Genomic DNA, 205,577 nt, shown 5'->3' on the forward strand with positions numbered 1-205,577 from the left:
ATTAAATAAGGAACAGCATACAAATGTGATACTATTCATAGAATCATACCATCCTAGAGTTGAAAGAGACCCCAAGAGCCATCCAGTCCAACCCCCTGTCACGCAGGAATATACAATCAATGCATCCCCAAAAGACAGCCATCCATCCTCTGTTTACAAACCTCCAAAGAAGGAGACTCCACCACACTCTGAGGGAGTGTGTTCCACTGTCAAACAGCTCTGACCATCAAGAAGTTCCTCCTAAGATTTCCCTGTAGTTTGAATCCATTGTTCCTTGTCCTAGAACTTTATCGCACTCATTTTTCGGAGCGTTAAGGGCACTGGAAGAGGACGTTCATGTGCAAGCGTGACAGGCCAGAAGCGGATTTTACCGCATGCCAAAGTGTCCCCCAAAAGGCCCTGTTCTGTTCCGTTGCACCTAGCCGTCTTCCTTCAGTGCTGAGACGTGTGAAGCATCCTCTTCCAGTGCCCTTAACGCTCCGAAAAATGAGTGCGATAAAGTTAATCTCTGGAGCTGTAGAAAACAAGCCTCTTTCCTCTTTGATACAACATCCCTTTCAATATTTAAATATGACTATCATGTCCCCTCTTAACCTTCTTTTCATGGGCTAAACATTCCCAGCTCCATAAGGCACTCCTCATAGGGCATGGCTTTCAGACCTTTCACCATTTTGGTCGCCCTCCTGTAGACATGCTCCATCTTGTCCACATCCTTTTTAAATTGAGGTGCCCAGAACTGGACACAGTATTCCAGGCGAGGCCTGACCAAAGCAGAATACAGTGATACTATTATTTCCCTTGAACTAGACACTATGGGCCTGTTACAAACGGGCAGGAAAGTACGCGCAGAGCGCGTACTAGGGTTAGAAAGGAGTGGTGCTTCCGCACCCACCTAACCCTAGTGCGCGCTCTGCGCACACAAAATGGCAGCGGCCGTTCCACACGGCCACCGCCATGAGGACATCATGACTGCGCCGCCTCTATATGGGGCGGCGCGGACGTGACGTCGTTGCTCCACGCCAGGGCGCTTAGTGCGCCCTTAGCGCAGAGCAGGAAGGAGCTCCGTTTCGGAGCTCCTTCCTGGTTTGGTCTGCTGGGCACAGCCTTCACACAGCTGCGCCCAGTGGACCAAAGGAGAAAGGGGCCAAGTGGCCCCTTTCTCCTCCTCCTCCCCGCCGCCGCAGGGTGTCCTTGGGGCTTGAAGCCCCAGGGACACCCCTTTTCAGGCTGTGGGGAAGCAGCCTTTTGCCGCTTCCCCACAGCCTGGAAAGCGGCGGATCGGGGCCTCAGCGGCTGCCGGTCTAGCTGCTGAAGCCCCGATACAAGAGGGAAAGGGGCGGGTGCAGCCAGCCCCAAACAGGCGGTCTGTAACCCGCCTATATGTCTGTTGATGCAACCAAGAATTGCATTGGCTTTCTTGGCTGCTGCATCACACTGCTGATTCATGTTCAGGTTGGGGTCTACTAAAACTCCTAGATGACTTTCACATGAACTGTTGTCTAGCCAGATGTCTCCCATCCTATATCTGTGCATTTCATTTTTTTCTGCCTGGATGTAGGACCTTACATTTCTCCCTCTTCAAATTCATCTTGTTAGTTTTAGCCCAGGCCTCTAATCTGTCAAAGTCATTTTGAATTTTAATCCTGTTCTCTGGGGAATTAGCAACCCCTCCTAGTTTGATATTATCTGCAAATTTAATCAGCATGCTCTCTATTCCTTCATGCAAGTAATTGATAAAGATGTTGAATAGCACAGGGCCCAGTGCCTGAGGCACTCCAGTAATCACCTCTCTCCAGGATGAAGAGAAGCCCTTTGGGTTTGGTCAGTCGGCCAATTACAAATTCATTGTCTAGGCCACATTTTACAAGAATATCATGGGGAACCTTGTCAAAAACCTTACTGAAATCAAAATATGCTACATCCACAGCATTCCCTTCATCTATCAAGTCTGTGACTCTATCAAAAAAAGATCAGATTATTCAAGCATCATTTGTTTTTGAGAAATCCGTGTTGACTCTTAGTGACGAGACCATTGTTTTTGGAGTAATTACAAACTGTCCATTTAATGTTCTGCTCTAGACTCTTTCTGTGTATTGATGTCAGACTGACTGGGCATTATTTGGGTCCTCTTTTTACCCCTTGTTAAAGATGGGGACACTATTTGCTCTTCTCCAAACTGTGGGGATTTCTCCTGTTCTCCAAGAATTCTCAAAGAGTACAGTGCGCCCGCATTATATGTGGGTGCATTTTATATGGTTTCCAGCATACTATGGAAGCCGCACCAGAAGGAAGGGAGGCGCATGCCGGAAGAAAACAATGGCGCATGTTCCATGGCATGCACCATGCGCTGCCCCCACACCGCCGCAGGCACGAGCCCCATTCATTTCAATGGGGCTTGAGCATCTGTGTTTTTTCCCTAACGTGGGGGGTCCGGAACAGATCCACCGTGTTTTTTCCCTTACGTGGGGGGGTCCGGAACAGATCCCCCACATAAGGGAAGGGAGTACTATATTGTCAGTGGTTCCTGTACTACTTCTTTACCTATTCTGTGCTTCATTTCCTCCACTATGCCACCTGATCCTTGCTCCTCAAGTTGTGCACTATTTACTTTTTAGAGAAAACAGAAGCAAAGAAGGTGTTGATTAGATCTGCCTTTTCACTGTCTCAGTTAGTACTTGGCCATCTTCTCCATGCAGTGACCCTTTTGCTGCAGACATACTGTAACTTTAAAATAATTTTTTATTGTTTTTAATCTGTTTGGCAAGCTCAAGTTCATTAGGTGCTTTAGCTTTTCTTACCTTCCACCTCATTTTTCTCAATGTGCTTTCCTCATTTTTCCTTTCTTGTGCATGTTTTTTTTTTAAATGCTTAGCTTAGTTGAAAGTTTTAGGTCCAAAACACACAGCAAAAATAATCCAGTCTGAGACCTCTTTAACTGCCCTGGCTCAATACTAGTAAATTCTGATGTGTCGTTTTTCTGAGATATTTAGCCTTCTCTATCAGAGTCGTCTGGTGTCACAATAAACTATAGTTCCCAGGATACCCTAGCACTGACCCAGGGCAGTTAAAGTGGTCTCAAACTGGATTATTTCTGCAGTGTATTTTGGGCCTAAATTAACCATTCTGGTTTCTTTAGATACTTCCCATTTTTCCTTCTAATTGGAAAAGATTTAGTTTGTGCCTTTAGTATCTCACTTTTAAGAAACTCCCATCCATCCTGAACTCTCCTCTCTTTTAATATCCTTGTCCATGGAATTACAGTCAGTAACTCCCTAGGTTTACACAAATCGGGGTTTTTAAAGTCTAGAATGCATGTCTGGCTATACTTGGCTTCCCCTTTTCATTGTATAACAGATTCAAGAAAGTATGATTACTCCCACCTAAGAATCCCACCACTTATTAACAAGATCATCCCTGCTGGTTAGGATCCGATCTAAAACAGCTAATACCGTTGTTGCCTGCAAGACATTGTCTGCATGACAGATAAGAAATTTGTTGGACCTGATGTTCCTGGCAGAAGTTGACTGCCAACATATACGTATCAGGATAGTTGAAATCTCCCATTACCTCTAACTCTCTCCTTTTTTAATGTAATCTCCTCCAGGAAGGCATCATCCATACTTTCAGTCTGGCTTGGGAGTCTAGTATACACCCACAATAACATCCCTTTTGTTTCTTTCCCCCTTAATTCTTACCTAGCCTCCTGGATTTAAGTCATAGATTGTGCTGTGTTTATGGATTTTATTGTCTGTATGTACAGCGCTGTGTAAATCTACAGACTATATAAATAAAGTATTTATATTAATACTTTTTATTATATTTTATTATATTTTATAATACTTATTATAATAATAATAATCTCTTCACAAGTATAAACATCCTTAACATATAAAACTACTCCCTCTCCTTGCTTGCTAGGTGTATTTCTCTGAAATAGTTTATACCCACCCCCCAGTTAATACATTCCAGTAATGAGAGTCATCCCACCAGGTTTCAGTGATATCTACTATATCATATTTATTATGCTGTATTAAGAGTTCCAGTTCATCTTGTTTATTTCCTATTCTCTGTGCATTAGTGTAGAAACATTTAAGCCCATGGGTGTGTTTTCCCCACACTACTTGCCCTACTCCTTCTCTAGCACTTGGTCTTTTCTCCCCAGCAATTGCTGAATTTTTGCCCTCCAAAATACTGCCTCCCTCCCCACCAGAACTCAGTTTAACGCTCTCCTGATCAGACTTGTGAGGCTCTTAGCAAAAACCTTCTTGCTAACAGCTGTGAGGTGCACCCCTAGCCAAAAGACCATCTTTGTGAAAAAGCAGACCGTGATCCAATAATCCAAACTGTTCTCAGCAGCCCCATTTGCAGAACCAGTTGTTCATCACTGCTACTTTTCTCTCCCTTCTTGGTCCACGTCCTTCAACAGGGAGGAGAGACAAAATTACAACTTGTGCATCAAGGTTCGTCAGCTTCCTACCCATATCCTCATAACCCACAGTTCTGAAAGTTGTGCCTCACAGAGTCATTGGTTCCCACATGAACCAAAAAGAAGGGGTACCAGTCAGTGGGCTTGACTATTCTTGTCAACCTCTCTGTTACATCACAAATTATGGCTCCAGGGAGACAGCACACCTCACAATTCATCTTGTCAGGCTTGCAGATTGTTGCTTCAGTTCCTCTGAGCAAGGAGTCCCCAACCACCACAATACGTCTCCTCTTAAGACAGAGGATACTCAATGTGCAGATTCCTCCTAGGTCATCTGGATATGTTCCACAGGCTGACACTGTAGCTCTTGCAGCTGTTCTGTTTCTTCATTAATAAAGGAGAGAGCTTGAAATCGATTCTGTAGCTCCAAACTCTCTGTTATGTTCTTGGGCCTTCTACTTCTGTGTGTAACATTCCTCCAAGCATCTGTTTGGGAATTGACTTCCTCCTCAGTGACATTTTCCATGTGTTCAGTGCTCAGGATAGTCCCAACAGCCCCATCCAAGAAAAACTCATAGTCCCTAATGATCCGAAAATTAGAAATACGGGCCTCCAGTTGTCAGACCTTGCCTTACAACAGGGTCACCAACTTGCACTTGCTACCAAACATGACACAGCTGTTGGAGGTGACTGCAAAAATTCCATCAATATCCATCCTGAACAATTTGACAATCAGTTAAAAAGCAGAAAGGAAAAGAACTCTGTTCTTCACCCTCAAACTTCTCTGCTAAACAATCACGTAACTCCCCTGTTTACGTTGCCAAGCTCCAATTGTCTTTCTCGACTATTAGTGAAACTTTGTGTACCTCAGTCACTCAGAGAAGCCCCACCCCCTCAGACCATGTGAGTACATGGTTAGAAACAAACCTATTCACCCAAGCTTGAAATCACACCTAGTCAAGGATGTTCTCTGAGACACAGCTCTCTTTCTGATCCCTGTTCAGGGACTGAGCTTGAAAGCCTCTGACAGCAGTTATATAGAGCTAGGCCGCTTGCTCTTGCGGTCTCTTCCAACTCTTCTATGATTCCACACTCAGTGTCTCACAGAAGCCCCACTCCCTCACACCATGTGCTTAGGGAGGGCACACAGTCAGAAACAAACACACTCGCCCAAATCTGAAAACACACCCAGTCAAGGATGTCCTCCCAGACACAACTCTCCTTCTGCTCCCTGTGCAAGGACTGAGAAACACTTCTATCCATGCTGTGGCCACATCCCCACTATGATCTAAAGTGAATTGCTGATCGGGTTATATGACCGTCATTCCCATCTCAAACTGGTTCTGATCCTGATCAGTTTCAATTGTGATGAAGGGAGGCAAACCAAAAAAACCCTGCTCTTTTCTGACACTAGTTTTTTTTGTGGTTCTTTTGGGGGGAGGGAATGGATTCCGAAGCATGTTCAACAAATGGGAACAATGGAACTGAATCGCATCATTCTGGAGGGGAGGGACTGATGGCAGAGAGGTGTTTACCATCCCTCCTCAGTTTTTGGTAGATCCACCATTCCCCCCTCCCAGCGCTGCCTTTGTGCTTGTGGTCTGACCTATGGACGCATGGGGTTTTTTTTAAAAAAAATGATTGAAGATTCGATTCACTGATTTTGCAACTACTTTCAATCAGTGAGGCAAGTAGTTGCAAAACCAATGAATCAAATGTTCTGTTAAATTTTTTTCAAAAAATTGATAGAAGATTTGATTGATTGGTTTTACAACTACTTGTAATTACCTGGGAGATCCGATGGCAGCTCATAGTGAGGCAAATAGTTGCAAAACCAATTAATCGAATCTTCTATCAGTATATATATAGATATATAGTTCCCAAGCCAGGCTACCTGGACTGTCACTTATGTCACTGATGATGCACAGATGATTGACATGCATTTTGAAGCAGCACAAGCTAGTGGGGATGACAATCGTGCCAAAAAAGAAGTGATTACAAGGGGTTAATGAAAAAAATCTGCTTTCATAGTGGGAACGATGGACCTTTTGGAATCCATTTACCAACCTGGAGCAAAGACAAATTGCAAACTGGTTTAAATGTACGTGGGAATGAGCCCTGTGTCGGGGACAGACAGTGCTCTGGGAAATGACGGCATGCTGGAGCTTGAGACAAAGAGTAATGGACTGTTTCCTTTAATCCTGCAGCCTTTGGAAGCTCCCCATTGGAGACAGGGTTCAACCCCATGTCATCAAGTCATATTGGCTATTTTGTCATCTGATAATTACAGTGGTACCCCGGGATACGAAAGCACCGCCTTACGAAATTCCCGGGTTACGAAAAAAAATAATTTAAAAAAACTGTTCCGCATTACGAAAGTTTTTTCGGGTTACGAAAAAACTTTTGGTGCTTTTCGGCGCGATTTCACACCAAATCGCGGCTTTTCCCCATTAGCGCCTATGGCAATTCGGCTTGCGAAAGTCTTCCGGGTTACGAAAAGGGCAGCGGAACGAATTAATTTCATAACCCGGGGGACCACTGTATAATACCTTGAAGTAACTACAGTAAGAATGTGCTGCCCCCTGGGGGGTTGTGGCTGGTGGCTCCTGTATCAGTAGGGTGGTAAATCTATTCTGCCTGCCCCCCCCCCCCAGCCGAAATTTAATAGAGCTGTCCAAAGGGATAGAGTTTGATGCCTGGGGCAGTCCAGATCAGGGACCAAAGCAGCAGGAGAATTTGAAGTCTTAGCTAAACTGGACATCTTCACCACCCAGCTCTCTGACCTCAGATATATGTACACACATATGTGCTCAGCCCCAGTTTTCAGCACTATTTCAGAATCTCTTTAAAAAATAGGACAAAGTTCCCTCTATGAATAGTGAAGTCTGTTTTGGGTTTAGCAACACACACATTTATCTTGTTGATCTATCAAGTGATTAAAGGCTTTTTGGTTGATTAATTACCTACCTTTTAACTAAGTGGTGTTTTTGTAAATATAAGTATTGCCAAAATCTTAATGTCCTTTTGAGATACTGAAGAAGGGTAACATGACTGCAATTTAATTAGCAAAGCTATCATTCACTTTAGAAAGAAAGCCATTGTTACCACTGGCATCTTCATTCCACATTACTGCAGAGCCAAATAGCCATAAATAAATAAGTTAACTTAAAAACAAACAAAAAGGAACACTTTCAATCAACATGAATTAAGGGGGTGGGTTTGTTGACTGCAATTGAAATTGTTCATCTTTCCCCCATTGATATCTTCTAATATGCAGGGCAGCTGGAGCTAGAAGCAAAATCTAATCTATCAGGTTTCACTCCTCTTTCATTCAGAATTTCACTTTCTTTTTGCAACTAAAATTCCTCCTACCAGCCATATGCTTCACGAGAAATTGTAATTTTCACTGTGTTAGATTGTATGTAGGACAAACCATGTTTAAACCTATGTTTGCATCTGCACTTCAGAAATAATGCAGTGTGACACTGCTTTAACTGCCATGACTCAATGCTGTGGAATTCTGGGATATGTAGTTTTGTGAGAAATTTAGCCTTCTCTGTCAGAGAGCTATGATGCCACAACAAACTACAAATCCCATTGCATTATTTCTGCAGTGCATATGCAGCTTAAGAAATAATGCTGTGGCTGTAATCTTGCCAAATAAGAATCACTTTCTTCCTGCAAGGTTTTTTTTTAAGTGGGTTTTCTGCATCCTGCCAGTGACATATGGCAACCTCATAAGTGGCAGCAGAGGAGAGATCTGCAAACTTTAGTTTACATGTCAGTAAAACCACAAGTGAAAGTGACTCCCTGCTCAGCTTTCTCTATTTTATTGTAATGTTTGGAACTGTTCTGTCACTCAGTCATCCATCATCACAAGACTGAGCTATCACAGCACACTGCTTCATCGCAACACGCCTCATCCAGCAGATGGGGCCAAATTTAGAGGTATTTGTATGCTGATGCTTGGGTCCACTCTTCAGCCAGATGACATGTTTTGGCTGACTGCATATGAATGAAAAGCAACTACGCATGATGTGGTATGTGGCACACTCCAAAAAAGAAAATTTTACTATTTTTAAAATTAGTATTACTGCCTGTTATCTTTATTGAGGAGAAAACACCCTCCAACATAAATACTAGGTCTGTGCAACCAATTCAGCTGGATCCTGAATACTGAAGCAAATCAGTTTACTCTAGGCTGTTCCCAGAGTATTCTGGCTTTGGAGCTGCCCTGAATCTCTCCCCCATTACTTCCACATTCTGGAGTGACACCAGGAGGCTGTCTACACACATATCCCACTGTGTTGCCTGGCGCCAGCACCACTGGCATGAGTTACTCCCTCTGAGATTGGGAATGAGGCACCCATCTGTATGAACACTTCTCAAAACACAACAGACAATAGATTGAAAACTCTTCCTATTCTATGTCCTACTACCCTTTCTGTGGCTGGGCCTGCTATGACTTGACACAATGACATGGGCCATTGGGAAGTACTGTGTGTGTTTTTGAAGGAAGGTGACTCTGATTAAGTATACAACACAAAATTTCAGTAGTCAGTAGAGTGATAAGAGTGTTCAATGAGCATAGTCTGTACTGTACAATATAAATTGCTGACATAAGAGTATGCTTGAGCCAAAAAGATAAAGAGTAAGCTGTGTAACAGTGTGTATAATGATCCTCAGAAAGGAAACTCAAGATACGAATAAACAAAAGTCAAAACTGGAGTGAAGATTTAGTTCATTAAGTTTCTTTGAGTCCACAAGTTCAAAGAAGCAATGCAAAAAGTCTGGAACAAACCCAACCTTCAGTGTTTGTGCTGTGTCTTTACTTTTATTATTATATTATATTATATTATATTTAAAATAAAAAGATAAATAACATTTTGGCATTCTGCCTATATCACTGCAGCATCTCTTTGTGAATCAGATCTCCCTACTCAACAGTGGCAGCTAAGCAACCAAGAGGAAAATATACACTGAAAAGCATTGAAAAGCAAAGGAGTCAAGGATCTGAAGTTACCCACAATATTAATGACAACCCAGTGGCTACACCTTGGCAACAGAGGGAAGGTACTCAGTATGGAAGGCATGAAAGTTGTTGGGCTTTGAGAGAACACAACAGGGAAATGAATGGAAATAACATGATGTTCTAACTCTTCTCTTCTGGGACAGACTTGTGCTGCTTAATCCCTAGTGGCTGAGGTCCCAGGATTTCCAATAAAAGTCCTGCAGAAATTGGCGGGAAAAGAAAATTGCAATAGCTATTGCAGTCTGAAAGTGGGCAAGCTAGGAAGCAAGGATGGGGGTGGGAAATTCAATTTGCAAGTCACATAATACAAACTTCCTTAATTTTGCATTTTCAAACTAGTACATGAACCAAAATTAAGTTCTGCTTCAATGTTACCCTTTTTTTCTGTAGAGTTCTCCAACCCATAAATGAAGACAAAAAGAAAAAAGGGGAAAAAAGATATATATTAGGGGAACGTCCACCCAAAACACATGGATGAGTAAAAGCAGCATTCAGAATGCATTACATTTAGAATATTGCTTTTCAAAATATGTATATGACACAAAATTGCATGCAAAAAGGCACATACTTTGAGAAATACACACACATACTTCCTTTTGAACTTAAAAAAACCCATAAAGTTTGGGATTAAGTGAATATATAATTTGAAAAATGAGAAACCAGACAGGTGCAAAAGAGCAGCCCGAGTCCGCTCTGGCCAGAAGTGGGTTCAAACCCTGCCGATTTCATGGTTCACTCCAAAAGTGGGCTGGGCTCAGTAGGGCTGACTGGTGCTTCCAGGAGTCAGGTTTTCCCAGCTCCTTTTGCTCCAGTCTTAAAGACCAGAGCATGGCCTGAGCAGAGCTTCCATCCACTTTGGAGGCATGTGTCATTTAAATGTCATGCCTACAAAGCAATTGGAAGCAGCTTCGTTTGGCCCGTCTGTTCTGGGCCCAAGAAAAACAAAAACTGACAGATTTGCTCAACCCTACAATTACCTGATTGTGACCTTTTATTCTCCTATGAGATAGCCTCTGGGATAAAGAATGAGAAGAATAAAGAGAAAGGAGGAGTGGAAGCAGCACACCTGATCTGAGTAGTGTCCAAACAAGAATCTTCACTCCTTTGCTAGAAGTGAGATTCTCTCTAAGCCAAAAAAAATAAAATAAAATAAAATTGTTAGTTCTGATGGGACAAAATAATTAATTTCAGGAACCTTACTACTTTGTCTGCTAACATTCCAGTTATGACTCGTTTTTGCAGAGGGTTAAAAGCATGCATGTTAATACATTTTAAAACTTGGAATTGAAATCTAACCAAAATGTAGCTAAAATACAATACTGAAAGAAAGTTGGTATCTTAAATTACAGTAGAAAATTCAAGGGCAGTATTAGAATACACAGTAGAGGTAGACCTTCCTTCTTTCCCTGGCAGCTGGCAAACCACAGAAGCGGATGCTGCTACTGCTGTTTCTGCTTATTAGTCAGGGGAGGTGGATTCAAACCATGAAATAGTAACTGAGCCCAGTTCTTTGGGTGTGGAGGAACGAGGGTATGCTCATGGATGGAGTGCACCCTCCTTTTCCTCCTCCCTTGAGCCTGAGCAGCTGTGTTTTCATGGTCTGTATTGCCTTCAGCTTCTTCCCCCTCCCCACTGATAAAAAGCTGCTGCAGCAGTCCTTCCTGGGGTTTGACAGCCATCTGGATGGGAGGTTTTGGTATGGAGAACAAGGTCAAGGTAAACCTTCCTGTTGGATGTCCCTTTTTTTTGGATGGACAACAGGAGGCTTACACATGTTCATAGTTTGCTGATCTTCGCAATGGTCAGATCTCTATTTGAAAATGTCTTCTGTTTAATTAAATAGAGGGTGCTTTTTAGTGGAAGACTGACTTCTGTAAAGTAGGACACATGGCCACATTACTGGAAAGTGATGCAGAAGGGCAACTATATTTCTGACACTTTCTAGCTGCCAGGATGCTAATGGAAATTCAGAACAAGCTGCCCTAAGCAGGTGAGATAATAATCTGTCATACACTGAAATCCCCACAGTCCTGGAGCTCTGTTCCTAGGAGTCTGACATGAGCAAGGGACTTTTTAGAACAACTCATCAGAAAAGTAAAATCACAGAACCATGGTTTAATAGAAATAATAGAAATACAGAAGGCAGAAAACCTGGTTTGTTTACAGTGCTGAAGCCCAAAGACAATATACAGATATGATGTATGGATGTAAATATGGACATGGATCCTGTATGGACATGGAGATATGGATCTTGACCACTTGGGTCCAAAACACACAGCAGAAATAATGATACCTTTATTGGGACAACCAGAATACACAATTGCATGTTGCAAGCTTGCAAAGTCACACTGGCTTCTTCATCAGGCAAACAAGAGAAAAAAACAAATGTCACTTGGACACTATCTCCCCCCCCCCCCCCCCCGGTAAGTTACAGTTTATTTATATTTCTGTTATGTGAATTGTATATATGTTTTACACATAAGTTAGGACATTAAATTTTCTGCCAGTCTGTATCCTCTGTGTGTGAGAGGGGTGGGGAGAGATTGAGAGAGGCAGCGTGAAAGAGAGACTGACCTGCAAGCAGAAGCTCCCTATGCAAAATTTGCAGATTTATAGTATTTAAAAATCAAAGGGTATAGGCTTTTCCAGTTCTTACAAGCTAATAATAGTAGTTGCTAGAACTAAATAACATTTGAAAGATGCACTCACAGAGGATCAGCAATATCACATAGGTCAAATTCTGCAAACACTGTCATAAATCCTCTTCGGCTGTTTACACTAAAGTATGCTTTTGGTTCACGGTCAAGAAAATATCACTACATGGAGATAAAGTTTCTTTACCTTTGTGACACATTGCATGCTGAATAAGCAAAACATCTCTACCTAGTGCATTGCTTTTATAGCTCTAGTTATGATTCTTACTATAATTACAGATAGTGCCTGAACCCATGTGGGAGACAAATCAGAGATTATCCATCCCATAGATCAACAAAGCGGAGTAGTGGCAACCAATATGGGAGAACTAGAAATGAAGGAGAGGGGACTTGCCCTAGCAGGCAGTGCCCAAACTGCTTTCCTTTGATGCCTTCTCGCCAAGGCTCTAGCCTCCAGCTTGATAGAGACTCATGTTGCTCAAATTAGAAATGTTTAAGAATTTTGATCTTTGCAGATCTGAATACAAAATAACTTGATTTTGCTTATGTGCTTGCTCTCTCTTGGTCACTCTGACACCCTCCTCCCTTTCCCCCTTTTCCTTCCTTCAACTCTGTTGGTAGACCAGTTCCTAGGATCCTTATCTGTCAAGGTGCCATAGTTCTTTCTCTCCTGGAAGGAAACCATCAGCCCAGAATTTTGCATCAAGCAAAATCTTAGTGATAGTCCATAATTCAGAAGCCTATACCAAAACCAGATGCTTTTAAAAACTAGATCCAAAAGAATTCAGGCACTTGCATTTCACAATGCTTGAGTCCTGTTCCCCATTGCTGGAAATAGTAATTACTACCAATAATTTATACTTGTAATCCCAAGGATGAGGGTGCTCTTTTTCAAATCACCTTGCATTTTAGTCATCGTCTACAATAATTTCCTGCTATGCTTGTCTTAAGCCACATGATTTGTCTAAGTGTATGAAAAGAATGATGAGTCATTAAATGAGTACAACAGAAAATGCCGTCCTGTTTGCCTGCCATATCGTTTCCCAGAGGCAACTGTCCAAAATGCCTGACGCCAAAAATATACCATGGCAAGCGTTATCTGTTTCCATTCATGGAGGGAATAACTGGTTTATGTAACAGGCAGGATTAAACTGTTTCAGAGACTGAGTCTAAACACTGTTGTGTTGCAGAATTCACTGAGTGGCATAGTTTACATTTTTTTAGGTAGATGAAAAGTCAAAGTACATTTGTAGCCATGAGATTTAGTGAGTATTACTTAGAGGCCCTTGAGCAAGGCATGACGTCTTTGCTCTATTTTTACAGGGACCCTTTTAAAGACCTTGGGTTCTTGCAACTTGTTACAAAGTTTTAAAGATGCCAAAATGGGGAATTTTATCAAGACATGCATTTCGTCATTCAGCTGACTTGAGTTTGCCCTCAGACACCCCAGTACTACAGTTAGGCAAAAAGAAGAGCAGCCTTAGGGAAAACATTTTGGATGTCACAAAAAGAAAGAAAATAGTTTTTTTATATAATTAATTAATAATGGACTGCCAGTGACAGATAGAGGTGCTTGTGGGGTTGTCTGTATCATGTTGCCAAAATAATTTAGTCAGGTTTAGGTACTATATGCCTGTTTATCTGGATGGATGGGCCTCAGGCAGCAAAATGTCTTGGGCTGATCCTATCTTGAGCTTCCCGTAACTGGAGAGGAAGGTAGAGATTGGCTATGGCTGCTGCTTTAAAATCTTAGGTTTTTTGAAGAAAAGTAGGATACAATAAAGTATATAAATAAATGTCTAGTTTTTCAAAGCCCAAGCAATCATGAGAAGTATTAATTCAACCTTGAGGGATAAGGTCATTATAAGCTAGTAGAAATGCACAAAGTAGTCACTGTTGGTCTCTCACAATTTGTTGTTTGTTGTTATTTGCCATCAGCTCAGCTTTGATGTGCAAAGGCCCAATGAATGAGTGACCTTCCTGAGCCCTGGACATCAAGAACCCTGCTCAGGATTTGTAAACTTAGGGCTGTGGCTCCCTCGATTGAATTAACCTCTCTGTAGTGCAGCCATCCTCTTTACCTATGGCCATCCATTTTATCAAGTATTATCATCTTTTCCAATGAGTTGTTCATTTTATGATGTGTCCAAACTACAGTCAGCCCTCTCCATCCACAAATTCTGCATCTACCATCCACGGCTTGAAAATACATATTAAAAAATAATCCAAAAAGCAAACCTATTTTATATAAGGGCCACCATTTTACTATGCCATTGTGTTTAATAGGACTTGAGCATTCACAAATATTGCTATCCATGGGGGTCCTGGAACCAACCCCAAGTAGATACCAAGGGCTCAGTGTACAACAGCCTCATTCTACCAGTACCAAGGAGAGAACAGGAAAGGCAATAACTATAAAGACGGGTTCACAATGCACATGCTCAAGGACGATATCTGTTGTTTTTGTTTGTTTTAGTTTTGCTTTGGAAAGGAAGAAGCAAATGCAATCATCATTTAGAATGCTCAGTGCTTATAAGCAGGATTCTTATATTCCATTTACTCAGATCTGAGCATCTAATTAGCATATTATCCAAGTTATTCTAATTGTGCAAATAAGGCACGTTGTTGTTGTTGTTTTCTCTCACCCAGTTTTTCAACTTTCGTACTATTTTTTACATTTACAACTGAACTGAAAGAACCAGCATAGAGTACAGTTTAAAGTATTGGACTTGGAACAGGGAGACCCAAGTTCAAATCTCTTCAGTCATGGAATTAATCATTTGACTATGGGCCACACCTATCTCTCAACAAACTTTACAGGATTGCTTTGTGGATTAAAAGGGAGAGGGAAACCACATAAAGTGGACATCTACATTTTTAGTGCAGTACAAATAAAAGAAAAAATAATAATAACATTAACATTTTGCCATGCAAAACTTGGTCTGATTTCCTTCAGAGATACAGAATAAATATTTTATTACAAATAGAAAACAGTCTAACTGACTTTGGCCTGTTTGACTTTTCATCAGAATGTACAAGCAAAACATCTTATCTATGTTAGGATGTATGTGCTTCCACCCAATTATAGTTTGTTAGTGCCAGCTAAGGGGATGATGAATGTTTGTACTTACTGCATTTTGATTCCCTCTCACCTTACAAATTGAATCCTCCCATCCCCAAAATGCATTTAAATACCTGCCAAGTCAGGCAACATTCCATTCTTCTGATGAAGTGGGGCTTACGCCAAATAAAACTTTCTAAATTTTAATGGTACATAGCATTGGGTAGATAGATAGACACTAAATCCTGTTGTTTTGCTGCAAAAGACCAACACCATCTTTGTTTTTACAACTATTTTAATTGGCATACTCTTAATAGCTTTTGTATCTATTGATCATTTAATTATATTTTAACTTTTGCACGATGTGTACGTTTATCTATATCTAGTTTAACTTTTGTAATCTTCCTTGTGTACCAAGGCTGGGGAAAAGGTGGGAGACGAATAAAATAAAATAAGCATTCCTGTTTCAGACAGTGCCAAACATTTTTGGTTCTGGCATGTGTCCTTTCAAGAAAGGTTGCACCAAGTTATGTCTGTGCTCTCCTGGCACCTAATTTCCTCTGAAAACAACCTGAAATTATCATAGGAATAATGATTTATCATCCTTCTCCCCTCACCCCACCCTGTTGCCCTCCTAGCTTTGTTTATGATCTCAGGCATAATTGACATGCTACCCATCCTGTGCTGAATTCATCCACTGAATGTGCATTCAGATCCCCTCTGCTGTTGCCAAGTACAGCGTGTTCCTTGCGGACTACAGTGGGACCAAACAGTAGCTCTGTTAACTGTTCAGGTCACAGTATAATGATGGGAGAGCTTAGGATCCAGCTGAAAAGCAGCTGCTGCAGGAGCTGAAAAGTGGTTTCATGCTCCAGCTGTGGAGCTGTGCACCCCCATTGGAGGGCAGTGACGTTCATGGTGACCACAGTTATGGGCTCTGAATTCCAGCACTTCCTCCAACCCTTCAGGGCTTTCTGGACACACCAGCTATATTGGCAGAAGCCAGCAGCCCTTCTGCTGCCTTATTTTCAACAGCATTACTTCTTTTAAGTTGACTGCAAAGCTATGGATTATTGTGGAAACTTGGCATTTAAGGCAAAAAGCTGCATTTCTTACTAACCCCTGCACCCACCAGCTTCATTCCTTTCTCATTGTTTTTTTTCCACTGGTGGTGAACAGCTATGGCTAGGGACAGAGCACATGCTTGACATGCAGAATCTCCTCTGTGATACCTCCAGCTGAAAAGATTGAATAATGCAGAGTGCTGCCATTCAAAATAGACTATGCTGAACTGGATGATAAGTAGTATGACCCAAATAAAAGCATGCTTCCTACATTCCTCTTTGCCCTACCCTGAGCACAGCATATAATGATGTAGGATGCATGTTAAAAAGGAAGGAGGGGCCATTCTGGCAATAGCTTCCCCTGAACCCTTATTGCCAGGGTGGGAACTGTATAGCCCTCCAGAGGTTGTTAGACCATAGCTCCTGGCATTCTTCACCATTGGCTATGCTGGCTAGAGCTCATGGGAGGTGAGGTTCACCAACCTCTGGAGGACCACATATGATCAACATTTCACATATGAAAAGTGGGACTTGTGTGGACAAACAACCTGACAGCATGGTCATGATGACAAAAAATCATTAATGAGGATGGACACACAAGCTAGGAATAGTTACAGCAGTTACATTGTCCCATGCCTTCTGGGAAGGGCAAGATTGTGGCCCCACGTCTCCTTCATGTCTACTGAGTTAATTCAGATATGTAATCATGATGTCATGGCTACAATCTATCTCCCTGAAACTCACTTTAAAATCTAGGGAACAGCGACTAGCAATAAGACCCCACAAGGGTCCCTGCTTCTGTTTGTCACAACACAGTTAACTGGTGAGAGGAGGCTGTATGCATCATACTTCAGCACTCTTATCTCCAGCACCACAGAACTCCATCCCTTTGCACAACTATCTGGATTTTAAGGCAGGTTTGGAGGCATTTATGATTATGGCAATGGTGCTATGACCATACACATGAATACCAAACAGTTACAAGTCATAAGCTTAACTTACAACATTATATCTGCCTGATAGGATGGAAGCCACAGTGTTTGCAGTACCAGGAACGGTAAATTGTTATCATATCTGAAAACTGTAATTGTTAACTTACAATGTCTCTGGAAGAGTTTAGGTATAGTATCTGTTTATGCCATTCCCACTTTGTTGATCTACCCAATTTCTACCTATGGAAGCTTATAGGGGCTATGTAGACCAGACCAAAAACAAAAATCATAAGAGTGAGCAAAAAATTATTATAAAAACAAAAGTCTCCTGATTGTGAAAAAAACGTGTAAATTAAATAGTGTGGAAGGATCCCTTGTCCTGTTTTAAAAGGAACTCACTGCTCTGGGAGGCTTTCAAGAGAGAAAATTCACCCTATTTTTGCCAGGAGAAAAGGCAATAAGGAGAGGGGGTCAGGGTCTGAAAAGACCACCTGGGTGTGTCACATACTGCCACTCTTTGTCCACCTCTGTTTTTAAAGAATTCACATTGATAATCTTGAGAAATATTTTCCCCTGTCTCAGAGAGAACAGATGGGCAAGAAATCCTGCTAATGGAAAATCACACCCAGATTTTCCATGCACAGAATCTCAAAAGATTCCTTGCACAATTCTTCTTTCTATATGACAGCCTCCAAAAATTATTTGGGATGATTTTAAAGTCATGATCCTTGCATGTGTATTATTAGTGCACCGATCACAAGATGTAACATGCTACTGCTATTCCAGATGCCTGAGGCTCCAAACAGCTCCAGTGAGCGATGTGCCACAAATATGGAAAGCAGAAGAGCTGCATGCCTATTAAGGTTTGTGTTACTCCCCAATGTGAGCTGCCAGAGTTTCTAGCAGAGAAGTAGCTTCCATTCACAGGCATTTCATTCACTTAGGCTGAATGCGCAGTCCTTCTCTTTGAGCACTACATTATTTTCCCTACTTTGGCGCCTCCATCTCAGATCTATTGATGTCCAAATGTGGAAGCAAGGTTTTTGCTGTCATTTTGAAGGCCCTTGGCTCCCCACAGAAATGTATTCATGGATCTTTGTTTATAAAAAGCTATTTTTGACTGTTCTTTGCAGCTGAAAGATAGCACTACTGAGGAAGCATGCACACAAAATGTAGTATCTTTTGCCTAATGCACCAGATTCCTGGGATGTTTTCTATGGCAGGGATAAAATATGCTTTAAAGCCAATAAAGATATTTTGGGGAAACAGTATGGTTTGTGGTTTATTCCCCTTTTAAAGATGAAAAAACTGAGGACCAAGAATGGAAGCAGCCTCAGTATTCTATTTCAGGGTGTGGGTCTGGACTGAGCAAGGTATGAAGGTCTACTTTTTAGAGTCCAATGTTAAAGAGAGATGTCTCTTTCTTTTTCTGGCTGGCAAAAGCAGGGAAACGAACAGTGTGATGACATCTCAAGATGCATTATTTATTATATATGAGGTGGAGCAGTATGAGACATTCCTATGACTGTTATAGGAATAGATGTAAGTTCTTATTACTTCTTTAGTGACAAAAGTATGCAGAGGTAGTACTACTACTTCCTTTGAGGAGCTGGCACAGAAGGCTTCTCTCCTTTATTTACAGATGCAAGGAGAGCATCAATCCAATGACATACAGTAGCTGGTCAAAATGAGGGCATTGCCACCCCAACAGGAATACTGTCACCCCGTTAAAATTTCCATCAGTGCACAAGTGTTTTCGGTCCCATTCTGAAGGAAAGGTGGCATATAAATGAAATAAATAAACTAAATAAAATGAATGTCTAGTGTTTCAGTAACTTGAAACTTCAGTTGAACATTTAGAAATAGGCATCCAAAGAAAAAGAGCAGGCAAAAATTACCAGGGGAATGTGAACACTGCAGCTCTAAGAGTTCTAGGTGTGAATGATTTTCAGTGGCTCATTCTCTGCAGTGCTAGATATTTTGGGGACTGAGGGAAAATTTAATTGGGGAGGCAGAATTCTTATAAGAGGGGGCAATGCCTCTAGTGTACATTGAGGCAGCAGTATTGCTTACCCCACATCAGATCTCAGAGACAGAAACCTTCAACTACAAGATGCTTTCGGATTCAAAACTTTCATTTTGTTGATTTCTTCAAAGGCACATATAAATAAAATAGAGTTGGAAATTTGTAGCCTTTGCATTTTGATCAAGTTTATTTAGCAAGAATGCTGATGTGGCAGCGGGTGGATTCCAGCCAGAGATGGTAGTCAATCCATTCCAGGCTGTACTGTAGTTTGAATTTTAATGGAGCTATCCAGTGTGCTGAATCTGTGGGAGGATGAAGTTCAACACTTTGGAGATGGCCATAGCTTATGGACTCCTTAGAAGTGGAAGAGGAAAGCCAGAGGCCCCATCTGCAGAAGACTGAGAGGGTGCCCAAGTCCCAACTGCAATGCCCCCTTCTAAGGCCATTAAAGGCAGAGGCAGACGGTTCTATCCCAATCCCTAAAGAGCAGGAAGAGGAACTCAGATGCTAAGCTGCCTCCCCCATGGAAAGGATGGAAGCAGAATAGCATCTGGAAGTGACAGGATTTAAGAAAACCTAACAAGGCAAAAGCTGGCCCAGTGAGAATTAACCTGCACTCCCTCAGATGGCTGGATATAAAACACTCATGTTGGAGATATCATCATGTTGATTTCCATGTCATTCTTTGGACTTTATCACAGCAGGTTGCTAAGATGTATTACTGCAGGGAATGCAAACATGCCAGTTTGGGAACACTAATTTCCCACAGGTCTTCAGAAGAGCCATAATGTGTGATCATAGAATTGTAGAGTTGGAAGAGACCGCAAGGGCCATCCAGTCCAACCCCCTGCCATGCAGGAAATCTCAATCAAAGCATCCCCAACAGATGGCCATCCGGCCCCTGTTTAAAGACCTCCAAGGAAGGATACTCCACTACACTCCGAGGGAGTTTGTTCCACTCTCAAACAGCACTTACTGTCAGGAAGTTCCTCCTAATGCTGAGGTGGAATCTCTTTTTCTGGCTCTGTCTTTACATGCCAGCCTTCATAACCACGCCTACCTTCCATAGGTCAATGCTCTGTTATTCAGGGATTTGTAGTTTTGAAAGATATTTGACCTTCTCTGTCAAAACATTCTAGTGCCATAACAAACTACAAATCCCAGTATTTCATAGCATTGAGCCATGGCTGTTAAAGTAGTGTCAAACTGGATAGTTTGTGCAGCCTCAGTTTGAACAACTTGGTGCCAGGAAGAACTTCTCTCCTATACCAAATAGCAGCTGGAGGGATTTTTCATTAGGTTAATCCTAAATAACACACCCCATAGGCCTGAACACGGTCAGCACTTGTTCCGTGCCCTTCCCTCCAGGACTGCAATTAGTTGTGTAAACAATACAGGCAGCTCCAAAAATAAAAAAGAGCCTTGTGGCACCTTGAGGACTAACAACTTTATTATAACCTCTTGTTTTAAAGAATATAGGCCACTTCATTACCAGCATGTAGTTCTATCCAGAATTTTTTGTATATGCAGATATCAGAACTTTAGGGAGAAGGTGTGGTGCTGGTAGGCAATAGTTTACAGGCCAGTGGCATATTGCATGTACACTCATCTCATGTACATTGACTGTGGATGCAACATTTGTGACAATTACTGGGCTGGCCAGAACATTTTGACCCACTGCATGACTTCCTTTTTATTATTATTATTATTAACCTTTATTTATAAAGCGCTGTAAATTTACACAGCGTTGTACATAAATTTTTTAGTCAGACAGTTCCCTGCCCTCAGGCTTACAATCTAAAAGACACGACACAAAAGAAGGGAGTGGTGGTTGGGAATAGGATCAGGTCCAGCAGATCTTCTCCACCTCCGAGGCCTGGACCAAGGCAGATGGACTGGAGGAAGGGCTTGGCTTCTTGATGGATGGTTAAAAGGAGGCTTCCTGGGTCAGAGAGGGGCTCACCTCTGGGAATGCTTCTCTAAACAATATAGTCTTTAACTTAGTTTTGAAACTGGGTAGAGAAGTGATGAGGTGTGCATGTGGGGGAAGAAGGTTCCAGGAGTAAGGGGCAGCAAGCGAGAAGGGACGAATTCAGGGGGGGGGGGGCAGTGGTTGTCCTACACTGTGACAGGAGACCTTGACTACCAGAGTGGAGGGTGCGAGTAGGAATGTAAGGAGAAAGAAGGTCAGATAAGTAAGGAGGGGCCAATCCATGAAGGGCTTTGAAGGTCAATAACAAAAGCTTGTACCGGATGCGGAAGGGGAAGGGGAGCCAATGAAGGGAGGATAAAAGAGGATAAACATGGTCAAAGCGGCAAGCGGATGTGACAATACGGGCAGCTGAATACTGGACAGAGATTAAAGGATGGAGGTGTGAAAGAGGAAGCCCTATTAGAAGGAGATTACAATAATCTAGTCGCGAAACCACTAGGGCATGGACCAGAGTCTTGGCAGTAGAGATTGAGAGGAATGGATGGATCTTGGCAATGTTGTGGAGAAAGAATCTACAGGCCTTGGCGGTGGCCTGGATCTGGGGAATAAATGACAGAGAAGAGTCAAAAATGAAGCCAAGACTGTGGGCTTGATGAACCGGTTGAATAGAAGTATCGTCGACAGAAACAGAAAAGGAGTAATGAAGGGTGGGTTTAGGTGGAAGGACGAGAAGCTCAGTCTTAGACATTTTTGTGGGCAGATGTATTATAGTGGCGAGCAAATTACATTGCATTCATGTATAGATAGTATACTGAAAGGCAGATTAATTCCTTGATATATCAGTAATTGAGAGAGAGCCTTCATTTATATATCAGCCCACAAACTGAGGTCTTCAGGAGGGGGGTCCTTCTCTGTGTTCCACCAGTGGGAGTAATAGGAAGTGGGAGATCCTTCTTGGTTGTAGTGCTCCAACTATGGATTGTCCTCCCCTTGGAGGTCTGACTGGCACCAACATCGGTTTCTTTTCTTAAAGCCTTCATGGAGTAGTGTAGTGTTTTAAAAACTGCTGTAGCTTTTACAATTGTTTTACAGTTAGTTTTGTTTAATTTGTTTGATCGTGTTTAAATTATTTATGGTTTTAATCTGGAAGTGTTTTTAAATCGTTTAACACTATACAGTTTGACACCACTTTACCTGCCATGGCTCAGTGCTAGGAAATCCTGGGATTTGATGTTTGTTGTAGCACCAGAGCACTCTGACAGAGAAGGCTAAATATCTCTCAAAACTACAAATCCCAGAATATGTGGCTAGAAGCCCAAATATGCAAAAGAACAAATCGTCCCTGTGCATTAAAGGTTTTCAAAGGAGGCTCTTTTCCTACTACACTACACTACATTACTCCATGAAGGCTTTAAGAAAAGAAACCAATGTTGGTGCCAGTCAGACCTCCAAGGGGAGGACAATCCATATACTATGCAGTTAGGAAAGAAGATCTTCTTTGTGGTTGCACAAAGACATCTGAATGCTCACCTGGGGGGCAAAGACATAAAATCTGTTTTTTTTTTCCAGTGGCAAATAAAAAACAATGTCATCATCAAGTCTCTGAAATCACATGCTACTAGCTTTTATCTTTCAGTTAGTCTCAAAGGTGTTATTACAAGATCTCTTTACATACTGATTTTCCAGACTAACATGACTATGTCTTTGAATTCTATCATCATTATCATTATACTCAGTCAATCAATTAACAATTTGTAAGCCGCTCTGATAGCCTTTTGGCTGAAGAGCGGGGTATAAGTAAATTATTGTTATTGTTATTGTTATTGTTATTATGGTCTGTGACTGGCACGATAAAAAGAAAGCACATAGGAAAGCACTTATTTACAAGGTTGTTTAAAAGAAAGAAAGAAAGGGGGGAAAGAACAAAACAGAGAATAAAGAGATTACACTTCCAAACTTGAGCATGTGTAGGACAACAACAAGACACCAGTCATTGCAATACAGGCACATCTTGCATCTTATCAGCAGACAGATTATACCAGAGATTTTCTTTATTGCTCAGATACTGGCTGGCATCCCATTCAGTAGTTATGAAACTTTGAACAAGATTTAGAATCTCATAATTTGAGGGATTCAAATTTCTGGTTGTTAACTATGGAACATGACCCCAAAAACCTACCTTTTGGGGTCATGCAATATCCCAGCTAAAGAATTTCTAAAGCACTGAGAAATACTGCCTGCAGCACTCTCCTAATTGAGGGGCATTCTGAAACAAGCAGTTGTTGCAGGACCCTGAAGGGTCTCTCCAGCGGCCTATTCTCAGTGTATACCACAACCAGAAAAGCACTGCAGACATCATTTACTGGTGTCCTGATCTGCAGTGCCTTGGGAACACTTTGGTTATTAACTCATGGGGTCTTGTTTGGTTGGTTGGGGTGCTGGCTGGCAGAAAAGATAGGTTGAGGGGTGCATCATCTGAGAGCCAGTGTGGTGCAGTGGTTTGAGCAATGGACTACAAATCTGTAGATCAGGGAATGATTCCCCACTCCACCATGGAAACCTATTGAGTTACCTTGAGTAAGTTAAACAAACTCATCCCCAGAAAACCTTGTGATAGGTTTGGCTTAGGTTGCCACAAGTTGGTAATGTCTTGAAGGTGTGCAACAATAATAATCAGACATACCTATGGCGACAGAACTCCAATGTCACAGTTACGTCTGACAATTCAGGATCTTGGCATCTGTTTTCTAATATTGCCCTCCTAGTCTACTCTTTACTCTGATGATATCTGAAAGAAGACAGTCTATGTAGCAATCTACATATCCAAAACTGAAAGTCTGAGAAATGGAAATCCACATTAAAAAAAAAGCTTTGGGGGCCAGGGAGAAACAAGCATGGACTTCAATGGAAGTTTATCGGGTAGCAAACAAACAGAACTGCAAATGAATTAAATGCAATGGGATGTGACAATATGGATCAGCTAAATAGTTGCCTTGGAGTGAAAAGGAGTGAAAGGGAAGGTGATGAGATTATTTTGGAATTCTCACATTTTGTGTCATTAATGAAAACATTTTAATACTATTGTGCCACAGGGAATAAACTGTCGAGATTGGATTCCTGTTAAGTCAGAGCCTTTTAATGTGTCAGGAAGAGTTGGATGCAGTTTTATTTCTGTTATGTAGGAGAAACAGATACATTTGTAAATATATTTAGTGGTGTCCAATTTGCCAAAGGGAAGTAGCAATGAAGTCTGAATAAGTTATCACAGAGGAAATGTGGAGGCAGCTGAAGCATTTTTCTTCTTGCTGTATGTTTGCTCAAAACTGACCTTTTCTCCCACAAATAAGGAAGCAACCAAGGGATCAGTCAATTTTGACCATACCAAGTGAGGAAGCAGAACTTGGACAAACTCTCATTTTTGGACTACAACCCCCCAAATTTTCAAACTCCACCAATGGCCATGCTAGCTGGATATTTCAGAGTTGTCCAAAAACTCACCTCTGACTCTGCTCTTCTTATGCAGGGTCTCAGTGCATAGGCTAGCACCTCTTCAGTGACTCATGAAACTGAATTTCAGCGTTGGTGGAAAAACATATCAAAAATATTTATTTTATTTATTTTTAATTATTTTATTTCCATGCTGCCTTTTTCCCAGAAAAGGACCCAAGGCAGCTCACAAATAATTTTTTTTAAAAATGTGTTACAGTAAAACAATTAAAGCATCACATAAAAACAATATAAAATTACAAACATTAAAACCACAATAAAACCACAATAAAGGTAAAGGTAAAGGCATTCGCTTGACATGAATGTCTAGTCTTAACCAACTGTAGGGGGTGGTGCTCATCTCCATTTCTAAGCTGAAGAGCCAGCGTTGTCCGAAGACTGCTCTGGTGGTCATGTGGCCAGCATGACTGACTGAATGCTGTTACCTTCCCACTGAAGTGGTACCTATTTGTCTACTGGCATGTGCATGTTTTCAAACTGCTAGGATGGCAGAAGCTAAGACTAGTGATGGCAACTCACCCCACCATGCGGCACTCAGGCCTCAAACTGCCAACCTGCTGATCTTGCCAGCAACAGAGTCAGCATCTTAACCACTTGAGCCACTGCATCCCCCAAAAAACACGATACCCACCTCATATAACGAACATCCCATATAAAAAGCCATCCCATGATTATTCATTAAATGCTTGTGTGAATAAAACCATTTTTGCTTGCCGACGGAAGGCAAGGAGGGAGTTGGGTCAGTCTAACCTCCCACAGAAGGGAGTTCCAGAAGGTGAAAGCAGCCACCAAGAAGGGTCTCTCTTTTGTCATCACCAGGCAAGCCTGTGATGGTGGTAGGACCAAGAAAAAGCCTGCTCCTAAAGATCTTAAGGCTCTAGTAGGTTCGTATGGGGTGATACAGTCTGTCAAATAGCCTGGAACTAAGCCATGTATGGCTTTATAGGTCATGACCAACACTTTGGATTGTGCCCGGAAATGAATGGATAGTCAGTGAAATTGTTTCAGCAAGGGAGTTACATGCTCCCTGTAAATGGCCCCGATCAGCATTCTGGCAGCAACAATTTGAACCCACTGAAGTTTCCAGGCAGTTTCCAAAGGCAGCCCCACATGGAGTGCATTACAGTTGTCCAAACAGGATGTAATCAAGGCATTTGTCACTTTAGCCAGATTTGATATCTCAAGGAAACAATTAACTTCCACAACTGCATCCTTTGGAATCTTGGGGTTTGTAGTTTGATGAGCCACTAGAGCTCCCTGGCTGAGAATTATTGCTGCTGAGAATTATCACTGCTCAAATTAAGAGTGGGGGAGCTTACAGGAAAATTGTCCTCCGGCCTCCATTCTACAAAATGTAGATGAAAGAGAGCATTCCCATTCCCAGGCTGAACTGCACAGAAGGGAAAGTTTTGCAAAGGGGACTTTTTGTTGTTGCAAAGTTTTGCAATATAGAAGGATTGTTGAACAGAAGAGAAGCTATAGTGACCACCATGAAAGTTTTTGCAGGCATGAAATCAGGTGCAGTTACTCTAAACTATTGGGGGGGGGGGGGGACCAGTGTTATGAACAATGGATTAGATTGTATTATAATTCTATAATATTCATCTCCTTTCTATGTCAGAGAATTCTAATGGTGTACATTATTATTATTATTATTATTATTATTATTATTATTATTAACATGTATTTATAGAGCACTGTAAAGTTTGCACAGAGCTTTACATAATAAAGATCAAATAAAATAAGGGGGGGGGGGGAGAGAATAAAAACCTGCCAAGTGGTGTACAGTCTAAAACAACAACATTACGTGATTAAAATATCTCTAAAATAATACTAACTAGTGTACAATAAAGACAAAGTAAGCAGCAGATTAACATCATCATGGGATTAGGTTATTTGAAATTACCCTTGTATGAGTAAGTAGTTAAGCCTTCCTATTTGTAACTACTGAGTGAACACACACAATAAAGGTCCTTAGAGAAATTCCTTTAAACAGTGATTACCGTATATACTCATGTTAAAGTTGACCTCATGTATAAGTCGAGGACAGTTTTTGCGGCCAAAATATTGGATTTTTATACGACCCATGGATAAATCAAGGGTCAAACACTGGGGAAACAAAGCACCACTTCCTTCCCTACTTCTCCCTCTTTGGACCTCTCCCAAGGCTCACAGTCTTGGCATGGAAAATGGGGATACAAACCTTGGCACAGAAACTCTCTCTCTCGTTCCCTCTCATTCTCTCTCCTCCTCCTCCCTTTAACACTAGGATTTCCAAGGCTCATGGCTTGCAAAATGAGGTTCAAACCTCTCTCTCTCTCTCTCTTCCCTTCACCCCCAGGATTTCCAAGGCTCGTGGCTTGCAAAACGGTGTACAAACCTCTCTCTCTGTCCCTTGCCTCAGCAGCTGTTTGTTAGCTTTGACTGCGAGCGAAGGATGAAGGATAACAGAGAGCGGGGGGGAGACTCAAACGGGGAGCTGTTTAAAGATCCCTGACTACAGAGGAAGGTGTGCACTTCTTTTAGGAACTTTATAAGCAGTATTAACATATTGTCCCGTATATAAGTCAACCCATGATTTAGGAGTCCATTTTGGGGCATAAATTTCTCAACTTATAGTTGAGTATATATGGTAGATGACCACCTCTCAAGGGTGCTTTACCTGTAGATTCCTGTACTGGGAGGAGATGGGGTTAAATTGTCTCTGGGGTCTCTTCTAACTCTGCAATGCTACATATATCCTTAAGAATACTAGAATGTGCTACCTAGCGTTCTACATAAAATCTTCTACCATTTGTCACTCTGGAGAGAAGGAGTGATAAATAGTATTCTGAGTGGCTTCCTGACAACGGCTTTGGCAAGGAGGTGAGAGCCGCATCCAGTCCACAAGTACTGCTGTTTCAAGACCTGTCAGACCTTTCAAGGCTAACAGGTTCATCTGTTATTGGAACACTGTGGCAACTATTTGAGAACAGAACATTTTCTGAGTACTCCATTTATAGATATTGATACAAGTAAGACTAAAACCACTAATGGACATTTTTGACCAGGGTTAAAACACAGCTACATTCTGCTCAGTGTTAGTATTTATTATGAAATCACATTTGCTGATATTGTTGTTGTGTACCTTCAGGTAATTTCCAATTTATGACGAGCCTAAGATTAACCTATCATAACGTTGTCCTGTCAAGATTTGCTTAGAAGGGGGTTGTCATTGCCTTCTTCTGAGACTGAGAAAGCCCAAAATCACCCAATGGGGTCTCATGGCCAAAGGGGGATTCAAACCCTGGTCTCCAGAATCATAGTCCAATGCTCAGACCAATTCACTAGTCTGCCTCTCATTGAATCAGATAGAGGATGTTATTTAGATGGCTGATTATTATGATTGCCATCTTGTTCATACTTTCCTAGGAGCAAATCTCTCTCTTTTATTGCATCTTCCATAGGATTGCATAGTGTGTTATAATGATCAAAGATATTGATCCAAATCACAGTGCAGAAATAATCCAGTTTGAGAGTGCTTTAACTGCCCTGGTTCAATGCTAGGGAATTCTGGGGACTGTAGTTTTGTGAGACATTTAGCCTTCTCCATCAAAGAGCTCTAGTGACATAATAAACTACAGTTCTCAGGATTCTCTATCACTGAACCAGGGCAGTTAAAGAGGTCTCAAACTGGATTATTTCTGCAATGTATTTTGGACCATTATTATTATGACCAAAGGCAAGGGATAGGTAGTTACATTAAAGGAGTGGTGAAGAAAAAATACATTTCATATCAGAAATCTCAGTAGCATTATGAAAATCATAGACTCAAAATTAGTTGCTTTACAAGTTAAATCTAGCTTTTTAATGTTAGTAGCTTTGTAATGGTCAGATGTGTTAATGATTCTGGACTTCAATTCAACAAACTTTAATATGCTTGTAATTCAAACTCATTATCACAAGTCAGTTTATATTTTCTGTACCTAGACATTCTGCATGACTCCAGACTCTGCCTTTAAAAACACCATTTCCAGTGCATATGTTCATGGAAATGCTCTTGTTCCCAAAGCACATGTTCATGGGTATGATCTTATTTTAATCCTTGAGTTGTTGCTGCTGAAGGAACCACATGACTGTGTGAAAAAATACACACATGAAAAGCGTCAGAGAAGAGTACCTGATAATTTTTAGTGTCATGACACACAGCCCTAAGAAACAATGGCATACTGTGCACACACCATATTCCTCTTTGGTCATGCACATGTGCAAAAATTCAGAGAATGCTTCAACCATTTGGAACAACAGAAGACTTTTATGCAATTATCCAATGTCACACTGAGAACTTGGTGAGGTAATTACAATTTCTGATAAGGTAAATCTGTACACCATTAGTTATGCCTACAGGAGGGGAAAGGAAGCAGTTGATGTTCTATAGGTTTATACTCAAATAGCTAACAAGAAAGAAAGAAAAATCAAACTCTCTGTGCATAAAACAGCCTTCTTTCATATAAAAATAGGCCTCTAAACAAAATGGGTCCTCCATGGGACAAACAAGAGTGGAGCACTGTTACCTTCATTACTTGTCTTTAAATTTGCAAGAAATTATCTATCTGGCATTGGTTAGAAAGAGAAAGCTCAGCCATGCCTTCAGGACTGGACCTTGGGGTACACATCCAGGTCCCCACTCAGTGGGATGAGCAGGAGTGCCCCCAATCAGCTTGTCATATTTATGCCATGTGTAAAATAACATACGTTGCCAAAACAGCCTGGGGCTCAGGGTTGACTCAGCCTTGCATCCTTCCAAGGTCACTAAAATGAGAACCCAGCTTGTTGGAGGCAATTGGCTTACACATTGTAAACTGCTTAGGGAGTGTTTAAGTGCATTGATAAGTGGTATAGAAATGTACTTGCTATTGCTATTTTAGATGGACTAGATCAGGACTGGACAACTTTGGTGGGTCTGAGGGACAGTGTCCCTTCAGACCTGCCAAGGCCACAGCTCCCATATACACACACACACACACACACACACACACACACACACACTGGAAATAACCACAAAATCACTTGCTTTTTTTTTTAATACACTTTTAAAATCTACCTTTCATAAAAGCATGCTTTGCTTTAGAAGTGAATTGTCACTCATCCTGGGGGCTTCCTAGAGTAGCAAATTCCTAGCGTGGCAAATTCTTTTTTGACCAAACTCTTTGATGCTCTCATATTCTTTAAAACATTATCTGGACCTCACTGATAGACGTGTGTGTGTGTGTGTGTGTGTGTGTGTGTGTGTGTGAGAGAGAGAGAGAGAGAGAGAGAGAGAATGTGATGAAGAGTTGGCACCATAAAACGCCAGCTCTCTCTTGAACTGAAAATGTTCTCGTGTTCTTAAGGGCTGTTTCCTGGAAGTTCTTTGCAGATACAAACTGGCACCCTTACATGCATGCATATGCCTCCTTTGGTAAATACGAAGGAGAGCAAAGGGAGAAGCCATCTGAAAACAGGGATCATTGTTATGCATGGAGGGCACCCTGTTCCTTAAGCACTTCATTTCCAAGTAAACAAGCTGGGGAGGTAACTTTGCAAAAGAGGCTGATTCATTAGCAGCAAGGCAAACCAGTGAACTGGAGGCCTGCCCAAGTGCCCCAGAGGGATTCCTGTAGCTGGTTGAGCTGTATGCTTTTCACTACTATAACAGAGGGAGCTGTGTGACAGACACAATCTTGAACTGTACCAGAGAGTCATATGCTTTCTGGGCACATTGCTTATCTTGTGGGTTCTTTTCTGGCCTTTCCTCATCCCCCTCCTGGCTCCCCGCAAGTCCTTCATATTGTTATTATTGGCAGGGCACTTTAGGTGTTTGGCATCCATCCATGTTATATTTCTGATGGTCTTTGTGGTGACAATAAACTGAGAATGTAAATCACTTTGTTTACAAGCACTATTTAAAAATTATTCTGAGAACAATTTAAATCACACATGTACCCATGGCCATATGGAGAAAATAGACCAAGACACATACCACACCACCTCAATGCAATTTTCACTTTATTTTCACACAGTACCATCCATTTGCATGGCAAGCTGTGGGATCAGGTTGGTTTGGGGTTTTCCTGTTTTGTCTCTTTTAACAGTCTGTGAGCTAGAGCACATCAAAAATTAGCATGGAGGACTAATTCTAGAGCTGTCAGGCAGACTGGGATCTCTGAAGATGCCTGCCACAGATGCAGGCGAAACGTCAGCAATAAATTCTTCCAGATCATGGCCACATCGCGCAAAAAAACCCACAAAAGACAACGTTGTGTGTCCCTTATCCAAAATCCAGAAGTGTTTTGGATTTTAGAGTTTTTAGGATTTTGGAATATTTGTGTATACATAATGAGATATCTTAGAGATGCGACCTAAGTCTAAACATGAAACAAAGGTGTCACTACCTCAGCCACTTGTATGGACAATTTTGGAATTATTATTATTAATATTATTATTTGAATATTTCAGATTTCAGAATTCTGAATAAAGGGTGTCTCAACCTGTACTACTATTAGGGGACATACTGAAGAAAAATTGATAGGGCGCATGTAGAAGGACCCATTGACAGGCCCATTGTATACATAATAACCCATTGACATTTATTTGCAAGAGAATCTTACCAAATTCTCTGGAAAGCAGGGGGACAAGAGGGGCATGAGAGTAAGGGAGGAATACCAGAATAGATTTAGTAGGAGGGGGCAGAGATCCAAAAGAGCTGAGAAACATCAAAATAAAAATAAAACAAAACACACAAAGCATACTCCTCCATCATAGGGACATTTCATGAGGATGTAGGAGAGTCTTCTCAATGGTTACTCCCAAGCTCAGAAGCTCCCTCCTATGGCAGTTTTGGTTGCTCTCCCTCTCTTTCTGCTGGCAGTTGAAGGCCTTTTTATTTGGGCAGGCCTTTGCCCCATAGCTCAAGCCTTGGGGAGAAGCAGGTAAGAAATAAAAATTTATATATACACACTGACACACACACACACACACACACATATAGCGTTTTTAATAAGATGTACAGGAATGTTCTCTTTCTGCTACATTTTAAATATGGTTTATGCTGTTATAACTGAACATTTTTAATAGAATTGTTTACTCATTTAAATTTTTTACATTACAAAGATTTTAGCAGTACTTCATTTTAATTTCATGTAAGCCACCTTGGGTCATGTGCTGGGAGAATGATGGGATATTAGATAGATAGATAGATAGAGAGAGAGAGAGAGAGAGAGAGAGATAGACAGACAGACAGACAGACAGACAGACAGACAGACAGACAGGCTTTCTGCTAAATTATGCATAAATGTCTTAAATGTGATTAAAATGTGGTTGTTTGGGTCTCACCCTTTTTACCTTTGTTGTTGATGTATACCTTCAAGTTGTTTCTGACTTATGGCGGCCCAAAGGTGGACATATCATGGAGTTTTCTTGGCAAGATTAGTTCAGAGGTGGTTTGCCATGTCCTTCCCCTGAGGCTGAGACAGTGTGACTTGCCCAAGGTCACATAGGGGCTGTACAGATAGCCCTGAAGGGACGGCCTCCAGCCACCCCTTCTTCAGCCAGATCAAGGTCATGGCCACCTCATGCCATGAGCCCCATCTGGCCTTCTGAGGGCACAAAAAAGAGCCGCAAAAAGCAGCTCCTTTTTGCATCCTCGAAAAGGTGTCATAGAAATGGTAGTGCAGCTATATGGCACTCCTTCCACACTGCATCATCTGCATGCAGCGCCGGAGATGCACCATGATGCCAGCACCATCTGGAGTGCTGTGCAGCATCAGAGTGCCCTTGGGGGGCAGAGTTGGGCATGTATCATCAAGACCAGGGGTAGGCAACTTTTTTGAGCCGGGGGCCGGGTTGGTGTCCCTCAGGCGACTGGGGGGCCGAAGCCGGGGGTGGAGCTTCCACCCTCCAGGGCCCACGCCTCCCCATCTTTGCTGGCCCCTGACGGGGCCCCAGGCCCCGTCAGAGACCGGCAAAAAATCTGGTGGGGGCCACCAGCGCTGGAGGGCCCCCTGGAGGGCCCCAGCGACGGCACCGGGCCTCCCAGAGGCCCCCTGCCGCCGTCGGAGCCCTCCTGGAGGGCCCCAGCGATGGCAAAGGGCCCCCCAGAGGCCCCCTGCCGCCCTCGGAACCCTACTGGAGGGCCCCAGGGATGGCAAAGGGCCCCCCAGAGGCCCCCTGCCGCCCTCGGAACCCTACTGGAGGGCCCCAGGGATGGCAAAGGGCCCCCCAGAGGCCCCCTGCCGCCCTCGGAACCCTCCTGGAGGGCCCCAGGGACGGCAGCAGGCCCCCCAGAGGCCCCCTGCCGCCCTCGGAGCCCTACTGGAGGGCCCCAGGGACGGCAGCAGGCCCCCCAGAGGCCCCCTGCCGCCCTCGGAGCCCTCCTGAAGGGCCCCAGGGATGGCAAAGGGCCCCCCAGAGGCCCCCTGCCATCGTCGGAGCCCTCCTGGAGGGCCCCAGGGACTGCAAAGGGTCCCCCAGAGGCCCCCTGCAGCCCCCGGAGCCCTCCTGGAGGGCCCCAGGGACGGCAGCGGGCCTCCCAGAGGCCCCCTGCCGCCCCCGGAGCCCTGCTGGAGGGCCCCAGAGACCGCAGCGGGCCTCTTAAAGGCCCGCCGCCGCTGCCGCCGCGGCCACCCATCGCGGCTTTTCGCTGCTCTGGGTGCCGCCATTTTGGGCGGCAAAATGGCGGCGAAGTCTCGCGCAACCTCCCCCAAGGTCGCGTGAGATTTCGCCGCCATTTTGGGCGAAAAAATGGCGGCGCCCATAGCCCCAGAGGCCGCTCTGGGCACCGCCATTTTTTCACCCAAAATGGCGGCAAACTCTCGCGCGACCTCCCCCGAGGTCGCGCGAGACTTCGCCGCCATTTTGCCGACCAAAAGGGCGGCGCCCAGAGCGGCGAAAAGCCGCGACGGGCGGCTGCCACGGCTGCGGCAGCGGCAGCAACAGGAGGCAGGGGCCGGCCGCCAGGCCTCCCCAGGCCGCATCCGGCCCACGGGCCGGAGGTTGCCGACCCCTGATCAAGACGCTGCACAACGACTCTGCCCCTAGGCTGGCCTTTCAGGCCGGTCTGGACAGCCCCACAGTGGGATTCATGGCTGATCTGGGGATCAAACCCTGGTCTCCAGAGTTGTAGTCCAATCCTCAAACCATTATGCCATGCTTGCTCCCCCTTTTAACTTTAGCACCCCACAAAGATAAAACCCCTTGAGCAATTCTCTACAATTGAATCCAGCATTTGCACTGAAGAAAGCTCTTGATTCTTGCTCTAAGAGAAGAGCTTGGAGATGAACATGTTGACACTTCACCTCATCTGGGAGAAACAGAACCATGTGGAAAACCCCTTTGCATGACCTTTCTGTAAAGATTCTGAGGAGGGAAAGGGGGAGATTTAGGGAATGGGAAGAGAGAAACATATATGGAGCTGTGAAGTGGGCCAGTTTTAAAAAGGTGGATTGCCGCCTCACTCTTACTCCCTTGTACAACATGCACAAAAGACATCTTGACTTCAATGAGACTTATCTGTGCCTAGATCTTCACAGATCAAGGGGATGATAGTTGTACATATTTAGAAGACACCAGGTTGGGGAAGGCCAGTTTGAGGATAGAACATGGAGAAAGATTTGAAAATAACTACAGATTGAGTCTCCCTTATCCAAAATGCTTGGGACCAGAAGTGTTTTAGATCCTGGAGTTTTTTGCATTTTGGAATATTTGCACATACATAATGAGATATCTTGGAAATGGGACCCGAATCTAAACATGAAAATTATTTATGTTTCATATGCATAACCTGAAGCTGATTTTATACAATATTTTAAATATTTTTGTGCATGAAACAAAGTTTGTGTACACTGTACCATCAGAAAGCAAAGATATCACTATCTTAGTCACCCATGAAAAAAGTTTTGGATTTTGCAGCATTATGGATTTTGGATTTTTAGATAAGGAATACTTTACCTGTACATGCTGGGGTAAAACTATACAGTGTCCTTCTGCAAATATATAATGCTATCACATTAAGTGCTCCTCTGCTGATTCCAGCCCAGTAAACAGTGTATAAAACTACTACAGTTTAAAGTAAATCAATACATACCAAACCTGTCAATATATACTAAACCTATAAACATGAAATATCAGTGTTAGGAATTTGAAGCACAATCCATCAAGGCCTCATGTGGAAGTCCTGTTGAAATCTATGGCAACAAAACAAGGAAAACTTCCCAGGGGAATTTTTAACTTCTTGTGTAGAAGGTAAAGGTGCAGAAAAGACATTACACAAAGGTGCTACACTTGTAGCAGCTTTCAGATCAACTCAAAGACATTTGTAGCATAAGCTATTGGAGATGATCCGCTGCATGAGATGCAAGAGACATTTATATTTCTATTCCTTTAGAGTTGATGAGGAGTATATTTTATATGCTTCTGCTGCCACCTATAGTTCAAGTGCAGGTCTCTGCATCTCTTGAAAAGTTAGTGCTGGATAAAGTCAGAGAAGAAAATAAAAATGCTTACAAACAACAGGAGAGAAAGAAAATCTGGGCCTCGAAGATACATTTGGTGTGCATTGTGACCTTGGAAGAGATATATGTTATTCATTGTTAAGTGTTGTTCATGAAAGTCACTGCTTCTCAAAATATCAAGTGTTGCTCTCTTAGCCTTTCTAAATTATCTTGATGTCATGCAAAAACATTTACCATAAATTATATGTGGGCAACTTGTGGCCCACTATGGGTTCTGGGACTCTGATTACCTCTCATGATGGGCCATGCTAATTAGAGAGAATGGACAATGGTAGTCCAGTATCATCTGAAGGTCCTCAAGTTGTCCACCGCTCATGGGATCAAACAAGAATGAAGGAGACTTCTTTAGGGAGACTACAAGCTTCTTTCACATCCTTCTTACAAACAGGATCTCAAAGATAGTAGCTTTTTGTCTTGCTAATGGAATTTAAAGTTAATTTCCTTGACTGAATCTCCCAGTACCCACATGTCCAGAAGGAGGAAGGGCCCACTTTCATGAATAACCTTCCATACCATTTGAATTGAGGAAAACAATCACAACATCTTGGCCAAATGCAGGACTATGATTAACATGGACAATCTTTCTTTCTTTCTTTCTTTCTTTCTTTCCTTCCTTCCTTCCTTCCTTCCTTCCTTCCTTCTTTCTTTCTTTCTCCTGTATGATTTTTAATACCTTTGCCTGATGAAGAAGCCAGTGGAGCTTCCTAAGCTTGCAACATGTATCATGTGCATTTTGGTTGGCCCTATAAAAGTATCAATTTTTGTGGATTTTGGATGATCCTTCTTCACTGTTCATCTTCACAGAGCCAGAAGAAATTCCGGCAAACTTTCTTCCATCCTGTTGACCTGTTGTTTCCCCTACAGTGTGCAGTGTTGATCTTCTTGCTAAGCAAAGGTGAGCTCTGCCAGGGGACTTTTTGTATGTCAATCCCTACCCCAATACAGACTTCTGTCTTCTTTCCAACTCTAAACTAAACAGTCAGTATTTAAAGCAGGGATAGGCATCTTCCAGGAGACTGAACCCCTGGTTGCATTCCCTCACACACCCCAAAAATTTCACAGAGGAAGGACCAGTCCCATCCTTAGAAGACTCTGAAGGGGGCAACTGGGGCCATCCTCCTCTTCTGCCTGGACCAGGGAATGCTTTTTTGGGGAGGGAAGCTAAAAAAGGTCAGACAGGCTAAAAAAATGGCCCACTACACCACCAGAGGCTTCTGAGGGACCAATTTGAGGGCCAAAGAACTTGGGCCTGGGAGCTAGAGTTCATCATACATCCCTGAGACCACATATAGCCTGCATGCTACAATTGCTCACCCTGATTGTAGGTAACAGAGGTGCACAGCAATTATTCTTTCCCTGTAGGGTGTACCCTAGGTCCAAATAATGCACTATTAACGACTTGTAAGAGAAGTATGGACATTTCTTGTTTAATGCATTTGTAATAAGTTACGGTAATCAGGCAACTTGTTTTCCTAGAGTCCAATACTCAATTCCATATCAAACTCTGTCACATCTGTTATCTGTCCATTAGCATCTTACCAACTCCAAAGTGAGATTGCTTACTCCTTTTCTTACACTGCAGAGGTTGGGAAAGTCACAGTAGAGTGAGACCTTTTGTCCAATTTGCCATAGAAAATGCTGGCCTTTCCTGAGGATGAGCAGAAGCTGATGAACGCTGTAAAAGTACAGTCGGCCCTTCTTATACATGGATTTTTTATACACGGATTTAAGCATACATGGTTCGAAAATGTTCCAAGAAAGAGGATGACTTGTTATCAATAGCTACGCGTAAATAAATTTTTAAAAGAGAACGAAGTAAGAAATAGCTCTGCTTAATGGAAACCTTCTCTGGACATACTCTGTACTATGTTGCTCCTGCTCAGTAATTTTTTTGGCTTCCTTTCTCAAAGCCATGTCAGCAGCTGGATGGCAATTCTGCAGGAATGCAGCGAACCTACAGTATTCATAATGCACACCAGTACATTCCTCCTCTTCCCCCTTTGATAGCACATATACATGCACACTCAAGTCAAACATAGCCCACCAGCTGTATCCACTCTCAGCAAGCAGATTCAAGACAGCTGAAAGACAAACGAAATCGCTGTCCTCTCTGTACTGGGGGGCTTACCCAGAACTATGCTACAGTAGTAGATCACATGTGTGTCCAGAACAGATGAGAAATGTTATGGGGGGGGGGGGGGGGGGCTACAGCCCACAGAATCTCCCAAACCTGAAGGACTTGAGAGATTGTAGTCCAAAAAAGTAATGTTTCTAAGCTCTGGTCTCCAGTGTGGGAAATAATTTAGTCTGAGGACAGAGTGAAGGAATATACCATACCTTTCAACAGCCCAATTTGGCAGGGAGAGTCCTGGTTAAATCTCTGTCCTCTCACTTTTTCAGCTCTTCTAAAATGACCACGTTTCTCTCTCCTCTCCTGCATTCCTAGGCCCCATTCCCACATAAACCAGTGTGTGATCTCAACCAATGGATCAATTCGACAGCGGAGCATGGTCCCAATACATTTGCCCCGGTCACATTTTTTTATTTAAATATAATTGTGTTATAATATCACAGTTTAAATATTAAAACTTATAGCTGTTTTATTTGCATTTAATCAGATTGTGATGGTTAAAAACTCCTTAGCTCCTGGCTGGGAAGAAAGGTGGAAAAAATGCAATGAGTCAATAAATAAAAAGTACTTTGGGTTCAGACCCATGGAAATGCAGTCGGATGGGTTGGTGAATTCCAATTATGTTTGACTTGTTTTATTGTCCTCAGAGAAGGCCAGAGCAAGACTAGTCTCCACTTGACAATTTGTATTTCCACAGCCATGTTGAAGTATTTCAGATGGGAGCTGTGCCACTACTTTTCTCTATCCTCATGTATTTAAGCAGAGGCTGGATGGCTATTTGTCAAGCACACTGCAAATGATTCCTGGACAGACTGCAAACCCTACATTGAAGGGTGTGTGAGAGATTTTGTAACTGATCACCTTATTTCTATTAGGTTTCTTTTTTATAAAAAAAATTACAGAGAAGGGAATTGGGTTGGCCTAGTACTCAAAATATTTGAAGCGAAAGGACTGTGTAATATATCCGTGTGTTTCATATATGACAGAATAATGGGGATGTTATAGTAAACTTGATGCTCTTGAGGTAGTTTTTAATAACTAGCATGGGGATTTTTCTCTTGCCTTGTTTTATAACCATGTTCCATGACCAAACTGCTGAGAACAAAAACCAGCCAGTTTTCAAAATCTACTAGAACCTTAAATCTTACTGCTGTCTGTGTTGGTTAAAGGTCACCTACAGGGATCCAAAGAGAATTGCGAGAACTGTTGCCATGATGAGGAATGTCAAAAGGAATAACATTTTTGCTTCATACCTCCAGGATGTGCTCCATTTCTCAAGCCCATTGTCCAATGTGTTTTCTGTTCCCCTCCAAGAAACGTGCCATACACTCATTGGGGAAGGAGTTGAGGTCTATTCAGCCTGTCGCTGCTGCACAACAAAAAAGCCCTCTAAAACTTTTCCTAGGAGAAGCAGACGTGAGACTTGACTTGAAAGTATCTTGCTAGGACTCGAGACTTGACTTGGGACTTGGGTAGGCTTTCCATATCCCGCCTGGGGGCGGGACTTTCCAGGTTTGGGGCGGGTCCGCACGGTCCCGCCCCGGTTTGGCCCCACCTCCAGGATTATTGCTTGTTTTTATTTAATTTTATTAATTTTTATTATTGCTTGTCTTTATTTTATTTTATTAATTTTTATTATTGCTTGTTTTATTTTATTTCATTAATTTTTATTATTGCTTGTTTTTATTTTATTTTATTAATTTTTATTATTGCTTGTTTTATTTTATTTCATTAATTTTTATTATTGCTTGTTTTTATGTTATTTTATTAATTTTTATTATTGCTTGTTTTATTTTGTTTTATTACTTTTTATTATTGCTTGTTTTTATTTTATTAAATTTTATTATTGCTTGTCTTTATTTTATTTCATTAATTTTTATTATTGCTTGTTTTATTTTATTTCATTAATTTTTATTATTGCTTGTTTTATTTTATTTTATTGATTTTTATTATTGCATATATGCAAGTGCATTTTCTGTGTATTTATGGCGCTTTGAATGCTAACAAGTCTGCCTTTCTTGGACAATTATAGTGATGATGATGATGATGATGATGATGATGATGATGATGATGATGATGATGATATTGATATCAACAAGCCTCTGAGGCACGGCCAATGTAACTTGCTGTGATTTTTACAAACTCATGCACAGTGAAGAAAAACCACAGTCCCTTGCCCAAGTACACACTTCTGAGAAGTACAGCTGAACCCGAGGGCAAGTACATTTCTGCCATCTGTCTAGGAATAATGCCAAAATGTCCTCCATTTTGATCATGCCTAAAAAACATGCATTTATATTAACATTTTTAAAATACCCTCATTTTTTGTGCGTCCTCCATTTTTAAAAAATGTGTCCTACATTTGAAAATGTTGTCCTACATTTGTCCTACATTTGTCCCGGTTTGGAGGTCCTGGCTTATGGCAACCCTAGACTTGGGGTAAAAGATTTGAAAACATCACTAGATCTGGCTGCTATTTATGAATTTCCAGGAGGGGAGCTGTGTTAGTAAAGACAACAAAGAAGCCTGTGAGACCTTAATGACTAACAAGTTTTATTTAGGATAATTTTTGTGGGTTACAGCCTATTTAGATACATCAGTCCACTTAAAGGAATGGCCATGAAAACGTATTTAAAAAAACCCTGGTTAATTATTCATACAATACTAGCTAGGGTCCAGAAAACGTGTGTGCTGTCTCTTTCCCCTTCTTTCTCTGAATTTCTTAAGGTATTTTTTAATGCTCAGCTGAAATGAGCACACAAGGGGATATCAAGGCTAAATATGTCATGGTGAGGCTGCTAATTTTAACACGGACAGCCCCTTCTCTTGCTCCACCCTAGTTATTCCACCTAAGTCTTTATGATAATAACTGGTGTAAGCAAGATGGAAATACATATAACTATTGGGGATCCAGTGATTTTTCTAAAAGGGGCGAGGAGACCTTCTCATGCCACAGGCTGTGCAATGGGAAACATCACTTGTGAAGATACACAATCATGCCGAACAAGCTGAAATTTAAGCCTGGCTGGTTTTAAAATGACACCTGAAATGATGCAAGCTCTGGAACACAGCAGCTGCAGGTTTTAATTACTGTCACTTGCAAGATGTTGCAACTCTTTGGGGGCAGCCTTAATCTTCTGGGACTGAATAAGACAAGTCTAAAGAATCTTTTCGACTAGCAACTCTTTTCCTGAAATGGGCTGCTTTTAGAGCACACAGTTATTCTGGCACCGATCTAGAGGTAACAATTCAAAATCTGAAAATATTTAAAGAACATAAACAGCATGGTTCCAATTCATTGTGCAGATGTTTGGTTAATAGAATGTTGTTTCTTTATAAAGGTTTTGTTGTACTTTGCTAGTTGGGTGTGTATGATTAGCAATAGCAATAATGACAAGGCACATTATACCCATTTTGTAACCGAGGAGACAGAAATGTTTTAGCATCATATTTATTTACAATTTCAGTTTGTCATAGAAAATTCTGTTTCTAAATATAACCTCCATTCACTCAGACTAGTGCGATATATTTTCTTGTGCGTAAATGTTGCAGACTCTAAAATTCTGAGATTTAAAATACTTATCCGTTTTACTCAGACCACCTTCTAGGGCCTAATGTATCAGAATGTTCCATGTAGTATTTAAACATACTTTATGAAATATTATTTTATCATTTAAATATACAATGTGCCCTAGCTAGATTATAGTAACAAAGACCGAAGCTATTAAACACTACACTCACATGAACAGGACTATATATATATATATATATATAGGCAACATGTACTATGCGTACACACATAGTTGAGCAGCACTGCTATTTTGGGAAATATGTCTCACACATCTTGACCCTAGAATCCCCATTTTGTAAAGGAAAAAATTCTTTTGAGTTGCCTAATAAAGAATGGAGTACGTTGCCTGCCTTCTTCCATAGCAATTCATCTTTTAGCAAAGTATCAAATCTCTTCTATCTTTAAATGAGAGGATCCATGTTTTTGTTTTGTTGCCACACCACAATGGATAAGCAATTATTTTGATTCACCCAGGGCAAACAATCTGTAATTTACTAATTTCTAATTTTACTACAAGAGGACCCTCCTACTGGGCAGAGTGCAGAGACAGTATCAAGCAGCAGATTTTGGGTGTCATGAAAGGCTAACAACATTGTTAGCAATTTACTGCTTTAGTACTTGTATTTTTAAAGCCAGGGATGGCGGTGCCTGTGATATTTTCTTCCTCAGGCACAAATAACATGACTAGCTTCAAGTACTATGTGACTGACTTGAGAGTGTGGATGGCACATTTGATGCCCATCTACAGACAGTAAAATAGAATCATTGGCCTGTTACAGACTGCCAAAATAAAGCTGCTTCAGGTCTCTTTGGAGGTATGCTATTTAAATGATGCATGGGTCCTAAGAGTCCGGAGGTCATGCCAAAGCCACACTCCATTCCTAAGCACTGGAATGCAGCTTTGATGCAGCTTCCGGATTCTTAGGATGCATGCATCATTTAAACACATACCTCCAAAGAGACCCGAAGCAGCTTTATTTTGGCAGTCTGTAACAGGCCATAGAATCATAGAATCGTAGAGTTGGAAGAGGCCAGAAGGCCCATCCAGTCCAACCCCCTGCCATGCAGGAACTCTCAATCAAAGCATCCCCGACAGATGGCCATCTAGCCTCTGTTTGAAGACCTCTATGGAAGGAGACTCCACTACACTCCAAAGGAGTTTGTTCCACTGTCGAACAGCCCTTACTGTCAGGAAGTTCCTCCTAATGTTGAGGTGGAATCTCTTTTCCTGTAGTTTGCATCCATTGTTCCGCATTCTAGTCTCTGGAGCAGCAGAAAACAAGCTTGCTCCCTCCTCAATATGACATCCCTTCATATATTTAAACAGGGCTATCATATAATCTCTTAACCTTCTTTTCTCCAGGCTAAACATACCCAGCTCCCTAAGTCGTTCCTCATAGGGCATGGTTTCCAGACTCTTCACCATTTTAGTCGCCCTCCTTTGGACACGCTCCAGTTTCTCAATGTCCTTTTTTAATTGGGGTGCCCAGAAGTGGACACAATATTCTAGGTGGGGCCTGACCAAACAGAATAGAGTGGCACTATTACTTCACTTGATCTAGACACTATACGTCTATTGATGCAGCCTAAAATCCCATTGGCCTTGTTAGCTGCCGCATCACAATAGCTTGGGTCATTGCTGGGATGAACTAATAATGTACATCGCCATACCTTTTTATGAAAACAATAGGGTTTTCATAGATCTAAGGTAACTCATTACCAACATGAATTTATGAACTACAAACCCTGTTGCAAATCCCAGCAGATCTAGCCAACGTAACTAATGCTGAGGAATACGGCAAGCCAATAACCTTTGGAGAGCCACATGATTCCGCATCCTAATATACAACTACAATAAAATTGATATTAAAAATACATTTAATCTAGACAATTAGGAAATCAACATAATAAGCGAGTTCTTGTACCTTGGATCAAACACTTACCAAAAAGATTATAGTCAAGAAATCAGAAGAAAACTAGGTATGGGAAGATCAGTTATGAAAGTCAACTGATCCTAAAAGAGTAAAGATATACAACTGAGCACAGAGGGAAGCAGAAAGAGATGAAGACTGCATAGTAGGTGGTTGGGGTCAATTAAGGAGGTAACAGGTATGAATTTGTAGGAGCTAAGCAGAGCAGTGGAGGATGGGGGTCTTGGAGATGTCTCATCCACAGGGTGGATTCCCCCATGAGTGAGGGTTGATTTGAAGACAGTTAACAACAACAATAAGATGTGTAAAGAATGAAAGCATTTTAAAACTACTATGCAAATACACAGGTATAAATTTCCCCTTGTCACCCACCTCTTGCAGGCCTCCTTTTTAGCTAATAATTCCCCCCTCAAATACCACACTGGCATTGTCAGTGTGGACCCCAAGTCTCCCCCCTCTTCACATTTTTTGGGTAACAGCCCTGATTTAGAGGGTTGGTTTTTAGCCTGCATTTGGTCCTTTTCTTCCTTTTACTGTCTGAGAATGGTCCTCTCGATTTATCTAATTGGATTTGAAGCTAGGTCTACCAATTCTTGTCTATCATCTGATCCACTATTCCTTACTCGCTCTTTATCTGGAAGCTCAATTAACCCTTAATGATATGTCTGTAATCACCTTATGATTATTCAGCGATGAATGAAAAATACTGTTCATGATTTGAGAGCCAGTAGTTCCTTTTTCTTTACTTCACAGAGGCTCCGCGTTTATATGCTACTGTATAGCTGATTGCTTCCTTTCAGAACCAGGTCAAGAAATATTGCTGCTGTTAATGATGCAGACCAGGGGATCCTGGGAGTTATAGTCCAAAAAAGGCAGCAATATTTCAAAGCTTTGCCCATGGTCCAGCGGCCCTCAACATGAGGAGGTTCACAGGGGGTACTTTGCTAAATCATCCATTGGCACAGTTAGCCCTGATTAAATTGCTTGTTTGGCCTACCATGTTTCAAGCAGAGGTGTTTTGTTTTGGGGGGGTTGCGCCAAGAATATGTTAGAAGCAAAATTATTCTGTTCCCCTACTCTAGAAGATCTGCAAACATTTAGAGGAACCACATGAATGAATGAGTTGAACACATACTACTGTAGAAAAGAAATGGCTTATCAGGCATATCCAGCATTTCAAAAGGCTTATTAAATATAAACTGAAGAACAGAAATGATTAATAAAGTGGGAGTTAAGGGTCTGGTCAAGCAGGCTCTTTTAAACAAAATATACATATATGATTTCTGCCTTCCTTCTTGGCACATTAATTTTTTTAAGCTTCTAAACTTTGTGCTAGCTCACATGGAACATGATGTTCGCAATTCAGAAATGATGAAGCTTCACCACATCAGACTTCTCAAATCCATTATTCTTCTGTTTATTAATCCCATAAGGTTCACAGTACTGGGTTTAGTTGAAAATTCCACTCTTTCCCAACCCAAAGCCAAAAACATCAAGAAATAAACATGCAAATATGTTTTTAAAGGAAAAGTTATTATTTTAGAATGCATATATTATTTCAAAAAGATAGATCACAAACTAATGTTGTGGCCAAGATTCTTCCTCTGCCCCCATCAGATGATACATTTATAATTTAAACATTAAGTTCTGCATTTGGCAAATTATTCTTTATTGGCTACCATCCAAAATCCCAAGATATCATTCAATTACAAAAATAGCCCTCAAATGTGCTGCTCAGTTGAGCAAAAATGTGTTTGCCCAGGAGCATCAGTAATACTGTACTTGTTTTTCAATGTGCAGAGGCTGTGGCTTAAAATACCATTTGTGATGTAGTGATTTGATCATTGATTGTAACTCTGGAGAACAGGGTTTGAATCCCCACTCTGTTGTGAAAGCCCACATGGGCAAGTCACACTTGGGTAAAATCTGTGTTATTTTGCATACCTTTGTGAGCCCATCAGCCAAAAGCGACTAGAAGAAGCCCCTAAGCAAGAGATTGTAGGGATGATTAGTCTTAATGAACAAATGCATCCAGTCATTTAAATCACCACAGCATAGATGTGCTGTACCTTATAAGATTAAACTGGTAAGCAGAAATGCTAAAGAAAAGCTGACCAAAAAAAAAAAAGATCCCTGTTCATATGTCATAGTTACAGCTGAATGGGCCTGTAGCAAAGGTAGGAGACGTGCAAAGTAGCAAAATGAGTTGCTTTTATTGATCCTTTATTTTTAATTTGATCCTTTATTTTCCAAGTTCTGATTGAGCAGGTTTACACAGTGGCTGTTTAGGAAATACATGTAACCACATAATATTACTCCTGGAGCTAGTTTCCAGGCCTAGAATTCAATCTTCCTGGTCTGTATGATGTAAAAATAAACACAACACTGCCAATGAAGAGGTGAAATGTAGTTTTCTTTTCATGAATACGAAGCCATAAGCTTTCCACAGTAAGTAAGATAGAGAGTTATTGAGGGTTAGATAGACATTCCTTGTAAGAGCAAGAGATGTACAGAGGTCAGGGCTAGCACAGAGAAAGATTCAGGTTGAAATTCCTACTGGGTGCCTTTGGCTCTTGTGTTTTGCTTACTGACACTGCTGGAGTTAGGGTGCCACTCATTCTCTTTCCATAAGGGAACTAGTTAATCATTACCTGTTGTAGTACTAGCTGTACTCATTCTCAAAGGGCATCAGGTTATCTTCCATTCCACTCTGTTTTCCTCTGGTTCCCACATTAAACAAAACAAAACAAACCACAAATGGCATTTTCAAGCATTCTTTCCATTAACAACAGGCTTCCCTACTTGTCTGACACACCAGCATCTTTATATTTCTAGCTTGTCATTTATTTAGCTTTTTTGAAAATTGACAGCCAGTGTGGTGTAGTGGTTTGAGCGTCAGGCTACGACTCTGGAGATCCGGGTATGATTCCCTGCTTGGCCATGGAAACTCATTGGGTGAGCTTGAGCAAGTCTCACACTCTCAGCCCCAAAAAACTGTTGTCTTAGGGTTGCCATAAGTCAAAAATAACTTGAAGGAGCACAACAACAATAACAACACAATCCCACTGTGCAGTTAAGAGTTTCTCAAAGCATCCAACATTAAGGCAATAGACCAAATATAAATAAATAAGAAAAGAAAAGAAAAAAGAAAAAAGTGACAACTGTTTAAAGCAATGAACTGGAGGAAAAGGGTGCTTCTGGGGGTGTTTAAAACTGTTACTTGATCTTTTTTAAATATAAGTTACAATTGAAAAACAACAACCAAAAAATAAAAAATCCTATCATGTAAAAAGCTAAAACTGAGCAAAGGCTCAGCATTAGAATCGTTTTTTAAGGCAAAGCCAAAAGAGGAGGCAGGAACTAAAAGGTGCCCAAGAGCTCAAACCAAGTCCTGTATCTTTTTTCAGAGGCATCTTTCACACAACATGATGCTACATTACCCAAGTTAACCGATACTCTGACAAAGAAGCTCTTTTTTATAAAGTATTTTTCTGCTCACCTAGTCTGTCCTCTTTTCCTCCTTGTCCTCTGTCTAGCTGGCATTGGGACAATGGTAAGGTCTGGAGGGTGACCCTGGCAAAGGGTCTCTGAGAGACAACAGCAGTGGCACCTTAGCTAACACTTGTTAGTACAGCACAGAGGGAGGCACATTAAATCTCCTTTTGAAGAGCTTTTACCACAAAAACCCGATGATGCGACAATCCAGATGATACAAAAGATAGTCTCAGAAGATGAGACTCCCATGTTGGATGGCACTCAGAGTATTACTGAGATAGAACAGAGGACAGGTATGTGGCTATGATGCAAACAGATGTTCAGCAGTTCATGTTTTCAGAGGCAAAAGGAAAGGCTGAAGCTGCACAACACATATTATAGGAATACAGAATGTGAGAAGCATAATTCAGGGAAAGCTAGACATAGGATGCATCTGCACTGTAGAAATAATGCAGTTTGACACTGCTTTAACTGCCATGACTCAGTGCTATGGAATCCTGGGATATGTTGGTTTTTTTATTGCACCAGAGCTCTCTAGCAGAGATGGCTAAATATTTCACAAAACTACAAATGCCAGAATTCTATAGCATGGAGCCATGGCAGGTAAAGCAATATCAAAATGCATTATTTTTGCAGTGCAGATGCAGCACCAAGAAATGGAATGTATAAACATTGCAAAACTTGGGATGAGTGAGCTAAAGTGGACAGGAATAGGACATGTTTGAGCCAGATAATTTCACAGTGTTTTACTCAGGAAATGAATATCTGAGAAGAAATGAGGTGGCATTAATAATAATGAGAGATGTAGCAAAATCAATCAAAGGATATAATGCAAAGTCTGACTGGATTATCTCAATAAAACCTCTGGGGAAATACATCAATATGCCGTAAATCAACGTTTATGCTTCAACTATAAAGATAGAAGAAGAAGAAATTGAAAGATTCCAAGCTGGAGTCCAGGAAGAAGTTGATCACACACCAAAACAGAAGTTCTTGTTATTAATAAGTAATTGGAATGCAAAAATAAGAAACAAAACAGAAGCAAAGATTGTAGGAAAATTTAGCCTACATTCAAGAAAGAAAGCGAGAGACCAGTTGACTTTATTTTGCAAGGCAAACAGTTTGTTCATCACAAACACATTCTTCAAGCAGCCCAAGAAGCAACTGTATGCAAGGATATCATATTGAAATCAAATATACTACATGCTACATAATTGGAAACAGAAGGTGGAGAAGCTTCATTTTCTCTATGAAAACAAGACCAGGAACAGATTGTGGCACAGACCATGAACTGCTAATGTCAAAAATTAGTGTAGCACTAAAGAACACTAACCCAACCACCATGCTGAACTAAAATCTGAAGAACATCCCCATAGAATGCAAAGATAATATGAAAAATAGATTTTCAGTATCAACCCTAAATGACCAGGAGCCAGAAGAACTCAACTGAAGCCAGGGACATTGAAAGGGAGACATGCAAAAAGACACTATTTGCAGCCAAAAAGAAAGAGAACCCTCAGTGGGTGACAGATGAAACTCTTCAAGAAGTTAAGGACAGAGGAGCAGCAAAAGTAAAAGGTGACTGAAATAGAGCCAGAATCCTGAATGCAACTGTTCAGCAACTTGTGTGCAGGGACAAGGAGAACTACTATAATAAGCAGTGCAGAGAAATATATGGTGACAGAAAAAGGGAAGAACAAGAGACCTCTTTCACAAGATCTGGGATATCAAAGGGAAATTTAAACCAAGAGTAGAGATGCACTGCATCCAGCAGGGGAACACATTACATGATAAAGTAGAAATAAAAAGAAGATGGAAATAATGCACAGAAGAACTAAATAGAAGAGATGAAAGCATGATAGATTTATTCAAGGAAGAATCATATGACGATGAGCCTCCAGTTTTAGAAAGTGAAGCGGAAGGTGCACTCAGAGCACTTGGATGAAATAAATCAAGCTATAGAGACAAAATTTTCTGTAGTTCTAACTAAAATCTGTTAACAAATATGGAAAACAAAACAATGACCCACAGACTGGAAACATTCACTATACATTCCAACCTCCAGAAAAGGAGACACCATAGATTGCAATAACAACAGGATGATTGCATTAATTTCCAGTGCAAGCAAAGTGATGATCAAATTTCTAAAACAAAGACTTTTATCATATATGGAGTGAGAAGTGCCAGGTGTCCAAACTGGGTTTAGAAATGGAGGAGCCGCTAAAGATTATACTGCAAGCACACAAAAAACTATTGGAGAATGGAGCTCACCAAAAATTTCAAAAGAAAATCACCCTGTGCTGGTTATAGCAAAACCTTTGATAGTGAAGATCATAAAAAACTATGGATTGATCTTAAAAGAAAGGGTGTGCCACAGCATTAGATTGTCCTGATATATAACCTGTATTCAGGACAAGAGGCTAATGTTAAGATAGAATATGGAGAAACCAAATGGTTTCTTGTTGGCAGAGGGGGCATGGAGGCTGGATTTTATCACTCTATCTGTTTAACTTTTGTATACTGAACATATGGTACGTAAAGAAGGATCAGACACACAAGAAGGAGGCATGAAAACTGGAAGGAACATCAACAATTTAAGATATTCAGATGTCTAGGAAGAAAGCGCAAAGGCTGTTTACAGCTGGACATTCAGAAAACAAAAACAATCACAGATGATTTGCCTAACTTTAAAGTAGGTGATGTAGACATTCAAATAGTTCAAGACTTTCCATACTTTGGATCAGTCATTAATCAGAATGCAGAAGGCAGTCAAGGTATCAGAAGAATAGGTCTTAGAAGGGCAGCTATGGAGAAACTAGGCAAGATGCTGAAGTGTGAGCATGTATCATTGAATACTAAAGTTAGGATTGTCCATGCCATCATATTCCCTGTATATACTAAAGTTAGGATTGTCCATGCCATCATAGTCCCTGTATCTATGTATAACTGTAAAAACTGGACAGTGAAAAAAACTGATAGGAAGAAAATAATCTCATTTGAAATGTGGTGCTGGAGAAGAATTCCACAGATACTATGGACTGCTAATAAGACAAATAAATGGATTCTAGCGCAAATTTAGCCAGAACTCTTCCTCAAAGTCATGATGACTAAACTGAGACTGTTGTACTTTGGCTACATGATGAGAAGACATGACTCACCAGAAAATATAATAATGCTTGATAAGGCAAAAGGCAACAGGAAAAGAGGAAGACTGCATTCCAGATGAATGGACTCAATCAAGGGCCTCTGTGATGTCCTGCCAGGACTGTTTGAATTTCCCCCTGCATTTTCCTTTGTGTTGGTTCAGGCCATAGATTATTTTAGTGTAGAAAAGTTCTTTGTATTAGTTTATGGGAGGAGCTGTAGGTTTCCCCTGCATCATTTCTAGGTTTGGTTTGCCCTTTCCCAGCAGGCTGTGCTGTAGCTAGAGGTTTTAGTTGGAGCAGTCTTTGCTGTGAGCAAGCAGAGAGCTGTCTTTTGGTGGCAAGCAGGCCCAGACAGCCGGAAAGGGCATTTCTTACACCGCTTAGCCAAATCAGTTACCATTAGCATAGAAAATAGAAGAATTTAGGAGCTGAAAGACCCTGCACCAGCTTCATTGAGTAAGGAGAACAAACTACATCGGACCCAGAGAGATGTCTTCTGGAAGAAAGCTAAACTGTAAAGTATCTTTGGTTTAGAGCTGGGGAGGAGAAGACCTTTTATTTTTGTCTTTTAAATTAAATTTCCCCCCTTTTTTGAACTTTACATCTAGTTTCAGATCTTTTTGGGTATCACGGCTTGTTCTCACCAGGGTACTGGCGTTGCACACCCAAACCTGCCACCACCTTTAGTTGGGTGTGTCTTCATAGCCTCGTTCCCACTACATAATAAACTGGTTTTCAAGATGATCTGAACTGGTTTAACTGGCCCTTGTTCGCACTTGCGCTGAATTTCTGGTGCGGTTTGCTGAGCGGGGGGGCACAGCGCTAAACCCATTTCAACCAGTTCTTCTGGATCTGCAGCATTCCCCACTTCTTTTGAAATGAATCAATTCAGCGCAAGTGTGAACGCACTATTTGATTCAGTTCCTGTGGCGTAGTCACCCGTGAGGCGACTCCATGTTGAATCGATCCATTGCTGAATGTGAATGCGAAGTGGATTAAATTGAAATGGGTAGGTTTGATCAGGGCTCGAACAGTGTGAACATCTATTCGGCGCTAAATTGCTTCATCGATTCGACTCAATAATGGTTTATTTTGTAGTGGGAATGAGGCCAAGGAAGCCGCAGCCTTGAATATGCAAGACCTGAGCAGGACTGTTGATGACAAGGTGACTTGGCAGTCCAGGCATCGGAGGGAGAGAAGAACCACTGGACTTGATCCCGTTCCCATCGCCATTGCCTTCTCCTTTTGTGTCATGTCTTTTTAGATGGTAAGCCTGAGGGCAAGGAACCATCTGAATAACTATCAGTAAGCCGCTCTGAGAGCCTTTAGTGCTGAAGAGCGGGGTCTAAATACCATAAATAAATAAATAAAGTCTTCAAGCACAACTTTGCCAGGCCCTGCAATGGTTACATCTACAGTGTAAAAAGAACCCAGTTTGACAATGCTACTGCCATGGCTCAGTGCTATGGAATTCTGGGATTTGTAGTTTTGTGAACCATTTATGTCAGAGACAGGGTGACCAGAGGTGGTCCTCCTTTTCCAGGACCTGTCCCCCATTTCAACCTTCTGCCCAGGAAGAATTCCAGGATATCCTCCATTTGGAGCATGATGAAGGATGAATTCACATTTCTATGAGTATTTCAGGCTTTTCTTTGGTCATGTCCCCCATTTTTTCTTGAAATGTCCTCCATTTTGCAGTGCCTAGTCATCCACCACAGACTACACATTCCCAGGATTCCATAGTGTGGATCCACAACCATTAAAATGGCGCCAAACTGCATTCATCCTGCCGAGTTACCAGGCCAATAAAAGCCCCATGGAACTGGACTGCGCAGACAACGGAGGAGGGCCTGGCCTAGGGTGACTGGCTAAAGGCTAATAGCCTAGTAGGGAGCAGTGGTCCCAAACTGTGCCCTTTAAGGGATTTTGGACTTCAGCTCCCAGAATTCCAGACTGTTGGCCAATATGGCTTAGGCTTCTGGGAGCTGAAGTCCTAAAACTCTCAAAGAACACAGTTTGGGTATCACTGACCTAGAGGCCTTCGCGTAGCTCCTGCCATTTCCATCCCTAGTCTATTAACCCTTAGTCCAACTGGAATATTGGACTGCAAAAGAGGAGTCCTTGTTGAAATGCAAATGGACTTTAAATTTCCTGGACTTTGAGGATGTATGGCCAGAAGGAGAAGGAGCCTGCCAGCAAACAGATATCCTCCCCATCATACCCTCTACATCTCCATTTGTGTGTTTGTTTTTCTCTCCTGTTTGGTTTGTGACATCTTGCCAGATAAAGAAGAAGCCATGGAGCTTCAAAAGCTTGCAACAAGTGTATTGTGCATTTTGGTTGCCCAATAAAAAGGTATCACTGATGGATTTTTGTTTGGATTTGTTATTTATTTTTAAGGAAAATCAATCAGCAACAATTGACATTTCATCAACTGTACAATTCATACAAACAGACATTTTTAAAAAACAACAACCCAATTGTGTCAATTTTATTCTGTAATTTCTCTTCTCCCTTTTCCCTTCTTTCTTGTGTTTCCAGATTCTGTTGTCCTTTATATGTTACTTCTTCTTCTTCTTGATTCCCGCCATACTTGTTTTCATTTTGTTAAACGAATTTGTTAAATGGCCAGCAACACAGCTACCCCTAAATGTGTTCTGTGCCCTTTAAGAGGCTTTTGGACTTCAGCTCCCAGAAGCCTCGGACATATTGGCCCACAGCCTGGCATTCTGGAAGTTGAAGTCCAAAAAAGCGCAATTTGAGGCTTAGTCAGTCGTCCTAGGCCTCGCTTGGGCCGGGCTCTCCGTTGCCGAGCAACCACACAGGCCCCTCCCTGTCCCGCCTTCAGCGCCGACTTTTCTCCCCCCCCCCTCTGTCGAGGTGGTGCTTCCCTTTCCGCTTAGGTTGGTCGCCTGCCTGGAAGAGGGGGCGGAACCATGTGTGGAGAATGGGGGGGCGAGGGTTAGGAAGGGAATTGAGCGTGCTCCATCTCCCTATTGACAGCGGCCGGTCCCAGGTGTGGGCGAAGCCACGCCCCCTCGTGCTGTTGGGGTCATTTGCATACCGTTGGGCTCATTTGCATGCCCTGCAGAGGTGCGCTATAAGGCAGAGGAGGTGAGTCTCTTTGGCTCAGAGGCAGCCTTGCTCTAGAGCAGGCATCATAAAGGGAGGTGCCTCTCCCTTATTGCACTCCATTTTGGGGCCTCATCAGCATCATAAAGACAGGCTGGGTTTTGGGGTTCCTTTGTTTAGGCAGGCTGTTTGTGGGGCCTTTTTTTTGTGTGTGTGTTTTAAATGCTGTGTAATTTGGGGACATTAATAATAATAATAATAATAATATAACTTATTTATAGGCAGTGTAATGTTGTGTAGTTTTGGGGTTCCTTAAACTGGTTGTGTGGTTGGAAATGCTGTGTGAAGGTTTGTGTGTGTGTATATATATATATATATATATATATTAACACGTTTAACAGTTTAATGCCTAACTGTTTTAACTTTTTTGATTGTGTAATTGTTTTTTTTAAATAATGTTCATACATTGTAAATTTTTTGTACTCTTTTTAAAAAAAATATTGTATTACTATTATTATTATTATTATTATTATTATTTTAAATTGGCTGTTTGCCACCTTGGGATAAAGGCGGAAAGATATAAGGACATTGTTATTATTATTATTATTATTATGTACTTATATCTCTCCTGCCTTTCTAATAGTAATAATATTAATAATAACTAGCATCAGCTACATAATAATAATAAATATTAGTAGTAGTCGTAGTAGTACATAACATTAGCAGAATAATAATAATAATAACAAGCAGAGTCCAGCTACACAACATTAGTATAACAATAATAATAATAATAAGCAGCATCCAGCTACATAATATTAGCAAAATAATAATAATAGTAAGCAATGTCCAGATACATAACATTAGCATCATAATAACAACAAGCAGAGTCCAGCTACGTAACATGAGTATAATAATAATAATAATAATAATAAACATCCATCTACATAACATTAGCATAATAATAATCCTACTACATAACATTAGCATCCATCTACATAATGAATTAGAACAGTGTCAGCAATATAAGGATTGCAAAATGCCCCCTCCCCAAATTATCATTATTATTATTATTATTTGGCGAGGGGGCCTTTTACCATCCCTAAATTGCTGACGTTGTTCAAATTCATTGCAAATGTACGTATCATAAGCTTTTCTCCCCCCCCTTGAATGGTTTGCTAAAAACATGAATGATTTGCTCAGAAAAAGAAGGTATTTTTATAATGAGGGAGGTAAAAATGAAGAAATGGCAAAAGGCATTTGAAAGGTGAGAGAAGTGAACGCATCACCTGCCCAGTCCATGTGGTTCCTTACAGTATATTTCAAAATCCATGTAATATCATTATTAGGCCACCCAAATGTGGGGGGAAAACTGTGCCAGCTTTCAAAATAAGGGCTGCTGCCACACTGCAGAATTAATGTAGTTTCACACCACTTTAACTGTCATGGCTCCATCCTATGGAATCCTTGGATTTGTACTTTGTTGTGTACAGGGATACCTGGTTAATATAAATGAATATAAGTTTCCAGTGCCAGATGAACTACATCCAAGGGTATTAAAAGAACTGGCAAATGTAATATCGGAGCCATTGGCAATAATCTCTGAAAACTCCTGGAGAACAGGAGAAATCCCAGCAGACTGGAGGAGGGCAAACGTTGTCCTCATCTTTAAAAAGGGGAAGAAAGAGGATCCCAACAATTATCGTCCAGTTAGTCTGACATCAATACCAGGAAAGATTCTGGAGTAGATCATTAAACAGAGAGTCTGTGAACATCTAGAAAGCAATGCCATAATCACAAAAAGTCAACATGGGTTTCAGAGAAACAAATCATGCCAGACAAATCTCTTTCTTTGATAAAATTACCAGCTTGGTAGATGAAGGAAATGCTGTGGATATAGTATATCTTGATTTCAGTAACGCCTTTGACAATTCCCCCCATGACATTCTTGCAAACAAGCTAGAAAATGGTGGGTTAGACAATACAACTGTTACATGGATTTGTAATTGGTTGACCAACTGAACCCAAAGGGTGCTCAGGAATGGCTCTCCTTTATCCTGGAGAGAAGTAACCAGTGGGGTCCCACAGGGCTCTGTCCTGGGGCAGTGCTATTCAACATCTTTATAAATGACTTGGATGAAAGAATAGAGGGCACGCTTAACAAATTTGCAGATGACATTTAATTAGGAGGAGTAGGACAGGATCAAAATTCAAAATGACCGGAATAGCTTAGAAAGCTGGGCCATAACTAACAAAATAAATTTCAACACGGTGAGATGTATAAATATACTTGGGCAGAAAAAATGAAATACACAGATATAGGATGGCGGGCACCTGATTTAACAAGACTACATTTGAAAGAGATCTAGGTGTCCTAGTAGACTTCACAGTGTGATGCAGCAGCTAAAAAGGCAAATGTAATTCTAGGCTCCATCGATAGAAGTATAATGTCTAGATTGAGGGAAGTAATAGTGCCACTCTATTCTGCTCTGGTCAGGGCCCACCTGGAATATTGTGTTCAGTTCTGGGCACCACAATTTAAAAAGGATGTTGAAAAACGAGTGTGTCCAAAGGAGGGCAACTAAAATAGTGAAGGGTCTGGAAACCATGTCCTATGAGGAGAGACTTGCTGAGCTGGGGATGTTTAGCCTGGAGAAGAGAAGGTTAAGAGGTGATATGATAGCCCTGTTTAAATACTTGAAGGGATGTCATATTGAGGAGGGAACAAGCTTGTTTTCTGCTGCTCCAGAGACTAGGACCCAGAGCAATGGATGCAAGCTCCAGGAAAAGAGATTCCACCTCAACATCAGGAGGAACTTCCTGACAGTAAGAGCTCCTTTGGAAAGTGGTGGAGTCTCCTTCTTTGGTTTTTATTATCTCAACACATATTATCTACATAACATACCTAATAAGCTCCTTTTATTTTAACTCTAACACAAATTATTACTCATATCACTATATATATATATATACAAGCAAAAAAGACAAACAACCAGACAGACAAAATGACCGCCTATCCTGCAACAATACAAAATATTCTTGCCATATTTCCATTGTATTTTCTTGTCATATTCTTACAGGAATCTCCTTCTTTGGAGGTCTTTAAACAGAGACTAGATGCCCATCTTTTTGGAGTGCTTTGATTATGAGTTCCTGCATGGCAGAATCGCATTGGACTGGATGGCCATTGAGGTCCCTTCCAACTCTGTGATGCTGTCTGGGGGACACCAGAGCTTTCTGATTTGTTGTGTCCCTTCAAGTCGTTTCTGACTTAGGGCAAACCTATCATGGGGTTTTCTTGTTAAGTTTTTTGAGAGGGGGTTTGCCATTGCCTTCCTCTGAGGCTGAGAGAGTGTGACTTGCCCAGAATCACCCAGTAGGTTTACATGGCCAAGCTAGGATTTGAACCCTCATCTCCAGAGTCATAGTCCAGGGGTAGGCAACCCTTTTGAGCCGGGGGCCAGGTTGCTGTCCCTCAGACAACTGGGGGGCCGAAGCCAAAAAACAAATAATTAAATAATTTTTTAAAAATTAAATAAATAAACCGGGACAAATGTAGGACAAAATTTTCAAATGGAGGGCACTTTTTAAATAAAAAATGGAGGACACGCGAAAAAATTTGCTGATTTTTTAAAACATGTTAAGATAAATGCATGTTTCTGAGGCTTCTATAGACAGTTGCCCCACCATGCCACTTGCGTGAGACGCCAAAGGCCCCGGCGGCAATCGGCGGCAGGACCGGGCTGGGGCCGGTCCCAAGGCCTCGCCGGGCCGCAGGTTGCCTACCCCTGGTCATAGTCATTGCTGAAATCACTGCTAAGCCATGCTGGATCTCACTAGAAAAGGCTAAACATCACCCAAAATTACAGATCGCAGAATTCCATATCATTGAGCCATGGCAGTTCAAGCAATGTAAAACTGCATTATTTCTGCAGTGAGGATACAGACCAGATATCTTCACAAAGCAAGGTAACAGGTACTGGAAAAGCGAGCTTCTCACACTACAGTTATAAAATGTGAAGCAAACCTTTGAATCTGGGACAGCCTTGAACCCGTTTAAAAAAAAATCAGTTCTGTCTGCTGGAAGTCTTGTGTAAAATGATGGGATTAAGCATCTCTTGCTCATACCATAGACCACCAATTGTGCTGTGTACTTGTGTGCACACCTATCGCTGGAGATGAAAGAACAGCACTGAAGCTCTTTGGGTTGGTCGTAAAAACATTTTGTTGTTTGTTTGTTTTTTGTTTTTGTTTTGTTTTTTTATTTATATACCACTATTCCAAAGATCATAGCGGTGAACAGCAAGTAAGCTAATTAGCAAGTAAGCTAATTAGCCCCCAACAGTCTGGGTACTCATTTTAGCGACCTCGGAAGGATGCAAGCCTGAGTCTAGCTTGGGCCCTTTTGTTGGTCTTGAACTCGCAACCTTGTGGTTTCGAGTGAATGGCTGCAGTACAGGCATTTAACCACTGCGCCACCAGGGCAGTCAAATATTTGTGGTGCTTGCTGTGTCCGCAACAGACCTGAAGGTGCACACATACACACACACACAGGTGTGTCCAGCAAGTAAAGTAAGCTTTACCAACTCTTCCAGGGCCAGGCATCTTGTCATTTAAGGAACACGGTGTATTTCAAAAGACAAATGTTCCCCAAAATATGACTGATTTCTTCCAACTTCAGATTGCTACAGCTCTGTTTAGATGTGTCCAGATGTGGTTGGATTGCATTTTCCAGCACTGTTAACCCTGGCCTATTTTGGCTGGGGATGATGGGAAGTGTAGTTGAACCACATTTAGCCACAGGAGTCCCTCCCCTGATTTAGATCATCATTCTGGAGCAGAGATGAGCAGCTATGGCAAGTCTAGGGGGTAATTCTTTTGTCCCTAGGACTTCACAGGAACCGCATGGATTCACAAAATTATCTCCTGCCCCAAGAACTGGAATAGGCAGATATCTTTTCTACTTCAGGCCTTTAAAAGTGGTTTGTTTGTTTTTTTACTTGAAGGTCTGTTATTCATTGTGTGTGTGTTGTGTGCCTTCAAGTTCTTTCTGGTGTTTGGCAACCCTATAATGGGGTTTTCTTGACAAGATTTGATCAGAGGAAGTTTGCCATTGCCTTCTCTCAGCCTTAGAGGAGGCAAAGGCAACCCCATGCTGAACAAATCTTGCCAAGAAAACCCCATTATAGGCTGAGACCGCCTCAGTTTAACAGTGACACAGCATCATGAGACTCATCTGACTGGACAGGCTGTTTGTGTGTGTGTGTATTTGATTGTTTATATAATTGTCTCTGGTGAAATGTGTACAAATGGACATCATTCTAGGATAGTCAATTACCACATAGAGCCTAGGTGCATAGCAAGGAACACCAGGATGTTCTCTCTCCCCCACCCCAATGTTTCAAAGGCACCATGGAATACTTTTTCTTATAACCTCTCTTTTTCTCTCTTTCTGATTTGATGCCCATCTCACCTCTGACCAAAGGACTTTTGAACTGGAAGGAGCAAAATGAAAGGTGAAGAAACCCGACAGCGACGGAAGGAAGGCCGGACTAGAAATGGAGAGCGATCAAGGCACAAAGCAAAGAGCAAGAGTAAACATAAAGAGAACAAACTTGGCAGCCATGGGACAGAGGATGGCCCTTTGCTCCGTCCACCAAAGCAGCCTGCTGAAGCAAAAGTGGCAATGGCAAAGCTTCAGGAGGAATCTGCCCTTGCAATTGGCCTACAGGTGCTCCTGCCATACATGCTAGCAGGCATGGGCATGGTCCTTGCAGGGATGGTCTTGGATTATGTTCAGGTAGGAAGAATGGGAAGTTCTTTGTGTTTGCTTCAGTGTGACCTCTTACTAAAGAACAGGATTTATCATGCTTCTTAAGGTATTGTCAGCCTAGGGCAGGCAAGCCACAGAGGCTCATCTTTTTTTGAGTGGATGACTAATTCTCTCCCTGCTGTATTGATTGTAGCACTGTGAAGTCAGCTGACTGTCTGTACCTATATTTCTCTTGAAGTTGCAATCTTGTACTTTTAGATTTGATGAGTTTACTAAGCTTTGCATCTGAGAGCACATGCATAGGGTCAGACTGTAAGACATCAATCCTGTATGTAAAGGTAAAGTAAAGGTAGTCCCTTGACATATGACTAGTCGTAACCGACTGTAGGGAATGGTTCTCATCTCTGTTTCTAGTCCAAAGAGCCAGCATTGTCCGAGGGCTGCTCTGGTGTCATGTGGCCAGCATGACTCCACTGAACACTGTTACCTTCCTACTGAAAAGTGGTACCTATTTATCTACTTGCATTTGCATGCATTCAAACTGCTAGATTGGCAGTTACTGTATGTACTTACTTTAAAATATGGTTTATTGAACTTAGTATGTAGCCATGCAGTTAGGCTGCCCACATATTTTTCTACTGTTTCAAAGCTTCTCAGCAGAGACAACACTCTCTCTAACTAGATGCAATCCTGATGATGGTTCTTTACATACATTTTTTTCTGGGTGACTCTGCCCTTCTCCATGTTAATCTCAACTAGTCTGTGGTGTTTTTTTATTTTATTTATGATTATTTTAATTTGATTTCTGGAATTGCCTTTAATGCAGTAGCTGTAGAAAATGACATGGAATGTGTGGAACAAGTAGATGGTCTTAAAAGTATAAATCTAAAAACAAACAACATAGAGTCTGATGGCCTCTTTAAGATTAATCAGTTAGCATAAACATTTGTGGATGGCAGCAAACTTTATCACAAAAGCTTATGCCAAATAAAATGTTAGTCTTTAAGGCACCACAAGACTCTTTGCTGCAACCGATAAACATGTCTGCCACCACCCCTGCACATTGTAAAAAAGTTTATTTGGATGACTGGCCACCTGAGTTTAATGATAAATACACAAGTAGAATTACAGCCTTACATGAATAAGATCTAGTGTCTTGTGATGAAAAAACAAAGAACTCTAATAGAAAAAAGTTGACTCTTACCCAGCATTTTATTTTGAGAATTAAGATTTTTCTAAAACTAAACAAGAATTGACCAAGTTACTCTTTTCATCACTGCCAGTCCTCCTCCCCCACCAATAAATTTATTTAACTTGTAAAGTAGCAGGTCAGGCTGCCCCTTATCTGTCTGATAGGATGACACTAAGAGCCATGTTGACTGTCCTGACATCTTTCACAGAGATGGAGTTAATATTTCTCCTGGCGCTGTTCTTCAGCATTACAGAAATCAATTAGGTTCCATAAGATTAGAGGTCCCTCGTAGTTCAAAATGATGTTGTATTCCTTAGCTCTAGATAGTGAAGAACACTGTTAATCTTGTTAAGAATTCTCATATTAACTGTTGTGCTGCATTACCCATTAGTAAGCAGGCACCATGTTTTTAATATATGCCCTTTTGAAATGGTTAAAACAGTGTTACTGAACTATACCAGTGGCTGATTTTTTTTAGTCAGATAACTAAAGATAGCCATCCTGGCTATTACAGAAATATCTGGGAACAAGTGTTTTGCTTTGGTGTTATCTCTAATTCAATCCTTGTTAATGTAATCAAGAGTTGACATTCTTCTCTTCATCTTTACCAAGCTTGCTGCTGTTGTTCTCATTCACTTCCTTGTTTGTATGGTGCCTTCTGTGTTGGTGGTCTCTTAGAAAGGGCAGGAGGACAGGTCCTTGTCCCAATGAGTTTACTGTCTAAACCAGAGGTGAGCAGTTGTGGCCCTCCAGAGGTTTCTGGCTTGCAATTCCCATCAGCCACTCCATAGTTGCCCACCTCTGGCCTAAAGTTTGATGTGACAGGAAAGAAAATGATGTCCTGTATAAACAAACAATTAATATACTGTACTTCTGTGATTATTTCATTTTCCCACTCTTAGGCTTAATTTTAGGCTGTGTTGTAGTAGGTGAAAACCTGGAATAGTTCCTCTTTTTTGGACAACAGTTCTCAAATTCCCAAAGCATGTAGTCATGTTGACTGGGGGATTTGGGAAGTTGTAGTCTCCAGAAGTAATTTGTCCAAGCTCTCATGTAGGATGTGGATGATGGGGGATTGCCAAAGTCATCATGGAAAAATCTGGGTATCAAGGAGAAATGTTGGGAGAAAATTAAGAGAGGCAACCTCACACAGATGTTCTGAGACATGGTTCCAAACATATTTCTTTAAAAATTCATGCCACGATAAATTTTGTTAGGACCAGTTCACAGGATGAAATTGCACTTGAGTATTTGTTGGAAGAATCATTTGGTTTTTTCACAGGAAAATCTAGATCGTATGAAAAATGCATGGAGACAACATATCAGAAATTCACATGTGAATTGATTCTGAGGGTGCTTCCCGAAGTTGGCTCCTAGTGCAATCAATCAGTCTAACTTTCCCACTTTAACAGGAAAAAGATGGAAATTGAAGTGCGGAAACATTGAGGATTGCTAATGGAAGACAGTCTCATCTGGGCCCTGCGTCAAATTCAGCAGACAAAGCAGGGCAGTTGCATAATTAGAGACTAGTATGGAAGCACTTAAGATGAAGATGCAATAAAGGTCTCCTGTTATCAAGCTGCTAGGCTGGTAACTAAGAACTGTTATTGGGAACGTATCTTGCCAGTGCTTCAGTAGCCATTCTGGCTTCATTTCCAAGCACAGTTTAAAGCAGTGATAGAGATTTACCAGAAAATTTAAGTGTCCGGGGTGGGGGAGGGGTGATGTAAATTGATGTAGCGTGTTTCTGTAACTTGTGTTTGCTAAACAAAACTAAAAATGCATGTCCTGTTAATTCTGCATACCATATAAATTTCTGAAAGGTTTTTCTAAGAGCCCAAGCTAGTTGCATTGAAATATTCCAAAGGGACAAAATGAAGTGTATTTCTTATTTATTTAATAGTATATTATTTAATATTTAATTATTTAAATAAATACTTAATCTGGTTTATATGTCACATACAGTTGTTTTCAAAACATCTGCTTTTAATTTGTTTGTTATTTTGTTGTTCTCGTTGTGTGAGTAGGATAAGCATTTGAGTCTCAAACACTCTGGGGTTTAATCGGAAGGTCCTTTCAAGTTCAGGCAGAAACTTGGATTCACCACCTCACTGACATGAAATCCAGTACAGGTTGAGTCTCCTTTATTCTGAAATACTCCAAAAACAAAAACCTTTTTCATGGGTGGTTGAGATAATAATGCTTTTGCTTTCTGATTGTTCAGTGTGTACAACCTTTGTTTCATGCACAAAATTATTAAGAATTATTATATAAAATTGTCATCACACTATGTGTGCAAGTTGTATATGAAACATAAATGAAGTTTTTGTTTATATTTGGGTCCCACCTTCAGAATATCAGTTTATGTACTTATATATGAATATGGTATTTCAAAATCCAAAACCTAAAACACTTCTGATCCCAAGCATTTCAGATAAGGGAGACTCAGCTTGTAGCAGCCACTCTGGTTCATGTTTGTTGTATCAACATTTTTTAACTGTCGCAACCCCCACATATACTTAAATAGTTGTCCCTCCACATTTTTGGCTTTGATTTGATTATTTTCAATTTTGATTACTATGTTCTCTCTAGAAATGTCTAGGTGCCCCCCACACATCTCTGCTAGATGTTAACCATAGAGTTGTGTTGGAGAACCTAGAACTTCCTAGAGAAAACACTTCTCTAGACATTTGTAGGTCCTCCAGCATGATTGTATGAACTTTTGGCAGATGTTGGCTATAGAGTTGCACTAGAGGACCTGGGGATTCTAGAGAGATGTTCTTTCAGGAAAAAAGAATAATGTTTTTTTATGTGCAATTTTCCCACTTTCATGGTTGTCTTTCACCCCTAACTCCAGTGAATGTGGAGTGAGCACTGTAATGTGAATGGTTGTTTTTTTTTTTTAAATGAATCAAAGAGCATCAGAGATGAAGCAGGTTCTGTCAGAAAAGACACATGAATGGGATTGCAAACCTCCTTGCACCAACAAGGCTCCTTTGAAAGTTGCATGAGCAACAGCAGAGTAGCTACCCTATTGCTGGGAATAATTTTCTCCTGGCTTTCAGAGCAATTGGAGATTTGGACAAGCCTGGACAGGCTCAGACGAGAGGGTTGACAACGCCAAACAGGTAGATTTATAGGCACTGATGCTAGTCTTTCTACAGGGCTTCCTCGCTTGTGCAGAACACTCTACAGGGCATCATCTGGAGAGTCAGGAAGGGAGCAGAAAGAGTAATGAATAATGGATAATAGCTGCTAAAGTTACTAGGATTAGAGACACAGTAATTATGTGCATGGTGTGTATAGGAGGGTGCGTGAGAGAAAGACCTCCTCCCCTGTTAGTGGAAAGAGTATTACCATTCCCTGAGAGAAACGCACTGGAAGCTTGCCCTTGGTCTTTTTCATATGCTTGGCTGTGATCCTGCAACCCACAAAAAATCGTGAATATTCACCTGCAACAACAATTATTGGCTTCAGGTATCTCATTTTCACTGATAGAGGATTTAATCTTGTTTGAGAGATTTTTGGTTCATTTTTGTGGAAGCACTAGACTCTGTCACAGAATTCTAAATGCCTCTCCCTAAACAAAAAATGTTGGGTGACTTTGGGCAAGTTGTACTCTCAGCCTCAGAGTGAGGCAAAAGGCAACACACACCCACACCCTGCTGAAAAAAATATTAAAAAAACCAAAAGCAACCCCAAACCCCCAAAACATGATAGTTTTGCCTTAGGATCCCCATGAGTCAGAAATGACTTGAAGGTACTCAACAACAAAGGATGCTATAGAGAGACCGGAATGCATATGTGAGCATTCTTATATGTGTTACTTTGTGAATATAGCTGACCTTGATTTTTGTTTCTTATTTTATAGCAATTCTTACTTTTTGTTCTGTCTTTTTTAACCACCTATTCAGTGGTGCAGGATGTTAGGCACTGTATAGGAGTGTTGTGATGAGAAGAAAATCTATTTTTTTCCAAGTGTTAACATATCTAAGTGTTTCTTATTTCTGTGTTGAGAGGTCTGCCTGTTTACTGGAGACACCTTAACTTTGCAATAAAAATAATTAATTGTACACTCAGGTCTTCTGAGTTAACTGCCACTTTCTGACTGTTGATTCGCTCACTGCCTCTTTTTTATGGTCTTTACTTATTGATAGAGGGAGAAAAAGAGCAATAAACTCATTCACCCCAGACTGTTGAACCTTTTTATAAGCCATACTTGCTACTGCATCTTTTCCTGGCACTCAGCTTTAACAAGGTCTTGCCTGTGCCATGAAACCATTGCCGGAGAGGAATAAAAATAGATGTCTCCTCACCTGAGAGCAACTAAAGTCCTCAGGGCTGGCCTACAAAAGCTGCTGCCATACTGAAGCATTAATGCAGTTTGACACCACCTTAACTTGTCATGGCTATATTATCTGAAATTCAGGGATTTGAAGTTTATTGTGGCACCAGAGCTCTCTGACAGAGAAGGCTAAATGTCTCACAAAAATACAAATGCCAGAATTCCATGGCACTGGGTCATGTTAGTTAAAGCAGTGTCTAACTGCATTAATTCTGCAGTGTAGATGAAGCCAAAGGGGCACCATTGTCTCAGTGTGCAGGAAATACTAGATTCATAATGAGAGTTTGTAGTATTTTGTTGTTGTGTGCCTTCAAGTCGTTTCCGACTTATGGTGACCCTAAAGCTAAACTGTCTTGGGGTTTCCTTAGCAAATTTCTTCAGAGGGGGTTTGCCATTGCTATCCTCTATGATTGAGAACATGTCACTTGCCCAAGGTCACACAGTAGGTTCCATGGCTCAGTGGGGATTTGAACTCCAGTCTCCAAGTGTCCTAGTCCATCCCTATGCCATGCTGATGCTCTTAGATTTTTATTATTATTAATGAATGGCAGTAAGATTTGGGAATTGAGGTTATAGCCTTGCATGGAGAGGATTCTGTGATGCGTCTTCCCCTTGATAGATCTTTGTGTGAATAGAATCACAGAGCTAGGAAGACACCACAAGGGCCACACAGTCCAATCCCCCACCATGCAAAAATACACAAATCACCCTCAACAGATGGCCATCCAGCCTCTGTTTAAAAACCTCCAAAGAAGGAGACTCCACAACACACCAAGGCAGCCTATACCACTGTCAAACAGCTCTTACCATCAGGAAGTTCTTCCTTATGTTGAGGTGGAATCTCTTTTCCTGTACCTAGAATCCATTGCTCCAGGTCCTATTCTCTGGAGCAGAAGAAAACAAGCTTGCTCCATCCTCAATATGGCACACCTTCAAATATTTAAACAAGGCTATTATATCACCTCTTAACCTTCTCTTCTCCAGACTAAACATCCCAGCTCCCTAAGTTGCTCTTCATAGGGCATGGTTTCCATAATGAAATGCACAGATACAGGGGACACCTGGCTTGGCACCAGTACATGTGAAAGGGATCTAGGAGTCTTAGTAGACCACAAGTTGGACATGAGTCAACATTGTGATGTAATAGAATCCAGAATTAGTAGAACTAGAAGCACCACTGTGGTCCAATGGGCTTTACAGATGATCAGCAATCAGGATCTAGTCTCTCACTGAAGTCCAGCACTCTAAAACAGGATTGGGCATCTGCAGAGGGGGCAGAGGCCATCTTGTGTTTCAGCATACTGGAAGTGATGTTACATGACTTCTGGATGCTACCTAAAACTTGCTGTAAGTGTGGCAGTTTACCTCCCCTAACCCATCAAAACAAAAAAGAAAAAGGGCAAAAAGAAGCCAAAATAGCATGAATGACCCTTCCGATGTCACCAACCTCCTCACCCTTCATAAAGAATATGCACAGAGGGTTTTGCTCTTAATTTATCAAAGAAATAACAAAATCTCCCAGCCAGAGAACTCCATGATCTAAACTCCCACACAGCTGACAAAGTTTGAGCAAGCTCAGCTAGAACTTTCCATTCTTATTTTGTCAAGGTCTTGGGCCAATAGTATTCCGTTTTGACCATTTTTATGCTTGTGCCCTTGCCCATGGACTGTAGTATCACCATGGATACTGTTGCTTTTCTTTTTCTTTAAAAGCCATGTATTACGACACCTTGCAGACTTGTAGGATGGGAAGTAAAAAAGCTACATAAAAGCCACTGAAAACTTTTCCATTGACTATAGAACTACCTTAAATAGAACTTGTGCAGAGACTCTTATCAGGGCCTTTGCATAGTAGCTGAAAGTTGAAGTGATGACAGCAGATAAGGGGGTTAGCCTTTGAAGCTCATTGGCTTTTACTGAGGTATTTTTTCCCCTTTCTTCTGAAAGTCAGTCATTTAGAGATAGAAACCATATATTCCTGAACTCATACAGCCTTAACAAGGCTGGGGAAATGGAGAGAAGAAAAGGGAGCTGAAAGATAAAGGTGCCCTTCCAGCGAGTACATCTTCCTGGCTTTTCCTGTTGACCTGTTCCATAATATCTGTATTTTCAATAGGATTAAGTTCATGTTCCTGGTGACCTTTCTTCACCTTGAAGAAACAAGAGGGAAAACAAAAGAAAACTGAAAAGATAACCTTCCCTCCCCCTCCTTGCCTTGGGACTGCAAGAAAAGTTCGACGTTACACATGGTGAGCCTGAAGCAGTTGTGGTTGTTTCAACAGTGCAGGCTTACATTTTAAACCACCCTATTTGTAACTTGAGGAGAAAGGACATCAGTGGCTGAAGTATTCCTACACAAACTGTCACTCTTTGCACTGGTACTCCTGAATGCCGTAGGTTAAGCAGGTCTTTCTGGTTTCCAGCCAAGTGGTAATAGTTGAAGAAGTGTTTTTAAATGTATTTATCTACAGTACATACATTTTAACAATCCGATCGTTTCCTCTGGATTCTGTTTCCTCTCTGGAGCTGCCTTGAAGCTTAGCGGAAACTGTGCTCAGTTAAACCAAGCACATTTTGGAAAGCAACACTGTTGCTGTTTGGTGGAAGACGAGAAGGACATCAGACTTAAGACGAATGGTGGCACAATCATAACTGAAAAGTACCTTCAACTCTGGACTGTGCAGCTGAGAGGTGAGAGCACCTCCTTTTCTGGATCTCCTCTTGCTCTCCTGTTTCTTGAGTATGGGTTAATAACATTCAGTCATGGTGGTCACCCAGCTGAAATTGGAGCTGTGCTTCCAGGGAAAGAAACTCAGGGGTTTCACCTGTAAGTTCGTCAGATCAGCCAGTGGATTCCTTCCGGAAACATCCTTCTCCATTGCATCACAGATCTTTGGGCCATTCATCTTGGCAGGGTTAGGCATGGTTGCTGCTGGCTTGTTGATGGATCGTATTCAAGTATGTATGTTTGTTTGTTTTTTCAAGTGGGGTAAATGGCTGGTCTGCCTCAGTGACCTTGAGCATCCATTTTTAATATGACTATTTGATAGCTAAGTGCAATGTAGCGTTCTGTCTGCTCATGGGGGGAAGCATCTTCTGTAAATATGCCCAAGTCTTAAAGGGCCTAATGGGCAGACAGTGAGCTAAAACAATGAGATAAAACAGTGTTAATTCATTTTTCAAGACATATTTCTGTAGTCTTTTCTGGAGTACAGAAAAGAGGGTTTAGTTGATCAGAGAGTCTCTTCAATTAGTTATATAATAATAACAGGTTGAGCAACAGGGAGTGACGTGTGAGGATATAAATTATTGAGAAATGCCACCTACACAAGGTTACTGATCTCTCAAGATCGATGGAGGGTAACCAGGGCCACTTGTACTGCCCAGAACCTAAATGGTTCAGCTGGGGGTTGGGGTGGTATTCTCCCATATGGCATATCAGAGAGTTGGAGGAGGCACACCTTTTCATCCTGCCTTCTAAGATGCTTTTGGGGCCAGTTCTGCCCCTTTTCAATGTACATTAAACTGACCACAGGATTCCATGATAACAACAGGACAGGGTGCTTCCTCTGTCCTCATAGGACCATTTTTGAGAGTAGAGGGATTTTTTTATGTCTATACATTTTCATATGTCCGCATAGATAATCTCCTGAATGAGCAGATGGTCTTACTTTGTCTGTGGTGAGCCCATTTAACTGCTTGGTTGAGTTCAATGGCAATCATTGAGCTGTCCATCCTTGTACTCACAAGCAGAAGAGATTATGCCTTCACAGGACAAACCCATCTAGGAACTACACCCCGTGTGTTTCAGTGAGACTTATTTCATAGCATTGTCCTGCTAATTTTGGAAATACCCTTTCCGGCGTATAAGGCGATGGGGGGTATAAGACAACCCCCCAAGTCGCCCGCCGGCTGGAGGGGGCCTCTCTGGAGGCCTTAGAGAGGATCTGCAGCAGCTGGGCTCTCACCGCCATTTTTCTTCTAAAAGGCGGCGGGGAAGAGGCTCCAGAGCCGGCCGGGCCAAGTAAAAGAGCCGGCCTCTTACTCCTCGGTGCTGCCGCTGCCACCGGGGATCCTCCGATCCTCCAGCGGCTTCAGAAGTCCTCTGCGGAAGCCGCCACCACCCGGGATCCTCCACTCCTCCAGCGGCTTTCGTGGAGGACTTCTGAAGTCGCTAGAGGATCAGAGGATCCCTGGCGGCGGTGGCGGCAGCAAGGAGCAAGGGGCCAGCTCTTTTACTCGGCCTGGCCAGCTCTGGAGCCGCTTCCCCGCCACCTCTTAGAAGAAAAATGGCGGTGAGAGCCCAGCCGCCGCGGATCCTCTCTAAGGCCTCCAGAGAGGCCCCCTCCAGCCAGCGTGAGTGCCGACTGGCTGGGGGAGGACTCAGGAAGGTGGCTATGCCATTTGCCTGTCTCTGGGGTAAAAATCCGGCCCATAAGGCAGACTGAAAGAGTCGCCTTATACGCCGGAAAATGCGGGGCATACATTTCCTTGCTGAATATAATCAGCAGCAAAGGCTAGAAAGGAAGGCTGTTTCCAGCATTTTTAGGCCTTGTTTTATGCTTGTGTATACATCCATTTGGGGTGCACGGTTTGTCACTTTCTGGTTCTGATAGGAATTTCATCAGGTGGATGTTTGTGTTGGAATAATATTAAGGATAATTCTTCAGTATTTTTAAGCAACTAAGAATGCTCTTGCTGCTTGTCTCTGTGCATCAGCTGATGTGCAGCAGTAAAACAGGGGGGAAAGCAGACAGTTCACATTACATATAAGGAATGGAAACCAAGCAAGCATTATTTATTTCTGGCAGCAGTGAATGAATGTCCTGCATGGTGTCATGCCACATGAATCAAAATATCTGAGCTGTACTAGATATAATGAATCACAAAGTATATTTGCAGACTTTATTGAGTACAGATGTATTAACAGATCCCAAACATACCAAAACTGAACAGAAAGAATGGTAAGCAAGATCCAGAAGTATTCATAGTGTGTATGTTGCTCACTTTACAAAAAGACAGTCCATGTTTGTCACCACTTTCTGAACTAAAGCATCACAAGGGAAGCAAAATTATAAGGTGTAGACAAGGAGGAATGAGCGACTCCTGGCTCCCATTTGAAATGAATGGAGAGGTCACTGAATCTTCCTGTGCATTCATGGGATTATTAAAAATTCAGATTACTTGCTTTAATTATTGAGGGGATTTAAGCCTGTGCCAACAACTTTTAAGGTTAGACTTGGTGCAGTTTTTTAAAAAAAAAAACACTAGAGTTTTATATATACAAGTTCTGACAACTGTACATCAAAAGGAGAAGAATTTGCCATTTCAGAATTAATCATGTCAGGGTGTTTAATTTTTTCCATTACTGCCTGTAACTTAATTATAAGTGTTATATTTTTATGACACTTGATGATGGTTAGAGACATTCATGTTTAGGCTTCCTTTGTTATTGACATAGTGACTGTTGTTGTCCCCATACCCTTTACCAATCTGGTTCAGATGACTTTTCAGCTGTTTTCCAGAGCTGCTTGTCTCAGCTGTATGTTCTTCTGTCCTTCTGAACCCATCCCTTGTATGAGAGGTGGGAATCAAGGTGTCCTTCAAATGTTGTTAGACTACATGCTGCAGTAGCCCTCACCACCATTGCAAACAGTTAAGGAGTACTAGGAGCTGCAGTCCAAAAGGATCTGGTGGGTCCTATGATTTCTATCCTCCCTTATACCATGACTCAGACAATAGGAGCTGAGTAATACTGCCATTGCAACTGTCAGTGTATCAATATACAGTGCTCGTCCCTGGCACGCTGGGGAAAAATTTCCTTACCTAAGATAGTTTGAGATGCATTGATTTATATCTTTTTGCAGGCACGAACAGTGGTGGATGTTCTGCCCTATAGGATGAGAGGTCACCTATGTTTATGGAAAGGTATCAGGATGTGCATGTAGCATGTATATTAGGGTGTTCAACACTTCTTCTCTCAAGGCCCAAGGAAGTACCTCTAGCTGCAGAACATCATGCACATACACTAGGCTGAGTTACCTACAAAGCTGGTTCTAGGAATAACTAGCCAGGAGCACCGTAGGAGACTTCCACTCCATTGATGACTGATATCCTTTAGCAGATGGGAACTTTCTTCACCCATACTATGAAAAAAGGAGGTGGGAGAAGGAAGGTGTTGGAAAATGAAGTTGGGATCTAGCCAGGTGAATTGCAGAGGAGAGAGCTATTGGAGGGGACAATATATAAGCAGGTGGTGGGAAATGGAGAGAAGACAAATGAAGAAAGATAGGCAAGCAGAGGGAGATTTAGAAGTGAGAAACTTAGGCAGATAGATAGGCCAGGAAGGAGGTTATTGATAAAATTACTAAAGAGAAGAAGGGAAAGGAACTGGGTGAGAACTGAGGCTAGGGAGTGGACAAGGAAGATACTGAATGCAGGGGACCTGAAAGGAGTAAGCAGCAAGTTTGTGCATGTGTGTTATAGGGAGGCTAGAAAAAAGACTTTTCTGTCCTTGCTGTCACTCAGTTCTTTAGTAGTTCTAATTTGTAAACCTGTAACTCTGACGCTAAACCATTTTTATCTTTTGATCTAATTTTTTTTTTTTTTTTTGGTCACATTTTTTCCAAAGGCCATTTAGAACATAATGTTCAGCTTCTAGTTTTCGTTTGTTTTTTGTGTTTTTTTAAAAAATGAATAATCCACAATTGACATGTTTGCCATTATAATTTTCAGTTGCTTTCATCAGCTTTCAGTTGTGTCTGTGATTAGGCCAAATAAGTAGCAGTAAACACAACAGCGGTACACCTTCCAGTGCAACTTCTTACTTGAAATATGTTCTTCCACAGCCAATCATATTGCTTCTCCATTAGCTAACACCCAAAATGAAATGTGGAAATGAAAAGAAACTGAAAGTTTTGCTCAAATGCCATGGGCCCTTGATATCCACTGGGTCCGGGACCCGCCATAGATATCAAAATGTGTGGATGTTCAAGTCTCATTATATACAGTGGCACAGTAAAATGGTGTCCCTTATATAAAATGGCAAAATGAAGGTTTACTTTCTGGAAGTTTTGTTTGTTTTAAAATATTTTCAAGCCATGGATGATTGAATCCATGAATGCAGAATCCATGGATATGGAAGGCCAACTGTACTAAACTCTACTTAAGCAATTCCAGGAGTCCTTTTGTTGTTTGTTTGTTTGTTTTGTTTTGTTTTGTTTTTACTGCATTGAAATCCACCTTGGGTAGCTTTGTGTGAGAAAAATAATTCTTTGGGATTAAATACTTATTTACGTATGTATTATTTACATTGAAAACCTACCTTTCGTTGAGTATGTGAGTTCAAGTGACCAAATGTGGATCCTTTCTGCCTCGTGTCATTCTCTCAACAATTCTGTGAGACAGATCAAGCCTGAGAGAGAGCGATTGGCCCAGGATAACCCAGTAAATTTCATGGCTCCGTTGGGACATGTGTCTGGATCTTCCAAGTCCCAGTCTAATCATGTTTTACTGTACATCAGATATACAGTGGCACAAAAAAAGTATTTAGTCAGCCACCAATTGTGCAAGTTCTCCCACTTAAAAAGATGAGAGGGGCCTGTAATTGACATCATAGGTAGACCTCAACTATGAGAGACAAAATGAGTAAACAAATCCAGACAATCACATTGTCTGATTTGTAAATAATTTAATTAATCAAAGTATTCCTTTCCAAGTGCACATAGACTGACTATTTAATTATCTGTCTGAGAAACTTTTTAAGGCGGGTTACAAACCGCCATTAGGGACGTCCTGAGGACGTCCCAGTTTGGAAAAGGGGCGTCTCTTCTAGATGCCCTTTGCCCTATCACGGACTGAGTCAGTACAAAATACGGGCGCCCTGTTCATATGGGCACCGCCATTTTGACGTAACGGACGCTCTGCATCCGCACGTGGCGCCCTGGAAGTGACGCCGCGAGTGCACCCTTTGGCACTCGCGGCGCCTCTTCTGGGGCCTGAGAAGGAGCGCGATTTCTGTGCTCCTTCTCTGCAGCGTCCGGGAGCTGCGCCGTTTAAAGGCTGCGGCTCCCCGACGCTGCAAGCGGCGGCAGAGGGAGAGCGCTGCAACCCGGCGATTTGTAACCCGACATAGTATCAGAGTAAAGATGACTGGTCAATAGTTGCTCAGGTCCTTGGTTTTCCCCTTTCTGAGGAAGGGCACAACATTTGTCCTCTTCTAATTTATTGGGACCTCTCTTGTTATCCAATAATTCTTAAAGATCAATGGCAGTTGCTCTTTTAGTACTCTTGGGCGCTTTACAGACCGCCCGTTTGGGGCGGCCTGTAACTGGCCCTTTCCCCACCAGATCGGGGCCTCAACTGCCACAGGTGCACATGTGTGTGTGCGCGTGTGCACATGTGTGCGTGTCTGTGCCTCTTTGTGTGTTTGTGTATCAACCCTTCAAGTCGGCTGCAAATGTGTATGTATCTACCCTTCAAATTGCCTTCTGACTCACTGATGCAAATATATTTGAAATGTTAATCACACCACCAATGCGAATGTATTCGAAACATGTTATTCACACTGCCAGTGATGCAGAGCAGTGCGGATCTTTGGGGGAAACAGAAAAATTCCCGTGTTCATTTGCCCCTGGTTAAGTGTGTTTTTTGGCAGCTCCATCCAAAACTGTGTCGGGTGTATTCAGGGTGCATGTGAACAACAGGGATTCAACCTGAATTCAACCTGGATTATTTTCATCATGTGAATAGGGGTTAGAACACATACCAACAGGTTCAGATTAAAAGAAAAGAGATTCCACCTAAACATTCGGAAGAACTTATTTGTACTGTAGGACTCCCTCAAAGAGCGGTGGGCCTTAAGTGGAAGTTGGATGGACATGTTTTTGGAGTCCTGTAATTGTGTATTCTTGCATGGCAAGAGGTTGAAATAGATGAATGTTGCGGTCCCTTCCAACTCTTATAATTCTGTGCTTCTAATATAATCAGTAAATTAATTATTGAAAAACACTCATGCTGAAATTCCAATTTAGCTCTATCACTTTAGAATAAATTTTAGTTTATCTAGCCCATTTCAGTGGCAAATTTCTAATTTAATCCATAGCTTAATTGATTTTAATTTGCTAGTTCCTATTAATACTCCCAAGCAGCACTGAACCTGTGGCCAGTATGCGCTACATCCATTGAGCTGGACTGTAAACTACACACACTTCTAAATGACAGCAATGTAGAGTAGGCATTCTCTACAGCCAATTTTGGGAACTGCCCCTTTAGGTCCATTCATTGAAAGCAGCTGCCTAGTTCCAGACTGTGTCCCCAGCCCACTCAGTCTTGGGCTATGCACAAGCCCACAATTGAGTGGACCAGTGATGCTGCTTTTAATGAATGAACTTATAAGGGCAGTTCCCAAAATATGTTTTCCTCTAGCCATTGCTAACCTAGATGCTTTATTTAATACAATTCCCAACTTTTCTTATTTGGGTTGCTGTTTATCTTCCAATTGGATGGGATGATCCCAGGAATTAAAAATGACTACCATGGAAATATACAGCTATGGGGAAATTAAATATATAAGGAAAGAACTGAGAAACTGATGTGCTGGAAAAGAGTGCTGATATCCCGTGGACAACCAAAAAGACAAACAAATGAGTGCTAGAGCAGATCAAGCCATAAATCTCCCTGGAAGCCAAAATGACAAAACTTAGGCTGTCGTATTTTGGACACATCATGAGAAGAGAGGACTCATTAGAAAAAACAATAATGCTAGAGGGATGTAGGAAGAGAGGAAGGTCACATGCTAGATGGATGAACTTTATTAAAGAGGCCATGGATATGAATTTGCAGGAACTAAGCAGAGCAGTGGAGGACAGAGGGTCTTGGAGATGTCTCATCCACTAGGTTGCCTTGGGTCAAGATCAACTCGAAGGCAATTAACACCAAACAATCAAAGGAAAGAAAGGTGCAAGAGAAAAGTTATATTAAAACTTATCTTTAAAAGATCTTAAGCTCAATCCTACTCTCCTTTGCTCTCTTTAGAATCCACAATAGTGATGTAGTTTTCCAAGGGAAAAAAAAGAACTGGGAAATTTTCCAAAGCCCTAAATAATGTTATCAGATTTAGCACAGTTGGGTTAAATATTACACACTCACATTCAAAGATGTGGAAATTATTTCACTGGGATATTTTTAATAATGTAATAAAAATAGAAATACGGGTTACTTCCCTTACATTTTTTTTTAAAAAATGACTACATCTGAAAGGACGCTGTTTTTTAAAATCACATTCCTAAAAGGAGTTGTACCCGATACATAAATCCAGCATGGTGTAGTGGTTTGTGCATTGGATTACAACTCTGGAGACTAGAGTTCAAATCCTTGCTCAGCCACGGAAACTGACTGGGTGATGTCGAAGGCTTTCATGGCCGGCATCCATACTTATGGATGGAGAAAAAGACCTGGCTGTGTTCCTGAACCATCTGAACAACATCCACCCCAACATCCAATTCACTATGGAAAAAGAAAAGGAAGGAACACTGCCATTCTTGGATGTCCTAGTCATCCGCAAACCGAATCAACATTTGGGTCACACAGTATACAGAAAACCCACACATACAGACCGATACTTGCACAAGAACTCCAGCCATCACCCAGGTCAAAAAAGAAGCACAATCAAAACACTGGTAGACCGAGCAAAACGCATCTGAGAACCCCATTTCTTGGAAGATGAACTGAAGCACTTGGACCGGGCTCTACAGGCTAATGGTTATTCCAGCTCAGACATCAGAAGGGCTGTCAGGCCCAGGAAAACCCAGAGGAGTGAAGACAAGCAGCCACCCAAAGGGAAGGTATTTTTACCATACATCAAAGGAGTCACAGACAGAATAGGTAACGTGGTGAGGAAGCACAACCTTCAAATGGTTTACAAACCGATGAAGAAAATCCCGCAAATGCTTCGCTCAGTCAAGGACCAGAGAGACCCTCTCACAGCCGCAGGAGTTTACTGCATACCATGCAGCTGCTGTCAAGTCTACATAGGGACCACCAAACGCAGTGTGCAAACAAGAATCAAGGAACACGAGACACACTGCAGACTGGGCCAGCCAGAAAAATCAGCAGTAGCAGAACATGCTACAAACCATCCTGGGCATAAAATACTGTTTGAAAACACTGAAGTTCTGGACCATGCCAACCACTACCATGTCAGGATGCACAGGGAAGCCATTGAAATCCACAAACACCTGGACAATTTCAACAGAAAAGAGGAAACCCTTAAAGTAAACAAGGTTTGGCTACCAGTCCTAAAAGACAGCAAGACAAAGACTCAAGAAATGCAAATGAGAAATCTCCCAGCAGATAATGAGCACTATCAAGCAGACATTAATCCTCTTTTGCAGACCCTCACACCCTGACGCCTGCCATTAGCAACAAAAACAATATACATGCAAATTTACTCCTGCCTTTCCAGGTCGGTCACACATTATATATACCCAAGTCCTTTCCAGGCAAACATTCTCTGAAGATGCCAGCCACAGAGGCTGGTGAAACATCAGGAAGAAACTTTTCTGGAACATGGCCACATAGCCCGAAAAACTCACAAAAAACTATGACTGGGTGACCTTGGGCAAGTCACATTCTCTCAACCTCAGAGAAGGGCAAAGGCAAACTGCCTCTGAATAAATCTTGCCAGGAAAATACCATAATAGGTTTGCCTTAGGGTCACCATAAGTCAGAAACAGCTTGAAGGCACACAATAACAACACTACTACAGCTGGTCATTCAAAACTTACTGTAGAGCTGCTGTACCATTATGGCACTGGAAGCAGGTATCTAGCCTGGTATAATGAGCAGGATAACATAGGTTGTACTTCTGTACAACAGTCAGCACACCTGTAGATTTAGCAGTTTATCTTATACAGTAGAGACGAGAAATGGGCAACCCAAAAGGTGTTGGACCACAAATCCTGTTGTCCCTCCCCATTATCCATGGTGGCATGGACTGCAGTCCAACAACATCTGAAGGGCCACATATTTCCCACTCCTGTTCTATAGCATAAGGATCAGTTGTTGTTGTGTGCCTTCGTTTCTGACTTATGGCGACCCTAAGGCAAATCTGTCAAGGGATTTTCTTGGCAAGTTTCTTCAGAGGGGTTTTGTGCTGGACAATCAGTGGCCTGTGTTATTCCTTCATTGGTTCCATTTAAAACTAAGAAAAAACTGATTCAATAGAACCAGTCAAACATATTTCAGTAAAAGATGTATGTGGTTTTTGAGCACAGGCAACCTATCACATGTTGTCTTTACTTGTGGTTGTGAGCAATTGAGAAGCAAGAGATTTTGTGAAACAGAAACAAGTTTAACAGTGTATTCACTTTATATTTTTTTTCCTCTGAGCACTAGTTTGTCAATGCTTGTCTCCTTAGAATAACTAGAATTTCATTTCTTATATTTATAGAATATTTTATATTTTAGAATTATCATCTAATGTGATTGATAGTTGGACAACAAAAAACACAAAATTTTTCATCCCAGTCCTTTCATTTCATTCCCAGAATTTTCTGAATACATTCCTATGTGAACTAGTATCCTAAGTGAAATAGAGCAAGAAAAAGACAGTAAAGTATAGTACAACAATTCTGTTCCTTGGACTCTGCAGATTCTTTGCCAGTCAGAACAGAAAGCCCTCCTCTACAATGACGGCTTTCTGCTCTGACTGACAAAGAATCTGCAGAGTCCAAGGAACAGAATTGTTGTACTATATTTTACTGTCTTTGCTAAAAGAGGTTGCAGTTCTTCTTTGGAGTTACACTATGAGGGAAATTTTAACTATGAGGGAAATTTTAATGACTTTTTCCACAATAGATTTTTCAAAAGGTCAGAAAATGAAGGAAAGGTGGAGTCTATGGTATTGTTATTGGCACTGCTCAGTAGCTTCCCCTGATGGAAACACACCCTTCCATTATGAAGTATTCCATGTGTAGATAATAAACTACTCCCTGCTCCAACAGTTTGCCTTCATTTTTATATTTTGTTAGCTAGCCTTGGAGCACCATTTCAAACTGTTTGTTGATACAAGATCTCTTGGAGCCTATGTTGAACTATCAGACTGGAGAATGAGTGTGCGCAGTTTCAAGGTAGTGAAAAAGCTTAATGCTGTGTGTTGAGACTTACCTATGCATACATGTTTGTTATTGCAGCAGTGTGTGATTGATATAACAGTGGAGTTACATCCTCTCCTTTCCATTTCTTTCAGCACTGGACAGTGTTTAAGACAATCACAGAAATATTTATCCTGATACCAGCCTTGGTTGGCTTGAAGGGCAACCTGGAAATGACTTTGGCATCTAGACTTTCTACAGCTGTAAGTATAATTCTTGAAACGGTGCCTACAGCATGCAGAGTTGTAATCATGACTGTTGCTTGTAAGATTTGATCAAGTGGGTCCTCACTTGCCTGTTTATGAAAACTGACTGTGTTTCCTGTTAACCACGAGGAATAGGTTTTTGGTAGTAATAAATAATATAGTTTTCATATTTTCATGCTTATGCTGTCCTGGCATGAATTGTTTTCCCATTATTTTTAGCATAAACATTACTCCTGTTGTTATTTATTTACTTATGATTTAAAGTACTTTATTGCCTAAGGCAATGAAAAAATAAAAAACAGTAAAAACAGTAAAAAAATAAAAAACATTTTTAAAACACATTAAAATACTCTTTAAAAAATCCTAAAAGTAATCTAAAATGATCATAGAATCCAGTAAAACAGTTAAAACTGCCATTTCAGATATTGAATTCTATGCAGAACAGCACTGTTTTGGTTGTCCACCAGAAGCATAATAATAATAATAATAATAATAATAATAATAATAGGATTTATTTATATACTGCCCAATCACTGGGAATCCAAGTGGTTTACAACAGAAGGAATAGCTTAAAAGAGATGGGGGCCAATCTTACTTCTTTGGGTAGATAGTTTGACAGTTTACTCTATAACTCTCCCTTGATCTAGTTAACTACTTATTAGATGCTTATTTGAAGAGAAATAAAATTTTAGGAGCCAGCAGTATTTTTCCAAAGGGCAGGAACAGGTGGAAAATGTCAAAATCTGTAAGGGTCCAGGATTCAGTGTTGTTCTCCCGCTGATGCACCTCTCAGGGGATATCTGATTGGGAACCATGGAAAACAGTGCCAAATGTTCTGTATGTAGATCAGCATAGGAGGCTGAACCAGAACTGATCCTCATGCTCATCTTTGTTTTCTCATTAGTGCTAATACTCATTTTTCCCCCTGGGTGTTCTAAATAAATAAATAAAACACCCCATAAAACCATTTTCAAAAAAAATCCTGGACAGAACAGTTGCTTTTGATTTGTTTTTCCAATAGACCATTTCCTTCTATCATCAGCTCTGATGTGCTGACATGAATAGATTAATATTTTCAGTCTATCTGCCTTGGGCAAGATATTTACATGGGCTGCAATTGTACCTGCAAATTGAACTACATCTGCACATACATAGCCTGTGTCATAGTCCTTGACAAGCTGGCTCCATGTATCTGTTTCTATCCTTCTCATGTCCATGACAGAAAGGAAAGAAAATGTATGCCCTGCAAACACAGATGTGGGATCAGGGATGTAGCCATGGAGGGGTCCAGACCCCCCCCCCTTCCATTAGATACAATGAATGGTGTGTGCCGCTGCAGCGCTGTGCCCAAGTCCCATTATAATGGTGGCACTTAGTCTGGACCCCCCCCCCCCTTCCCAAAATCCTGGCTATGTCCCTGGTGGGATACTTTGATTAATAAAAGAAGGCTGGAAATTAGTGGTTTGTAATAATGACCAGCACCTTCTGCATCCCAGGTCCACTTTCCCCTTCCGTACCTATCAGTTTGTACGAGTTAAAATGTTTCCTTTTTTGTCTTTGAGGCTAATACTGGACGGATGGATGATACACAGGAGCAGTGGAAAATGGCTACCTGTAATTTGGCATTGATTCAGGTAAGCATGTCAGAACTTTTGCTTGAGACATCTGGATAGTATTAGTAAAACTTTGGCTCCTTAGATCACTTCCTCAGTTGGGTTGGGCTGATGTACCTTTCAAAACTAAGAGCACCTCCTAACTATGCTGTTTTAGAATCATTATATTAAATGAAGAAAGCTATTTTTCTCATATAATGCTATGCTGACTGTTTTGTTTAAAATGCAGTAATTACTGCCACAGGCTCAAATTGCCAGGCCCTGGACTAGGCTTCTGTACTAACTTCCTTCATTTGTGCAGCTGACAGTGTGCTCCTGAATGTACACTAAACACATTTAATCAGACATAAGCCTAATTAAGTTTAATGAATCCTGCTGAACATAGGTGCTGTAGTCTATAGAGCTAGCCCTACATATCCGTGGATTCTTTATCCACAGGTTCAACCATTCACAGCTTGAATTTAAAAAAAAAAATAAATTAAAAAAACACCCCATAAAAATATTTTCAAAAAAATTCAGGGACAGACCAGTTGTTTTTTATTTATTTTTCCAATAGGCCATTTCCTTCTATCATTAGCTCTACAATGTGAAAAAAGTAATGCAAAAAAGCAGCAGTAAAGCACTTATTAAACACTTGATTATTCCCTGAAAACCTGTTCTTAAGAAAACATGGTTATTTTTTAAAAGGGCAATTTATCTCAGTTATTTTTTTCAAGGGATGCCATCTTCTATATTTAAATATCATTTTCATTTCAATTGAATGGAGGAGCTGTTGTTCACTTTGATCAATTGAAAGAGTACAGCGATTCTCTCAAATACCTTTAAAGATACAGCATAACATATTACATATTATAGGAACAGTATCATAACATAGCTATGTTAATTAGACAAAGGTGAAAAGTGGCTGTGCAACTCAAACACATTTATCTTTTACCTCACTTTCCAGGGTGCAGTGCTCTCACAAGGCAGGTTACAAGATGACAAAAAAGTGAACAAACAACTAAATGAACACACGCACACATACTGTGAAACAGCAACAGAAACATCTGTATTAAGAAATGACAATATTTTAAACAGCTAGCAGCCCCACTAAGTTTTACATGTCCTCACAGAAGACTTACACCTTTTCAAATGCTATTTTATATTCTCAGGAAGGCCTAAGAACTGGAGGTTTATGCAGGGGAAACAGGTTATTTAGTGAAGATGTCCTCAACTCTGCATCCAACTACAGTTCCAAGGATTCAGTACCAAGGTTCCTGGCAGTTTGGTGTGTAGGCACAGACCCATAGTGCAACCTACTTAACACAGTGCAGCTTATAATATAAAATGTATGGTTTTATTCACCAGAGGGCAGTAGTGCACTTTTCTGAACTAGATGAGAGGCATGCAGACATCTAGCTAACACCAGACTGTGCTCCCCTAAGTCTTTCTGTCCTTCACTAAGTATTTCTGACCTTTATTGTTTTGGGTCTCAACAGGTTCAGGCCACAGTAGTGGGACTCCTGGCAGCTATAGCAGCAGTCTTTCTAGGTGCATTGTCCAAGGGGTATGTGGAGCTGAACCAAGCAGCCGTGCTGTGTGCTAGCAGTTTGACCACAGCTTTCATAGCTGCCCTCTCCCTTGGTAAGTCTGTTAAAATCCCTCCTATTCTTCAGTCTCAGCTGCTAATTGCCATTGCCTTTGCAAGTGTGTTTCTGTTCCTTTCTACAAGGAGTTTACTCTCCTTTTTGGCAGCAGTTCCACAGGAATGTCAAAATTCATCTGCAGCTGTTTTGCATCTCAGCTCTGGAGGGAGGAGCCTTGCACCTGGTTTGTATCACCAACTATCAGATACTGAAATATTGACACATCTCAGCATGCCACCCTGCCCCTAATTAGGAAAACACAGAAACATAGGGAGCTGCCTTATACCAAGTCGGAACATTGTTCCATTTAGCTTCATATTCTCTTCACGGTGTCAGACAGAGGTCTTTTCCAGCCCACTTGGAAATGCCAAGGATTGGCTGAAAAGTGAAATACCGATAAGCATTTTTTTAAAAAAAAACTTTGGGATCTAAATTCATGTTCATCATGCCAACACAATCCCTCCTTGTTGGTAGCATTTCCAAACAGAATCATCTATACAAACCTAGGACTGGGCATTAGAGAAGACAGTGGCACAATATAAAACACCAAGTCAAGGAAAAACATCATGCCTGGAATAAATGAGGAATGATATGGTTTCTTTCACTAATCAGGGGTGGTAAAGGTGACCCTCTAGATGTTCTGTAGAACCTTTTACATAACGTCTTTCAACTCTGACATATTTTGCAAAAACTAAAGAGAAGTAAAATTTTGCTGTAAGCAAAATTCACTGGTGAACAACTCTTCAGGAAAATGAAGACGACAGTAATTGTGTCTTTTGCTTTAAGGATAATTTATGTGAAGACAAGTCTCAAGTAAAAGATTAGTGTTAATAAGGGGCTGTGCAGACAGCCCCTTAGGGACGGCCTCTAGCCACCCCTTTTACAGCCAGATTGGGGCTGCGGCAACCACATCTCACGCCCCCAATCTGGCCTTTCCAGGATGCAAAAAGGAGCCGCAAAAAGTGGCTCCTCTTTGTTCCCTGAAAAGGGTGCAATAACTGTGGCACCGCAGCTTTACAGCACTCCTTTGGTGCTTCATCGTGCGGACACAGCACCAGAGGAGCGCCGTGACACTGTGCAGTGCAGTGCACAACATCATGCCACCCTGGGGTGGAGCCAGGGCGTGCATCATATAGACGCTACCCCCTGACTTTGCCCCCAACCCTGCCTTTAAGGCCAATCTGTACAGGGCCTAAGTTAGACATTTAGTTCCTGGTTATTACCCAAGTCCTCTCTTAGGAATTCAGTTAGCATACAACAACAACAACAACAACAACAATAATTTATTTATATTCTGCCTCTCTACAAAATGCAATCAGGGTGGCTTACAAGGTTAAAATATACAGTGCAAACCCTCAACACACCCACCCTTAAAATACAATTAAACAATGTGGAATTTAAAATATAAAACGTACTTAAAAACAATTCAATAAACTGTGGTGAAGTCAGAGGTCAGCATTTAGATTTTCCTTCTGATGGCCGGAGAACTATTCAGGAAAGGCCTGCCAGAAGAGATCCGTAATAATAATAATAATATTTACAGGCTTTCCTTGAGAGATAATAGTGGTTGTAAAAAAGAGGCATGGTTCTCTACCCTTGAAAAGTGGTAGGGACATAGGATTCTCTGTTGTTTTGTCATTTACCCAGTATCCCTATAGTCTGCTTTCTCTTCACTTGAGCTTCCAACTTGTGAACAATCAACACTCCCCCTAAGATTCTCTTCACATTAGAATTCAGGATATTTAAACTGGGAGAATAAGCAAGTACCTTTGTAGTCTTACCAGTTATGGATATTGTGAAGACACACCCAACTAAAGGTGGTGGCAGGTTTGGGTGTGCAATGCCGGTACCCTGGTGAAATCAAACTCTTTACCCAAAAAAGGCTCTGAAGCTGAATGTAAAGTTCAAAAGGGGGGAAATTTAAAGGACAAAAATAAAGAGTTTTCTCCTCCCCAGCTCTAAATAAAAGATACTTTACAGTTTCAGCAATCTTCCAGATGTCATCTTTCTGGGTCTGATGTTGGTTTGCTCTCCTCACTCAATGGAGCTGGTGCAGGGTCTTTCAGCTCCTGAATTCCTTTATTCGCTTGCTGATGGTAACTAATTTGGCTAACGTGTAAGAAATGCCCTTTCCGGCTGTCTGGGCCTGTTTGCCACCAAAAGACAGCTCTCTGCCTGCTCACAGCAAAGACTGCTCCCAACTAAAAGCTTCCAGCTACAACAGGGCATGCTGGGAAAGGGCAAACCAAACCTGGAAATAATGCAGGGGATCCTACAGCTCCTCCCACAACTAATACAAAGAACTTTCCTACACTAAACATACTATGGCCTGAACCAATGTGAAAGAAAATGCAGCGGGAGATTCAATCAGTCCTGGCAGGACATCACAGATATAAATATGCATATAGTCTTCTTATTATCACTACATTACAAAGACATCTCAGCCTAGGCACGTGACTTCCATTTTATATCTTCTGAGGAGGAGTTTGCATATCTTTTACTAGGCATTTTATAAATTTCCTCTATTGAGGAAACTTCTACATCTCAACTAGGTATGTACTGCGGAACCTATACATCTCTTAAGCATCTGTAGAGTAATTCACATTTCATCTCAAACTACCATTTATCTGTCAGATAAGAAATACATTTGACATAGCCTAATTCACTAGCTGGAGAGATTAATGCTCTCTTTCTCTCTCACTAGCATTACCAGATATAGTCTGCAGCTTAGAAACATCATAGCAAGCAACAGCTGGGGGAAAAACTGTAGGGAGTTTTATCACACGGGAGGAATTTCTCTTAATTTTGAATGAAAAGAAAGTGGGGCCAGAATGCATTCACGTGAATTCGCTAGTTCAGCGAATTTACATGAACTTGAATTGCGTTCGAACTGACTTCCCATTGCCTGAAAATAGCATGCCATTGCCCGAAATTGCATGTGGTAGTCTATCACGCAATAACGTTAAACCCCATGATTGCGTTCGGATTGCCATTGGATTATACTTCCAATTTCCCTTGTCTGATAACATCCTATGTGAAGTGCTTGAAAGCAGTCATGGACAGCCTAGTTTTGGCAGGCTTCAGATCCCCTTTTCCAGAGCTTCTGACATTCTCTAGCCAAAGTCTTCACTGGGTTTTTCTTATCAACTATTCAATTAATGGACACCGGCGGGGGAGGGGGGGAATGTTCACTAACTTTCCATTTTGGCTTTCTGCCCTCAACTGTGACTAAGTGCTCTGGGGATGATGATGTACACCTGCTTGGAGTCTTATTGGACTTCTTTTTTATTGGGCTTTTGTCAAGGCCACAAGATCTTACTTCTTACTAGATCTGCCTATGTCACCTCTTCACTACAGCTGTCAGCTGAACAGCTGCTGTTATCTCTTGTCATAAGTTAGCTTGGCAAAATGCCCAGTTTCAGATTTCAAGCCTGTACTTCTAATACTTCTCTGTTTGAAGCATATACATATAATTTTTTAAATAAAAAATAGGAAGGGACGAGGAATAGAAAAAAAGGTATGTGGCAACACCTCTAAGACTAATCGGCTTTCATTTTAGCATGAGCTTGAGCTTTTGCAGATATAAACCCACTTTTTCAGATGCATTACAGAATTATTTTAAACCCTTAGGTATAAAGCATATTTATACAGCTGTTTGAGATAGAATGTGATAGTATCCAGAAAAATACAAATCATGTCTCTTGCCCTAAATTTTCAAAGGACTGCATAAGGTGATCAGGTCTTTCAGATCTTTACCATAATCAGTTAGTATTTATGTGTGGAAGCAATACTGTTTACCAACAGTCCGTTTCCCTGGGCTCAAAACTTTCTGAGAATATTTCTTTTGTTATATGTGCAATAGTGAGGACTCTTGTGCATATTAGTATATGTAAGTGGGCCATGTAACCGTTGTCTTTGTTCATACTTCTGTGAATGGATTGGAATTTGTGGATATAATTCAATCCAGCAATTTCTCTTTCTAGTCTTTTCCTTCATAATTTCTTTGTTGAAGGAGTATGACCTGTAAAACCTTTTTTGTATGTCCAAGAAGATTGAAATTTTCTGCAACAGGTTTTTGGATATTGCTATTCTAATGTCAGATTTGTGTCCATTTATCCTTTTGCATAGAGACTGTCCTATTTGTCCTTTGCTGACATTTGTTGTTGTTGTTGTTGTTGTTGTTGTTGTATGCCTTAAATCATTTCCAACTTATGGCAACCATCAGGCTGTGAACCCTATCTGCTGCCAATTCCAAGCATGTGCATACACCCACATTCCACTCTATACATATTTACATTTTCTTTCTCTATGGAGGAATGACCCATTCAGATAAAATGATTTGTGCCAAATGCTTAGTAACAGGTTTCACATGGGAGGAAGCTAGTTTATGGGCCTATAAGAAACCAAGGACATATGATTCCCTGAAGATGCCAGCCACAAATGCTGGCAAAACATCAGGAATAAACTCTTCTGGAACATGGCCACATAGCCCAAAAAACCCACAAAAAATTATGGATGCCAGCCATGAAAGCCTTCGACTTCATACACAAATGTCTTATTTATATCCTTCAAAGCCCTATTCCGCTCGGTATAACTTTGAGGGGAAGTACCAAAGAGCGGCCCTGTTGCCATTTTCTGACCCAGGCATTCAAAACAGTCAGAAACAGCACCATAGTGGAGACAGTCTTGGGTGAACTAAGCTCTCTCCTTTCGCCTTCTAGTCAGAAGGGGATGGCTCCTTCTTTAGTAAGAGTTAAAAGTATAATATTTACACTGCCCCATGGATAAGTCACCCCAGGGTTTTGGGGGTCAATTTTTTGATTAAAATGTCTATACATGAGTATACACAGTAAGTTGCCATGCCTATCTAATCGTTTCTAAGGCCCAAACAATCTTAGCAATAGCATTTAGAAAGATCTTGTAGCATCTTTGAGACTAACTGAAAGGAAGAAGTTGGCAGCATAAGCTTTCCACAGATGCTTAGCAATAGCATGTACGTTAGCTATATCTTTGTGAACTACAATTCCCAGGGATCTTTGATGTGGTTGATTTATATTGTCAAACCTTTCTGACCTGACAGGCAGCCCTCTCCTTTGCCTTGACTACAGATTGCATCTTGTGGGGTATAGGAAGGGGCCAAGTGGGGAAGGAGGAAAATTGGCTCCAGGAGAGTCAGGGGCCAAGTGGGAGGATTGCTAAGTGAATGCTGTTAATGTTTCTGTTACCAGAAAGAAACCTTTAAAAAATGTCGGGGAAATGAGCCCACTCCAAATTGAGATGATGAGAATGTATATGTTTCTAGTCACAACCCTTCCGGTTTTTCTCACTGAGCCTTGAAAAGCTACTTTTAGACCATGATTCCCAGAATCCCCACAAGTGTAATCCAAAAAGGAACTTTTCGTGCACTGTTTTTACACAACATTGTCAGCAAGTCTGCTTGCTGGCAACCTACACTTGATAAAGGTTGGCATTATCTAGAGTTAAGGAGTTAGGTCCATATCTCTGATCTAGAGGTGGCAACATTTCCCAGGCTGAAGAGGATCATTAAAGATTTTACACCACTAAAAGGACAAAAATGCCCTTGTTTGTCATACTGCTCCAACTGTAGGGTAGCTCCATGAAAAAAGCGGACAGGACCCCTGTACCTTTGATTTGATATTATGTAGTGTCAAAGAGAGAATTTCAATAATTGCCTCTTCTATTAAAGGTACAGGAGCTCTGACATGTGGCCTGCCTGTCCTGCCTCTGCTGGCTCAGGTTCCACATCTTGAGCTGCTTCAGGAGCAATATTTGAACTCTTTTCACCATTTGGGGAAAATATTAAGAACCTTTCCCAAGCCACCACCACCACCCTGGTTTCTAGTCTCATCCTCTGATCTGTCTTTTTTTCTAGGTCTAGTGATGATTGGTGTGATCCTTGGTGCAAGAAAAGTGGGGATAAACCCAGACAATGTTGCCACTCCCATAGCTGCAAGCCTTGGAGACCTGATTACTCTTTCTTTGCTGGCTGGAATCAGTAGCACCCTGTTCAAGTATATTGGTATGTTAATGCAAGACACCTGGCATGGGATGGGGGCAGGGACTAGGGTGGAAGCCTCTCACATGGCAGCCACCCACATAAAAAGGAGGTGCCATATCAGGCTGAATAAGGAATGTAGTACTGGATAACCTTGTTGTGCCTGGTCAACAGTGAAAGCACTTTAAAGCTCATTTAATTTAGTGCAATGGGTTCCGCTTGAGCAACTGACTAAAGAACTGCTGGAGCTGCGGTTGTAAGAGAGAACTCAGTAACAGACTTCATGCATGCTAGGGAGCCTGCAAATGGTCTTAGCCTTTTTCATTTTCCATGTGTTAAAAGAGAAGCAGATTTCCTGTGTCCTTTCTGCATAGACCAGGAATGGGCTAAGTGCAACCTAAGGCTACTTTGTGAACCTTGGCCCTTCCAGACCCCCCCTCCCCCCCACCATCATTTTTCAGAGAGCAAATTTCCTCTTCTGGGAACATCACCTTTTAAATAGGCTGTGGCCCTCACCCTGCACTGCCTAGCATCCAAAAACTACCTGTTTCTGATTTAGAAGTGGACCAAGCCTCTTTTCGTTTGTTTGGGGTTTTTTGGTGGGGGGAGAATGAAGTTTTTGGACATCTGTGTTCCCCCCCCCCCAAAGAAACGTGCCCCTAAACCTGCTACAATTGCCTGGTTTGTGTAGACAATGACATTTGGTAATGTCTGGAGATGTGGGGAGGGCAAAACACTTCTGGAAAGTGCTCTTAAAGTTACAGGGGCCTTGACCTCATTGGCTTTCATTATCTTAGCGCTAAAATGTAATTACTTGACATGTGTTTTTTCTTCATGAAAACATTCAAATTAAGATGTGAAGATTTTGGAGACATGAAGAACATCTTAACATAGATCCAAGCATGGTATATTATAAGTTGTTGTGTGCCTTCAAATAATTTCTGACTTATGGCAATCCTAAGGATTGCCTTATCACACTAGCAGGCAAACAGGACTTCAACAAGAGTTAGACTATAGAAAACCAAGAAATGTCTGAAGTTTATCACACAACGTTTTCTGGTTTTCTCTAGATTAACTCTAGTTTAAATCCTGTTTGCACATAGTGTGATGACTTGCCCAAGATCACCCAGTGGGCTTTTATGCACGAGTGAGTAATTGAACCCTGATCTCCAGAGTTGTCTGGAGTCCAGCGCTCAAACCACTACACCTTGCTGGTTTATAAGGAAGCAGTTTTTTCTAAAACTTGAGCACTGCCGTGACTGACAAAGAGGGCTGGAGATGCGGTGAAGATGAGAGTTTGGCTTGCATGTTGTTTTTAATCTATTAAAAATTTTGTACTTGCAAATATATAGCAGTCCAAGCTATAACTGAAAATTGAGAGCTGATCATGTGGGCTGCTTATTGGTTCTCTATATCCTGTTTCTTCTTTTACAAGCCTGAAAATGTGCTACATTCCCATAGAGAATGAAAACATAAGAAGGTTTTCCCAGTTCCTCTCTCTTGTGCTTCAGAACTCTAGAAAATCAGTGTTGTTGTGGGTAGCATGTTGGAAGAAAGGAAGACTAGAAATCAAATAAATAAATAAATAAATACTTGAATTCCATTTGGGTGACTTTCTGTCAGTCACAGGAATGTAGGAAGGATCACAGAAAGTTGCCTTGTACTGAACCAGACCACTGGTTTCTCTATCCCAGTATTGTCAATGGTGTTTTCAGGGAAGATTCTTTGCTGATCCTATTTGGAGATGCTAGGGAGTGAACCTGGCACCTCTACGTGCAAAACATGTACGCTGCCATTTAATAATGGTCCCTCCCCAGTCCCTTACTCTCAGTCTGTCTATCTCTCAGAGTTGTTTTGAGGATAAAACGTACAGGAAAAGCATTTCCTTGTGTAATGCATTTTCTTGTATTACATAAAAAAGTAATGTCTCAACATTCTGAAGGTGAACACAAGCAAAAGGAGATCTTCTGTCTTTTCTCACTGTGCAGGAGGACTTCTGAAGATGTAGCTGAGTATATTCTGCTCATATCCCAAATGCTTCCCAGGCCTTGTTGGATTCTCATGCTTGACACCCAAGCAGTCTTGCCACTCTGAAAAGATAGCAATGTTAATGTTGTTACAGATCAAACATTCTGCCTCTTTCATATCTCCAGTTACAGAACCAGGGAGATGACAAAGAGTCATTGCACCCTTCCATTTTTCTACTGCTGCTGAAGGCAGCAGGCTTCCTCACCTGCAGCTCCTGATGTGAGATTGCATGCTGTTAAAATCTTAGCCTGCTTTCCCCAAAGGGGGCTACATTTCTATGCAACATCCTTTCTGTTGAATACAACAGTTGTGATTAAAAGCTTTGATAACTCCATATTTCTAGCCTCAGGCTTTGACAGCACTTTTTTTAAAAATAAAAAGCACATTTCAAGAATGCTTCATCTGCCCCATTACCTGCAAAATGTGTTGCAACTGGCCCAGCTTTGGACCAGTTACAAAGAACAGATGGAGAGTCCTCTAAAGAAAGAGTATTAGCATATCAAAAGCCCTGGCGCATTCTCCCTTGCTTGAAGGTGTTTCTGAAGTTTCCTTCCTTCTGCTTCTGAGTCATGCTTGTTTTCTCATAGCACAGCATCCTCTCTCCCTTCTTTGTAAAGATCCCTCTACTTTTAAAGGTTGTTCCAAGGTTATATTTCTTCAGAAGAAAAGAGAGGAACAAAGTGAATTGATTCAAACTTAAGGGGGTCTAAACGAAGTCTTGAAACCCATCTATAGAGGAGAGTAATGAAGATGGCCAGGTAAACATGGCAGCATTTTTTTCTAGTTCATATTACTGGTCATCTTTAGTGTATTATCCTTTTTTATTTGTGCAGGATAATCTGGTAGCGACAAGAATAATCCTGGACTCTTCATAGAGGAGTATACAAAGACCAGATTCACACTCTGTGAGATTAAAAATACCTAAAGGAAAAAGATAAAGAAAACATTCAATCACAATCCATATCATAGATACAAAATATATGAAGGGAATGAGCATTTAAATGTCCCTATAATATCAGCACAGTAGCTACCTACAGACATTGGTCTGTACCTATTATAAATTCTAAAACTCTTCAGATTAGGCAGAGACTGGGGCTGGGAATTTTACAATACTCCAGATGTTGTTGAATTTCAGTTGTCAGCAACCCTAGTCAAATAGCCAATGGTGAGGAATGCTGGGACGGTGGTCATTTGGCTCTCTCTGGATTTATGCCAAGCATATGAAGGTTGGGTTTAGACTGACTTTTCTACTCTGTTCAGCAGGTCATGCCATCAAAATGAAACACCTAAACATGCAGCTTTTTTCATAACAAAATGTATTTGACCCATTTTCAACTGTGTTAATTGAAATGGTCTGCTGTTTGGAATGTGAAGGGCACTGGAATTGGCACAGATTCAACATAGTTGGCCTGAAGAGCACAGTGTCAGTATACTTGACACACACAGCCCTCAAGTTATAACACTGTTACAATGCCTTTCAGTTGGGGCTTACCTAATAACAAAGAGGAAGTTGCATCCTTTCTTTGGTTGCATCTGCACTGCAGAAATAATTCAGGTTGACACCACTTTAACTGCCATGGCTCAGTTCTGTGGAATTCTGGGAATTGTAGTTTGTTGTGGCACTAGAGCTCTCTGACAGAGGCTGAATAGCTCACAAAACTACAGTTCCCAGAGTTCCATCGCATTGAGCCATGGTAGTTAAAGTGGTGTCAACCTAGATTATTTCTATAGTGCAGATGTATTTGACTGCACTATGAAGGTTTTTGACATGGTTCAGAGATGAAACCAAGGATCTCAGGTTTTCCCCCCCAACAGTACTGGTACATGAGAGACTTGTAACAGATTCAAAACTGAAAGGAGCTGTAAGTCAGTTGTACTCTTTTCCTCCATCTGACATACATGCTCTGGGTTGGTTAGTTTACTGCTCTCCTACACCCTACTTTTAACACTTCCGACTGTGTGCTTTTCAAGCTCTTTGGCTTCTTTTTAGAGGTATAAGGTTTCTTCTCTGCAAATTAAGAAGCTACTTTTAGCTACTAAGTCCTTCACTGTGACAGAATTACTGCTTAAATGCAGCAATGAGCTTGTTATATTATCCCATGATAGCATGTTGCATTTGGTTAAGGTTTCTTAATTTTTTCACCTTCAGATACCATAATTCTGCTTGAGCCACCTCATACCAGCTTCCTATTTAAAGATTAGTGACACATCCGATTAGTGTACTCTTGGGTGATGTTTGCACAGAAATGAAATGAGAAAGCACACTGAATCTAATCCAGCTAGAGTTAAATCTCATTGAAAGGAATAGGACCTTCATTCTTTTCATTCTCTACATCAGTCCTTCTAGGATTCGGTAGGTTATTTTAACATTTGAAGCCGTACACAACCTAGCTCCCCCTAACTTTCAGCCCTTTTTTTTTTTTTTACCATACTGCTTTTGATCTGCATTTTAGGAACTCTAGTCCTCTCACCCAACCTAGGAGTCATTCACACTTTCTGTTTTGAATGAAGACATTCACATTTCAGCGCCAATCCAAACCAATTCAGAATTGGTTCGGTGTGGCCACTACATTTACTGTGATCAAATCTCCCTGTGCCATTTTAACAGTGTTGCCGTTCACATTTGCCACTGTATCAATTTAGAATGGAGGTGCCTCCATTTCCAGGAACGATGCAGTGCAATCCAAATCAACTCGATGGAGTAATCACACTACTGAAGATGTGGATCATTGTGGCCCTTAAAAAATGCTAAGGGGTCCGGTGCCAAATGCACTGGTTTAAGTGGGCTTTTCAGCCACCCCCTTGCAAACTGCATTGATTGTGATCTGGGCGAGTGTGAATGTCACAGAAATAAACTAGTTCCAATCGTTTTTTTCCCCTGTAGTGTGAATGGCCCCCAAGGGTGTCCCCTCCCCCCCAGCTCGCCTTCATCCTTTTTCACTCATTGCTCCATACTCCGTGAATTGCCTCCCTTAACATTTGCAGACTGCTTCTGCCCTTGTTATTTTTAAATCTCAATTTAAAATGTTACTGTTTTCCAAAGCTTTTGGAATATTAGCCTTGTATTTTTTTATAATCTTGTATATTTTGGTTATATGTATTTGTCAGTTTGCTTTATATCATATTGTATTTTTGTATTTTATTTGGACAATTGGTTTCACAATTTTTTTGTATATTTTACTCTTCCTTCCTTCCCCGTCTGTGTGTGTGTGTGTGTGTGTGTGTGTGTGTCACATATATTTTAGACTGTCTTAGGCAGGACCCAATATATTTGGTTGTTTTACTTGTATATTGCCATGTACATGGATGGTGCTGTATAGGTGGTGGTGATAATGGTAATTGTCTCAGATCAACCCATGTATTTGAGATAGGAGATAACTAGTTATTATTATTAACCTTTATATAGCGCTGTAAAGTTGTTGCCTTTATATTCTTATTCTGCTGTATTGCTCATTATTGCTGATGCTGTAAGTGTACTGGTTTTATTTATGCCTTTATAAGTTTGGTTTTTGTAACGATGTTAAGACTTTGTAGATTTTTTTGTATGGAAAAATGGGGTGTTTAAGGGTGAATATTTTAATTGTATACATTTCGCCCCTCTTCTTCTCCATGTTTCTTTAGGTGCATCACCTGATGGACATTCTTCTAATTTATAGTTAACACATTCCATTCTGTTATCCTACATATTTCATACATTTATCATATTAGCCACTACTAGCAGATTATAAATGGTAATGGAAGAAAAAGGTTCATGTGGTATCATTTTAAGGGTCTGCATGATATTCTCTTTTTTTCCCATGAGAAAACTGAAGATTTTGCCCACAGCATTATATTATGTAGTCTCATAGATACAAAGGTCAATGTGTTAATTTGAAATCTCCCTTTCCTTGGCAGATGTGAAATACCTTTCACCCATGATTTGTGTCATCTTCATTGTTATGATTCCTCTGTGGATTGCAATTGCCAAGCAAAGTCCTTCCATTGCTGAAGTCTTAAAATCTGGATGGCAGCCAGTCATCGTTGCAATGGCCATCAGCAGGTAATCCTGAGTTGACAGGGAAGGAGTTTGTTAGATTGCCTGGGCTTGAGAGACTGAGTTCAGTTCTCTGTCTCTAATACCTATCCATGAGAAAATCATTTTAATCTGCTTTTCCCTGTTTTGAGACCATTACCTGAGATGGTTTCCTCCTGTGCTTTGGGGTATATGATAATGAAATCCATTCTAACAAAACATTGAGGTGGGAGTTGTGAGAATCCTTTGGTAGCAATGTGAGATGTCATAAACAAAAATATGTCAGTCCTAGTCTATTTGGTTTGTGAAATATTTCCAGTGTTGCTTTTTTGTTGAATAAATCCAGAGAGAGCCAAATAACCACCGTTCCAGCATTCCTCACCATTGCCTATTTGTAGCAAGGGAACTGAATCTTCATACACCACCAGATGTAATACCTTGGTATCCACTGTGGTTTGGTACCAGGACTCCCCAGGGATACTGAAATTGATGGATGATCAGGTTGCATTAAATGGCATAGCAAAATAGCAATAGCAAGTACATTTATTTACCACTTACCAATGTACTTAAGCACTCCCTAAACAGTTTACAAAGTGTAAGCTAGTTGCCCTCAACAAGCTGGGTATTCATTTCAGCCAGGCTGAGTTGACCCTGAGCTCCTGGCTGGTACTGAACTCACAACCTTGTGGTTTTGTGAGTGGCTGCAGCACAGGCATTTAACCACTGCACCACCAGGGCTCCTTTACATAACATGGAAAAATCAAGGTTTGCTTTTTGGAATTTATATATTTTAAAAATATTTTCAAGCCATGGATTCATTATTTGGATAGGTTTTAAAATAGAGGAGACAAAGTAATGGAGGATGTGGCTATTCATAGAGTTATAGTTGGCTGTGTATCTGCCTCTATAAGCAAAGGCTGTACTCCTCTCTACCATTTACTGGAGAGCACAGATGGGAGGGTGCTGTTGCACTCATGTTCTGCTTGTAATTTTTTTGTAAGCATCTGTTGTCTACTATGAGCACAGGAAGCTGGACTAGTTAGGTCTTCAATCAGACCCAGCCAGCCTCCTCTTGTCTTGTTTTCTTAATGTAAAATTTCATCTGGTGTGGAGCTGCATTCATCATTTTCCAGCAACTTCCCTTCTTTGGGAGCAGTCAGTCTCTTAGTATAACTGCTTGTCTCAGTGCCATAAATGAAACTAGGATTCCCACTTTAGACTATTGAAGAATAGTTCAGGATGATAAGCAGATATTATTATTATTATTATTATTATTATTATTATTATTATTATTATTATTCCCACCTCTCCCTGTGGATCGAGGCGGGATTACATCAGTAAAAATAATACAATATAAATATAAGAATAATAAAAATATGAACAATAAAATATTAGTATTGGTGTTAATATTAATTCCATAAAATAGCTAGATATAATCACAGACAGATTTACAAGTGGAAGATAACTGATATTATTGTTAACTACCATCAAATTGACGTAAACGTATGGCAACCCTATGAATGAGACAACTCCCAAATTGCCCTATTATCAACAGCCCTGCTCAGGAGCAGTGACTTCCTTGAGAGAGTCTATCCATTTGGAATGTGGCCTTCCTCTTTTCATACTGCCTTCTACCTTAGCAAGCATTATTGTCTTTTCCAGTGAGTCATTGCTTCTTGTGAAAAGTCCAAAGTACAACAGTTTCAGCTTAGTCATCTTGGCTTCTAGGGAGAGTTTGGGCATGATTTATTTGTCTTTAGCAGTCCAGGGTACTCTCTTCCAGCACCACATTTCAGATGAGTTGATTTTCTTCCTATCAGCATTCTTCACATCTAGCTTTCTCAACCAAATACAAAAATATAAATATAAATTGGAAATATGATGACATGGACCATCCTAACTTTACTATTCAATGATATGTCTTTACACCTGGGATCTGGGAGTCTCATCTTCTGGCACAATCACTTGTTCCATTTTGGGTTATCTTATGTTAGGGTTGTATGTTAAAAGACATTCCAAAAGGTTTACCATGTCTCCTTCTAATAAATAATAAATAAATAATAATAAAACTTTTATTTATATACCGCCCATCCATTGATCAGGGCGGTGAACAACATAATAAAAAAAAACAATACATATTTAAGACAAATTAAAAACAATATAAAAAACCCCCGGTCAGCCGTCCATCTTGCCGTCAGAAGAGAGAGGGAGGCCATCTAGGACTTCATTCGGGGAATGCAGTTTGAAATAGAAGGGTTTTTAAATCCCTTCTAAACTGGGCCAGGGAGGTGGCTGAGCGGAGCTCTATGGGCAGCGTGTTCCAAAGGGTCGGGGCGACGATGGAGTATGTCCTCCTCATAGTAGAGGAGAGTTTGGCCCCAGGGACCCTAAGTAATTGCTGCCCAGAAGTTCTGAGGGTGCGGGGCGGAATGTATGGGGAGAGGCGGTCCTTCAGGTATCCTGGGCCCAAGCCATGTAGGGCTTTATAGGTAATCACCAACACCTTGTACTGTGCCCGGAAGCGAATAGGCAGCCAGTGCAGCTCTTTAAGCACCGGTGTAATATGGCTGGTCCTGGAAGTACCAGTGACCAGCCTGGCCGCCATATTCTGTACCAGCTGTAGCTTCCGAGTATGATACAAGGGTTGCCCCATGTAGAGCGCATTGCAGAAATCCAATCTAGAGGTTACCAGAGCATGTACCACCGTTTCAAGGTCCCTCTGGGCCAAGTATGGGCGCAGCTGGCGAATAAGCCGAAGCTGATAGCAGGTGTTCCTGACCGTCGCATTCACCTGAGATGTTAGGTGAAGCGACGAATCAAGAAGCACCCCCAGACTGCGCACGGAGTCCTTCACAGGAAGCGTGATCCCGTTCAGGACAGGTGGAACCACCGCCATTCCTGGACCAGGGGAACCTATCACGAGTACCTCCATTTTCTCTGGATTCAGGCTGAGTCGGTTTTTCCTCATCCAGCCCATTACTGACTCCAGGCATGCCACGAGAGGAGAGACGCCATCCTCGGTCACTGCATCAGTCGGAGACATAGAGAAGACTATCTGGGTGTCATCAGCGTACTGATAACCCCGCGCCCCATGTCTCCGGATGATCTCTCCCAGCGGTTTCATGTAAATGTTAAATAGCATGGGAGACAGAATGGCTCCTTGAGGGACCCCAGTTGTGAGGGCCCTCTTATCGGAGCACACGTCTCCCAGCTGCACCATCTGGAACCTCCCAGAGAGGTAGGACCGGAACCACTGGAGCGCAGTGCCCCCGATTCCCACCTCTGCCAGGCGTTCCAGAAGGATACCATGGTCTATGGTATCGAAAGCCGCTGAGATGTCCAAGAGCACCAACAGGGACACGCTTCCCCTGTCAATGCCCAGATGGAGATCATCGACCAAGGCGACCATGGCCGTCTCAACCCCGTAACCCGCCCGAAAGCCAGTTTGAAATGGGTCCAGATAATCCGTTTCATCCAAGACCGACTGAAGCTGGATTGCAACCGCCCTCTCGATCACCTTCCCCAAAAATGGCAGCAGCGAGACAGGCCGATAATTGTTATATACCAGGGGGTCGAGGGAGGGCTTTTTTAATAAAGGTTTTACAGTGGCCAATTTTAACTCAGATGGAAATTGCCCTTCCCTCAGAGATGTGTTAATAATCCGTTGCAGCAACAAAGTTACTGCCGGTCCCCCCTGCGCTGCTAACCATGAGGGACAGGGATCGAGAGAGCAGGTTGTCTTCCGAACACTTCCGAGGATCTTGTCCACATCATCGGTACTCACCAACTCAAACTGATCCAGTTTAATGGAGTCCACGGAGGCTCTGGATGCCTCTACCCTAGGTTCTGCTCCAATGCCAGCGTTAAGACCTTCGCTTATCCGAGAGATTTTATCCGCGAAGAAGTTGTTAAATTGGTCACAGCAGGCCTTAGAAGGTTCAAGGATCTGGTTCGGGGCGGGAGGGAGCTGAGTTAGCTCCCTGACCACCCTGAACAACTCTGCTGGACGCGACTCTGCGGACGCGACACGAGCAGCATAGAACGAATTCTTAGCTGCTCGTATCGCCTCTCCGTAGTCCTCCAAAAGGCGGTCTAGGAGAGTCTTGTCGGCTAAGCGTAGGTGTTTCCGCCAGCGGTGCTCTAGCCGTCGCAGGACCTGCTTCCTTGCCCGGAGATCTTCCGTATACCAGGGCTTACGCTTGGAAGCGGGTCTGAGAGGGCGCTTGGGAGCGATACTGTGTATAACCCTAGAGAGACCGGTATTCCAAATACCAGTCAGGGCATCAACAGAGTCGCCGTCACTTCCAACCATGTATCCCTCTAAGGCTTCCTGGAACCTATTGGGTTCCATCAGCCTTCGAGAGTGGACCATCCTAATAGGTCCGCCACCCCCGGGGGGGATCTGGGTAGCGGCCTTGATTTTTGCCTCCACGAGGAAATGATCCGTCCATGACAGGGGGGAAATATTAGTTATTTCCACCCACGGATTTTCCGCATCCGAGCAGAAGACCATATCAAGTGTATTACCCGCAAAATGCGTTGGACCCGCAATCAGCTGGGACAGGCCCATGGCTGCCATGGTATCCATGAATTCCCGAGCCGCACCGGGTGGAACATAGCTGGCCGTGAGGGCAATGTTGAAGTCGCCCAGGACTAAAAGCCTGGGCGTCTCCAGCATCAGCTCTGCGACCAGCTGTGTCAGCTCGTTAAGGGAGTCCGCTAGCGCACGGGGTAGCCGATACACCAACAGAATCCCTAGACTGTCCTTAGCCTTTAGGGTCAGGTAAATGCACTCGATAAAGGACGTCTGCCGGATGTGGTTCCTGGTGAGAGACAAGGTGTTCCTATGTATCAAGGCCACCCCCCCCCCGCCCACCTAACCTGGGCTGGTCCTTCACCGAGAACCCAGCAGGAAGGGCCTGTGCCCACACAACGTCACCCTCAGGCCCAAGCCAGGTCTCGGTAATGCAAGCCAGGTCGCAATTAGTGTCCTCCAGCAGATCGTGGAGGATGTGGGTCTTGTTGTTAATCGACCTGGCATTGCACAGGAGCAGCGACAGGGTTTGTGGCACAGTTGGAGTGACCCTCAGGTCCCTATGGTTGGGAGGGGGACAGGAAGGAGAGATAGATATGACGCATCGATCCCGCCTTCCTCTGCAACGCAAGTCCCTCCTCCCACCGCCATATCTCCCCTTGCCCAGCACTACCTCAATAGGAGCTCCGCTCATGCCGATGTTATCCCCCTCCTCCCCAGCCCGCGCATCCCCCCTGTCCATAACCTCCTCCCCCCCTTCCCCAGCAATAGAGAGAGCAGAGGTCAGCCACTTCAGGCATCCCCTGCTCTAAGGCTGACAACCACACTACCTCTTCCGGCTCTAGCGCCGCTAAAACTGCGCGGCTGCGCAGCTGCGCAGTTACGCTGCTGGAGTCCTCCAAACAGTCCGTGGGCGGCCTCCCTGGGGCGGTGCGCAGATGCGCACCTCCGACACCCCAGAGAGAGCCGCCCGGCAGCAGCAGCTTGGCCCCTGGCCCAAAGTCCGGGAGGAGAGGGAGGCGTGGTGAGGAGGAGTCCAAGGAGGTGGTTTTCAACGTGTCGCTGCCACCGACACGCCCCTCGCTCCACCTTCCCCCCAGGTGTCCCGAGTCTGGTCCTCCAGAGCCGCCTCGGAGCCGCAGCCAAAAGCACGGAGGAGTCCTCCAAACAGTCCGTGGGCACTGCTACTGCTGGTGTCCAATAGCTGTTTGGCACAAGGGGCGAAGCAGACTGCCCCAAAGGAGTGGCTCTGTGCCACTCCTTTCAGTGCTTGATCAGGGCTGTGGCAACTGCACACCATGGCCCTAATCTGGCTCTTTGCCAGCTCTAAAAGAAACGACAAAATGCTGCTTCTTTTAGAGCTGGCAAAAAGAAACCCTTGCCGCTGTGGTGGCACTTTTCAGCGCTCCTTTCAGCATGCATCATATAAATGTTGAGGCAAAGGAGTGCTGTGATGCTGTGCAGTGGGGTGGGTGGGGGTAATGTAACTGATATTTCTTATATATTCAGCCATTGGGTAGTAAGGACTAATGGATAGAGGGTTTATTTATATTGCATGTATTTTTTGTTTTGTTTTTAAACAGTCTTGGAGGGCTCATCTTGGACAAAACCATAACAAACCCAAATTTTCAAGGCATGGCTGTTTTCACTCCTGTGATCAATGGTAAGGTGGTATGTGGGTGTATAGCTTTTTTCGTATTAATACATAGGTTAATGCATAGATTATATATTAATGGATGTTGCAAATGGAATATCTTATCTTTCTCACGATTATAAGACTAAGAATCACAATTTTTCAATTCACAAGAGGAATAAGCCCTGATTTTCATATAAACTGGGAACATAGGAGTGGAGATTGTGCAGCCTTCCAGATATTGTTCAACTGCGAGTCTTAGCAGTCTTAGCAAATATAGTCAGTGATCAGGAATACAGAGGGTTGCAGTTCAACATCTGGAGAGACATGCAGTTTCCATCCATGCTATAGAATGTAATTTAATATTGAAATTGAAATATTTAGTCCCTAGAATCCTGTCCAGTTTAATAATTATATTCATCTGAATTTGAGGAGGGGCTGTATCTCAGTGAAGAGATCAGTGCTGTGTATAAAACAGCCTCTGCTTGCCTCCTGTGGAATCTCCAGGTGGGACTGGGAAAAACCCTGCCTTATCTAAACTCTGAAGCCACTGTTAAGTAGTGAAAACAATATCCAGCTGTACAGACCATTGTTCCGACTTGGTATAATAACTCAAGATTTTGCTGGACTATGGGTTTTGTGGTGTTCAGGCTGTTCTAGACTAGACTCATAAGGGTTTCAAGCAAACTTGAAATTCTCTCTCTAAATAAGGCAGTATGAAACTGTGTTACAGAAGGAGTATCTATAATAATAAAAGAGAACATGGGGCAATATGTGTGTCTGCATTCACCATAGCTCCAAAACCATCAAACCTAGATACATGAAATTTGGTGTAGATACTGAGGGGCCTTGGGTGAATAAATAATTAGAATTATTTTTAAATTGATTAGTTTTAGTTAATTAAAGCCTACCAGCAGTACCATTTTTAGTTATGAGAAGGAAGACTTCTCTATTCTTCTCTAAGTGCAAAACTGCAGGCAGGCTAAGATAATTCATTTCTCCAGAGAGCCTCTACACAGCTTTCTGTTCTAAATAATTTGGATCATTAAATGAGAGACAGGGAGAAAGAAAAGGTCCTGTCTGAAACTCTTCAAACTGTAAAAGGGGAAGGAGAGAAAGATAAAAAAAAAGTGTTGCCAGGTAAGTGAGGGGAGGTGAATAAAGGTAGGTAAGGCTTGAACACAGCCTGTTCAAGCCTTACCCTGCCCTGGCATGGAGAGAAAGAAAGATTCTTGCAAGGGATGGTGGTTCTATAGAATTAATCTTATTTGCTGAATGAGAAAAGTGGCTTTTCTCCATTTAGCAAAAATGAATCTGTTTGAAAAGAATAAATCTGTCATATTAATTTGTCCAACATGAATGGAACTGATTCACTCTGTTGCACGTTCATGTCCTATGCCTCCGGAAGAAAAGTATGATTATGGTCTGCTGTGTTTTATCTTTAATAATTGGTTAAAAATGAAAAGAGTCCTCAGGCTCTGTTCATTTCTGAGAAGTGGAACTGAAAGCAGCTGTTGGATCTGTACTGAACAGGCTGTGCCAGAAACTTCCTGGAGGAGATAATCTATCATTGCCAAAGATGAAGATCCACTTCATGACAGAAGTGTAAGAGTACATAATGCTGATGTCAAGTGACAAAAGTGGGATACTTACTAGAGCCTTTCTTATTCCATCATATTTTTAATATTGATGCAGATGTGTATGTGGGAGCTGGAGGTAACTTTGATGTGTGTTCAGAACCCTGAGCATAAGTGGTGTAAATCAGGATATAGCCTCCTTTTGATCAGTTCACACAGGAACTCACAAAGAGGGAGAGATTTTTGTGCATGGGTCCAGAAGACCATACAACAGTTAGTGCAGAATGCTGGTGCAAACATCTTAACTGTTACCAAAGGTTTGGATCAAGTACCCCATTTATTGTATCATCTGAGTAGATACTGACTGATGTCTATCCTCCCATTGAGCACTAAACCAGTGTTTCTCAAAGTGGTCATCCATGGACTGATGCTAATCTGCAAGCTGTTGGCTGCCAGTCCACAGCAAGTTTCTAGAAGGAAAAGAAACTGTTGTAGACAATGAACCTGGGTATATTTAGGAGGACCTTCTCGTTCCCCTCATATCTGATAGCTTAAGAAGCACTGCCCTGGACCAGCCTGTTTGGAAAACCTGTTGCTCTTGTCACTGCACTTTTAACAGCTGAGCTCTGCATTTTTGCTATACAGGTGTTGGTGGCAATTTGGTAGCTATCCAGGCCAGTCGTATCTCTACATTTCTGCACTTCTGGAGCATGCCTGGTGTCTTGCCACACAAAATGAGGCAGCACTGGCCTAACCCATGTACCACCTTCTTCTCTTCAGGTAAGGAACTGGTTTTAGGCACCAACTCATAGTTATTCCCACATGTAAACACCCAGAACCTCTCTTTTTTCATCCTAGTCAGTTTGAATGGACTTTGAACACTTCTACACAATCTTTCATGTGAGGAATACTGACAAAGGATAAGTCCAACAAGAAGTGACAACAAACAAGGGATTATGGCATCTGTCTGTTTTGCTTCATGGGACAAATAGGTTGTGGGGTAATTTCCTTCAGGAAAATTATATGGAAGAGGAACTTAACTTTCCCCTCCAACAGTCCCATAGTCTTCCTAAGATTCAGTGGCATCAACCAGTGCCTCGTTTCTTAAATAAAACGCTGGGGATCCAGTCACATGTTAGAGGAAAATTCTAGTGGACTTTTTTGTCATTTCTTTCTAGGCAAGGAGCTGTCATTTCAGATTGTAAGAATTTTTCTCCTTGCCTGTGAGAGCAGAGTTGTACACAGTCTCTGTATGTCTCTGATTGATGAACCCAGATTGTTGACATATGAGCCAGAAAGCTGTGGAATGAGGAGTAATTTACATTGTAGATGTGGAAGACAAAACTAATCCATTTGCACTGGCTAGGTTTCTCCATTGAAATTCCCTCTCTCTAGCTGTTTTTCTTCAACGTAGAATCCTGGATGTGCATTTATTATCTAGAAAATAATGGGGAGAAAGTAGCAGGAGAAACTCAGTGGAGTGAAGAAAAATTTCAAAACCCTGCTCCTACCCTAACATTGCTCCTTACTAGTACAAGCTGTCAAATTAAAAGTTTGCCCTCCACATTTGCAGCTTTGACTTTTGCAGATTTGATTATTTGTGGATTTGATTAATATATTTTCTCTCTAGGAATCTCTAGGTCCTCCGGTGTGACTCTGCCAGAAGTTGACCATAGAAGCACACTGAGGGACTTGGAGATTCCAAGAGAAAACACTTCTCTAGGCATTTGTAGGTCCTCCAGTGCAATTCAATGTCAATGTCAATGTCTGCTGGATGTTGGCTGTATTGTTGCTCTGGATCACCTAGAGATTCCTAGAGAGGTGTTCTCTCAGGTTAAAAAAAGTGTTTTTCTATTTGCCTTTTTTCTACTTTCACGGGGGTTCTGTGCCCTATCACTAGCAAATGTGGAGGGCCCACTGTACTTTGGAGTGTATTTAAAATGAAGTTAAAAAACACATGTCCTCACATAAATCCGGTATATATGAGTATATGTCAACAATAGGATTTTAGCACTAATACTCTCACCTAAAATACCTGACTCCTCCTTATCATGAACAGCCTTCCTAACCACCTTCCTCTCAGTTCTTTTGTCTCTCTCCATCTCATCTTCTACTGCATCTATATAGAACCCTCAATTGTCACTCACCCACAATTCCACCACATTTTTCTACTGTCAATCATGCTTCCATTAAATTCTCTGTTTTTTGTTTTTTTTACTTTGTATGCAATGATGAATCCTTTTGATGTTTTTGTACCTAATCATAGAATCCTGGAGTTGGAAGTGACCATAAGGGCCATCCAGTCAAACCACTGCCATGCAGGAATACACAATCAAAGCAACCCCAACAGATGTCCATCCAGCCTTTGTTTAAAAACCTCGAAAGAAGGAGACTCCACCACAGCCTGAGGGAAATTAAAAATTAGTTGACAGATACCTGGGCTTCTCAGAGCACAGAAGATACAATCATTGCCAAAAGATGCCATACTGTTTTAAGAGAACTCATGTTTTATTCCACACAGTATAACTAGTTTTCCTTCTCTGCAGGAGTGAATTCAAAATCATCTCGCGTCTTGATCCTGCTAGTGATCCCAGGGCACCTGGTGTTCCTCTACACCATTCATATCTTCCAGGCAGGCCACACAACACTCACCTTCACTTTTGTGGCATTTTACCTGATGGCTGCTGTCTTACAGGTAATCAGAAATAGATTTGAAGCATAAACAATATGTTCTACACTGGCTGTACCAGTAGCCACTCCCTTCTTTCTGCATTGTTTCACTATTATGATCTTATTCCCTTTACTATTATTGAAGTGACACCATTCACCTCAAATCATAGCCTCTTGTATATATGTCTAGAACACTACAGACTGTCAAGTTCAAGCCCCTTCACTCCCTTTTCCATCTGAATCACAAAATACCCTAAATCCAACTGTTTGTCCCATCAAAAGTGGATCCACTGACTGACCAAGCTTCCACAGAGTTAATCAGTATGTTTTACCTGGGACTTGAAACTTGATTTAGAGCAGTCAGTTTGTCTGATTTGGGTCTTTTTCATGAAGAAAGAATGTGTAAGACCTTATTTTTCACATTAAACTATTAGGGTGGAGATTTTTTTTTTTAAAAAAAGATACATTTGGCTCAAAATGAGAGGAAGCTGGAGTGAGCACTAAACACTTTTCTTCTTTCTCTATGCTTGTTGATTGTCCCTGTGGTGCTTCCCTATGTCCAAGTGGCTGTTGTTCCCAATCATTTTAACAAAGTAGCAAGCAGATTCAATGCTGCCCTCTTTTTAGTGAAGTGCTTTTGTCTTGGAGACAAGTGAAGGCAGTGTCTCCTGCCTCAGTCAGTCTACTATTTTGCTTGCCGTGACAGCAGGGAGGAAATGGTAGCTTCTAGTTGCCAAAAAAAAAAAAAAAGTCCTGTAATCATAAGCAATGTCCATTTTCACTCATATTCCCCAGTTGCCAAAGTTATATCCTGTATTAGGTCTATGAAATCTGGCCTCTCAGGTGTTAGACACCAATTTTCCCTAGCTCCAGGTGAATAGCAATAGGTGTTCAGCGACAGCTGGAGAGCCACAGATTGCCCATCACTCTTTTGCACATACACAATCACTCACAACCTGTGAATGGGGTGACAGAACTGGAAGGAGGGAGGTTTTATCAGCCTTAGATCTTTTTTCAGACTACAAATTATTGCTGGCAGATGTTCATCCAGGCTTCACTTAGTAATCAGCCAAATCAACACCCCTTCCTGGTGATGACTACTCATATATTTCTGCTTGCAGGTGGGAATTTTGCTCTACGTGGCTGACCTTCTTGTGCGGCTGATGTGGCGAAAAGGCCTGGATCCAGACAACTTTTCTATCCCCTACCTCACTGCTCTGGGAGATCTTCTGGGCACTGGGTTCCTGGCACTTTGCTTCCGCTTTGTTTGGCTGCTCAATGGATTGAAGCTGAAACTAGGAGACTAAAGGAGACTTCTGCTACAATGTTGAAATGCCTGCTACTCTGCAAGCAAAACACTATGGTGCTTTTGACACGGTCCAACAGGGTACTGAAAAGAGGACATCCAGGTCCTTAAACTGGAGTGGACTGGATACCCTCCCCATTGATCTCAGTTCTGCATAGCTGTGAAATTTGAAAATACCTGCCAATGAAGTAGCATTACTATGGACTGCAGATTTGGAAGTGATGGACTCTGCTCCAGTCTACCTTTCAATTGGTTAAGAAGTGTTATTTCAATGGCCTGATTGGAGAAGTCCATTGATATGAATGGGAGGCTATCCACTGATCTCAGTGGGGTTTAGATTATGTCCTAGATGAGGATGTTGCACTGTCTCTGCCAGACATCAACTGGCAATCAGAGAGGGCATTTTGCTTCCTGCCTTTCTTCCTTATGCTCCCACAGAGAAAGAGGGGGAGAGTATGAGAGAGAATTATGTCCAAGGTTCTTCACACTGTGCACCAAAAACTCTATATCTGACACCAGGGAAACCAGACCTTGCACTACAGTAGCTCAGACTCTGCTTAACAATACCTCGTGCATAGTCATAATAACACACAACAGTTTGTGTACTTTGCATTAAAATTATCTGTGTGATTATCCATAATTTAGGGAGGGGGGGCTTATTTGTGGTTGCTTTTACTTACAGAATTTTGAAATTTTGATTGTAATAGCAAGAGCAAAGTATAAGTTAGAAAAGTACAAAAGAACAGGGTGTTATCATTGGAAGGAAGGGTAAGATAAGCCAAAACTGAGTACTGACACCTGTTACTGATTGTTTTTCAAGCATTTTACATATGCATGACATTTTAGAGAGTCAGACCAACTTCTCACAGAAACAGGAAGGCAAGTACCCCATTAGTCCTGTTTTTAGCATCTCTGTTTGGTCCAAAGTAGAACTTGAGACCCACCCCTGTGCTTAGAGAAATGTTGTCTTTCTCTGTACTAGATATTTGTCCATTTTATTTTGTGTAAATGAAATCCCAAAGTTCTGTGCTTGTGCAGACCAGATGATAATAAAAATGGAAGTTCCAGACTTCAAAGTCAAGGCAACTGAGCTTCCCATCTACTCCATCCCCTGTATGTCAGTGTCCTGGTCAAAGCTACTTGCAGAACCTGCACATCTGTGTGCATAAAGAATAGTCTTGTATACAAACTTCATAAATACTTCCTTTAATTTAAACAAAATGGCAGTTGGTTCCATATATTGTATTCTGAAGCCCCTGCTACAGGTAGGAGTGTTTTCCTTATTAGCTATTCAAGATGGACTTCAGTGTGTAGAAGCAGAATTTCCCTAGTTTTAGCTTTTTAAGGATTCTGTGCCAGGGATGGCCTGTCGATGGTTATCTTGAATCATTCTCTTTTCCAAGGGCAGGAAGATCAGATTAGGGTTTTTCCCCCTTTCTTTCTTTCTTTCTTTCTTTCTTTCTTTCTTTCTTTCATTCTTTTTTTCTGGGCACAGCTCAAAGGCCTGTGCTGGTGAAAACCAGGAAGACAGAAGAGTTGAATTTCACTACATCCTCAAGCATCAGTGTCAAATTTGATCCAATTTTCATTCTCTCTCCCTCATTTGTTTGTTATACCATTTCAAATCTGATGATTTTTATGGTTTATAGAAACATACAGACACACTGAAATAAAATGTAAAAATGGTTAGTGCTTTGTTTTATTTTGTAGTCCTGCTCCAGATTTGAGAAGGAATAGCTGAGCGTTGGCAGACAAGAAATTTGGCACCCATGCTTTAAACTCTGCTATTAAAGAAACAACATGATTGCTGAGCTAGATATGTGAGTGTGAGAAAAACATGTAAGTGAAGACCCCAAGTGTATGTTGCAGGCACTGCAAATTTTGTCATGAATTTGGCTGTTGCTGGCCCAACCTGGTGGAGCTGAACACAGGACTGCAGTATGAATACACATTGAACTGAAATATTTATTAGATTGGGGTTCTATGTGCATAGCTGACATTGGTTGTCTAAAAAGGTCAACATAATGGGAAGGATTAGGAACTGTCAAAGGTTACATTATACCAGTGCTACTCAAAGTAATTGTTTATCAGTGTTGGTCCATGAGCCATCAGCTGCCAGTCAATGGCAAGATCTTGGGAAAGAAGAAAACATGTGTAGCCAATGGACACAATCTAAATTCCCTGTCACACTAGGGAAAAAGTTGGCTGAGAAGCCCTGTATTACATTAGTTTAGCTGTATATAATGCTACCTATCCCCAAAGAATCCAGGGAATTGTAGTATATAAAAATATCTGCAAAATATATATCTCATTCAGGAATGGCTGCTGAAGCAGTTCTCTTGTTTCAAGGAGAACATAGAAGAGCCCAGCTTAGAATCATAGAGTTGGAAGAGACCGCAAGGGCCATCCAGTCCAACCCCCTGCCATGCAGGAAATCCAAATCAAAGCATCCCCAACAGATGGCCATCCAGCCTCTGTTTAAAGACCTCCAAGGAAGGAGACTCCACTACACTCCGAGGGAGTGTGTTCCACTGTCGAACAGCCCTTGCAAAGCCCTTCCAGCTTCCTCTGGAAGATTCCAAGATCACCTAAATGGTGCTGTTAAACAAAGTGGAGAAGAACAGCAGTAAACGTGGTAACAATGCTAAAACAAACATGGAGAGAAAGTGCCGCATACTGGAGCTGAGGAACCTTCTGGACTCTGGAGCTTTCAACTAAAACATCCTGCAAACCTGCGATAATCTTCCTTTCCAAAATGTGATTTCTCTAGATTATCTCAGTAACATTTTATGACCCAAGTATCTCTTGCATTAATGTGTCCCATCTGTGCTTCAGTGGATCATTGGTTGGTGGTGCTAAAATATTTGCATATGTTTGAGCATTGCAACTGCTGCTGTCCAATAAGAACAGGCCCTTACTCAAACGGTGAAGAGAAGGTACTGATAGTAATGTAAAGAAGGTAGGCAAGGGGTTGCATGGTATGATACACAGTGTTTTATGTTTACTATAACTCAATTATTCCTTTTAAAAGTAATTGAATATCACTGGGAAGGAAAAGATGATCTTATGGCTGTACTGAGAGACAGCACTTCCCTTTGTTGAACCAGGGTGCCTACAGAAGCACCCTATATATTAATTATTACTTGGAAAATGCGCATGTTCCCCCAAATGTTTGTTTTGTCAACACACCCTCTCAGTACCATTTAATCACTTCTGTGGTATTAACAGAGCTGTGTATTGCTGCTATGGTAGTTGCCACAGTATCTGCTTTTCATTATATCTGTCCTAGTTTGTCATTATTTCTCCAAGGGCTTAAAACAGCCCCTTCCTCCTGTCACCTTTTTAGTGGTGAAACAAACAATTTTTTTTCTTCTTCTCCAAACTTGCTACAGGGTTTGTTTCCATCTTGAGTATAGTCCAAGGTGAGCATTTGTCCAAGATTCAGTTATGCTTTTTGACAATTCCTACTCATTCAAATGGGGCTTGGGCAGGGAAGGCTCCCTGGTATGAAATATCATTTGATGGAATGCTTCCCTGCCTGAAAATTAACCCAGAGGATGGTCTTCTCTAGGCTGCGGCACTGGCTTTCCACTAGTGGATTCTGTTGAGAAAAGAATCCCTGAACCCCTTTCTCCTGCATGGGTCGGCACTTCATCTCATGCCCTGCCCCAATACTAAAAAATGGAATTAAAGTTTTGAGGTTGATTGGTGAGAGAACCATACACTTAGAAAAATGAGTCCCGAATAAAGAGGGGGGGGGGACATTTTTGGCTGGCAAAGTTCCTCTTGGCTGATTCCAGGTAAATAAATTCCACATACTCAGTATCAGGATGCAGAGTGAAGACCCCACCTCAGATGGCAAAGCTGGAGAGCAACAACCATTTTCCAACTCTTCTTGAATGTTTTCTTTCTGTTGGGAGGAAACAACTGGCCAGCCCCCTGCAACTCTCATGCTGCTCTTAGGGGCAACAGAAGCTAATAGTAATCTCAAATTCAGCTGCTGGGCCAGTTTATGACTGAATGTATAATAATGTGTACCATCTTGTCCTTTGTCTCAGGGGGCATTCACACTCATTTTTTTGTCCCATAGAATCGTAGAGTTGGAAGAGACCACAAGGGCCATCCAGTCCAACCCCCTGCCATGCAGGAAATCCAAGTCAAAGCATCCCCAACAGATGGCCATCCAGCCTCCATTTGAAGACCTCCTAGGAGGGAGACTCCACTACACTCCGAGGGAGTTTGTTCCACTGTCGAACAGCCCTTACTGTCAGGAAGATCCTCTTAATGTTGAGGTGGAATCTCTTTTCCTAGAGCTTGCATCCATTGCTCGGGTCCTAGTCTCTGGAGCAGCAGAAAACAGGCTTGCTCCCTCCTCAATATGCCATCCCTTCAAATATTTAAACAGGGCTATCATATCACCTCTTAACCTTCTTTTCTCCAGGCTAAACATCCCCAGCTCCCTAAGGCGTTCTTCATAGGGCATGGTTTCCAGACCTTTCACCATTTTAGTCACCCTCCTTTTTGAATTGTGGTGCCCAGAACTGGACACAATATTCCAGGTGGGGCCTGACCAGAGAAGAATATAGTGGCACTATTACTTCCCTTGATCTAGACACTATACGTCTATTGACGCAGCCTAAAATCGCATTGGCCTTGTCCCAAGGAGATGCAGATCGCCACACTGATGCATATTGGGTTTGTTGTCCTACTTTTCAGCCTTCTGTTCAGGAATAATGTCCTCCACTTTGAGCATGACTAAGAAGCATGGATTTATATTTATATGAGTGTTTTGAACTTTTAGTTTGTAATGTCCTAGATTTTTCTTTAAATAACCTACATTTTACTGTGCCTTGTCCACCTTTGCAGTTATGGCATATGATCTGAGAATGCAAAACCTCTGGCTTCTTCTGGTGAAGTTAAAATGATTTCCCCCTCTAAAAAGAAATACAACAGACTTCCTCTCTGCAGGTATTAATGCTCATTTCATTTTTAGAAAGCACAGCTTTCTCCAATGAAGTCAAGTTGCAAAGAAAAATAATACTGAAGGCAATGGCTGAAACTCTAAAGTCATAAAATTAATAGTAACTATGGCACGGTACATACCACCAACAAACGGCGCAGCAACTGCACAGTCCCTACCCCTAAAATGTGCAGGTGGCATAACAATGGCGGTGCCCTGTGTACATGGGTGCCTCCATTGTTATGTAAGCGATGCACGGCATCCACACGTCGCTGCATGTTGCTTATGTAATTAGTGCACCATGGGCGCACTTGTTACGTTTGCCTTGCAGAGGAGAAAGAACCCGCTTTTCCCTGGTTCTTTTTCCTCCGGAGGGAAGCTGTATGGTTTGACAGCTGCAGCTTCCCTCCGGAAGAAAGTAGGCTGCTGGCACGCTGCCTTTTCCAAGCGATCTGTCCCAGGCCCATATTTAGCAATTGAAGGAAATATACTGATTGTGAATAATGTTACCCCCAACTCTAAAACAGATTTGGAATGCAATCTAGAGAAGTCAGATGTTACTCTTCATGGAACACCTAATAATTGAGGGCAAACTGAATAGAATTTGAATATTTTTGATGCCACAGTAGTAAATGTACTTAATCTAGAGCAGGGATGGGCAGACGTGGCAAGTCTGAGGGCCAATATCTTGCCCCTGGGATTCTTCAGGGGCCACTGCCAAAATTGACCCCTCCAACCGAAATCCAAACAGAGACTGGAAATTCACTTGTGGCTTTGAAAAATGGGTGGTTTAGCTCATTGAAAAGTGTGGGAGTGGGGGTTGAATACTTTTTAAAAAGTGAAGTGCATTTAGTCTCTAGGTGAATCCCACTGAATAAATCAAAGTGGCTTTTTAATATATGTAGTATACTTAATTATTTATTTACTTATTTAATTAATTTGCATTAATTTGCACCCCAAACTGGTGCTTTTGATAGCTTGTGGCAAGACTAATTTTTCTTTTTCTTTTTTCTTTTTTAAAAAAGCAACTTGTAAAGCAAAGTTATGTCAAAGGACAAATTGTTCTGTCAGAACACAACTGAATGAAAAGCAGTTGAGAAGCACTCCAATAAAGACAGTGCACCTTGCAGCCATTAGAAGATTTGTCAGCTATGGCTAACGCCTGTTTCTTGTCCAGGCTAAAGAGTCAAATTAGAGTATGGACTGCAGCTGCATTTGTTTCATCATAAGTATGCCTGGTTCATGTATAAAACAGGAGTGTGAGGGACCTAAGAGGTGTGTTTGCGCAGGTCTGGCATCAGGATGGAATAGTCAGACACGTCCCAAGGTTTCAGTGTCCCCAAAAGGCCCCACAGTGCCCTATGAGCAGCACTATGATGTGAATTACAATTAAATTTACCAGAATGCTTGTTATGTATGCATGCATGCATGCAAATCTGTATACAGTCAGTCCATATCTATAGAGTTTTTATCCACACATTCAAGCATCCATAGTTGAAAAATATTTTTTTAAATATATGCATTTCAAAAAGCAAACCTTGATTTTTCCCATTTTATACAAGGGACACCATCTTATTGTGCCATTATATTTAGTGGGACTTCAGCATCCATGGATTTTGTTATCCACGGTGGGTCCTGGAACCAAACCCTAGTGGATACCAAGGGCCTGCTGTATATATAATAAGATGTACTATCTTTTAATCTATGTGTAAGCTACCCTAGGTCCCATGCTGGAAGAAATATTGGATATTAATAAAATAAAAGACCCCCCCCCTCCCCTTTCTCCCAGTACAGGACTGGGAGGGAGATCAGGGACCACCACATTACCATCCTTCTCTCCTGCTACTTCTGCCAAATGGAGGTGGCTTCTGACTGCTGTGTGGACCAGTAATGACAGAAATGGTGACAGCTGTGCAGTTGACTGGTCACCCAGCAACAAGAGATGCTGGGTACACAACAGAGGATGTTGTGGGGACACAGGTATAAAAGCTGAGGCTGTAGTCATGGAAGGAGAGAAGAAGCAGTCAGAATGTGGTGGATTTGTCCCAGTCTTGGAAGACTGCTAAAAAAGACGGCAAGGGCAGAGGAATAAGGGAGAGCCAGCAAACACCCAGGAGGTAAAGGTTTTCTCAGGGAGAAGGGAAAGAGGTCAGGGAAGGACTCTTCAGCAGCCTTTCCACCAGGTTTTGCTTTCTAACCTCATGAAATCCAGTTAGCTTAGCTCCTACCTTCTCCAAAGATGGTCTGAAAATCTGGGGGAGACTCCTCTGTGAACTGGATGAGCCGTGCCTGCCATACCTGGAAAAACTCTGTAGGACAGTCAGGAAGAACGTTAATTTTGCCAATGCTGGGAAACAGCAAAGGTCCTTTATGTCTACTCCAGCTGTCGTGAGGGTATCTGGGAGGTCTGACTTTGCACAGACTCAACCTTGCCCACAGGTCTGACTGACTTCTGGAGACTTGAGAACAGGGAAGGATCTGGTCTTGCCCTGACCTACTCTCCTCCTGACAACCAACCTTGGTGCCACTTGAAGACTGCTAATCTCACTGGGATAGAGCTTGGAAAGCCTTATCACTATCCTGATCCTGTGAATGATTGAAAGATGAGAAGGTCAGTCCCTGAGGCATTATAGGGTAAACGGTGACTTTGATGCAGCCATAAGGGTGCAAGCGCTAGTGCAGAAAGTACTGTTGGGAGGAGGAGGAGGTCAGTGTACTATGGGAGGTGCAGTAGAAAGCAGTTGCTGGCTCACCTCAGATGACAGAATGTCTTTGACCTTCTCATCAAGCTTCATTCCATGGACGGCCACGTGCACACGCTGCCTTTATTTCTTGTCACACAGAGCGGCTCTTGAGGCATTTGCCAAGAGTTTCTCAAAAGGAATAAATTTGATAGATGTGCAAAATGCCAGCAAGTAAACACTGACATATTTTGAATAACCTCCTTTAAAAAATTCCCTTGGTGACCAATAGAGTATTTTCCTCTTTGGGCAAAGCTGTCTCATTCCCTCTACCTGACAAACAGTTGAAGCTGTGTTACTTAGCAGTGAGCCCTGAAATGGTATGACGAGATCTTGGTATGACGATGTTAGTATCGCAGTCAGACAGCACATAAACACACACACAGTCCTGCAGGCCAGTTTGGCACAAATATGCATCCATCTTTAAGCAAACAAGCATGGATGGTGTCCTTCTATTTGGTAACATTCCAAGAGACATTTGGGGGGGGGGGGGGAGTAAGAGGACATTTAACCATCAGATGGAAGTGAACAAAAATAAAGCTTTGTTTTTCTGTTCTGCCCTGGACTGATAGGTGAATTTATGGAGTTGTCCACTTGCCACTGAGGAGATGGGACTTTGTACCTGACATGCACTAAGTACACTTTGCAGTGCTATATGTATCAATTTCAGAGCTTAGAAAGGTTACTTTTTTTTTTTTACTACAGCTACCAGAATCCCCCAAATACTTTTTAAAGTACTTTGGCTTATCACGTTTTTTCCCAGTCAGGTAAAAATATTGAATAATAGAATCATAGAGTTAGAAAAGACCTCAAGGGCCATCCAGTCCAACCCCATTCTGCCATGCAGGAACTCACAGTCAAAGCACCCCTGACAGATGGCCATCCAGCCTCTGTTTAAAAATCTCCAAAGAAGAAAACTCCACCACTCTCTGAGGCAGCATATTCCACTATCGAACAGCTCTTCTATATGTTTAGTTCTTCCTAATGTTTAGGTGGAATCTTTTTTCCTGTAGCTTGAATCCATGGCTCCATGTCATAACAACAGCAACAACAACAAAACACATTTATGGTACTTATAATGTCCTTTTCACCAAAGGGTGGAACAACAGACATGTATAATCAAGGACAAAACAATAAAGCAAACACTATCCTATACTAAAGGTAAAATCCCCACCACCCCATCAGTTGCTACTCATCTCAACAGCCTTAGGAACACTCAGCAGCTTAATCCAGCAAATTAAAGAGGAAGGTCTTCAACACTACAAAAGCAGGTAAAATCCTTCTCCAACTGGAGATACAATTTTCTCTTGGGGACTTGACAGACAAGCCATTAAGGTCGGCCTGGGGACGGAGTTGGGGCATGGTGTCCACATGATGCACACCCTGACTCCGCCCCAAGCCAGCATGATGCCATGCACCACTCCACATGGTGCACAGCATCACGGCACTCCTCTCGTGTTGTGTCTACATGACACAGCACCAAAAGAGTGCAGAAAAGCTGTTTGCCGGCAGCTATGGGGCCCTTTCCAGGGTGCAAAAAAGGAGCCAATTTTTTCAGCTCCTGTTTACACCATGGAAAGCAGAGATGCCCTAAAATGGGCAACTACAGGCCACCCCTTAGGGGAGGTCTGTCGGGCCCCCTAGTCTCTGGAGCAGAAGAACATAAACTAGCTGCATCCTCAATATGACATCCTTTCACATATTTAAGCAGGGCTATCATATCACCTTTTAACCTTGTCTTCTCTAGATTAAACATACCTAGCTCCCTAAGTCTCTCCTCGTAGGGCATGGTTTCCAGACCCTTTCATATTCTGATGGTCCTCCTCTGGACACGCTCCAGCTTCTCAACATCCTTTTTGAATTGCAGTGCCAGAAATGGACACAGTATTCCAGGTGAGGCCTGACCAAAGCAGAATAGAGTGGCACTATTACTATTGAATACATATTAGCAAATTGTGGATTGCCTGCCAGAGAAAGGTGAGAAATAGATAAATAAAATTAAAGCAACACTTATGAGGTATTTTGGCAGAGTATTAATTTTATTATTGGATTTTGTGGGATACTGGCAACTATAATAAAAAAAAAAATTCCACATTTACAAAGATGTCCAGCTGTTTCACACTACAGAATGATAAAACTATGGTTCCACTTTAATTATCATGGCTACATCCTATAACTAGGACATCAACAAACTGAACCAACATTTGGGTCACATAGTATACAGAAAACTCACACATACAGACAGATACCTGCACAAGAATGCCAACCATCACCTAGGACAAAAAAGAAGCACAATCAAAACACTGGTAGACCGAGCAAGACGCATCTGCGAACCCCACTTCTTGGAAGATGAACTGAAGCATCTGGACTGGGCTCTACAGGCTAATGGTTATTCCAGCTCAGACATCAGAAGGGCTGCCAGGCCCAAGAAAATCCAGAGAAGTGAAGACAAGCAGCCACCCAAAGGAAAGGTATTTTTACCATTCGTAAAAGGAGTCACCGACAGAATAGGCAAAGTGGTGAGGAAGCATAACCTGCAAATGGTTTACAAACTGACGAAGAAAATCCAGCAAATGCTTCACTCAGCCAAGGACCAGAGAGACCCTTTCACAGCCGCAGGAGTTTACCGCATACCATGCAGCTGCGGACAAGTCTACATAGGGACCACCAAACGCAGTGTGCAAGCAAGAATCAAGGAACACGAGAGGCACTGCAGACTTGGCCAGCCAGAAAAATCAGCAGAAGCAGAACATGCCCACAAACCATCCTGGGCATAAAATACTGTTTCAAAACACTGAAATTCTGGACCATGCCAACCACTACCATGTCAGGATGCACAGGGAAGCCATTGAAATCCACAAACACCTGGACAATTTCAACTGGAAAGAAGAAACCCTTAAAGTGAACAAAATTTGGCTACTAGTCCTGTGTCATGGCCAGCCAAGATCAGCTCTCGGAGGAGGAGGAGGAGGAGGATGAGCCTCCTCCAGAGCAAGGGCTGACTGAGGCAACGCCAGGTGCTGTTCCTGCCCTGCCAGGTCCCAGCTGTGATCCTCCAGCCCCAGAGGAGGAGGTTCAACCAGGTCCTAGTGCCAAAGAGAGGCTTCCTATGGTACCACAGCCTAGATGTGACTCAGGAGACGAAGCTTGCCTGCAGGTGCCTTCTTACAAAGAGAGAAGAGCCGAGAGTGCTTGCAGACGCAGATCACAGAGGATTGCCGAGAGGCAATTAGCCAACCAGCCTCAGGTGGCACGAGGGAGAGTTTCCCTTACTTAAGTGGGAGAGAGACTAATGCTGGTTGCTAGAGTTTATTGCATGATCCCTTGGCGTGATTGCTGCTAGCACTAGCTCCTAGTATCTGGATTCTTTGTTACCTTGACCTCGGACCGGACTTCGTTATCTCTTGGCTGTTTTGACCTTGGACTGTTTGACTGCGCTGTTTCCAGATATCCTGACTTCGGCTTGACTTTCGGAACGTTGGAATCTCTGGAATCCTGACTTCGGCTTGTATTCTTGACCTGCCCTCGGACTGCTTCTTTGCAAGGTCTGCTTTACTTCCACTAACTAAAGGCTCTGTTATCAGCTACTGTCAGTGTTGCTGGCAGCTTTCTCGGACATCCTGAGGAATAGCAAAATAAGGACTCAGCAAATGCAAATGGGAAACCACTCAGAGTCAGGGGCTTTCCCAGCAGATAATGATTACCAATTAGCAGATACTAATCCTCTTTTGCATTAGTCTCCCAGCCTGAGGCCAGCCATCAGCACAGAACAATACACATGCAAATCACTCCTGCATTCCCAGGCTCACACAGTATATATAGACCCACTTTTTCCAAGCGAGCATTCTCTGAAGATGCCAGCCACAGATGCTGGTGAAACGTCAGGAAGAAAATCTTCTAGAACATGGCCACATAGCTAGAAAAACCCACAAAAAAGCAACAATACACACTGTTTGAAGGAAGTATTCAGAGAGACCTTCTAACACCTCTGAGACTAGCTGAAAAAAAGAAGTTGGCAGCATGTGCTTTCGTAGACTTTGGTCTAATTCCTCAGATGCATACAAACTGCCAAATTCTTTATTTCAATTAGTCTCAAAGGTGCTACAAGATCTCTCTCCATACTGATTCTACAAACTAATATGGCTATACTTTTGAATTCTACCACTGTTTGAAAGCAGTAAAATTGGGCCCACAGCCTTTAGTGCACCTTGTAGCAATTAGGTCAGTTTTTACCAGACCTTTGAAGAGGAAAACTAAGATTTATTGTGAGGCTAAATGTGCTGGTGTTTTGTTGAAACTAAATGATTAAAGTTCCATTCAGAGAGCCCTTTTGGAGAATGCATTTTCCTGCCGAGAAAGTGTGGCCATTTGGTGACAGTTTATCAATTTATTCAGCCTGAGAAAGGGGGCAGATTAAATCCATTTTACGCAATGCACTCTAATCTAATTGACAAAGATTGAAACCACATGCGATTCTTCAGGCTGCACAGCAGAAGAGGGATGATAAATAGTTTCACTGGGTATTGCTCCAGAGCAATAGACAAAGAGAATTAATATCATTTTTCTGGTGACGCAGAGCAAAGGTTGCTGCAATCCACGGACTTTGGAGCAGGAGGCCGGCAGCCACACTCAGGAGAATGAGCATGTAGAAATAGGCCCTCATTAATTCCAAAGACCTCCTTAAAGCTTCAGGTCATCACAGCTGAAGCTGTGGCTAAAACATGTGTTCTTCTGGCTAGTTTGCAGGGTAGACAAGGGAGAGCCAGCTGGCTTCTCTACCTTCTGAATACAATATAAACTTGGTTCTTTGCCCAACAGATTTTCAGATCTTTTTTATTGGAACCACAGCTGTAGGCCAGTCATCTGCTGGCCCCTATGCTCAGTTTTCATGAGGAAGGGGAGAAGATGCATCTGTGGGGCTTCTGCTGTTAAAGGTGAAGCAAAAGGGTGTAGAATTCTGCTGGTTTTCCTTGGCATGTATATGTTGTCATAAAAAGAAAAAAAACAACCTACAAGAAAATCACACAAGTAGTGGTGTTCAAACTTTACTCGTGGCATCATTCTTAGTCTATCTAACTGAGACCAGAATGAGAAAGGTTACTTTCTGGACTACAACTAATATGTCTTGTTACTTATTTTGAACTTTTGCTTTTGTGGTTAAGGGACTTCAAGTTAAAATTGATAACCCTATCAAATACAACTTACGTGGAAAGATTAATTCAGAGGAGGTTGCCATTGCCTTCTTCTAAGACTGAGAGAGTATGATTTGCCTAAGGCCATCCAGTGGGCTTCCATGCGTGAGTGGGGATTTGAAACCCAGTCTCCCAGAGTCCTAGACCAACACTAAAACCACTACGTCATTATCGTCATCGTCATCATTTTTTCTATGCCACCTTTCTCTTAGAAAGCGACCAAAGACGGCTCAGAGATGCTGGTTTTCCAAAAAGGCTTCCAGAATGCTTCTCATTAACAGATATCTTCACAAGAGTGTAAAAAATCAGTACAAGTGCTTCTCTCAACCCCTCCCTTTTCTATTGCAGAACACTTCATAGTGTGGTGCATGGGGAAAGGTTGGAGAGGGCTTGAGGGACAGCTTGAACTTGCAATGCATGAAAAGAATGTCCTGGAAGAGTTGCAATTGCAGTGTTTTTGAGTGAGGATTGAGTGTGATGTTAGGTATTATGTTTTCCTGCCTCCCACTTTGCTTTGCAATTACCTTAGGGTTTTCTTGCTTTGCTCAGGGCAATGCAAGACCAGAATGTGAAAACTACTTTTATTCAAAAGAGTTGTGTCTGAGAGGGTAATGGCAAAGGCTTCCTTGAGAACAGGAGAACTCCTCCTGTTCCTGGAGAACAGGAGAAGTCCCAGCAGACTGGATGAGGGCAAATGTCCCCATCTTCAAAAAGGGGTAAAAAGGAGATCCCAACAATTATCGTCCAGTTAGTCTGACTTCAATACCAGGAAAGATTCTGGAGCAGATCATTAAACAGAGAGTCTGTGAACATCTAGAAGGCAATTCCATAATCACAAAAAGTTAACAAGGTTTCAGAGAAACAAGTCATGCCACACTGATCTCTCTCCCTCCCTCCCTTGCTCTCTCTCTTTTTGATAAAATTACCAGCTTGGTGGATGAAGGAAATGCTGTGGAGACTGCATATCTTGATTTCAGTAAGGCCTTTGACAAGGTCCCCCATGACATTCTTGCAACAGTGCAACTTTTACATGGATTTGTAACTGGTGATGGACCAAACACAAAGGATGCTCAGCAATGGCTTCTCTTCATCCTGGAGAGAAGTGACCAGTGGGGTCCCACAGGGTTCTGTCCTGGGCCCAGTGCTATTCAACTACTTTATAAATGATTTGGCTGAGGGAATAGAGGGTATGCTTGTCAAATTTGCATATGACACTAAATTAGGAGGAGCAGGTACAGTAATACCCCAGAGGACAGGATCAAAATTCAGTGACCTGAATAGATTAAAGCTGGGCCATAACAAGATGAATTTCAACACAGATAAATGTAGTATAACTTGGGTAGAAACAATGAAATACACATATATAGGATGGGGGGGGGGGGCACCTGGTTACATGTGAAAGAGATCTAGGAGTCCTAGTAAACCACAAATTCAACATGAGTCAATATTGTGATGTGGCAGGTAACAAGGCCAATGTGATCCTAGACTGCATCAATAGAAGTATAGTGTCTAGATCAAGGGAAGTAATAGTGCCACTATATTCTACTTTGGTCTGAATTTAGTGCTCACTCATGTTTCTTTCTTCTTTAGGATATTGTATAGTTCTTTCATAGTTGCCTTTCCCATTCCTATTCTTATTTCTTTTGACAGAGAGGCAGGGTAATAAAAAAAAGTTTTTATTTTATTTATTATTTATTTACCGCAGTCTCCATTCTGATCAGTATTTGATCCAAGGTGTGGGAAAGTTTTAACTACTTCAATTTCTTCATTTTCTAGTTGCATTTATGTAGATTCTCCTTGGTCATTATTTTTGTTTTATATGCAGCAGCAAGCCTGCCTTTGCACTTTCTTCTTTGACCTTCCTTAGTAAGTGTTCCAGGTCTATGATGTTTTCTGCTGGTAGTGTGGAGCCATCTGTGATTGTTAGATTCTTAGATCAACATCTTAGATTGTTGATGTTCCTTCCTCCTATCTTCTCTCCTTTTCCTAAGTCTAAACCTGCTCTTTGTGTTATGTTTTCTGTGTACAAGTTGAACAAGTAGGGTGATAATATGCAGCCTTGCCTGACCCCTTTGCCACTTGGGAACCATTCTATTTCTCCACATTCTGTTCTAACAGTAGCCTCTTGTCCTAAGTACACATTTTTCATCAGGACTATCAAATGTAGTGGCACTCCTGTGTCTTTTAAAAGCATTCAAAACCTTTTTCATGATCTATGCAGTAAAACACTTTACTGTAGTCTATAAAGCAATGGCTTATTTTTTTTCTGGAATTCCTTGGTGCAGCAGTGCTCTGTCTCCCTCTCCTTCTCCTTGCCCTGACCTACCCTCAGCTGCCTCAACTGGGGAGCCCAGCCAGAGTAATCCCCGAAGGCAAGAGTGCTCCTGGGCCCCAATCCAGGCCTCTCCAGGTCCCTGGCCCTGCCCCGCTCAGAGCTCTCCTGGGCCCTCCTCCTCTTCCTTCTCTTCCTCATCCCCTTTGGCTGAGAAAGCGTGACTTGCCCAGGGGCACCCAGTGGGTTTCTGTGGTCAAGCTGGGAAGGGCAGAGGAAGGAATATAAGACAAAGCCATCTTCCAAGGACTCTGGTGAGGCTCCTGGCTTGCCTTGGCTGTCTCTCCAAGGAGGAAAGTCTCTTAACTCCCTCCTTGTCGAGGGGAGGAATGGAGGACGGACTGCCCTGCCTGCCAGCCTTGGCTGAGCCCAAAGGGAACACCCTGGGAAGGGAGCCACCAAAGATGGTGCCCTGTGGCTGTGCCCCCGAGAACGGCACCAGAGCACCGGGGCTGGCTGAGAGAAGCTGGCAAGAGCTGGTGTAGAGTGTTAATCCTATCTGTTGTTCTGACTTGTTGAACACGGTTCAGATTTGGGTCTTTTTGAAAGAACTACCCAAAAATTAGGTAGAGCTGTCAGGAAAGAGCTGGTCTTTTGCATTTGCCTTGCTTCATCACAGCTGAAACCGAGCACAGTAGGATCGGAACCAATTTCAAGTGAGAATGACAGACATATAACCTGATCAGCCATTTGCTTTAAACATAAGTGGGAACGAGCCCATTGCTTAACTGCTTGAAGCATTTTATCTGTTATCCATTGTATCTTCTCTTTCTTTTTGGACATCATAAGTGTCTTCCTGCATGCTTCCTAGATTACGGTTCTTCTCACCATAGTTCCTCTGGTTCCCAGTCAATTACATTTAAAAGTGTGAATCTATTTCTTACATTGTCTGTAAATTCTGTTGAGATATTGTTCAGATTATATTTTGGTATGATAACTATTTTTGCTTTCTTCTTCAGCTTTACTCTAATTTTTTATATAAGTAATTCATGAGCCATACCATAGTTTGCACCTGTCTTGTTTTGGCCACAAGAATAGAGTACCTGCTTCATACTACCAGACAGGAGACTATGCACATGGGCATCACCAGATGGTCAATACGAAAAGACTGCACCTCATACTCTGACAGAAAATTCTCCATTGCCAGAGAATCTTACCACTAAGTGCCTGCTGTTACAGTATCCTCTCCTCATTCCCACTCCCTTCTTTCTACCCTGAATTATTGAATCTCTTTACTTTTAGGCACTGATAGAATGAAACAGTTAAAACATTCAATTTCCCCTCCTTTCCTCCCCTCATCATAGACTGTAGCTACGCCTTCTTGCCAGTCTTCCTGCCTCACCAAAATGCTACCTCAGGTGTTTGGGTGCATTCTCCCCACCACCACCACCACGAAGGTGCTTAAGAGAGATTCTTCAAACTTTAGTAAGGTGCCAAAATAGACTGGAGAAATTATGCCAAGGGAATTGGCAAAGCTGGACTGATTAACAGTTTCTTTCTTCATACTTTTCAAAACAACAGGTAAAAAGCAGCACTTTGAAGCTGATGAATTTACAAGCCCCAGGAGCTAACTGTCGATAACTTGGCAGATTTACTCCCCTCTTATAGGGGAAGGCAGATTCCCCTATAAGCTCCAACATCTGCATACTCTCAAACTGTCCTGATTTGGCAAATTGCTGTTGTTTGCCTTCAAGTCATTTTCAGCGTATGGCAGTCCTAAGGTGAACCTATCATGGCAAAATTTATTCAGAGGAGGTTTGCCATTGCTTTCCCCTGGGGCTGGGAGCATATGACTTGCCCAAGATGACCCAATGGATTCCATGGCCAAATGAGGAATTGAACCCTGTTCTCCAGTCACAGTCCAATGCTCAAACCACTATGCCACACTGGCACTAGTCATAATGAATCCTTTGTTGTCCCACTTCTTCAGCTACCTTAAAATCTCCCAGTTTCTCTTTCCCTCTTCCACTTTTTCCTTTCATTGCAGTTTACATTGTTGTTGTTAGCGCCCCTCGAGTCCACCCCAACACAAGGTGGTCGGAAAGACCCCCTTTCCTCCACAACTTTGTTCATGTCCTGCAAATTCATGCCTTTGACCTCTCTGGTTGAGTCTATCCATCTAGTGTGTGACTATCCTCTCTTTTTTCTGCCATCTACCTTTCATAGCATAATTGTCCTTTTTAATGAATCATGTCTTCTCATGATATGGCCAAAGGATGACAGCAAAGTATGACTCCTGCTTTCCCAGGCTCACACAGTATATATACATCCAACTTTTTCCAGGCAAAACATTCTCTGAAGATGCCAGCCACAGATGTTGGTGAAATGTCAGGAAGAAACTTTTCTGGAATATGGCCACATAGCCCGAAAAACCCACAAAAAATTATGACAGCTTCAGTTTGGTCATCTTGGCTTCCTGGGAGAGTTCAGGCTTGATCTGTTCAAGAGCTGATTTCTGTATCTTTTTGGCTGTCCTCAGCATTCTTTCCCAGCACCACATCTCAAATGAATTGATTTTCTTCTTATCTGCTTTTTTCGCTGTCCATAGTTCACCTCCATACATGGTGATGGGAAATACAACGGCCTGGACGATTCTAATGTGCTTAGGTGTATATCTTTACTCCTTGAGATCTTTTCTAGTTCTTTCATAGTTGCCCTTCCAGTTCCAAGTTTTCTTTTGATTTCTTGACTGCAGTCTCCATTCTGATCAGTGTTTTTTCCAAGGTGTGGGAACTCTTTTACTATTTCGATTTCCTCATTGTCAAGGTTGAATTTATATAGATCCTCTGTGGTCATTATTTTTGTTTTCTTTATGTTCAACAGTAAGCATGCTTTTACATTTTCTTCCTTGAGATTCCTTAGTACCAAGTCTATGATGTTTTCAGCTAGTGGTATGGTATTGTTGGCTTATCTTTGATTGTTAATATTCCTTCCTCCTATCTTCACTCCTCCTCCTTCTTTGTTCAAGCCTACTCTCCATATATTTTTGGCATACAAGTTGGATAGGTAGGGCAATAGAATGCAGCCTTGCCTGACCCTTTTGCCAGTTGTGAACCATTATGTTAACCAATATACTGTTCTGACAGTGGTCTCTTGTCCTAAGTATAGATTTTTTCATCAGGATTATAATATGTAGTGGCACTCCCATGTCTTTAAGAGCCTTCCATAGTTTTTGTGATCTATGCAGTCCAATGCTTTGCCATAGTCTCTGAAGCACATACAGTTCTCCCTGCACATTCGTGGGGGGTTAAGGGAACAAGACCCCTGTGAATATGGAAAACACACAAATAATTCCTCCCCCAGTCAGAAGGCAGTTAAAGGGAGGATGGGTGGGGGAAGAGGAGCAGGAGTGTGCACTTCTTTTTCCCACCCTCCTGTCCCATTAACTGGCTCCCTGCCCCTTTCCCAGCCACATGGCTACCTCCACCAGGGAGCGATTGGGGAGAGAAAGGCTGGAGGAGCCTCCAGCCCCCAAAGACCCCTTCCCTCCCCAATCTGGGCTGCCCAGGGAGCGATCGGGAGGCAAGGGGTCTTTGGGGGCTGATGGCCTTGACCTCACGAATAATCGAAACCACGAATCTCAAGGCCACGAATGTGGAAAGAGAACTGTACTGATTTTTACATCAGTTCTTGTAAACTGAATTCAAAATGCAAAAGTAGTTTGCACTCAATTAACTCAATAGAGGACACGGAGAGGGGTGGGGGAATCTTGTCTTTCCCACCAGGCTCAGGCAAAAGCAAACTACTGCAGTTTCTTATCCTTCAGTCCTTCTTCATTAATACAGTGGGCCCCTGTTATCTGCTGGGTTTTGGTTCCCAGACCCCATGCGGATAACAAAATCAGTTGATGCTGAAGTCTCATTGAATATAATAGAAGAGGAAAATGGTGTCATTTAAAATATAATGTAAAATCAATTTTTACTTTTTGGAATTTATGATTTTTAAAAATATATACAGGCCATAGATGCTTGAATCCATGGATAAAAAGGTTTGTGGATAAGAAGGGCCAACTGTAATGGTTGCCATTTTGACCACACTCTGCTGTTGCATGGCCACATGTGTCCGAGTTTTCATCTGAAAAATGTTGGAGGGCATGTGTTTGGAGGGCTGCACAATTCCCACCACTGTTCTAGGGAAAGCAAAATGATTTAGACAAGGGTATAAGACTGTGGAGGGCAACTGTGGATGTTCAAATAGTTTTACTCTTCAACTCCCATCAACCCTCGACAGTAGAGACAATGGTGAGCAAATGAAAGAGTTGAAGAGCTGAGCAAAGCTATCTGGAAAGCCACCCCTGGTCTTTAGTGGCATAACTCCTTTCTTCAGTAATTGTCCACATTGCAAGAGAGGGCATAGTTTGCCACCTATTTAATTCTGGCACTGGAGCCAGGCACCTAGTCTTGTCTAAAGAGCAGGCTGATAGTGCTTGCACTTCTGTATAATAGTCAGTATGTCATCAGATTTGGCAATGCATCTTCTACATGTGGCTGTCCAGGAGTTGCTGGACTACAAATCCCATTGTCCCTCACTGTTGTCCCTGATAGCTCAGGCTACTGGGAGGTGTTGTTCAACAACACCCAGATGGCCACATATTTCCAGTCCCCATTCTATATCATGAGGATCAATAACTTAACTGTAGCTCAATTTATATTATTAAAATTGGCCTCAAGATGTCCCCATAGGTCCATGGTGAGTACCTAAATGCTTGCCTTTGAAAGCAGGATTGATCAGAGCCCTTGGAAGTCAGGGGCAAAATTGCTAGGGAAATGGTGGTCATTTGCTTAGTTCTTCTCACTTTTGAAGCAAATGGAAATCTGTACAGCTACAGCACTGTTCTCACATAACAAGACACATTACTACGGTTTTAAGAAACAATAATTGATGCTCAAAAAGTTGTCCTTGAATGAGAAGCATAAGTTTATTGGCATTTTATTGAAATCATTTCTTTTTTGGTCCTGCCTTGTTGCAACTGTTATCAGAGCCTGGGAAAAGTCATTTTTGGTTGTAATGTCCAGGAACCCTTCAGCATTCTGGGCACTGTAGTCCAGAAAAAAGTAACGTTCCCAAGAAGCTAGCAAAACAAAGAAACTTTCCAGACATTCTATTAAAAAACCCCTGTGTTGAAAATGTTAGAATTTCACTCTACAGTCTTGGACACAGCAGAAGAGGATGGAAATGACCTTCTTCTGGCAGGACAATTACTGCAAAGCACCTTCTGTTTTGCAGAGTGGGGAAGGAGCTTCTAGTTAAAAATAATCTACTTTTTAAGCAGAGAAACAGCCCTTTCTTCAGAAACAACTAGGAGCATAGCTTTGGTCAAAGTTTGGGTAAGAGGGTAGAGACACATAAATAGGATCCAGAAGCATCAGGAAAAAGGTTAACACTGAATATACATCCTTTTGAGTGACTAACAATTTCTGATCCGTTTGCATGTTAAAAGCGTTGCAGGAAGAAGCTTGAAGTCTCTGGCTCCTTCACAAGCTGCAATGAGAGTAGTTGTCCTCCTTCTGCCATAATGCATCTATTCTGGTCAGGGGTTTAACTACAAGGTCTGACACAATGAACACATTGCCCCCAAATAGGAATTTCTGCCTCCACAATGAAATTTTGCATCACCGCCCAAATTAGTTCTTCTAAAATAGGAATTTCTGCCTCCACAATGAAATTTTCCATCATCGCCCAAATTTCTAGCATTGCAGAGAGAGTGAGACACTGAAAATCATTTACCTTTCAAACTCTTATGTCTGCTTCGTTCTCAAGCCCTTGGAACTTTGCCTGCTAGCCTTTTCCTTTGGATACCTAAACTGCCTTTCTAAATATTCAGCTGAAGTTTTAAGTTACTGCAATGCTAGAAAATTGGGGAATGGAGGGAAATTCCATGGGGGGGGGGGTGAGATTTCTTATTTGGGGGGCAATGTTCTCCCCATCCCAAAGCTATATCCCCGATTTGGGTTCAGAGGAATACCTGCTACACTCACTTGTAGTATGTGCTGGCAACCAGATGTTTTCCTCATTTGAGCACTGATTACTTAGGCAGCTATCATAAGATTCACTCAACATAGACAAACTTCATGGGACTTATGCCTAAATTGGTATTATTTTTTAGTACTTCCTTCAACTTTAGCATTCACTGCTTGGGAACCACGCTAATCAGTTGTAGCTGGCTCTCATACAGTCAATGGTACCAAGTTAACTCATGATTAAATTGTTGCACTGATTTCATTGGGGCCCTGGATCTACCCCTATTGTGTTAACATGGTTTATGCACTTGTGATGTGTCTTTATAACCCAGAAAGGGAGACTCCTAGGTCATCCAGATGTGCTGATCTACAATTCTGACTCAGCTCTATCTGGCATGGCCAGTGGTATACCTGAAGCTCTGTGATCTGTCCCATTGCCCTCAGATGTGCAAGTGCGCCATTGTCCCCTTGTGGTGTCATAATGGCGCCACAGAAAGAAGCCACTTTTTGTGGCTTCTTTTTGTTGCACCCTAGTCACCTTAGCTAGCTGCAAATATTTCAGTGGAATTTTTATCCCAAGAAGAGAAGGAAGCAACATGGTGTTAAGCCTCCCAGACTAAATGTGGCAACTGAAAATACAAAGCAATAGGAAGAACAATCTTTTGCATCAACACCATGTCCAATGTTATGCATTTGTTTTGCAAATAAGATCCCTACATCCACTGTCAACTACCTTACAGCCAATGACTATGGGGTGCAAAGGCCAAGGAGAAGAGCCCTTTGTAATATGTGAGGGTCAGTAGCCAGCACTCTGATGAGTAGTAACCTTACAGTGCTTTCCTGGGATTCATGGGACACGTTGGTAGAGAAATGACAAGGAAGGTATCAAGGAATTTTAGCTTTTGTATGTTTGTGTGTATATGTGCACGTATTCCTATTTTTCAGGAATGGAGGGAAAGATTACAGAAGGAGACAAATCTTAGGCAGCCAATGTGGTCAAGTGGACAGTGTCTGATGTGAGATGATGAGACCACCTCTGAGATTAACCTACCTAACAGGACTGTTTGGAGGAGTAACATATGCCATCTGTAGCTCTTTGGAAGATGAGTGGAATACATTTTTTTTAAAAAAGCCTAAGCTATTGACTAGAAGCTTCTTTTCAAAACAAATAACAGCTATTTTGGAAGTAAAATCTGGTCTTATTAAAGGTGAATGAGCATCTTAACTTTTTATTAAGGAGAAAGAAATGATAGTCAGAAAATAGTAATAAGAACCAATTCTCTGAAGGTGGGAAGTACTTTTATATTTTGGTAATTTAACTTATGTGTTTAATGATTTTGTAACTTGTATGTTAATGTCAATTTTGAAATTAATAAAAATAATTTAAAAAACGTTTATTACTTGCCTATAGTGCCACGTAAAGGTTCAGTTTGACCTAACGGAAACCAGACAAATATGGGAGAGAATGGCATGCTGAAAAAGAGTGAAGTCAGCAGAAGCAAAACTATAATGCTTTTAAAATGTATATTTGGTAAGCCTCAAAACAGCCTCCACCCAGGCACACCCAGTACACTATTGCATCAGTTGAAGTATTAAAAGTGGAATCAAGCAAGTTGTCCAGCAGGTGTGGAGGGAATGCTTGGTCCTCCAGATGTTGGTGGGCCACAACTTCCCATCACCCTCCCACCACTGCCTTTACTGGCTAGGCCTGACAAAAGCTGCAATCCAACAACATCTGGGAGGCCACAAGCTCCCCATCCCTGCTGGGCAGTAATCCTATTACCAGCACATTTGCTTAACAGTGGTGATTCTTTCAGTATGGAGACAAAAGCAAATGTAACACAATAGAGACAAAAATGCTGTTTTATTTAAGCAAACAGTCCAGGTTGTCTGAATCAAAATGAACAGTTTTAGGACCATCTCTTAAAGTACAAATGCACCAAAAATAGGCAGACTAACAAGGGCTTACTAGTTTGTTCACTCACTTTCAGTTCTCTCTTTCCTTCCTGTTTCCACATACAGGCAAAATGTTCACTTCTCCATTCACAATCCCCTCCTCTGCACTCCCAGTCACTCAGTAGAGTTTTCTACTATTTCTTTTCTACAGTGCATGTGGTTCTTCAGGATTTTAAAGGTTTTGTTATAGAAGGAAGTAACACCCTGGGGATGGTCCTGGTCCTGAAAAGAAGGCAGCTAATCTGGATCAGGCAAACTGACTGATGCATAAGCCTTGTAATGTTCTATGGAATAACCCAAATTTAACATAAGGTAAACCTAAATCTGAGCCAGCATAGTGTAGTGGACTGGGCATTGGACTACAACTCTGGAGACCAGGATTTAATTCACTGCTTGGCCATGGAAACCGACTGCATGATATTGGACAAGTCACACACTCTCAGTCTCAGAAACCCCATGGTATGTTTGCCTTAGGATCATCATTAATTGGAAACAGCTTGAAGGTACACAACAATAACGAAGTCTAAATACTCAAAAGGCACCAGATCCCATCTGATCTAGGAAACTAAGCAAATCAGCCCTGATTAGTACTTTGATGGGAGATTACCAAAGAATACCAGGTACTGTCGGCTGTATTTAAGAAGAAATTCATGTGGTCACCATAAGTTGACAGGTGAATGGAAGGCACATATGCACACACAAACTTATCCAGATATAGGCTAAGGACAAAGTAAGGCAGATCAATCAGTCCTGTTCAATACCCAGCTAATTGGTTTGAACCAAATCCAGATTTAAAATTAAAATTCTGAATGAGACAACTCTCAAGTCCACCACTTCTAAGGGTCAGGCCAGAATTCTGGTCCAGTTCAGGTGCAATTAGCAAGAATATAGTTTGAAGGCTCATATCACCTTGCCGGTTGAGAAGTCCTAAGCTAGATGAGTGGCTCCTTAGTTTCAGGACTCGTTTCATATTCAAAGCAAATCCTTGAAGTTGAAGAGGTTTCAAATTATTCTGAATAGGTGGAATGTGAATCAAAGATAGGAGCTTTAAACTAATAATAATGAGAGAGAGGAGGAGGAAGATAGAGTCAGGAAAAGAATCAAAATCTGTGGGAATCACCTCAGAGTATTCCTCATTTCAGTTAACTCCTCTTCTCAGAATGTTGGTACATACTTTCTCTGAAGAAAATAAAAGAGTGGATGCAGTATTCTAACGAAATACGTTTAGCAGGGTTGGGATGAAAATGACATATGAAATGCAACCTCTTGTGTGATTTTTCAGGACAGCAAACTATGGAGATAGTGTCTGCCCAAAGAAACAACCCAGGATATACTGCTCTTATCTTACCTTCACCCAGTAAAGAATGATTACTTGCACAGCATTGTAACATTATCATTTCCACTACATGGTCTCCAGTTGGGGAAAGTCAAGACAGAAAACATAGGCACTATAAGAAAGAAATATATGCCTGCATGTAGACATAATGGTAATAAACATCCATAATAATCAACATTTTAAGATGTATTGTTTGGGTTTTGGAGTATTCAGTGGAAGACCCTCACACTTCCAAAAATACAACTTTTGCACTGAAAATGTTCACAAATGAGTATTTGGCACACCCTGAATTTACAGGCATGTGTTTAATTGTAATTGTTATTAGCAGCCCACAGCCCAGTAGTTAACCAATTCAAACAAAGCAGTTGTCTGCCTGGCTCTATTTCACAATAAATTACATCTCTCCATCTTCTCCTTTACCCTAAACTTAAACGGTCCAGTCCAAGAAGAAAGCCAGTTTGTTCCCTAAAGCAGGGGTGAGAAACATTTGGCCCCCCAAATGTCTGCACCTTCCACCAGCCCTACACAGCACACCATTGGTGAGGGGAGCTGCAGTTCAACCTCTGGAGGGTCACAAATATTTGCCGACAACTCTCTCAAAAGAGTGATGATTGGAAAAGAGCGTGGATGGCAAACATTCTTCGTGTGGGTATTCGTGGCAGTAACATGAAAGAAACTGACAAACTGAGATCTAATATTCATAAAAAAGGAACAAATTAGATGTAGGAGGCCTGCTCTACATTCCTTCCTTGCTGAGGGAGACATAGAGTTGGAAGAGGCCGCAAGGGCCATCCAGTCCAACCCCCTGCGGCATCCCTTCTTTATGGCTAGAAAACAGTGGAGTTTGAAATGTTCAGCTGTGAACTGTTATATAGTGTGTTTACCTACAGACAGCAAAATATTTCTTGCCATCTCATCCCAGTTTTTTTCAGTTGCTTTCACTTCCATGTTTAAATTGAAGAACCCAGTTCTAAAGCTTAATTTGGCTAGATCTACATTGTGCTGGTCCCAGAAAAAGAGAAAACCACAACCACTCCTTCACACAGCCATGCGTCAACATGCATTTTAATATCTGAAATTAGTTTTCTGGTCATGGCACTCACATACACAATACAGACACATAACCCAAGAGAAGAATCTATTAAGCACTGCTCCAGTGCAGTGTCTACTCATGCCTGCTGAGTTTGCAGCACAAATGGATTTTGATGGACTGTGTTGTAGAAAACAGCCAGTTATACCAAAGGTCAGCTGAGAAGGGGCAGAGTAGTGGAGATGAAATAGGATTCATCTCAAAGATAATTCCAGTTCAGACTAAGACACTGTTCACGATAAGACACTTCTGGCTCACGTTCCTCCTTCTTCAATCCATGAAGAAGAGAAAAGCTTAGGGAATTTTAAGCAAACACATAAAAATATATACACATTTTATTGCTTCTCTGAATATTCTCTCATCTTCTAACAATGCGCCACAATTCCAGTACAGTGCACCCATGTTTTACGCGGGGGATCCGTTCCGGACCCCCCCCCCCCAGTAAAACAAAAAACACGTAAGCTCGAGCCCTATTACAAGTAATGGGGCTCATGCTCGTGGTGGTGCGCTGCGGCAGCGGTGTGCGCATGCCATGGATGTGTGCGTCATTGTTCGTTCTGATGTATGGCACCGGAAGAAGCAGCACTGCTTTCAGCATATGCTGAAAACAGCGTATAATGTGCTGCATATGGCGTGGGCGCACTGTATTCAGTTCTGCTACCTGCTAGAAAAATTATCTTTGGTTAAGTGATAGGTGAACAACAGTAGATTCTTTCAACTGAAATAAGGGTGAGGGAAAAGACAGAACTGTGGCTGCACTGTTAAGCAATAGGTGCTATATTGTCCATCACAGCAAGGGTAGGAGGGTCAGTCTCATCGGATGCGTAAATAAGAAGGAATGGTATAATTGAAAAGCAAATAATCCATTTTGTATAAATTAAATAATCTCCTTTGGTAGAAGGGGCTGATGTTCTGGAAGAATTTAGCTGTCATGTCATCATTGGTCCTGGTGGTCTTGGAGGAGGATGGGAACTTGACGCCTGCATCAGCCCCAACCAGTTGCAGGATGTAATTGGCATCCTTGGCCAATGTCTCATATTTGCCCACCACATCATAGTGGATGATGCAGGGGTGACACAGGGAGTGCACTCGCTCCCAGTGCTCATTGAAAGGCTCCTCATGCTGCGTCCGTGGATCCAGCAAGTAGTACACAAACTCCTCAAAATGCACATCGTGGCCATGTTCCAGGGCCTCGTTTGTGGGGTCCCGCCGATGCCGTCGAATGATCTTTGTCCCGTAGCGCTTGTGGAATGCCGTGTTGTAGTTGCGGGTGAACTTGTTGCGGTAAGCCGAGACCAGCCTTTCAAGAGGCTCCCGAACAAAGATAAACTTGAGGTAGTTTCGCAAGCGGTAGTTGATCTCAGGGATGCTGTATTCTGAGAGAGTGTGTAGGTTGGAGGGCACATGTGCCTCATTGGCTGGGATGTCCAGAGGATCCTGGTATTTGCCCTGCCCTGTCAAGACCATCATGACTCGCTTCCAGTTGGTGCAAGCCACCTTGGGGACGTAGCAATACAGCATCCCGTGGATGTCATCAACAACCAGGTGGCGCAAGTCATCAGGAGTCAGGAGACGACGTTTGCGAGTGTAACGGCTGCACATACTGTTCAGCAGTTCCCGCCTGTGCTGGTGAGTGGCCTGTAGGGAAGATTGCTCAACCTGAGGATGCACAAAAGAGAAAGAGAGTCACTGCTTGGTGGCTATTAAGCTTTACAAAGGTCCTTTTTTGGGACTACAATTCCTAGAATCCTCTCAGCCAACATGGCTAGCATAGGGGATTCTGAGGGTTGTATACCCACCCACAAAAAAGAGGTCATTGCCAAGTTCTGAGTCAGGTGACATCCCTATTAGTTAATGTTACCTATACCTGTTGTATGTTTTCATTTGTAAGCTGCCTTGAGTCCTGGTGAAAGGGAAAAAGCAGGGTATAAATTCATATCATCATCATCACCCCAGACTTCCTTTTACAAGCACTTCTAGTATTACTTCCTGAGGCAGCAGGATGAAGGAGAGTATAGTATTTCTTCTGCATATATAAAGAGTACAGTCTTCCTCCTTTTAAGTTTTATTGCAGCAGCTTAAAGAAATCAGGGAGAAGAAACATTCTCCCCTCTAACTGCAAATTATTTTGTCTTTGATGGTTTTATTTAACCCAGTGAGCTGGGGTGGGGATTTAAAGGGTGAAAGAAAACAGAACTCAGCAAAGAGAAATAGAGAATGGCAAAAGAGAAGAGAGAAGGTTATCAGCTAAATCAAGATTTCTCATCTTGGGGCTTCCCTTCAATCCCATGGCTCTAAGGAGCAAATGTAACTGACAGAGAAGGGAAGATCTGGCTTGTCAAATGGAGACTGGGTAACAAGAGGCGGGGGACATAGTTTTTAAAAAAGACTCAAATAATTTGTATCAGGTTCATCCTCCTCTGTGGAAGAGACACTGAAGGAGAGTCTTCATCACTTATGTTATTAAGAGAAAATGCCACATATACACCATGGTCTTTACTAGACATTCCCTTCCTTCTGCAGATCAGGACTGGGGGAGACTGCTGTTCTGTGGGGAAAGCAAGAGAATCTGCAGCACTGTTTATATATTAAAATATGACTACCCCATGTGTTGGGGCAGGAGACAGTTAACACATCAGTAGTAGACAATTTAGAACAACTAACATTGGATAAGACAAGCTTCTCTGAGTTTAGATCTCTTAACAATTTAACATCTCAACAAAGTACAGTTCCCATAATTGTTTGGGGAAAGTATGCCAATCTGCTTTTATAAATCTATGCAGCTGTGGCATTTGGTTGTATCTATTTCTTTTTTCCTATGCTGTTCGTGTGTGTTTGTATTGCAGGTTGCCTTGTGGGAAAACTTTCTAATAGACTGGTTATAACTTCAATCAATCAATATATTTATCTATCATTCAACCAATCACTCATCACAGAAGTCTGTAATATTGAGACATAGCATATGAGGTTTACTACCTCACCCCTTCTAAGCCTTTCAGAAACCTTGTTTCTCCCTCATTTACCTAGTTAGATGAGAAACTCTCATTAACTTTCATGGGATTTGAAGCAACATGTGGCACAGTTTAAAAGGGCCAATCTAACTTGCTTGCATTTCTAGGAAAGTCAAAGGAAGATTGGCAGGAAAAAACCTACTTTGGGGATTATAACTGGCCATGCTGTCTGGGAATTGTAGTCCAAAAAGGTAACTTCCCTGCTCAACATTTGAGTTTATGTTAGTCCTGTGCTGCTGAAAGACAGACTGCATGAGGACAAAGGAAAGGTTTCAAAGCCCTACATCAAATGCCCAGTTGAGCGCTTTAGGTAGAAGGGAGTCATCTCTGGGTCAGAATGACGCGGCCCGCCCGCCTTCCTGAACACAGACTGCCTTCGGCTATTCAGAGGCTCCCTCCCTTCTCCTTATTGCAGTTCTTTCCTGCAGAAACCATCTGGTAGAAAGGCCATGTCAGGACACTCCAAGGGCACGGCTCTGCCCCAGGGCTTGCTGCTTTGAACAAGTTTGAGAACTGTGTTTTCTTCTTTTTGGCTTTTCCTTCTCACATTCTCTCCCACTTACTTACCAACTTCTTTCTCTAAAGAAACATAGAACAACACTTGTTTCAAAGCTTTCGGGAGTTACTTTTCTGGATTAAACCCTCCAGAAGATCCTCAACCAGCAGGAACACTAGCCATGCTGGCTGGGATTTTTTTAGGGAGGGGGGAATATTTGTAGCCCAAAAAGTAACTTTTCCAAGTTGTGGTTGGTTTGAGGCGGAAGCCTTCGCTTCCATTTTTTCTAGTTCCCATGAACTACAAGATGTTGTCTCAAAACACCAACCTCATATTTCACCAAATGAAATCAAGCTCTTCTATATTTCTCTCTAGGTTCCTTCTTCCTCTCAACAAATTGTGTATTTAAAGACCCTGTTTTTGAACACTGCTATGAACAAATCTTTCATGGTCTCTGTGTAAATTCAATGCCTCCACACCACAGAATATGTTCACTCTGGCTCTGTAAGTTCAAAAGAGTTGCCCAGGGCACACTGTGTTTATAAGGTGTATATGAAACACAAATGAAATCTATGTTTAGACCTTGGTCCCATGTCCAAGATATCTCATAAGACAGAAAGGTGCAACTGCAGGTGTTCCAAACCTCAGTCCCAAATCCAAAACATTTTTTGGTCCCAAGCATTTTGGATAAGGGATACTCAACCTGCATAGTTCTGAAACCACAGTCTAGCTTATGCAACATGCAAGCTGCTCAACACTGGAACAGTCTGCCTCAGAGGATGGTAGATGCTCCAACCTCCTTGTTCTGATGCCATCTTCACTAAATATCAGTCTCGGACATTAATCACTTCAGGAACTGGAGTCTGGTGCCTAGTTCTCAGAAGAAACAAATGAGATAGCAAACCCTTCTCTGGACTGTACTATTTCAGACCTCTGGTGCAAAAACAGCATTAATAAATGCTCCTCCGTTAAAGAAAATTGTAAAAATCCAACTAATCGAAAAACTGCCATGTCATGGGAAAAGCTAGGTTAGCATTAGCATATAGGGGACTGCCTGTTTGTTTTTAATAATAATAATAAAAATAATAATAATAAATTTTATTTATATACCGCTTTTCCACAGATCAAAGCGGTATATAATAAACATGCTTTCCATAACGTATGCTGTGCACCTGCAAGCTGAAGTGGTACAAATGCAACTTCTGCTGTCTGTAAGTACCACAAGTCCTAGGACAGTAGTTCTCACCCTTTCGTCTTCCAGGTGTTTTGCACTTCAGCTCCCAGAATTCCTGACCTTTGGGGCAAGGTGGTTGGGGCTTATGAGAGCTGAAATCCAAAAAAATCTAGAGAACTAAAGTTTGGGAACGACTGTCCTAGAGGAACAAATATCTGTGTAATGAAAAGTTGATACAGCTCTGGCCCTCTGAGGAAGGACACAAACTGTGTATGGAGCACATTCTCTGAAGGCCCCAAGTTCAATCCCTGGCAAGCCATGCAAAGATAGAGTTTGATCATGTTTTTATGTTTGGGGGGAGGATTGGGGATTTTGGAATGTTAATACATCTCTTTTTAACTGTATGTTTTTTACTGTTGTAATCCGTTTGGATTCCCTGAGATTCAGTAGAATATAAATTATTATTATTATTATTATTATTATTATTATTATTAAAGATCCCATCTGAAGCCATGGAAAATGGCTGCCAGTATAGAGCTAATTCCTAGGAATTACTGGTTTGGCACAGTGGGTGTGGAAACGCTAAAGAACCTTAGTGGTTCTATTCCAAAAGAGAGGGACAGCTGGAGAGGAAAGGAGAGGCAACTGTCATGGGTAAGGAGTAGGCCTTTACCACCTTGAATAAGGTAATATAGCAATAACAATAGCATTTACATGTATAGTGTCTAGATCAAGAGAAGTAATAGTGCTACTGTACTCTGCTTTGGTCAGGCCCCAGCTGGAATATTGTGTCCAGTTCTGGGCACCACAATTAAAAAAGGACATTGAGAAACTGGAGTGTGTCCAAAGGAGGGCGACTAAAATGGTGAAGGGTCTGGAAACCATGTCCTATGAGGAACGCCTTAGGGAGCTGGGGATGTTTAGCCTGGAGAAAAGAGGGTTAAGAGGTAATATGATAGCCCTATTTAAATATTTGAAGGGATGTCATATTGAGGAGGGAGCAAGCTTGTTTTCTGCTGCTCTAGAGAACAGGACCCGAAACAATGGATGCAAGCTCCAGGAAAAGAGATTCCGCCTCAACGTTAGGAGGAACTTCCTGACAGTAAGGGCTGTTCAACAGTGGAACACACTTCCTTGGAGTGTAGTGGAGTCTCCTTCTGTGGAGGTGTTTAAGCAGAGGCTGGATTGCCATCTATCGGGTATGCTTTAATTGAGATTTCCTGCATGGCAGGGGGTTGGACTGGATGGCCCTTGTGGTCTCTTCCAACTGTATGATTCTATGATTCTACATTTCTATCCCAATTCATAGTGAACTAAGCACTCTCTAAGCAGTTAACAATTTGTAAGCCAACTGCCCCCAATAATCTGGGTACTCATTTTACCAACCTACAAAAGGATGGAAGGCTGAGTCAACCTGGAGCCCTCTGGGATTGAAAACACAACGTTGTGGCTGCAGTACCAGCATTTAACCACTCTGCCACCATAGTCGATTTTCAACTATATATTTACAAGAGGGCAGAAGATAATTTCTTTACAGTGGAATTTCTATGATCTATTTCCATCTATTTTGTATCTTTTATTTAAGGCTTTAAGATCTGCATCCAAGGTTGCAATACTGCTGAGCAACATATGCAGAGGACTGTTACAACCCAACCCCACAATCTAATTCTGCTCTAGCACTTCACAGGATGCACAGAATACTGGGACACTGGATATGTGTTCAGTTTAGTGTATAGTTTGCTTTGAGGTGATGGAGGTGCTTTTTTAAAATTGGACTTAAATTGTGACTTTGTTTGCAGTATTTATTCATAACTGCCCCCACAGAGCCTAGAAGAGCTAAATAGACCAAACGGAGCTAGACAAATGATCTGACTTGACAAGAGGCAGCTTCCTTCATGGCACCATGGTGTAGCAGCTATCACAGTGTAGTAGCACTGCTGAATTCCAAATCTACTACACACTACAGGTGCAAAATAAAAGTAACTTGCCCATGGTTTGCATCTCATTTCAGGCATAGGATCATGAAAACTGGGAAAGGGGAATTCTGGAGCTGATGGCACAACCATTGCTTCCATAGATTTTTTTTTTAATCCCCAGATTCAATCATCAATTACAAGAAAATATTACAATGTTACAAAATAATACAAATTATTTCCCACCTCTCTCTATATATTAATATTTTTAATTATTGTGTGTGTGTGTGTGTGTGTGTGTGTGTGTGTGTGAGTATTCCGAAAAGCAAACATTGATTTTGTCATTTTATCTAAGGGACACCATATTACTATGCCATTGTATTTAATGGGATTTGAGCAATCACAGATTTTAGTATCTATGTGGGGTCCTAGAACCAAACCCCAGCAGATACCAAGGGCCAACTGTATAGCCAACTTTCCTCTCCTAGCTGCATAGGCATAACATTTCCCCATACTTGATTTTGTAACTCTCCTTCCCCGTTTGCGTCCTGCAAGTGCAAACATAGTGGGATCAGGAAAGCTTGAGTTTCCAGAATATATTTCTGTCAGAAATATAAGAAAATAAAATAGAAATTGAACAGGAAGTCCAAAATCTCCCATCATGTTAGCAATATCAGGAAAGTGTGTCAACATAACACTGGCAATACAACACAAACTTTGGTGGGCTTTAAAAGCAGAGCTTCTGATCTAAGGAACATTTCTCATTAAGATCAGCAACTCAGTCTATACTTTTAAAAATCAGGTTTGCATATTGCCACTTCTTTTTCACACTTCAAGAGACAAAGCACTAAATGACACATAGGGGAAAGCATCACAGCTCAGAAGTAGAGCATGTGCTTTATTTTTTTCATAAGGTTGCAGTTTCAGTCCCTAATATCTCCAGGCAGACTTGGGAAAGAGATAACACAAGTCTGTCATCATACACATCTCTTGTTTTAACTTGTGGCCACTGCAGATTTGACATATGAACAAGCCTCTTCTTTGGTCATGATTAAAAAACAAGAAAAAGACTCTGGTCAAGGTCCAAATCAAAGCTTGGAAAACTTGCTTTTGAGGAATTACAACTCCTAGAACTAAGTGCAAAAAATTGGCATTTCCAAGATTTAGTCCAGATCTTTGGGGGACTGTCATACTGTCACATTCATAAAGAACCATGTGAGGAGAGACTCCTCCAATTTGTGCTTGCTGGGAATATCCCATCTGCATGCAGAGTGTGTTCCACAACTAGAACAAGTTCACTTCCTTCACCTACAGCCACCCTCCCATTTCAAGCACACTCACCTGGTCACGGTAGTAAAGAGTTTGGAGTGGGCTTCGGCCAGCCTTCCCATGCCAGACAGTCTTCAAAATCCTGTCTTCTGCAGCTGGAATAAAAAGGAAAGAGCCAGAGCAGGGGGTTAAAAGCAGTTCTGTTTTACAATCTTAGAGGGAGAGCTTTCTCTCAGTCCCACCACGTTCACAGGCGCATCTGGTAAAGACATACACGGGAGAGAGACTTCTCAGTGGTTGCTCCCTAGCTGTGGAATTTCCTACCAAGGGAAGCTCAGATAGTCTTCTCTCTGCTCTCTTTTTGCTAGTAGGCAAATACCTTTTTATTTAAACAGGTTGTCAGCTTGTAATAGGTATTGGTAGAAGGACCTTTGAATGGGATGTAACATATTTTTATCTGTATTTTTATATTTACTGTGCTTTGAATGTGTTTTTAACTGTTTTTACTGTTTTAATTTGGTTATCTGTATATTTTTTAAAAACTTCAACCTATGTTCAATATAATGGAAAAATTACTATGTGATCCTGGGAGGGAATCTCAAAGAGGATTCTGCCTAGAGAGGCTCAGTATTGCTTCATTCCGAACATGACAAAACCCATGATAAAGTCTGAAAGTAAACTGGATCTCTAAGTGGATCATCTTTCTTTTCTCTCAATAATAATTAGAAAGACAATTAGGTTTTAGCTAAATTCACATCCTTTATGTTAGTTTTATCTCTCTAAACCAGGTCCAAGTAGATAACCAAGGTTAAGTCTATTAAAACAATGGAATATTATAAATTAAATATAATGAAGAAAATGGTAAACGAAAAGCAAATAGTAAAGCAAACTGGAAGAATAAAATCACAAACTGAACACATGCTGAACTAGAAAGGTCTAAAAGAAGAACCTTCACATAAAAGTATATTCCACAATCTTGGTGCTGCCACTGAAAATGCCCTGTCTCATTTGCCTTATGCGGTAACTTTGAAAAGTTACTTTTTGGACTGGAAGGATGAAGAATTCTGGGAATTGTGAGTATACAAAAAGTAACCTCCCTAAACTTTGATCTAATCCCCTAGAAGAGCAGGACAGAGTACCAAGTCTCAGATGCCAATCATAATAAGCAGACTGGCTCATGGAGCAGACTGTTCTCAAGGTAGCCAGGACCCAAGTTTTTGTTTGTTTGTTTGAGCTCTTTAAAGACTAAAAACACCACTTCAAAGGGATCTTGGAAATGAACAGCCAACCAATCCAGATGATGCCAGACTAGAGGGGTTTGCTCAGATCTTTAAATTCTAGCCTGCAATCTAACCAGTACACTTTAGATTCCTGTCTTTAAAGGCATTCTCATATAGGCATCATCACCAGACTCCAGGCTGGAAGTAATTAGAGTGTGGTCTATTTTCTCCAGAAAAGGCTGCACTTGGCAAGCTGACTTAACCCAGTCCCAGGCTCCTCAGCTAGCATTCTGGGCCCAATGAGCACTCCTGAATCCTGATTCAGCTGCATTTTGGTCTTTACCCTCACCTCATTACAGGTTGTTTCCTAACTGTTCTGTAATATTGTAAAGCTCGGGGTTACCCCAAACCTCCTAAAGCCTTCACTGTGTGATGACAGTGTCACTTTGCCTACCAAAGGACTGACACTCAGATAATAAGATCCCCAGTTAGGACAGGATAGTGAGACCCAGGATGGCATAGCGGTTTAAGTGTTGGACTATGACTCTGGAGACCAGGTTTACTTCCCAACTCGGCCATGAAACCCATTGGGTGACCTTGGGTGAGTCACACTCTTTCAGCCTCAGGGGAAGGCAATGGCAACCTCCCCCCCCCCCCCCCCCGAAGAGGCACATAACAACAAAGCCATTTTCAGAGCAGACAGTGTGGTGTAGTGGTCTGAGTGTTGGACTCTGAATCTGGACACTCGTGTTTGATTCCCATGAAACCCACTAGGTGATCTGGGGCAAGTCACACTCTCTCAGCCTCAGAGGAAAGCAATGACTGGCCAACCTCCTCTGAACAAATTTTGTCAAGAAAATCCCATGATGGTGACCTTAGGCTCACCATATTTCAGGAACAACTTGAAGGCACACAACATCAACAGCAACAAAGTGCAAGTGTGAATGAGCTGGTTGACTATAGCCAAGGGGTTTCCTACCCCCAAAAGAATAAGGAATGTTTGTGTCTATCTAGCCCTATTTCAATTCCAAAAGCAGTCTATTATTATTTTAAATTAATCATTATCTTGCCTGTATGTACTGGAATAAAAGGAACTTGTGGGTTGTTATTTCACACATTACGCTTCCAGTACCTAAACCTTTCACTGCTGATTTGCCAGTAAAATTACCAGTAATTAGTCCCATGTGGTCCCAGGAAAATACCACGTCCTGCTGTGCCAGGCTCCCCAGGCCATTACCCAACAAGTGGTGCCTGTCAAGCCGATGAACCCTAGGCCTAGGACAAAGGGAAGCAATTGCTAGGCTGGGTGGAGATAAGAGCCTGATCAAACACCTGCCAAGCCCCTGCCTTCTGTTGAGCCACTGAGGTGTGCAGTTCTGAGCCTGTGTTGCCATTGCTTTATTAATTAAAAAGGAAATCTGTCAAGGCAATTCTAACTTAAGAGGTTTAAACTTTCAACCATCGCAACAGCTACGAACTTTTCTTTTGGAGGGGACCCTCAAACAATCTAAGGGCACACTAATTGGTTTTATTCTCTTATTACAGGAATGTAGATCATTTGTTGTAGTAAGGTGACTGAATGGTGTCAATATCCAAACCTGTGCTGGGATAGTCATTCTTGTTGCAATAGCCATAAAAACATGAGAGCACAGAACTTGCCAACTGAATATACTGTACCTTAGAGCTTTCATCCAGTGTGTTTCCACCACTGTCTGCACTATATTATTGAGGCATGTTTTAGAATGGTAAATCCACATCTTTGAGGTTAAGTTATTCATACAAAGGGTGTTGGGATTAGTTTGTTTGGGGAGGATAAAAGTGATGAAAGAAGCAATGGAACTCATTAATCTCTGTACCTAAAGTATCCATCATTCCAAGGGAATAGACCAGAGATCATAGATCCAAATGTCTTTGGCCTTGTCTTACTGCAATCAAATCATAGGCGCGTTACAGATTGCCCAGAAGGGGCAGTCTCGCGCCGCTGCCGGTTGCTCCACGAGGGAGCCGCAGCAGCCAAACCGTGCAGCTCCCTTGCGGAGCAAAAAGAAGCCCCAAAATGGTGCTTCTTTCCGCGGCGCAGATATGATGCCGGGAGGCATCAATGGCGCACTCATAGCATCATATGTGCTGTGCAACATGTGGACGCAGCGCATCTGCTACGTAAAGATGGCGGCCCCCGTGTGGAACGGGCGCCGCCATTTTGTACAGACTGGGTCCATATTAGGGTTAGGGGCGTCCAGAAGGGACGCCCCTTTCTAATCCTAATATGGACCCAGTCCGTACTTTATGCCCATTTGTAACGGGCCACTGAATCAGAATCACAGAATAATAGAGTTGGAAGAGACCACAAGGGCCATCCAGTCCAACCCCATTCTGCCATGCAGGAACTCTCAATCAAAGCATCCCTGACAGATGGCCATCCAGCCTCTGCTTAAAGACCTCCAAGGAGGGAGATTCCAAATGCACTCTTTCCTGCTGCTCTACACCCGGGAAATGCAACTGCCTTATTAGAAAAGAGGAAAGTAAGGCTGGCCATTTATAACATTAAATGAGATATGAGCGCTCACAGCACAATTTGGATTTAAACAGAAAGAGAATTCTCCAGTCTGTATAAAGGAAAATGTCAACAGCCCTTCAACACTTGTCACGTGGCAGCTGGTGAGGCAATCTCATTCCGAAGGAACTGTATCTCAGTTCAGGCAGAACAACAGTTAATAGAGCTGTTATAGCTCAACCACTGCCAGAGGAAGAATGATCATTGAGCTGATGCAACCGGTATATAGAAAGGAAGCATCACCCAGGCTCACAGTCCAGGTCATGTGAGTAGTCCCCTTCCTTACCTGGCTCTATAGCAAGAAAGGAGAACTCTGGTGTTGCAAGTAACCACAACTCTTGCCCACTAATTTACCGTTAAGTATGGTTAGTAAGAAAAGCTTTGCAATGTAGTTCTGTTTCAGATAGTAATCAAGTGTTACATTATAACAACTGAAAGATATAATCTGTTCAAAATGAATAGGACGAGAAATAGCATGTCAAAGAAGGGGTATTTGAATCAAAATAAATGGAGAAAGAAATAAAAACAACGCTGTGGTAGGAGTTTACTACAGACCACTAAATCAAAGCAAGGTGGTAGGTGATGCTTTTCTGAAACAAATCTCAGAAATCTCCAAGATGAAAGAACTAATAGTTAGGGGGAACTTCAATCATGATACTTGCTGGGAGATCAATTCTGCTAAGCATAGGCTCTCCAGCAAATTCCTGATGTGCCTCCCTGATAATTTCCTCTTTCAAAAAGAAGAAGAAACAAGGATATCAGCAATCCTGGACTTGATCCTAGCCTATAGGGATGAGTTACTCACTAGAATCAAAGCAATTGGTACTTAGAAGGAAGTGATCATATAATGATCATATAATACTACAGTCCACCCACACCATACACAGGTTTCCCATACGCAGACTTGAGGTCACACAGATAGGAAGCCCAGGAAGACATAATGGTGCGCATGCAAACATTGAACATACATTGAATTTGCTTTATGTAAATTTACGTATGGCGCAGGCGGACTGTAGGATGATCCTAAAATGCTAGAATTCATGATTCTGGAATAAGTCAAGGAAGAATATAGTCGAACACAAGCCTTGGATTTCAAGAAAGCTGATTTTATCATGACTCAGAAGTACTACCTGCAAAAAGGACCTTGGGATTGTTGTTGATTGTACATTGAGCTAGCAGTGTGATGCTGCAGCAAAGAAGAGAAATGCTATTTTAGCTTGCATTAATACATGCATAGTTTCCAAGCTGAGGAAAATAATAGTCCCACTATATTCCTTGCTGGTCAAGAACCGTCCAGAGTGCTCCATTCAATTCGGGGTACTTCTTTTTAAGGATATAGACAAGTTGGAGCAGGTTCAGAGAAAGGCATCAAGGATGACAAAGAGGTATGGAGAACAAAGCACATCAGGAAAGGCTGAACGACCTGGGCTTGTTCAGTTTGGTAAACAGAAGACTGAGGGGTGACATGAGTGCACTCTTTAAATACCTCAAGGGCAGGGGAGCGAGCAGGCCTGTACTCTGTTGCCCCAGAGTGTAGAACCTGGTATAATGGTTTTACTTACAGGAGGGTAAATTTTGATTGAACATTAGAAGGAACGTCTTGACAGTAAAACTGGTTTGGCAATGGAACCAATCACCTAGAGAGGTGGTGGAGTCTCCTTCTCTGGACGTCTTCAAAAACAGGCTGGACTGCTACCTCTTGGGGAGGCTTTAGCTGGAGATCGCACACTGTGAGCAAGACATTTTAGTCTATGACTGTAAAGAAATGAATGGAATGGAGCAGGAGATTGGACTCAATGGTCCATGAGGTCCCTTCCAACTCTATAATTCTATCTGAAGATTAGGCAACTCCCACTTTTTTGGCTAGCCTGCTTCCAGTTTATCTGTTGCTCTCTTTCTCATTCTCTTCACTACTACGAAGGCGAATAAAGGAAATACAAAATTCAGAGGTGGGCTTCTGAGCATATGGGTGGATAGATATACCTGTGAGGATGAGAAGATGGAAATATGTATGCATGTCCACGAACCACATACATTAGGTTCTGGCTCAGCCTGCTACAAGAATGCAAACCCCAGAAGATTTTGACTCTATAAATACAGACCTTGCCATTAAATGTTCCCTGACCCACCATTAAACAAACACCTTTCTGAAAATAACAGGAGTGTCAGTCTCAAAGGGCATTTCTAATTCATGCCTCAGCCAACAAGACTTTTGCATTTGATGCTGTTGTGTACCTTCAAATCACTTCTGACTTATGACAACCCTAAGGCGAATCTTAAGGGATGCAGTGGCTTAGTGGTTAAGATGCCAATTCTGATGATCAGAAGATTGGCAGTTTGAGGCCCGAGTGCTGCATGATGGGGTGAGCTCCCGTCACTAGTCCCAGCTTCTGCCAACCTAGCAGTTTGAAAGCATGCAATTATAAGTAGATAGATAGGTACCACTTCTCTGTGGGAAGGTAACAGTGTTTGGTGTAGTCATGCTGGCTACATGACCACCAGAGCAGTCCTCAGATAACGCTGGCTGTGCAGCTTAGAAACGGAGATGAGCAATGCCCCCTACAGTTGGTTAGGACTAGACATTCATGTCAAGGGACTACCTTTACCTTTACAGTGAACCTATCACAAGGTTTTCATGACAGAATTTGTTCAGAGGGGGGTTGCCTTTGCCTTCCTCTGAGGCTGAGAGGGTATGGCTTGCCCAAGGTCATCCGGTGTGCTTTCATGGCTGAGCGGGGAGTCAAACCCTGGTCTCCCAGTGTCCTAGTCCAGCATTTAAACCACTACATCATGCTGGCTCTCCATACTTGGATTAGCTGGTCTCTTAGAATCCAGGGAGATATATTTAATATAAAGTCTGTACCCAAAGCTATATCTGAATAGAAAAATAGATAATATCACAAGTAGATTTCACTTGTCAATTAACACTAACCACTGAACTACAGAAAATTGTGTCAAAACAAAAAGAAAACATATTTTCTTTTGACAAAGGAAGGGGGCCTGCTTTGGAACAGACTCAGCTCTGGAAGACAGCCAACATGCAAAGAACCAGCTTTCACAGTGACACATGATTTGGAAGAGCTGCTGCTCTTTTAGCACGTTTCAACAAACTGCACTTGTGATCTTACCTATTTTTCCATTCAGATGCAGCTCTGGGTACAGACTCTTGTACTAAATATATCTCCCTGAATTCTAAGAGGCCAGCTACCCCAGTGTATAATATGAGAAAAAGAAGCATGTAACTAGATGGTCTGTAAATTTAAACTGGTTTTAAAACTGCCCAGATACGTCTCATTATGAGAATCCAAGTATGAATTTTAGGTTTCACTCTACTAACTACTGGTAACTAATTTGATCCATGCGGTCAAGAGGAAATGCCACTTCCTGCTGTGTGAGCTTGATCAAGGAGATTTCTCAAGAGAAGTCAACAGGAGGCTAGAAATGCCTGAAGACCTACACAAACTGACATAATCTTTACTGTATATGGCAAAATAACAGAATTTGCATTAGGGAGAAAAGAGAGACACATTTAATAATCTACATACCAAGGCTTGAAGTAAAAAAAAATACTTTTTAAGAGAAAAGATCCCAGAATTCCCAGTCAGCATGGCCAGGGCCAGGGGGATTTTGGGAGCTGTAGTACAAAACAAAAACAAACCCCAGCTCTCTTCCAGGCATTTTTAATGGTGTTTGCCCAGGAATTTTGCCCCTTAATATGAATCTTCACAACACTTGCCGATTAAAATTGTAAAAGACTGTCCTTCATTTTTTAAAAAATATGTATGCTTTTTAAATATGTCATTGCAATCATCAGATATAGTTAATCCAAGATTTGTTCACTGTAACATGGTTGCTCACAATGCATGCTAGATATGCATGCTAGATAAGGCAAATAACTGTAGGAAGTGTAGGGGCCAATATTCTGCCTCACAAACCCTTCCCCCTTTGGAGCTACATCAAAAAAGAAATAGAAAAAAAAAATAAGAAAAACAAATCTAAGTAAATCTACTTCTGGTTTGAAAAACATTTTCAGAAACATGGTAATCTGTGAAGCCTGTAGTAGGTGTTGCTGTTGTTAACCACCCTCAACCCATGAGGACCCTGTGGATGAGACAACTCCAAGACCCCCTGTCTTCCATTACTCTGCCCAGCTCCAGCAAACTCATACTCATGATCTCTTTAATAGAATCCATCCATCCTAGCATGTGGTATTCCTCTTTCTTTTTCCCTCCACCTTTCCTAACATTTCTGTTTTTTCCAATGAGCCTTGCCTTCTCAAGATGCGTCCGAAGTACGGCAGCCTCAATTTTGTCATCTTGGCTTCCAGGGAGATTTCTGGCTTGATCTGATCTAGGATGCATTTGTTTTGTCTTTTTGGCTGTCCAGGGTATCCTGAGCAGTCTTCTCTAGCACCACATCTCAAATGAATTAATTCTCTTCCTATCCTCTTTCTTAACTGTCCAGCTCTCACATCCATACATGGTAATAGGGAATACAATGGCTTGTATGATTCTAACTTTTGTACACAGCTGTATATCTTTGCATGTTAGGATCTGTTCTAGTTCTTTCACAGCCACCCTCCCTGTTCTTAATATTCTTCTGATTTCTTGATTGCAGTCTAGTGGTTAGTACTAGAGTTGACTCTGTCAATGTGGATTGCAGCAGTTTAATTGGAATATCATCTGTTCCTGGTGACTTGTTTTTTGACATTCTCTTATTGCAGCTTCCATCTCACATTTGGGGTTCATATTTATAAGGCTCTTCCTTCCATGTATCTTTCATTTTGTCATCTCTTTTATATAACTAGTAGTAAAAGACCTATAAATCAGCCTTGGGAGGTGGCTTGTGGCCCAGGGATATTCTTTGCCTGTTTCTGAGTCGGTCATACATTTATTATGTTCACTGAAACTTCAAGTCCAGGCTGATCATAAAACAGAGCCAAAAACACATCTTTTGAAAAAGTACTTTAAAAGCACAGGAAAGGGCTAGAGGGCCGACTTTATATATCTTACATAATTCACTGAGTACAGCTTGGTGTGTAGTGTAAGTGGTTCAATCAGAAAAAGAAAAGGTAATTTTCAGCAGCTAACTTGGGTGAAAACAGATCTAAATATGGGGAGTAGGGAGAGGGGGAATGCTTACATAGGAGCTTTCCTCAATATGATGCCCCCAGATGTTTGGGGCTATATCTCCTTGCAGTGCTAGACAGCATGGCCAGTGGCCAGGAAATACTGGGCGTAGTCCAAGACATCTGAAGGGCATCAGATGGAAGCAGCTAACACACAGCATGCCAGGAACAGGCAAAACTGTGATTTGGGAAGTTCCAACATGTATGTGATTATAAAACTATAACTGGAGCAGGATGTTTTCTGAATTTGCTAGAAGTCATTTTTCCCTATAGCAGCCCCCACATAAATCTCTCAACTCAGATAAAGGCAATACAGTCTCCTGGGTAGGATGTATCTATGATCTTTCTTTTGAGCCATTTTCGTAAAACAGTATTTTGCATGAGCATACATATACTCTACAAAGACAAGATGGGAAAAGGAGCCCAGAAATAATAGAGTATGCCATGCACAAGATGGGAAAAATTTAAGAGGCTTCTTCTGTGCCATTGTACAATGCCCCATTTCTAGTCTGGGCTCCTTTTCCCATTGTGTGCCTGGAGGGATCAATATGGCAGCAAACACTGGAAGTGTCACTGCCATTCCCCATTCCTGACCACTTCAGCAGCCAGCAAAGCAGCAAAGACCAGGAGGAGCAGAAGCCGCTTACCTCTAAAATCTACCCACCCTGAGTCCCAGTGGCAGAAATAAATGGCACAAACATGCCGTGTTGCACTAGGCTGGGCATCTAGCAGAGCCAGATCTCACCAATGCCAGGCCAATCCCCAGATTTCCATCCCTAGGCACCGACAGCACCTGCCACTATGAATATTCTCTCCCAACCATTCTGCAGGTAAAACTTGAACATAGTCCTGTTGTAAGGCAGTCAAGCTGCAGGAATTTTAATTTAAAGCAAAGTAGTTATTATCTGAATTTAGGCATTTTAGATGCACCAGAATTTGTGAACTCTGCCATCATCCAAGCCATGACAGTTGAAATGCATCCAGAGAAAGAGATGGTGTAATCATATATTTCACATTCAAATTGCCAAGTTCCCTGTAATGGAGAGACTTGGCTGTTACCCATTTCCAGGCCAGGGCTTAAAAGCTCTTCCATCCATCATTCTGCAGCTGCTTCTCCCCCCACAAAAAGAATAATAAGTACAGCCTTTTTCCTTTTGCCAAACAGGCCAAAGGTTTTGTTGAGTATTGCAGAAGTGCACAGAAGGGTCACATACACATCATTTCCAACTCCTAGAAAGACAAAATACTGGTGTTTGATTAGAGCCCTAGCCTGGTGGTGTGTAAAGAGACCGTAACCAGAAGGATGAAGAAGAGTCTACTGGTTAAAATCCAATGAAAACCTCTGTTCGATTCATTTACATCACAGAGTCTATGGCATACTGCTGCTCCATGCAACTCCCACACACTCTGATCCTAAGCAGTAACCCCCCTCCCCAAAAGATGGCATACCATATCAACACAGCAATTTTAAAAAAAACCATTTGGTGTACAAATAAAAACAAAAATCAGATAGGTCTATTAACCTTTACTACAGCCACTAAAATGTTACAAAAATGGACCATTTTAGGCAATTCTTTTGTAACACTTCTGTAGTTCTAACACTTAACTATTGCTGTTTCAGACCAACACAGGTCATCCTTATGCAATCCAAACTCCAGCTGTACCAAACATACAGCAGGATTCCCCATCACAAAACCCATTTTCCAAGATCACAAAGTCTTGGCAGAATATCAGCTCCCTTTTATGATGCATTGAGTGCCATATGCAATATCCTCTATATGCAAAAGACCTTAAAGGATTTAGCAGAACCACAATTACTAAGTTCCAAGTGCAAGAGTACCATTAGGAAAACATTCCCTGCCTACCCCTCACCCACAACCTGCTGTTCTGTTCAAGCCATTTTCTGATAAATGTCAAGCTTCATTTTACAGAATGAAATGAGTTTAACGTAATGGAACAAAACATTATGTTTTGGACTATAACCATATACTGAAAGCTCTCCAGATCTGTTAGCTTTTCAGTCATTTAGTTAAAGGTAATGTTACCCAACCTGGTGCCCCAGCAGATCTGATATACTATAGCCCCATCATCCTTAGACAGCACAGTTTGATGGGGATGATGAGGGTTGTAGTCCATCACATCTGGAGAATACCAGGTTTGAGGAAAAGTGCTTTGAGAATTCAAAACTAAACTCTTAGCACATAGGTTTCAGGTGGAATTTTTGCTCTGGCAGCTGACATTCACTCTGGAAACATTACTTAGTCCCCAAGTTGTTGGCATGTACCACAATTTAATTAAAACAAGGATATACTTTCCCTTATGGGTCTCACTGAAGCCATCAATGGAATTGGAATCCATCTATAAAAGATCCAGCATGTTTTCTATAATGAAGAAAAAAACCCCATAACCCCTTTTGGAAAACCTGGAAGCAGATCAGTGCCTGGTTGTTCCTTAAACCTTTAGGCTGCAAAGCAGAACAGGAGAGTCTGAAAATGGAAGTGGGGGAACTCACATTTCAGTCATTAGAGTTCTGCTCATTTCACACATTAGAACATTGTTTCCATGTAAGAAAACAGAAAGTCATAGTAATGCCATTGAGGATAACTTGTGGCCCTCCAGAAATGGTTTCATCACAACTTCCACAACCCTAAGCAGCATAGCTTTCTGGATGGCCACGTGTTTCCCACCCTGGTTATCATGCAGGGGACATAACACATAGGAAGATGTCTTACAAAGAATGAGAACCAGTGTAGAAATGTTGAAGTGGACTGTGACTCTGGAGTGGGTTAGAATCCCCACTCAGCCATGAAAACCCACGGGGTGGCCTTGGGCAAGTCACACTCTCTCAGCCTCAGAGGATGGCAATAGCAAATCCCCTCTGAAGAAACTTGCCAAGAAAACCCTGTGATAGGTTCATTTTACGGTCACCTTGAAGGCACACAACACCACACACTTACAATGAACAAGAACACTGGTACAGTGGACCCTTGTTATACGCTGGGGTTTGGTTCCAAGATCCCCTGTGTATAACAAAATCCGTGTATGCTCAAGTCCCATTAAATATAATGACATAGCACAATGGTGTCCCTTATAAAAAATGGAAAATCAAGGTAAATTTATACTTTTTTGGAACATTTTCAAACTGGGTATGCTTGAATCCGTGTATAAAAAATCCATGTATAAGAAGGGCCGAATGTATATCAATATCAGAGATTGTGTGTGCTCCTCCACAGGATGTTGAACTGTAACCCAGCAGCCCTAGTAAGCATAGACAATGGTGAGGAATACTGGGAGTTTCAGTCCAACAACATCTGGAGGGCCGCATTATTCCCAGTCCTGATTTACATGGACTGGCAGCAACTGCCTAGGGTTCCCAGCAGAAGACTGAACCTGCATGTGAAGTAGATTCTGTTACTGAGATACTGTATTTAATTTTTCTTCTTGTTTTTTTTTAAGCATGGTATACTGCACCTGTCAAACTGTGACAGATTCAGGGCCCTTTCACAAGTGACACAGGAGCAAAACATATGGAACAGAATTTTGTTATGGAAATACACATGAGGAAGTCATGCTATGCATGCAGGACCAAAAAAAATCACCATTTCCAATAGAGGCATTCTTCTGACAGTGGTGGAAGCAAGAGTGACACAGACAGCATGTTCCTCTGTGTCTTCTCTTTGCAATTTGTGTATTGTGGATGCACAATGTGCACTGCTGTTGTGCATTGCATCCTATACAGTGGACCCTTTTTATACGCTGGGGTTTGGTTCCAAGATCCCCCGTGTATAACAAAACCAGTGTATACTCAAGTCCCATTTAATATAATGACATAGTAAAATGGTGTCACTTATAAAAATGGAAAATCAAGGTTTGATATTTGAAATTTATACTTTTTGAACATTTTCAAACTGTGTATGCTTGAATCTGTGTATAAAAAATCCATATATAAGGGCCGACTGTACTTGGCATTGTGGCTACATACCCAATACTGCATACTGCGGTTGCATGCTGTGTATTGTGGTTGTGCATCCTATGCTTTGCATTGTGTTTGTGTATCATGTATTTTTCTTTGAGCAAGAACACCTAGTTCTTGACATGTGTTGTGCAGTGTCACTATTCTGCATGGGGTTTGCACAGTGTATCTCCATGTGTGGACATTTATGCTACACTGAAGGGATTTTAGATTGAAGCTATGGTTTGCTAAAATGGAATTGCAAGCAATCAAAGCTCCTGACAAACACACCCCTATGAGGCCGGTAACATATGGATCTTAAATTTTCAAGAGGTCATGCAACAATCTTTATGTATACACTTTAAAAATGTAAAGCATGGAACGTCACCAATTATTTACGTAGCATGCAAAACAGCCCTAACAGAAACAGAAACACACAGAGAGACACTCCTAAATACACCAGTCCTTTGCAGAAGCTTTCAGTGGAAAGTTCAATAAAGCAATTAACTTATTAGTTAACACAAGCTGACTGAGTTGCAATCATGGCTTTCACTGTATGAAGGACTGCTCTGCAGAGCTAACCACTACTGCCATCACTCTAGTCTGCAGGGTTCAAGGGGAAAAAACAGCATTACAATTGAAATAATAATTCTACTAAACAGAGGCTTTATTATTATTCAGCAGTTTGTTAGCTATAATAGTTTTAAACCAGAGATGTAGAATGGCTTGCTAGGTGGTTACCACCATTCTTTAAAAAAAAAGTGGGGGGGGGGGGAGGAATCAGTCTCAAATTATTAAGCATGTTGGTTTATTAATTTGATTGAATGGGCAGGTGACAGAAAGAAAATGTTCCCTGGAACCCTCTGAAATTCTAAACAGTGGCCTCTTGGTATACCACTGGGGTATGGTTTGAGAATCCCCCCATTGGATACCAAAATCTGTAGATGCTCAGGTCCCATTAAATACAGTGGCATAGTAAAATGATGTCCCTTATATAAAATGGCAAAATCAAGGTTTGCTTTTTGGAAATTATTTTTCTTTAATATTTTCAAGCTGTGGATGATTAAATCTATTGATTAAAAAACCCGTTGATATGAAGGGGCAACTGTACTGCTTAGAAAACATCCTGACTGATCAGGAGCCAGGTCTTTGTCAGGCCCAGGGGTGGTATGCCCACCTGGAATGATTGGTCAGCTACCAATAATTAATAATAATAATTTGTTTTATTTATATACCGCTATTCCAAAGATCATAGCGGTGAACAGCAAGTAAGCTAATTAGCAAGTAAGCTAATTTGCCCCCAACAGTCTGGGTATTCATTTTAGCAACCTCGGAAGGATGCAAGCCTGAGTCGAGCTTGGGCCCTTTTGCTGGTCTTGAACTCGCAACCTTGTGGTTTTGAGTGAATGGCTGCAGTACAGGCATTTAACCACTGCGCCACCAAGGCTCACTGCTGAGGTTTACTTTGTCTCTCTCAGAATTATGGATTACAACCCCCAGGCCCACCAGTCACCATAGCCACTGGCTCAAGGACTGTGGAAGCTGTAGCCTAAAGGGTAACTTCTTCAAACTCTGTTTTCACTTTCAAAAAGTGTTCTGGAAGTATAATGGTAAATTTTCAGTCAAGGTTATTCATCATCATTTCCCCCCACAGCCATATTCCCCAAAAAGAGCCCACAATCACTCTCTTGCTTTAGTGGTACAATTCAAAGACACAGATGCATTGATCTGGATCAGCATGCAAAGAGATAGGTAGCACCTTTCAGACTGAGAAAAAGATGTTGATAGGAAATGCTTTCATAGCCCGGTCCAGATGGGCGCAATAGGATGCCCTCGTCACGTGCAAGGGGCGGCGCTACTAGACGCCCCTCGTCCCTTGCACATCATGAGGGTGTCAAAATGGCAGTGCCCTGTACAGATGGGTGCCACCATCATTACGTGATGGACACCTAGTGTCTGCACATTGCGGCGTCATTATGACATAATGAGTGTGCCATTGGCACACTGCAATGTCATAACTGTGCCGCAAGAAGAACTCGCTTTTTGCGGGTTCTTTTTGGTCTGCAGGGAAGTCCCGTGGTCTGGAGGCTGCAACTTCCCTGCGGACCAAAGCTAGGAACCAGGAGACCATCCTTTTTGAATGGTCTGTCCCGCACCATAGACTTAAGTCTATGAAATGTTACCAATTTCTTTCTCTCAGGCTGCGTCTGCACTGCAGAAATAATCTGGTTTGACACCACTTTAACTGCTATGGCTCAGTGCTATGGAATTCTGGGAACTGTAGTTTGTTATGGCACCAGAACAGAGCAACTACAAATAAACTACAATTCCCAGAAATCCATAGCACTGAGCCATGGCAGGTAAAGTAATGTCAAACTGGATTATTTCTGCAGTGCAGAATCAGCCTCCGTCTCAAAGATGCTACAAGATCCCTTTGCACTCTCTTTCTCTCTGGCACGCCCACATCCAAAGGTCAGCAGTACATCCTGTGCATTCATAGCACATTCACCTAATACTCATACTGACTTCATTAGCATCAACTGACAACAAGAGAATAAACGGCAGACAAAGGGTGTGTAGCTGTTATTAGCATGTTGGACTTTGGGTGGAGAGATCTGAAATTGCAGGGGAAAGATACATCCACAATCAGAACTGACCAGCTCAAGATTTTCCAGGACTTCCTTTTCCCAGTGTCAGGAAAACAAACTTTCAGCATTTCCTTTTGCTTACCATATAAACTCAACTATATGTCGACCTCATTTATAAGTTGAGGGCAGATTTTGGGACCAGAATTAGGTATTTTGATATGACCCATGGATCAATGGTAAAATTTAGGGGCATGTAACAAAAGGATCTAAAGCAGTGATTCCCAAATCATGGTCCTCCAAATATTTTGGACTTCAGCTCCCAGAATTTCTGACTGTTGGCCAAGCTGGTGGGGGGTTCTGAGAGTTGAAATCCAAAACACCTGGAGGACCAAAGTTTGGGAATCACTAATCTAAAGGATGAAGCAAAGGAAAACAATGCCAGAGAAACTTACAAGATTCCAGCAGGCATAAGTCTTGTGCTCATCCTAAAGCAGTATTTCTCAAATAGTGGGGCGGGCCCCCCAGGGGGGGGCGTGAGGCTCCGTAAAGGGGGGTGCGAGGCTCTGTTATGCAGAGGTGTATTTATAACAATTTTATAGACAAATGATACCATTTACAGTCGCGCGGGGGGCACGAAGTGTTTTCTTCTTCCTAGGGGAGCATGACAGAAAATAATTGAGAAGCACTGTCCTAAAGGCTGGATAGATGAGAGAATAGATGTGTGTGTGTGGAGGGAGGGGGTCAGAGCTTCCAGGAAAGATTACAGTCTTGCCTTTCTTCAGAGAATGGTTCCTTTTATCTTTTTTTCTTTTTCTTTTTTATGTATAAGAGTTAAATACAGTACTTTCTTTGACTCATGGATAAGTCAACTAAAGTTTTTGAGGTCCATTTTTTGGACTAAAATTTCTACACTTATACATGAGTATATGTAGTATTTTGCTTAACTTTCCTGCAAGTCATGGCAAGGAGTGGATAACTACTTATGAAACTAAGGCCCCATACAGATAGGACAAAATAAAGCTGCTTCAGGTCACTTTGGAGGTATGCTGTTTAAATGATGCATGCATCCTAAGAGTCCGGAAGCCACGCCAAAGCTATGCACCAGTCCTTAGTGGCTTTGGCATGGCTTCTGGACTCTTAGGACGCATGCCTCACTTAAACAGCATACCTCCAAAGTGACCCAAAGCAGTTTTATTTTGACCTGTCTGTATGGGGCCTAAGGTCCAAAACATACTGCAGAAATAATCCGATTTGAGACTGCTTAAACTGTCCCTGGCTCAGTGCTAGGGAATCCTGGGAATTATAGTTCATTGTGGCACATGAGCTCTCTGACAGAGAAGGCTAAATGCCTTACAAAACTATAGTTCCCACAGTTCCCTAGCATTGAGCCAGGGCAGTTAAACTGATTTCAAACTGGATTATTTCTGCTGTGTGCTTTGGATCTAAGTCTCCAACCCCAGGAATTGCTTTGCAAAACCTCAATCGCCATACTCTGTCATGTAAGCTTCTGAGATTTTACCAATTATTGCAGATACATTTATAAACCTGTCCTCCTTGACTAAAGAGCTAGAAGTTTCTCTTTAAAGAGTTAACACTGGGTTTCTCAGAATTCTGTACTTGGACAAAACTATAAGAGAATCAGAAAATACACATGGCCTCCTCTTTTTTTTTACTGACCTAACCTCCAGTTTGCAAGGTTGAAAGAATTGCAGTTCTTTCTAACTTCCCAACCTCTCTCATAAAGGACAAAGGAAACAGCTAAGGGAATTTCACAACATGGATCTGTCATATCCAGACTGGTGGTTTGGCAGAAACGCATGAGTGTAGGCAAGATGTGTAAAATAGTATGAGACGAGAAGCAAAGTGCTACTGCTTGGAGCTCAGCCATAGGCAATGAAAGAGAGGGTTGAAATGCTAATGTGAATAACCAATTATGAGTGCTGAAGATCTGTTGGTTGCATAAAAATCTGTTTGAACACTGGCTCTCATGCTGTAGTCTGAAGAGGAAGGTCCACTTCAAGGCTAACTCTTAATAATTAAGCAGAATTGGATGCTCTCTTAAAGTTCTATTAAATGAACAGAACATAAAGTAGGCCCTTGGTATCTGCTGGGGCTGGGTTCCAGGACTCCCTGTGGATACTAATATCTGTGGATGGTCAAGTCCCATTAAATACAATGTCATAGTATAATGGTATCCCTTAAATAAAATGGCAAAAACAAAGTTTGTTTTTTGAATATTTTTTGGGAAGGGAATATTTTCAAGCTGTGGATGGTTGAATGTGTGGATGCAGAATCTGTGAATATGGAAGGTTGACTGTATATTTTCATTTGGAGGAGAGGAACATTTAGATGACCTCTGACTTAGGCCATCCTAGGAGGAAGATATATGAACTAACAGTGTATCTCATAGTCTTCTTGGCATTTGATTTGTAAAGTGATCTCTCTCACACAATGGTGAACCCAACTGGTTGGAAAAAGAGCAAATGCTATTCCAAATTTTGAAGCAACTGAATACAGTACTTTGTAGCCTGCAGCCAATATTATTTCCCCATATAGCAATGACTAATGATAGATCATACGTTAGAGCCCAAAACACAATGCATTAGACCTAGACTGATCAAGGTTGAAAACACACTACAGAAATAATCCAGTTTGAGAGCGCTTCAACTGCCCTGGCTCAGTGCTAGGAAATCCTGGGAATTGTAGTTTATTGTTGGCACCACAGCTCTCTGACAGAAACAACTAAATTTCTCACAAGACTAGTTCCCAGAATTCCCTAGCATTGAGTCAGGGCAGTCAAAGTGGCATCAAACTGGGTTATTTCTGCAGTGTGTTTTGGACCTTAGTTATGCTTTAAATCCAACCATAATCAATGCACCTTGACTTGGTTCTGTAAAGAATATTTCTGCCGTTTCAGAATAAGAAGGCAGTTTAGCAGGTAGATCGTGAATTAAAGATACCGTGCCTTGTAAAAACACCTGAATATGATGCAGGTAAAATGTATGTTCATTAGACTTATAACATAGCTTGTTTCATTTCCAATAGATACTTTTCATAAATATCAAATTCAACATTAAAATGCACATAACTTTGTTTCCTTTCAAAACTTCCCTTTTTACCAATTGAAGAACATTTAAAATGTTAACTATAAGGAAGAAAGGTAAAAAGGCCTCCAAATGCAGTTGCCCTCTTCAAAGCAATAATCTTTCTAAAAGCGACAACGACATACAATAATAATAATTTTTAAAGTCTCCTGGAACACTTTTCAAGCTCTCTCTGCCTCCAGGAAGGCCACTGGCTCTAATTATTGCCCAAAGCTGTAATTTCTGCCTTTCAAGACTGCTCTATCATTTTCTCCTTCTTTTTATATCTAAGGACAGGAAGGGAACGGGGGTGGCCAAATTCAGTGCAGAGTACAATACATATAATTGCATTTGCATTCCAATTCTATATATCTTCCAAGCTAACAAAGGAAGTGGCATGTTTTTAAATCTCATGGTCGATTTCGATGGAAGAGTTAAACATACAGTATGCTTTAGTTTCTCCCATTAAAATGAATAAAGTTTAAAATACTTTAATTTCCTACTGTACTCCAAGCAAGTTCATAATTAGAACCTTTTCCACAATGAAGTTAACACACTTCAGACAACACACACATTTGAATCTCTCTTCTAGTGATAGTGCTAGGTGGAATGTTACTAACAAGAACTAGAAGCGGAATCAAGGTATCAAGCAACATTATGGTAGAGTGAGTAATACTAGATTGGTAATGGGAAGACTAGAGTTCAAATCCTTAATCATAATGTTCACTGAGTGACTTGGAGTAGTCATTTTCTACCTAACAGGAATGTTGTGAGAATAAAACTGAGGAGAGATGTACAGTATATACATTGCTTTGAGCTCCTTAGAGGTAAAATGGTATATAAATATCAACCTACCAACCAACCAACCAGTCAAATACACACTGCAGCCAATGAACATTTTAAAGTTGAATTATAGACAGACTAGATGAAATATTGTCAGGGTCTATGCCTGATTTCCCCAAAGAAGGGGTGTTCTCTCCCACTCCTTTCGTATATCATGAATCTTACCAGCAATACTCCACAGTCTTCTCTGAGATTCCTGCCCCCTTTAAACCATAGGAATCTACTGAATTACCACTTGATGATGAGTTAGCTTTTAAGATTAACTGTATTTTTAATGTATTTTATTATTGATGTATGTGTTTTGGCAGACTGTAATCCAGCCTCAATCCATCTGGAAGAGGCAGGAAAATACAAATATATTGTTGTTGTTGTTATTATTATATAATCTATCAGAAGCAGTCTTAGCCCTCTCCTGTTTTCCTGTCTTTCTTTCCCCTGCAGCCCTGGAAATCTTAGCAGCAGTGCAATTAGAGAGTGTTCTCCCATTTTCTAGCTATGTGGGCCAGTACATAATATTCCAACTGGAGGCCATGGCACCTCCTGTTTTTCTGCAAGTCCTTTTCATATCTCAGAAATTTTACTGGCAGTAGCTCAGAGAGCTCTAGCTCATCTTCTCATCTTTTTTTAAAAACCCCAGCCATCTTAGCAGCAGTGCCTTACCCCCTCCTGCTTTTGCATTTCCTTCCCTTGCCTCTGGAATCTTAGCTGCAGCACCTCAGCGAGTCCTCCTTTGCTTTTTAGCCCCCTTTAAAAATATTTTCAATGAGCTGTGGCTGCTCAACGTTTTTTGAGGCATCTGGCATGATGCCCCAATGCTAAGTAAGGCTAACAGGGTGATTAAAACTGAGTCCCAGGCATCAATTGAGTGGTGGGGAGTGATTATTGACATGTTCAGCGAAAGTGTCAAATAAGAAAGAACTTTTTTTTTTGGTTCAGACAGACAACCACACCCTTAGTTTAAAATTCTTAAACTTAGCAATGCAACTTGGACAACAGTCAAAATAATTCTGTCAAAATGTGAGGTGTCTAGCACAATTATCTGATGACTTATGTCTGCTGCAAACAGATGTACAGACTGGCACATAAACATTTTTCTTTCACATAAAATATTTGACAAAATATGATTTGAGTTGTTAGTTTAAAAAAAAACACCATTTGAGGTCATTTTACACAATCCATAGAAGCAAGCACGAAAGTGTGAAGGACTTGTATTTCCTTCTTTTGCCCTATCTGCCCAAATCTATGTCCTCATATACAAATACATATACACATCTCCCATGTCCCACAACACTAGGGAAGTGGCGTTGGAGAACAAGTACCCTTCCTTTCTTCAATGGACAATGTAATTACAGTAATTTGAAAAATATAGATTTTAAGGAAGATTAAATAAAGCTTTAGCTTTCTTATGCTGCTCCAGAAAGCTTCACTGTTTTCATCCTCCATCCTCTTTTTCTTTCTGCATGTCTAGGTTCTGACTTAGGAAGCTGGATGCATACAAGGTGTTTCAGCTTACAATGGTTCTTTAAGATCTCACATGCTGAGATGAATAGCCACAGTCATGTAATATGCCCTGTGGCTTCTTGCAGAGATCAGGGGAAGACCTCAGTGATCATGGGAGGCAGGACTGGGGTGGGGACCATCTACCTTCACTCAAAACATATTTTTCAAATCTTTGGTTTTGCACAATGCTTTCCAACTGTGAAACAAGCAGCCATTGTTGCTTTCAAATCCTCAATGGTGCACCACTCCAGCAAAACAGATGGCTATATCTGTTCTGGGACTAAAAAGTCATACACAAAATTCAGGTATTGGATCCAAACTGGTGTCCATGTGTTTGTGTCTGTTTCGGCCTTTCATCCCCACAAAGCATAGTGCTTCATGAATCAGAATGGAGAGTCAGCAGATGTTGTGCCAGACATTCTTTGACTTTCATTGCCCCAGAATAGCATCTTTATTCTTCATTACTAATGTTCGTTTCTTCCTAAATGCTCCCTGCCCCCCAAATACAGGCATTTTCCTTTTCTAAGTGAGAGCTGCATGCTTGTGGTCTGACAAAGCAGCATGCAATAGGCAAGAGTCTGTTCTGAGGAGTCTTGGACAATCCTCCAAGCAGACACCTCACTTGAACAGCATAGCAGCAGACTGTTGACTGGCAAAGACCCATGGCTGGCACAGCTGCTCCAAGGGTTTGCTTGACAGGCAATGGCAAATAGAAAGGTCTGCTTTTGGCGGGGTCTTTAAGCAGAGGCTGGATGACCATCTGTCAGGGATGCTTTGATTATGAGTTCCTGCATGGCAGGGAGTTGGACTGGATGGATCTTGTACTCTCTTCCAACTCTGATTCTTGGAAACAATCAGGACAGCTTTAACAGGAGATCAGACCAATGTAAGACTACTGGGCATAATGGTTATACACTGCCTCCAGTATGGGAGGAGGGGAATATAACGTCTGTACAGCCAGCCCTCCATATCCATGGATTTTTTAATCCACAGATTCAAGCATCCAACGTCTGAAAATAATTTAAAAATATATACATTCCAAAAAGCAATCCTTGATTTTGCCATTTTACATAAGGGGCGCTATCTTACTGGGCCATTGTATATATACAGTGGACCCCCCACACATTTGCTAGGGTTAAGGGCATAGGATCCCTGTGAAAGTGGAAAAATCACAAATAAAAAACACTATTTTTTTTCCCCTCAGAGAACACCTATCTAGGAATCTCTATGTTCTCCGGGGCAATTCTGTGGTCAAGATCTGCCAGAGGTTGACCATGAAATTGTGCTGGAGAACTACACATCTTAAAGAAATGTTCTCTCTAGCAATCTCTGGGTCTTCCAGCATAATCTTTGGCAGAAGTTGACAATAGTATCATGCTGGAGGACCTAGAGAGAACATGTTAATCAAATCCATTAATAATCAGACCCAGAAAAGTCAAAACCACAAATGTGGAGGGCTAATTATATTGGAACTAGAGCAACACTGATTTTGGTATCCATGGGGGATCCGGGAACAAACCCCAGTGGATGCCAAGGATTCACTGTATATGCCAGTTGCTAAGGAATATGGACGGAAGATACTGCTGTCCTCATATTCTCTTTTTGAGCCTCTGGAGGGTCTGCTGGTTGGGCATTGTGAGAACATAATTCTGGATTAGACAGGCCTTTGTTCTGGCTCTTTTTATGTTCTTATGAGGCATGTTTGTCACACTTTTGTGTGTGTCTGGTAAAGATGCATTTTTCCTTTCATGAAGGAATAGCTGTGTATGAAATTGCTTCTTGTAAAGTAGCAAAATTACTGACTTCAAAAGGAAAGAATGGTTGACATATATAAAGAGTGAACAGGAAAAAACAACAAACCTTCAGTATCTGAATGTAATTTTTGCTATGCTGTTACAGTGTGAAGTTCAGCTTTGTGGAAGGATGCTGTTTCTGAAACTGAGCTGAGTATTTGTCATACCTCTAAATATATGGTACCTTTACGGAGGGAGAAAAAGTCCCCGTTACAAATAATCAGTTTCCCGTTGCTTTTCTGTTCTAGTCTTAACACGTGTCTTCTTAATGTGTTCTATGTGTAACCATGTTCTTTAAATTATTTTCTGTATTCTTCCCCCCAAATATTCATTCATCTAACCTCAAAGTTCAGTGAATATTTATTAAAACTGCTAAAAGGCTTCTCCACCTGTGCCCCTTTAAGAATACTGTCCTGAGCTTCCCTGAACTGCCAGATCTATGGGTGATTGCTACTCATAAAGTAAAAAATCCAGTAATCTACAGAAAATTTACTAGTGTGGAGATCATTATAAGGATGATAATTATCAGGTAATGAATATAAGGATAACAATCAAAGAGTTAATGAGCAGTGAGTAACTACGTGAGCATGAACCAATGTGCACACCCTTTGAAAGAAAAATAAGGATGGACTTTTAAATAAGCCTGGGAGAACCTGACTACTGCACCAGAGAGTTTTAAAAAATGGTCTCATGTGTCACAAATTGCATTCTTATTTTAATAATGTCAGTGGAAAATGTGGTTAACTGACAACTGTGGAAAGCCCATCATGTCAGCTGATTCTTCAAAGCTGCTGGGATGGCAATGATTTTGCAGTACTAACAACAGAAACAGTTGAGAAATCACAATTTTTGCCTTTTGAAAATATCAAGGACATCTGTAATTCCACAGAACATGTCAAACATTACTTTCATGCCGCATATGAGGGTTCCCAAATGCTAAGATCACAGCCATTTATTTTACTTGTTGTATGAGAGCATTTTACTGCAAGGATCATGTCTCCTGATCTGTAAACAGAATTAACTGGAGGGCCATCCTTTCCCATATAGATCTCCCCATTCATTAAGATCTTTATCAGAGAATGAGCTCCAAAGTATTATTCAGATACTGCTGTTTTTAGCATGGTTATGCAAATCCAGTTTTGTTGTTCACACTAGTTTTTTTTTAAATTGGAATTGCATCTATGTGCATATCTGCATGTTCTGTTGCTCACATGTGTCAGCATTTGAAACACGTTCAAGGCATGCAGCTTTATTCCGGTTTATCCCAGGTCTAGTCACTTTGGTTATTCATACAACCAACAATGCTTGTTTTGAGCCACTGCTCCTTTTACTATACAGTTGGCCTTGTCAGGGATGATGGGAGTTGTAGCTCTTCACCTCTGGCTCGAACTCACCACCTTGTTACGCACCGGCACTGACCAGTTTTGGCCAGTGGTTAAAGCTTTGCTCTAAAGCAGCAGAGTTACAGAGAATAGGCTGAAGACCCTGACAAACTCTCCAAGCCTTCTCACTCTTGCTTCCACAGAAGTCTTCACACTTCTTCAGGATCCAGCTGGCTCTTGTATCTTCACCCAAGACACCAGACAACTCAGTAGTCTTATATAAAAGATCTACTTTATTCTACTATATACAGCTCCAAAACTATCCAATACTACCCACAAAATACATTGGGATTCATAGCCATTATTATAGTCATTGCAAAATACCACCCACTGTTGTCTGTTTCCACCCAGTGGGCGTGTACATCCACTCTCATTGGTTCTCTTGGTTCAACCCACAATTAATGATTTCATCATTTTACCTTGTCCACTTAACAATTCTCAGGTGTGTTCAATTATCCACTTTACATTTCTGTCCTTGGCATTTAGGACTTGTTAATTGCATTACCTTTTACACCTGTGTGGCTCCTAATTGATTCTGCTGAGTCACCCTGACTCTCACATACAAGTTTTATTTCTTTCACTGTATATCCCATGTTGCATTTTCCTTAACAGGCCTGCCCCATACACAGGCTTCCCATATGTGGACTTGAGGTCACACGGAAGGGAAGCCCCATTTAGATTATTGGCATGCATGCCACACCGCACCCAGGAGCACACCCCATTAATCTAAATGGGGCTTGAGCATGCGTGGAATTTGCTGTATGTGGGGGGGGGGGGGGGTCAGAACAGGTCCCGCATAAAGCAAGAGTCCACTGAAGTTATTAATTCTTATTCTGTTTCACTGTTTAATATAATTTAATAGCCCATAAACACCTCTGGGTATTCCTTGCCTAAGAAAACCCTATTAAATTCATGGGGTTGCTATAAGTGTACAGGCGACTTGAAGGCACATACATACAAATTTGTTTATTACCCATCAGCTCACCAGGGTTCTCAAGGCATTTAAAAGGCATATTTTTTAAAAAGAGAGAGAGAGAGTGTGGTGTAGCGGTTTGGCAGCTGGACTAGGACTCTAGCACACCAGGGTTCAAAGCTTTGCTGAGCCATGGAAACCTACTGAGTGACTGTAGGCAAGTCACACTCTCTGAGCCTGAGAGGAAGGCAATGGCAAACCTCCTCTGCATATATCTTGCCACGAAAACTCTGACAGGGTCACCATGAGTCAGAAATGACTCAGAGGCACACAATTTAAAAAGAAAAATGGATGGGACAGAGTATGGAGTATATCAAAAACACAATTACATATTTTCTTATGCAGTTATTTTCCATATTCAGCTACTATATTTCCCAATCCACAGTAATCAAGTGATATACAGGAATGTCTAAACAAACACCCCAACTGATAAGTAACCATGTAAGATATTCCAAGCCCAGCTAACTGCCAAGTAGGTGCCCGAAGTGAAAGATCCTACTTTATTCTATCCTTGGCCATTTATCTATTGCCAGTGGGAAACAGAAGGACCCATGTCCTTCAGTCTTTGATTGGAGACACCAGTTCGTCACTGTTGTGGTCCTTCCAGAGAAGAGACAGAGTGCATGAAAAATTGGCCTTGAAACCTGAAGCATACCAACCCTTCTTCCACCTTTACAAGCACCTTTTCAGAAGCATCAGCAGTCAACTATGGCATGAGTTCCAGTAAATCTCCAGACAAAATTCCTGCTGGGCCTGGCTAGGAAATCACACTGGCAACTCTCACCTCATCTTTAGGACAAATGCCTTTTTGAAGACAGCAAAATCCGCCCCTTGTGAACTGTCTGCAATTCAGGAATATTTGCTTCTTCTGCTTACATAAGACCTGCTTACCTAGCACTAATACACTCTGGGAATCTTTGTATTTGCAGAATGGAAAAGGGAGACAGAGAGAGCACCAGTGGTGTTGTTACAAGGTATGGCAAAACAAAGGCTGTTTTTGTTGTTGTTATGTGCTTTCATGTTGTTTCTGACTTATGGCAACCCAAGGTGAACCTCCCAGAGGATTTTCTTGGCAAGTTCCTTCAGAGAGGGTTTGACATTGCCATCCTCTAAGGCTGAGAGATTGTGACTTGTCTAAGATGAGTTTCCATGGGTGAGCCAGGATTTGAACTCTGGTCTCCCAGTGTCTTAGTCCAACACTCAAACCAGTACATCAAACTGGCTCATAATGAAGGCATCCCACCCAACCCCATAGGAATGCTGCTTCGCCAATTAAATTTTTCTTCCTTCTCCAAATTTCTAGCATTGCAGAGATTGAGGCACTGAAAATCATTCATATCTAGAAAACTGATATTTGCTTTGGTGACTTTGCATGACCCTTTCTTTGGATGACTGAACTGTTTTTCTCAGCTGAAGTTTTAGTTACTGCAATGCTAAAAAATCAGGGAACTTGAAGGGAAATTTCACTGGGGGCTAATGCCTCCCACCCACCCCATAAACACACATTATAGTTATACTCCTGGGGATCACCATGCATCAGCACAAGCATTAGTTTGAATAAGGGCACAATCTTCCAACTACATTTAATATTTCTATAAAAATGTGGAGACATGCAAACTGGGTGTTGCACTCAGCATGCCTATGGCATTTCATACCATTCACATTTGAACAGGCATTTACATTTGTGACTTTTCATAAAATCTGTTACCACCATTTGGGTGGTTCCAGCTATGGATAATGTTGCTGCCGTCATCAAATGAGGAGTTAGGGAAGAAAGCCGTGAATGATGCTGAAGGCTTTAGCAGCTATCATCACTGTTTCAGTATGGCATTTTTTAGGCCAGCCAAGTTGATTTACATTGAGTAAACACCACCAGGTAAGTTCTCATGCAGGCCAGAACTGGCTGTTGGTAATCCAACAGGAGTCAGAGTGACAGTGTTTTGAATGTTGAAGTATGACTCTGGAGACTAGAGTTTGAATTCCCACTTGGCCATGGAAACCCACTGGGTGACCTTGGGCAAGTCACATGCTCTCAGCCTCAGAAAAAGACAAAGGCAAAGGCAAACTCCCTCTGGACAAATCTTGCCAAGGAAACCCTGTGATACGGTATTTGTCTTAGGGTCGCCCTAGGTTGGAAACAACTTTAAGGGACAGTTCCTTCCTCTCAAATATAGCCTATAGCATCTGGTATCTGTAGGTAGTCTCCCATCCAAGTATTAACCAGGGCTGGCCCTGCTTAGCTTCCTACATCAGAATGGGAGCTGGTGCCTTTAGGGTATTTAGCACCATAAAAAGCCCTTCTCTTGCTCACAATCAATTCCCAAAGGCTTACTGGAAGAGATAGCAAAGAAAGGACATTCCTACCTCCACTTCCAAAGTCTGGGAGCAGCCACAGAAAAGGCTGTCTCCCATTTTCTCACCAAATGAGGAACATAATTTAAGCAGCCCTCCTTCAAGGGCAACATCAGTCTGTATCAGTTGTTGCAAGTGAACTGATGCAGTACAGTGGAGAACACAAAATTGCTGAATTCTTTACAAAACAAAACAGAGGGCATATTATTTTAAACATGGATGAAGGTAACAGATAAAGTAGGCTTCCTCAGTGCCTGGAGGCAGCTTTTGGGGCATTAGATAAGCTCTTGTTACATTAACACAATTAACATCCACTTCAGGAATCACTGAAGGTGTAGACAGTCTGATATACAAAGGTAGTACTGGAATTCTGAATCAACTACAGTACAACCAATTCTAAATAATAGTGTAATTATTGTCTTTGCCCCAAATCCATGATATGGTTCGCCCTCCTTCTGCCTCCCTCCTTTTCACACACAACCTTCGGCAACAGTAAAGCAGCACATTGGTATATGGATTTATGGCTTGTGCATTTATTACTTTGCATCACATTCTCCTTTCCTCATACAACCATTTCCTTTACATTTTTCTAATGAGAAATACAGTGGAGCCTTGGTATCCACTGGAGTTTGATTCCAAGACCACCACCACCATCTCCATGGATATCAAAATCCATACATACTCAAATCTCATTAAATATAATAGCATAGCAAAATGGTGTCCCTTATATACAATGGCAAAAACAAGGTCTGCTCTTTGAAATTTATGTATATATTTAAATATTTTCAAACCATGGATGGTAAAACCCATGGATATGGAATCTGTGGATACTGAGGGCCTACTGCAGTTACATACACTCTGTTAAAGTGGCAGCTTTAATTGATCCTCCTTTACACTACCATTCCCACATTTAAAAAATAAAATGCGACACTATGGCTTCTCCTTAGATCACTGGAGATCATGTAAGACAGCAAGAAAATAATCAGCTTTTTGCCCACCCATTACCACTACCTGCTGATAGAGAATGCACATTTCTGCCAAAAAACACATTTTAGGGGGGCTTGATGAATTCCTAGTTTATATGCAACCATCCAGTAAATGTCAGTAAAATTAATTCTGGGGAAGAGAGGAAAGAACTGGCTTTAAAGAGATGTGTTGCATATTGGTTTTAGTTTTTGAATGGAAGAAAAGGCAACAAACCTGGCAGAAGAGAGCTATCTTATGAAAAGGTAAGGACCCTATAAAAAAAGTATGAAACTAAATGCAGCTTGGTCTAGGGAGGGATTTGTTGGCCTGGGGAAACCTCTTTCCTGCAGGCCTTCAGAACTGCCTTAAGAGACTCATTTATTTGCTGAGACATTTGTATAAGTAACTTTAATTTACTCATTGGTGGGCTCAGCAGAAAAATATTTATTGGAATTTAATATTATGCTGGGTGGGATTTATTTTTTTAAAATGGTGGTTCTTATTCATAGTCCACCTATTTGAAGCTTATTATTATTTGCAATTTATGTTGACTACTGAGGTTTTTTTAAACCTTTAAAGGTAACCAGGCAAGTCACACTCTCTCAGCCTCAGAAGATGGCAAACCCCCTCTGTATAAATGTTGCCAAGAAAACTCCATGATAGGTTTGCCTTAGAGATGCCGTAAGTTGGAAACGACTTGAAGGTGCACAGCAAAAACAAAATGTTATTGCTTCTTACATACATTCGATTCATTTCCCAGTATAACTAAAACGAGGAATATTTATGTAGCTAAAACAGTATCATCCATACAGAAGATGAAGGAATTGGGTTGAGGAGGTCCCAAGGTTTACTTAAACAGGAAAGGAACTCAGTTGAAGAACTGCTAAGGAGCCAAATGAGGACTGAGTGTCCACAGTTGGGAGAGGATGCTGGCTGGATATGGGAAAGAAACATAAAAATGAATAAAACATGGATAATTGAATACCATAGATAAGGGCATGGTTGACTGACCAGTAATTCCATACCATAACATTGTAATCAACTGGCATAATAATTTTTTAACTAGGAAGAAAGGGTGTGATAAATGAATGCCTCTATTTTCATTTATGAAATGCTGGAGAAGGTACAAACCTGGGTTTATAAATATTGTGAAAACAGAAGCCCTGCTGCAAACATGTGAAGAGAGGCAATGTTGATGCCAGAAGCAAAGAAGTATGTTTTTGTCAATTGGGGAAGAGAGGCCACATATTTAAAATAAATATTAAAATGGAAGAATGAATATTTATTGCCAATGAGGACAGTTTTCCACTTTTAAAACAGCTATTTAGGTGAGCAGGGAGAGTACTGTCAGATTTCAAAATTAATGTGTTTTTAATAGCAAAGGGAAAATCACAAAACTGGGTGCTTGAAAGTGTCTATTGTACTCAATGTATTTCACATGTATCCCTTCAGAATTATCCTTTCGAAAAAGGGGGAAACGATTCTGTCCCAGGGCCAGTTGTGACATGCTGCTAGTTATTTCTGGCACTCTGCATTTTGGAGACTGCAGCCAGCTATATGAGGTGTTCCTACCAAGAGACATATACTGGCTGTTAAATTTGTTAACAGACATTGAGACATAAGAAAATTTACTGCCAGCAACCACAGCTAAGTCATCAAAAGTCTTGGGTTCCAATTTTTTAAAAATGTGACTGCTTATTTGAGACTCTCCTTCTTTTCCATTGCTCTCAAGAACAGGAAACAGACGGGATGAAGCTCATTAGAGCATCAAATAACTGCCCTTAATTTTTAATTTCCATTTATCTGAATTTCAGCTTCAGCCATTTTTCCAGACTCACTGCATTCTGTTTAAGAGAAAGAATAGCCATATGCAAGTATTTGCAATGGAAGACAGTAAGGTAACAATTTCCACACATGTTTAAAATGGCATATAGAAGCACCAAAGGGAGTCAGAATTGCTTGTGCAACTTCCAAAAGTGTTGGCTTTCTGCAGGGTGTAATAGGCTCATGCCTCTTTCACTAAATTTTAGGCTTTGTCATTGCCCAGTTTTCACTCTTTGGGTTAAGACAAAAAATCAGTAGAAAGAGTGAGAACCTCAGACTATCAGCAACTTTGTATACATGAGAGGCTGGTTCTGAGGATATATACATCTGTGTATGTATGTGCCTTCAAGATACTGTCGATTTCTGGCAACCCAATGAATTTCATAGGTTTTTCTTAAGCACAGATTACTCAGGGTGGTTCTGCCAATTTCTTCCTGTGCAATGTAGCCTACACCACCTAGAATTTGTTAGTGGTCTCCCATCCAAGTACTAACCAGGGTTGACCCTACTTAGCTTCCAAAATCAGACAGGGTCTGGTGCTTTAGAGTATACAAGAGGTAAAACACACACACACACTGCATTTTCCCTGAGAAATATTTATTTGGCCTTCTTCAGGGGCCGATAGGGAAAGAGAAACAACACAAAATATGAAGTGAATAGATTTTAAAAATCTGCCTGTAAACATAGGCTACATATTGTTTCACATTTATTCATACTATTCATATTATTCACACTTGAAATAAAATCACAAAAATGTTACAGTGAATTAAATGGAGTGACAGGTACATAAAACTGCAGGCATGTTTTCAAGCAGATTTGTTAATATGTAGACAATCAACTTTTAGATGCATGTAAGGGCTGAATACCTAAAGGCACCAGATCTCATCTGATCTTGGAAGTTAAGCAGGGTCAGCCTGATTAGTATTAGGATGGGAGACCACCACCAAATGCCATATATTTCAAAGGAAGGAACTGGCCAAACCATATTCATTGACTAAGAAAACCCTATGCAACTCACGATGGTTGACATAAATCAATAGGTGACTCGAAGGCAAGCATACACGCACACACACCCACAACTCCATTTTACCATAACATTACTTACATATTTTCTTTCATGTCTATGTTAATATGAAGCATGTGTGTTCAGGCAAGGTTTTAATCTATTCAGTCCATGTTTTGCCTTAATGTTTATCTATTGTTCCCCTTTCCATTAGCCCCCCAAGAAGGTCATTCAAACAATTCTCAGTTGAAACACATTGGGCTATATTTCTTGGAAAACATACCAATACCCAACATCTTGGTTATCAAATTCCATTGTATGTACACAGCCTCTTTTGTTTTTATTAGCAACTCTGCGCCTGACCTTGACTTCGCTTGAATCAGCAAGCAAACATTGGCCTGGCTGAGAGAGTTGGCTAGATGTCAGTACGCAAGTATTCCAGTTTTTAGGAATATTAAGTTATTTATTTTGGAATTCATGGGAGAAAAAGATAAAAAAAGTATAGGCTGCTATTGTTAACTATTGCTAGAGATTCCATTTTTGTGCCTGAACCCACCAAAGACACAGGCCAGGGTGCTATAGTCAAACCATTGGTGCAGCAGATTGCAGTGTAAACAGGTTTACACTTTTGTAAGGAAGGTATCCAGAACCACTTTCCCACATGAAAGGATAATAGTGGCAACCAAATGAATGAATAAATGAATACCCAAGAATAGCAGGCGACTCTGGCTACTCACTCCATGCCAGAGTAAGAAACCACCTGTCAATGGCCAGCTCTAGGCAGGGCTATCCATTTCTTCAGTGCCTAGTTCCGAAGGGTCCTCTGAATCAAGGTATTATAGGTGAGGTGGCTTTAAAAAATTGCCTGTATCGAGAACTTAATTTTCCAAGCCACTCCTAGCTTGGCAATGAGGACTGATGCTGAAAAATTAGACAGTTCTATATAGAGTGTGTCTCTGGATAGAAGCATGCACCACAGGTAAACTGGTGGGATTTTTGCTTTGATAAGATGCACAGAAAATTGGTCTTTCCCATCACTGAGAGCCTTGTCACATTATTAAACTCGGCAGGCAAACAAAAAGATGTGTGTGTTTTTTTCTCCCTCTGCATGACGTTGTTCTCTTTCATTCTCGTCCTGTTGTACCAAGGGAGAGGGTCATTAAAGTGTCAAAACAAACAAACAAGCTTCATTTAGATACCATTTCATACTGCCTAAGGAGTGTCTAAGCGGTTTACAACTGTAAGCTAATTGCCCCCAACAATCTGGGTACTAATTTTAGCGACCTCGGAAGGATGCAAGCCTGAGTCATGTTTGAGCCCTTTTGCTGGTCTTAAACTCGCAACCTTGAGGTTTTGAGTGAGTGGCTGCAGTACAGGCATTTAACCACTGTACAACCATTTTGTCTGGTTAATACATCCCTTGGTAGGAGCCAATATACTTCTGTGTTTTGGTAGAGTATCCAGCATCATTGCTGGCACTAAATAAATGTGAAACACCAATGGATCTAAATATTGATGGATTAAGCTCTGCAAAGAGCCACTGAGGCCAGGTCTACAAGGTGAGAAATAAGGAAGCGGAGTCCTGAGGTGGTACACTTCACAATTTCAGATTATAGATGTTGAATCACACATTTAGAGCTCCCCCATGAAAGAAAGAAAAGGAAAAAAAGCAGCACCACTACATGCCCTATTAACCCTAATAAAAAAAAAAGAAGTTATTTCAGACCTTGGCTCTTCTACTGATTTTCACATTTTACCTGTACCTGATTAGTTCTGAATAAGACAGTGAACCTGTATCAGAGCTCTACCACTTCAAACAGGGAAGGGGGGAACCGTTTATGCGACTGAATACTCTCCATAGGAAAAAAAAGTTCCCTGCACACAGCAAGCAAGCACATCTAGGAGAAAGCTACCAAAAAAATGTTCTCCTTGACATGCAGTTTTCTGTGAGTAAGGATTCTCTTCCCCCCTGCCATGGAGGACCATTCAGTTATATAAGCCCTCAGCTGCAATGCAATATAGCCCAAATATAATTTCACTGGCTCACTGCGAACTAAGCTCAAATTCTGCTCAAATAACAGCCAGTCAACATCCAGCTATCTGGATGTCTGCACACCTGGCCCCAGAAGGATGTCCCAGAGAAATATACCAAGCCAAGTTACTGTTTTTGATGGCCTCCTTCAAAGTCATTTTTCATTTTAAATTCATTGGGGATGCATCTACAAACCCCTAGCCAAACACCTCCAAAGGAAGAGAGGTAGGGAGCGAGAGCCCTGAAGATTTTACCTGCTATAACTCATGCAATGAAAAATCCAGACACTAGTAACAAAGGTTTGCCAAATTTCACAGCAGAAGATGCAAGACCAGACTGAATAAGCAACTAACCAAGTCTAGACAGAGCCTACCTTTGTTTCCAGAGCAGCCAGGTGATAAACTACTACATGTGGACTTAGAAGAAGTCCATTTTGTTTTCTGCATACCTATTGCTCTGCTTTTGTATAGTTAAGCCCACATTCTACCCTACCTCCCCACCATACGAAGTTGTTTCCACATTTCTCTATCCATTTTCAAGGCTAACTACTACTTATAATTCAGAGACATAGTCATATTAGTCTGGAATACCACTATGCAAAGGGATCTTGCAGTAACTTTGAGAATAACTGTGAAAGAAGTTGTAGCATGAGCTTTTATAGATTTGATCTACTTCCTCAAATGGTCTACTTCCTTGCAGACCAAGTGTAGAAAAGCTAATGCTACAACATCTTTTGAAGTTAGGGCCTGTGCAGACCAGCCATTAAGGCTGGCCTGGGGGCGGAGTCAAGGTGTGGCGTCCATATGATGCACACCCCGACTCCCCCTCCATGGCAGCGTGCCACCATGCACCGCACCACATGGTGTGTGGTATCACGGTGCTCCTCTGGTGCTGTTAAAGCCGTGGGGTGGTAGCTATGGGGCCCTTTCCAGGGTGCAAAAAAGAGCCACTCCCTTTTGCACCCTGGATAGGCCAGATTGGTTGCTGCAGCCCCAATCTGGATGTTAAAGGGCGGTCTGCACAGTCTCTTAGTCTCAAAAAAAGTACTGGAAGATAATTTTGCACACATCATATAATATTCATCTACAGAAGTTCCAAAAATGGTCTCTCACATTATAGCCTTAACGTAGCCTCTTAGCTTTGGATGGGATCAGCAGCCTATGGAAAAGAGCTACTATGCAAGACTAACCTAGATGCATGCTGATTTTTAGTGGGAGCTGTAGGGAAGTTATCCAAAGCTTTAAACCATATCCACAAAATAGACTCAATACTTTGGACAAGCCTTTTAAATGTCAGACTAAAACCTAGTGAAGAGTCACTGTAACATTGTCATGGAATTCTGTGGCTACCTTGGCTCAGTATATCACTGCCCTCCTCAAAGCTTGTTGTTGTTATCTGTCTTCAAGTTGACTCTGACTTATGTCAACACTATCCTAGGGTTTTCTTGGCAAGATTTATTTATTTATTTATTTGTTCAGTTGAGGCTTGCCATTGCCTTTCTCTAAGGCTGAGAGAGTGACATGCCCAACATTACTCAGTGGGCTTCCATGGCTCAGCAGGGATTTAAACCCTGACCTCAGAGGTCTAGTCCAACAATGAGACTACTATGCCATGGAAAAGCAGTGCTAAAGTCTGCTAGATCTATGAAGCTTATATCACTCTTCCTTCCGTCTCAAAAATGCTAGACTTTTTGCAGTGAAAAAAGACAGAAACAGCACTGGGAAAATATTTGTTTTTGTTGTTGTTAATTGCTGACCAATTGACTTTGACTTATGGTCACCCTATGAACGAGAGATCCCCAATTCACCCTGTAATCAACAGTTCTGCTTAGACACTGCTGGTAGGGTTTCCCACATCAGGACTGGAAAAACATAGGATTAGAAATAGATGTTGTTGTATGGGAAACACCCCTCCCCTTATATGAATAAAGGAATCATGGCAACTGCATAACGCATGCCTTATCAGGAAACAGTCGCGTCTTGTTTACTGTATATTCACTCATTTCTTTACATGGTGATGCACAGGTGGTTTTCAAGCTGGCATAATCAACCCTGTGCTTTTCAGAATAAATGTTCCCACCTGTCCTGCCATCTGCAAATTGCCCAGACAGTTCACATTACCGCTTTAACACATCACCACATTAGCTCCAGGGACTCCTAATGTCACATACGTAGAAGAAACAGATTTCCCTGATGATGTATTGCTCATTACTTGGCCTTCCTCGGGAATTTGTGCATGGTTGGTTGGTTTGTCTTTAGCAAGTCTGCCAACTTCACATCTGGAACTGATGGATTCAAGCCCACAATATAGCAATCTTATTATGGGAGAATGACGATACAGCATCTCTTTTCCATCATTCCAGCATGTCCTCAGCCTTTCTTGCCTGAGACAACTTGAGAAAATTTCACTGCATTTGAAACAGAAATTAGGGTTCAAAACACATTGTAGAAATAATCCAGTTTGAGACCGCTTTAACTGCTCTGGCTCAATGCAAAAAATTCTGGGAACTGTAGTTTTGTGAGACATTTAGTCAGAGAGCTCTGGTGCCACAATAAACTACAATTCCCAGGATTGCCTAGCACTGAGCCATGGTTGTTAAAGCAGTCTCAAACTGGATTATTTATGCAGAGTGTTTTGGATCTAGATCAGCAGTTAAAATGCTGAAGTTGTTAAAATAAAGAAGTTCCAGAGGGGTGTGTGTGTGTTAGGGATCCCAAACAAGGTACTCAGGATAATCACTGAACTAAAAAGTGAGGGTTCTACTATGAAAACATGCTACAAAATATTAGATAGCGTTTAAGTAAAAGTATTCACTGGCTTTTCTGCAACAGATCTGACACTGGAAGACAAATGGAATGTAGCTCAATTTACTGTACCACCAGTTTAAAAACCATACTATAATATAGTACTAAAAAAACCTGTACATTAATCATGCATATCATCCCTACTTTAATTGGGCTGGTCAGAGTTTGAATAAACAAAAACCAAATACCAGCTCTCCCAACTACCTGTCTTGCCACTATATAGCTTTTTTTTCCAAAGCCTTGGTTTAAAATATGTTTTTGGAAAGTCTGTAGGTGCCTTGAAGGGAAGTAAATAAGAAAAGCTGATGCAACTTCCACTATCTTCTTTAGCCTTACCTTTATATACTCAAAGAGACCAGTTTCTATTGGAGCCAAAGAAAAGGGAGGTTTAGATACACAAAGCTGCTGGCGAGCATTTTGCTGTAGCATAACAGCAACAGTAGTAGACCCTGCTGCTGCTTTTTGAAAGATTAAACAATGATGGCCTGGGCAGGTAAATGAGTGATAGCCAGAAAAGCAAAGCAAGGACCTAATCAATGTACAAAGGAGATTTTATAGCATTTCCCAATTCTGGCTGCCCAAGAAGCTTTCCAACTTAATGAGGTATAAAATTCATGGCAAGAGGGAAGTTTTAGAGAAGTTTTTTGATCGGTCTCGACCCATGGCAACCCTGCTGATGAGACATCTCCAAGACCCCCTGTCCTCCACTGCTCTGCCCAACTCCTGCAAACTCATACTCGTGATCTCTTTAGCTTTAACCCATCCTAAACACAGCGACAAGATAGCACAGTGAGAACATGCACAGTGAGAAAGAGAGAGAGAAAACACTCAAGGAAAAACAAACCAAGTTGCTAGCTTCAATATTTGCAATGCTAAAATAGAAATGCTAACAGAAATCTACGCTTCATGCCAAGCGATCATCCAGTCTTAAAAACCCCAAATAAAAGTTGTTTCTGCCTATACAGCCACATCAACAACATTTCAAAAAAGTCACACTTTAGACTGCAGAAAAGCTAGACTCTTCAGTTTTGCCCACCTGGCTCACCAATTTGGTCCCTTCAGAAACCCAGAGACTAAATTCTTCAGTCGTCTCCTCCATTCCAGTTTGAATGGCAACAAAGGCTATAGCTCAACTTTCCCTTTCTCACATGTGTCAATTATTTACTTCCCTACAGAAGCTGACCCAAATACTCAGAGCAATCAGTGGAGGGACATAGGAAGAGAACTTTGCCAATGCCTCTGTCACTAGTGTGTGTGTGTCTGCAAGTTGCCTGTTGTCCTGATAAATTTCATAGCATTTTCTTAGGCAAAAATACTCATACGTGGTTTGCTTTTGCCTTTCTCTTAAATATATCCTAAAATCCTTTCACTCAGCTTGTGCGCAAGAAAAGTAGTTGATATCCAAAATGTCTCTAAAACAGGGTTCAACCACAAGGGGAACAGACAGGGTAAAGTGAGTAAAACGGTAAACCTCCTCCACCACAAGGAACACAGTAGAGGCATCTTTTATTCTGCTGCGTGCTACAGTTAAGTTCACAAGCACTGCCAGTGGCACATACATAAACTCTCACTCCACCACATTTCATTTTGGAACAAATTGTTTTTGAGTCCTGCTACTTTCCACAAAATCCCCATCACTCGCAAGAGACACATTTGCTGTCAAAACGACTAGCCCTGTGCATGCTTTGAAACTTAGGGAAGAATAAAAGGGATGCAGAATGCAGTGTGAAGCTGACTAGCATCAAACTGTTCCAACTGGGCTGAGCCAAAGGCTCACGTTCAAACAGAAGATGTTGATTTAAATGTATTTTTAAGGATAGCCAGATCCCCTCTGCCACAGTAAGAAAAACAGAGGTTTGAATCCCCAATAGGGATTCTAACAGAGTACTGGAAAGTAATTATGGGAGAAAGGGACGAGTGTGTGTGCTTAAATGGCCACATCTACAACACACTGAATTCTCTTGTGAACACACACAGACAGCATTTTCTTCTGACCATAGTGGAACATAGAAAGAGTCAGACTGGACCACAACAAAGGCCTCACTAGTCTACTTGGACTCTCTGCTTCCCTTAGCAGCCAAAATCTGTGCTTTTTAAAAAATATGCTGCAAAAAACTAGTGAGGACAACTAATCTCCTCTAATTTTTATCTCTGATTTGCTCTTCATGCATGTTCAGTGAGAGATTCTGGAGGCAGCTGCTGTTTACCTTGCCTGCTGTAGTCAGACACACATGGCTTTGATAGGATCAAGTGGAGCACAATCTCACACTTCACTGTCAGAGGCTTTTTAAACTGTAATTTAAGGTTGTTTTTTTAAAGAATCATTAAATATGAAAGTCAGAATCAGACATGCCATAATATTTCTGATTTGTATGTATGGTTGTGGAAACCGGACAGTGGAAAAAAGCTGGCAGAAAGAGGATCAACATATTTGAAATGTGGAGCTTGAAGAGAGTTCTATAGATGTCATGGAATACAAAAAGACCAATAAATAAGTCAAAGAGCAAATCAAGCCCCAACTCTCCCTACTAGCCCAAATGACTAAACTGGGGCTAACATACTATGGACATGTCAGGGAATGACATAACTCAGTAGACAAAGATGATAATATTTGGTAAGATAGGAGATAGTAGGAAAAGAGAAAGAACACATTACAAGTGGACATACTCAAAGAATCCATGAACAAGACTTTCTATCCTAAGCAGGGCTGTTAATAGCAGAGTATCAAGGAAGGTCGCCATGAGAGCCCTTGTGGCGCAGTGGTTAAATGCCTGTACTGCAGCCGCTCACTCACAAACCATAATGTTGTGAATTCAGTTCCAGCCAGGGGCTCATGCTTTACTCAGGCTTGCATCCTTTCAAGGTCGCTAAAATGAGTACCCAGCTTGTTGGGGGCAATTAGCTCACACTTTGTAAACTACTTAGGGAGTGCTTAAGAGCACTGATAAGCAGTATAGAAATGTACTTGCTATTACTGTAAGTTGAAGATGGCTTGTCCCCATCTTCAAAAACAGAAAAAAGAGGATCCCAACAATTATCATCCAGTTAGTCTGACATCAATACCAGGAAAGATTCTAGAGCAAATCATTAAACAGACAGTCTGTGAACATTTAGAAGGCAATTCCATAATCACAAAGAATCAACATGGGTTACAGAGAAACAAGTCATGCCAGACAAATCTTATCTCTTTCTCTGATAAAATTACCAGCTTGGTAGATGAAGGGAATGCTGTGGATATAGTATATCTTGATTTCAGTTAGGCCATTGACAAGGTTTCCCATGACATTCTTCCAAACAAGCCTGTAAAATGTGGGCTAGACAAGGTAACTGTTACACGGATTTGTAACTGGTTGACCGGCCAAATCCAAAAGGTGCTCAACAATGGCTCCTTTTCATCCTGGAGAGAAGTGACCAGTGGGGTTCCACAGGGGTCTGTCCTGGGCCCAGTGTTATTCAACATCTTTATCAATGACTTGGATGACAAATTTGGGGGCATACTTATCAAATTTGCAGATGACACCAAATTAGGAGGAACAGCTAATACTCCAGAGGACAGGATCAAAATTCAAAACAACCTGAATAGACTAGAAAGCTGGGCCAAAGCTAACAAAATGAAATTCAACACAGAGAAATGTAAGGTCCTGCACTTAGGGCGGAAAAATAAAATGCACAGATACAAGATCAGGGACACCTGGCTGAGTGAGACTACATGTGAAAGGGATGTAGGAGTACAAGTAAACCACAAGTTGAATATGAGTCAACAGTGTGATGCGGCAGCTAAAAAAGCCAATGCAATTTTAGGCTGCATCAATAAAAGTATAGTGTCTAGATCAAGGGAAGTAATAGTGCCACTGTATTCTGCTCTGGTCATGCCTCACCTGAATTTGTGTCCAGTTCTGGGCACCACAATTTGTGGAGAAACTGGAGCATGTCCAAAGGATGGCGACTAAAATGGTGAAGGGTCTGGAAACCATGCCCTAAGAGGAACGACTTAGGGAGCTTGGGATGTTTAGCCTGGAGAAAAGAAGGTTAAGAGGTGATATGATAGCCCTGTTTAAATACTTGAAGGGATGTCATATTGAGGAGGGAGCAAGCTTGTTTTCTGCTGCTCCAGAGAACAGGACCCAGAGCAATGGATGCAAGTTGCAGGAAAAGAGATTCCACCTCAACATTAGGAGGAACTTTCTGACAGTAAGGGCTGTTCAACAGTGGAGCAAACTCCCTCAGAGTGTAGTGAAGTCTCCTTCCTTGGAAGTCTTTAAGCAGAGGCTGGATGGCCATCTGTCGGGGATGCTTTGACTGAGAGTTCCTGCATGGCAGGGGGTTGGACTGGATGGCCCTTGTGGTCTCTTCCATGATTCTATGAGTCTATAATTTAATAATTAATAATTTGTTTTATTTATATACCGCTATTCCAAAGATCATAGCGGTGAACAGCAAGTAAGCTAATTAGCAAGTAAGCTAATTTGCCCCCAACAGTCTGGGTACTCATTTTAGCGACCTCGGAAGGATGCAAGCCTGAGTCGAGCTTGGGCCCTTTTGCTGGTCTTGAACTCGCAACCTTGTGGTTTTGAGTGAATGGATGCAGTACAGGCATTTAACCACTGCGCCACCAGGGCTCCTTATGATTCTATGAGCTTGTATGCACATGCACCTAATCTAAGTGGCACATTGAAAACGCCCTTATTATGAGGAGGTACAGCCAATTCATTATCAGGAACACACACACAGAGAATTCTACCTGTACATAGGGTATTTTCACATTACATCAAACACATGAGATCCACAAACAGTTCCATAGTCTTGCCACTTGTTTGGTTGAGATGTTTTGTGCATGTTTCAGTTACCATATATACTTGTGTATAAGTCAAGAAATTTAGTGTATAAGTCACAAAACTGACTCAAAAAACCAGGGTCAACTTATACACGGGTCAATATGGTCCTGAGCCTCTCCCCAGCCAGACTTCCTCCATGGGGGGAAAGCTCAGCTGAGGAGAGGCTGGGAAGGGCAACTGATCTCATAGAATTCCACCTTAGTACCTACTTATTTCAGCTAGTTCCTAAAGAGTTCCTTCTTGTGTTTTTAAAATACCTGTGAAGATATTTTTTATTAATTAATTCACAGCAGCAATAGGCTGTTGGGTGCCTTCCAGATGTTTCTGGACAACAACTAGAGTCCCTGAGTTGGCCATGCTTGGTTACAGTTATAGGAATTTTATTCCAAAATACTGGGAGGGTAATAGATTGTCTACCCTTAATTTATAGTACAGTGGACCATTGGTATCCACTGGGGTTTGGTTCCAGGACTCCCATGGATACTAAAATCCATGAATGCTCAAGTCCCATTATATACAGTGGAGTAGTACATTAGTTTCCCTTAGATAAAATGTCAAAAATCAAAGTCTGTTTTTGAAATTCCTATTTTTAAAAATATTTTCAAACTATGGATGGTTGAATCCATAGATACGGAGGGCCAACTATATTTATGTGCACACACACATTAGATGTAGTAAATATGTTAATAGCAACTTGTAAGTAAAGTCATAAAACTTAAAAGTTTATTAAAAAATTATTAGCCCATCTCCCTGCCCATATTACAGTGGTACCCCGGGATACGAATTGATCGCGTTACGAAATTTCCGGGGTACGAAAAAGTTAGATTGGAAAAAACTGTTCCGGGTAACGAAAGATTTTTCGGGTTACGAAATTCATTTCGGCGCGAAATTTAAATGCGAAGCGCGGCTAGCGGCTTTCCAGCGCTAACGGAAAGCCTTTTCGGGTTGCGAAATGTATCGGGTTACGAACGGCGCCGCGGAACGAATTAATTTCGTAACCCGAGGTAGCACTGTAGTCAGTTTTTTGGTTCACTTCAGCTAAGCATTCAACAGTGCACTTTTTTGCCGTTGCTAAAAGCCCTACCTGATTGCCATGAATGGCAAGATAATCTGTAGAAATTATTGCCATTTTTAAAACCCTTTTTTTTCTGAAAGAGACTGCAATTTTCTTTGCTGGAACGTCACGGCTTCAGTATGGCAGATGAATGCCACATCTTATGTTTAAACTTAATGAGAAGCTATGTGTACAGCTATGCCGCCCACGTCAGGTTACCAAAACCAACTGAAAAATACAAACTAAGATTACTTTTAAAAACATAACCAGAAAACAGGAAGTTGTCTCTGAAACTTGATGGCTTTACAGGAAACTTGTGAGGTGTGCCCTCACTCTCAATTCTTTTTAAAAATTATTGCACAGTAATACAAATTAATTGTATTAACAAGAACTGAAATAAAGAACTGAAAGAAACTTCATGAACTCAAAAGTTAGTTACATGTCCATCAGATGACAACAAGAGAATAGGATGTTAAAAGTTAGCAGAGATAATATTTTTTTCAAGCAAAAAACCTACTCCTCCAGATGCAGAACATTTAAGAACCTAAGAGTCCTCCTGGAACAGACCAAAGGCCAGCATCCTGGTCCACCAGGAACATCTGAGAAGGCCATAAGAAGGAGCAAGGGCCTTCATCTGCCATTGTACTTTTGAGATTGGCATTCATCTTGAGTACCTGGAGGCAGGATACAACCATTGTGACTAGTGGCCACGGGTAACCTAATTCTTCATGAGCGTGCCTGCTCTCCTTTCAAAACCATCCGAGCTGGCAGCTGTTATTATATTTTGTGGCTGTGTAAGGAAGTAATTCCTTTTATCTGTTCCAAATCTCCCACTATTCAATTTCACTGGATGACCACAGGTTCTAGTACTATGAGGAGAAAACTTCTCTCTATACACTTTCTTCACATCATGCATTATTTTACATTCTTATATCATGAACTGGTAAAACCAGCTCTAAGCATTCCTTGCCTTAAGAAAACCCTACAAAATTAATCTGGTCACCATGAGTTGACAGGTGTCTTGAAGGCATACAGACACACCATGTGCTGTTTATCTTGCCTTATTTCTGTGTTATCAACTTTAAATGTTGCAATATTTCTTCCGAGGGAAATTGCTCCAGTCCCTTTATTAGTTTGGTTTTCCCTTTCTGCACCAGCTCCATCTCCTGAATATCTTTTTTGAAGTGCAATGATGAGAAAAGTACAAAATAGCCAAAGTACACTTGTACCATGGACTAGTGTAATACAGAGACGGGCCAAAGTGTGGACCATGGACTGCATACATCCTCCATGTGACCCCATCCCAAACGACATGCCAGTGCAGGAAGAAGAGGCAAAAATGACTTTCCCTCACTATTGGCAATCTTCAGAAATGGTTTTTTCAGGGTCACAAAAGTCACCATCCAAGACGGATAAAGCCTTCCAAAACCAAAATGCCCAAATCAGCATTTCTTTCATTATTTTTTTTCATTCACCACTTCCCCAGTTTCAGGCCTAGGATGGGTCACTGAGGTGACGTTACCCCCAGATCCACCAAAACGGCTCACCCCTAGGATAAAGGTATCATGATACAGACTTTTCATAATCCAAGTAATCAGTATGTCCCCTGGGACACCCTTTTCCACATCTTTGTTGGCACTCTTAAGAAACTGTAAGACAAGTCAGACAAGGCTTGCCTAAACAGAAGCCATACTAATTCTTGTTCAGCAAGGCATCTCCTTCTACATGCTTGATAACTTCAGCTTTACAAATAAGCTTTCACCAATTTACCTGAAACAGATATTAAGCTTATCAGTGTACAGTTTCCAGGGGCTAAATCCAGTATACGTCATACTTAAAATAGTCCTACTGAAATTAATGGGACTTATTAATCATCAGTAACTTAAACCACATTGGTTTCAGCTAGCCTATTCTAAATATGACTAACATTAGATTTAACTCCTTTATCTCCTTTTCAAAAAGACAAAAACAACCAATTGATGTCAGACTATTCTACTACAGAAGCCAATTTTAAGGATTCATTACATATTTTTGTTGGAAGATTAGCAATTCCTTAAAGAACTCTTTGACAGATGCTATCTGGACCTGAGACTTGTTTGTTTTCAGATTGTCAATAAATCTAAAATTTCTAATCTCTTGGGACTACAGTGTGCCTCTGTTCCTAATTCTTCCTTCTGCAAAATTACAGCTCAGAGAGTTCACTGGAACCTAACCCCTAGTAAGTATGTGCAGGAGTACAACCTTGTACTGCTTGCAATGGGGCCTGGATTGCATCTTTTTTCTTTCCAGATGACATACAAATCATCAAGATAAACTGGAAAACAGTAACATCTACAGATACAGTTGGAATGCACTATAGGCTTTACAGAAAGCTGAAGTACCCTTCCAGTAAATGTTATTCAGGCCTCCACAATAAAATTTAATACACAAAGGGATCTTGCAGCACCTTTGAAAAACTGAAGCTGGTAGCATGAACTTTCACAGTCTTGAGCCTACTTCCTCAAATACAGAGTAGTTTTTAAAAAATGATGCAAAGATCAAGATGTTCTTATTTGGTTTTGCACAATTCTTTTTGAATCATCCTGTACATCTAAGGAAGTACACTCAAGTCATATGAAAGCTCATGCTACCAGCTTCTGTTTTTCAGTTAGTCTCAAAGGTGCTGCAAGAGCCCTTTGCATATTAAATTTTAATTCAAATACATCTGAGGAAGTAATCTCAAAGGTGCTCCAAGATCCCTTCGCATAGATTTTTCAGACTAACAAGGCTTTGTCTTTGAGTAAAATTTAAGGTCAAATAATAGCCTACTCTTAGGAAGTAAAATAGAAAAGTCACCTTTCAGTCCATAGTGGCTAAAAAAAAGTAAGGGGGGGCTATCAAGATTTAGGGCAATGTAGTTTTGGTTACAACTGAAAATGTCACAGGAAATAATAGTATATTGTTGAATTATAAAAATGACACAAAAACATTTTTGGGGAAGGGGAAGTAGCCTATTTACAAGAACAAAAGGGAGTGAAATTGTGACTCTCCTCAGTTACACACTGTTTTGTTAAACAGCCCAAAATGCTCATCAAATTAATTAGTGGATTAATCTATTAGTTCACTGACCTCGGGGCTTTAATATGCTTTAATTAAAGCAGGCTCTTTGTGAACTCAGTTGACCGCTGACAGCTCTAGTATCAATCTTCTGAATTTCATGGCCCGCTCTGTACTTCTAACAACTTCATAAAGTAAAATGATCTGTCTTTGTTTATTAGGCAAAAGGATGGCTCTCTTAAATACCACAGAAATGTAATCAAGAAAGTCAAAATCCAGGGCTGCAATCTGATGCAGATTTGCCTTGGAAACAGCACTACTGAACAAAGTAAGACTTACCTCTCAGTAAACATACATAAAATTGCTCTGTGTAAGTCACTGAAACGCTTGTTTTTCATTATGAAGATTTTAGTCTGCACTTCCATCCTCACTCCTTAAGACTGCAAACCTACACACACCTACTTAGAAGTAAGGCCATTTGAATGAGTCTTATATCTGATCAGACCTGCAGCAGATATGTTACATGTGTGCAAATGTCCCATTAAAGTCCACAGGTGCATTGTTTTCCACCCTCAGAGACTCCTCATTTGTTGACCCCTTGGAGGGTCTTCTCCTCACAGCCTTCCAGAACCTTTTGGATTCAGTCCTGTTCCACTTTGTGGTGTTGTGCCTTCAAGTCATTTCTGATATATGGCAGACCTTAACGGTGACCAGTATTTTCTTGCCACAATTTGCTCAAAGGGGGCTAGGCACTGCTCTCTTCTGAGGCTGAGAGTCACCAAGTGGGTTTCCATGGTTGAGTGGGGATTCCAACTCTGGTCTTCCAGAGTCTTAGTCCAACACTCAAACCACTACACTACAATACATGATAGGACCTGCTGTCAATCATTTGCTTGCCTTGGATTGGCAGACTGGGAGGTACCAGTCTGTTATACAGGAGTGTTTCAGCTCACCCTTGCATCTGTGTATAGTGAGATTTTGGTCAATAATCCTCTTATCATGGAACCATTCTGAGCTGAAGTTTAAAAAAGTGGGGTTTTAGATCAACTTCCAGAATCTTCTATGCATCATGACCAGAGGCCATGCTGGCAAAGAGATTTGGTGAATCAAAAGCACTTTTCCATATTCTATTCTATATGCCTCAGTGCCTTTAATAAAGTTTTAATGGGCAAGCAATATAGTGTTTTCATTTTATAATTTTTAAATGCCTTTTTAACAGTGTTTCAATTTGTGTTTTTAACCTGTGCTTTTAAATTAAAATTGGTTTAATTGTTTGCTTGTTTTTAACTTTTGTATTAAGATTTTTTTTAAAGAACTGTATCATGTTTTTGACGTTGTGTGCTGCCTTGGGTTCTGTACTGGGAGAAAGGTCGGATATTAATCAATTAATTATTAAATTTTGCCTTGTTTTGTCTGTGTTCCACCCCACTAAATAAAGGAGACATGAAACGGAGTAAGTGGGTACCAGTTGTTTAAAAATAAAAGCCTTGTGAGACTCGGTATAGAAGGGGTGCACCACCACAAGAACTGCATTAGGCACACCTAGACTGCTGCCACACTGCAGAATTAAAGCAGTTTGACACTTCTTTCATTGCCATGGCTCCATCCTATGGAATCCTGGGATTTGTAGTTTGTTGTGGTACCAGAGCTCTTTGACAGGGAAAACCCATAAAACTACAAATCCCAGAATTCCATAGAACTGACCACGGTAGTTAAAGTACTGTCAAATTGCATTAATTCTGCAGTGTAGATGCAGCCTTAGTCCTATGCATATTGTCAGAAGGAAGTCCCACACTGTTGACCTGGGCTAGACAACTATAGTTCACTTCCTTAATGGCCAAGAAAATATAACCTAGAAGAAGCTAGTTGATCTTGGATCCAAAAGCTTCAGTGTTGGTTCTACTTCAGTTACAAACTCACTGCATCCATGCCAAAAACAGCTTTTGAACAGTTATGTTTGCAGTGAGCATACTCTGCATTTCACATCCTCCTGCAAAAACATACATCGATAAGGAGAATGATGTTAGCTCAAAAATATGTAATATCTCAGAGTGAATTCCCTTGGGGCTATTTCCTTGATTCAGCTTAAGAGGGATCTCCCAGCAAGTTGGTATTTGCTTACCAAACTATTTCACATAACCAGCAGAGTACTTCAGTTCAGAAAACGTACCATGCAAAGCTAACTGAATGTTTCTGTGAGGAGAAGGCCCAGTTAATTCATTTAAGAGGAATCATCCTATGAAACTAAGAGGAATTTTTAAAAATGGGTTTAATTATGATCCCTCAAGGACATGGTTCTCAGGCACTCAAAAGTATTGTCTATCACCATTATTATGCTTCCTTGAAATGATCGATTTCTTGTCTTCCTTGTGCTTCCTTGAAATTCCTCATGTTTCCTTAAAGTGATGGAAATGAATAATGAGGTTCAAGTCCCATACCAAAATTAGAAGGCGTTGACACATTGCCTACTTAGCTGACCCTTCATTTGCCAAAGGAAAACCAAACAGCAAGACTTGGACTAGAGCTTTTCCCACAAGGGCCCTAAATGAAGTTTTTGTCCCGGTGGAGGCTGGTTTCACCCGACACAACCTTTTTGCACAGTTCCATCAGGTAAAGGCCTCTTTGTATCAAATGTCCTCCCAGCCCTTGAAGGAAAAAAAGCTGCTTAACACCAATGATAGTGCTGCTGTTTTAGGGTCCAACCTGGCCAAAGATAACCATTTTTATTAATTTTAGTGTGAACACAAGGTTGCTAGCTTTATTTTTTCCACTGGGTCAGTGGACCCAAAAGGGCCTACCTGACAGCTCCCAGAATCCCAGACTATTGGCCAACATTGCTGAGGCTTCTGGGAGATGAAGTCCAAAATCTCTTAAAGGACACAGTTTGGGGACCTCTGGTCTACACAATCAAAGGCTTTTGTATAATCTATATAGCATAGACTGATTTCCTTTTTAAATTCTTTGGTGAAGTCCATTATCCAATGCATGTTTACCATATGATCCCTAGCGCTTCTTCTTTTCTTGAACTGGGCTTGGAGATCTGGCATTTCTTGGTCCATATATGGTAAAAGTCTATGTTGCAGCATTTTGAGCAACACTTTGCTTGCATCAGAAATGAATGCAATGGCTCTGTGGTCACTGTAATACCTAGTGTTCCCTTTCTTGGGGACTGGAATGTATATGGAGTGTTTCCAGGCTGTGGTTCGTTGTTTTTCCCCCCATATTTGTTGAAAGAAGACTAGATCCTGTCTCTATTGGTATGCTTTCCATTCCTGGTGATCTGTTTCTCTCAGAGAGTGAGTGGAGCTTCCACGTCACTTTTGTAAATTGGAGGTTTGTCTTTATATGGTTCTTTCTTGAATGAATGTGTCATCCTTTCATTTCTTCTATATAGTTTTTCCATGGGTTCATCTACACCGTAGACATAATGCAGTTTGACACCACTTTAACTGCCATGGTTCCAAATTACACAATCCCGGGAGCTGTAGTTTTGTGAGACACTAGCACTCTTTGGCAGAGGCCAAAAGCCTTGTCAGACTATAAATCCCAATCTCCCACAGGATGGAGCTGCAACACTTAAAATGCTGTCAAGCTGTATCATTTCTACCACACAGATGCACCTGTGTGTTATTTCCATCTTTTTTATATATAGGTTTGTGTGCATGTGTAAGAATACACATGACTGTTAACAAACACATTATTAAATAGCCTGAAGAAATGACAATATTGCACCCAGTGTCCATGACTCTCTCCTGTTTCTGTCGTTGTTGTGTGCCATCAAGTTGTTTCCAACCCTTAGCCAAACCTTATTACAGAGGGTTTTTTTAGCAAGTTTCTTCAGAGAGAGTTTGCCTTTGCCATCCTCTGAAGCTGAGAGTGTAACTTGCCCAAAATCACCCAGTGATTTTCATGGTCGAGTGGGAATAAGAACCTTGTTCTCCAGAGTCATAGTCCAATGCTCAAACCACTAAACCACTGGGAAACTTTTCTGCATGTGAGGTTACTGCAGCACAACTAAAAGCAAAAGAAGCTGTAGTAAGAAAAACTGGGCAAAACTGTAGGGGAAAACTGACCCAAAAAATGGCTACAGCCAGCACAGCATAGTGGTTTGAGCACTGGCCCACATCTCTGGAGACCAGGGTTAGAATCCTTGCTGGAACACAAAAACCCACTGGGTGGCCTTGGACAAGTCACACTCTCTCAGCCTCAGAGGATGGCCATGGCAAACCCCCTCTGAAGAAACTTGCCAAGAAAGCCTCATGATAAGGTTCACCTTAGGGCTACCATAAGTCAAAAACGACTTGGAGGTGCACAACAACAAAGCCATTTTCAGAATGGATAGTGCGGTGTAATGGCTTGAGTGCTGGACTAGGACTCTGGAGACCGGGGTTCGAGTCCCAGCTTGACCATGAAACCCACTGGGTGACCATGGGCAAGTCACACTCTCTCAGCCTCCTCAGGGGTAGGCAATGACCCACCTCCTCTAAAGTAACAAATCTTGCCAAGAAAACCCCAGGATAGGGTCACCATAAGTTGGAAACGACTTGAAGACACACTAAAACAACAAAGTTCTGCAGTGGTTCCTAAACCTTGGTCCTCCAGATGTTTTGGATCCCACCTCCCAGAACCCTTGACATCTGGGAGTTGGAGTCCAAAATCTTGGACACTTAAAATTTGGGAATCATGGCTCTAAAGAACAGCACAGGTACCTCCAAACCAGGGCTTTGAAATCTTGGGTATAAGAGAGGCAAAAGGCTTGGGCTGCATCCACACTGGGGAAATAATCATGCTTGAGACCACTTTGACTTCCCTGACTGAATGCTATGGAATTCTGGGAACTGTAGTTTATTCCAGCACCACAGCAGGATGGCAGTTAAAGCCCTGTAAAGCTCTCTGACCAAGGTGACCAGTGCCCTCACCGAAAAATGTAGGACACTCTAGCAAACAATGTAGGGCATGACCAAAAACAAAAGCTGAAAACACCCAGATAAATATAAGTCCATGCTTCTTAGCCAAATGGAGGGCATTTTGAAATTTGACAGAAGAAAGTTGAAATGGAGGACGTGTCCTGGAAAAGGAGGAGGATGTCTCTGGTCCAAAACACACTCCAGAAATAAAATGCAGTTGGACTGCAATGCCCAGAATGCCTCACTTAAAACTGCATCCACACTGCAGAAATAATCCAGTTCGGGAGCACTTTAACTGCCCTGGTTCAGTGCTGGGGAATTCTGGGAAGTGTAGTTCTGTGAGACATGGAGCCTTCTCTGGTGAGAGAGACAGAGAGAGAGAGAGCTCTGTTGCCACAATAGACTACAATCCCCAGGATCCCCTAGCACTGGGCCAGGGGCAGTTAAAGCGGTCTCAAAGTGGATTATTTCTGCAGTGTGTTCTGGACCTGATCTATATGAAAGGGAGGGCGTGTGAAGGAGTCACTCACCTGGGCTGAGGCTGCTCTGGAAGTAGAAGAGGCAGAGGAGGAGGAGGGAGCCCAGGGAAGTGGCCAGGACCATCCGGGGGAGCCCCCTGCTTTTCCTCATCGCGGCCTCCTCCTCCCTTCCACCGCATGCCCCACACGGCCAGAGGCACCTCTGCTACTACTAGGAGTAGGAGTAGTACTCCCAGGCTGCAACTCCTCCTCCTCCTCCTCCTCCTCCTCGCCTCATGGCCACCAAGAAGAAGAAGGAGAAGAAGAAGCCCTCTCTTGCCTCTCTCTCTGCTCCTGGAGAGGCGGCTCTAGGCTCCCCCCATACTCACACCCCCTACGCCGCCCCAGTGCTGGGCCTGCCCCGAGGGCAAAGGGAAGGAGGAAGGAAGGAGCAGAGCAACAACAACAACAAGAAGAAGAAGGAGCCTCTGCTGCTGCTGCTGCTGCTGCTGCTGCTACCCCTCAGCAGCCCTGGCTCCCTTCAGAGGAGGACTGACACCCAGGCACCACAAAATGGAGGGAGGGCCTCCCAGGGAAAAGGTGGAGGAGGAGGAGGAGGAGGAGCTGCTCAGAAGACTTCATGGAAATGCATGGTTCTCACTCAAGGAGGACGCTTTGGAATCCCTCCTGGAAAGAAGGTGGAAATGGAGGACAGGTCCTGGAAAAGGAGGAGGACATCTAGTCAGCCTGACCCCAGGGCAACTCAGATACAGGGTGACCAGAGGTGGTCTTCCTTCCACGATGTGTCTGTCATACATTTCTATCTTCTGTCCGGGAGGGATTCCCAAGTGTCCTCCATTTTGAGCATGGCTAAGAAGCATGGATTTATATTTCTATGAAGTGTCACATCCTCCACTTGGTCACACCCTCCATTTCCCCCCAATTGTCCTCCTTTGTGGTTCTCACATCTGGTCACCTTGGGCTCAGAGGTCCTGCATTTCCATCTTCTGTCCAGGAGGGATTCCAAAATGTCCTCCATTTTGAGTATGGCCAAGAAGCATGGGTTTACATTTCTATTAAGTGTTTTGAGCTTCTATTTTCTGTCTGGGAGAAATTCCAAAACGTCCTCCATTTTGAAGCATGGCTGAGAATCATGTATTTAAATTTCTTACCTGGAGTTTTCTTGGCAAGTTTCTTCAGAGGGTGTTTGACATGGCCATCTGTGGCTGAGAGAGTGTGACTTGCCCAGGGTCGGCCAGCGGGTTTCCAAGCCCTGGACTCCAGAGTCGCAGTGAAACCACTACGCTACACTGGCTCTCATTGCCAGCTCCTTCCTCACCAGGAACAACCACAGTGAGCAAGAAGCCAGCCAAGTTCACGCTGTGCCAGGTGTCCAGGCAAGAGCAACTCTGAGCACCTGCAGAGTTTTTAAATGTATCACTGCATGGAGTGACTAGCTAGTCCCTCTGAACCCCACAGCCACGTGCGATTAAGGTTGGGATGGTGAGGCTCAGGAAGCTATGAGGGTGAGTTTGCTGAGACCCAAGACATTGGTACTTCATAGCTTACCTTGACCGTTCTGAATTCATTGTTCTCAAAATGTTACTAATCGTACAATGTTACTTACAGAAATGTGTGCCCATGATTGCTGTCAGGGCCAGTCCTTCTATTAGGCTGAATGGTAAGTTGTCTCAGGTGACAGGCTGGATATGTAGGCAATGGTAGCAGAGCCACATGTGATTTGCCTGCCAGCCCCTGTCCTCTGTAACCTCTACTTTTGCCCATTACAGGTGTGGTGGAGGACACTAAAGTATGATTTTCCTGCTCCTCCAGCTGGCTTCTGTGCCTGGAACTGGGACCAGGCACCACCTTGTCCTTTGCTTCAAGCAGGAAAATGCCTTGCACAAGGCACTTTAGATGGCTTCCCCTTTAGCAGGTAAAAAGAAGAGTTCGTCAGACTACAAGCTTGTGTCATAGCTGAGACTGAGTGAGTTGAGAACCAAGAAGTTGGTACATAACACCTCACCTTGACCATTTTGAATTCATGGTTCCCAAAATACTTTTAAGAATCCCACTCCTCTCCAAATATGAGGTAATATAAAATAGGGTCACCTTAGGCTCACCATAACGATTTGAAGGTACACAGCAAGTAATAAAGACAGTGAGGATGGCAAACGGCCAATGCTGTGCAGCATCTTGAAAAAATTATCTTTAAACACCTTTATTTATTTAAGTCTTAAAACGGTTTTAAAAGTGCTATATAAACGCCAAAGCTGCTTCCCAGTGGATGGCACTTAGCACCACCACTCAAAAGACACTGTACAGCTATTCTTTCTTTCCCTCCTTAATAGATTTTCTCTGTTGAGAAAAAGAGAGGTAGTGGGAATACATGGGGAAATTAGAAACAGAAGGTGAAATTCTGCATAGGGACCACCAAATGCAGTGTCCAAACATGAATCAAAAGAACATGAGAGACACTGCAGACTGAGTCACCCAGAAAAATTAGCAGTGGCAGAACATGTTATAAACCATCCTGGGCATAAAATGCTGTTTGAAAACACTGAAATTCTGGGCCATGCCAACAACTATCAGGTCAGAATGCACAGGGAAGCCACTGAAATCCACAAACACTTGGACAATTTCAACAGAAAAGAAGAAACCCTTAAAGTCTGGCTACCAGTCCTGAAAAACACCAAAATCAAGACCCAGCAAAATGCAAATAAAAATCACCCAGGATCAGGATTCTTCCCAGCAGACAATGGCCCACTAATCCTCCTTGCATATCCTTCACCCTGAGGCCTTCCCATTCAACAGCAGAACAATACACAGATTAACATGGAAACCACTCCCAACCTAGAGTCACACAGTGAAGATGCCAGCTACAGATGCTGGCGAAACGTCAAGAATAAACACTTCTAGAACATGGCCACATAGCCCAAAAAACCCACAGAAAACTATGGGTGCCAGCCATGAAAGCCTTCAACTTCACAGAAAGTGAAATTGCCTGAAAACTCTCCTTTTGCACCTACTGGTAAAATTTAATGAAACAGAGTTGTTGAGGCAGAGTGGTTTATCACACTTTTAGAATCCAAAATAGGAAAGAATGTAATTGAAAAAATCACTGAATTGAATTGTTTTAAAGTCCCAATCTGTGCAAAAGATTTATGCATTTTTACAGACTTTCTTTTCTACTCCTGCATTGTGATCCAGTAAATAAGCATGTGTGTATTATGTCCACCAAACTTAATTCCAAATAAGCGATCCTACATAGAATCATTACTTTAGGCTACTAAGAGGAACAAATGTCCAATTAATGTGGAATTTCTTTCTGGTGAAAGATACAGAGGCTTTGGATTGTTAATAACTCTACTGAGATGCATGCAACCCAGATCTATGTAAAGTTATGCATGTCTAAACTCATTGCTTTCAAAGTTGGCTTCATTGTGTTTGACTCTGTGTAGGATGGGGCAGTCATTTTTGCTAGTGATACATTTGCTAAACCCATACAAGACTTGCTATAAATACAGCAACTTATCAACCATCTCATAATATGTTGGTTGTGGCATCTATCTGATAATTAAAAATAACAGCTTAGATGTCTATCTCATGGGTCAATGAAAGTATGAACCATAGAACTGTAACATATAAATATAACAGGTAATGGTGGAAAGCAGCTAAAGTCACTGAGACAGATGTAACAATATTTTTCACAATATTGGGATGCTAGTTTATTTGTAATTACCAAATTGTAAAGCACCATGAAAGAGGTTGGAATACTATAATAAATCATAGTATTAGTATTTACTCCAGCAAAACTATGAATGATGAGAGTTGTATCCCAATGCATTTGGGGGTGACCACAGCTGGTAAAGGCTTGTATTGCAAATGAAGATGCAAAATCTGGCATTAGATGTATTAGTTCTCTTTGCCATCTTGCTCTGCCTGCTATAAGCAGAGGTTGGACATTAGACGTAAGGTCTTTCTCTCACCTTGGTTATTGTGTGCCTTCAAGGAGTTTCCGACATATGCCAACCCTAAGGCGAATCTATTACAGGGTTTTCTGGGGCTGAAAATGTGTGACTTGCCCAAGGTCTCCCAGTGGGTTTTCATGGCAGAGGGCAGAATCGAACCCTGATCTCCAGAGTTGTAGTCCAATGCTAAGACCGGTACATTACACTGGCTCTCAGAATGATTATCACTGGTGGTGCTCCAACTGATGTTCTTATTCCTTCCCCAAATAATAATGGAGCATGAGTGCCTTTGGACCCTGCTTTCTGTCCATCACCACTGGAGATCTGATGAGGTGGGTACAAGTCAAAGGCCAGCTTTTCCTTCTTGGGGAGATTTAAGAATGTAAGAAGAGCCCTGTTGGATCAGACCAAGCGGCTTTCTAGTCCCACACTGTGCTCACACATTGAGCTATCAGTTGTCTATGGAACGCCCATGAGCAGGGAGTGAGTATGAATGGAGTTTTCATCTTATGCTCCCCAACAACTGACATATACAGTCTTTGACTTTGCCTCCCCATTTTCAGATATGTTTTGAAAACTTACCTATTTAAACTTGGAATTTTTAAAAAATGTTTAATGATCTGGTGATTGGAACTTATGTAAATTTAATGCTGTTACTGTCTAGTTTTTAGGATTATATTTATTTTTTATACATTTCTGAATTGTCCATTCACTGTATAAGTGCTTGAGGTGATTCAGTGAAACCATGCGTTAAAATATAATCCTATGCAATGACTGAGACAAAGCTGATAAAATACATAACAATAAAATAATAAAGTGAAAACCTGACCTTGAGAAGTTAAAGTTTAGTAGAAAAGTGTAATTTTACCAGCCTTCTATAGAGCAATGATACCAATTGCCCTTATAGATGGTATGTATGCATGGTGTCTCACTCTGGGATCCTGGGATAAAGGGCAGAAGAGCTTAAATAGAAATAAAGACATGATATAATACACACACACACGTATATTTCATCCCAAATTGCCTGATTCTAAAATTTTATTATACCTCAAATTGACTGAAGGCTTGGCCTGTTAAACTCATTAACATTTTACTCTCAGTAATCTAATTATTGGCATCTTTCTTTCATAGTGGACTAAAATGATTTTGTAGCTGTAATCTGATTTTGGATTTTATAGCTGCAATTTGATATACAGTATGTTGGATATGATTTCCAGTATATTTGTGACCAGTGCAAGCCAGTGCTCCTGCCCTGATCTTAAGGGGAAAATCAGATTCATAAGACAGTTAATTATAGATCTGATTGCCTTGATGAATGGATTGAAACCGTTTTACCATTTCATTGCAGATCCTTTGTACTGTGTAGTTAAACTTGAGAATAGATTAAACATTCTGGGTGGGAAATTGGACTTTGAAGTCTGTATTTTCCCCTACTCTACCCAACCCCTGAGTTGGACTGGGCCCATTGAATTGTGGCATTGGAAGACTCCTTGGAGATTATATGGTTCAGGGTAGTTTTTCAATTCAATTCCAGATGTGTTGGGCTTCCACTTTCCACCAACTCTGGGATCCCTGCTAGTATAAGCAATGGTAAGGAATCCTAGGAGTTTATCACACAGGGGGAAATGTGAAATTTAAACAGTTGATTTAACCTGCAAAAATGCACAATTGACATTAAAACACGATTAAAATGAGATTAACACAAGAGCCAGTATCCTATGAATAACCAGGGAATAACCAAGCAATAAACAACAAAAAGTCGTTCACAGGAAATCCCATGAATGATTTGCTGCTGTTTCTTGCCTGGTTATTCATGGGATAATAGCACTTTAATCATGTTTTATCTTGACATCATGTGAAAACTATTAGCACAATCGTGGGGTTATCATGGGTTAATCACTTCCAGTTGTCCCCCGTGTGATAAACTCCCTAGATGCTATCATTAAAAAATCCTGCAGAGTACCAAATTACACGTTCCAAGCTGCATCTGCACTGCAGAAATAATCCTGTTTGATGCCACTTTAACTGCCATGGCTCAGTGCTGTGGAATTCTTGGATTTCTGTGAATTTATAACAAAACTACAGTTCACAGAATTCCATAGCATTGAACCATGACAGTTAAAGTAATGTCAAATTGGATTATTTCTGCATCATATGGATGCAGCCCCAGCCTACTGTGGCCTCATTCTCAGTGCAGGCTCTGCAGTGCAGGATTCTGAGACTATTCATTGCCAGCTCCCATATAAGTCTCCTTTATGCTAGATAATCCTGGTGCATGCGGATCAAATCACATTTTAGATACAGATGACACATTATGTTGTTCATAATCCATGCTGAATCAAGTACGTGAGCCTGCAATACCATTGGAGCAGTCACTCTGCGCCGATGGCATTGAAGGCCATGGAATGTTGCAACATTCTTATATCGGATTCAATAGCTGAACAATTTCACATTTATTTTCACAGTGGGGGCAGAGACAAAGATAGGGCTCATAAGGGTTTGGGTATCAGTCAGTAGAAAAGGTTTAGGTGGAGGAAAAGGTTTTATAGGTAATGACAAAAAATAATTAATACATTTTAATTAGAAGGTGTATTGTGAAAAAACCCCAAATCAATTTAGAATGCCAAAGCAATGACTAGGAAGTGGATGTAAAATACCCTTACATTTTCAAAGCTTTATTTTAGCATGGCCTAGCTTGATCACTAATTGGTTCAATTTACCCATGAGCAACCAGTGTGGCATATCACTCTGACAACCACAATCACCTGTATATAACAAAATCCATGGATGCTCAAGTCCCATTAAATATAATGACATGGCAAAATGGTGTCCCTTATAAAAAATGGAAAATCAAGGTTTGATATTTGAAATTTATACTTTTTTGAACATTTTCAAACGTGAATGCTTGAATCCATGTATAAAAAAATCTGTGTATAAGGGCCGACTGTATTCTTATTTCCAGGTAAATGAAGATTGTGAAGCTGGTTATGTGCAAGAAGAACTAAGTGGCTGAGTTATAGAAAGGGTTCCTGAAGAAAAGTAGTTTTGATTTGGGCAGCCTGATCATTCACTGTTTACCCCAAAGGCTCAGTGGAGCCTAATCCCAGGTAAATGTGCAGAAGATTGCAACCTTGGTTTTGCTGCTGTAACTGCTGTCCCAAAACCTCACTGCATAGTCTTGCTTCTTTGTTCCTCCCCACCCCCAGTATTTGCAAAAATTGTAAATTGGTAAGAAATCAGAATTTTACAAGGACACACAAATCTCCAGTGCACTTTCCCCCTTGCAAAAAAAAAAAAAAACCATAAAAACATTAACCCAGATGACCCACAGCTTGCCATATGCATCTTTGGCATTATGGATGGAGGGGTTCTGCAAGAAGAAAAACAAATATTGAACTGGCTTTTCCTCAGAGGCTATTTACAAGAACAGAATCAAAACAGGTTACATAAACCTAACAATAGAACCTGGCTCCTTGATTTCAATCTAGCAAGGTAGCCTCAGGAAGCTAAGGACATTTCTGAAAGAGAAGGAATGCATGGTTTTAATGGCCTTGACATTTCCACAACAGGGTTATAATACTGTCATCAACTTCCAAGTCCATGTATATTTTTCACTAAAAATGGTTCTTAAAGAGACTCATGTGCATAGGATTTATCTCTCTTATTTATATTCTACTCTTCCTCTTGTGTTCTCAAGGGAGTGTATGGAATTTATTTATCCAAGGGAGAGGAATTGTATGTTCATTCCAAAAGCCACGAGAATACAAGTTTTTAGTCAGTTCTCCTTATTTAAATGTTGGTATATTTGAGCATTGGTGTCCCTGTTTGTTCTTTTTTGAGTTTAATGGATCTATACAACAGGTAATATCATCACTGAAAACTGAAAATATATTAAAAGCAACAGACAAACCATAGAAAATAGTTCTTTGTGGGTTTTTAGAGCTATATGGTCATGTTCTGGAAGAATTTATTCCTGATGTTTTGTCTGCATCTGTGCCTGGCATCTTCAGAGGTTGGTGGCATTGCAGTGAGTGAGGTATATTTACCGTATGACCCTTGTTTGGAGGGAAGTGATTTACATGTTAATCTGTGGGTTGGTCTGTTATTGAATCGCAAGGCCTCAGGGTGGGAAGATATGTGGGAGGAAATAGATGTTGCCCACTACACTCCACCTCCAGTCAAGTAAGCATGGGTTGTTGTGTTTCAGAGGTTTGAATGGGATGTGCTGTTCAATCTTCTTCACATGTTGTTTGGAAGTGGAATTTACTTCTAAGTAAATGTGAAGTTGCAGGACCTGAGGAGAGCAGTGGAGGGCAGGGGGTCTTGGAGATGTCTCATCCACAGGGTCACCATGACTCAGGGTTGACTCGATGGCATTTAAAAGCAACAAATGTGCACATGGTGACATTTTTATTCTTCAGAATGTACACTACTAATTGATAAGTTTCATTAGTAGCTTCAGCCAGTATCCCTTCAAGTATACTTTGACTTCTCCTGTTCTTTATCACAGTGAATGAGCTGAATACTGAACCTGTGTCAGAAGCAAGCAAATTGGAAAATTGCTCAGGAAATTGCAGTGAGACCAATGTAATTTGCTTACTGTCCCCCTGCCAGCACTACAGGAAAGAGCATTGTATTATAGTATTTGGCTGTATTTTGATATCACAGACATGCCAGATCTTTTTGTATGATTGGGGCTGCAGTGCTTTGTGCTCCCTCAAGGGTTTCAGTGATATTCTGACGCAGGAGGGACTGAGACTGACTCAGCCACCATGGAGGGGTGTCTGTGTCTGTGTGTCTTCTTTCTGATCTCCAAATAAGGTGGGGAGGAGATTTATTGGAGGGTCTGAGTAGGAAAAATCTGACAAACCTCAACTCTGTCCATACTTCCATCCTGCTGGAAGTGTTTTGGATAGGTCAGAGCCTCTTTGGATTGACCTCTCTAAAATGAATGTAAAGCACTATGTTTCTTGCTAGACTATGACTGAGGCTGGTCATAGCTTCACTGATTACCAGTTTGTTTCTAAGCACACATCAAAGTACTGTTTGTGGCCTATGAAACTCTACAAGACTGAAGGACTCCCCCCGTCCCCCATATTAGACCACCCAAACCTTTCAGAGTGGCCATTTTCTCCATCTTGCCACTTTCTGGGGCATGTCTAGTGATGAAATGGAAGACGGTCTTCTTGATGGCCTTTCCCATGCTCTGAAGCTCCCTACCAAGTGCTGTTAGGCTAGTTCCTTCCCTGTCCTCCTTCTGCCAATAAGCAAAGATCTTTTTATGTAGGAAGGCCTTTGGCGTCCACCTGGCTGATGGTGGAGAGGGCTTTAGGTGGGGGAGTGCTGCATTTTTCACTTGTTTTTCAATTGTAGTCCATTTTTTATGAAACTACATATAATTTTTTGAGATCTGTTCATAGAAAAAAGGCAGGATTTATATTGCAATAAATATATAAACATGTCTTTAATTTGCATTTTTACAATAGTACTATCTTCCTCTTGAAAGCCTGGTGTAGTGGTTTAAACGTTGGACTAGGACCCTGGTAGACCAGGGTTTGAATTATTATTATTATTATTATTATTAACCTTTATTTATAAGGTGCTGTAAATTTACACAGCGCTGTACATACAATCTTTTAGTCAGATGATTCCCTTGCCCTCAGGCTTACAATCTAAAAAGACATGACAGAAAAGGAGAAGGGAGTGGTGGTGGGGAATAGGATCAGGTCCAGCAGATCTTCTCCACCTCCGAGGCCTGGACCAAGGCAGATCGACTGGAGGAAGGGCTTGGCTTCTTAATGGATGGTTAAAAGGAGGCTTCCTGGGTCAGAGAGGGGCTCGTCTCTGGGAATGCTTCTCTAAACAATATAGTCTTTAACTCAGTTTTGAAACTGGGTAGAGAAGTGATGAGGTGTGCATGTGGGGGAAGAAGGTTCCAGGAGTAAGGGGCAGCAAGCGAGAAAGGACGAATTCGGGAGGGGGCAGTGGTAGTCCTACACTGTGACAGGAGACCTTGACTACAAGAGCGTAGGGTGCGAGTAGGAATGTAAGGAGAACGAAGGTCAGATAAGTAAGGAGGGGCCAATCCATGGAGGGCTTTGAAAGTCAATAATAAAAGCTTGTACCGGATGCGGAAGGGAAAGGGGAGCCAATGAAGGGAGGATAAAAGAGGAGAAACATGGTCAAAGCGGCGAGCGGATGTGACAATATGGGCAGCTGAATACTGGACAGAGATTAAAGGATGGAGGTGTGAAAGAGGAAGCCCTGTTAGAAGGAGGTTACAATAATCTAGTTGCGAAACCACTAGGGCATGGACCAGAGTCTTGGCAGTAGAGATTGAGAGGAATGGACGGATCTTGGCAATGTTGTGGAGAAAGAATTTACAAGCCTTGGCGGTGGCCTGGATCTGGGGAATAAATGACAGAGAAGAGTCAAAAATGAAGCCAAGACTGCGGGCTTGATGAACCGGTTGAATAGAAGTGTCATCGACAGAAACAGAAAAGGAGTAATGAAGGGTGGGTTTAGGTGGAAAGACGAGAAGCTGTCTTAGACATGTTGAGCTTCAAGCGCCGAAGCCGCATCCACTGAGAGATGGCAGTCAGACAAGAAGAAACTTGCTGTTCAAGCCCCATCGAAAGGTCAGGGGTGGAGAGATACAGCTGAGTGTCGTCGGCGTACAGATGATAGGAGAAACCAAAAGAACTGATGAGTTTACCTAGAGACAGTGTGTATAGAGAGAACAGAAGGGGACCCAACACAGAGCCCTGGGGAACTCCAACAGATAGGGGAACAGAGGATGAAGTCTGATCACCCACGACCACTGCAAAAGATCTATCTGACAAGTAAGATTTAAACCAGTCGAGAGCAGAGTCGGAGAACCCAAGATCAGAAAGTAAATCAACCAGGAGACAGTGATCAACAGTGTCAAAGGCCGCAGACAAATCAAGAAGAATGAGAATAGAGTAGAGGCCGTTTGCCTTGGCCTGCAAGAGATCGTTGGAGATCTTGGTGAGGGCTGTCTCTGTAGAGTGCCGTGGGCGGAAGCGAGACTGGAAAGGGTCCAGGATGGAGTTGGCTTCAAGAAACTTAATACAGCAAGAATAAACGACCCGTTCTAGGACCTTAGAAAGAAAAGGAAGAAGAGAAATTGGATGATAGCTAGACAAAGAAGAGGGGTCGAGAGAGAGTTTCTTCAGAATTGGGGAAACGAGAGCATGTTTGAAGTCAGAAGGGAAGGAACCCATAGAGAGAGAGAGAGATTAAAGATATAGAGGAGCGAGGGCAGAAGAGAAGGGGCTATAGAGATTAGGAGACGGGAGGGAATAGGATCAAGAGAACAGGTAGTAGGTTTGGAAGAATTTAGCAGCGTAGAGAGTTCATCCAGAGAAACGTGGAAACCCAGAGAGTTTATTAGTAGAAGGTACCAGGAAGTTAGCGGTAGGGGCAAGTCAGGAGGAACTATTTCAGATTGAATAGTAGTGACTTTAGTGATGAAGTAGTTTGCGAAGTCAGTGGGGGAAAATGATGAGAAGACAGGGGGAGAGGAAGGTTTTAGTAGTGTATTAAAGCAGGAGAACAAATGCTGCAGACGCCTCTCACTAGCGCAGATCAGCGATTTAAAATAGTTCTGTTTTGACATAGACAGAGCGCATGAAAAAGATAAAGGAATGAATTTATAATGAATGAAATTGGCCGGTTCCCTAGACTTTTTCCAAAGATGTTCAGCCGCTCGAGAGCAGGACTGGAGGAACCTGATAGTGGGAGTGAGCCAGGGCTGAGGCCTAGTCATGGGGGAAGACACACGTACAGATACAGGAGCAAAGCTGTCGAGAGTTGAAGAAAGAGTGGAATTAAATAAAGACATTGCTGAATCTGCAGAGTCCCCAAGATCAAGAGAAGAGAGAGATGAATTCAAAGTCTGACTGAGATGGTCAGAGTTAACAGACTGAAGGTCGTGGAAATGGTGCTGGACAGTACGACGAGGAGGTGGGATATAAGTAAGAGTAAAAGAAATTAAATGGTGGTCAGACAATGGAAAATCAGATGTCAGGTAGTCGGAAATGACGCACTTAGCAGCAAGAATTAGGTCGAAACAGTGACCAGAGGAATTAGAATGAGGCTGAAGGCCAAAAGAAGCAAACAGGGAGCTAAGGTGAGATGAAGAAGGATTGTTGGGATTGTCAAGGTGAATATTAAAGTCACCTAGGATCAGAGAAGGGACTGTATCAGATAGAAAAAACGTCAGCCAAGATTCAAAGTCAGATAGGAACTGGGTAGCAGAACCAGGAGGGTGATACATGACAGAAACCAGGAGCTGTAAAGGAAAAAAGAGTCGAATACAGTGAGACTCGAATGAAGAGAAACAATAGCTGGAGGGAAAAGAAAGAACTTGAAACTGGCAGAATTGGACAATAGTATACTTACCCCTCCTCCTCAACCCTCAGCGCGGCTTGTGTGAGTGAATGAGAGACCGCCAAAAGAAAGGGCAGCAGAGTTAGCAGTATCATGGGCCAGGAGCCAGGTTTCAGTAAGAGCGAGAAGGTTAAATGATCTAGAGAGAAAAAGATCATGGACAGCAGTCGCTTTCGGAGCAACAGAGCGACAGTTCCAGAGTGAACAGAGGAATGGAAGCTGGGAGATAGGAAGAGGTCGAATAGGGATCAGGTTAGGAGAGATGCATGGAGCCATGGGAAGGAAAGGATTCAGTAAGCGATAATCAAAAGAAGAGAAGATAACAATGACAAAAGTAGGAATATAATAGCCAACTGTACTTGGTAATATTGCCTAAATACCACAAGGCACAAGGGATTTAATAGAGAAGGAAGGGGTGGGATTGGAAGCCTTTGCTCAAGGTCCCAGCTGCTGAGAGTGATGGAAGGAGAGGTAGCTGATGAATGCAGGGAAGGAAAGCTCTATCCCTTGAGGCAGGCCCGATAGATCAGACTCAATCCTCAGATGGATGTAGGAATGGAAAGCCCTTTCCTTGAGGCGGACCTGGTGGATGAAAGTCACTCCTCAGATGGATGTAGGAAAGAGAGGCCCTTTCTTTTTTGTGATTATGGCATTGCTTTCTAGATGTTCACAGGCTCTCTGTATAATGATCTGCTCCAGAATCTTTCCTGGTATTGATGTCAGACTAACTGGACGATAATTGTTGGGATCCTCTTTTTTTCCCTTTTTGAAGATGGGGACAATGTTTGCCCCCCTCCAGTCTGCTGGGACTGCTCCTGTTCTCCAGGAGTTCTCAAAGATTATTGCCAATGGTTCCAATATTATATTTGCCAGTTATTTTAATATGCTTGGATGTAGTTTATCTGGTCCTGGAGACTTATATTCGTTTAGATTAACCAGATATCCCTGCTTGTCCATGGGATCACAGTGAGCCATCTTGGGCAAGCCATGCTTTCTCAGCCTCTAGAGGAAAGCCGTGACAAACTATAAATTTTGGTAAGAAAACTTTGTGATGGGTTCACCTCAGGGTTGCTTTAAGTCAGAAATGACTTAATAATAATAAAATTAATAATAAAATTTTTATTTATAGACCACATTGATCAAAGCGGTGTACATAACTCGAGAATACAACAATAAAGTAACGACTTGAAGGCACACGAAACAACAACAACAACAAAATTGATCTTTCTGCAGTTTGCCCTGGAGAATCATATTGATAAAGCTAATGTTGCCTTTTGTCTTTTTAAAAAATCTGTGTAGTACGTGGGAGATTGACTGAAGTATCCTCATATTTTCAAATTCTTGGTATTTCATTTAAAATTTTTGATAGGCTTAAATGAGCCATAACATTGTCATCTGATCAAGAGTTTCTAGTTTACATTAATAATTTCTTTCATTCATTGGAAGAGTTCTGCCCTAATTCAGGAACAAAGATTTAAAAACAAGTTAATTAAGAAACCTGAGAATTTGCCAAACACTTTAAATACCCCTTTTAGTGAGAGAAATGATGCTTCTAGGTTAGTAAAAAAAAAAAAAAAAAAATCAGCACATCTGCATAAAGAGCGGTCTTATGATGTTGGCCATTAATACTGAGACCAGTTATGTTGGTTTCAGATCTGATGAGGTTTGCTAGTGGTTCAATCATTAGGACAGATAAAAGAGGTAACTGATTATAGAGGAGCTTGTAAAATTCATTTGAAAATCCATCTGGGACAGGTGATTTGGCTGGTTTCAGTTTATCGATTGCTTTTTCAATCTCATCTAATTGGATAGGTTTGTTCAAGAGGATTTGGTGGGGTTATTTGATTTTTTCTAGGTTCAGTGATTTCACAAAACTGTCCATTGGAGTACCTTGGGGCAGCTCCAAAGTGTATGATTTGGAATAAAAAGCTCTAAATTCTTCTAGTATTTTGTCTGGGGCCATTACCACAGTTTTGTTGTAGGAGGTAAGAGTGGTAATAATGCTTTTCCTTGCCTTGTGTTTAACCGCCCTGGCCAGGAGGCATGAGTTTTTGTTGTTGGACTCATGGCTTTACATTTTAAAAAAACTGTTTAATATGCTTTTAGACTGCTTAAATTGTTTGATTACTCTGGCTTGTTTTATACAATATTTGTTTTTGTTTGCTGCTGTGAGATCTCGTGATATAGGATGTGATATACACATTTTAATAATAAACAAACAACTGGAAAAATATTCCATATTATTATGAAAAAGTTATTATTTTAAAAGTTTTCATATGCATACTTAAATATAATCCACTGAAATCAGTTGCATTTAGTTGGATATCAAAATCGTATGGCAATGTTGGTGCTTCTGCGTCCTTCCTTCTTGAATGTTATACTTTTTTAAAAAACAAACCTAAAAGCAAAATATATTTGGACATCTGCAGACTAACTTTTTTGGATTTTTTATGAAAAGACACAGGGCCTCTGAGAACATGTACAGTGCATTTGACCTCCGTGGAGAAAAACAGATGTTTATAAAATCAAGTTAGGACGGAATAGTATGGAGCACAGATATATCACATCGTCATCATCATCAACAACAACAACATATTAGAAAATATGTGATGTTGGGCAGAATCCAGTGTAGGGCAAACAGACTTTTGCTCATGCTCTGTGACTTATTTTTCATTCCCAGGGTCTCTCTTTCTCTGTGTATCTGTATCTTAATGTGCCTTCAAGTCACCTGCTAGAGCAACTCATTGAATTTCACATGGTTTTCTTAGGCAAGGAATACTTAGATGTGGCTTTGCCAATTCCTTGCTCTGAAATATAGCCTACAATACCTGGTATTCACTGGCGGTTTCCCATCCAACTATTAATCAAAGTTGACCCTGCTTAACCTCCAAGATCAGACAGGATCTGGTGTCTTTAGGTTATTTAGGCCTCTTGGTATCTGCTATGACATTACAAATATGCTCCAGAGGCACCCTGATTCATCTAGAGCAGGTTTTGAGGACACAGGGGTGGTAGAGGAATCACCTGCTTTTTAATTCCAGTGTGACAAAAGGGGTTCCATCATCAGAAGCATCTAACTGGATTTCATGCAGAAAAGCTTAGCACACTAGTTCTTCCTTATGGTTTGGCCCTGCCCACATCTGGCATGCAGCCCCCACAAGGGACAATGGCCCTCTGGATGAAAAAGGTTCCCTATTGCTTCCTTCATCTGTTTCACTTACTGTAAGTGATCATGAGGTAGCTGAAATGGGTGACCATGAGGCAGCCTGAGGTAATATTGGGAATATTGTGGAAACTGGCAATAAATTCAGAACTAGACTAAACTGTTTTTAGGCTAGTAGTACTGTAGAACTGCTGATGCATTTGTTTAGGAATAGAAATCATAACCACATACCATTTAGCAAAGAAAAAAAGCCTTCAGAATCATGCATAGGAAAATATTCTTGGAAAGAATTTGACACAGACTGGAAGGTTAGACTTATTTGGTGACATGTTGGTAAGTTCCAAAATAAGATTTCAGGAAATCTAATTGTTGCTTCTTATGGCTTCCTTGCTGGTGTAACTGAAAATAAAAAAGTTGCTTTATTTTAAAAGCAACTGTAAGGATGGGATGAAACCAAATTACAGGTTACAGAATTGTCTGTAAGAGGTACTTACATCTGCTTGAAATGTATTTGTATTTTGCAGCACAGAACACATCTTAACAAAGCTATGGCAAATAAACGTTTGTGAGCGGGTGGGTATGTTTAGGTATTTACAGGCAACATTTCCACTTTACAGGAAATGTAACCACATTAGCAAAAGCTACTTTGCTTTAATAATGTGCTAGATGCTGGATGTTAACAGACAAACTAAATACATAGCATTTCTATAGAGCAGTCTTTCCTCAGCTGGTGCCTTCCAGATGTGTTCTGACCCCCAGAGTCCGCCAGCCAGCAACCCACTTCCCCCTATGGTTTTGGTGAATTAGACTATTTGCATAAATCAAAAGAACAATATTGGCAATAATGAAATTCTGGGTCCCAGAATCTTCCAGCCTCTTGTCAGTGTATTGCTCAAATAACCTGGGTTGCAAAGGGTAGTGGAAAGCCAAACTGCTTTGCTGCTTGCCTTAAATTGGGCAGTGGCTACTACTAATCTGAGATTGAAGACTTTTTTTTTGCAGTTCAAAAGTTTTGCTATTTAGACTGAAACAAAGAAGTGGATTCAATACCGTCAAAGTTTTCCATAAGGCTTACATTCAAACAATGCTGGATACTACTCAGCTGTTTTCTTTCCAGCTGATGGAAAAAGGAATACCTTCTTCAGTGCGTCTTAACTAAATGCAACCAGTGTCACAATAAAGTCGGTGTATGTGGTTGTGTGAGCCAGCTTAGCAAATTATAGTCTCTGTGGCAAGAGCTGTGCCTGAAATAGCGCAACACATGTTAAAGTCTGGATTCACTTCTGTTTTGAAAACTAATGCAAAATTTTGAATTTGATCTGAGAAGTGCTGCAAAACAGGGGAGTCCAATATTGGACATAATCCATCTTCTCCTTTACACTGGGCATGTACAGGAGGAATGATAGTAGGGATGTAAATTAGGGTTCAGAAGCAGAGAGATTAACTGTCCTCCTGTTTCTTAATCATGCTGTCTAATTGGACAATTGTATTCAACTACTAGGAATATGTGCAAATGGGCAAGAATGCAATCTTATTTTCTTTTTATGACATGTTGTCTTATGATTTTGGTGTCTTTGTATTACACAGTGCCCAGAAAACTTTGATTATACTCAAAATGCAAAATCCAATTGTTTACCTCAAACAAAGTAGACCATTAAATCATTTGGAACTTTGAAAGTTGGCACTTGTGTGATTTTGATTAAATCAGTTGATGTGTTCTAATTGGGACTAAATTAAATTTAAGCCAATAATAATAACAATCCGTTTGAACTGCACTTATGGCTGAACAGGATATATTGCACTTAACATGAACATTTTTTTCACCTAGAGAACTGAGGTTTTCCTTACCCACAGGGTCCTGGCTCAAAATTGCACCTTTGAAGCTGCTGCTTATGTTGGGAAGAAATCCCACACTGGTAGGATATTTAAATATTTTGTATTCAGTGAAATCTATCTAGTTTGAGTCTTAGGTAGGTGGCAACCCCATAATTATCATTTAAAGTATATTTAAATACAAAATAATTTAACACTTATTTCTAGGTTTTACCTAGAAACTCACAGCCAGAAATCTTGGGCTACTCAGCACTTGCCCAAGCAGAGTGGTCTTACAATACTTAAAGAAA

General features: G+C 41.6%; 2 protein-coding genes across 4 annotated transcripts; one reads left to right on the plus strand and one right to left on the minus strand.

The window, feature by feature from the left end:
- Positions 1–40,215: 40,215 nt before the first annotated feature.
- Positions 40,216–105,860, plus strand: SLC41A3 (solute carrier family 41 member 3). 3 transcript variants are annotated; one of them, XM_089521148.1, is made up of 11 exons: positions 40,216–40,536; positions 57,993–58,307; positions 77,067–77,174; positions 78,740–78,811; positions 80,269–80,413; positions 86,309–86,455; positions 92,354–92,498; positions 98,589–98,668; positions 100,861–100,995; positions 102,762–102,910; positions 104,007–105,860. In XM_089521148.1, the coding sequence occupies exons 2-11, from the start codon at positions 58,017–58,019 to the stop codon at positions 104,190–104,192; spliced, it is 1,458 nt and encodes a 485-aa protein (XP_089377274.1). In that variant the 5' UTR covers positions 40,216–40,536; positions 57,993–58,016; the 3' UTR covers positions 104,193–105,860. The 3 variants fall into 3 exon arrangements, with proteins under 3 accessions (XP_089377274.1, XP_089377283.1, XP_089377292.1); XM_089521157.1 differs by lacking the exon at positions 40,216–40,536 and adding an exon at positions 52,370–52,552; XM_089521166.1 differs by lacking the exons at positions 40,216–40,536; positions 57,993–58,307 and adding an exon at positions 66,553–66,775.
- Positions 105,861–127,163: 21,303 nt separating this feature from the next.
- LOC149321407 (carbohydrate sulfotransferase 11-like) lies at positions 127,164–188,233 on the minus strand. Its single transcript, XM_089521180.1, has 3 exons — positions 187,981–188,233; positions 137,694–137,776; positions 127,164–131,417 (listed from the first exon to the last, which is right to left on the minus strand). Exons 1-3 carry the CDS (start codon positions 188,078–188,080, stop codon positions 130,572–130,574), a joined length of 1,029 nt encoding a protein of 342 aa, XP_089377306.1. The 5' UTR covers positions 188,081–188,233; the 3' UTR covers positions 127,164–130,571.
- Between the last annotated feature and the right edge of the window lie 17,344 nt (positions 188,234–205,577).

This window comes from Sceloporus occidentalis, unplaced genomic scaffold (assembly GCF_023333645.1).
Source record: "Sceloporus occidentalis isolate IW3139 unplaced genomic scaffold, rSceOcc1.0.p SCAF_1, whole genome shotgun sequence".
Lineage (NCBI taxonomy): Eukaryota > Metazoa > Chordata > Lepidosauria > Squamata > Phrynosomatidae > Sceloporus > Sceloporus occidentalis.

Bases quoted from the DNA above. Each gene is read 5' to 3' on its own strand.
- SLC41A3 (XM_089521148.1), top strand. From the start codon at position 58,017: ATGAAAGGTGAAGAAACCCGACAGCGACGGAAGGAAGGCCGGACTAGA. The intron at 58,308-77,066 runs GTAGGAAGAATG...CATTTCTTTCAG, and splicing joins TGGTCTTGGATTATGTTCAG to CACTGGACAGTGTTTAAGAC. The intron at 78,812-80,268 runs GTAAGCATGTCA...GGGTCTCAACAG, and splicing joins GTAATTTGGCATTGATTCAG to GTTCAGGCCACAGTAGTGGG.
- LOC149321407 (XM_089521180.1), bottom strand. From the start codon at position 188,080: ATGAGGAAAAGCAGGGGGCTCCCCCGGATGGTCCTGGCCACTTCCCTG. The intron at 137,777-187,980 runs GTGAGTGACTCC...TTTTTATTCCAG, and splicing joins CCAGAGCAGCCTCAGCCCAG to CTGCAGAAGACAGGATTTTG. The intron at 131,418-137,693 runs GTGAGTGTGCTT...GTGCATCCTCAG, and splicing joins CTCTTTACTACCGTGACCAG to GTTGAGCAATCTTCCCTACA.